This window comes from Netta rufina (assembly GCF_964035555.1).
Source record: "Netta rufina genome assembly, chromosome: 23".
Lineage (NCBI taxonomy): Eukaryota > Metazoa > Chordata > Aves > Anseriformes > Anatidae > Netta > Netta rufina.
In genome coordinates this window covers 7,719,966-8,008,323 of record NC_140147.1, presented here as the reverse complement: position 1 = coordinate 8,008,323, position 288,358 = coordinate 7,719,966, and the positions used below count along the sequence as shown (strand labels likewise).

The 288,358-nt window shown below is 47.6% G+C and overlaps 1 protein-coding gene across 1 annotated transcript; it reads left to right on the top strand.

The window, feature by feature from the left end:
• Window positions 1-94,260: 94,260 nt before the first annotated feature.
• On the top strand, window positions 94,261-258,369 carry LOC311218115 (very low-density lipoprotein receptor-like; the record flags this gene model as incomplete). Its single annotated transcript, XM_084300602.1, has 3 exons — window positions 94,261-94,281; window positions 94,750-96,016; window positions 258,206-258,369. The coding sequence occupies 3 exons, from the start codon at window positions 94,261-94,263 to the stop codon at window positions 258,367-258,369; spliced, it is 1,452 nt and encodes a 483-aa protein (XP_084156728.1).
• Window positions 258,370-288,358: the final 29,989 nt, after the last annotated feature.

Sequence of the window (288,358 nt, the reverse complement as noted above, 5' to 3'; positions counted from 1 at the left end):
CATGGTTACCATGGCAACACAACCCCATGGTTTCCATGGAAACCCAACCCCATGGTTACCATAGCAACCAAACCCCGTGGTTTCCATGGCAACCCAACCCCGTGGTTACCATGGCAACACAACCCCATAGTTCCCATGGCAACACAACACCGTGGTTGCCCTGGAAACACTAACCCATGGTTACCATGGCAACAGAACCCCATAGTTGCCATGGCAACTAAATGCCAGGGTTACCATGGCAACACAACCCCGTGGTTACCATGGCAACACTACCTCGTGGTTGCCATGGCAACAGAACCCCACAGTTGCCATGGCAAATAAACGCCATGGTTACCAAGGCAACCCAACCCCATGGTTACCATGGCAACACAACCACATGGTTACCACAACAACACAACCGCATGGTTACCACGGCAACCCAACTGCATGGTTACCACGGCATCTCAACCCCATGGTTGCCCTGGCAACTAAACCCCACAGTTTCCATAGCAACCCAACCCCATAGTTACCATGGCAACACAACCCCATGGTTCCCATGGCAACACAACCCCGTGGTTGCCATGGAAACCCAACCCCATCGTTACCATGGCAACACAACCCCATCGTTACCATGGCAACACAACCGCATGGTTACCATGGCAACACTACCCCATGGTTACCATGGCAACAGAACCCCATAGTTGCCATGGCAACTAAACGCATTGGTTACCATTGCAACCCAACCCCATGGTTACCATGGCAACAGAACGCCATGGTTACCATAGCAACCAAACCCCGTGGTTGCCATGGCAACCCAACCCCATGGTTACCATGGCAACACAACCGCATGGTTACCACAACAACACAACCGCATGGTTACCACGGCAACCCAACTGCATGGTTACCACGGCATCTCAACCCCATGGTTGCTATGGCAACTAAACCCCATAGTTTCCATTTGCAACCCAACCCCATAGTTACCATGGCAACACAACCCCATCGTTACCATGGCAACTAAACGCCATGGTTACCATGGAACCCAACCCCATGGTTACCATGGCAACAGAAACCCATGGTTCCCATGGCAACACAACCCCGTGGTTGCCATGGCAACACTACCCCATGGTTACCATGGCAACAGAACCCCATAGTTGCAATGGCAACTAAACGCCATGGTTACCATGGCAACACAACCCCATGGTTACCATGGTAACAAAACCCCATTATTACCATGGCAACACAACTGCATGGTTACCATGGCAACACAACCCCATGGTTACCATGGCAACAGAACGCCATGGTTACCATAGCAACCAAACCCCGTGGTTGCCATGGCAACCCAACCCCATGGTTACCATTGCAACACTACCCCATGGTTGCCATTCCAAAAGAACCGCCTGATAACCATTGCAACACAACCCCATAGTTACCATGGCAACACAACCCCATGGTTGCCATGGCAACACAACCCCATGTTTCCCATGGCAACACAACCCCGTGGTTGCCATGGCAACCCAACCCCATCGTAACCATGGCAACACAACCCCGTGGTTCCCATGGCAACACAATCCCGTGGTTACCATGGCAACACAACCCCATGGTTACCATGGCAACAGAATGCCATGGTTACCATAGCAACCAAACCCCGTGGTTGCCATTGCAACGCAACCCCATGGTTACCATGGCAACAGAACCCCATAGTTGCCATGGCAACTAAACGCCATGGTTACCATGGCAACCCAACCCCAAGGTTACCATGGACACAGAATCCCATGGTTACCATAGCAACCAAACCCCGTGGTTGCCATGGCAACCCAACCCCATAGTTACCATGGCAACACAACGTCATGGTTACCACAACAACACAACCGCATGGTTACCACGGCAACCTAACTGCATGGTTACCACGGCATCTGAACCCCATGGTTGCCATGGCAACCCAACCCCATAGTTTCCATAGCAATTCAACCCCATAGTTACCATGGCAACACAACCCCATGGTTACCATGGCAACAGAAACCCATATTTGCCATGGCAACTAAACGCCATGGCTACCATGGCAACACAACCCCATGGTTGCCATGGCAACCCAACACCATAGTTACCATGGAAACACAACCCCAACGTTCCCATGGCAACACAACCCAGTGGTTGCCATGGCAACACAACCCCATCGTTACCATGGCAACACAACCCCATAGTTGCCATTCCAAGAGAACTGCCTGGTTACCATTGTAACCCAACCCCATTGTTACCATGGCAACAGAACGCCATGGTTTCCATTGCAACACTACCCCATGCTTACCATGGCAACAGAACCCCATGGTTACCATAGCAACCAAACCCCGTGGTTTCCATGGCAACCCAACCCCATGGTTACCATGGCAACACAACCGCATGGTTACCACAACAACACAACCGCATGGTTACCACAGCAACCCAACTGCATGGTTACCACGGCATCTCAACCCCATGGTTGCCATGGCAACTAAACCCCATAGTTTCCAAAGCAACCCAACCCCATAGTTACCATGGCAACACAACCCCATGGTTCCCATGGCAACACAACACCGTGGTTGCCATGGAAACACTACCACATGGTTACCATGGCAACACAACCCCATGGTTCCCATGGCAACACAACCCCGTGGTTGCCATGGCAACACAACACCAGAGCTACCATGGCAACACAACCCCATGGTTGCCATGGCAACGCTACCCCATGGTAACCATGGCAACACAACCCCATAGTTGCCATGGCAACAAAACGCCATGGTTACCATGGCAACGCAACCCCATGGTTACCATGGCAACTGAACCCCATGGTTACCATAGCAACCCAACCCCGTGGTTGCCATGGCAACCCAAGACCATGGTTACCATGACAACACAACCGCATGGTTACCACAACAACACAACCGCATGGTTACCACAGCAACCAACTGCATGGTTACCACGCATCTCAAACCCATGGTTGCCAAGGCAACTAAACCCCATACTTTCCATAGCAACCCAACCCCATAGTTACCATGGCAACACAACCACATGGTTCCCATGGCAACACAATCCCGTGGTTGCCATGGCAACCCAACCCCTTGGTTACCATGGCAACTAAACGCCATGGTTACCATGGCAACCCAACCCCAAGGTTACCATGGCAACACAACCGCATGGTTACCATAGCAACACTACCCCATGGTTGCCATTCCAAAAGAACCGCCTGATAACCATTGCAACCCAGACCCATAGTTACCATGGCAACACAACACCATGGTTGCCATGGCAACACTACCCCATGGTTACCATGGCAACAGAACCCCATAGTTGCCATGGAAACTAAACGCCATGGTTACCATGGCAACCAAACCCCGTGGTTGCCATGGCCACCCAACCCCATGGTTACCATGGCAACACAACCGCATGGTTGCCATGGCAACCCAACCGAATGGTTGCCATGGCAACACAACCCCATCGTTACCATGGCAACACAACCCCATAGTTGCCATTCCAAGAGAACTGCCTGGTTACCATTGCAGCCCAACCCCATTGTTACCATGGCAACAGAACCCCATGGTTGCCATGGCAACACTACCACATGGTTACCATGGCAACAGAACCCCATAGTTGCCATGGCAACTAAACGCCATGGTTACCATGGCATCCCAACCCCATGATTACCATGGCAACAGAACGCCATGGTTACCATAGCAACCAAACCACGTGGTTGCCATGGCAACCCAACCCCATGGTTACCATGGCACCACTACCCCATGGTTGCCATTCCAAAAGAACCGCCTGATAACCATTGCAACCCAACCCCATAGTTACCATGGCAACACAACCATATGGTTGCCATGGCAACACTACCCTAATGGTTACCATGGCAACAGAACACCATAGTTGCCATGGCAACTAAACGCCATGGTTACCATGGCAACACAACACCATGGTTGCCATGGCAACACAACCCCATGGTTCCCATGGCAACACAACCCCGTGGTTTCCATGGCAACCCAACCCCATGGTTACCATGGCAACACAACCCCATGGTTCCCATGGCAACACAACCCCGTGGTTGCCATTCCAAAAGAACCGTCTGATAACCATTGCAACCCAACCCCATAGTTACCATGGCAACACAACCCCATGGTTGCCATGGCAACACTACCCCATGGTTACCATGGCAACAGAACCCCATAGTTGCCATGGCAACTAAACGCCATGGTTACCATGGCAACACAACCCCGTGGTTGCCATGGCAACCCAACCCCATCGTTACCATGGCAACACAACCCCATGGTTGCCATGGAAACACCACCCCATGGTTCCCATGGCAACAGAACCCCATAGTTGAAATGGCAACAAAACGCCATGGTTACCATGGCAACACAACCCCATGGTTGCCATGGTACCCCAAACGAATGGTTGCCATGGCAACACAACCCCATCGTTACCATGGCAACACAACCCCATAGTTGCCATTCCAAGAGAACTGCCTGGTTACCATTGCAGCCCAACCCCATTGTTACCATGGCAACAGAACCCCATGGTTCCCATGGCAACACTACCACATGGTTACCATGGCAACAGAACCCCATAGTTGCCATGGCAACTAAACGCCATGTTTACCATGGCAACCCAACCCCATGATTACCATGGCAACAGAACGCCATGGTTACTATGGCAACACAACCCCATGGTTACCATTGCAACAGAAACCCATGGTTACCATAGCAACTCAACCCCATAGTTACCATGGCAACACAACCCCATCGTTACCATGGCAACACAACCCCATGGTTGCCATGGCAACTAAACGCCATGGTTACCATGGCAACACAACCCCATGGTTTCCATGGAAACCCAACCCCATGGTTACCATAGCAACCAAACCCCGTGGTTTCCATGGCAACCCAACCCCGTGGTTACCATGGCAACACAACCCCATAGTTCCCATGGCAACACAACACCGTGGTTGCCCTGGAAACACTAACCCATGGTTACCATGGCAACAGAACCCCATAGTTGCCATGGCAACTAAATGCCAGGGTTACCATGGCAACACAACCCCGTGGTTACCATGGCAACACTACCTCGTGGTTGCCATGGCAACAGAACCCCACAGTTGCCATGGCAAATAAACGCCATGGTTACCAAGGCAACCCAACCCCATGGTTACCATGGCAACACAACCACATGGTTACCACAACAACACAACCGCATGGTTACCACGGCAACCCAACTGCATGGTTACCACGGCATCTCAACCCCATGGTTGCCCTGGCAACTAAACCCCACAGTTTCCATAGCAACCCAACCCCATAGTTACCATGGCAACACAACCCCATGGTTCCCATGGCAACACAACCCCGTGGTTGCCATGGAAACCCAACCCCATCGTTACCATGGCAACACAACCCCATCGTTACCATGGCAACACAACCGCATGGTTACCATGGCAACACTACCCCATGGTTACCATGGCAACAGAACCCCATAGTTGCCATGGCAACTAAACGCATTGGTTACCATTGCAACCCAACCCCATGGTTACCATGGCAACAGAACGCCATGGTTACCATAGCAACCAAACCCCGTGGTTGCCATTGCAACAGAACCCCATGGTTACCATGGCAACAGAACCCCATAGTTGCCATGGCAACTAAACGCAATGGTTACCATGGCAACCCAACCCCATGGTTACCATGGACATAGAACCCCATGGTTACCATAGCAACCAAACCCCGTGGTTGCCATGGAAACCCAAACGCATGGTTACCATGGCAACACAGCAGCATGGTTGCCATGGTAACACTAACCCATGGTTACCATGGCAACAGAACCCCATAGTTGCCATGGCAACTAAACGCCATGGTTACCATGGCAACCCAACCCCATGGTTACCATGGACACAGAACCCCATGGTTACCATAGCAACCAAACCCCGTGGTTGCCATGGCAACCCAACCCCATAGTTACCATGGCAACAAAACCGCATGGTTACCACAACAACACAACCGCATGGTTACCACGGCAACCGAACTGCGTGGTTTCCACGGCATATGAACCCCATGGTTGCCATGGGAACCCAACCCCATAGTTTACATAGCAACCCAACCCCATAGTTACCATGGCAACACAACCCCATCGTTACCATGGCAACACAACCCCATGGTTGCCATGGCAACTAAACGCCATGGTTACCATGGCAACACAACCCCATGGTTTCCATGGCAACCCAACCCCATGGTTACCATAGCAACCAAACCCCGTGGTTTCCATGGCAACCCAACCCCGTGGTTACCATGGCAACACAACCCCATGGTTCCCATGGCAACACAACCCCGTGGTTGCCATGGCAACCCAACCCCATCGTTACCATGGCAACACAACCCCATAGTTGCCATGGAAACACTACCCTATGGTTGCCATGGCAACAGAACCCCATAGTTGCCATGGCAAAAAAACGCCATGGTTACCATGGCAACACAACCCCATAGTTGCCATTCCAAGAGAACTGCCTGGTTACCATTGCAACCCAACCCCATTGTTACCATGGCAACAGAACCCCATGGTTGCCATGGCAACACTACCCCATGGTTACCATGGCAACAGAACCCCAAAGTTGCCATGGCAACTAAACGCCATGGTTACCATGGCAACACAACCCCATGATTGCCATGGTAACCAAACCCCATGGTTACCATGGCAACACAACCGCCTGGTTACCCTGGCAACACTACCCCATGGTTACCATGGCAACACAACCGCATGGTTTCCATGGCAACACTACCCCATGGTTACCATGGCAACAGAACCCCATAGTTGCCATGGCAACTAAACGCCATGCTTACCATGGCAACCAAACCCCATGGTTACCATGGCAACAAAACCCCATGGTTACCATAGCAACCAAACCCCGTGGTTGCCATGGCAACCCAACCCCATGGTTACCATGGCAACACAACCGCATGGTTACCATAACAACACAACCGCATGGTTACCACGGCAACCCAAATGCATTGTTACCACGGCATCTCAACCCCATGGTTGCCATGGCAACTAAACCCCATAGTTTCCATAGCAACCCAACCCCATAGTTACCATGGCAACACAACCCCATCGTTACCATGGCAACTAAACGCCATGGTTACCATGGAACCCAACCCCATGGTTACCATGGCAACAGAAACCCATGGTTCCCATGGCAACACAACCCCGTGGTTGCCATGGCAACACTACCCCATGGTTACCATGGCAACAGAACCCCATAGTTGCAATGGCAACTAAACGCCATGGTTACCATGGCAACACAACCCCATGGTTACCATGGTAACAAAACCCCATTATTACCATGGCAACACAACTGCATGGTTACCATGGCAACACAACCCCATGGTTACCATGGCAACAGAACGCCATGGTTACCATAGCAACCAAACCCCGTGGTTGCCATGGCAACCCAACCCCATGGTTACCATTGCAACACTACCCCATGGTTGCCATTCCAAAAGAACCGCCTGATAACCATTGCAACACAACCCCATAGTTACCATGGCAACACAACCCCATGGTTGCCATGGCAACACAACCCCATGTTTCCCATGGCAACACAACCCCGTGGTTGCCATGGAAACCCAACCCCATCGTAACCATGGCAACACAACCCCGTGGTTCCCATGGCAACACAATCCCGTGGTTACCATGGCAACACAACCCCATGGTTACCATGGCAACAGAATGCCATGGTTACCATAGCAACCAAACCCCGTGGTTGCCATTGCAACGCAACCCCATGGTTACCATGGCAACAGAACCCCATAGTTGCCATGGCAACTAAACGCCATGGTTACCATGGCAACCCAACCCCAAGGTTACCATGGACACAGAATCCCATGGTTACCATAGCAACCAAACCCCGTGGTTGCCATGGCAACCCAACCCCATAGTTACCATGGCAACACAACGTCATGGTTACCACAACAACACAACCGCATGGTTACCACGGCAACCTAACTGCATGGTTACCACGGCATCTGAACCCCATGGTTGCCATGGCAACCCAACCCCATAGTTTCCATAGCAATTCAACCCCATAGTTACCATGGCAACACAACCCCATGGTTACCATGGCAACAGAAAGCCATAGTTGCCATGGCAACTAAACGCCATGGTTACCATGGCAACACAACCCCATGGTTGCCATGGCAACCCAACACCATAGTTACCATGGAAACACAACCCCAACGTTCCCATGGCAACACAACCCAGTGGTTGCCATGGCAACACAACCCCATCGTTACCATGGCAACACAACCCCATAGTTGCCATTCCAAGAGAACTGCCTGGTTACCATTGTAACCCAACCCCATTGTTACCATGGCAACAGAACGCCATGGTTTCCATTGCAACACTACCCCATGCTTACCATGGCAACAGAACCCCATGGTTACCATAGCAACCAAACCCCGTGGTTTCCATGGCAACCCAACCCCATGGTTACCATGGCAACACAACCGCATGGTTACCACAACAACACAACCGCATGGTTACCACAGCAACCCAACTGCATGGTTACCACGGCATCTCAACCCCATGGTTGCCATGGCAACTAAACCCCATAGTTTCCAAAGCAACCCAACCCCATAGTTACCATGGCAACACAACCCCATGGTTCCCATGGCAACACAACACCGTGGTTGCCATGGAAACACTACCACATGGTTACCATGGCAACACAACCCCATGGTTCCCATGGCAACACAACCCCGTGGTTGCCATGGCAACACAACACCAGAGCTACCATGGCAACACAACCCCATGGTTGCCATGGCAACGCTACCCCATGGTAACCATGGCAACACAACCCCATAGTTGCCATGGCAACAAAACGCCATGGTTACCATGGCAACGCAACCCCATGGTTACCATGGCAACTGAACCCCATGGTTACCATAGCAACCCAACCCCGTGGTTGCCATGGCAACCCAAGACCATGGTTACCATGACAACACAACCGCATGGTTACCACAACAACACAACCGCATGGTTACCACAGCAACCAACTGCATGGTTACCACGCATCTCAAACCCATGGTTGCCAAGGCAACTAAACCCCATACTTTCCATAGCAACCCAACCCCATCGTTACCATGGCAACACAACCCCATGGTTCCCATGGCAACACAATCCCGTGGTTGCCATGGCAACCCAACCCCTTGGTTACCATGGCAACTAAACGCCATGGTTACCATGGCAACCCAACCCCAAGGTTACCATGGCAACACAACCGCATGGTTACCATAGCAACACTACCCCATGGTTGCCATTCCAAAAGAACCGCCTGATAACCATTGCAACCCAAACCCATAGTTACCATGGCAACACAACACCATGGTTGCCATGGCAACACTACCCCATGGTTACCATGGCAACAGAACCCCATAGTTGCCATGGAAACTAAACGCCATGGTTACCATGGCAACCAAACCCCGTGGTTGCCATGGCCACCCAACCCCATGGTTACCATGGCAACACAACCGCATGGTTGCCATGGTACCCCAATCGAATGGTTGCCATGGCAACACAACCCCATCGTTACCATGGCAACACAACCCCATAGTTGCCATTCCAAGAGAACTGCCTGGTTACCATTGCAGCCGAACCCCATTGTTACCATGGCAACAGAACCCCATGGTTGCCATGGCAACACTACCACATGGTTACCATGGCAACAGAACCCCATAGTTGCCATGGCAACTAAACGCCATGGTTACCATGGCATCCCAACCCCATGATTACCATGGCAACAGAACGCCATGGTTACCATAGCAACCAAACCCCGTGGTTGCCATGGCAACCCAACCCCATGGTTACCATGGCACCACTACCCCATGGTTGCCATTCCAAGAGAACCGCCTGATAACCATTGCAACCCAACCCCATAGTTACCATGGCAACACAACCATATGGTTGCCATGGCAACACTACCCTAATGGTTACCATGGCAACAGAACACCATAGTTGCCATGGCAACTAAACGCCATGGTTACCATGGCAACACAACACCATGGTTGCCATGGCAACACAACCCCATGGTTCCCATGGCAACACAACCCCGTGGTTTCCATGGCAACCCAACCCCATGGTTACCATGGCAACACAACCCCATGGTTCCCATGGCAACACAACCCCGTGGTTGCCATTCCAAAAGAACCGTCTGATAGCCATTGCAACCCAACCCCATAGTTACCATGGCAACACAACCCCATGGTTGCCATGGCAACACTACCCCATGGTTACCATGGCAACAGAACCCCATAGTTGCCATGGCAACTAAACGCCATGGTTACCATGGCAACACAACCCCGTGGTTGCCATGGCAACCCAACCCCATCGTTACCATGGCAACACAACCCCATGGTTGCCATGGAAACACCACCCCATGGTTCCCATGGCAACAGAACACCATAGTTGAAATGGCAACAAAACGCCATGGTTACCATGGCAACACAACCCCATGGTTGCCATGGTACCCCAACCGAATGGTTGCCATGGCAACACAACCCCATCGTTACCATGGCAACACAACCCCATGGTTGCCATGGCAACTAAACGCCATGGTTACCATGGCAACACAACCCCATGGTTTCCATGGCAACCCAACCCCATGGTTACCATAGCAACCAAACCCCGTGGTTTCCATGGCAACCCAACCCCGTGGTTACCATGGCAACACAACCCCATAGTTCCCATGGCAACACAACACCGTGGTTGCCCTGGAAACACTACCCCATGGTTACCATGGCAACAGAACCCCATAGTTGCCATGGCAACTAAATGCCAGGGTTACCATGGCAACACAACCCCGCGGTTACCATGGCAACACTACCTCGTGGTTTCCATGGCAACAAAACCCCATAGTTGCCATGGCAAATAAACGCCATGGTTACCAAGGCAACCCAACCCCATGGTTACCATGGCAACACAACCACATGGTTACCACAACAACACAACCGCATGGTTACCACGGCAACCCAACTGCATGGTTACCACGGCATCTCAACCCCATGGTTGCCCTGGCAGCTAAACCCCATAGTTTCCATAGCAACCCAACCCCATAGTTACCATGGCAACACAACCCCATGGTTCCCATGGCAACACAACCCCGTGGTTGCCATGGAAACCCAACCCCATCGTTACCATGGCAACACAACCCCATCGTTACCATGGCAACACAACCGCATGGTTACCATGGCAACACTACCCCATGGTTACCATGGCAACAGAACCCCATAGTTGCCATGGCAACTAAACGCATTGGTTACCATTGCAAACCAACCCCATGGTTACCATGGCAACAGAACGCCATGGTTACCATAGCAACCAAACCCCGTGGTTGCCATTGCAACAGAACCCCATGGTTACCATGGCAACAGAACCCCATAGTTGCCATGGCAACTAAACGCAATGGTTACCATGGCAACCCAACCCCATGGTTACCATGGACATAGAACCCCATGGTTACCATAGCAACCAAACCCCGTGGTTGCCATGGAAACCCAAACGCATGGTTACCATGGCAACACAGCAGCATGGTTGCCATGGTAACACTAACCCATGGTTACCATGGCAACAGAACCCCATAGTTGCCATGGCAACTAAACGCCATGGTTACCATGGCAACCCAACCCCATGGTTACCATGGACACAGAACCCCATGGTTACCATAGCAACCAAACCCCGTGGTTGCCATGGCAACCCAACCCCATAGTTACCATGGCAACAAAACCGCATGGTTACCACAACAACACAACCGCATGGTTACCACGGCAACCGAACTGCGTGGTTTCCACGGCATATGAACCCCATGGTTGCCATGGGAACCCAACCCCATAGTTTACATAGCAACCCAACCCCATAGTTACCATGGCAACACAACCCCATCGTTACCATGGCAACACAACCCCATGGTTGCCATGGCAACTAAACGCCATGGTTACCATGGCAACACAACCCCATGGTTTCCATGGCAACCCAACCCCATGGTTACCATAGCAACCAAACCCCGTGGTTTCCATGGCAACCCAACCCCGTGGTTACCATGGCAACACAACCCCATGGTTTCCATGGCAACACAACCCCGTGGTTGCCATGGCAACCCAACCCCATCGTTACCATGGCAACACAACCCCATAGTTGCCATGGAAACACTACCCTATGGTTGCCATGGCAACAGAACCCCATAGTTGCCATGGCAAAAAAACGCCATGGTTACCATGGCAACACAACCCCATAGTTGCCATTCCAAGAGAACTGCCTGGTTACCATTGCAACCCAACCCCATTGTTACCATGGCAACAGAACCCCATGGTTGCCATGGCAACACTACCCCATGGTTACCATGGCAACAGAACCCCAAAGTTGCCATGGCAACTAAACGCCATGGTTACCATGGCAACACAACACCATGATTGCCATGGTAACCAAACCCCATGGTTACCATGGCAACACAACCGCCTGGTTACCCTGGCAACACTACCCCATGGTTACCATGGCAACACAACCGCATGGTTTCCATGGCAACACTACCCCATGGTTACCATGGCAACAGAACCCCATAGTTGCCATGGCAACTAAACGCCATGCTTACCATGGCAACCAAACCCCATGGTTACCATGGCAACAAAACCCCATGGTTACCATAGCAACCAAACCCCGTGGTTGCCATGGCAACCCAACCCCATGGTTACCATGGCAACACAACCGCATGGTTACCATAACAACACAACCGCATGGTTACCACGGCAACCCAAATGCATGGTTACCACGGCATCTCAACCCCATGGTTGCCATGGCAACTAAACCCCATAGTTTCCATAGCAACCCAACCCCATAGTTACCATGGCAACACAACCCCATCGTTACCATGGCGACCCAACCCCATGGTTGCCATGGCAACACTACCCCATGGTTGCCATGGCAACAGAACGCCATGGTTACCATAGCAACCCAACCCCGTGGTTGCCATGGCAACCCAACCCCATAGTTACCATGGCAACACAACCCCATGGTTGCCATGGCAACACTACCCCATAGTTACCATGGCAACAGAACCCCATAGTTGCCATGGCAACTAAACGCCATGGTTACCATGGCAACCCAACCCCATGGTTACCATAGACACAGAACCCCATGGTTACCATAGCAACCAGACCCCGTGGTTGCCATTGCAACCCAACCCCATAGTTACCATGGCAACACAACCGCATGGTTACCACAACAACACAACCGCATGGTTACCACGGCAACCGAACTGCATGGTTACCACGGCATCTGAACCCCATGGTTGCCATGGCAACTAAACCCCATAGTTTCCATAGCATCCCAACCCCATGGTTACCATAGCAACCAAACCCCATGGTTGCCATGGCAACCCAACACCATGGTTACCATGGCAACACAACCCCATGTGTCCCATGGCAACACAACCCCGTGGTTGCCATGGCAACCCAACACCATCGTTACCATGGCAACACAACCCCATGGTTGCCATGGAAACACTACCCCATGGTTGCCATGGCAACAGAACCCCATAGTTGCCATGGCAACAAAACGCCATGGTTACCATGGCAACACAACCCCATGGTTGCCATGGCAACCCAACCCCATGGTTACCATGGCAACACAAAAGCATGGTTACCATAGCAACACAACCCCATAGTTACAATGGCAACACAACCCCATCGTTACCATGGCAACACAACCCCATAGTTGCCATTCCAAGATAACTGCCTGGTTACCATTGTAACCCAACCCCATTGTTACCATGGCAACAGAACCCCATGGTTGCCATTGCAACACTACCCCATTGTTACCATGGCAACAGAACCCCATGGTTACCATAGCAACCAAACCCCGTGGTTGCCATGGCAACCGAACACCATGGTTACCATGGCAACACAACCGCATGGTTACCACAATAACAAAACTGCATAGTTACCACGGCAACCCAACTGCATGGTTACCACGGCATCTCAACCCCATAGTTGCCATGGCAACTAAACCCCATAGTTTCGAAAACAACCCAACCCCATAGTTACCATGGCAACACAACCCCATGGTTTCCATGGCAACACAACACCGTGGTTACCATGGCAACACTACCCCATGGTTACCATGGCAACAGAACCCCATGGTTCCCATGGCAACTAAACGCCATGGTTACCGTGGCAACACTACCCCATGGTTACCATGGCAACACAACCGCATGGTTACCATGGCAACACTACCCCACGGTTACCATGGCAACAGAACCCCATAGTTGCCATGGCAACTAAACGCCATGGTTACCATGGCAACCCAACCCCATGGTTACCATGGACACTGAACCCCATGGTTACCATAGCAACCAAACCCCGTGGTTTCCATGGCAACCCAACCCCATGGATACCATGGCAACACAACCGCAGGGTTACCATAACAACACAACCGCATGGCTACCACGGCAACCCAACTGCATGGTTACCACGGCATCTGAAAGCCCAGGTTGCCATGGCAACTAAACCCCATAGTTTCCATGGCAACCCAAACCCATAGTTACCATGGCAACACAACCCCATCGTTACCATGGCAACTAAATGCCATGGTTACCATGGCAACCCAACCCCATGGTTACCATGGCAACAGAAACCCATGGTTATCATAGCAACCACACCCCGTGGTTGCCATAGCAACCCAACCGCATGGTTACCATGGCAACAAAATCGCATGGTTACCACAACAACACAACCGCATGGTTACCATGGCAACCCAACTGCATGGTTACCACGCATCTCAAACCCATCGTTTCCATGCCAACCAAACCCCATGGTTACCATGGCAACACAACCCCATGGTTACCATGGCAACACTACCCCATGGTTACCATGGCAACACAACCGCATGGTTACCATGGCAACACTACCCCATGGTTGCCATTCCAAAAGAACCGCCTGATAACCATTGCAGACCAACCCCATAGTTACCATGGCAACACAACACCATGGTTGCCATGGAAACACTGCCCCGTAGTTACCATGGCAACAGAACCCCATAGTTGCCATGGAAACTAAACGCCATGGTTACCATGGCAACCCAACCCCATGGTTACCATGGCAACAGAACGCCATGGTTACCATAGCAACCAAACCCCGTGGTTTACATGGCAACCCAACCCCATGGTTACCATGGAAACACTACACCATGGTTGCCATTCCAAAAGAAACGCCTGATAACCATTGCAACCCAACCCCATAGTTACCATGGCAACACAACCCCATGGTTTCCATGGCAACACTACCCCATGGTTAGCATGGCAACAGAACCCCATAGTTGCCATGGCAAATAAACGCCATGGTTACCATGGCAACCCAACCCCATGGTTACCATGGCAACACAACCACATGGTTACCACAACAACACAACCGCATGGTTACCACGGCAACCCAACTGCATGGTTACCACGGCATATCAACCCCATGGTTGCCATGGCAAATAAACCCCATAGTTTCCATAGCAACCCAACCCCATAGTTACCATGGCAACACAACCCCATGGTTCCCATGGCAACACAACCCCGTGGTTGCCATGGCAACCCAACCCCATCGTTACCATGGCAACACAACCTCATGGTTACCACGGCATCTCAACCCAATGGTTGCCATGGCAACTAAACCCCATAGTTTACATGGCAACCCAAACCCATCCTTACCATGGCAACACAACGCCATGGTTGCCATGGCAACACAACTGCATGGTTACCATGGCAACAAAACCGCATGGTTACCATGGACACACTACCCCATGGTTGCCATTCCAAAAGAACCGCCTGATAACCATTGCAACCCAACCCCATAGTTACCATGGCAACACAACCGCATGGTTGCCATGGCAACACTACCCCATGGTTACCATGGCAACAGAACCCCATAGTTGCCATAGAAACTAAACGCCATCGTTACCATGGCAACACAACCCCGTGGTTGCCATGGCAACAGGACGCCATGGTTACCATGGCAACACAACCCCATGGTTCCCATGGCAACACAACCCCATGGTTACCATTGCAACAGAAACCCATGGTTACCATAGCAACCAAACCCCGTGGTTGCCATGGCAACCCAACCCCATGGTTACCATGGCAACACAACCGCATGGTTCCCATGGCAACACAACACCGTGGTTGCCATGGCAACACTACCCCATGGTTACCATGGTAACAGAACCCCATAGTTGCCATGGCAACCCAACCCCATGGTTACCATGGCAACAGAACGCCATGGTTACCATAGCAACCAAACCCCTTGGTTGCCATGGCAACCCAACCCCATGGTTACCATGGCAACACAACCCCATGGTTCCCATGGCAACACAACCCCGTGGTTGCCATGGCAACACTACCCCATGGTTACCATGGCAACAGAACCCCATAGTTGCCATGGCAACCCAACCCCATGGTTACCATGGCAACACAACCCCATGGTTCCCATGGCAACACAACCCCGTGGTTGCCATGGCAACACTACCCCATGGTTACCATGGCAACAGAACCCCATAGTTGCCATGGCAACTAAACGCCATGGTTGCCATGGCAACACTACCCCATGGTTACCATGGCAACAGAACCCCGTGGTTGCCATGGCAACCCAACCCCATAGTTTCCATGGCAACGCAACCCTATGGTTGCCATGGCAACCCAACCCCATGGTTACCATGGCAACACAACCCCATGGTTACCATAGCAACCAAACCCCGTGGTTGCCATGGCAACCCAACCCCATAGTTACCATGGCAACACAACCGCATGGTTACCACAAAAACAAAACCGCATGGTTACCATGGCAACCCAACCGCATGGATGCCACGGCATCTCATCCCCATGGTTGCCAAGGCAACTAAACCCCATAGTTTCCATAGCAACACAACCCCATAATTTCCATGGCAACAAAACCCCATGGTTGCCATTCTTAAAGAACCGCCTGATAACCATTGCAACACAACCCCATAGTTACCATGGCAACACAACCCCATGGTTGCCATGGCAACCCAACCCCATGGTTACCATTACAACAGAACGCCATGGTTACCATCGCAACCAAACCCCGTCGTTGCCATGGAAACCCAACCCCATGGTTACCATGGCAACACAACCCCATGGTTCCCATGGCAACAAAACCCCGTGGTTCCCATGGCAACACAGCCCCGTGGTTGCCATGGCAACACTACCCCGTGGTTACCATGGCAACACAACCCCATGGTTACCATGGCAACACAAACCCATGGTTACCATGACAACACAACCCCATGGTTCCCATGGAAACACAACCCCGTGGTTGCCATGGCAACACTACCCCATGGTTATCATGGCAACAGAACCCCATAGTTGCCATGGCAACTAATCGCCATGGTTGCCATGGCAACACTACCACATGGTTACCATGGCAACAGAACCCCATAGTTGCCATGGCAACCAAACCCCATGGTAACCATGGCAACAGAACGCCATGGTTACCATAGCAACCAAACCCCGTGGTTGCCATGGCAACCCAACCCCATGGTTACCATGGCAACACAACCCCATGGTTCCCATGGCAACACAACCCCGTTGTTGCCATGGAAACAAAACGCCATGGTTACCATGGCAACTCAACCCCATGGTTCCCATAGCAACACAACACCGTGGTTGCCATGGCACCCCAACACCATAGTTACCATGGCAACACAACCGCATGGTTGCCATGGCAACACTACCCCATGGTTACCATAGCAACAGAACCCCATAGTTGCCATGGCAACCCAACCCCATGGTTACCATGGCAACAGAACGTAATGGTTACCATAGCAACCAAACCCCGTGGTTGCCATGGCAACCCAACCCCATGGTTACCATGGACACAGAACCCCATGGTTACCATAGCAACCAAACCCCGTGGTTGCCATGGCAACCCAACCCCATGGTTACCATGGCAACACAACCCCATGGTTCGCATGGCAACACAACCCCGTGGTTACCATGGCAACACTACCCCATGGTTACCATGGCAACAGAACCCCATAGTTGCCATGGCAACTAAACGCCATGGTTGCCATGGCAACACTACCCCATGGTTACCATGGCAACAGAACCCCATAGTTGCCATGGCAACCCAACCCCATGGTTACAATGGCAACAGAAACACATGGTTACCATAGCAACCAAACCCCGTGGTTGCCATGGCAACCCAAACCCATAGTTACCATGGCAACACAACCGCATGGTTACCATGGCAACCCAACCCCATGGTTGCCATTCTTAAAGAACCGCCTGATAACCATTGCAACCCAACCCCATAGTTACCATGGCAACACAACCCCATGGTTGCCATGGCAACCCAAACTTGCAGTTACCATGGCAACACAACCCTATGGTTACCATGGCAACAGAACCCCGTGGTTGCCATGGGAACCCCACCCCATAGTTACCATGGCAACACAACCGCATGGTTGCCATGGCAACACAACCACATTGTTACCATGGCAACAGAACCCCATAGTTGCCATGGCAACTAAACGCCATGGTTACCATGGCAACACAATTCCGTGGTTGCCATGGCAACACTACCCCATGGTTGCCATGGCAACACTACCCCATGGTTACCATGGCAACAGAAACCCATAGTTGCCATGGCAACCCAACCCCATGGTTACCATTGCAACAGAACGCCATGGTTACCATAGCAACCAAACTCCGTGGTTGCCATGGCAACCCAACCCCATGGTTACCATGGCAACACAACCCCATGGTTCCCATGGCAACACAACCCCGTGGTTGCCATGGCAACTAAACGCCATGGTTACCATGGCAACACAACCCCGTGGTTGCCATGACAACACTACCCCATGGTTACCATGGCAACACAACCCCATGGTTACCATGGCAACACGACCCCGTGGTTGCCATGGCACCCCAACCCCATAGTTACCATGGCAACACAACCGCATGGTTACCATGGCAACAGAAACCCATGGTTACCATAGCAACCAAACCCCGTGGTTGCCATAGCAACCAAACCCCGTGGTTGCCACGGCAACCCAATTCCATCGTTACCATGGCAACACAACCCTATGGTTGCCATGGCAACCCAACCCCATGGTTACCATAGCAACAGAAATCCATGGTTACCATAGCAACCAAACCCCGTGGTTGCCATGGCAACCCAACCCTATAGTTACCATGGCAACACAACCGCATGGTTACCATGGCAACACTACCCCATGGTTGCCATTCTTAAAGAACCGCCTGATAACCATTGCAACCCAACCCCATAGTTACCATGGCAACACAACCCCATGGTTGCCATGGCAACACTACCCCATGGTTACCATGGCAACAGAACCCCATAGTTGTCATGGCAACCCAACCCCATGATTACCATGGACACAGAACCCCATGGTTACCATAGCAACCAAACCCCGTGGTTGCCATGGCAACCCAACCCCATGGTTACCATGGACACAGAACCCCATGGTTACCATAGCAACCAAACCCCGTGGTTGCCATGGCAACCCAACCCCATGGTTACCTGGGCAACACAACCCCATGGTTCCCGTGGCAACACAACCCCGTGGTTGCCATGGCAACACTACCCCATGGTTACCATGGCAACAGAACCCCATAGTTGCCATGGCAACCCAAACCCATGGTTACCATGGCAACAGAAACCCATGGTTACCATAGCAACCAAAACCCGTGGTTGCCATGGCAACCCAAACCCATAGTTACCATGGCAACACAACCGCATGGTTACCCTGGCAACACTACCCCATGGTTGCCATTCTTAAACAACCGCCTGATAACCATTGCAACCCAACCCAATAGTTACCATGGCAACACAACCCCATGGTTGCCATGGGAACCCAACCCCATAGTTACCATGGCAACACAACCGCATGGTTGCCATGGCAACGCAACCCCATGGTTACCATGGCAACAGAACCCCATAGTTGCCATGGAAACTAAACGCCATGGTTACCATGGCAACACAAGTCCGTGGTTGCCATGGCAACACTACCCCATGGTTACCATGGCAACAAAACCCCATGGTTCCCATGGCAACACAACCCCGTTGTTGCCATGGCAACCCAACCCCATAGTTACCATGGCAACACAACCGCATGGTTGCCATGGCAACACTACCCCATGGTTACCATGGCAACAGAACCCCATAGTTGCCATGGCAACGCAACCCATGGTTACCACGGACACAGAACCCCATGGTTACCATAGCAACCAAACCCCGTGGTTGCCATGGCAACCCAACCCCATGGTTACCATGGCAACAGAACCCCATAGTTGCCATGGAACCCAACCCCATGGTTACCATGGCAACAGAACGCCATGGTTACAATAGCAAAAAAACCCCGTGGTTGCCATGGCAACCCAACCCCATGGTTACCATGGCAACACAACCCCATGGTTCCCATGGCAACACAACCCCGTGGTTGCCATGGCAACACTACCCCATGGTTACCATGGCAACAGAACCCCATACTTGCCATGGCAACTAAACGCCATGGTTGCCATGGCAACACTACCCCATGGTTACCATGGCAACAGAACCCCATAGTTGCCATGGCAACCCAACCCCATGGTTACCATGGTAACAGAACGCCATGGTTACCATAGTAACCAAACCCCGTGGTTGCCATGGCAACCCAAACCCATGGTTCCCATGGCAAAACAACACCGTGGTTGCCATGGCAACCCAACCCAATAGTTACCATGGCAACACAACCGCATGGTTGCCATGGCAACACTACCCCATGGTTACCATGGCAACAGAACCCCATAGTTGCCATGGCAACTAAACGCCATGGTTACCATGGCAACGCAACCCCATGGTTACCATGGCAACTGAACCCCATGGCTACCATAGCAACCCAACCCCATAGTTACCATGGCAACCCAACCCCATGGTTACCATGGCAACACAACCGCATGGATACCAAAAGAACACAACCGCATGGTTATCACGGCAACCCAACTGCATGTTTACCACGCATCTCAAACCCATGGTTACCAAGGCAACCAAACCCCGTGGTTGCCATGGCAACCCAACCCCATGGTTACCATGGCAACAAAACCCCATGGTTCCCATGGCAACACAACCCCGTGGTTGCCATGGCAACCCAACCCCATATTTACCATGGCAACACAACCGCATGGTTGCCATGGCAACACTACCCCATGGTTACCATGGCAACAGAAAGCCATGGTTACCATAGCAACCAAACCCCGTGGTTGCCATGGCAACCCAACCCCATGGTTACCATGGCAACACAACCCCATGGTTCCCATGGCAACACAACCCCGTGGTTGCCATGGCAACACTACCCCATGGTTACCATGGCAACAGAACCCCATAGTTGCCATGGCAACTAAACGCCATGGTTGCCATGGCAACACTACCCCATGGTTACCATGGCAGCAGAACCCCATACTTGCCATGGCAACCCAACCCCATGGTTACCATGGCAACAGAACGCCATGGTTACCATAGCAACCAAACCCCGTGGTTGCCATGGCAACCCAACACCATGGTTACCATGGAAACACAACCCCATGGTTCCCATGGCAACACAACCCCGTGGTTGCCATGGCAACACTACTCCATGGTTACCATGGCAACAGAACCCCATAGTTGCCAGGGCAACTAAACGTCATGGTTACCATGGCAACACAACCCCGTGGTTGCCATGGCAACACAACCCCATGCTTACCATGGCAACAGAAACCCATGGTTACCATAGCAACGAAACCCCGTGGTTGCCATGGCAACCCAAACCCATAGTTACCATGGCAACACAACCGCATGGTTACCATGGCAACACTACCCCATGGTTGCCATTCTTAAACAACCGCCTGATAACCATTGCAACTCAAACCCATAGTTACCATGGCAACACAACCCCATGGTTGCCATGGCAACCAAACCCCACAGTTACCATGGCAACACAACCCTATGTTTGCCATGGCAACAGAACACCGTGGTTGCCATGGGAACCCAACCCCATAGTTACCATGGCAACACAACCGCATGGTTGCCATGGCAACACTACCCCATTGTTACCATGGCAACAGAGCCCCATAGTTGCCATGGAAACTAAACGCCATGGTTACCATGGCAACACAATTCCGTGGTTGCAATGGCAACACTACCCCATGGTTACCATGGCAACAAAACCCCATGGTTCCCATGGCAACACAACCCCGTGGTTGCCATGGCAACCCAACCCAATAGTTACCATGGCAACACAACCGAATGGTTGCCATGGCAACACTACCCCATAGTTACCATGGCAACACAACCCCATGGTTGCCATGGCAACCCAAACCCACAGTTACCATGGCAACACAACCCTATGGTTGCCATGGCAACAGAACCCCGTGGCTGCCATGGGAACCCAACCCCATAGTTACCATGGCAACACAACCGCATGGTTGCCATGGCAACACTACCCCATTGTTACCATGGCAACAGAACCCCATAGTTGCCATGGCAACTAAACGCCGTGCTTACCATGGCAACACAATTCCGTGGTTGCCATGGCAACACTACCCCAAGGTTACCATGGCAACCCAACCCCATTATTGCCATGGCAACACAACCCCGTGGTTGCCATGGCAACCCAACCCCATAGTTACAATGGCAACACAACCGCATGGTTGCCATGGCAACACTACCCCATGGTTACCATGGCAACAGAACCCCATAGTTGCCATGGCAACCCAACCCCATGGTTACCATGGCAACAGAACGCCATGGTTACCATAGCAACCAAATCCCGTGGTTGCCATGGCAACCCAACCCCATGGTTACCATGGCAAAACAACCCCATGGTTCCCATGGCAACACAACCCCGTGGTTGCCATGGCAACACTACCCCATGGTTACCATGGCAACAGAACCCCATAGTTGCCATGGCAACTAAACGCCATGGTTGCCATGGCAACACTACCCCATGGTTACCATGGCAACAGAACCCCATAGTTGCCATGGCAACCCAACCCCATGGTTACCATGGCAACAGAACGCCATGGTTACCATAGCAACCAAACCCCGCGGTTGCCATGGCAACCCAACACCATGGTTACCATGGAAACACAACCCCATGGTTCCCATGGCAACACTACTCCATGGTTACCATGGCAACAGAACCCCATAGTTGCCAGGGCAACTAAACGTCATGGTTACCATGGCAACACAACCCCGTGGTTTCCATGGCAACACAACCGCATGGTTACCATGGCAACACTACCCCATGGTTGCCATTCTTAAACAACCGCCTGATAACCATTGCAACTCAAACCCATAGTTACCATGGCAACACAACCCCATGGTTGCCATGGCAACCAAACCCCACAGTTACCATGGCAACACAACCCTATGTTTGCCATGGCAACAGAACACCGTGGTTGCCATGGGAACCCAACCCCATAGTTACCATGGCAACACAACCGCATGGTTGCCATGGCAACACTACCCCATTGTTACCATGGCAACAGAGCCCCATAGTTGCCATGGAAACTAAACGCCATGGTTACCATGGCAACACAATTCCGTGGTTGCAATGGCAACACTACCCCATGGTTACCATGGCAACAAAACCCCATGGTTCCCATGGCAACACAACCCCGTGGTTGCCATGGCAACCCAACCCAATAGTTACCATGGCAACACAACCGAATGGTTGCCATGGCAACACTACCCCATAGTTACCATGGCAACACAACCCCATGGTTGCCATGGCAACCCAAACCCACAGTTACCATGGCAACACAACCCTATGGTTGCCATGGCAACAGAACCCCGTGGCTGCCATGGGAACCCAACCCCATAGTTACCATGGCAACACAACCGCATGGTTGCCATGGCAACACTACCCCATTGTTACCATGGCAACAGAACCCCATAGTTGCCATGGCAACTAAACGCCGTGCTTACCATGGCAACACAATTCCGTGGTTGCCATGGCAACACTACCCCAAGGTTACCATGGCAACCCAACCCCATTATTGCCATGGCAACACAACCCCGTGGTTGCCATGGCAACCCAACCCCATAGTTACAATGGCAACACAACCGCATGGTTGCCATGGCAACACTACCCCATGGTTACCATGGCAACAGAACCCCATAGTTGCCATGGCAACCCAACCCCATGGTTACCATGGCAACAGAACGCCATGGTTACCATAGCAACCAAATCCCGTGGTTGCCATGGCAACCCAACCCCATGGTTACCATGGCAAAACAACCCCATGGTTCCCATGGCAACACAACCCCGTGGTTGCCATGGCAACACTACCCCATGGTTACCATGGCAACAGAACCCCATAGTTGCCATGGCAACTAAACGCCATGGTTGCCATGGCAACACTACCCCATGGTTACCATGGCAACAGAACCCCATAGTTGCCATGGCAACCCAACCCCATGGTTACCATGGCAACAGAACGCCATGGTTACCATAGCAACCAAACCCCGCGGTTGCCATGGCAACCCAACACCATGGTTACCATGGAAACACAACCCCATGGTTCCCATGGCAACACTACTCCATGGTTACCATGGCAACAGAACCCCATAGTTGCCAGGGCAACTAAACGTCATGGTTACCATGGCAACACAACCCCGTGGTTTCCATGGCAACACAACCGCATGGTTACCATGGCAACACTACCCCATGGTTACCATGCCAACAGAACCCCATAGTTGCCATGGCAACCAAACCCCATGGTTACCATGGCAACAGAACTCCATGGTTACCATAGCAACCCAACCCCATGGTTACCATGGCAACACAACCCCATGGTTCCCATGGCAACACAACCCCGTGGTTGCCATGGCAACACTACCCCATGGTTACCATGGCAACAGAACCCCATAGTTGCCATGGCAACTAAACGCCATGGTTACCATGGCAACACAACCCCGTGGTTGCCATGGCAACACTACCCCATGGTTACCATGGCAACACAACCCCATGGTTCCCATGGCAACACAACACCGTGGTTGCCCTGGCAACCCAACCCAATAGTTACCATGGCAACACAACCGCATGGTTGCCATGGCAACACTACCCCATGGTTACCATGGCAACAGAACACCATAGTTGCCATGGCAACTAAACGCCATGGTTAACATGGCAACACAATTCCGTGGTTGCCATGGCAACCCAACCCAATAGTTACCATGGCAACACAACCGAATGGTTGCCATGGCAACACTACCCCATAGTTACCATGGCAACACAACCCCATGGTTGCCATGGCAACCCAAACCCACAGTTACCATGGCAACACAACCCTATGGTTGCCATGGCAACAGAACCCCGTGGCTGCCATGGGAACCCAACCCCATAGTTACCATGGCAACACAACCGCATGGTTGCCATGGCAACACTACCCCATTGTTACCATGGCAACAGAACCCCATAGTTGCCATGGCAACTAAACGCCGTGCTTACCATGGCAACACAATTCCGTGGTTGCCATGGCAACACTACCCCAAGGTTACCATGGCAACCCAACCCCATTATTGCCATGGCAACACAACCCCGTGGTTGCCATGGCAACCCAACCCCATAGTTACAATGGCAACACAACCGCATGGTTGCCATGGCAACACTACCCCATGGTTACCATGGCAACAGAACCCCATAGTTGCCATGGCAACCCAACCCCATGGTTACCATGGCAACAGAACGCCATGGTTACCATAGCAACCAAATCCCGTGGTTGCCATGGCAACCCAACCCCATGGTTACCATGGCAAAACAACCCCATGGTTCCCATGGCAACACAACCCCGTGGTTGCCATGGCAACACTACCCCATGGTTACCATGGCAACAGAACCCCATAGTTGCCATGGCAACTAAACGCCATGGTTGCCATGGCAACACTACCCCATGGTTACCATGGCAACAGAACCCCATAGTTGCCATGGCAACCCAACCCCATGGTTACCATGGCAACAGAACGCCATGGTTACCATAGCAACCAAACCCCGCGGTTGCCATGGCAACCCAACACCATGGTTACCATGGAAACACAACCCCATGGTTCCCATGGCAACACTACTCCATGGTTACCATGGCAACAGAACCCCATAGTTGCCAGGGCAACTAAACGTCATGGTTACCATGGCAACACAACCCCGTGGTTTCCATGGCAACACAACCGCATGGTTACCATGGCAACACTACCCCATGGTTACCATGCCAACAGAACCCCATAGTTGCCATGGCAACCAAACCCCATGGTTACCATGGCAACAGAACTCCATGGTTACCATAGCAACCCAACCCCATGGTTACCATGGCAACACAACCCCATGGTTCCCATGGCAACACAACCCCGTGGTTGCCATGGCAACACTACCCCATGGTTACCATGGCAACAGAACCCCATAGTTGCCATGGCAACTAAACGCCATGGTTACCATGGCAACACAACCCCGTGGTTGCCATGGCAACACTACCCCATGGTTACCATGGCAACACAACCCCATGGTTCCCATGGCAACACAACACCGTGGTTGCCCTGGCAACCCAACCCAATAGTTACCATGGCAACACAACCGCATGGTTGCCATGGCAACACTACCCCATGGTTACCATGGCAACAGAACACCATAGTTGCCATGGCAACTAAACGCCATGGTTAACATGGCAACACAATTCCGTGGTTGCCATGGCAACTGAACGCCATGGTTACCATAGCAACCAAACCCCATAGTTACCATAGCAACCAAACCCCATAGTTACCACGGCAACCCAACTGCATGGTTACCACGCATCTCAAACCCATGGTTGCCAAGGCAACTAATCCCCATAGTTTCCATAGCAACCCAACCCCATACTTACCATGGGAACACAACCCCATGGTTCCAATGGCAACACAACCCCGTGGTTGCCATGGCAACACAACCCCATGGTTGCCATGGTAACCAAACACCGTGGTTACCATGGCAACACAACCGCATGGTTACCATGGCAACACTACCCCATGGTTACCATGGCAACACAACCGCATGGTTACCATGGCAACACTAGCCCATGGTTGCCATTCCAAAAAAACCACCTGATAACCATTGCAACCCAACCCCATAGTTACCATGGCAACACAACCGCATGGTTGCCATGGCAACACTACCCCATGGTTACCATGGCAACAGAACCCCATAGTTGCCATGGCAACTAAACGCCATGGTTACCATGGCAACCCAGCCCCATGGTTACCATGGACACAGAACCCCATGGTTACCATAGCAACCAAACCCCGTGGTTGCCATGGAAACCTAACCCCATGGTTACCATGGCAACACAACCGCATGGTTGCCACAACAACACAACTGCATGGTTACCACGGCATCTGAACCCCATGGTTCCCATGGCAACCCAACCCCATAGTTTCCATAGCAACCCAACCCCATAGTTACCATGGTAACACAACCCCATCGTTACCATGGCAACACAACCGCATGGTTACCATGGCAACACTACCCCATGGTTACCATGGCAACAGAACCCCATAGTTACCATGGCAACTAAACGCCATGGTTACCATGGAAACACAACCCCATGGTTGCCATGGCAACCCAACCCCATGGTTACCATAGCAACCAAACCCCGTGGTTGCCGTGGCAACCCAACCCCATGGTTACCATGGACACAGAACCCCATGGTTACCATAGCAACCAAACCCCGTGGTTGCCATGGCAACCCAACCCCATGGTTACCATGGCAACACAACCCCATGGTTCCCATGGCAACACAACCCCGTGGTTTCCATGGCAACACTACCCCATGGTTACCATGGCAACAGAACCCCATCGTTGCCATGGCAACCCAACCCCATGGTTACAATGGCAACAGAAACCCGTGGTTACCATAGCAACCAAACCCCGTGGTTGCCATGGCAACCCAAACCCATAGTTACCATGGCAACACAACCGCATGGTTACCATGGCAACACTACCCCATGGTTGCCATTCTTAAAGAACCGCCTGATAACCATTGCAACCCAACCCCATATTTACCATGGCAACACAACCCCATGGTTGCCATGGCAACCCAACCCCACAGTTACCATGGCAACACAACCCTATGGTTGCCATGGCAACAGAACACCGTGGTTGCCATGGGAACCCAACCCCATAGTTACCATGGCAACACAACCGCATGGTTGCCATGGCAAGACCACCCCATTGTTACCATGGCAACAGAACCCTATAGTTGCCATGGCAACTAAACGCCATGGTTACCATGGCAACACAATTCCGTGGTTGCCATGGCAACACTATCCCATGGTTGCCATGGCAACACTACCCCATGGTTACCATGGCAACAGAACCCCATAGTTGCCATGGTAACCCAACCCCTTGGTTACCATGGCAACAGAACGCCATGGTTACCATAGCAACCAAACCCCGTGGTTGCCATGGCAACCCAACCCCATGGTTACCATGGCAACACAACCGCATGGTTCCCATGGCAACACAATTCCGTGGTTGCCATGGCAACTAAACGCCATGGTTACCATGGCAACACAACCCGTGGTTGCCATGGCAACACTACCCCATGGTTACCATGGCAACACAACCCCATGGTTCCCATGGCAACAGAACCCCATAGTTGCCATGGCAACACAACCCCATGGTTGCCATGGCAACACTACCCCATGGTTACCATGGCAACAGAACCCCATAGTTGCCATGGCAACCCAACCCCATGGTTACGATGGCAACAGAACGCCATGGTTACCATAGCAACCAAACCCCGTGGTTGCCATGGCAACGAAACCCCATGGTTACCATGGACACAGAACCCCATGGTTACCATAGCAACCAAACCCCGTGGTTGCCATGGCAACCGAACCCCATGGTTACCATGGCAACACAACCCCATGGTTCCCATGGCAACACAACCCCGTGGTTGCCATGGCAACACTACCCCATGGTTACCATGGCAACAGAACCCCATAGTTGCCATGGCAACTAAACGCCATGGTTGCCAAGGCAACACTACCCCATGGTTACCATGGCAACAGAACCCCATAGTTGGCATGGCAACACAACCCCATGGTTACCATGGCAACAGAACCCCATAGTTGCCATGGCAACCCAACCCCATGGTTACCATGGCAACAGAAACCCATGGTTACCATAGCAACCAAACCCCGTGGTTGCCATGGCAACCCAACCCCATGGTTACCATGGCAACACTACCCCATGGTTCCCATGGCAACACAACCCCGTGGTTGCCATGGCAACACTACCCCATGGTTACCATGGCAACAGAACCCCATAGTTGCCATGGCAACTAAACGCCATGGTTGCCAAGGCAACACTACCCCATGGTTACCATGGCAACAGAACCCCATAGTTGCCATGGAAACACAACCCCATAGTTGCCATGGCAACACAACCCCATGGTTACCATGGCAACAGAACCCCATAGTTGCCATGGCAACCCAACCCCATGGTTACCATGGCAACAGAAACCCATGGTTACCATTGCAACCAAACCCCGTGGTTGCCATGGCAACCCAAACCCATAGTTACCATGGCAACACAACCGCATGGTTACCATGGCAACACTACCCCATGGTTGCCATTCTTAAAGAACCGCCTGATAACCATTGCAACCCAACCCCATAGTTACCATGGCAACACAACCCCATGGTTGCCATGGCAACCCAACCCCACAGTTACCATGGCAACACAACCGCATGGTTACCATGGCAACACTACCCCATGGTTGCCATTCTTAAAGAACCGCCTGATAACCATTGCAACCCAACCCCATAGTTACCATGGCAACACAACCCCATGGTTGCCATGGCAACCCAACCCCACAGTTACCATGGCAACACAACCCTATGGTTGCCATGGCAATAGAACCCCGTGGTTGCCATGGGAACCCAACCCCATAGTTACCATGGCAACACAACCGCATGGTTGCCATGGCAACACTACCCCATGTAGTGGGTTTACGTGGCAAGGTTTTGGTAGCAGGGAGCCATAGGGGTGGTTTCTGTGAGAAAGATCTAGAAGCTGCCCCATGTTTGGGAAGGGCCCCATTGTTTTCCAGATCCGAGCCAATAAGCGATGTTGTTTTGCGCCTCTGTGAGAGCATATTTAAGACAGGGAAAAAACGCTGCGCCACACAGCAGCCGGGAGAGTCAGTGGAGCGAGAGAACAGCCTTGCACCAAGGTCAGTGTAGAAGGAGGGGGAGAGGTGCTCCAGGCGCCGGAGCAGAAGTCCCCTGTGGCCTGTGGTGAGGACCATGGTGAAGCAGGATGTCCCCCTGCAGCCCATGGAGTACCACGGTGGAGCAGGGTTCCATGCTGCAGCCCGTGGAGGAGACCACGGTGGAGCAGGTGGCCCTGCACCGACGGAGGCTGCCGCCTGTGGAAGACCCCTGCCGGAGCAGATTCTGGGCCGGACCTGTAGCCCGTGGAGAGGAGCCCACGCAGGAGCAGGTGACCCGGCAGGAGCTGCTGCCCGTAGGGGAGCCAGGTTGGAGCAGTTTTCTCCTGAGGGATGGACCCCGTGGTACGGACCCATATCTGGAGCAGTTCTGGAAGAGCTGCTGCCTGTGGGAAGCCCACGCCGGATCAGTTCATCAAGGACTGCATCCCGTGGGTGGGACCCCACAGCACAGGGGACGAGAGTGACCGAGAAGGAGCGGCAGAGAAGTGCTGTAGACTGACCATAACCCCCATTCCCCGTTCCCCTGCGCCGCTCGGGGGGAGGAGGTGGAAGAGGGTGGATGGGGGGACGGTGCTTTTGTTTTTTTTTTTCCTTTGTTTTCTCACTTCTCTCGCTTGTTAGTTGTAGGCAATAAATCTTACTATCTCCTCATGCCGAGTCTGTTTTGCCCGTTACAATAATTATTGCGTGATTTTCTCGTCCTTATCTCAATACTTGAGCCCTTTTCACATATTTTCTCCCCATTCCTCTTTGAGGAGGGGGAGTGAGAGAGCGGCTGTGGTGGAGCTCGGCTGCCCACTCGAGCGGAACCACGACACCCCATTGTTACCATGGCAACAGAACCCCATAGTTGCCATGGCAACTAAACGCCATGGTTACCATGGCAACACAATTCCGTGGTTGCCATGGCAACACTACCCCATGGTTACCATGGCAACAAAACCCCATGGTTCCCATGGCAACACAACCCCGTGGTTGCCATGGCAACCCAACCCCATAGTAACCATGGCAACACAACCGCATGGTTGCCATGGCAACACTACCCCATGGTTACCATGGCAACAGAACCCCATAGTTGCCATGGCAACCCAACCCCATGGTTACCATGGCAACAGAACGCCATGGTTACCATAGCAACCAAACACCGTGGTTGCCATGGCAACCAAACACCATGGTTACCATGGAAACACAACCCCATGGTTCCCATGGTAACACAACCCCGTGGTTGCCATAGCAACACTACTCCATGGTTACCATGGCAACAGAACCCCATAGTTGCCAGAGCAACTAAACGTCATGGTTACCATGGCAACACAACCCCGTGGTTGCCATGGCAACACAACCGCATGGTTACCATGGCAACACTACCTCATGGTTGCCATTCTTAAAGAACACCCTGATAACCATTGCAACCCAACCCCATAGTTACCAAGGCAATACAACAACATGGTTGCCATGGCAACACTACCCCATGGTTACCATGGCAACAGAACCCCATAGTTGCCATGGCAACCCAACCCCATGGTTACCATGGCAACAGAACGCCATGGTTACCATAGCAACCAAACCCCGTGGTTGCCATGGCAACCCAACCCCATGGTTACCATGGCAACACAACCCCATGGTTCCCATGGCAACACAACCCCGTGGTTGCCATGGCAACACTACCCCATGGTTGCCATGGCAACAGAACCCCATAGTTGCCATGGCAACTAAACGCCATGGTTACCATGGCAACACAACCCCGTGGTTGCCATGGCAACACTACCCCATGGTTACCATGCCAACACAACCCCATGGTTCCCATGGCAACATAACCCCGTGGTTGCCATGACAACCCAACCCAATAGTTACCATGGCAACACAACCGCATGGTTGCCATGGCAACACCACCCCACGGTTACCATGGCAACAAAACCCCATAGTTGCCATGGCAACTAAACGCCATGGTTACCATGGCAACGCAACCCCATGGTTACCATGGCAACTGAACCCCATGGCTACCATAGCAACCCAACCCCATAGTTACCATGGCAACACAACCCCATGGTTGCCATGGCAACACTACCCCATGGTTACCATGGCAACAGAACCCCATAGTTGCCATGGCAACTAAACGCCATGGTTACCATGGCAACGCAACCCCATGGTTACCATGGCAACTGAACCCCATGGTTACCATAGGAACCAAACCCCGTGGTTGCCATGGCAACCCAACCCCATCGTTACCATGGCAACACAACCGCATGGTTACCATGGCAACACTACCCCATGGTTGCCATTCTTAAAGAACCGCCTGATAACCATTGCAACCCAACCCCATAGTTACCATGGCAACACAACCCCATGGTTGCCATGGCAACCCAACCCCATAGTTACCATGGCAACACAACCCCATGGTTGCCATGGCAACACTACCCCATGGTTACCATGGCAACAGAACCCCATAGCTGCCATGGCAACCCAACTGCATGGTTACCATGGCAACACTACCACATGGTTTTCATTCTTAAAGAACCGCCTGATAACCATTGCAACCCAACCCCATAGTTACCATGGCAACAGAACGCCATGGTTGCCATGGCAACACAACCCCATGGTTCACATGGCAACACAACCCCATGGTTCCCATGGCAACACAACCCCGTAGTTGCCATGGCAACCCAACCCCATAGTTACCATGGCAACACAACCGCATGGTTGCCATGGCAACACTACTCCATGGTTACCATGGCAACAGAACCCCATAGTTGCCATGGCAACTAAACGCCATGGTTACCATGGCAACAGAACCGCATAGTTGCCATGGCAACTAAACGCCATGGTTACCATGGCAACACAACCCTGTGGTTACCATGGCAACCCAACCCCATGGTTACCATGGCAACACAACCGCATGGTTACCACAACAACACAACCGTATGGTTACCACGGCAACCCAACTGCATGGTTACCACGTATCTGAAACCCATGGTTACCAAGGCAACTAAACCCCATAGTTTCCATAGCAACCCAACCCCATAGTTACCATGGCAACCCAACCCCATGGTTACCATGGCAACACTACCCCATGGTTCCCATGGCAACACAACCCCGTGGTTGCCATGGCAACTAAACGCCATGGTTGCCATGGCAACACTACCCCATGGTTACCATGGCAACAGAACCCCATAGTTGCCATGGCAACTAAACGCCATGGTTGCCATGGCAACACTACCCCATGGTTACCATGGCAACAGAACCCCATAGTTGCCATGGCAACACAACCCCATGGTTACCATGGCAACAGAAACCCATGGTTACCATAGCAACCAAACCCCGTGGTTGCCATGGCAACCCAACCCCATAGTTACCATGGCAACACAACCACATGGTTACCATGGCAACACTACCCCATGGTTGCCATTCTTATAGAACCGCCTGATAACCAGTGCAACCCAACCCCATAGTTACCATGGCAACACAACCCCATGGTTGCCATGGCAACACAACCCCATGGTTACCATGGCAACAGAACCCCATAGTTGCCATGGAAACCCAAACCCATGGTTACCATGTCAACAGAACCCCATAGTTGCCATGGCAACTAAACGACATGGTTACCATGGCAACACAACCCCATGGTTGCCATGGCAACTAAATCCCATAGTTTCCATAGCAACCCAACCCCATAGTTACCATGGCAACAAAACCCCATGGTTCCCATGGCAACACAACCCCGTGGTTGCCATGGCAACACTACCCCATCGTTACCATGGCAACTAAACGCCATGGTTACCATGGCAACACAACCCCATGGTTGCAATGGCAACCCAACCCTTTAGTTACCATGGCAACAGAACACCATGGTTACCATAGCAACCAAACCCCGTGGTTGCCATGGCAACCCCACCCCATGGTTACCACGGCATTTCAACCGCATGGTTACCACGGCATATCAACCCCATGGTTGCCATGGCAACTAAACCCCATGGTTGCCATGGAAACCCAACCCCATCGTAACCATGGCAACACAACCCCATGGTTGCCATGGAAACACTACCCCATGGTTGCCATGGCAACAGAACCCCATAGTTCAAATGGTAACAAAACGCCATGGCTACGATGGCAACACAACCCCATGGTTGCCATGGCAACCCAACCCCATGGTTACCATGGCATCCCAACCGCATGGTTGCCACGGCATCTCAACCCCATGGTTACCATGGCAACACAATCCCATGGTTGCCATGGAAACCCAACCCCATGGTTACCACGGCATCCCAACCGCATGGTTACCACGGCAACTCAACCCCATGGTTACCATGGCAACACAACCCCATGGTTGCCATGGCAACCCAACATTTTAGTTACCATGGCAACAGAAACCCATGGCTACCATAGCAACCAAACCCCGTGGTTGCCATGGCAACCCAACCCCATGGTTTCCACGGCATCCCAACCGAATGGTTACCACGGCATCTCAACCCCATGGTTACCATGGCAACACAACCCCATGGTTGCCATGGCAACCCAACCCCATGGTTACCATGGCAACAAAACCGCATGGTTACCATAGCAACCCAACCCCATAGTTACCATGGCAACACATTCTCATGCTTCCCATGGCAACACAACCCCGTGGTTGCCATGGCAACACAACCCCATCGTTACCATGGCAACACAACCCCATAGTTGCCATTCCAAGAGAACTGCCTGGTTACCATTGTAACCCAACCCCATTGTTACCATGGCAACACAACCCCATGGTTGCCATTGGAACACTATCCCATGGTTACCATGGCAACAGAACCCCATAGTTGCCATGGCAACTAAACGCCATGGTTACCATGGCAACCCAACCCCATGGTTACCATTGCAACAGAACGCCATGGTTACCATAGCTACCAAACCCCGTGGTTGCCATGGCAACCCAACCCCATGGTTACCATGGCAACACAACCGCATGGTTACCACAACAACAAAACCGCATGGTTACCACGGCAACCCAACTGCATGGTTACCACGGCATCTCAACCCCATGGTTGCCATGGCAATTAAACCCCATAGTTTCCAAAGCAACCCAACCCCATAGTTACCATGGCAACACAACCCCATGGTTCCCATGGCAACACAACCCCGTGGTTGCCATGGCAACATTACCCCATGGTTACCATCGCAACAGAACCCCATAGTTGCCATGGCAACTAAACGCCATGGTTACCATGGCAGCACAACCCCGTGGTTGCCATGGCAACACTACCCCATGGTTACCATGGCAACACAACCCCATGGTTCCCATGGCAACACACCCCCGTGGTTGCCATGGCAACCCAACACCATAGTTACCATGGCAACACAACCGCATGGTTGCCATGGCAACACTACCCCATGGTTACCATGGCAACAGAACCCCATAGTTTCCATGGCAACTAAACGCCATGGTTACCGTGGCAACGCAACCCCATGGTTACCATGGACACAGAACCCCATGGTTACCATAGCAACCAAACCCCGTGGTTGCCATGGCAACCCAACCCCATGGTTACCATGGCAACACAACCGCATGGTTACCACAACAACACAACCGCATGGTTACCACAGCAACCCAACTGCATGGTTACCACGCATCTCAAACCCATGGTTGCCAAGGGAACTGAACCCCATAGTTTCCATAGCAACCCAACCCCATAGTTACCATGGCAACACAACTCCATGGTTACCATGGCAACACAACCGCATGGTTACCATGGCAACACTACCCCATGGCTGCCATTCTTAAAGAACCACCTGATAACCATTGCAACCCAACCCCATAGTTACCATGGCAACACTACCCCATGGTTGCCATGACAACACTACCTCATGGTTACCATGGCAACAGAACCCCATAGTAGCCATGGCAACCCAACCCCATGGTTACCATGGCAACAGAACGCCATGGTTACCATAGTAACCAACCCCCTGGTTGCCATGGCAACCCAACCCCATGGTTACCATGGCAACACAACCCCATGGTTCCCATGGCAACACAACCCCGTGGTTGCCATGGAAACCCAACCCCATCGTTACCATGGCAACACAACCCCATGGTTGCCATGGCAACAGAACTCCATAGTTGCCATGGCAACAAAACGCCATGGTTCCCATGGCAACACAACCCCATGGTAGCCATGGCAACCCAACCCCATGGTTACCATAGCAACACAACCGCATGGTTTCCATAGCAACCCAACACCATAGTTACCATGGCAACACAACCCCATGGTTCCCATGGCAACACAACCCCGTGGTTGCCATGGCAACACAACCCCATCGTTACCATGGCAACACAACCCCATAGTTGCCATTCCAAGAGAACTGCCTGGTTACCATGGTAACCCAACCCCATTGTTACCATGGCAACACAAACGCATGGTTCGCATGGCAACACTACCCCATGGTTGCCATTCTTAAAGAACCGCCTGATAACCTTTGCAACCCAACCCCATAGTTACCATGACAACACAACCCCATGGTTGCCATGGCAACACTACCCCATGGTTACCATGGCAACAGAACGCCATGGTTACCATAGCAACCAAACCCCGTGGTTGCCATGGCAACCCAACCCCATGGTTACCATGCCAACACAACCCCATGGTTCCCATGGCAACACAACCCCGTGGTTGCCATGGCAACCCAACCCCATCGTTACCATGGCAACACAACCGCATGGTTGCCATGGCAACAGAACCCCGTGGTAGCCTTGGCAACCCAACCCCATCGTTACCATGGCAACACTACCCCATGGTTCCCATGGCAACACAACCCCGTGGCTACCATGGCAACAGAACCCCATAGTTGCCATGGCAACTAAACGCCATGGTTGCCATGGCAAAACTACCCCATGGTTACCATGGCAACAGAACCCCATAGTTGCCATGGCAACCCAACCCCTTGGTTACCATGGCAACAGAAACCCATGGTTACCATAGCAACCAAACCCCGTGGTTGCCATGGCAACCCAACCGCATGGTTACCATGGCGACATTACCCCATGGTTGCCATTCTTAAAGAACCGCCTGATAACCATTGCAACCCAACCCCATAGTTACCATGGCAACACAACCCCATGGTTACCATGGCAAAACAACCCCATGGTTCCCATGGCAACACAACCCCGTGGTTGCCATGGCAACCCAACCCCATAGTTACCATGGCAACACAACCCCATGGTTGCCATGGCAACAGAACCCCATAGTTGCCATGGCAACAAAACGCCATGGTTACCATGGCAACACAACCCCATGGTTACCATAGCAACCCAACCCCATGGTTACCATGGCAACACGGCACCATGGTTCCCATGGTACACAACCCCGTGGTTCCCATGGCAACACAACCCCATTGTTACCATGGCAACAGAACGCCACGGTTGCCATTGCAACACTACCCCATGGTTACCATGGCAACAGAAACCCATGGTTACCATAGCGACCAAACCCCGTGGTTGCCATGGCAACCCTACCCCATGGTTGCCATGGCAACACAACCCCATGGTTACCACAACAACAAAACCGCATGGTTACAACGGCAACCCAACTGCATGGTTACCACGGCATCTCAACCCCATGGTTGCCATGGCAATTAAACCCCATAGTTTCCAAAGCAACCCAACCCCATAGTTACCATGGCAACACAACCCCATGGTTCCCATGGCAACACAACCCCCTGGTTGCCATGGCAACACTACCCCATGGTTACCATGGCAACAGAACCCCATAGTACCATGGCAACTAAACGCCATGGTTACCATGGCAACACAATACCGTGGTTGCCATGGAAACCCAACCCCATGGTTACCATGGCAACACAACCCCGTGGTTGCCATGGCAACATTACCCCATGGTTACCATGGCAACACAACCCCATGCTTCCCATGGCAACACAACCCCGTAGTTGCCATGGAAACCCAACCCCATAGTTACCATGGCAACACAACCTCATGGTTGCCATGGCAACACTACACCATGGTTACCATGGCAACAGAACCCCATAATTGCCATGGCAACTAACGCCATGGCTCCATGGCAACACTACCCCATGGTTACCATAGTAACCAAACCCAGTGGTTGCCATGGCAACCCAACCCCATGGTTACCATGGCAACAGAAACCCATGGTTACCATAGCAACAAAACCCCGTGGTTGCCATGGCAACACTACCCCATAGTTACCATGGTAACACAACCGCCTGGTTACCATGGCAACACTACCCCATGGTTGCCATGGCAACCCAACCCCATATTTACCATGGCCACACAACCGCATGGTTGCCATGGCAACACTACCCCATGGTTACCATGGCAACAGAACCCCATAGTTGCCATGGCAACTAAACGCCATGGTTACCATGGGAACGCAACCCCATGGTTACCTTGGCAACACAACCGCATGGTTACCATGGCAACACTACCCCATGGTTGCCATTCTTAAAGAACCGCCTGATAACCATTGCAACCCAACCCCATGGTTGCCATGGCAACAGAACCCCGTGGTAGCCATGGCAACCCAACCCCATCGTTACCATGGCAACACTACCCCATGGTTACCATGGCAACAGAACCCCATGGTTACCATAGCGATCAAACCCCGTGGTTGCCATGGCAACCCAACCCCATGGTTACCATGGCAACACAACCGCATGGTTACCACAACAACAAAACCGCATGGTTACCACGGCAACCCAACTGCATGGTTACCACGGCATCTCAACCCCATGGTTGCCATGGCAATTAAACCCCATAGTTTCCAAAGCAACCCAACCCCATAGTTACGATGGCAACACAACCCCATGGTTCCCACGGCAACACAACCCCGTGGTTGCCATGGCAACACTACCCCATGGTTACCATGGCAACAGAACCCCATAGTACCATGGCAACTAAACGCCATGGTTACCATGGAAACACAACCCCGTGGTTGCCATGGCAACACTACCCCATGTTTACAATGGCAACACAACCCCATGGTTCCCATGGCAACACAACCCCGTAGTTGCCATGGCAACCCAACCCCATAGTTACCATGGCAACACAACCTCATGGTTGCCATGGCAACACTACCCCATGGTTACCATGGCAACAGAACCCCATAGTTGCCATGACAACTAAACGCCATGGTTACCACAACAACAAAACCGCATGGTTACCACGGCAACCCAACCGCATGGTTCCCACGGCATCTCAACCCCATGGTTACCATGGCAACTAAACGCCATAGTTTCCATAGCAACCCAACCCCATAGTTACCATGGCAACACAACCCCATGGTTCCCATGGCAACACAACCCCGTGGTTGCCATGGCAACCCAACCCCATGGTTACCATGGCAACACTACCCCATGGTTGCCATGGCAACAGAACCCCATAGTTACCATGGCAACAAAACGCCATGGTTACCATGGCAACCCAACCCCATGGTTACCATGGCAACACAACCGCATGGTTACCATAGCAACCCAACCCCATAGTTACCATGGCAACACGACCCCATGGTTCCCATGACAACACAACCCCGTGGTTGCCATGGCAACACAACCCCATCGTTACCATGGCAACACAACCCCATAGTTGCCATTCCAAGAGAACTGCCTGGTTACCATTGTAACCCAACCCCATTGTTACCATGGCAACAGAACGCCATGGTTGCCATTGCAACACTACCCCATGGTTACCATGGCAACAGAACGCCATGGTTACCATAGCAACCAAACCCCGTGGTTGCCATGGCAACCCAACCCCATGGTTACCATGGCAACACAACAGCATGATTACCACAACAACAAAACCGCATGGTTACCACGGCAACCCAACTGCATGGTTACCACGGCATCTCAACACCATGGTTGCCATGGCAATTAAACCCCATAGTTTCCAAAGGAACCCAACCCCATAGCTACCATGGCAACACAACCCCATGGTTCCCATGGCAACACAACCCCGTGGTTGCCATGGCAACACTACCCCATGGTTACCATGGCAACAGAACCCCATAGTACCATGGCAACTAAACGCCATGGTTACCATGGCAACACAACCCCGTGGTTGCCATGGCAACACTACCTCATGGTTACCATGGCAAAACAACCCCATGGTTCCCATGACAACACAACCCCGTGGTTGCCATGGCAACCCAACCCCATAGTTACCATGGCAACACAACCGCATGGTTGCCATGGCAAAACTACCCCATGGTTACCATGGCAACAGAACGCCATAGTTGCCATGAAACTAAACGCCATGGTTACCATGGCAACGCAACCCCATGGTTACCATGGCAACTGAACCCCATGGTTACCATAGCAACCAAACACCGTGGTTGCCATGGCAACCCAACCCCATCGTTACCATGGCAACACAACCCTATGGTTGCCATGGCAACCCAACCCCATCGTTACCATGGCAACACAACCCCATGGTTGCCATGGCAACACTACCCCATGGTTACCATGGCAACAGAACGCCATGGTTACCATAGAAACCAAACCCCGTGGTTGCCATGGCAACCCAACCCCATGGTTACCATGGCAACCGAACGCCATAGTTGCCATGGCAACCCAACCGCATGGTTACCATGGCAACACTACCCCATGGTTGCCATTCTTAAAGAACCGCCTGATAACCATTTCAACCCAACCCCATAGTTACCATGGCAACACAACCCCATGGTTGCCATGGCAACACTACCCCATGGTTACCTTGGAACAGAACGCCATGGTTACCATAGCAACCAAACCCCGTGGTTGCCATGGCAACCCAACCCCATGGTTACCATGGCAACACAACCCCATGGTTCCCATGGCAACACAACCCCGTGGTTGCCATGGCAACCCAACCCCATCGTTACCATGGCAACACAACCCCATGGTTCCCATGGCAACAGAACCCCATAGTTGCCATGGCAACAAAACGCCATGGTTACCATGGCAACACAACTCCATGGTTGCAATGGCAACCCAACCCCATGGTTACCATGGCAACAGAACCCCATACTTGCCATGGCAACTAAACGCCATATTTACCATGACAACGCAACCCCAGGGTTACCATGGCAACTGAACCCCATGGTCACGATAGCAACCAAACCCCGTGGTTGCCATGGCAACCCAAACCCATCGTTACCATGGCAACACAACCCTATGGTTGCCATGGCAACCCAACCCCATGGTTACCATGGCAAAAGAAACCCATGGTTACCATAGCAACCAAACCCCGTGGTTGCCATGGCAACCCAACCCCATAGTTACCATGGCAACACAACCGCATGGTTACCACAACAACAAAACCGCATGGTTACCACGGCAACCCAACCGCATGGTTTCCACGGCATCTCAACCCCATGGTTACCATGGCAACTAAACCCCATAGTTTCCATAGCAACCCAACCCCATAGTTACCATGGCAACACAACCCCATGGTTACCATGGCAACACAACCGCATGGTTACCATGGCAACACTACCCCATGGTTGCCATACTTAAAGAACCGCCTGATAACCATTGCAACACAACCCCATGGTTACCATGGCAACACAACCCCATGGTTGCCATGGCAACACTACCCCATGGTTACCATGGCAACAGAACCCCATAGTTGCCATGGCAACCAAACCCCATGGTTACCATGGCAACAGAACGCCATGGTTACCATAGCAATCAAACCCAGTGGTTGCCATGGCAACCCAACCCCATGGTTACCATGGCAACACAACCCCATGGTTCCCATGGCAACACAACCCAGTGGTTGCCATGGCAACACTACCCCATGTTTCCCATGGCAACAGAACCCCATAGTTGCCATGGCAACTAAACGCCATGGTTGCCATGGCAAAACTACCCCATGGTTACCATGGCAACAGAAACCCATGGTTACCATAGCAACCAAACACCGTGGTTGCCATGGCAACACAACCGCATGGTTACCATGGCAACACTACCCCATGGTTGCCATTCTTAAAGAACCGCCTGATAACCATTACAACCCAACCCCATAGTTACCATGGCAACACAACCCCATGGTTGCCATGGCAACCCAACCCCATAGTTACCATGGCATCACAACCCCATGGTTGCCATGGCAACACTACCCCATGGTTACCATGGCAACAGAACGCCATGGTTACCATAGAAACCAAACCCCGTGGTTGCCATGGCAACCCAACCCCATGGTTACCATGGCAACCGAACGCCATAGTTGCCATGGCAACCCAACCGCATGGTTACCATGGCAACACTACCCCATGGTTGCCATTCTTAAAGAACCACCTGATAACCATTTCAACCCAACCCCATAGTTACCATGGCAACACAACCCCATGGTTGCCATGGCAACACTACCCCATGGTTACCTTGGAACAGAACGCCATGGTTACCATAGCAACCAAACCCCGTGGTTGCCATGGCAACCCAACCCCATGGTTACCATGGCAACACAACCCCATGGTTCCCATGGCAACACAACCCCGTGGTTGCCATGGCAACCCAACCCCATCGTTACCATGGCAACACAACCCCATGGTTCCCATGGCAACAGAACCCCATAGTTGCCATGGCAACAAAACGCCATGGTTACCATGGCAACACAACTCCATGGTTGCCATGGCAACCCAACCCCATGGTTACCATGGCAACAGAACCCCATAGTTGCCATGGCAACTAAACGCCATATTTACCATGGCAACGCAACCCCATGGTTACCATGGCAACTGAACCCCATGGTCACGATAGCAACCAAACCCCGTGGTTGCCATGGCAACCCAAACCCATCGTTACCATGGCAACACAACCCTATGGTTGCCATGGCAACCCAACCCCATGGTTACCATGGCAAAAGAAACCCATGGTTACCATAGCAACCAAACCCCGTGGTTGCCATGGCAACCCAACCCCATAGTTACCATGGCAACACAACCGCATGGTTACCACAACAACAAAACCGCATGGTTACCACGGCAACCCAACCCCATAGTTACCATGGCAACACAACCCCATGGTTACCATGGCAACACAACCGCATGGTTACCATGGCAACACTACCCCATGGTTGCCATTCTTAAAGAACCGCCTGATAACCATTGCAACACAACCCCATGGTTACCATGGCAACACAACCCCATGGTTGCCATGGCAACACTACCCCATGGTTACCATGGCAACAGAACCCATAGTTGCCATGGCAACCAAACCCCATGGTTACCATGGCAACAGAACGCCATGGTTACCATAGCAATCAAACCCAGTGGTTGCCATGGCAACCCAACCCCATGGTTACCATGGCAACACAACCCCATGGTTCCCATGGCAACACAACCCAGTGGTTGCCATGGCAACACTACCCCATGTTTCCCATGGCAACAGAACCCCATAGTTGCCATGGCAACTAAACGCCATGGTTGCCATGGCAAAACTACCCCATGGTTACCATGGCAACAGAAACCCATGGTTACCATAGCAACCAAACCCCGTGGTTGCCATGGCAACACAACCGCATGGTTACCATGGCAACACTACCCCATGGTTGCCATTCTTAAAGAACCGCCTGATAACCATTACAACCCAACCCCATAGTTACCATGGCAACACAACCCCATGGTTGCCATGGCAACCCAACCCCATAGTTACCATGGCATCACAACCCCATGGTTGCCATGGCAACACTACCCCATGGTTACCATGGCAACAGAACCCCATAGTTGCCATGGCAACCCAACCCCATGGTTACCATGGCAACAGAACGCCATGGTTGCCATTCTTAAAGAACCGCCTGATAACCATTGCAACACAACCCCATGGTTACCATGGCAACACAACCCCATGGTTCCCATGGCAACACAACCCCGTGGTTGCCATGGAAACCCAACCCCATGGTTACCATGGCAACACTACCCCATGGTTGCCATGGCAACAGAACCCCATAGTTGCCATGGCAACAAAACGCCATGGTTACCATGGCAACACAACCCCATGGTTGCCATGGCAACCCAACCCCATGGTTACCATGGCAACACAACCCCATGGTTACCATAGCAACCCAACCCCATAGTTACCATGGCAACACGACCCCATGGTTCCCATGGCAACACAACCCCGTTGTTGCCATGGCAACACAACCCCATCGTTACCATGGCAACACAACCCCATAGTTGCCATTCCAAGAGAACTGCCTGGTACCATTGTAACCCGACCCCATTGTTACCATGGCAACAGAACCCCATGGTTGCCATTGCAACACTACCCCATGGTTACCATGGCAACAGAAACCCATGGTTACCATAGCAACCAAACCCCGTGGTTTCCATGGCAACCCAACCCCATGGTTACCATGGCAACACAACCGCATGGTTACCACAACAACACAACCGCATGGTTACCACGGCAACCCAACTGCATGGTTACCACGGCATCTCAACCCCATGGTTGCCATGGCAATTAAACCCCATAGTTTCCAAAGCAACCCAACCCCATAGCTACCATGGCAACACAACCCCATGGTTCCCATGGCAACACAACCCCGTGGTTGCCATGGCAACACTACCCCATGGTTACCATGGAAACACAACCCCATGGTTCCCATGACAACACAACCCCGTGGTTGCCATGGCAACCCAACCCCATAGTTACCATGGCAACACAACCGCATGATTGCCATGGCAACACTACCCCATGGTTACCATAGCAACCAAACCCCGTGGTTGCCATAGCAACCCAACCCCATCGTTGCCATGGCAACACAACCCTATGGTTGCCATGGCAACCCAACCCCATGGTTACCATGGCAACAGAAACCCATGGTTACCATAGCAACCAAACCCCGTGGTTGCCATGGCAACCCAACCCCATAGTTACCATGGCAACACAACCGCATGGTTACCATGGCAACACTACCCCATGGTTGCCATTCTTAAAGAACCGCCTGATAAACATTGCAACCCAACCCCATAGTTACCATGGCAACACAACCCCATGGTTGCCATGGCAACACTACCCCATGGTTACCATGGCAACAGAACGAAATGGTTACCATAGAAACCAAACCCCGTGGTTGCCATGGCAACCCAACCCCATGGTTCCCATGGCAACACAACCCCGTGGTTCCCATGGCAACCCAACCCCATCGTTACCATGGCAACACAACCCCATGGTTGCCATGGCAACAGAACCCCATAGTTGCCATGGCAACAAAACGCCATGGTTACCATGGCAACACAACCCCATGGTTGCCATGGCAACCCAACCCCATTGTTACCATGGCAACACAACCGCACGGTTACCATAGCAACCCAACCCCATTGTTACCATGGCAACACAACCCCATGGTTCCCATGGCAACTCAACCCCGTGGTTGCCATGGCAACACAACCCAATCGTTACCATGGCAACACAAACCCATAGTTGCCATTCCAAGAGAACTGCCTGGTTACCATTGTAACCCAACCCCATTGTTACCATGGCAACAGAACCCCATGGTTGCCATTGCAACACTACCCCATGGTTACCATGGCAACTGAACCCCATGGTTACCATAGCAACCAAACCCCGTGGTTGCCATGGCAACCCAACCCCATGGTTATCATGGCAACACAACAGCATGGTTACCACAACAACAAAACCTTATGGTTGCCACGGCAACCCAACTGCATGGTTACCACGGCATCTCAACCCCATGGTTGCCATGGCAATTAAACCCCATAGTTTCCAAAGCAACCCAACCCCATAGCTACCATGGCAACACAACCCCATGGTTCCCATGGCAACACAACCCCGTGGTTGCCATGGCAACACTACCCCATGGTTACCATGGCAACAGAACCCCATAGTACCATGGCAACTAAACGCCATGGTTACCATGGCAACACAACCCCGTGGTTGCCATTGCAACACTACCCCATGGTTACCATGGCAACACAACCCCATGGTTACCATGGCAACACAACCCCGTGGTTGCCATGGCAACCCAACCCCATAGTTACCATGGCAACACAACCGCATGGTTGCCATGGCAACACTACCCCATGGTTACCATGGCAACAGAACCCCATAGTTGCCATGGCAACTAAACGCCATGGTTACCATGGCAACGCAACCCCATGGTTACCATGGCAACTGAACCCCATGGTTACCATAGCAACCAAACCCCGTGGTTGCCATGGCAACCAAACCCCATCGTTACCATGGCAACACAACCCTATGGTTGCCATGGCAAGCCAACCCCATGGTTACCATGGCAAAAGAAACCAATGGTTACCATAGCAACCAAACCCCGTGGTTGCCATGGCAACCCAACCCCATAGTTACCATGGCAACACAACCGCATGGTTGCCATGGCAACACTACCCGTTGGTTACCATTCCAACAGAACCCCATAGTTGCCATTGCAACTAAACGCCATGGTTACCATGGCAACGCAACCGCATGGTTACCATAGCAACACTACCCCATGGTTGCCATTCTTAAAGAACCGCCTGATAAACATTGCAACCCAACCCCATAGTTACCATGCCAACACAACCCCATGGTTGCCATGGAAACACTACCCCATGGTTACCATGGCAACAGAACGCCATGGTTACCATAGAAACCAAACCCCGTGGTTGCCATGGCAACCCAACCCCATGGTTACCATGGCAACAGAACCCCATAGTTGCCATGGCAACCCAACCGCATGGTTACCATGGCAACACAACCCCATGGTTGCCATTCTTAAAGAACCGCCTGATAACCATGGCAACGCAACCCCATGGTTACCATGGCAACTGAACCCCATGGTTACCATAGCAACCAAACCCCGTGGTTGCCATGGCAACCCAACCCCATCGTTACCATGGCAACACAACCCTATGGTTGCCATGGCAACCCAACCCCATGGTTACCATGGCAACAGAAACCCATGGTTACCATAGCAACCAAACCCCGTGGTTGCCATGGCAACCCAACCCCATAGTTACCATGGCAACACAACCGCATGGTTACCATGGCAACACTACCCCATGGTTGCCATTCTTAAAGAACCGCCTGATAAACATTGCAACCCAACCCCATCGTTACCATGGCAACACAACCCAATGGTTGCCATGGCAACCCAACCCCATGGTTACCATGGCAACAGAAACCCATGGTTACCATAGCAACCAAACCCCGAGGTTGCCATGGCAACCCAACCCCATAGTTACCATGGCAACCCAACCGCATGGTTACCATGGCAACACAACCACATGGTTGCCATGGCAACACTACCCCATGGTTACCTTGGAACAGAACGCCATGGTTACCATAGCAACCAAACCCAGTGGTTGCCATGGCAACCCAACCCCATGGTTACCATGGCAACACAACCCCATGGTTCCCATGGCAACACAACCCCGTGGTTGCCATGGCAACCCAACCCCATCGTTACCATGGCAACACAACCCCATGGTTGCCATGGCAACAGAACCCCATAGTTGCCATGGCAACAAAACGCCATGGTTATCATGGCAACACAACCCCATGGTTGCCATGGCAACCCAACCCCATTGTTACCATGGCAACACAACCGCATGGTTACCATAGCAACCCAACCCCATAGTTACCATGGCAACACAACCCCATGGTTCCCATGGCAACTCAACCCCGTGGTTGCCATGGCAACACAACCCAATCGTTACCATGGCAACACAACCCCATAGTTGCCATTCCAAGGGAACTGCCTGGTTACCATTGTAACCCAACCCCATTGTTACCATGGCAACAGAACGCCATGGTTGCCATTGCAACACTACCCCATGATTACCATGGCAACAGAACCCCATAGTTACCATAGCAAGCAAACCCCGTGGTTGCCATGGCAACAGAACCCCATGGTTACCATGGCAACACAACCGCATGGTTGCCATGGCAACAATACCCCTTGGTTACCATGGCAACAGAACCCCATAGTTGCCATGGCAACTAAACGCCATGGTTACCATGGCAACGCAACCGCATGGTTACCATGGCAACACTACCCCATGGTTGCCATTCTTAAAGAACCGCCTGATAAACATTGCAACCCAACCCCATAGTTACCATGGCAACACAACCCCATGGTTCCCATGGCAACACAACCCCGTGGTTGCCATGGCAACACTACCCCATGGTTACCATGGCAACAGAACCCCATAGTATCATGGCAACTAAACGCCATGTTTACCATGGCAACACAACCCCGTGGTTGCCATGGCAACACTATCCCATGGTTACCATGGCAACACAACCCCATGGTTCCCATGGCAACACAACCCCGTGGTTGCCATGGCAACCCAAACCCATAGTTACCATGGCAACACAACCGCATGGTTGCCATGGCAACACTACCCCTTGGTTACCATGGCAACAGAACCCCATAGTTGCCATGGCAACTAAACGCCATGGTTACCATGGCAACGCAACCGCATGGTTACCATGGCAACACTACCCCATGGTTGCCATTCTTAAAGAACCGCCTGATAAACATTGCAACCCAACCCCATAGTTACCATGGCAACACAACCCCATGGTTGCCATGGCAACACTACCCCATGGTTACCATGGCGACAGAACCCCATAGTTGCCATGGCAACCCAACCGCATGGTTACCATGGCAACAGAACGCCATGGTTGCCATTCTTAAAGAACCGCCTGATAACCATTGCAACGCAACCCCATGGTTACCATGGCAACTGAACCCCATGGTTACCATAGCAACCAAACCCCGTGGTTGCCATGGCAACCGAACCCCATCGTTACCATGGCAACACAACCCCATGGTTGCCATGGCAACCCAACCCCATAGTTACCATGGCAACACAACCGCATGGTTACCATGGCAACACTACCCAATGGTTGCCATTCTTAAAGAACCGCCTGATAAACATTGCAACCCAACCCCATAGTTACCATGGCAACACAACCCCATGGTTGCCATGGCAACAGAACCCCATAGTTGCCATGGCAACAAAACGCCATGGTTACCATGGCAACACAACCCCATGGTTGCCATGGCAACACAACCCCATTGTTACCATGGCAACACAACCGCATGGTTACCATAGCAACCCAACCCCATAATTACCATGGCAACACAACCCCATGGTTCCCATGGCAACTCAACCCCGTGGTTGCCATGGCAACACAACCCAATCGTTACCATGGCAACACAAGCCCATAGTTGCCATTCCAAGGGAACTGCCTGGTTACCATTGTAACCCAACCCCATTGTTACCATGGCAACAGAACGCCATGGTTGCCATTGCAACACTACCCCATGATTACCATGGCAAGAGAAACCCATGGTTACCATAGCAACCAAACCCCCTGGTTGCCATGGCAACCCAACTCCATAGTTACCATGGCAACACAAACCCATGGTTGCCACGGGAACACTACCCCACGGTTACCATGGCAACAGAAACCCATGGTCACCATAGCAACCAAACCCCGTGGTTGCCATGGCAACCGAACCCCATCGTTACCATGGCAACACAACCCTATGGTTGCCATGGCAACCCAACCCCATGGTTACCATGGCAACAGAAACCCATGGTTACCATAGCAACCAAGCCCCGTGGTTGCCATTGCAACCCAACTCCATGGTTACCATGGCAACACAACCCCATGGTTCCCATGGCAACCCAACCCCATGGTTACCATGGCAACACAACCGCATGGTTACCATAGCAACCCAACGCCATAGTTACCCTGGCAACACGACCCCATGGTTCCCATGGCAACACAACCCCGTGGTTGCCATGGCAACACATCCCCATCGTTACCATGGCAACACAACCCCATAGTTGCCATTCCAAGAGAACTGCCCGGTTACCATTGTAACCCAACCCCATTGTTACCATAGCAACAGAACGCCATGGTTGCCATTGCAACACTACCCCATGGTTACCATGGCAACAGAACCCCATGGTTACCATAGCAACCAAACCCCGTGGTTTCCATGGCAACCCAACCCCATGGTTATCATGGCAACACAACAGCATGGTTACCACAACAACAAAACCTTATGGTTACCACGGAAACCCAACTGCATGGTTACCACGGCATCTCAACCCCATGGTTGCCATGGCAATTAAACCCCATAGTTTCCAAAGCAACCCAACCCCATAGCTGCCATGGCAACACAACCCCATGTTTCCCATGGCAACACAACCCCGTGGTTGCCATGGCAACACTACTTCATGGTTACCATGGCAACAGAACCCTATAGTACCATGGCAACTAAACGCCATGGTTACCATGGCAACACAACCCCGTGGTTGCCATTGCAACACTACACCATGGTTACCATGGCAACACAACCCCATGGTTCCCATGGCAACACAACCCCGTGGTTGCCATGGCAACCCAACCCCATAGTTACCATGGCAACACAACCGCATGGTTGCCATGGCAACACTACCCCATGGTTACCATGGCAACAGAACCCCATAGTTGCCATGGCAACTAAACGCCATGGTTACCATGGCAACGCAACCCCATGGTTACCATGGCAACTGAACCCCATGGTTACCATAGCAACCAAACCCCGTGGTTGCCATGGCAACCCAACCCAATCGTTACCATGGCAACACAACCCCGTGGTTGCCATGGCAACACTACCCCATGGTTACCATGGCAACAGAAACCCATGGTTACCATAGCAACCAAACCCCGTGGTTGCCATGGCAACCCAACCCCATAGTTACCATGGCAACACAACCGCATGGTTACCATGGCAACACTACCCCATGGTTGCCATTCTTACAGAACCGCCTGATAAACATTGCAACCCAACCCCATGGTTACCATGGCAACACAGCCCCGTGGTTGCCATGGCAACACTACCCCATGGTTACCATGGCAACAGAACCCCATAGTTGCCATGGCAACTAGACGCCATGGTTACCATGGCAACACTACCCCATGGTTACCATGGAAACAGAACCCCATAGTTGCCATGGCAACCCAACCCCATGGTTACCATGGACACAGAACGCCATGGTTACCATAGCAACCAAACCCCGTGGTTGCCATGGCAACCCAACCCCATAGTTACCATGGCAACACAACTGCATGGTTACCATGGCAACACTACCCCATGGTTGCCATGGAAACACTACCCCATGGTTACCATGGCAACAAAACCCCGTAGTTGCCATGGCAACTAAACGCAATGGTTACCATGGCAACCCAACCCCATGGTTGCCATGGCAACACAACCGCATGGTTACCATGGCAACACTACCCCATGGTTACCATGGCAACAGAACCCCATACCTGCCATGGCAACCCTACACCATGGTTACCATGGCAACAGAACGCCATGGTTACCATAGCAACCAAACCCCGTGGTTGCCATGGCAACCGAACCCCATCGTTACCATGGCAACACAACCGCATGGTTGCCATGGCAACACTACCCCATGGTTACCATGGCAACAGAACCCCATAGTTGCCATGGCAACTAAACGCCATGGTTACCATGGCAACGCAACCCCATGGTTACCATGGCAACTGAACCCCATGGTTACCATAGCAACCAAACCCCGTGGTTGCCATGGCAACCCAACCCCATAGTTACCATGGCAACACAACCGCATGGTTACCATGGCAACACTACCCCATGGTTGCCATTCTTACAGAACCGCCTGATAAACATTGCAACCCAACCCCATAGTTACCATGGCAACACAGCCCCGTGGTTGCCATGGCAACACTACCCCATGGTTACCATGGCAACAGAACCCCATAGTTGCCATGGCAACTAGACGCCATGGTTACCATGGCAACACTACCCCATGGTTACCATGGAAACAGAACCCCATAGTTGCCATGGCAACCCAACCCCATGGTTACCATGGACACAGAACTCCATGGTTACCATAGCAACCAAACCCCGTGGTTGCCATGGCAACCCAACCCCATAGTTACCATGGCAACACAACCGCATGGTTACCATGGCAACACTACCCCATGGTTGCCATTCTTAAAGAACCGCCTGATAACCATTGCAACGCAACCCCATAGTTACCATGGCAACACCACCCCATGGTTGCCATGGAAACACTACCCCATGGTTACCATGGCAACAAAACCCCGTAGTTGCCATGGCAACTAAACGCAATGGTTACCATGGCAACCCAACCCCATGGTTGCCATGGCAACACAACCGCATGGTTACCATGGCAACACTACACCATGGTTGCCATTCTTAAAGAACCGCATGAAAACCATTGCAACCCAACCCCATAGTTACCATGGCAACACAACCCCATGGTTGCCATGGCAACACTACCCCATGGTTACCATGGCAACAGAACCCCATAGCTGCCATGGCAACCCTACCCCATGGTTACCATGGCAACAGAACGCCATGGTTACCATAGCAACCAAACCCCGTGGTTGCCATGGCAACCCAACCCCATGGTTACCATGGCAACACAACCCCATGGTTCCCATGGCAACACAACCCCGTGGTTGCCATGGCAACACTACTTCATGGTTACCATGGCAACAGAACCCCATAGTACCATGGCAACTAAACGCCATGGTTACCATGGCAACACAACCCCGTGGTTGCCATTGCAACACTACACCATGGTTACCATGGCAACACAACCCCATGGTTCCCATGGCAACACAACCCCGTGGTTGCCATGGCAACACTACTTCATGGTTACCATGGCAACAGAACCCCATAGTACCATGGCAACTAAACGCCATGGTTACCATGGCAACACAACCCCGTGGTTGCCATTGCAACACTACACCATGGTTACCATGGCAACACAACCCCATGGTTCCCATGGCAACACAACACCGTGGTTGCCATGGCAACACAACCCCATAGTTACCATGGCAACACAACCGCATGGTTGCCATGGCAACACTACCCCATGGTTACCATGGCAACAGAACCCCATAGTTGCCATGGCAACTAAACGCCATGGTTACCATGGCAACGGAACCCCATGGTTACCATGGCAACTGAACCCCATGGTTACCATAGCAACCAAACCCCGTGGTTGCCATGGCAACCCAACCCAATCGTTACCATGGCAACACAACCCTATGGTTGCCATGGCAACCCAACCCCATGGTTACCATGGCAACAGAAACCCATGGTCACCATAGCAACCAAACCCCGTGGTTGCCATGGCAACCGAACCCCATCGTTACCATGGCAACACAACCCTATGGTTGCCATGGCAACCCAACCCCATGGTTACCATGGCAACAGAAACCCATGGTTACCATAGCAACCAAGCCCCGTGGTTGCCATGGCAACCCAACTCCATAGTTACCATGGCAACACAACCCCATGGTTGCCACAGCAACACTACCCCATGGTTCCCATGGCAACTAAACGCCATGGTTACCATAGAAACCAAACTCCGTTGTTGCCATGGGAACCCAACCCCATGGTTACCATGGCAACAGAACCCCATAGTTGCCATGGCAACACAACGGCATGGTTACCATGGCAACACTACCCCATGGTTGCCATCCTTAAAGAACCGCCTGATAACCATTGCAACCCAACCCCATAGTTACCATGGCAACACAACCCCATGGTTGCCATGGCAACACTACCCCACGGTTACCATGGCAACAGAACGCCATGGTTACCATAGCAACCAAACCCCGTGGTTGCCATGGCAACCCAACCCCATGGTTACCATGGCAACACAACCCCATGGTTCCCATGGCAACCCAACCCCATGGTTACCATGGCAACACAACCGCATGGTTACCATAGCAACCCAACCCCATAGTTACCATGGCAACACGACCCCATGGTTCCCATGGCAACACAACCCCGTGGTTGCCATGGCAACACAACCGCATGGTTACCATGGCAACACAACCCCATATTTGCCATTCCAAGAGAACTGCCTGGTTACCATTGTAACCCAACCCCATTGTTACCATGGCAACAGAACGCCATGGTTGCCATTGCAACACTACCCCATGGTTACCATGGCAAAAGAACCCCATGGTTACCATAGCAACCAAACCCCGTGGTTGCCATGGCAACCCAACCCCATGGTTATCATGGCAACACAACAGCATGGTTACCACAACAACAAAACCTTATGGTTACCACTGAAACCCAACTGCATGGTTACCACGGCATCTCAACCCCATGGTTGCCATGGCAATTAAACCCCATAGTTTCCAAAGCAACCCAACCCCATAGCTGCCATGGCAACACAACCCCATGGTTCCCATGGCAACACAACCCCGTGGTTGCCATGGCAACACTACTTCATGGTTACCATGGCAACAGAACCCCATAGTACCATGGCAACTAAACGCCATGGTTACCATGGCAACACAACCCCGTGGTTGCCATTGCAACCCTACACCATGGTTACCATGGCAACACAACCCCATGGTTCCCATGGCAACACAACCCCGTGGTTGCCATGGCAACCCAACCCCATAGTTACCATGGCAACACAACCGCATGGTTGCCATGGCAACACTACCCCATGGTTACCATGGCAACAGAACCCCATAGTTGCCATGGCAACTAAACGCCATGGTTACCATGGCAACGCAACCCCATGGTTACCATGGCAACTGAACCCCATGGTTACCATAGCAACCAAACCCCGTGGTTGCCATGGCAACCCAACCCAATCGTTACCATGGCAACACAACCCTATGGTTGCCATTGCAACCCAACCCCATGGTTACCATGGCAACAGAAACCCATGGTCACCATAGCAACTAAACCCCGTGGTTGCCATGGCAACCCAACCCCATAGTTACCATGGCAACACAACCGCATGGTTACCATGGCAACACTACCCCATGGTTGCCATTCTTACAGAACCGCCTGATAAACATTGCAACCCAACCCCATAGTTACCATGGCAACACAGCCCCGTGGTTGCCATGGCAACACTACCCCATGGTTACCATGGCAACAGAACCCCATAGTTGCCATGGCAACTAGACGCCATGGTTACCATGGCAACACTACCCCATGGTTACCATGGAAACAGAACCCCATAGTTGCCATGGCAACCCAACCCCATGGTTACCATGGACACAGAACGCCATGGTTACCATAGCAACCAAACCCCGTGGTTGCCATGGCAACCCAACCCCATAGTTACCATGGCAACACAACCGCATGGTTACCATGGCAACACTACCCCATGGTTGCCATTCTTAAAGAACCGCCTGATAACCATTGCAACGCAACCCCATAGTTACCATGGCAACACAACCCCATGGTTGCCATGGCAACACTACCCCATGGTTACCATGGCAACAAAACCCCGTAGTTGCCATGGCAACTAAACGCAATGGTTACCATGGCAACCCAACCCCATGGTTGCCATGGCAACACAACCGCATGGTTACCATGGCAACACTACCCCATGGTTGCCATTCTTAAAGAACCGCCTGAAAACCATTGCAACCCAACCCCATGGTTACCATGGCAACACAACCCCATGGTTGCCATGGCAACACTACCCCATGGTTACCATGGCAACAGAACCCCATAGCTGCCATGGCAACCCTACCCCATGGTTACCATGGCAACAGAACGCCATGGTTACCATAGCAACCAAACCCCGTGGTTGCCATGGCAACCCAACCCCATGGTTACCATGGCAACACAACCCCATGGTTCCCATGGCAACACAACCCCGTGGTTGCCATGGCAACACTACCCCATGGTTACCATGGCAACAGAACCCCATAGTTGCCATGGCAACTAAACGCCATGGTTTCCATGGCAACACTACCCCATGGTTACCATGGCAACAGAACCCCATAGTTGCCATGGCAACCCAACCCCATGGTTACCATGGCAACAGAAACCCATGGTTACCATAGCAACCAAACCCCGTGGTTGCCATGGCAACCCAACCCCATGGTTGCCATGGCAATTAAACCCCATAGTTTCCAAAGCAACCCAACCCCATACCTACCATGGCAACACAACCCCATGGTTCCCATGGCAACACAACCCCATGGTTACCATAGCAACCAAACCCCGTGGTTGCCATGGCAACCCAACCGCATGGTTGCCATGGCAATTAAACCCCATAGTTTCCAAAGCAACCCAACCCCTACCTAACATGGCAACACAACCCCATGGTTCCCATGGCAACACAACCCCGTGGTTGCCATGGCAACACTACCCCATGGTTACCATGGCAACACAACCCCATGGTTGCCATGGCAACACTACCCCATGGTTCCCATGGCAACAGAACGCCATGGTTACAATAGAAACCAAACCCCGTGGTTGCCATGGCAACCCAACCCCATGTTTACCATGGCAACACAACCCCGTGGTTGCCATGGCAACAGAACCCCATCGTTACCATGGCAACACAACCCCATAGTTGCCATTCCAAGAGAACTGCCTGGTTACCATTGTAACCCAACCCCATTGTTACCATGGCAACAGAACGCCATGGTTGCCATTGCAACACTACCCCATGGTTACCATGGCAACAGAACCCCATGGTTACCATAGCAACCAAACCCCGTGGTTGCCATGGCAACCCAACCCCATGGTTACCATGGCAACACAACAGCATGGTTACCACAACAACAAAACCGCATGGTTACCACGGCAACCCAACTGCATGGTTACCACGGCATCTCAACCCCATGGTTGCCATGGCAATTACACCCATTAGTTTCCAAAGCAACCCAACCCCATAGCTACCATGGCAACACTACCCCATTGTTACCACGGCAACAGAACCCCATAGTACCATGGCAACTAAACGCCATGGTTACCATGGCAACACAACCCCGTGGTTGCCATGGCAACACTACCCCATGGTTACCAAGGCTACACAAGCCCATGGTTCCCATTGCAACACAACCCCGTGGTTGCCATGGCAACCCAACCCCATAGTTACCATGGCAACACAACCGCATGGTTGCCATGGCAACACTACCCAATGGTTGCCATTCTTAAAGAACCGCCTGATAACCATTGCAACGCAACCCCATGGTTACCATGGCAACTGAACCCCATGGTTACCATAGCAACCAAACCCCGTGGTTTCCATGGCAACCGAACCCCATCGTTACCATGGCAACACAACCCTATGGTTGCCATGGCAACCCAACCCCATGGATACCATGGCAACAGAAACCCATGGTTACCATAGCAACCAAACCCCGTGGTTGCCATGGCAACCAAACCCCATAGTTACCATGGCAACACAACCGCATGGTTACCATGGCAACACTACCCAATGGTTGCCATTCTTAAAGAACCGCCTGATAAACATTGCAACCCAACCCCATAGTTACCATGGCAACACAACCCCATGGTTGCCATGGCAACACTACCCCATGGTTACCATGGCAACAGAAACCCATGGTTACCATAGCAACCAAACCCCGTGGTTGCCATGGCAACCCAACTTCATAGTTACCATGGCAACACAAACCCATGGTTGCCACGGCAACACTACCCCATGGTTACCATGGCAACAGAAACCCATGGTCACCATAGCAACCAAACCCCGTGGTTGCCATGGCAACCGAACCCCATCGTTACCATGGCAACACAACCCTATGGTTGCCATGGCAACCCAACCCCATGGTTACCATGGCAACAGAAACCCATGGTTACCATAGCAACCAAGCCCCGTGGTTGCCATGGCAACCCAACTCCATAGTTACCATGGCAACACAACCCCATGGTTGCCACGGCAACACTACCCCATGGTTCCCATGGCAACAGAACGCCATGGTTTCCATAGAAACCAAACCCCGTTGTTGCCATGGCAACCCAACCCCTTGGTTACCATGGCAACAGAACCCTATAGTTGCCATGGCAACCCAACCGCATGGTTACCATGGCAACACTACCCCATGGTTGCCATTCTTAAAGAACCGCCTGATAACCATTGCAACCCAACCCCATAGTTACCATGGCAACACAACCCCATGGTTGCCATGGCAACACTACCCCACGGTTACCATGGCAACAGAACGCCATGGTTACCATAGCAACCAAACCCCGTGGTTGCCATGGCAACCCAACCCCATGGTTACCATGGCAACACAACCCCATGGTTCCCATGGCAACCCAACCCCATAGTTACCATGGCAACACGACCCCATGGTTCCCATGGCAACACAACCCCGTGGTTTCCATGGCAACACAACCCCATCGTTACCATGGCCACACAACCCCATAGTTGCCATTCCAAGAGAACTGCCTGGTTACCATTGTAACACAACCCCATTGTTACCATGGCAACAGAACGCCATGGTTGCCATTGCAACACTACCCCATGGTTACCATGGCAACAGAACACCATTGTTACCATAGCAACCAAACCCCGTGGTTGCCATGGCAACCCAACCCCATGGTTATCATGGCAACAAAACAGCATGGTTACCACAACAACAAAACCTTATGGTTACCACGGAAACCCAACTGCATGGTTACCACGGCATCTCAACCCCATGGTTGCCATGGCAATTAAACCCCATAGTTTCCAAATCAACCCAACCCCATAGCTGCCATGGCAACACAACCCCATGGTTCCCATGGCAACACAACCCCGTGGTTGCCATGGCAACACTACTTCATGGTTACCATGGCAACAGAACCCCATAGTACCATGGCAACTAAAGGCCATGGTTACCATGGCAACACAACCCCGTGGTTGCCATTGCAACACTACACCATGGTTACCATGGCAACACAACCCCATGGTTCCCATGGCAACACAACACCGTGGTTGCCATGGCAACCCAACCCCATAGTTACCATGGCAACACAACCGCATGGTTGCCATGGCAACACTACCCCATGGTTACCATGGCAACAGAACCCCATAGTTGCCATGGCAACTAAACGCCATGGTTACCATGGCAACGCAACCCCATGGTTACCATGGCAACTGAACCCCATGGTTACCATAGCAACCAAACCCCGTGGTTGCCATGGCAACCCAACCCAATCGTTACCATGGCAACACAACCCTATGGTTGCCATGGCAACACTACCCCATGGTTACCATGCCAACAGAAACCCATGGTTACCATAGCAACCAAACCCCGTGGTTGCCATGGCAACCCAACCCCATAGTTACCATGGCAACACAACCGCATGGTTACCATGGCAACACTACCCCATGGTTGCCATTCTTACAGAACCGCCTGATAAACATTGCAACCCAACCCCATAGTTACCATGGCAACACAGCCCCGTGGTTCCCATGGCAACACTACCCCATGGTTACCATGGCAACAGAACCCCATAGTTGCCATGGCAACTAGACGCCATGGTTACCATGGCAACACTACCCCATGGTTACCATGGAAACAGAACCCCATAGTTGCCATGGCAACCCAACCCCATGGTTACCATGGACACAGAACGCCATGGTTACCATAGCAACCAAACCCCGTGGTTGCCATGGCAACCCAACCCCATAGTTACCATGGCAACACAACTGCATGGTTACCATGGCAACACTACCCCATGGTTCCATTCTTAAAGAACCGCCTGATAACCATTGCAACGCAACCCCATAGTTACCATGGCAACACCACCCCATGGTTGCCATGGCAACACTACCCCATGGTTACCATGGCAACAAAACCCCGTAGTTGCCATGGCAACTAAACGCAATGGTTACCATGGCAACCCAACCCCATGGTTGCCATGGCAACACAACCGCATGGTTACCATGGCAACACTACCCCATGGTTGCCATTCTTAAAGAACCGCCTGAAAACCATTGCAACCCAACCCCATAGTTACCATGGCAACACAACCCCATGGTTGCCATGGCAACACTACCCCATGGTTACCATGGCAACAGAACCCCATAGCTGCCATGGCAACCCTACCCCATGCTTACCATGGCAACAGAACGCCATGGTTACCATAGCAACCAAACCCCGTGGTTGCCATGGCAACCCAACCCCATGGTTACCATGGAAACACAACCCCATGGTTCCCATGGCAACACAACCCCGTGGTTGCCATGGCAACACTACTTCATGGTTACCATGGCAACAGAACCCCATAGTACCATGGCAACTAAACGCCATGGTTACCATGGCAACACAACCCCGTGGTTGCCATTGCAACACTACACCATGGTTACCATGGCAACACAACCCCATGGTTCCCATGGCAACACAACCCCGTGGTTGCCATGGCAACCCAACCCCATAGTTACCATGGCAACACAACCGCATGGTTGCCATGGCAACACTACCCCATGGTTACCATGGCAACAGAACCCCATAGTTGCCATGGCAACTAAACGCCATGGTTACCATGGCAACGCAACCCCATGGTTACCATGGCAACTGAACCCCATGGTTACCATAGCAACCAAACCCCGTGGTTGCCATGGCAATCCAACCCAATCGTTACCATGGCAACACAACCCTATGGTTGCCATGGCAACCCAACCCCATAGTTACCATGGCAACAGAAACCCATGGTCACCATAGCAACCAAACCCCGTGGTTGCCATGGCAACCGAACCCCATCGTTACCATGGCAACACAACCCTATGGTTGCCATGGCAACCCAACCCCATGGTTACCATGGCAACAGAAACCCATGGTTACCATAGCAACCAAGCCCCGTGGTTGCCATGGCAACCCAACTCCATAGTTACCATGGCAACACAACCCCATGGTTGCCATGGCAACACAACCCCATGGTTACCATGGCAACAGAACCCCATAGTTGCCATGAAAACTAAACGCCATTGTTACCATGGCAACACAACCCCGTGGTTGCCATGGCAACACTACCCCATGGTTACCATGGCAACACAACCCCATGTTTCCCATGGCACCACAACCCCGTGGTTGCCATGGCAACCCAACCCCATAGTTACCATGGCAACACAACCGCATGATTGCCATGGCAACACTACCCCATAGTTACCATGGCAACAGAACCCCATAGTTGCCATGGCAACTAAACGCCATGGTTACCATGGCAACGCAACCCCATGGTTACCATGGCAACTGAACCCCATGGTTACCATAGCAACCAAACCCCGTGGTTGCCATGGCAACCCAACCCAATCGTTACCATGGCAACACAACCCTATGGTTGCCATTGCAACCCAACCACATGGTTACCATGGCAACAGAAACCCATGGTCACCATAGCAACCAAACCCCGTGGTTGCCATGGCAACCCAACCCCATAGTTACCATGGCAACACAACCGCATGGTTACCATGGCAACACTACCCCATGGTTGCCATTCTTACAGAACCGCCTGATAAACATTGCAACCCAACCCCATAGTTACCATGGCAACACAGCCCCGTGGTTGCCATGGCAACACTACCCCATGGTTACCATGGCAACAGAACCCCATAGTTGCCATGGCAACTAGACGCCATGGTTACCATGGCAACACTACCCCATGGTTACCATGGAAACAGAACCCCATAGTTGCCATGGCAACCCAACCCCATGGTTACCATGGACACAGAACGCCATGGTTACCATAGCAACCAAACCCCGTGGTTGCCATGGCAACGCAACCCCATAGTTACCATGGCAACACAACCGCATGGTTACCATGGCAACACTACCCCATGGTTGCCATTCTTAAAGAACCGCCTGATAACCATTGCAACGCAACCCCATAGTTACCATGGCAACACAACCCCATGGTTGCCATGGCAACACTACCCCATGGTTACCATGGCAACAAAACCCCGTAGTTGCCATGGCAACTAAACGCAATGGTTACCATGGTAACCCAACCCCATGGTTGCCATGGCAACACAACCGCATGGTTACCATGGCAACACTACCCCATGGTTGCCATTCTTAAAGAACCGCCTGATAAACATTGCAACCCAACCCCATAGTTACCATGGCAACACAACCCCATGGTTGCCATGGCAACACTACCCCATGGTTACCATGGCAACAGAACCCCATAGCTGCCATGGCAACCCTACCCCATGGTTACCATGGCAACAGAACGCCATGGTTACCATAGCAACCAAACCCCGTGGTTGCCATGGCAACCCAACCCCATGGTTACCATGGCAACACAACCCCATGGTTCCCATGGCAACACAACCCCGTGGTTGCCATGGCAACACTACCCCATGGTTACCATGGCAACAGAACCCCATAGTTGCCATGGCAACTAAACGCCATGGTTTCCATGGCAACACTACCCCATGGTTACCATGGCAACAGAACCCCATAGTTGCCATGGCAACCCAACCCCATGGTTACCATGGCAACAGAACCCCATGGTTACCATAGCAACCAAACCCCGTGGTTGCCATGGCAACCCAACCCCATGGTTACCATGGCAACACAACAGCATGGTTACCACAACAACAAAACCGCATGGTTACCACGGCAACCCAACTGCATGGTTACCACGGCATTTCAACCCCATGGTTGCCATGGCAATTACACCCATTAGTTTCCAAAGCAACCCAACCCCATAGCTACCATGGCAACACTACCCCATTGTTACCACGGCAACAGAACCCCATAGTACCATGGCAACTAAACGCCATGGTTACCATGGCAACACAACCCCGTGGTTGCCATGGCAACACTACCCCATGGTTACCAAGGCTACACAAGCCCATGGTTCCCATTGCAACACAACCCCGTGGTTGCCATGGCAACCCAACCCCATAGTTACCATGGCAACACAACCGCATGGTTGCCATGGCAACACTACCCAATGGTTGCCATTCTTAAAGAACCGCCTGATAACCATTGCAACGCAACCCCATGGTTACCATGGCAACTGAACCCCATGGTTACCATAGCAACCAAACCCCGTGGTTTCCATGGCAACCGAACCCCATCGTTACCATGGCAACACAACCCTATGGTTGCCATGGCAACCCAACCCCATGGATACCATGGCAACAGAAACCCATGGTTACCATAGCAACCAAACCCCGTGGTTGCCATGGCAACCAAACCCCATAGTTACCATGGCAACACAACCGCATGGTTACCATGGCAACACTACCCAATGGTTGCCATTCTTAAAGAACCGCCTGATAAACATTGCAACCCAACCCCATAGTTACCATGGCAACACAACCCCATGGTTGCCATGGCAACACTACCCCATGGTTACCATGGCAACAGAAACCCATGGTTACCATAGCAACCAAACCCCGTGGTTGCCATGGCAACCCAACTTCATAGTTACCATGGCAACACAAACCCATGGTTGCCACGGCAACACTACCCCATGGTTACCATGGCAACAGAAACCCATGGTCACCATAGCAACCAAACCCCGTGGTTGCCATGGCAACCGAACCCCATCGTTACCATGGCAACACAACCCTATGGTTGCCATGGCAACCCAACCCCATGGTTACCATGGCAACAGAAACCCATGGTTACCATAGCAACCAAGCCCCGTGGTTGCCATGGCAACCCAACTCCATAGTTACCATGGCAACACAACCCCATGGTTGCCACGGCAACACTACCCCATGGTTCCCATGGCAACAGAACGCCATGGTTTCCATAGAAACCAAACCCCGTTGTTGCCATGGCAACCCAACCCCTTGGTTACCATGGCAACAGAACCCTATAGTTGCCATGGCAACCCAACCGCATGGTTACCATGGCAACACTACCCCATGGTTGCCATTCTTAAAGAACCGCCTGATAACCATTGCAACCCAACCCCATAGTTACCATGGCAACACAACCCCATGGTTGCCATGGCAACACTACCCCACGGTTACCATGGCAACAGAACGCCATGGTTACCATAGCAACCAAACCCCGTGGTTGCCATGGCAACCCAACCCCATGGTTACCATGGCAACACAACCCCATGGTTCCCATGGCAACCCAACCCCATAGTTACCATGGCAACACGACCCCATGGTTCCCATGGCAACACAACCCCGTGGTTTCCATGGCAACACAACCCCATCGTTACCATGGCCACACAACCCCATAGTTGCCATTCCAAGAGAACTGCCTGGTTACCATTGTAACACAACCCCATTGTTACCATGGCAACAGAACGCCATGGTTGCCATTGCAACACTACCCCATGGTTACCATGGCAACAGAACACCATTGTTACCATAGCAACCAAACCCCGTGGTTGCCATGGCAACCCAACCCCATGGTTATCATGGCAACAAAACAGCATGGTTACCACAACAACAAAACCTTATGGTTACCACGGAAACCCAACTGCATGGTTACCACGGCATCTCAACCCCATGGTTGCCATGGCAATTAAACCCCATAGTTTCCAAATCAACCCAACCCCATAGCTGCCATGGCAACACAACCCCATGGTTCCCATGGCAACACAACCCCGTGGTTGCCATGGCAACACTACTTCATGGTTACCATGGCAACAGAACCCCATAGTACCATGGCAACTAAAGGCCATGGTTACCATGGCAACACAACCCCGTGGTTGCCATTGCAACACTACACCATGGTTACCATGGCAACACAACCCCATGGTTCCCATGGCAACACAACACCGTGGTTGCCATGGCAACCCAACCCCATAGTTACCATGGCAACACAACCGCATGGTTGCCATGGCAACACTACCCCATGGTTACCATGGCAACAGAACCCCATAGTTGCCATGGCAACTAAACGCCATGGTTACCATGGCAACGCAACCCCATGGTTACCATGGCAACTGAACCCCATGGTTACCATAGCAACCAAACCCCGTGGTTGCCATGGCAACCCAACCCAATCGTTACCATGGCAACACAACCCTATGGTTGCCATGGCAACACTACCCCATGGTTACCATGCCAACAGAAACCCATGGTTACCATAGCAACCAAACCCCGTGGTTGCCATGGCAACCCAACCCCATAGTTACCATGGCAACACAACCGCATGGTTACCATGGCAACACTACCCCATGGTTGCCATTCTTACAGAACCGCCTGATAAACATTGCAACCCAACCCCATAGTTACCATGGCAACACAGCCCCGTGGTTCCCATGGCAACACTACCCCATGGTTACCATGGCAACAGAACCCCATAGTTGCCATGGCAACTAGACGCCATGGTTACCATGGCAACACTACCCCATGGTTACCATGGAAACAGAACCCCATAGTTGCCATGGCAACCCAACCCCATGGTTACCATGGACACAGAACGCCATGGTTACCATAGCAACCAAACCCCGTGGTTGCCATGGCAACCCAACCCCATAGTTACCATGGCAACACCACCCCATGGTTGCCATGGCAACACTACCCCATGGTTACCATGGCAACAAAACCCCGTAGTTGCCATGGCAACTAAACGCAATGGTTACCATGGCAACCCAACCCCATGGTTGCCATGGCAACACAACCGCATGGTTACCATGGCAACACTACCCCATGGTTGCCATTCTTAAAGAACCGCCTGAAAACCATTGCAACCCAACCCCATAGTTACCATGGCAACACAACCCCATGGTTGCCATGGCAACACTACCCCATGGTTACCATGGCAACAGAACCCCATAGCTGCCATGGCAACCCTACCCCATGCTTACCATGGCAACAGAACGCCATGGTTACCATAGCAACCAAACCCCGTGGTTGCCATGGCAACCCAACCCCATGGTTACTATGGAAACACAACCCCATGGTTCCCATGGCAACACAACCCCGTGGTTGCCATGGCAACACTACTTCATGGTTACCATGGCAACAGAACCCCATAGTACCATGGCAACTAAACGCCATGGTTACCATGGCAACACAACCCCGTGGTTGCCATTGCAACACTACACCATGGTTACCATGGCAACACAACCCCATGGTTCCCATGGCAACACAACCCCGTGGTTGCCATGGCAACCCAACCCCATAGTTACCATGGCAACACAACCGCATGGTTGCCATGGCAACACTACCCCATGGTTACCATGGCAACAGAACCCCATAGTTGCCATGGCAACTAAACGCCATGGTTACCATGGCAACGCAACCCCATGGTTACCATGGCAACTGAACCCCATGGTTACCATAGCAACCAAACCCCGTGGTTGCCATGGCAATCCAACCCAATCGTTACCATGGCAACACAACCCTATGGTTGCCATGGCAACCCAACCCCATAGTTACCATGGCAACAGAAACCCATGGTCACCATAGCAACCAAACCCCGTGGTTGCCATGGCAACCGAACCCCATCGTTACCATGGCAACACAACCCTATGGTTGCCATGGCAACCCAACCCCATGGTTACCATGGCAACAGAAACCCATGGTTACCATAGCAACCAAGCCCCGTGGTTGCCATGGCAACCCAACTCCATAGTTACCATGGCAACACAACCCCATGGTTGCCATGGCAACACAACCCCATGGTTACCATGGCAACAGAACCCCATAGTTGCCATGAAAACTAAACGCCATTGTTACCATGGCAACACAACCCCGTGGTTGCCATGGCAACACTACCCCATGGTTACCATGGCAACACAACCCCATGTTTCCCATGGCACCACAACCCCGTGGTTGCCATGGCAACCCAACCCCATAGTTACCATGGCAACACAACCGCATGATTGCCATGGCAACACTACCCCATGGTTACCATGGCAACAGAACCCCATAGTTGCCATGGCAACTAAACGCCATGGTTACCATGGCAACGCAACCCCATGGTTACCATGGCAACTGAACCCCATGGTTACCATAGCAACCAAACCCCGTGGTTGCCATGGCAACCCAACCCAATCGTTACCATGGCAACACAACCCTATGGTTGCCATTGCAACCCAACCACATGGTTACCATGGCAACAGAAACCCATGGTCACCATAGCAACCAAACCCCGTGGTTGCCATGGCAACCCAACCCCATAGTTACCATGGCAACACAACCGCATGGTTACCATGGCAACACTACCCCATGGTTGCCATTCTTACAGAACCGCCTGATAAACATTGAAACCCAACCCCATAGTTACCATGGCAACACAGCCCCGTGGTTGCCATGGCAACACTACCCCATGGTTACCATGGCAACAGAACCCCATAGTTGCCATGGCAACTAGACGCCATGGTTACCATGGCAACACTACCCCATGGTTACCATGGAAACAGAACCCCATAGTTGCCATGGCAACCCAACCCCATGGTTACCATGGACACAGAACGCCATGGTTACCATAGCAACCAAACCCCGTGGTTGCCATGGCAACCCAACCCCATAGTTACCATGGCAACACAACCGCATGGTTACCATGGCAACACTACCCCATGGTTGCCATTCTTAAAGAACCGCCTGATAACCATTGCAACGCAACCCCATAGTTACCATGGCAACACAACCCCATGGTTGCCATGGCAACACTACCCCATGGTTACCATGGCAACAAAACCCCGTAGTTGCCATGGCAACTAAACGCAATGGTTACCATGGTAACCCAACCCCATGGTTGCCATGGCAACACAACCGCATGGTTACCATGGCAACACTACCCCATGGTTGCCATTCTTAAAGAACCGCCTGATAAACATTGCAACCCAACCCCATAGTTACCATGGCAACACAACCCCATGGTTGCCATGGCAACACAACCCCGTGGTTGCCATGGCAACACTACCCCATGGTTACCATGGCAACAGAACCCCATAGTTGCCATGGCAACTAAACGCCATGGTTTCCATGGCAACACTACCCCATGGTTACCATGGCAACAGAACCCCATAGTTGCCATGGCAACCCAACCCCATGGTTACCATGGCAACAGAAACCCATGGTTACCATAGCAACCAAACCCCGTGGTTGCCATGGCAACCCAACCCCATGGTTGCCATGGCAATTAAACCCCATAGTTTCCAAAGCAACCCAACCCCATACCTACCATGGCAACACAACCCCATGGTTCCCATGGCAACACAACCCCATGGTTACCATAGCAACCAAACCCCGTGGTTGCCATGGCAACCCAAACCCATGGTTGCCATGACAATTAAACCCCATAGTTTCCAAAGCAACCCAACCCCTACCTAACATGGCAACACAACCCCATGGTTCCCATGGCAACACAACCCCGTGGTTGCCATGGCAACACTACCCCATGGTTACCATGGCAACACAACCCCATGGTTGCCATGGCAACACTACCCCATGGTTCCCATGGCAACAGAACGCCATGGTTACCATAGAAACCAAACCCCGTGGTTGCCATGGCAACCCAACCCCATGGTTACCATGGCAACACAACCCCGTGGTTGCCATGGCAACAGAACCCCATCGTTACCATGGCAACACAACCCCATAGTTGCCATTCCAAGAGAACTGCCTTGTTACCATTGTAACCCAACCCCATTGTTACCATGGCAACAGAACCCCATGGTTGCCATTGCAACACTACCCCATGGTTACCATGGCAACAGAACCCCATGGTTACCATAGCAACCAAACCCCGTGGTTGCCATGGCAACCCAACCCCATGGTTACCATGGCAACACAACCGCATGGTTACCACAACAACAAAACCGCATGGTTACCACGGCAACCCAACTGCATGGTTACCACGGCATCTCAACCCCATGGTTGCCATGGCAATTAAACCCATTAGTTTCCAAAGCAACCCAACCCCATAGCTACCATGGCAACACTACCCCATCGTTACCATGGCAACAGAACCCCATAGTACCATGGCAACTAAACGCCATGGTTACCATGGAAACACAACCCCGTGGTTGCCATGGCAACACTACCCCATGGTTACCAAGGCTACACAAGCCCATGGTTCCCATTGCAACACAACCCCGTGGTTGCCATGGCAACCCAACCCCATAGTTACCATGGCAACACAACCGCATGGTTGCCATGGCAACACTACCCCATGGTTGCCATTCTTAAAGAACCGCCTGATAAACATTGCAACCCAACCCCATAGTTACCATGGCAACACAACCCCATGGTTGCCATGGCAACACTACCCCATGGTTACCATGGCAACAGAACCCCATAGTTGCCATGGCAACCCAACCACATGGTTACCATGGCAACAGAACGCCATGGTTGCCATTCTTAAAGAACCGCCTGATAACCATTGCAACGCAACCCCATGGTTACCATGGCAACTGAACCCCATGGTTACCATAGCAACCAAACCCCGTGGTTTCCATGGCAACCGAACCCCATCGTTACCATGGCAACACAACCCTATGGTTGCCATGGCAACCCAACCCCATGGATACCATGGCAACAGAAACCCATGGTTACCATAGCAACCAAACCCCGTGGTTGCCATGGCAACCCAACCCCATAGTTACCATGGCAACACAACCGCATGGTTACCATGGCAACACTACCCAATGGTTGCCATTCTTAAAGAACCGCCTGATAAACATTGCAACTCAACCCCATAGTTACCATGGCAACACAACCCCATGGTTGCCATGGCAACACTACCCCATGGTTACCATGGCAACAGAAACCCATGGTTACCATAGCAACCAAACCCCGTGGTTGCCATGGCAACCCAACTCCATAGTTACCATGGCAACACAAACCCATGGTTGCCACGGCAACACTACCCCATGGTTACCATGGCAACAGAAACCCATGGTCACCATAGCAACCAAACCCCGTGGTTGCCATGGCAACCGAACCCCATCGTTACCATGGCAACACAACCCTATGGTTGCCATGGCAACCCAACCCCATGGTTACCATGGCAACAGAAACCCATGGTTACCATAGCAACCAAGCCCCGTGGTTGCCATGGCAACCCAACTCCATAGTTACCATGGCAACACAACCCCATGGTTGCCACGGCAACACTACCCCATGGTTCCCATGGCAACAGAACGCCATGGTTTCCATAGAAACCAAACCCCGTTGTTGCCATGGCAACCCAACCCCTTGGTTACCATGGCAACAGAACCCTATAGTTGCCATGGCAACCCAACCGCATGGTTACCATGGCAACACTACCCCATGGTTGCCATTCTTAAAGAACCGCCTGATAACCATTGCAACCCAACCCCATAGTTACCATGGCAACACAACCCCATGGTTGCCATGGCAACACTACCCCACGGTTACCATGGCAACACAACACCGTGGTTGCCATGGCAACCCAACCCCATAGTTACCATGGCAACACAACCGCATGGTTACCATGGCAACACTACCCCATGGTTGCCATTCTTAAAGAACCGCCTGATAACCATTGCAACCCAACCCCATAGTTACCATGGCAACACAACCCCATGGTAGCCATGGCAACACTACCCCATGGTTACCATGGCAACAGAACGCCATGGTTACCATAGAAACAAAACCCCGTGGTTGCCATGGCAACCCAACCCCATGGTTACCATGGCAACACAACCCCATGGTTCCCATGGAAACACAACCTCGTGGTTGCCATGGCAACACTACCCCATGGTTACCATGGCTACAGAACCCCATAGTTGCCTTGGCAACCCAACGCCATGGTTACCATGGCAACAGAACGCCATGGTTACCATAGCAACCAAACGCCGTGGTTGCCATGGCAACCCAACCCCATAGTTACCATGGCAACACAACCGCATGGTTACCATGGCAACACTACCCCATGGTTGCCATTCTTAAAGAACCGCCTGATAACCATTGCAACCCAACCCCATAGTTACCATGGCAACACAAACCCATGGTTGCCATGGCAACCCAACCCCATAGTTACCATGGCAACACAACCCCATGGTTGCCATGGCAACCCAACCCCATAGTTACCATGGCAACACAACCCCAGGGTTGCCATGGCAACACTACCCCATGGTTACCATGGCAACAGAACCCCATAGTTGCCGTGGCAACTAAACGCCATGCTTACCATGGCAACCCAACCCCATGGTTGCCATGGCAACCCAACCCCATGGTTACCATGGCAACAAAACCGCATGGTTACCATAGCAACCCAACCCCATAGTTACCATGGCAGCACAACCCCATGGTTCCCATGGCAACACAACCCCGTGGTTGCCATGGCAACACAACCCCATCGTTACCATGGCAACACAACCCCATAGTTTCCATTCCAAGAGAACTGCCTGGTTACCATTGTAACCCAACCCCATTGTTACCATGGCAACAGAACGCCAAGGTTGCCATTGCAACACTACCCCATGGTTACCATGGCAACAGAAACCCATGGTTACCATAGCAACCAAACCCCGTGGTTGCCATGGCAACCCAACCCCATGATTACCATGGCAACACAACCGCATGGTTACCACAACAACACAACCGCATGGTTACCACGGCAACCCAACTGCATGGTTACCACGGCATCTAAACACCACGGTTGCCATGGCAATTAAACCCCATAGTTTCCAAAGCAACCCAACCCCATAGCTACCATGGCAACACAACCCCATGGTTCCCATGGCAACACAACCCCGTGGTTCCCATGGCAACACTACCCCATGGTTACCATGGCAACAGAACCCCATAGTACCATGGCAACTAAACGCCATGGTTACCATGGCAACACAACCCCGTGGTTGCCATGGCAACACTACCCCATGGTTACCATGGCAACACAACCCCATGGTTCCCATGGCAACACAACCCCGTGGTTGCCATGGCAACCCAACCCCATAGTTACCATGGCAACACAACCGCATGGTTGCCATGGCAACACTACCCCATGGTTACAATGGCAACAGAACCCCATAGTTGCCATGGCAACTAAACGCCATGGTTACCATGGCAACCCAACCCCATGGTCACCATGGCAACAGAAACCCATGGTTACCATAGCAACCAAACCCCGTGGTTCCCATGGCAACCCAACCCCATAGTTACCATGGCAACACAACACCATGGTTGCCATGGCAACACTACCCCATGGTTACCATGGCAACAGAACCCCATGGTTGCCATGGCAACCCAACCCCATGGTTACCATCGCAAAAGAAAGCCATGGTTACCATAGCAACCAAACCCCGTGGTTGCCATGGCAACCCAACCCCATGGTTACCATGGCAACAGAACCCCATAGTTGCCATGGCAACTAAACGCCATGGTTACCATGGCAACACAACCCCATGGTTCCCATGGCAACACAACCCGGTGGTTGCCATGGCACACTACCTTATGGTTACCATGGCAACAGAACCCCATAGTTGCCATGGCAACTAAACGCCATGGTTGCCATGGTAACACTACCACATGGTTACCATGGCAACAGAACCCCATAGTTGCCATGGCAACCCAACCCCATGGTTACCATGGCAACAGAAACCCATGGTTACCATAGCAACCAAACCCCGTGGTTGCCATGGCAACCCAACCCCATAGTTACCATGGCAACACAACCCCATGGTTACCATGGCAACAGAAACCCATGGTTGCCATACTTAAAGAACCGCCTGATAACCATTGCAACCCAACCCCATAGTTACCATAGCAACACAACCGCATGGTTACCATGGCAACCCAACCCCATAGTTACCATGGCAACACAACCCCATGGTTGCCATGGCAACCCAACCCCACAGTTACCATGGCAACACAACCCCATGGTTGCCATGGCAACACTACCCCATGGTTACCATGGCAACAGAACCCCATAGTTGCCGTGGCAACTAAACGCCATGGTTACCATGGCAACAAAACCGCATGGTAACCATAGCAACCCAACCCCATAGTTACCATGGCAACAGAAACCCATGGTTACCATAGCAACCAAACCCCGTGGTTGCCATGGCAACCCAACCCCATAGTTACCATGGCAACACAACCCCATGGTTGCCATGGCAACCCAACCCCATAGTTACCATGGCAACACAACCCCATGGTTCCCATGGCAACACAACCCCGTGGTTGCCATGGCAACACAACCCCATCGTTACCATGGCAACACAACCCCATAGTTGCCATTCCAAGAGAACTGCCTGGTTACCATTGTTACCCAACCCCATTGTTACCATGGCAACAGAACCCCATGGTTGCCATTGCAACACTACCCCATGGTTACCATGGAAACAGAACCCCATGGTTACCATAGCAACCAAACCCCGTGGTTGCCATGGCAACCCAACACCATGGTTACCATGGCAACACGACCGCATGGTTACCACAACAACAAAACCGCATGGTTACCACGGCAAACCAACTGCATGGTTACCACGGCATCTCAACACCATGGTTGCCATGGCAATTAAACCCCATAGTTTCCAAAGCAACCCAACCCCATAGTTACCACGGCAACACAACCCCATGGTTCCCATGGCAACACAACCCCGTGGTTGCCATGGCAACACTACCCCATGGTTACCATGGCAACAGAACCCCATAGTACCATGGCAACTAAACGCCATGGTTACCATGGCAACACAACCCCGTGGTTGCCATGGCAACACTACCCCATGGTTACCATGGCAACACAACCCCATGGTTCCCATGGCAACACAACCCCGTGATTGCCATGGAAACCCAACCCCATAGTTACCATGGCAACACAACCGCACGGTTGCCATGGCAACACTACCCCATGGTTACCATGGCAACAGAACCCCATAGTTGCCATGGCAACTAAACGCCATGGTTACCATGGCAACCCAACCCCATGGTTACCATGGCAACAGAAACCCATGGTTACCATAGCAACCAAACCCCGTGGTTGCCATGGCAACCCAACCCCATAGTTACCATGGCAACACAACCCCATGGTTGCCATGGAAACACTACCACATGGTTACCATGGCAACAGAACGCCATGGTTACCATAGCAACCAAACCCCGTGGTTGCCATGGAAACCCAACCCCATGGTTACCATGGCAACAGAACCCCATAGTTACCATGGCAACTAAACGCCATGGTTACCATGGCAACACCACCCCATGGTTCCCATGGCAACACCATCCCGTGGTTGCCATGGCAACACTACCCCATGGTTACCATGGCAACACAACCCCATAGTTGCCATGGCAACAAAACGCCATGGTTGCCATGGCAACACTACCCCATGGTTACCATGGCAACAGAACCCCATAGTTGCCATGGCAACCCAACCCCATGGTTACCATGTCAACAGAAACCCACGGTTCCCATAGCAACCAAACCCCGTGGTTGCCATGGCAACCCAACCACATAGTTACCATGGCAACACAACCGAATGGTTACCATGGCAACACTACCCCATGGTTGCCATTCTTAAAGAACCGCCTGATAACCATTGCAACCCAACCCCATAGTTACCATGGCAACACAACCCCATGGTTCCCATGGCAACCCAACCCCATAGTTACCATGGCAACACAACCCCATGGTTGCCATGGCAACACAACCCCGTGGTTGCCATGGCAACACAACCCCATCGTTACCATGGAAACACAACCCCATAGTTGCCATTCCAAGAGAACTGCCTGGTTACCATTGTAACCCAACCCCATTGTTACCATGGCAACAGAACCCCATGGTTACCATAGCAACCAAACCCCGTGGTTGCCATGGCAACCCAACCCCATGGTTACCATGGCAACACAACCGCATGGTTACCACAACAACAAAACAGCATGGTTACCACGGCAACACAACTGCATGGTTACCACGGCATCTCAACACCATGGTTGCCATGGCAATTAAACCCCATAGTTTCCAAAGCAACCCAACCCCATAGTTACCACGGCAACACAACCCCATGGTTCCCATGGCAACACAACCACGGGGTTGCCATGGCAACACTACCCCATGGTTACCATGGCAACAGAACACCATAGAACCATGGCAACTAAACGCCATGGTTACCATGGCAACACAACCCCGTGGTTGCCATGGCAACCAAACCCCATAGTTACCATGGCAACACAACCCCATGGTTCCCATGGCAACACAACCCCGTGGTTGCCATGGCAACCCAACCCCATAGTTACCATGGCAGCACAACACCATGGTTGCCATGGCAACACTACCCCATGGTTACCATGGCAACAGAACCCCATAGTTGCCATGGCAACCCAACCCCATGGTTACCGTGGCAACAGAACGCCATGGTTACCATAGCAACCAAACCCCGTGGTTGCCATGGCAACCCAACCCCATGGTTACCATGGCAACAGAACCCCATAGTTGCCATGGCAACTAAACGCCATGGTTACCATGGCAACACAACCCCATGGTTCCCATGGCAACACAACCCCGTGGTTGCCATGGCAACCCAACCCCATGGTTACCATGGCAACAGAACCCCATAGTTGCCATGGCAACTAAACGCCATGGTTGCCATGGCAACACTACCCCATTGTTACCATGGCAACACAACCCCATAGTTGCCATGGCAACCCAACCCCATGGTTACCATGGCAACAGAAACCCATGGTTACCATAGCAACCAAACCCCGTGGTTGCCATGGCAACCCAAACCCATAGTTACCATGGCAACACAACCGCATGGTTACCATGGCAACACTACCCCATGGTTGCCATTCTTAAAGAACCGCCTGATAACCATTGCCACCCAACCCCATATTTACCATGGCAACACAACCCCATGGTTGCCATGGCAACCCAACCCCATAGTTACCATGGCAACCCAACCCCATAGTTGCCATGGCAACACTACCCCATGGTTACCATGGCAACAGAACCCCATAGTTGCCATGGGAACTAAACGCCATGGTTACCATGGCAACCCAACCCCATGGTTGCCATGGCAACCCAACCCCATGGTTACCATGGCAACAAAACCGCATGGTTACCATAGCAACCCAACCCCATAGTTACCATGGCAACACAACCCCATGGTTCCCATGGCAACACAACCCCGTGGTTGCCATGGCAACCCAACACCATCGTTACCATGGCAACACAACCCCATAGTTGCCATTCCAAGAGAACTGCCTGGTTACCATTGTAACCCAACCCCATTGTTACCATGGCAACAGAACCCCATGGTTCCCATTGCAACACTACCCCATGGTTACCATGGCAACAGAACCCCATGGTTACCATAGCAACCAAACCCCGTGGTTGCCATGGCAACCCAACCCCATGGTTACCATGGCAACACAACCGCATGGTTGCCATGGCAACACTACCCCATGGTTGCCATGGCAACAGAACCCCATAGTTGCCATGGCAATTAAACGCCATGGTTACCATGGCAACCCAACACCATGGTTACCATGGCAACAGAACGCCATGGTTACCATAGCAACCAAACCCCGTGGTTGCCATGGCAACCCAACCCCATGGTTACCATGGCAACAGAACCCCATAGTTGCCATGGCAACTAAATGCCATGGTTACCATGGCAACACAACCCCATGGTTCCCATGGCAACACAACCCCGTGGCTGCCATTCTTAAAGAACCGCCTGAAAACCATTGCAACACAACCCCATAGTTACCATGGCAACACAACCCCATGGTTGCCATGGCAACACTACCCCATGGTTACCATGGCAACAGAACCCCATAGTTGCCATGGCAGCACAACCCCATGGTTACCACGGCAACAGAACGCCATGGTTACCATAGCAAACAAACCCTGTGGTTGCCATGGCAACCCAACCCCATGGTTACCATGGCAACACAACTTCATGGTTCCCATGGCAACACAACCCCGTGGTTGCCATGGCAACACTACCCCATGGTTACCATGGCAACAGAACCCCATGGTTACCATAGCAACCAAACCCCGTGGTTGCCATGGCAACCCAACCCCATGGTTACCATGGCAAAACAACCGCATGGTTACCACAACAACAAAACCGCATGGTTACCACGGCAAACCAACTGCATGGTTACCACGGCATCTCAACACCATGGTTGCCATGGCAATTAAACCCCATAGTTTCCAAAGCAACCCAACCCCATAGTTACTACGGCAACACAACCCCATGGTTCCCATGGCAACACAACCCCGTGGTTGCCATGGCAACACTACCCCATGGTTACCATGGCAACAGAACCCCATAGTACCATGGCAACTAAACGCCATGGTTACCATGGCAACACAACCCCGTGGTTGCCATGGCAACACTACCCCATAGTTACCATGGCAACACAACCCCATGGTTCCCATGGCAACACAACCCCGTGGTTGCCATGGCAACCCAACCCCATAGTTACCATGGCAACACAACCGCATGGTTGCCATGGCAACACTACCCCATGGTTGCCATGGGAACAGAACCCCATAGTTGCCATGGCAATTAAACGCCATGGTTACCATGGCAACCCAACCCCATGGTTACCATGGCAACAGAACGCCATGGTTACCATAGCAACCAAACCCCGTGGTTGCCATGGCAACCCAACCCCATGGTTACCATGGCAACAGAACCCCACAGTTGCCATGGCAACTAAATGCCATGGTTACCATGGCAACACAACCCCATGGTTACCATGGCAACACAACCCCGTGGTTGCCATTCTTAAAGAACCGCCTGAAAACCATTGCAACACAACCCCATAGTTACCATGGCAACACAACCCCATGGTTGCCATGGAAACACTACCCCATGGTTACCATGGCAACAGAACCCCATAGTTGCCATGGCAACACAACCCCATGGTTACCACGGCAACAGAACGCCATGGTTACCATAGCAAACAAACCCTGTGGTTGCCATGGCAACCCAACCCCATGGTTACAATGGCAACACAACTTCATGGTTCCCATGGCAACACAACCCCGTGGTTGCCATGGCAACACTACCCCATGGTTACCATGGCAACAGAACCCCATAGTTTCCATGGCAACTAAACGCCACGGTTGCCATGGCAACACTACCCCATGGTTACCGTGGCAACAGAACCCAATAGTTGCCATGGCAACCCAACCCCATGGTTACCATGGCAACAGAAACCCATGGTTACCATAGCAACCAAACCCCGTGGTTGCCATGGCAACCCATCCCCATAGTTACCATGGCAACACAACCGCATGGTTACCATGGCAACACTACCCCATGGTTGCCATTCTTAAAGAACCGCCTGATAACCATTGCAACCCAACCCCATAGTTACCATGGCAACACAACCGCATGGTTGCCATGGCAACCCAACCCCATAGTTACCATGGCAACACAACCCCATGGTTGCCATGGCAACACTACCCCATGGTTACCATGGCAACAGAACCCCATAGTTGCCATGGCAACCCAACCCCATGGTTAACATGGCAACAGAACCCCATACTTGCCATGGCAACTAAACGCCATGGTTACCATGGCAACACAACCCCATGGTTCCCATGGCAAGAGAACCGCATGTTTACCACAACAACTAAACCGCATGGTTACCACGGCAACCCAACTGCATGGTTTACAAGGCATTTCAACCCCGTGGTTGCCATGGCAACCCAACCCCATGGTTACCATGGCAACAGAAACCCATGGTTACCATACCAACCAAACCCCGTGGTTGCCATGGCAACCCAACCCCATCGTTACCATGGCAACACAACCCCATGGTTACCACAACAACAAAACCGCATGGTTACCGCGGCAACCCAACCGCATGGTTCCCACGGCATCTCAACCCCATGGTTGCCATGGCAACTAAACCCCATAGTTTCCATAGCAACCCAACCCCATAGTTACCATGGCAACACAACCCCATGGTTACCATGGCAACACAACCGCATGGTTACCATGGCAACACTACCCCATGGTTGCCATTCTTAAAGAACCGCCTGATAACCATTGCAACCCAACCCCATAGTTACCATGGCAACACAACCCCATGGTTGCCATGGCAACCCAACCCCATAGTTACCATGGCAACACAACCCCACGGTTGCCATGGCAACACTACCCCATGGTTACCATGGCAACAGAACCACATAGTTGCCATGGCAACCAAACCCCATGGTTACCATGGCAACAGAACGCCATGGATCCATAGCAACCAATCCCCGTGGTTGCCATGGCAACCCAACCCCATGGTTACCATGGCAACACAACCCCATGGTTCCCATGGCAACACAACCCCGTGGTTGCCATGGCAACACTACCCCATGGTTACCATGGCAACACAACCCCATAGTTTCCATGGCAACTAAACGCCATGGTTACCATGGCAACCCAACCCCGTGGTTGCCATGGAAACACTACCCCATGGTTACCATGGCAACAGAACCCCATGGTTACCATAGCAACCAGACCCCGTGGTTGCCATGGCAACCCAACCCCATGGTTACCATGGCAACACAACAGCATGGTTACCACAACAACAAAACCGCATGGTTACCACGGCAAACCAACTGCATGGTTACCAAGGCATCTCAACCCCATGGTTGCCATGGCAATTAAACCCCATAGTTTCCAAAGCAACCCAACCCCATAGCTACCATCGCAACACAACCCCATGGTTCCCATGGCAACACAACCCCGTGGTTGCCATGGCAACACTACCCCATGGTTACCATAGCAACAGAACACCATAGTACCATGGCAACTAAACGCCATGGTTACCATGGCAACAAAACCCCGTGGTTGCCATGGCAACACTACCCCATGGTTACCATGGCAACACAACCCCATGGTTCCCATGGCAACACAACCCCGTGGTTGCCATGGCAACCCAACCCCATAGTTACCATGGCAACACAACCGCATGGTTGCCATTGCAACACTACTCCATAGTTGCCATTCTTAAAGAACCGCCTGATAAACATTGCAACCCAACCCCATAGTTACCATGGCAACACAACCCCATGGTTACCATGGCAAGAGAACGCCATGGTTACCATAGAAACCAAACCCCGTGGTTGCCATGGCAACCCAACACCATGGTTACCATGGCAACACAACCCAATGGTTCCCATGGCAACACAACCCCGTGGTTGCCATGGCAACACTACCCCATGGTTACCATGGAAACAGAACCCCATAGTTGCCATGGCAAACCAACCCCATGGTTACCATGTCAACAGAAAACCACGGTTACCATAGCAACCAAACCCCGTGGTTGCCATGGCAACCCAACCCCATAGTTACCATGGCAACACGACCGCATGGTTACCATAGCAACACTACCCCATGATTGCCATTCTTAAAGAACCGCCTGATAACCATTGCAACCCAACCCCATAGTTACCATGGCAACACAACCCCATCGTTCCCATGGCAACCCAACCCCATAGTTACCATGGCAACACAACCCCATGGTTGCCATGGCAACCCAAACCCATAGTTACCATGGCAACAGAACCCCATGGTTGCCATGGCAACACTACCCCATGGATACCATGGAAACAGAACCCCATAGTTGCCATGGCAACTAAACGCCATGGTTACCATGGCAACCCAACCCCATGGTTGCCATGGCAACACAACCCCATGGTTCCCATGGCAACACAACCCCATCGTTACCATGGAAACACAACCCCATAGTTGCCATTCCAAGAGAACTGCCTGGTTACCATTGTAACCCAACCCCATTGTTACCATGGCAACAGAACCCCATGGTTCCCATTGCAACACTACCCCATGGTTACCACGGCAACAAAACCGCATGGTTACAATAGCAACCCAACCCCATAGTTACCATGGCAACACAACCCCATGGTTCCCATGGCAACACAACCCCGTGGTTGCCATGGCAACACAACCCCATCGTTACCATGGAAACACAACCCCATAGTTGCCATTCCAAGAGAACTGCCTGGTTACCATTGTAACCCAACCCCATTGTTACCATGGCAACAGAACCCCATGGTTGCCATTGCAACACTACCCCATGGTTACCATGGCAACAGAACCCCATGGTTACCATAGCAACCAAACCCCGTGGTTGCCATGGCAACCCAACCCCATGGTTACCATGGCAACACAACCGCATGGTTACCACAACAACAAAACCGCATGGTTACCACGGCAAACCAACTGCATGGTTACCACGGCATCTCAACACCATGGTTGCCATGGCAATTAAACCCCATAGTTTCCAAAGCAACCCAACCCCATAGTTACCACGGCAACACAACCCCATGGTTCCCATGGCAACACAACCCCGTGGATGCCATGGCAACACTACCCCATGGTTACCATGGCAACAGAACACCATAGAACCATGGCAACTAAACGCCATGGTTACCATCGCAACACAACCCCGTGGTTGCCATGGCAACCCAACCCCATGGTTACCATGGCAACAGAAACCCATGGTTACCATAGAAACCAAACCCCGTGGTTTCCATGGCAAACCAACCCCATAGTTACCATGGCAGCACAACACCATGGTTGCCATGGCAACACTACCCCATGGTTACCATGGCAACACTACCCCATAGTTGCCATGGCAACCCAACCCCATGGTTACCATGGCAACAGAACGCCATGGTTACCATAGCAACCAAACCCCGTGGTTGCCATGGCAACCCAACCCCATAGTTACCATGGCAGCACAACACCATGGTTGCCATGGCAACACTACCCCATGGTTACCATGGCAACACTACCCCATAGTTGCCATGGCAACCCAACCCCATGGTTCCCATGGCAACAGAACCCCGTGGTTGCCATGGCAACAGAACGCCATGGTTACCATGGCAACAGAACCCCATAGTTGCCATGGCAACTAAACGCCATGGTTGCCATGGCAACACTACCCCATTGTTACCATGGCAACAGAACCCCATATTTGCCATGGCAACCCAATCCCATGGTTACCATGGCAACAGAAACCCATGGTTACCATAGCAACCAAACCCCGTGGTTGCCATGGCAACCCAAACCCATAGTTACCATGGCAACACAACCGCATGGTTACCATGGCAACACTACCCCATGGTTGCCATTCTTAAAGAACCGCCTGATAACCATTGCAACCCAACCCCATAGTTACCATGGCAACACTACCGCATGGTTGCCATGGCAACCCAACCCCATAGTTACCATGGCAACACAACCCCATGGTTGCCATGGCAACACAACCCCATCGTTACCATGGCAACAGAACCCCATAGTTGCCATTCCAAGAGAACTGCCTGGTTACCATTGTAACCCAACCCCATTGTTACCATGGCAACAGAACCCCATGGTTCCCATTGCAACACTACCCCATGGTTACCATGGCAACAGAACGCCATGGTTACCATAGCAACCAAACCCCGTGGTTGCCATGGCAACCCAACCCCATGGTTACCATGGCAACACAACCGCATGGTTACCACAACAACAAAACCGCATGGTTACCACGGCAAACCAACTGCATGGTTACCACGGCATCTCAACACCATGGTTGCCATGGCAATTAAACCCCATAGTTTCCAAAGCAACCCAACCCCATAGCTACCATGGCAACACTACCCCATGGTTACCATGGCAACAGAACCCCATAGTTGCCATGGCAATTAAACGCCATGGTTGCCATGGCAACACTACCCCATGGTTACCATGGCAACAGAACCCCATAGTTGCCATGGCAACCCAACCCCATGGTTACCATGGCAACAGAAACCCATGGTTACCATAGCAACCAAACCCCGTGGTTGCCATGGCAACCCAACCCCATAGTTACCATGGCAACACAACCGCATGGTTACCATGGCAACACTACCCCATGGTTGCCATTCTTAAAGAACCGCCTGATAACCATTGCAACCCAACCCCATAGTTACCATGGCAACACAACCCCATGGTTGCCATGGCAACCCAACCCCATAGTTACCATGGCAACACAACCCCATGGTTGCCATGGCAAAACTACCCCATGGTTACCATGGCAACAGAAACCCATAGTTGCCATGGCAACTAAACGCAATAGTTACCATGGAAACCCAACCCAATGGTTGCCATTTCAACACAACCGCATGGTTACCATGGCAACACTACCCCATGGTTGCCATTCTTAAAGAACCGCCTGAAAACCATTGCAACACAACCCCATAGTTACCATGGCAACACAACCCCATGGTTGCCATGGCAACACTACCCCATGGTTACCATGGCAACAGAACTCCATAGTTGCCATGGCAACACAAACCCATGGTTACCACGGCAACAGAGCGCCATGGTTACCATAGCAACCAAACCCCGTGGTTGCCATGGCAACCCAACCCCATGGTTACCATGGCAACACAACTTCATGGTTCCCATGGCAACACAACCCCGTGGTTGCCATGGCAACACTACCCCATGGTTACCATGGCAACAGAACCCCATAGTTTCCATGGCAACTAAACGCCATGGCTGCCATGGCAACACTACCCCATGGTTACCATGGCAACAGAACCCAATAGTTGCCATGGCAACCCAACCCCATGGTTACCATGGCAACAGAAACCCATGGTTACCATAGCAACCAAACCCCGTGGTTGCCATGGCAACCCATCCCCATAGTTACCATGGCAACACAACCGCATGGTTACCATGGCAACACTACCCCATTGTTGCCATTCTTAAAGAACCGCCTGATAACCATTGCAACCCAACCCCATAGTTACCATGGCAACACAACCCCATGGTTGCCATGGCAACCCAACCCCATAGTTACCATGGCAACACAACCCCATGGTTGCCATGGCAACACTACCCCATGGTTACCATGGCAACAGAACCCCATAGTTGCCATGGCAACCCAACACCATGGTTAACATGGAAACAGAACCCCATAGTTGCCATGGCAACTAAACGCCATGGTTACCATGGCAACACAACCCCATGGTTCCCATGGCAAGAGAACCGCATGTTTACCACAACAACTAAACCGCATGGTTACCACGGCAACCCAACTGCATGGATTACAAGGCATCTCAACCCCGTGTTTGCCATGTCAACCCAACCCCATGGTTACCATGGCAACAGAAACCCATGGTTACCATACCAACCAAACCCCGTGGTTGCCATGGCAACCCAACCCCATCGTTACCATGGCAACACAACCCCATGGTTACCACAACAACAAAACCGCATGGTTACCACGGCAACCCAACCGCATGGTTCCCACGGCATCTCAACCCCATGGTTGCCATGGCAACTAAACCCCATAGATTCCATAGCAACCCAACCCCATAGTTACCATGGCAACACAACCCCATGGTTACCATGGCAACACAACCGCATGGTTACCATGGCAACACTACCCCATGGTTGCCATTCTTAAAGAACCGCCTGATAACCATTGCAACCCAACCCCATAGTTACCATGGCAACACAACCCCATGGTTGCCATGGCAACCCAACCCCATAGTTACCATGGCAACACAACCCCATGGTTGCCATGGCAACACTACCCCATGGTTACCATGGCAACAGAACCCCATAGTTGCCATGGCAACCCAACCCCATGCTTAACATGGCAACAGAACCCCATAGTTGCCATGGCAACTAAACGCCATGGTTACCATGGCAACACAACCCCATGGTTCCCATGGCAACACAACCCCGTAGTTGCCATGGCAACACTACCCCATGGTTACCATGGCAACAGAACCCCATAGTTGCCATGGCAACTAAACGCCATGGTTGCCATGGCAACACTACCCCATGGTTACCATGGCAACAGAACACCATAGTTGCCATGGCAACCCAACCCCATGGTTACCATGGCAACAGAAACCCATGGTTACCATAGCAACCAAACCCCGTGGTTGCCATGGCAACCCAACCCCATAGTTACCATGGCAACACAACCGCATTGTTACCATGGCAACACTACCCCATGGTTGCCATTCTTAAAGAACCGCCTGATAACCATTGCAACCCAACCCCATAGTTACCATGGCAACACAACCGCATGTTTACCACAACAACTAAACCGCATGGTTACCACGGCAACCCAACTGCATGGTTTACAAGGCATCTCAACCCCGTGGTTGCCATGGCAACCCAACCCCATGGTTACCATGGCAACAGAAACCCATGGTTACCATACCAACCAAACCCCGTGGTTGCCATGGCAGCCGAACCCCATAGTTACCATGGCAACACAACCCAATGGTTACCAGAACAACAAAACCGCATGGTTCCCACGGCATCTCAACCCCATGGTTGCCATGGCAACTAAACCCCATAGTTTCCATAGCAACCCAACCCCATAGTTACCATGGCAACACAACCCCATGGTTCCCATGGCAACACAACCGCATGGTTACCATGGCAACACTACCCCATGGTTGCCATTCTTAAAGAACCGCCTGATAACCATTGCAACCCAACCCCATAGTTACCATGGCAACACAACCCCATGGTTTCCATGGAAACACTACCCCATGGTTACCATGGCAACAGAACCCCATAGTTGCCATGGCAACCCAACCCCATGGTTACCATGGCAACAGAACGCCATGGTTACCATAGCAACCAAACCCCGTGGTTGCCATGGCAACCCAACCCCATCGTTCCCATGGAAACACAACCCCGTGGTTGCCATGGCAACACAACCCCATGGTTACCATGGCAACAGAACCCCATAGTTGCCATGGCAACTAAACGCCATTGTTACCATGGCAACACAACCCCGTGGTTGCCATGGCAACACTACCCCATGGTTACCATTGCAACACAACCCCATGTTTCCCATGGCACCACAACCCCGTGGTTGCCATGGCAACCCAACCCCATAGTTACCATGGCAACACAACCGCATGGTTGCCATGGCAACACTACCCCATGGTTACCATGGCAACAGAACCCCAGAGTTGCCATGGCAACTAAACGCCATGGTTACCATGGCAACAGAACCCCATGGTTCCCATGGCAACTGAACCCCATGGTTACCATAGCAACCAAACCCCGTGGTTACCATGGCAACCCAACCCCATGGTTACCATGGAAACACAACCGCGTGGTTACCACAACAACACAACCGCATGGTTACCACGGAACCCAACTGCATGGTTACCACGCATCTCAAACCCATGGTTGCCAAGGCAACTAAACCCCATAGTTTCCATAGCAACCCAACCCCATAGTTACCATGGCAACACAACCCCGTGGTTCCCATGGCAACACAACCCCGTGGTTGCCATGGAAACCCAACCCCATCGTTACCATGGCAACACAACCCCATGGTTGCCATTCAAAGAGAGCTGCCTCTTTACTATTTCAACCCAACCCCATTGTTACCATGGCAACACAACCCCATGGTTGCCTTGGCAACACTTCCCCATGGTTACCATGGCAACAGAACCCCATAGTTGTCATAGCAACTAAAAGCCACGGTTACCATGGCAACGCAACCCCATGGTTACCATGGCAACACAACCACATGGTTACCACAACAACAAAACCGCATTATTACCACGGCAACCCAACCGCATGGTTCCCACGGCATCTCAACCCCATGGTTACCATGGCAACTAAACCCCATGGTTACCATGGCAACACAAACGCATGGTTACCATGGCAACACTACCCCATGGTTGCCATTCTTAAAGAACCGCCTGATAACCACTGCAACCCAACCCCATAGTTACCATGGCAACAAAACCCCCTGGTTCCCAAGGCAACACTACCCCATGGTTACCATGGAAACAGAACCCCATAGTTGCCATGGCAACGCAACCCCATGGTTACCATGGCAACAGAACGCCATGGTTACCATAGCAACCAAACCCCATCGTTGCCATGGCAACCCAACCCCATCGTTAGCATGGCAACACAACCCCATAGTTGCCATGGAAACACTACCCTATGGTTGCCATGGCAACAGAACCCCATAGTTGCCATGGCAACAAAATGCCATGGTTAGCATGTCAACAGAACCAAATGGTTGCCATGGCAACCCAACCCCATGGTTACCAAGGCAACACAACCCCATGGTTCCCATGGCAACACAACCCCGTGGTTGCCATGGCAACACAACGCCATCGTTACCATGGCAACACAACCCCATAGTTGCCATTCCAAGAGAACTGCCTGGTTACCATTGTAACCCAACCCCATTGTTACCATGGCAACAGAACCCCATGGTTGCCATTGCAACACTACCCCATGGTTACCATGGCAACAGAACCCCATGGTTACCATAGCAACCAAACCCCGTGGTTGCCATAGCAACACAACCGCATGGTTGCCATGGCAACACTACCTTATGGTTACCATGGCAACAGAACACCATAGTTGCCATGGCAACCCAACCCCATGGTTACCATGGCAACAGAACGCCATGGTTACCATAGCAACCAAACCCCGTGGTTGCCTTGGCAACACAACCCCATGGTTACCATGGCAACACAACCCCATGGTTCCCATGGCAACACAACCCCATGGTTGCCATGGCAACACTACCCCATGGTTACCATGGCAACAGAACCCCATAGCTGCCATGGCAACTAAACGCCATGGTTGCCATGGCAACACTACCCCATGGTTACCATGGCAACAGAACCCCATGGCTACCATAGCAACCAAACCCCGCGGTTGCCATGGCAACCCAACCCCATAGTTACCATGGCAACACAACCGCATGGTTACCATGGCAACACAACCCCATGGTTGCCATGGCAACCCAACCCCATAGTTACCATGGCAACAGAAACCCATGGTTACCATAGCAACCAAACCCCGCGGTTGCCATGGCAACCCAACCCCATAGTTACCATGGCAACACAACCGCATGGTTACCATGGCAACACTACCCCATGGTTGCCATGGCAACCCAACCCCATAGTTACCATGGCAACACAACCCTATGGTTGCCATGGCAACCCAACCCCATGGTTACCATGGCAACAGAAACCCATTGTTACCATAGCAACCAAACCCCGTGGTTGCCATGGCAACGCAAACCCATAGTTACCATGGCAACACAACCGCATGGTTACCACAACAACAAAACCGCATGGTTACCACGGCAACCAAACCGCATGGTTCCCACGGCATCTCAACCCCATGGTTGCCATGGCAATTAAACCCCATAGTTTCCATAGCAACCCAACCCCATAGTTACCATGGCAACAAAACCCCATGGTTACCATGGCAACACAACCGCATGGTTACCATGGCAACACTACCCCATGGTTGCCATTCTTAAAGAACCGCCTGATAACCATTATAACCCAACCCCATAGTTACCATGGCAACACAACCCCATGGTTGCCATGGCAACACTACCCCATGGTTACCATGGCAACAGAACCACATAGTTGCCATGGCAACCCAACCCCATGGTTACGCATGGCAACACAACCCCATGGTTCCCATGGCAACACAACCCCGTGGTTGCCATGGAAACACTACCCCGTGGTTACCATGGCAACAGAACCCCTAGTTGCCATGGCAACTATAAGCCATGGTTGCCATGGCAACACTACCCCATGGTTACCATGGCAACAGAACCCCATAGTTGCCATGGCAACCCAACCCCATGGTTACCATGGCAACAGGAACCCATGGTTACCATAGCAACCAAACCCCGTGGATGCCATGGCAACCCAACCCCATAGTTACCATGGCAACACAACCGCATGGTTACCATGGCAACACTACCCCATAGTTTCCATTCTTAAAGAACCGCCTGATAACCATTGCAACCCAACCCCATAGTTACCATGGCAACACAACCCCATGGTTGCCATGGCAACCCAACCCCATAGTTACCATGGCAACAAAACCCCATGGTTGCCATGGCAACACTACCCCATGGTTACCATGGCAACAGAACCCCATAGTTGCCATGGAAACCAAACGCCATGGTTACCATGGCAACGTGACCCCATAGTTTCCATGGCAACTTAACGCCATGGTTACCATGGCAACCCAAACCCATGGTTACCATGGCAACAGAAACCCATGGTTACCATAGCAACCAAACCACGTGGTTGCCATGGCAACCCAACCCCATGGTTACCATGGCAACAGAAACCCATGGTTACCATAGCAACCAAACCACGTGGTTGCCATGGCAACCCAACCCCATGGTTACCATCGCAACAGAACCCCATAGTTGCCATGGCAACCCAACCCCATGGTTGCCATGGCAACACTACCCCATGGTTACCATGGCAACAGAACCCCATAGTTGCCATGGCAACCCAACCCCATGGTTACCATGGCAACAGAAACCCATGGTTACCATAGCAACCAAACCCCGTGGTTGCCATGGCAACCAAACCCAATAGTTACCATGGCAACACAAGCCCATGGTTCCCATGGCAACACAACCCCATGGTTGCCATGGCAACACTACCCCATGGTTACCATGGCAACAGAACCCCATAGCTGCCATGGCAACTAAACGCCATGGTTGCCATGGCAACACTACCCCATGGTTACCATGGCAACAGAACCCCATGGCTACCATAGCAACCAAACCCCGCGGTTGCCATGGCAACCCAACCCCATAGTTACCATGGCAACACAACCGCATGGTTACCATGGCAACACAACCCCATGGTTGCCATGGCAACCCAACCCCATAGTTACCATAGCAACAGAAACCCATGGTTACCATAGCAACCAAACCCCGCGGTTGCCATGGCAACCCAACCCCATAGTTACCATGGCAACACAACCGCATGGTTACCATGGCAACACTACCCCATGGTTGCCATGGCAACCCAACCCCATAGTTACCATGGCAACACAACCGCATGGTTGCCATGGCAACACTACCCCATGGTTACCATGGCAACAGAACCCCATAGTTGCCATGGCAACTAAACGCCATGGTTACCATGGCAACGCGACCCCATGGTTACCATGGCAACTTAACCCCATGTTCACCATAGCAACCAAACCCCGTGGTTGCCATGGCAACCCAACCCCATCGTTACCATGGCAACACAACCCTATGGTTGCCATGGCAACCCAACCCCATGGTTACCATGGCAACAGAAACCCATTGTTACCATAGCAACCAAACCCCGTGGTTGCCATGGCAACGCAAACCCATAGTTACCATGGCAACACAACCGCATGGTTACCACAACAACAAAACCGCATGGTTACCACGGCAACCAAACCGCATGGTTCCCACGGCATCTCAACCCCATCGTTGCCATGGCAATTAAACCCCATAGTTTCCATAGCAACCCAACCCCATAGTTACCATGGCAACAAAACCCCATGGTTACCATGGCAACACAACCGCATGGTTACCATGGCAACACTACCCCATGGTTGCCATTCTTAAAGAACCGCCTGATAACCATTATAACCCAACCCCATAGTTACCATGGCAACAAAACCCCATGGTTACCATGGCAACACAACCCCATGGTTGCCATGGCAACACTACCCCATGGTTACCATGGCAACAGAACCACATAGTTGCCATGGCAACCCAACCCCATGGTTACCCATGGCAACACAACCCCATGGTTCCCATGGCAACACAACCCCGTGGTTGCCATGGAAACACTACCCCATGGTTACCATGGCAACAGAACCCCTAGTTGCCATGGCAACTGTAAGCCATGGTTGCCATGGCAACACTACCCCATGGTTACCATGGCAACAGAACCCCATAGTTGCCATGGCAACCCAACCCCATGGTTACCATGGCAACAGGAACCCATGGTTACCATAGCAACCAAACCCCGTGGATGCCATGGCAACCCAACCCCATAGTTACCATGGCAACACAACCGCATGGTTACCATGGCAACACTACCCCATGGTTTCCATTCTTAAAGAACCGCCTGATAACCATTGCAACCCAACCCCATAGTTACCATGGCAACACAACCCCATGGTTGCCATGGCAACCCAACCCCATAGTTACCATGGCAACACAACCCCATGGTTGCCATGGCAACACTACCCCATGGTTACCATGGCAACAGAACCCCATAGTTGCCATGGAAACCAAACGCCATGGTTACCATGGTAACGTGACCCCATAGTTTCCATGGCAACTTAACGCCATGGTTACCATGGCAACCCAAACCCATGGTTACCATGGCAACAGAAACCCATGGTTACCATAGCAACCAAACCACGTGGTTGCCATGGCAACCCAACCCCATGGTTACCATGGCAACAGAAACCCATGGTTACCATAGCAACCAAACCCCGTGGTTGCCACGGCATCTAAACGCCATGGTTGCCATGGCAACACTACCCCATGGTTAAAATGGCAACAGAACCCCATACTTGCCATGGCAACACAACCCCATGGTTACCATGGCAACAGAACGCCATAGTTGCCATGGCAACTAAACACCATGGTTGCCATGGCAACACTACCCCATGGTTACCATGGCAACAGAACCCCATAGTTGCCATGGCAACCCAACCGCATGGTTATCATGGCAACAGAACCCCATGGATACCATAGCAACCAAACCCCGTGGTTGCCATGGCAACCCAACCCCATAGTTACCATGGCAACACAACCGCATGGTTACCATGGCAACACTACCCCATGGTTGCCATTCTTAAGGAACCGCCTGATAACCATTGCAACCCAACCCCATAGTTACCATGGCAACACAACGCCATGGTTGCCATGGCAACCCAACCCCATAGTTACCATGGCAACACAACCCCATGGTTGCCATGGCAACACTACCCCATGGTTAACATGGCAACAGAACCCCATAGTTGCCATGGCAACACAACCCCATGGTTACCATGGCAACAGAAACCCATGGTTACCATAGCACCCAAACCCCGTGGTTGCCATGGCAACCCAACCCCATAGTTACCATGGTAACACAACCGCATGGTTACCATGGCAACACTACCCCATGGTTGCCATTCTTAAAGAACCGCCTGATAAGCATTGCAACCCAAGCCCATATTTACCATGGAAACACAACCCCATGGTTGCCATGGCAACTAAACGCCATGGTTACCATGGCAACAAAACCCCGTGGTTGCCATGGCAACACTACCCCATGGTTACCATGGCAACACAACCACATGGTTCCCATGGCAACACAACCCCGTGCTTGCCATGGCAACCCAACCCCATAGTTACCATGGCAACACAACCGCATGGTTGCCATGGCAACACTGCCCCATGGTTACCATGGCAACAGAACACAATAGTTGCCATGGCAACTAAACGGAATGGTTACCATGGCAACGCAACCCCATGGTTACCGTGGCAACTGAACCCCATGGTTACCATAGCAACCAAACCCCGTGGTTGCCATAAGAACCCAACCCCATCGTTACCATGGCAACACAACCCTATGTTTGCCATGGCACCCCTACCCCATGGTTACCATTGCAACAGAAACCCATGGTTACCATAGCAACCAAACCCCGTGGTTGCCATGGCAACCCAACCCCATAGTTACCATGGCAACACAACCCCATGGTTACCACAACAACAAAACCGCATGGTTACCACGGCAACCCAACCGCATGGTTCCCACGGCATCTCAACCCCATCGTTGCCATGGCAACTAAACCCCATAGTTTCCATAGCAACCCAACCCCATAGTTACCATGGCAACACAACCCCATGGTTACCATGGCAACACAACCGCATGGTTACCATGGCAACACTACCCCATGGTTGCCATTCTTAAAGAACCGCCTGATAACCATTGCAACCCAACCCCATAGTTACCATGGCAACACAACCCCATGGTTGCCATGGCAACACTACCCCATGGTTACCATGGCAACAGAACCCCATAGTTACCATGGCAACCAAACCCCATGGTTACCATGGCAGCAGAACGCCATGGTCACCATAGCAACCAAACCCAGTGGTTGCCATGGCAACCCAACCCCATGGTTACCATGGCAACACAACCCCATGGTTCCCATGGCAACACAACCCCGTGCTTGCCATGGCAACACTACCCCATGGTTACCATGGCAACAGAACCCCATAGTTGCCATGGCAACTAAACGCCATGGTTACCATGGCAACGCAAACCCATGGTTACCATGGCAACTGAACCCCATGGTTACCATAGTGTTGAGGGATTTCTTGAAACAGCAAAAATCCCATGGCTTGCTGTAGCTGAGCAAACCAAGCTACCAGGGCAACTATGAGAAGTTCCCATGACAGTGTTCCCACATCGCCCAATTGAGGAATTCAGGAAAATATTGTTACCAGTAGCTGGCCTCAAGGACAAGGTCTATGTGACTGCTAATCACAAGGGGGTTGTTTTCTTGCAGGTGGGGTTGTTTTCTTGTAGCTGTTTGTCTGAGTGCTTTTGACCAATAATCTTGTGTGAAACACTGTCCACCCCTGTTAAGTTCTCTATAAAAGTTAGGCTATTCGGGCAATAAAATGGAGCATGATCTGACTCTACTGGTGTCTGTCGTGCTTTCGGCCGTGCTTCCTGCAACATATGGCGCCCGAACAGGCTGAGACCTGAACAGGACCCGAACGGAACATCGCAGCTTCGCCGGGACAAACATCGCAGCGCAGCGGGACACCAGCGGCGCCGGCACATCCGAACGCAGGTAGACCAGGAGACCAGCGGCGCCGGGACCAGCGGCGCCGCGACCTCGCCGCGCCGTCGGGACTTCGGAGCGCCCATCCGACCGGCGCTTGAGCGGACCGGACACCGGCCCAGAAACACGGTACACAGGACTCACGGTGAGGCGTGGTATTCCCGCTGAGACACGCGGAAAACCGCGGGAAACGGAGTTGCGGCGGGACGTGGAATTTGCGGAGGGCCGCGGGAAACGGAGTTGCGGCGGGACGTGGAATTTGCGGAGGGCCGCGGGAAACGGAGTTGCGGCGGGACGTGGAATTTGCGGAGGGCCGCGGGAATTACAGTTGCGGCGGGACGTGGAATTTGCGGAGGGCCGCGGGAAACGGAGTTGCGGCGGGACGTGGAATTTGCGGAGGGCCGCGGGAAACGGAGTTGCGGCGGGACGTGGAATTTGCGGAGGGCCGCGGGAATTAGAGTTGCGGCGGGACGTGGAATTGCGGAGGGCCGCGGGAATTACAGTTGCGGCGGGACGTGGAATTTGCGGAGGGCCGCGGGAAACGGAGTTGCGGCGGGACGTGGAATTTGCGGAGGGCCGCGGGAAACGGAGTTGCGGCGGGACGTGGAATTTGCGGAGGGCCGCGGGAAATTGACGTGATCACACTGCGGCGCAGGCCGTCCGAGATCGAGTTGCTACGGGAGACCAGAGGCGTCAGTGGACAATGGCGGCCGACCCTCACCGTGTGGCCAGTCGGCACAGAGCAGAGGGGCGGAGATCAGGACCCTGCAGCCTGTCTGACGTAACCATGGAGACAGCGGCAGCAGCGGCTGTGCTGCTTCTCTCTGGCATTCTTTTTATAAGAAGTTATCTTGCAATTCAAAAAAAGACTATTCGTCCCCAGATCGGTGTTATAACTATGTTTCTGGATAACATTCCGTGGGGTTGCCACATTCTACAGACTATTAATGACGATTTAGCTCTATTGCGGGGCAGGAGTGCAGAGACGCAGATTACACTGCCAAATGCCCACCGGCAGGCTCTTTCACAAACCGCTTCTAAGGTTGCAGCCGGCACTGCCTGCAGCCGTATAGCAGACGTTACACTCTCTTTCCTAACTAGTAATCATGTGTCTCATCCATTTGTGGTGAATGGTCAGTGGCAAAAAGAAAAGGGGGAGAGTAAGGGGCGACAAAGACGGAAACGGTGCCAGGAGGATGCCACTGACACTAACAGCACGGGTAATAGGAGTAGTATAAGTGACACAGGTGCAGGGCGGCGGTGGGTGCTGCCGCGCTGCGGGGCACTCTGCCTGCTGCTCGCCCTCGCCTGCCTGTGCACTGCTGCCGACGGTGCTAGAGCAAAATGTGAAGATTGCTCAGATGGCAGTGATGAGAGTGCTTGTGTGAAGAGGTGTGCTGAATCTGACTTTGTGTGCAACAGTGGTCAGTGTGTGCCAAATAGATGGCAGTGTGATGGGGATCCGGACTGTGAAAATGGGTCTGATGAGAGTGCTGAGCTGTGTCATATGAGAGCATGCCGGGTAAATGAAATCAGCTGTGGTCCTCAGTCAACCCAGTGTATCCCAGTGTCCTGGAAATGTGATGGTGAAAAGGATTGTGACAGTGGAGAAGATGAAGAGAATTGTGGCATTGTGACTTGTAGTGCAGCAGAATTCACATGCAGTAGTGGGCAATGTATCTCCAAAAGCTTTGTCTGCAATGTTCAAGATGACTGCAGTGATGGTAGCGATGAGTTGGAGTGTGCACCTCCTACCTGTGGTGTTCATGAGTTTCAGTGCAAGAGTTCTACCTGCATCCCTATCAGCTGGGTGTGTGATGATGATGCTGACTGCTCCAACCACTCGGATGAATCTTTGGAGCAGTGTGGCCGCCAGCCTGCACCTCCAGTGAAGTGTGCTACGAGTGAGGTGCAGTGCAGCTCAGGTGAATGTATCCACAAGAAGTGGCGATGTGATGGAGATCCTGATTGCAAGGATGGAAGTGATGAAATTAACTGCCCTTCTTGGACCTGCAGGCCAGACCAGTTCAGATGTGAAGATGGGAACTGTGTCCATGGGAGTAGGCAGTGCAGTGGTGTGAGAGACTGTCTGTATGGCACTGATGAAGCAAACTGTAACAATGTTATTCAGTGCTCTGGACCTGGCAAATTCAACTGCAGAAGTGGAGAATGCATAGATATCAATAAAGTGTGTAACCAGCAGAGAGACTGCAAGGACTGGGGTGATGAGCCCTTGGAGGAATGCATCATAAATGAATGTGACTGTCCAGCTGGGTTTGAGTTTATAGACAAGAGAAACTGTGGAGACATTGATGAATGTCAAAACCTTGGTATCTGTAGTCAAATGTGTATCAACCTGAAAGGTGGCTACAAAAGTGAACGTAGCCGTGGATATCAGATGATTCCTGCTACAGGAACCTGGAAAAGGCCATACTGGTACAAAGACACAAATAACACCTGTGATTGCAATGACGCTGCTAAGCAGGGTTTAGGGGTTTATAGCATGGAGACAAGGGGTAACAACTACAGTGTTTGGAACAATTGTACAGCTTTGGCCTTACCTCCTGATGTGCTTCTGATTTGTGGGGATGGGGCCTGGCAAGGTATCCCTGCAAATGCTATCAGATGTCCATGTTACATAGATAAACTCATTGTATTTGCTCCTAGCTTGTTACAGTTGCGTGAGATCACCAGACATAAATGGACATTGCTTGCATTGGATTGCAATGATAATGTTGAATTGTGTGGGGTTGCAGCTAGAGCGGCATTAGCAATTTCAGTGCCTGGAGTGGCATCTGCGGCCGCACGTAACAACTTAGAAAAATTGGTATGCTGGGCCGAGAGGCAAGCCTATGCCACGACAGAGATACTTGAGGAGATGTTACCAGATCAAAATAGTCTGCGACATCTGCTTTTACAGGATCAAGCTGCTATTGACATCTTGCTTTTGGCTTAAAGGAATGGGTGTGAGGACTTTAAGGGAATGTACTGTTTAAACCTTTCTGATCATAATGAGTCAATTCACAAATCCATTACTTTCCTGAAAGAGCACATGAGAAAGATTCAATATGGTATCAATCCTTTCAATCAATGGTTCACTGACTTGTTTGAAACAAAGTGTAGATGGTTGCTGGGTTTAATCACAAGAGGATTAAGGATTTGGTTTATGGTGGTGGTAATCATCGTTGTGTGTTGTAAGTATAGCTAAAGAGTTACTTGTAAAACTGCTGTGTCAGGCTTGGTTTGCTCAAAAGAAGAAAAGGGGAATTGTTGAGGGATTTCTTGAAACAGCAAAAATCCCATGGCTTGCTGTAGCTGAGCAAACCAAGCTACCAGGGCAACTATGAGAAGTTCCCATGACAGTGTTCCCACATCGCCCAATTGAGGAATTCAGGAAAATATTGTTACCAGTAGCTGGCCTCAAGGACAAGGTCTATGTGACTGCTAATCACAAGGGGGTTGTTTTCTTGCAGGTGGGGTTGTTTTCTTGTAGCTGTTTGTCTGAGTGCTTTTGACCAATAATCTTGTGTGAAACACTGTCCACCCCTGTTAAGTTCTCTATAAAAGTTAGGCTATTCGGGCAATAAAATGGAGCATGATCTGACTCTACTGGTGTCTGTCGTGCTTTCGGCCGTGCTTCCTGCAACACCATAGCAACCAAACCCCGTGGTTGCCATGGCAACACAACCCCATAGTTACCATGGCAACACAACCGCATGGTTACCACAACAACAAAACCGCATGGTTACCACGGCAACCCAACCGCATGCTTCCCACGGCATCTCAACCCCATGGTTGCCATGGCAACTAAACCCCATAGTTTCCATAGCAACCCAACCCCATAGTTACCATGGCAACACAACCCCATGGTTACCATGGCAACAGAACGCCATGGTTACCATAGCAACAAAACCCCGTGGTTCCCATGGCAACACAACCCCGTGGTTGCCATGGCAACACTACCCCATGGTTACCATGGCAACAGAACCCCATAGCTGCCATGGCAACCCAACCCCATGGTTACCATGGCAACAGAACGCCATGGTTACCATAGCAACCAAACCCCGTGGTTGCCATGGCAACCCAACCCCATGATTCCCATGGCAACACAACCCCATGGTTCCCATGGCAACACAACCCCGTGGTTGCTATGGCAACACTACCCCATGGTTACCATGGCAACACAACCCCGTGGTTGCCATGGCAACCCGACACCATGGTTACCATGGCAACGCAACCCCGTGGTTGCCATGGCAACACTACCCCATGGGTACCATGGCAACACAACCCCATGGTTCCCATGGCAACACAACCCCGTGGTTGCAATGGCAACCCAACCCCATGGTTACCATGGCAACACAACCGCATGGTTACCACAACAACACAACCGCATGGTTACCACGGCAACCCAACTGCATGGTTACCACGCATCTCAACGCCATGGTTGCCAAGGCAACTAAACCCAATAGTTTCCATAGCAACCCAACCCCATAGTTACCATGGCAACACAACCCCTGTGTTCCCATGGCAACACAACCCCGTGGTTGCCATGGCAACCCAACCCCATCGTTACCTTGGCAACACAACCCCATGTTTGCCATTCCAAGAGAACTGCCTGGTTACTATTGCAACCCAACCCCATTGTTACCATGGCAACACAACCCCATGGTTGCCTTGGCAACACTTCCCCATGTTACCATGGCAACAGAACCCCATAGTTGCCGTGGCAACTAAACGCCATGGTTACCATGGCAACCCAACCCCATGGTTACCATGGCAACAGAACGCCATGGTCACCGTAGCAACCAAACCCCATGGTTACCATGGCAACACTACCCCATGGTTGCCATTCCAAAAGAACCGCCTGATAACCATTGCAACCCAACCCCATAGTTACCATGGCAACACAACCCCATGGTTGCCATGGCAACACTACCCCATGGTAACCATGGCAACAGAACCCCATAGTTGCCATGGCAACTAAACGCCATGGTTACCATGGCAACCCAACCCCATGGTTACCATGGCAACACAACCACATGGTTACCACAACAACACAACCTCATGGTTACCACGGCAACCCAACTGCATGGTTACCACGGCATGTTAACCCCATGGTTTCCATGGCAACACAACCCCATGGTTGCCATGGAAACACTACCCCATGGTTGCCATGGCAACAGAACACCATAGTTGCCATGGCAACAAAACGCCATTGTTATCATGGCAACACAACCCCATGGTTGCCATGGCAACACAGCCGCATGGTTACCATAGCAACCCAACCCCATAGTTACCATGGAAACACAACCCCATGGATCCCATGGCAACACAACCCCGTGGTTGCCATTCCAAGAGATCTGCCTTGTTACCATTGCAACCCAACCCCATTGTTACCATGGCAACAGAACCCCATGGTTGCCAAGGCAACACTACCCCATGGTTACCATGGCAACAGAACCCCATGGTTACCAGAGTGACCAAACCCCGTGGTTACCATGGCAACCCAACCCCGTGGTTACCATGGCAACAGAACCCCATTGTTACCATGGCAACAGAACCCCATGGTTGCCATGGAAACACTACCCCATGGTTTCCCTGGCAACAGAACCCCATGGTTACCATAGTAACCAAACCCCGTGGTTGCCATGGCAACCCAAACCCATGGTTCCCATGGCAACACAACCGCATGGTTACCAAACAACAAAACCGCATGGTTACCACGGCAACCCAAATGCATGGTTACCACGGCATCTCAACCCCATGGTTGCCATGGCAACTAAACCCCATAGTTTCAATAGCAACCCAATCCCATAGTTACCATGGCAACACAACGCCATGGTTCCCATGGCAACACAACTCCGTGGTTGCCATGGCAACCCAACCCCATAGTTACCATGGCAACACAACCCCATGGTTCCCATGGCAACACAACCTCATAGTTTCCATTCCAAGGGAACTGCCTTGTTACCATTGCAACCCAACCCCATTGTTACCATGGCAACAGAACCCCATGGTTGCCATGGCAACACTACCCCATGGTTACCATGGCAACAGAACCCCATGGTTACCATAGTGACCAAACCCCGTGGTTGCCATGGCAACCCAACCCCATGGTTACCATGGCAACACAACCGCATGTTTACCACAAGAAAACCGCATGGTTACCACGGAAACCCAACTGCATGGTTACCACGGCATCTCAACCCCATGGTTGCCATGGCAACTAAACCCCATAGTTTCCATAGCAACCCAACCCCATAGTTACCATGGCAACACAACCCCATCGTTACCATGGCAACACAACCCCATGGTTGCCATGGCAACCCAACCCCATGGTTGTCATGGCAACAGAACGCCATAGTTGCCATGGCAACTAAACGCCATGGTTACCATGGCAGCACAACCCCATGGTTGCCATGGCAACCCAACCACATGATTACCATAGCAACCAAACCCCGTGGTTGCCATGGCAACCAAACCCCATGGTTACCATGGCAACACAACCGCATGGTTGCCATGGCAACACTACCCCATAGTTGCCATGGAACAGAACCCCATAGTTGCCATGGCAACTGTACGCCATGGTTACCATGGCAACCCAACCCCATGGTAACCATGGCAACAGAAACCCATGGTTACCATAGCAACCAAACCCCGTGGTTGCCATGGCAACCCAACCCCATGGTTACCATGGCAACACAACCCCATGGTTCCCATGGCAACACAACCCTGTGGTTGCCATGGCAACCCAACCCCATCGTTACCTTTGCAACACAACCCCATGGTGCCATGGAAACACTACCCCATGGTTGCCATGGAAACACAACCGCATGGTTACCACAACAACACAACCGCATGGTTACCACGGCAACCCAACTGCATGGTTACCACGCATCTCAAACCCATGGTTGCTATGGCAACTAAACCCCATAGTTTCCATAGCAACCCACCCCATAGTTACCATGGCAACACAACCCCATGGTTCCCATGGCAACCCAACCCCATCGTTACCATGGCAACACAACCCCATGGTTGCCATGGAAACACTACCCCATGGTTGCCATGGCAACAGAACCCCATAGTTGCCATGGCAACACAACCCCATGGTTACCATTGCAACACAACCGCATGGTTACCATGGCTACACTACCCCATGGTTGCCATTCCAAAAGAACCGCCTGATAACCATTGCAACCCAACCCCATAGTTACCATGGCAACACAACCCCATGGTTGCCATGGCAACACTACCCCATGGTTACCATGGCAACAGAACGCCATGGTTACCATGGCAACAGAATCCCATAGTTTCCATAGCAACCCAACCCCATAGTTACCATGGCAACACAACACCATGGTTGCCATGGCAACACTACCCCATGGTTACCATGGCAACCCAACCCCATAGTTACCATGGCAACAGAACGCCATGGTTACCATGGCAAACCAACCCCATGGTTACCATGGCAACAGAAACCCATGGTTACCATAGCAACCAAACCCAGCGGTGGCCATGGCAACCCAACCCAATGGTTACCATGGCAACACAACCGCATGGTTACCACGCATCTCAACTTCATGGTTGCCATGGCAAATAAACCCCATAGTTTCCATAGCAACCCAACCCCATGGTTCCCATGGTAACACAACCCCGTGGTTGCCATGGCAACCCAACCCCATAGTTACCATGGCAACACAACCCCATGGTTGCCATGGAAACACTACACCATGGTTGCCATGGCAACAAAACGCCATTGTTACCATGGCAACCCAACCCCGTAGTTACCATGGCAACACAACCCCATGGTTCCCATGGCAACACAACCCCGTGGTTGCCATGGCAACACAACCCCATCGTTGCCATGGCAACACAACCCCATAGTTGCCATTCCAAGAGAACTGTCTGGTTACCATTGCATCCCAACCCCATTGTTACCATTGCAACAGAACCCCATGGTTGCGATGGCAACACTACCTTATGGTTACCATGGGGTTTTGTTGCCATGGCAAACATATAGTTGTGTTGCCATGGTAACAATGCGGTTGTGTTGCCATGGCAACCGTGGGGTGGTGTTGCCATGGTAACCATGGGGTGGGGTTGCCATGGCAACCATGGGATTTTGCTTCCATGGAAACCATGGGGTTGTGTTGCCCTGGTAACCATGGGGTTGTGTTGCCATGGCAAACATGGGTTTGTGTTGTTATGGTAACCATGGGGTGGGGTTGCCATGGCAACCATGGGATTTTGCTTCCATGGAAACCATGGGGTTGTGTTGCCCTGGTAACCATGGGGTTGTGTTACCATGGCAACCATAGGGTCGGGTTGTCATGGTAACCATGGAGTTGGGTTGCAACGGGAACCCTCGGATGGTGTTTCCATGGAAACCATGGTTTTCTGTGGCCATGGTAACCAAGGGGTTTTGTTGCCATGGTAACTACGGGGTTGGGTTGCCATGGCAACCATCGAGTGGCGATGCCATGGCAACCATGGTTTCTGTTGCCATGGTAACCATGGGGTTGTGTTTGCAGAGTAACCATGTGGTTATATTGCCATGGTAACTATTTGGTTGTGTTGCCATGGAAACTTTGGTGTCGTTTTGCCATGGCAACCATGCGGTTGGGTTGCTATGGTAACCATGCGGTTGTGTTGCCATGTAAACCATGGAGTTTTGTTGCCACGGTAACCATGCGGTTGTGTTGCCATTTTAACGTTGGAGTTGTGTTGCCATGGAAACCATGGGTTGTGTTGCCATGTTAACCATGGTGTTGGGTTGCAATGGCAACCAAGGGGTTGTGTTGCCATGGTAACCATGGGGTTCGGTTGCCATGGGAACCATGGGGTTTTGTTGCTACTGAAACCATGGGGTTGTGTTGCCATGGAAACCATGGGGTTGTGTTGCCATGTTAACCATGGTGTTGTGTTGCCATGGCAACCAAGGGGTTGTGTTGCCATGGTAACCATGGGGTTCGGTTGCCATGGGAACCATGGGGTTTTGTTGCTACTGAAACCATGGGGTTGTGTTGCCATGGTAACCATGGGGTTGTGTTGCCATGGCAACCATGGGGTTGTGTTGCCATGGTAACCATGGGGTTGTGTTGCCATGGTAACCATGGGGTTGGTTTGCCATGGCAACAATGGGGTTGCGTTGCCATGGTAAACATGATGTTGTGCTGCCATGGCAACCATGGTGTTTTGTTGCCATGGTAACCATTGGGTTGTATTTCCATGGTTACCTTTTGGTTGTGTTGCAATGGTTACCGTGGGGTTGTGTTGCCTTGGCAACCACCGGGTGATGTTGCCAAGGCAACCATGGTTTTCTGTTGCCATGGTAACCATGGTATTGTTTTCCAATGGCAACCATGGTGTGGTGTTGCCATGGTAACCATGGGGTTCGGTTTCCATGGGAACCATGCTTTTTTTTTTGCCATGGCAACTATGGGTTTGTGTTTCCATGGTAACTATGGTGTTGCGTTGCCATGGCAACCAAGGGGTTGTGTTGCCATGGTAACAATGCGCTTGGGTTACCATTTTAACTATTTGGTTGTTTTGCCATGGACACCATGTGGTTGATTTGCCATGGCAACCATCGTGTGGTGTTGCCATGGCAACCAAGGGGTTGTGTTGCCATGGTAACCACGGGATTGTGTTTCCATGGTAACCATAGTGTTGTGTTGCCATGGCAACCAAGGGGTTGTGTTGCCATTGTAACCATGGGGTTTTGTTTCCATGGTAACAATTGGGTTGTGTTGCCATGGCAGCCACTAGGTTCGGTTGCCATGGCAACCATCGGGTGGCGATGCCATGGTAACCATGGTGTTTCTGTTGCCATGGTAACCATGGGGTTGTGTTGGCAGGGTAACCATGAGGTTATATTGCCATGGTAACCGTGGGGTGGTGTTGCCATGGTAACCATGGGGTTGGGTTTCCATGGCAACCATGGGATTTTGCTTCCATGGAAACCATGGGGTTGTGTTGCCCTGGTAATCATGGGGTTGTGTTGCCATGGCAAACATGGGTTTGTTTTGTCATGGTAACCATGGGGTTGGGTTGCCATGGCAACCATGGGGTTTGGTTGCCATAGCAACAATGGAGTTCTGTTGCCATGGTAACCATGGTGTTTTGTTTCCATGGCAACCATGGGGTGGGGTTGTCATGGTAACCAGGGGTGTTGGGTTGCAACGGCAACCCTCGGGTGGTGTTTCCATGGAAACCATGGTTTTCTGTGGCCATGGTAACCAAGGGGTTTTGTTGCCATGGTAACCATGGGGTTGGGTTGCCATGGCAACCATGGGATTTTGCTTCCATGGAAACCATGGGGTTGTGTTGCCCTGGTATTCATGGGGTTGTGTTGCCATGGCAAACATGGGTTTGTGTTGACATGGTAACCATGGGGTTGTGTTGCCATGGTAAGCATGGGGTTGTGTTTCCATGGTAACCATTTGATTCTGTTGCCATGGCAACCATGGAATTGGGTTGCCATGGCAACCTTGGGGTGGTGTTGCCTTGGCACCATGGTTTTATGTTGCCATGGGAACCATGGTGTTGTATTGCCGTGGGAACCATGGGGTTTTGTTACCATGGCAACCATGGTTTTCTGTTGCCATGGTAACTATTTGGTTTTGTTGCCATGGCAACTTTGGTGTTGTGTTGCCATGTCCACCATGGAGTTTTGTTGCCATGGTAACCGTGCTGTTGAGTTACCATTGTAACCATGCGGTTGTATTGCCATTTTAACCCTGGAATTGTGTTGCCATGGCAACCATGGGGTTGGGTTGCTATGGCAAACATGGGGTGGTGTTGTCATGGCAACCATGGGGTTTTATTTCCATGGTTACCATTTTGTTGTGTTGCAATGGTTACCATGGGGTAGTGTTGCCATGGAAACCACCGGGTGGTGTTGCCAAGGCAACCATGGTTTTCTTTTGCCATGGTAACCATGGTATTTTTTTCCAATAGCAACCATGGGGTGGTGTTGCCATGGTAACTAAGGGGTTGTGTTGCCATGGCAACCATGGAATTTTGTTGCCATGGTAACCATGGTGTTGTGTTGCCATGGCAAACATGGGATGGGGTGTTCATGGTAACCATGGATTTGGGTTGCAACGGGAACCCTCGGGTGGTGTTTCCATGGAAACCATGGTTTTCTGTGGCCATGGTAACCAAGGGGTTTTGTTGCCATGGTAACTATGGGGTTGGGTTGCCATGGCAACCATCGAGTGGCGATGCCATGGCAACCATGGTTTCTGTTGCCATGGTAACCGTGGGATTGTGTTTGCAGGGTAACGATGTGATTATATTGCGTTGGTAACTATTTGGTTGTGTTGCCATGGCAACCATGCGGTTGGGTTGCAATGGTAACCATGCGGTTGTGTTGCCATTGTAACATTGGAGTTGTGTTGCCATGGAAACCATGCGGTTGTGTTGCCCTGGTAACCATGGGTTGTGTTTCCATGGCAAACATGGGTTTGTGTTTTTATGGTAACCATGGGGTTGGGTTTCCATGGCAACCATGGGTTTTGGTTGCCATAGCAACCATGGAGTTCTGTTGCCATGGCAACCATGCTGTTGTGTTGCGATGGCAAACATTGGGTGGTGTTGCCATGTTAATCATGGGGTTGATTTGCCATGGTAACCAAAAAAGTTGTGTTGCCATGGCAACCATGGCAGTTTTTTGCCATGTTAACCATATGGTTGTGTTGCCATGGCTTCCATGGGGTGGTGTTGCCATGGTAACAATGCGGGTGTGTTGCCATGGCAACCGTGGGGTGGTGTTGCCATGGTAACCATGGGGTGGGGTTGCCATGACAACCATGGGATTTTGCTTCCATGGAAACCATGGGGTTGTGTTGCCCTGGTAACTATGGGGTTGGGTTGCCATGGCAACCATCGAGTGGCGATGCCATAGCAACCATGGTTTCTGTTGCCATGGTAACCATGGGGTTGTGTTTGCAGGGTAACCATGTGATTATATTGCGTTGGTAACTATTTGGTTGTGTTCTCATGGCAACCATGGGTTTGGGTTGCCATGGCAACCATGCGGTTGTGTTGCCATGGCAACCGTGGGGTGGTGTTGCCATGGCAACCATGGGGTACGGTTTCCATTTCAATCATGGGATTTTGCTTCCATGGAAACCATGGGGTTGTGTTGCCCTGGTAACCATGGGGTTGTGTTTCCATGGCAAACATGGGTTTGTGTTGTTATGGTAACCATGGGGTTGGGTTGCCATGGCAACCATGGGGTTTGGTTGCCATAGCAACCATGGAGTTCTGTTGCCGTGGTAACCATGCGATTGTGTTGCCATTGTAACATTGGAGTTGTGTTGCCATGGAAACCATGCGGTTGTGTTGCCATGGTAACCATGCGGTTGTGTTGCGATGACAACCATTGCGTGGTGTTGCCATGGTAACCATCAAGTTGGGTTTCCATGGACACAATGGTGTTGTGTTGCCCTGGTAACCATGGGGTTGTGTTGCCATGGCAACCATGGGTTTTGGTTGCCATAGCAACCATGGAGTTCTGTTGCCATGGTAACCATGGAGTTCTGTTGCCATGGCAACCATGGGGTGTTGTTGTCGTGGTAACCATGGAGTTGGGTTGCAACTGGAAACCTCGGGTGGTGTTTCCATGGAAACCATGGTTTTCTGTGGCCATGGTAACCAAGGTGTTTTGTTGCCATGGTAACCGTGCTGTTGAGTTACCATTGTAACCATGCGGTTGCATTGCCATTTTAACCCTGGAATTGTGTTGCCATGGCAACCATGGGGTTGGGTTGCCATGGCAAACATGCCGTTGTGTTGCCATGGTAACCATTTGGTGGTGTTACCATGGCAACCATGGGGTTGTGCTGTCATGGCAGCCATGGGGATGGGTTGCAATGGCTACCATGCGGATGTGTTGCCATGGTAACCATGGAGTTTTGTTGCCATGGTAATCATGCTGTTGGGTTGCCATGGTAACCATGCGGTTGTGTTGCCATTGTAACCTTGGAGTTGTGTTGCCATGGAAACCATAGGGTTGTGTTGCCATGTTAACCATGGGGATGGTTGCCATGGCAACCATGGGGTTTTGTTGCCATGGAAACCATGGGGTTGGGTTGCTATGGCAAACATGCGGTTGTGTTACCATGGTAAAAATTTGGTTGTGTTGCCATGGCAAACATGGGGTGGTGTTGTCATGGCAACCATGGGGTTGTATTTCCATGGTTACCATTTTGTTGTGTTGCAATGGTTACCATGGGGTAGTGTTGCCATGGCAACCACCGGGTGGTGTTGCCAAGGCAACCATGGTTTTCTTTTGCCATGGTAACCATGGTATTTTTTTCCAATAGCAACCATGGGGTGGTGTTGCCATGGTAACCATGGGGTTGTGTTGCCATGGCAACCATGGAATTTTGTTGCCATGGCAACCATGGGTTTGTGTTTCTATGGTAACCATTGTGTTGTGTTGCCATGGCAACCAAGGGGTTGTGTTGTCTTGTTAACCATGGGGTTGGGTTGCCATGGCAAAAATGCTGTTGTGTTGCCATGGCAACCATGCGGTTGTGTTGCGATGGCAAACATTGGGTGGTGTTGCCATGTTAACCATGGGGTTGATTTGCCATGGTACCAAAAAAGTTGTGTTGCCATGGCAACCATGGCGTTTTTTTGCCATGTTAACCATATGGTTGTGTTGCCATGGCTTCCATGGGGTGGTGTTGCCATGGTAACCATGGGATTGTGTTTCAATTGCAACCATGGGGTTTTGTTGCCATGGCAAACATACAGTTCTGTTGCCATGGTAACAATGCGGTTGTGTTGCCATGGCAACCGTGGGGTGGTGTTGCCATGGTAACCATGGGGTGGGGTTGCCATGGCAACCATGGGATTTTGCTTCCATGGAAACCATGGGGTTGTGTTGCCCTGGTAACCATGGGGTTGTGTTGCCATGGCAAACATGGGTTTGTGTTGTTATGGTAACCATGGGGTGGGGTTGCCATGGCAACAATGGGATTTTGCTTCCTTGGAAACCATGGGGTTGTGTTGCCCTGGTGACCATGGGGTTGTGCTCCCATGGTAAGCATGGGGTTGTGTTTCCATGGTAACCATTTGATTCTGTTGCCATGGCAACCATGGAATTGGGTTGCCATGGCAACCATGGGGTGGTGTTGCCTTGGCACCACGGTTTTATGTTGCCATGGGAACCACGGTGTTGTATTGCCATGGGAACCATGGGGTTTTGTTACCATGGCAACCATGGTTTTCCGTTGCCATGGTAACTATTTGGCTTTGTTGCCATGGCAACTTTGATGTTGTGTTGCCATGGCAACCATGCGGTTGGGTTGCAATGGTAACCATGCGGTTGTGTTACCATGTCAACCATGGAGTTTTGTTGCCATGGTAACCATGCTGTTGAGTCACCATGGCAACCATGCGGTTGTGTTGCCATTGTAACATTGGAGTTGTGTTGCCATGGATACCATGGGGTTTTGTTGCCATGGTAACCATGCGGTTGTGTTGACATGGCAACCATTGGGTGGTATTGCCATGGTAACCATGGGGTTCGGTTGCTATGGCAACCATGGGGTTTTGTTGCTACTGAAACCATGGGGTTGTGTTGCCATGGTAACCATGGGGTTGTGTTGCAATGGGAACCATGGAATTTTGTTCCCATGGCAACCATGGGTTTGTGTTTCTATGGAAACCATTGTGTTGTTTTGCTATGGCAATAAAGGGGTTGTGTTGCCATGGTAACCATGCGGCTGTGTTGCGATGGCAACCATTGGGTGGTGTTGCCATGGTAACCATCAAGTTGGGTTTCCATGGACACAATGGTGTTGTGTTGCCGTGGTAACCATAGGGTTGTGTTGCCATGGCAACCGTGGGGTGGTGTTGCCATGGCAACCATGGGGTGGGGTTGCCATGGCAATCATGGGATTTTTCTTCCATGGAAACCATGGGGTTGTGTTGCCCTGGTAACCATGGGGTTGTGTTGCCATGGCAAACATGGGATGGGGCGTTCATGGTAATCATGGAGTTGGGTTGCAACGGGAACCCTCGGGTGGTGTTTCCATGGAAACCATAGTTTTCTGTGGCCATGGTAACCAAGGGGTTTTGTTGCCATGGTAACTATGGGGTTGGGTTGCCATGGCAACCATCGAGTGGCGATGCCATGGCAACCATGGTTTCTGTTGCCATGGTAACCATGGGGTGTGTTTGCAGAGTAACCATGTGGTTATATTGCCATGGTAACTATTTGGTTGTGTTGCCATGGCAACTTTGGTGTTGTGTTGCCATGGCAACCATGCGGTTGGGTTGCTATGGTAACCATGCGGTTGTGTTGCCATGTCAACCATGGGGTTGTGTTGCCATGGTAACCATGCTGTTGTGTTGCCATGGCAACCACGGGGTTGTGTTGCCATGGTAACCACGGGATTGTGTTTCCATGGAAACCATAGTGTTGTGTGGCCATGGAAACCAAGGGGTTGTGTTGCCATTGTAACCATGGGGTTTTGTTTCCATGGTAACAATTTGGTTGTGTTGCCATGGTAACCATGGGGTTCGGTTGCCATGGGAACCATGGGGTTCGGTTGCCATGGGAACCATGGGGTTGTGTTGCCATGGTAAACAATGGGTTGTGTTGCCATGGCAACCAAGGGGTTGTGTTGCCATGGTAACCATGCTGGTGTGTTGCCATGGTAACCATGAGGTTGTTTTGCCATGGCAACAATGGGGTTGCGTTGCCATGGTAAACATGATGTTGTGCTGCCATGGCAACCATGGCGTTCTGTTGCCATGGTAACCATTGGGTTGTATTTCCATGGTTACCTTTTGGTTGTGTTGCAATGGTTACCGTGGGGTTGTGTTGCCTTGGCAACCACCGGGTGATGTTGCCAAGGCAACCATGGTTTTCTGTTGCCATGGTAACCATGGTATTGTTTTCCAATGGCAACCATGGTGTGGTGTTGCCATGGTAACCATGGGGTTCGGTTTCCATGGGAACCATGCTTTTTTTTTGCCATGGCAACCATGGGTTTGTGTTTCCATGGTAACTATGGTGTTGCGTTGCCATGGCAACCAAGGGGTTGTGTTGCCATGGTAACAATGCGCTTGGGTTACCATTTTAACTATTTGGTTGTTTTGCCATGGACACCATGTGGTTGATTTGCCATGGCAACCATCGTGTGGTGTTGCCATGGCAACCAAGGGGTTGTGTTGCCATGGTAACCACGGGATTGTGTTTTCATGGTAACCATAGTGTTGTGTTGCCATGGCAACCAAGGGGTTGTGTTGCCATTGTAACCATGGGGTTTTGTTTCCATGGTAACGATTTGGATGTGTTGCCATGGCAGCCATTAGGTTCGGTTGCCATGGCAACCATCGGGTGGCGATGCCATGGTAACCATGGTGTTTCTGTTGCCATGGTAACCATGGGGTTGTGTTGGCAGGGTAACCATGGGGTTATATTGCCATGGCAACCGTGGGGTGGTGTTGCCATGGTAACCATGGGGTTGGGTTTCCATGGCAACCATGGGATTTTGCTTCCATGGAAACCATGGGGTTGTGTTGCCCTGGTAATCATGGGGTTGTGTTGCCATGGCAAACATGGGTTTGTTTTGTCATGGTAACCATGGGGTTGGGTTGCCATGGCAACCATGGGGTTTGGTTGCCATAGCAACAATGGAGTTCTGTTGCCATGGTAACCATGGTGTTGTGTTTCCATGGCAACCATGGGGTGGGGTTGTCATGGTAACCAGGGGGTTGGGTTGCAACGGCAACCCTCGGGTGGTGTTTCCATGGAAGCCATGGTTTTCTGTGGCCATGGTAACCAAGGGGTTTTGTTGCCATGGTAACTATTGGGTTGGGTTGCCATGGCAACCATCGAGTGGCGATGCCATGGCAACCATGGTTTCTGTTGCCATGGTAACCATGGGGTTGTGTTTGCAGAGTAACCATGTGGTTATATTGCCATGGTAACTATTTGGTTGTGTTGCCATGGCAACTTTGGTGTCGTGTTGCCATGGCAACCATGCGGTTGGGTTGCTATGGTAACCATGCGGTTGTGTTGCCATGTCAACCATGGGGTTGTGTTGCCATGGTAACCATGCTGTTGAGTTACCATGGTAACAATGAGGTTGTGTTGCCATTTTAACGTTGGAGTTGTGTTGCCATGGTAACCACGGGATTGTGTTTCCATGGAAACCATAGTGTTGTGTGGCCATGGCAACCAAGGGGTTGTGTTGCCATTGTAACCATGGGGTTTTGTTTCCATGGTAACAATTTGGTTGTGTTGCCATGGTAACCATGGGGTTCGGTTGCCATGGGAACCATGGGGTTTTGTTGCTACTGAAACCATGGGGTTGTGTTGCCATGGTAACCATGGGGTTGGTTTGCCATGGCAATAATGGGGTTGCGTTGCCATGGTAAACATGATGTTGTGCTGCCATGGCAACCATGGTGTTTTGTTGCCATGGTAACCATTGGGTTGTATTTCCATGGTTACCTTTTGGTTGTGTTGCAATGGTTACCGTGGGGTTGTGTTGCCTTGGCAACCACCGGGTGATGTTGCCAAGGCAACCATGGTTTTCTGTTGCCATGGTAACCATGGTATTGTTTTCCAATGGCAACCATGGTGTGGTGTTGCCATGGTAACCATGGGGTTCGGTTTCCATGGGAACCATGCTTTTTTTTTGCCATGGCAACCATGGGTTTGTGTTTCCATGGTAACTATGGTGTTGCGTTGCCATGGCAACCAAGGGGTTGTGTTGCCATGGTAACAATGCGCTTGGGTTACCATTTTAACTATTTGGTTGTTTTGCCATGGACACCATGTGGTTGATTTGCCATGGCAACCATCGTGTGGTGTTGCCATGGCAACCAAGGGTTTGTGTTGCCATGGTAACCACGGGATTGTGTTTCCATGGTAACAATAGTGTTGTGTTGCCATGGCAACCAAGGGGTTGTGTTGCCATTGTAACCATGGGGTTTTGTTTCCATGGTAACAATTTGGTTGTGTTGCCATGGCAGCCATTAGGTTCGGTTGCCATGGCAACCATCAATGGCGATGCCATGGTAACCATGGTTTTCTGTTGCCATGGTAACCATGGGGTTGTGTTGGCAGGGTAACCATGGGGTTATATTGCCATGGCAACCGTGGGGTGGTGTTGCCATGGTAACCATGGGGTTGGGTTTCCATGGCAACCATGTGATTTTGCTTCCATGGAAACCATGGGGTTGTGTTGCCCTGGTAATCATGGGGTTGTGTTGCCATGGCAAACATGGGTTTGTGTTGTCATGGTAACCATGGGTTTGTGTTTTCATGGTAACCATGGGGTTGGGCTGCCATGGCAACCATGGGGTTTGGTTGCCATAGCAACAATGGAGTTCTGTTGCCATGGTAACCATGGTGTTTTGTTTCCATGGCAACCATGGGGTGGGGTTGTCATGGTAACCAGGGGGTTGTGTTGCAACGGCAACCCTCGGGTGGTGTTTCCATGGAAACCATGGTTTTCTGTGGCCATGGTAACCAAGGGGTTTTGTTGCCATGGAAACCAAGGGGTTCTGTTTCCATGGCAACCATGGGTTTGTGTTGACATGGTAACCATGGGGTTGTGTTGCCATGGTAAGCATGGGGTTGTGTTTCCATGGTAACCATTTGATTCTGTTGCCATGGCAACCATGGAATTGGGTTGCCATGGCAACCATGGGGTGGTGTTGCCTTGGCACCATGGTTTTATGTTGCCATGGGAACCATGGTGTTGTATTGCCATGGGAACCATGGGGTTTTCTTACCATGGCAACCATGGTTTTCTGTTGCCATGGCAACTATTTGGTTTTGTTGCCATGGCAACTTTGGTGTTGTGTTGCCATGTCCACCATGGAGTTTTGTTGCCATGGTAACCGTGCTGTTGAGTTACCATTGTAACCATGCGGTTGCATTGCCATTTTAACCCTGGAATTGTGTTGCCATGGCAACCATGGGGTTGGGTTGCCATGGCAAACATGCGGTTGTGTTGCCATGGTAACCATTTGGTGGTGTTACCATGGCAACCATGGGGTTGTGCTGTCATGGCAGCCATGGGGATGGGTTGCAATGGCTACCATGCGGATGTGTTGCCATGGTAACCATGGAGTTTTGTTGCCATGGCAACCATGGAATTTTGTTGCCATGGCAACCATGGGTTTGTGTTTCTATGGTAACCATTGTGTTGTGTTGCCATGGCAACCAAGGGGTTGTGTTGTCTTGTTAACCATGGGGTTGGGTTGCCATGGCAAAAATGCTGTTGTGTTGCCATGGCAACCATGCGGTTGTGTTGCGATGGCAAACATTGGGTGGTGTTGCCATGTTAACCATGGGGTTGATTTGCCATGGTACCAAAAAAGTTGTGTTGCCATGGCAACCATGGCGTTTTTTTGCCATGTTAACCATATGGTTGTGTTGCCATGGCTTCCATGGGGTGGTGTTCCATGGTAACCATGGGGTTGTGTTTCAATGGCAACCATGGGGTTTTGTTGCCATGGCAAACATACAGTTGTGTTGCCATGGTAACAATGCGGTTGTGTTGCCATGGCAACCATGGGATTTTGCTTCCATGGAAACCATGCGGTTGTGTTGCCCTGGTAACCATGGGGTTGTGTTGCCATGGCAAACATGGGTTTGTGTTGTTATGGTAACCATGGGGTTGTGTTGCCATGGCAACCGTTGGGTGGTGTTGCCATGGCAACCATGGGGTGGGGTTGCCATGGCAATCATGGGATTTTGCTTCCATGGAAACCATGGGGTTGTGTTGCCCTGGTAACCATGGAGTTGTGTTTCCATGGCAAACATGGGATGGGGTGTTCATGGTAATCATGGAGTTGGGTTGCAACGGGAACCCTCGGGTGGTGTTTCCATGGAAACCATGGTTTTCTGTGGCCATGGTAACCAAGGGGTTTTGTTGCCATGGTAACTATGGGGTTGGGTTGCCATGGCAACCATCGAGTGGCGATGCCATGGCAACCATGGTTTCTGTTGCCATGGTAACCATGGGGTTGTGTTTGCAGAGTAACCATGTGGTTATATTGCCATGGTAACAATTTGGTTGTGTTGCCATGGCAACTTTGGTGTTGTGTTGCCATGGCAACCATGCCGTTGGGTTGCTATGGTAACCATGCGGTTGTGTTGCCATGTCAACCATGGGGTTGTGTTGCCATGGTAACCATGCTGTTGAGTTACCATGGTAACAATGAGGTTGTGTTGCCATTTTAACGTTGGAGTTGTGTTGCCATGGAAACCATGGGGTTGTGTTGCCATGTTAACCATGGTGTTGTGTTGCCATGGCAACCAAGGGGTTGTGTTGCCATGGTAACCATGGGGTTCGGTTGCCATGGGAACCATGGGGTTTTGTTGCTACTGAAACCATGGGGTTGTGTTGCCATGGTAACCATGGGGTTGTGTTGCCATGGCAACCAAGGGGTTGTGTTGCCATGGTAACCATGGGGTTGTTTTGCCATGGCAACCAAGGGGTTGTGTTGCCATGGTAACCATGGGGTTGTGTTGCCATGGTAACCATGGGGTTGGTTTGCCATGGCAACAATGGGGTTGCGTTGCCATGGTAAACATGATGTTGTGCTGCCATGGCAACCATGGTGTTTTGTTGCCATGGTAACCATTGGGTTGTATTTCCATGGTTACCTTTTGGTTGTGTTGCAATGGTTACCGTGGGGTTGTGTTGCCTTGGCAACCACCGGGTGATGTTGCCAAGGCAACCATGGTTTTCTGTTGCCATGGTAACCATGGTATTGTTTTCCAATGGCAACCATGGTGTGGTGTTGCCATGGTAACCATGGGGTTCGGTTTCCATGGGAACCATGCTTTTTTTTTGCCATGGCAACCATGGGTTTGTGTTTCCATGGTAACTATGGTGTTGCGTTGCCATGGCAACCAAGGGGTTGTGTTGCCATGGTAACAATGCGCTTGGGTTACCATTTTAACTATTTGGTTGTTTTGCCATGGACACCATGTGGTTGATTTGCCATGGCAACCATCGTGTGTTGTTGCCATGGCAACCAAGGGGTTGTGTTGCCATGGTAACCACGGGATTGTGTTTCCATGGTAACCATAGTGTTGTGTTGCCATGGCAACCAAGGGGTTGTGTTGCCATTGTAACCATGGGGTTTTGTTTCCATGGTAACAATTGGGTTGTGTTGCCATGGCAGCCATTAGGTTCGGTTGCCATGGCAACCATCGGGTGGCAATGCCATGGTAACCATGGTTTTCTGTTGCCATGGTAACCATGGGGTTGTGTTGGCAGGGTAACCATGTGGTTATATTGCCATGGCAACCGTGGGGTGGTGTTGCCATGGTAACCATGGGGTTGGGTTTCCATGGCAACCATGGGATTTTGCTTCCATGGAAACCATGGGGTTGTGTTGCCCTGGTAATCATGGGGTTGTGTTGCCATGGCAAACATGGGTTTGTTTTGTCATGGTAACCATGGGGTTGGGTTGCCATGGCAACCATGGGGTGGGGTTTTCATGGTAACCAGGGGGTTGGGTTGCAACGGCAACCCTCGGGTGGTGTTTCCATGGAAACCATGGTTTTCTGTGGCCATGGTAACCAAGGGGTTTTGTTGCCATGGAAACCAAGGGGTTCTGTTTCCATGGCAACCATGGGTTTGTGTTGACATGGTAACCATGGGGTTGTGTTGCCATGGTAAGCATGGGGTTGTGTTTCCATGGTAACCATTTGATTCTGTTGCCATGGCAACCATGGAATTGGGTTGCCATGGCAACCATGGGGTGGTGTTGCCTTGGCACCATGGTTTTATGTTGCCATGGGAACCATGGTGTTGTATTGCCATGGGAACCATGGGGTTTTCTTACCATGGCAACCATGGTTTTCTGTTGCCATGGCAACTATTTGGTTTTGTTGCCATGGCAACTTTGGTGTTGTGTTGCCATGTCCACCATGGAGTTTTGTTGCCATGGTAACCGTGCTGTTGAGTTACCATTGTAACCATGCGGTTGCATTGCCATTTTAACCCTGGAATTGTGTTGCCATGGCAACCATGGGGTTGGGTTGCCATGGCAAACATGCGGTTGTGTTGCCATGGTAACCATTTGGTGGTGTTACCATGGCAACCATGGGGTTGTGCTGTCATGGCAGCCATGGGGATGGGTTGCAATGGCTACCATGCGGATGTGTTGCCATGGTAACCATGGAGTTTTGTTGCCATGGTAATCATGCTGTTGGGTTGCCATGGTAACCATGCGGTTGTGTTGCCATTGTAACCCTGGAGTTGTGTTGCCATGGAAACCATAGGGTTTTGTTGCCATGGAAACCATGGGGTTGGGTTGCTATGGCAAACATGCGGTTGTGTTACCATGGTAAAAATTTGGTTGTGTTGCGATGGCAAACATGGGGTGGTGTTGTCATGGCAACCATGGGGTTGTATTTCCATGGTTACCATTTTGTTGTGTTGCAATGGTTACCATGGGGTAGTGTTGCCATGGCAACCACCGGGTGGTGTTGCCAAGGCAACCATGGTTTTCTTTTGCCATGGTAACCATGGTATTTTTTTCCAATAGCAACCATGGGGTGGTGTTGCCATGGTAACCATGGGGTTGTGTTGCCATGGCAACCATGGAATTTTGTTGCCATGGCAACCATGGGTTTGTGTTTCTATGGTAACCATTGTGTTGTGTTGCCATGGCAACCAAGGGGTTGTGTTGTCTTGTTAACCATGGGGTTGGGTTGCCATGGCAAAAATGCTGTTGTGTTGCCATGGCAACCATGCGGTTGTGTTGCGATGGCAAACATTAGGTGGTGTTGCCATGTTAACCATGGGGTTGATTTGCCATGGTACCAAAAAAGTTGTGTTGCCATGGCAACCATGGCGTTTTTTTGCCATGTTAACCATATGGTTGTGTTGCCATGGCTTCCATGGGGTGGTGTTGCCAAGGCAACCATGGTTTTCTTTTGCCATGGTAACCATGGTATTTTTTTCCAATAGCAACCATGAGGTGGTGTTGCCATGGTAACTAAGGGGTTGTGTTGCCATGGCAACCATGGAATTTTGTTGCCATGGTAACCATAGTGTTGTGTTGCCATGGCAAACATGGGATGGGGTGTTCATGGTAACCATGGAGTTGGGTTGCAACGGGAACCCTCGGGTGGTGTTTCCATGGAAACCATGGTTTTCTGTGGCCATGGTAACCAAGGGGTTTTGTTACCATGGTAACTATGGGGTTGGGTTGCCATGGCAACCATCGAGTGGCGATGCCATGGCAACCATGGTTTCTGTTCCCATGGTAACCATGGGGTTGTGTTTGCAGGGTAACCATGTGATTATATTGCGTTGGTAACTATTTGGTTGTGTTGCCATGGCAACCATGCGGTTGGGTTGCAATGGTAACCATGCGGTTGTGTTGCCATTGTAACATTGGAGTTGTGTTGCCATGGAAACCATGGGGTTGTGTTGCCATGTTAACCATGGTGTTGTGTTGCCATGGCCACCAACGGGTTGTGTTGCCATGGTAACCATGGGGTTCGGTTGCCATGGCAACCATGGGGTTTTGTTGCTACTGAAACCATAGGGTTGTGTTGCCATGGCAACCGTGGGGTTGTGTTGCCATGGCAACCATGGTTTTCTGTTGCCATGGTAACTATTTGGTTGTGTTGCCATGGCAACATTGGAGTTGTGTTGCCATGGCAACCATGCGCTTGGGTTGCTATGGTAACCATGCGGTTGTGTTGCCATGTCAACCATGGAGTTTTGTTGCCACGGTAACCATGCGGTTGTGTTGCCATTTTAACGTTGGAGTTGTGTTGCCATGGAAACCATGGGGTTGTGTTGCCATGTTAACCAGGATTTTGTGTTGCCATGGTAACCATGCTGTTGAGTCACCATTGTAACCATGCGGTTGTGTTGCCATTGTAACATTGGAGTTGTGTTGCCATGGCAACCATGGGGTTGTGTTGTTATGGCAACCATGCGGTTGGGTTGCTGTGGTAACCATGTTGTTGTATTTCCATGGTAACCACGGGGTTGTGTTGCCATGGTAACCACGGGGATGTGTTGCCATGGTAACCAAAGTGGTTTTTTGCCATGTCAACGATGGTGTTGTATTGCCTTGGTAACCACTTCGTTGTATTGCCATGGCAACCATGGCGTGGTGTTTCCATGCAAACTATGGGTTTGTGTTGCTATGGTAACCATGGGGTTGGGTTTCCATGGTAACCATGGTAGTGTTCTGCTATGGCAATAATGTGGTTGTGTTGCCATGGTAACCATGGGGTTGGGTTTCCATGGTAACCATTTGATTCTGTTGCCATGGCAACCTTGGAATTGGGTGGCCATTGCAACCATGGGGTGGTGTTGCCATGGCAACCATGGTTTTATGTTGCCATGGTAACCATGGTGTTGGGTTGCCATGGCAACGATAGGGTTTTGTTGCCATGGCAACCATGGTTTTTTGTTGCCATGGTAATCATGGTGTTGCATTGCCATGGCAACCATGCGGTGGTGTTTCCATGGTAACCATTGGGTTTTGTTGCCATGGTAACCATGGGAATTTTGGTACCATGGCAACCATGGCTTTGTGTTTTCATGGTAACCAAGGTGTTGTGTTTCAATGGCAAACATGGGGTTGTGTTGACATGGTAACCATGCGGTTGTTTTGCCATTATAAACCTGGAGTTGTGGGTGCGTTGCCATTGTACCAATTTGGTTGTGTTCCCATGGCAAGCATGGTCTTGGGTTGCCATGGTAACCATCGGGTGGTGTTGCCATGGCAACCATGGCTTTCTGTTTCCATGGTAACCATGGGGTTTTGTTGCCATGGCAACCATGGTGTTGTGTTGCCATGCTAACCATGAGGTTGGGTTGCTATGGTAACCATGCGGTTGTGTTGCCATGGTAACCACGGAATTGTGTTGCCATGGCAACCATGTCGTTTTGTTGCCAAGGTAACCATATCGTTGTGTTGCCATTGTAACCATGGGGTTGTGTTGCCATGGTAACTAAGGGGTTTTGTTGCAATGTCAACGATGGGGTTGTGTAGCCATGGCAACCATGGGTGTGTGTTACCATGGCAAACATGCGGTTGGGTTGCTATGGTAAACATGCCATCGTGTTGCTGTTGTAACAATGGGGTATTGTTTCAATGGAAACATGGGTTTCTGTTGCCATGGTAACCATGGGGTGGTGTTGCCATGGTAACCATGGGGTTGGGTTGCCATGGCAACCATGGTTTCTTTTTGCCATGGCAAACATGGGGTTGTCTTGCCATGGTAACCATGAGGTTGGATCCCATGGTATCCATGGGGATGTGTTGCCATGGCAACCATGGGGTTGTGTTGCCATGGTAAACATGCTGTAGGATTGAAATGGTAACCATGGGGTTTTGTTCCCATGGCAACCATTAGGTTTTGTTGCCATGGTAACAATGGGGTTTGGTGGCCTTGTTAACCTTTTGGTTGTGTTGCCTTGGCAACCATGGGGTTGTGTTGCCATGTCAACCATGGGGTTGTCTGGCTATGGTAGCCATGTTGTTGTGTTGACATGGTAACCATGGGGTTTAGTTGCCATGGTAGCCATGTTGTTGTGTTGCCATGGAAACCATGGGGAGGTGTTTCCATGGTAACCATGGGGTTGGGTGGCCATGGTAACCATTTGCTTGTGTAACCATGGCTACCATAGGGTTGTGTTGCCATGGTAGCCATGATTTTGTGTGGCTATGGTGGCCATGTTGTTGTGTTGACATGGTAACCATGGGGTTTAGTTGCCATGGTAGCCATGTTGTTGTGTTGCCATGGGAACCATGGGGAGGTGTTTCCATGGTAACCATGGGGTTGGGTGGCCATGGTAACCATTTGCTTGTGTAACCATGGTAACCATGGGGTTGGGTTGCCATGGCAAACATGCGGTTGTGTTGCCATGGTAACCATGCGGTTGTGTTGCGATGGAAACCATTGGGTGGTGTTGCCATGGTAACCATCAAGTTGGGTTTCCATGGACACAATGGTGTTGTGTTGCCATGGTAACCATGGGGTTGTGTTGCCATGGCAACCATGGGGTTGTGTTGTCATGGCAACCATGGGTTTGGGTTGCCATGGCAACCATGCGGATGTGTTTCCATGGCAAACATCGTGTGGTGTTGCCATGGCAACCATGGTTTTCTGTTGCCATGGTAACCATGGTGTTGTATTTCCATGGCAACCACGGGGTGGTGTTGCCATGGTAAACATGGGTTTGGGTTGCCATTGTAACCATGGGGTTTTGTTACCATGGCAACCATGGGGTTGTTTTTCCATGGTAACCATGGTGTTGTGTTGCCATAGCAACCAAGGGGTTGTGTTGCCATTGTAACCACGGGATTTTGTTTCCATGGTAACCATTTGGTTGTGTTGCAATGGCAGCCATTAGGTTGGGTAGCCATGGCAACCATCGGGTGGCGATACCATGGTAACCATGGTTTTCTGTTGCCATGGTAACCATGGAGTTGTGTTGCCATGGCAACCATGGTTTTCTGTTGCCATGGTAACCACTTGGTTGTGTTGCCATGGCAACCATGGTGTTGTGTTGCCATGGCAACCATGCGGTTGGGTTGCTATGGTAACCATTTGATTGTGTTGCTATGGTAAAAATGGGGTTGTGTCTCATTGGCAACCATGCGGTTGTGTTGCAATGGTAACCACGGGGTTGTGTTGCCATGGCAACCATGGATCTTTTTTGCCATGGCTACCATGGGGTGGTGTTGCCATGGTAAGCATGGGGTGGTGTTGCCATTGTAACCATGGGGTTGGGTTGCCATGGAAACCATGGGGTTGGGCTGTTACGGCAACCATCGGGTGGTGTTGCCATGGCAACCATGATTTTCTGTTGCCATGGTAGCCATTTGGTTGTGTTGCCATGGCAACCATGGGGTTGTGTTGTTATGGCAACCATGCGGTTGGGTTGCTGTGGTAACCATGTTGTTGTGTTTCCATGGTAACCACGGGGTTGTGTTGCCATGGTAACCACGGGGATGTGTTGCCATGGTAACCAAATTGGTTTTTTGCCATGTCAACGATGGTGTTGTATTGCCTTGGTAACCACTTCGTTGTTTTGCCATGGCAACCATGGCGTGGTGTTTCCATGCAAACTATGGGTTTGTGTTGCTATGGTAACCATGGGGTTGGGTTTCCATGGTAACCATGGTATTGTTCTGCTATGGCAATAATGTGGTTGTGTTGCCATGGTAACCATGGGGTTGGGTTTCCATGGTAACCATTTGATTCTGTTGCCATGGCAACCATGGAATTGGGTGGCCATTGCAACCATGGGGTGGTGTTGCCATGGCAACCATGGTTTTATGTTGCCATGGTAACCATGGTGTTGGGTTGCCATGGCAACGATAGGGTTTTGTTGCCATGGCAACCATGGTTTTTTGTTGCCATGGTAATCATGGTGTTGCATTGCCATGGCAACCATGCGGTGGTGTTTCCATGGTAACCATTGGGTTTTGTTGCCATGGTAACCATGGGAATTTTGGTACCATGGCAACAATGGCTTTGTGTTTTCATGGTAACCAAGGTGTTGTGTTTCAATGGCAAACATGGGGTTGTGTTGACATGGTAACCATGCGGTTGTTTTGCCATTATAAACCTGGAGTTGTGGGTGCGTTGCCATTGTACCAATTTGGTTGTGTTCCCATGGCAAGCATGGTCTTGGGTTGCCATGGTAACCATCGGGTGGTGTTGCCATGGCAACCATGGCTTTCTGTTTCCATGGTAACCATGGTGTTGTGTTGCCATGCTAACCATGAGGTTGGGTTGCTATGGTAACCATGCGGTTGTGTTGCCATGGTAACCACGGAATTGTGTTGCCATGGCAACCATGTCGTTTTGTTGCCAAGGTAACCATATCGTTGTGTTGCCATGGTAACCAGGGGGTTGTGTTGCCATGGTAACCAAGGGGTTTTGTTGCAATGTCAACGATGGGGTTGTGTTGCCATGGCAACCATGGGTATGTGTTACCATGGCAAACATGAGGTTGGGTTGCTATGGTAAACATGCTATTGTGTTGCTATTGTAACAATGGGGTATTGTTTCCATGGAAACATGGGTTTCTGTTGCCATGGCAACCATGGGGTGGTGTTGCCATGGCAAACATGGGGTTGTCTTGCCATGGTAACCATGAGGTTGGATACCATGGTATCCATGGGGATGTGTTGCCATGGCAACCATGGGGTTGTGTTGCCATGGTAACCATGGGGATAGATTGCCATGACAACCATGGGGTTTGGTTTCCATGGGAACCATGGGGACGTTTTACAATGGCAACCATGGGTTTTTGTTGCCATGCCAACCAAGGGATTGTGTTGCCATTGGAATAATGGCGTTGTGTTGCCATGGTAACAACGGGGATGGGTTGCCATGGAAACTTAGGGTTTTGTTGCTATGGCAAACATGGCGTTGTGTTGCCATGGTAACCTTGTGGATTTTGTGGCATTGTAAACATGGTGTTCTGTTCCTACGGCAACCATGGGGTTGTGTTCCTAACCGTAATCCTAACCCTAACACTAACAGAACACTAACCCTAATACTAACCCTAACCCTAACCCTAACCCTAACCCTAACCCTAACCCTAACCCTAACCCTAACCCTAACCCTAAGCCTAACCCTAACGCTAACCCTAACCGTAACCAACTCTAACCCTAACACTAACAGAACCCTAACCCTAACCCTAAGCCAAAACCTAACCCTAACAGAAGCCTATCCCTAACTCTAATTCTAACCCAGCCCTAAACCTAATACTAACCCTAACCCTAACCCTAACTCTAACCATAAACCCTAACCCTAACCCTAACCCTATCCCTAACCCTAAACCTACCCTAACCCTAACCCTAACAGAACCCTAGCCCTAACACTAACCCTAAACGTAATCCTAACCCTAACCCTAACCCTAAACCTAATCCTACCACTAACCTAACCCTAATACGAACCCTAACCCTAACCCTAACAGAACCCTAACCCTAACCCTAAATTAAAACTAAATCAAAACCTAACGCTAACCCTAATCCTAGTCCTAAACCTAAAACTAACCTTGAAAATAACCCAACACAAAACCTAACCCTTACCCTGACCCTAACCCTAATCCTAACCCTAACCATAACCCTAACCCTAAACCAAAACCTAATCCTAACGCTAACTCTAAACCAAAACGTAACCGTAACACTAACCCTAACCCGAACTCTAACGAACTCTAACCCTAACCAAAACAGAAACCTAACCCTGACCCTAACGCTAACCCTAACCCTAACCCTAACCCTAACCCTAACCCTAGTCTAAACCGAAGCCTAACCCTAACCCTAACCCTAACCCTAACCCTAACCCTAACCCTATACATAACCCTAACCATAACCCTAACCCTAACAGTAACCCTAACCCTTTTAATAACCCTAACCCTAACCCTAACCCTAACCCTAACCCTAACCCTAACCCTAACCCTAACCCTAACCCTAAACCTATCCCTAGTCTAAAACGAAGCCTAACCCTAACCCTAACCCTAACCGTAACCCTAATACTAAACCTAACCATAAGCCTAACCCTAACACTAACCCTAACCCTAAACCTAACACTAACCCTAAACCTTACCCTAACCCTAAGCCTAACCATAACCCTAATCCTAAACATAACCATAACCGTAACTCTAACCCTAATCCTAACCTTAACCCTAACCTAATTCTAACCCTAACAATAACCCTAAACAACTCTAACCCTAACCGTAACGTTAACCCTAACCCTAAACCTAACCCTAACCCTAACCCTAACCTAACTCTAACCCTAACCTTAACCCTAACCTAACTCTAACCCTAACCCTAACGTTAATCCTAACCCTAACCCTAACGGTAACCTTAACCCTAACCCTAACCCTAAACATACCCTAAACCTAAACATATCATTAACCCTAACAGAGCCCTAACACTAACCCTAACCCTAACGCTATACCTAACACTAACGCCAACCCTAAACCTTACCCTAATCCTAACCCTAACCGTAACCGTAACCGGAAACCATACTCTAACCCTAACCCTAACCCTAACCCTAACCCTAAACCTAACCCTAACCCTAACCCTAACCCTAATCCTAACCCTAACACTAAACCTATCCCTAACCCTAACCCTAACCTAACTCTAACCCTAGCACTAACCCTAGTCTAAAGCAAACCCTAAACCTAAACCTAACCCTTACCCTAACCCTAATCATAACCCTAACCCTAACGCTAACCCGAACAGTAACCCTAACCCTTTTACTAACCCTAACCCTAACAGTAACCGTAACCCTAACCCTAACCCTAAAACTAACAGAGTCCTAACCCTAAACCCAAACCTACCCTACCCCTTACCCTAACAATAACCCTAACCCTAACCCTAATAGAACCTTAACCCTAACCCTAACCCTAAACCTAACCCTAACCCTAACCCTAACACTAACCCTAACCCTAAACCTAACCCTAACCCTAACCCTAACCGTAACACTAACAGAACTCTACCCTAACCCTAACCCTAGCCCTAACCCTAACCCTAACCCTAACCCTAACACTAACAGAACCCTAACCCTAACCATAACCCAACCCCAAACCCGAACCCGAACCCTAACACTAACCCTAACCCTAACCCTAACCCTAACCCTACCCCTACCCCTACCCCTACCAGAACCCTAAACCTAACCTAACGCTTACCCTAAGACTAACCCTAACCCTAACAGAAGCCTAACACTAACCCTAACCCTATCCCTAAACCTAACCCTAACAGTAACCCTAAACCTAACCCTATTCTAAACCTAACACTAACCCTAACAGAATCCTAACCCTAACCCTAACCGTAGCCCTAAATCTAAGCCTATCCCTAACCCTAACCCTAAACCTAACCTTAACCGTAACCCTAACTTCGGGTTAGGGTTAGGATTAGGGTTAGGGTTAGGGTTAGGGTTAGGGTTAGGGTTAGGGTTAGGGTTAGGGTTAGGGTTAGGGTTAGGGTTAGGGTTAGTTAACCATACCTTAAACCTAACCCTACCCCTAACCATAACCAGAAACCTAACCCTAAGCCTAACCCCAAACCTACCCTACACCTTTCCCGAACCCTAACCCTAACCCTAACAGAACCCTAAACCTACCCATAAACCTAACCCTAACCCTAAACCTACCCCTTACCCTAACCCTAACCCTAACCATAACCACAACCCTAAACCTAACCCTAACCTAACTCTAACCCTAACACTAACCCTAGTCTAAACCAAACCCTAACCCTACACCTAACCCTTACCCTAACCCTAACCCTAACCCTAACCGTAACCCTAACCCTAACCCTAACCCTAACCCTAATCTAACACGAACCCTAACCATAACAGTAACCCTAACCCTAACCCTAAAATTAACAGAGTCCTAACCCTAAACCCAAACCTACCCTACCCCTTACCCTAAAAATAACCCTAACCCTAACTCTAATAGAACCTTAACCCTAACCCTAACCCTAAACCTACCCTAACCCTAACCCTAACCCTACCCCTAACTCTAACAGAAGCCTAACTTTAACCCTAAACCTAACCCTAACCCTAACCCTAACTGTAACACTAACCCTAACAATAAACCAAACCCTAACCCTAACCCTAACCCTAAACCTAATCCTAACCCTAACACTAACCCTAACCCTAACCCTAACCCTAACCCTAACAGAACCCTAACCCTAACCCTAACCCTAACCCTAACCCTAACCCTAAACCTAAAAGAACCCTAACCCTAACCCTAATCCTAACCCTAACCCTATACATAACCCTAACCATAACCCTAACCCTAACAGTAACCCTAACCCTTTTAATAACCCTAACCCTAACCCTAACCCTAACCCTAACCCTAACCCTAACCCTAACCCTAACCCTAACCCTAAACCTATCCCTAGTCTAAAACGAAGCCTAACCCTAACCCTAACCCTAACCGTAACCCTAATACTAAACCTAACCATAAGCCTAACCCTAACACTAACCCTAACCCTAAACCTAACACTAACCCTAAACCTTACCCTAACCCTAAGCCTAACCATAACCCTAATCCTAAACATAACCATAACCGTAACTCTAACCCTAATCCTAACCTTAACCCTAACCTAATTCTAACCCTAACAATAACCCTAAACAACTCTAACCCTAACCGTAACGTTAACCCTAACCCTAAACCTAACCCTAACCCTAACCCTAACCTAACTCTAACCCTAACCTTAACCCTAACCTAACTCTAACCCTAACCCTAACGTTAATCCTAACCCTAACCCTAACGCTAACCTTAACCCTAACCCTAACCCTAAACATACCCTAAACCTAAACATATCATTAACCCTAACAGAGCCCTAACACTAACCCTAACCCTAACGCTATACCTAACACTAACGCCAACCCTAAACCTTACCCTAATCCTAACCCTAACCGTAACCGTAACCGGAAACCATACTCTAACCCTAACCCTAACCCTAACCCTAACCCTAACCCTAAACCTAACCCTAACCCTAACCCTAACCCTAATCCTAACCCTAACACTAAACCTATCCCTAACCCTAACCCTAACCTAACTCTAACCCTAGCACTAACCCTAGTCTAAAGCAAACCCTAAACCTAAACCTAACCCTTACCCTAACCCTAATCATAACCCTAACCCTAACGCTAACCCGAACAGTAACCCTAACCCTTTTACTAACCCTAACCCTAACAGTAACCGTAACCCTAACCCTAACCCTAAAACTAACAGAGTCCTAACCCTAAACCCAAACCTACCCTACCCCTTACCCTAACAATAACCCTAACCCTAACCCTAATAGAACCTTAACCCTAACCCTAACCCTAAACCTAACCCTAACCCTAACCCTAACACTAACCCTAACCCTAAACCTAACCCTAACCCTAACCCTAACCGTAACACTAACAGAACTCTACCCTAACCCTAACCCTAGCCCTAACCCTAACCCTAACCCTAACACTAACAGAACCCTAACCCTAACCATAACCCAACCCCAAACCCGAACCCGAACCCTAACCCTAACCCTAACCCTAACCCTAACCCTACCCCTACCCCTACCAGAACCCTAAACCTAACCTAACGCTTACCCTAAGACTAACCCTAACCCTAACAGAAGCCTAACACTAACCCTAACCCTATCCCTAAACCTAACCCTAACAGTAACCCTAAACCTAACCCTATTCTAAACCTAACACTAACCCTAACAGAATCCTAACCCTAACCCTAACCGTAGCCCTAAATCTAAGCCTATCCCTAACCCTAACCCTAAACCTAACCTTAACCGTAACCCTAACTTCGGGTTAGGGTTAGGATTAGGGTTAGGGTTAGGGTTAGGGTTAGGGTTAGGGTTAGGGTTAGGGTTAGGGTTAGGGTTAGGGTTAGTTAACCATACCTTAAACCTAACCCTACCCCTAACCATAACCAGAAACCTAACCCTAAGCCTAACCCCAAACCTACCCTACACCTTTCCCGAACCCTAACCCTAACCCTAACAGAACCCTAAACCTACCCATAAACCTAACCCTAACCCTAAACCTACCCCTTACCCTAACCCTAACCCTAACCATAACCACAACCCTAAACCTAACCCTAACCTAACTCTAACCCTAACACTAACCCTAGTCTAAACCAAACCCTAACCCTACACCTAACCCTTACCCTAACCCTAACCCTAACCCTAACCGTAACCCTAACCCTAACCCTAACCCTAACCCTAATCTAACACGAACCCTAACCATAACAGTAACCCTAACCCTAACCCTAAAATTAACAGAGTCCTAACCCTAAACCCAAACCTACCCTACCCCTTACCCTAACAATAACCCTAACCCTAACTCTAATAGAACCTTAACCCTAACCCTAACCCTAAACCTACCCTAACCCTAACCCTAACCCTACCCCTAACTCTAACAGAAGCCTAACTTTAACCCTAAACCTAACCCTAACCCTAACCCTAACTGTAACACTAACCCTAACAATAAACCAAACCCTAACCCTAACCCTAACCCTAAACCTAATCCTAACCCTAACACTAACCCTAACCCTAACCCTAACCCTAACCCTAACAGAACCCTAACCCTAACCCTAACCCTAACCCTAACCCTAACCCTAAACCTAAAAGAACCCTAACCCTAACCCTAACCCTAACCCTAGTCTAAACCGAAGCCTAACCCTAGCCCTAACCCTAACGCTAACCCTAACCCTAACCCTATACATAACCCTAACCATAACCCTAACCCTAACAGTAACCCTAACCCTTTTAACAACCCTAACCCTAACCCTAACCCTAACACTAACAGAACCCTAACCCTAACCCTAACCCTAACCCTAACCGTAACCCTAATACTAAACCTAACCATAAGCCTAACCCTAACACTAACCCTAACCCTAAACCTAACACTAACCCTAAACCTTACCCTAACCCTAAGCCTAACCATAACCCTAATCCTAAACATAACCCTAACCGTAACTCTAACCCTAATCCTAACCCTAACCCTAACCTAATTCTAACCCTAACAATAACCCTAACACTAACCCTAACCCTAACCCTAACTCTAACCCTAACCCTAAACCTAACCCTAACCCTAACCCTAACCTAACTCTAACCCTAACCTTAACCCTAACATTAATCCTAACCCTAACCCTAACATTAATCCTAACCCTAACCCTAACGCTAACATTAACCCTAACCCTAACCCTAAACATACCCTAAACCTAAACATAACATTAACCCAAACAGAGCCCTAACACTAACCCTAACCCTAACGCTATACCTAACACTAACGCCAACCCTAAACCTAACCCTAATCCTAACCCTAACCGTAACCGTAACCGGAAACCATACTCTAACACTAACCGTAACCCTAACCCTAAACCTAACCCTAACCCTAAACCAAACCCTAACCCTAACCCTAACCCTAATCCTAACCCTAACACTAAACGTATCCCTAACCCTAACCCTAACCCTAACAGAACCCTAACCCTAACCCTAACCCTAACCCTAACCATAAACATAACCCTAACCCTAACCCTAACCTAACTCTAACCCTAACACTAACCCTAGTCTAAAGCAAACCCTAAACCTAAACCTAACCTTTACCCAAACCCTAATCATAACCCTAACGCTAAACCGAACAGTAACCCTAACGCTTTTACTAACCCTAACCCTAACAGTAACCGTAACCCTAACCCTAACCCTAAAACTAACAGAGTCCTAACCCTAAACCCAAAGCTACCCTACCCCTTACCCTAACAATAACCCTAACCCTAACCCTAATAGAACCTTAACCCTAACCCTAACCCTAAACCTAAACCTAACCCTAACCCTAACCATAACCCTAATCCTAAACCTAACCCTTACCCTAACCTAACTCTAACCCTAACCTTAACCCTAACCAAACTCTAACCCTAACCCTAACGTTAACCCTAACCCGAACCCTAACCCTAAACATACCCTAACCCTAAACATAACACTAACCCTAACAGAGCCCTAACACTAACCCTAACCCTAACGCTATACCTAACACTAACGCCAACAATAACCCTAACCCTAACCCTAAACCTAACCCTAACCCTAACCCTAACCCTAACCCTAATCCAAACCCTAACCCTAACCCTAAACCTAATCATAACCCTAACACTAAACCTAACCCTAACCCTAACCCTAACCCTAACCGTAACCGTAACAGAACCCTAACCCTAACCCAAACCCTAACCCTAACCCTAACCCTAACCCTAACCCTAACCCTAACCCTAACCCTAACCCTAACCCTAACCCTAACCCTAACCCTAACCCTAACCCTAACCCTAACCCTAACCCTAACCCTAACCCTAACCCTAACCCTAACCCTAACCCTAACCTAACTCTAACCCTAACACTATCCCTAGTCTAAACCAAACCCTAAACCTAAACCTAACCCTTACCCTAACCCTAATCATAACCCTAACCCTAACCCGAAGAGTAACCCTAACCCTTTTACGAACCCTAACCCTAACAGTAACCGTAACCCTAACCCTAACACTAACACTAACCTAACACTAACCCTAACCGTAACAGTAACCCTAACCCTAACCCTAAAACTAACAGAGTCCTAACCCTAAACCCAAACCTACCCTATCCCTTACCCTAACAATAACCCTAACCCTAACCCTAATAGAACCTTAACCATAACCCTAACCCTAAAGCTAACAGAGTCCTAACCCTAAACCTAACCCTAACCCTAACCCTAACCCTAACCGTAACACTAACAGAACTCTACCCTAACCCTAACCCTAACCCTAACACTAACAGAACCCTAACCCTAACCCTAACCCTATCCCTAGTCTAAACCGAAGCCTAACCCTAGCCCTAACCCTAAACGTAACCCTAATACTAAATCTAACCATAAGCCTAACCCAAACACTAACCCTAAACCTAAACCTAACATGAACCCTAACCCTTGCCCTAACCCTAACCCTAACACTAACCATAACCCTAATCCTAAACATAACCCTAACTGTAACTCTAACCCTAATCCTAACCCTAACCCTAACCTAATTCTAACCCTAACAATAACCCTAACACTAACCCTAACCCTAACCCTAACTCTAAGCCTAACCCTAAACCTAACACTAACCCTAACCTAACTCTAACCCTAAACTTAACCCTAACCTAACACTAACCCTAACCCTAACGTTAAGCCTAACCCTAAACCTAACCCTAAATATACCCTAACACTAAACATAACACTAACACTAACAGAGCCCTAACACTAACCCTAACCCTATTGCTATACCTTACACTAACGCCAACCCTAAACCTAACCCTAATCCTAACCCTAACCGTAACCGGAACCGGAACCGATACTCTAACCCTAACCCTAACCCTAACCCTAACCCTAACCCTAACCCTAACCCTAACCCTAACACTAAACCTAACCCTAACCCTAACCCTAACCCTAACAGAACCCTAACCCTAAGCCTAACCCTAAAAGAACCCTAACCCTAACGCTAACCCTAACCCTAGTCTAAACCGAAGCCTAACCCTAGCCCTAACCCCAACCCTAACACTAACCCTAAACCTAACCCTAAAGCTAACCCTAACCATAACACTAAACCTAACCCTAAACCTACCCTAACCCTAACCATAATCCTAACCCTAACCCTAACAGAAGCCTAACACTGACCCTAAATCTAACTCTAACCCTAAACCTAACCGTAACCGTAACCTGAACCCTAACCCTAACTCTAACATTAACACTAATACGAACCCTAACAATAACCCTAACACTACGTATGCCCTAACAGACCCCTAAACATAACCCTAACCCTAAAGCTAACGTAAACCTTACGCTAACCCTAACCCTAAGTCTAACCCTAACATTACACTAACCCTACCCCTAAACATAACCCAAACCCTAACCCTAAGTCTAAGCCTAACAGAACCCTGAACCTAACCCTAACGCTAAACCTAACCTTAACCCTAACCCTAACCCTAACCCAAACCTAAACCTAGCCCGAACCCTAACCCTAACTCTAACGCTAATCCTAACCCTATCCCTAAGTCTAAACCTAAAAGAACCCTATCACTAAGCATAACCCTAACCTAACTCTAAATCAAACCCTAACCCTAACCCTAACCCCAGCCTTAACCCGAACCCTACACCTAAACCTAAACCTAACCCTAACCCTAACCCTAAAACAATACCTACCCTAACCCAAACCCTAACCCTAATCCTAACCGTAACCCTAACCCGAACCCTAAATCTAACCATAACAGAACCGTAAACATAATCCTAACACTAACCCTAACGCAAACCTTATGCTAACCGTAACCCTAAACCTAACACTAACACTAACCTAACTCTAAATCTAACCCTAATCCTAACCCTATCCCTAATCCTAACCCTAACCCTAAACCTACCCTAACCCAAACCATAACCCTACCCCTAACTCTAATGAAGCCTAACTTTAACACCAAACCTAACCCTAACCATAACCCTAACCGTAACACTAAGCCTAACAATAAACCAAACCCTAACCCTAACCCTAACCCTAGCCCTAACCCTAACCCTAACCCTAATCCTAACCCTAACACTAATACCTAACCCTAACCCTAACCCTAAACCTATTCCTAACCCTAACCGAAACCCTAACCCGAACATAACCCTAACCCTAAACCTAACCCTAACTGAAACCCTAACCGTAACCCTAACCCTAACCCTAACGCTAACCCCTAACCCTAACCCTAAACCTAACCCTAAACCTAACCCTAACCCTAACCCTAACCCTAACTGAACCCTAACCCTGAACATAACCCAAACCTAACCCGAACCCTAACCCTAACCCTAACCTTAAATATAACACTAACAGAACCCTAAACATAACCCTAACACTAACCCTAACGCAAACCTTACGCTAACCCTAAACCTAACCCTAACCCTAACCCTAACCCTAAACCTATTCCTAACCCTAACCGAAACCCTAACCCTAACATAACCCTAACCCTAAACCTAACCCTAACCGAAACCCTAACTGTAACATAACCCTAACCCTAAACGGAACCCTAACCTTAACAGAGCCCTAACCCTAACCCTAACCCTAACCGTAACCCTAACCCTAACTCTAACCCTGACAATAACCCTAACCATAACGCTGACTATAATCCTAACCCTAACCATAAAAGTAACTCTAACCCTAAAACTAACAATAAACTTAAGACTAACCCTAATCCTAAACCTAACCCTAACCAAACACTAAACCTACTCTAACCCTAACCCTAACAGAAGCCTAACCCTAACCCTTACCCTAACCCTAACCCAACCCTAACACTAAACCTAACCCTAAACCTACCCTAACACTAACCATAATCCTAACCCTAAACCTAACAGAAGCCTAACACTGACCCTAAACCTAACTCTAACCCTAACCCTAAATGTAACCGTAACCTGATCCCTAACCCTAACTCTAACATTAATCCTAATACTAACCCTAAACATAACCCTAACCCTATGTCTAACCCTAACAGAACCCTAAACATAACCCTAACCCTAATCCTAACGTAAACCTTACGCTAACCCTAACACTAAGTCTAACCCTAACATTACACTAACCCTAACCCTAAACATAACCCTAACCCTAACCCTAAGCCTAAGCCTAACAGAACCCTAAACCTAACCCTAACCACAACCCTAACCTTAACCCTAACAGAACCCTAACCCTAAACATAAACCTAACGCTAAACCTAACCCTAAACCTAACCCTAACCCTAACCCTAACCCTAACAGTAACCCTAACGCTAACCAATAACCCTAACCCTAACCCTAAACCTAACCCTAACACTAACCCTAACCCTAACCCTAAACCTATTCCTAAGCCTAACCGAAACCCGAACCCTAACAGAGCCCTAACCCTAATCCTAACCGTAACCGTAACCCTAACCCTAACTCTAACCCTGACAATAACCCTAACCATAATACTGACTATAATCCTAACCCTAACCATAAAAGTAACTCTAAACATAAACCTAACACTAAACTTAAGCCTAACCCTAACCCTAACCCTAACCTAACCCTAAACCTACTCAAACCCTAAACATAACAGAAGCCTAACACTAAACCTAAACCTATCCCTTATCCTAACCCTAACAAAATCCGTAACCGTAACCCTAACCCAAAACCTAACCCTAACCCTAACCCTAACCTTAACCCTAACCCTAACCCTAACGCTAACCCTAACTCTGACCCTAACACTAACCCTAACCCTAACCCTAACCCTAACCCTAACACTAAACCTAAACCTAACCCTAAACCAAACCCTAACCCTAACCCTAACACTAACAGAACCTTAGCCCTAACCCTAAACCTAACCGTAACTCTAACCCTAACCCTAACAGAACCCTAACGCTAACACTAACCCTAAACCTAACCCTAACCCTAACCCTAACCCTTACCCTAACCCTAACCCTAACCCTAACCCTAGCCCTGACCCTAAACCTAACTATAACCATAACCCTAACTCTAACCCTAACCCTAAGTCTAACCCTAACAGAAACCTAAACCTAACCCTAACTCTAAACCTAACCTAAACCCGAAACTAACAATAACCCTAACGTTAACCCTAATCCTAATTCTAACCCTTAACATAACACCAAACCTAACCCTAACACTAAATTTAAACCTTCCCTACACCTTATCCTAACCCTAACCCTAACGTTAACCCTAACAGAACCCTAACTTTTACCCTAAACCTAAACCTAACACTAACCGCAACCCTAAGTCTAACCCTAACCCTAACCCTAACCCTAACCCTAAACCTAACCCTAACCCTAACCCTAACACTAACCCTAACCCTAACCTAACTCCAACCCTAACCTTAACCCTAACCTAACTCTAACCCTAACCCTAACCCTAACCCTAACCCTAATCCTAACCCTAACACTAACACTAACCTAACCCTAACCCTAACACTAAACCTAACCCTAAATCTAACCCTAACCCTAACCCTAACCCTAAACTTAAACCTACCCTACACCTTACCCTAAACCTAACCCTAACCTTAACCCTAACAGAACCCTAATCTTTACCCTAACCCTAACCCTAAACATAACCGTAACCCTAAGTCTAACCCTAACAGAAACCTAAACCTAACCTTAACTCCAAACCTAACCTAAACCTAACACTAACACTATCCCTAACGTTAACACTAACCTTAACCCTAACCCTAACCCTAACCCTAACCCTAACCCTAAACCTAACCCTAACTCTAAGCCTAACGCTAACCCTAACCTAACTCTAACCCTAACCCTAACCTTAACCCTAACCTAAACATAAATGAAACCTAACACTAACCCTAATCCTAGCCCTGTTAGGGGCTGGCCTGGCTCTGTTAGGGTTAGTGTTATGTTTAGGGTTAGGGTAGGTTTAGGGTTAGGGTTAGGGTTAGGGTTAGGGTTAGGGTTAGGGTTAGGGTTAGGGTTAGGGTTAGAGTTAGTTAACCATACCTTAAACCTAACCCTACCCCTAACCATAACCAGAAACCTAACCCTAAGCCTAACCCCAAACCTACCCTACACCTTTCCCGAACCCTAACCCTAACCCTAACAGAACCCTAAACCTACCCATAAACGTAACCCTAACCCTAACCCTACCCCTTACCCGAACCCTAACCCTAACCATAACCCTAACCCTAACCCTAACCCTAACCTAACTCTAACCCTAACACTAACCCTAGTCTAAACCAAACCCTAACCCTACACCTAACCCTTACCCTAACCCTAACCCTAACCCTAACCGTAACCCTAACCCTAACCCTAACCCTAACCTAACACGAACCCTAACCGTAACCGTAACCCTAACCCTAACCCTAAAACTAACAGAGTCCTAACCCTAAACCCAAACCTACCCTACCCCTTACCCTAACAATAACCCTAACCCTAACTCTAATAGAACCTTAACCCTAACCCTAACCCTAAACCTACCCTAACCCAAACCATAACCCTACCCCTAACTCTAACAGAAGCCTAACTTTAACCCTAAACCTAACCCTAACCCTAACCGTAACACTAACCCTAACAATAAACCAAACCCTAACCCTAACCCTAACCCTAAACCTAATCCTAACCCTAACACTAAACCTAACCCTAACCCTAACCCTAACCCTAACAGAACCCTAACCCTAACCCTAACCCTAACCCTAAACCTAAAAGAACCCTAACCCTAACCCTAACCCTAGTCTAAACCGAAGCCTAACCCTAGCCCTAACCCTAACCCTAACCCTAACCCTAACCCTAACCCTAACCCTATACATAACCCTAACCATAACCCTAACCCTAACAGTAACCCTAACCCTTTTAATAACCCTAACCCTAACCCTAACCCTAACCCTAACCCTAACCCTAACCCTAACCCTAACCCTAACCCTAAACCTATCCCTAGTCTAAAACGAAGCCTAACCCTAACCCTAACCCTAACCGTAACCCTAATACTAAACCTAACCATAAGCCTAACCCTAACACTAACCCTAACCCTAAACCTAACACTAACCCTAAACCTTACCCTAACCCTAAGCCTAACCATAACCCTAATCCTAAACATAACCATAACCGTAACTCTAACCCTAATCCTAACCTTAACCCTAACCTAATTCTAACCCTAACAATAACCCTAAACAACTCTAACCCTAACCGTAACGTTAACCCTAACCCTAAACCTAACCCTAACCCTAACCCTAACCTAACTCTAACCCTAACCTTAACCCTAACCTAACTCTAACCCTAACCCTAACGTTAATCCTAACCCTAACCCTAACGCTAACCTTAACCCTAACCCTAACCCTAAACATACCCTAAACCTAAACATATCATTAACCCTAACAGAGCCCTAACACTAACCCTAACCCTAACGCTATACCTAACACTAACGCCAACCCTAAACCTTACCCTAATCCTAACCCTAACCGTAACCGTAACCGGAAACCATACTCTAACCCTAACCCTAACCCTAACCCTAACCCTAACCCTAAACCTAACCCTAACCCTAACCCTAACCCTAATCCTAACCCTAACACTAAACCTATCCCTAACCCTAACCCTAACCTAACTCTAACCCTAGCACTAACCCTAGTCTAAAGCAAACCCTAAACCTAAACCTAACCCTTACCCTAACCCTAATCATAACCCTAACCCTAACGCTAACCCGAACAGTAACCCTAACCCTTTTACTAACCCTAACCCTAACAGTAACCGTAACCCTAACCCTAACCCTAAAACTAACAGAGTCCTAACCCTAAACCCAAACCTACCCTACCCCTTACCCTAACAATAACCCTAACCCTAACCCTAATAGAACCTTAACCCTAACCCTAACCCTAAACCTAACCCTAACCCTAACCCTAACACTAACCCTAACCCTAAACCTAACCCTAACCCTAACCCTAACCGTAACACTAACAGAACTCTACCCTAACCCTAACCCCAGCCCTAACCCTAACCCTAACCCTAACACTAACAGAACCCTAACCCTAACCATAACCCAACCCCAAACCCGAACCCGAACCCTAACCCTAACCCTAACCCTAACCCTAACCCTACCCCTACCCCTACCAGAACCCTAAACCTAACCTAACGCTTACCCTAAGACTAACCCTAACCCTAACAGAAGCCTAACACTAACCCTAACCCTATCCCTAAACCTAACCCTAACAGTAACCCTAAACCTAACCCTATTCTAAACCTAACACTAACCCTAACAGAATCCTAACCCTAACCCTAACCGTAGCCCTAAATCTAAGCCTATCCCTAACCCTAACCCTAAACCTAACCTTAACCGTAACCCTAACTTCGGGTTAGGGTAAGGATTAGGGTTAGGGTTAGGGTTAGGGTTAGGGTTAGGGTTAGGGTTAGGGTTAGGGTTAGGGTTAGGGTTAGGGTTAGGGTTAGGGTTAGGGTTAGGGTTAGGGTTAGGGTTAGAGTTAGTTAACCATACCTTAAACCTAACCCTACCCCTAACCATAACCAGAAACCTAACCCTAAGCCTAACCCCAAACCTACCCTACACCTTTCCCAAACCCTAACCCTAACCCTAACAGAACCCTAAACCTACCCATAAACCTAACCCTAACCCTAAACCTACCCCTTACCCGAACCCTAACCCTAACCATAACCACAACCCTAAACCTAACCCTAACCTAACTCTAACCCTAACACTAACCCTAGTCTAAACCAAACCCTAACCCTACACCTAACCCTTACCCTAACCCTAACCCTAACCCTAACCGTAACCCTAACCCTAACCCTAACCCTAACCCTAATCTAACACGAACCCTAACCATAACAGTAACCCTAACCCTAACCCTAAAATTAACAGAGTCCTAACCCTAAACCCAAACCTACCCTACCCCTTACCCTAACAATAACCCTAACCCTAACTCTAATAGAACCTTAACCCTAACCCTAACCCTAAACCTACCCTAACCCTAACCCTAACCCTACCCCTAACTCTAACAGAAGCCTAACTTTAACCCTAAACCTAACCCTAACCCTAACCCTAACTGTAACACTAACCCTAACAATAAACCAAACCCTAACCCTAACCCTAACCCTAAACCTAATCCTAACCCTAACACTAACCCTAACCCTAACCCTAACCCTAACCCTAACAGAACCCTAACCCTAACCCTAACCCTAACCCTAACCCTAACCCTAAACCTAAAAGAACCCTAACCCTAACCCTAACCCTAACCCTAGTCTAAACCGAAGCCTAACCCTAGCCCTAACCCTAACGCTAACCCTAACCCTAACCCTATACATAACCCTAACCATAACCCTAACCCTAACAGTAACCCTAACCCTTTTAACAACCCTAACCCTAACCCTAACCCTAACACTAACAGAACCCTAACCCTAACCCTAACCCTAACCCTAACCGTAACCCTAATACTAAACCTAACCATAAGCCTAACCCTAACACTAACCCTAACCCTAAACCTAACACTAACCCTAAACCTTACCCTAACCCTAAGCCTAACCATAACCCTAATCCTAAACATAACCCTAACCGTAACTCTAACCCTAATCCTAACCCTAACCCTAACCTAATTCTAACCCTAACAATAATCCTAACACTAACCCTAACCCTAACCCTAACTCTAACCCTAACCCTAAACCTAACCCTAACCCTAACCCTAACCTAACTCTAACCCTAACCTTAACCCTAACATTAATCCTAACCCTAACCCTAACATTAATCCTAACCCTAACCCTAACGCTAACATTAACCCTAACCCTAACCCTAAACATACCCTAAACCTAAACATAACATTAACCCAAACAGAGCCCTAACACTAACCCTAACCCTAACGCTATACCTAACACTAACGCCAACCCTAAACCTAACCCTAATCCTAACCCTAACCGTAACTGTAACCGGAAACCATACTCTAACACTAACCCTAACCCTAACCCTAAACCTAACCCTAACCCTAAACCAAACCCTAACCCTAACCCTAACCCTAATCCTAACCCTAACACTAAACGTATCCCTAACCCTAACCCTAACCCTAACAGAACCCTAACCCTAACCCTAACCCTAACCCTAACCATAAACATAACCCTAACCCTAACCCTAACCTAACTCTAACCCTAACACTAACCCTAGTCTAAAGCAAACCCTAAACCTAAACCTAACCTTTACCCAAACCCTAATCATAACCCTAACGCTAAACCGAACAGTAACCCTAACGCTTTTACTAACCCTAACCCTAACAGTAACCGTAACCCTAACCCTAACCCTAAAACTAACAGAGTCCTAACCCTAAACCCAAAGCTACCCTACCCCTTACCCTAACAATAACCCTAACCCTAACCCTAATAGAACCTTAACCCTAACCCTAACCCTAAACCTAAACCTAACCCTAACCCTAACCCTAACCCTAACCGTAACACTAACAGAACTCCACCCTAACCCTAACCCTAACCCTAACCCTAACCCTAACACTAACAGAACCCTAACCCTAACCATAACCCTAATCCTAAACATAACCCTAACCGTAATTCTAACCCTAATCCTAACCCTAACCCTAACCTAATTCTAACCCTAACACTAACCCTAACACTAAACCTAACCCTAACCCTAACCCTAACCCTAATCCTAAACCTAACCCGAACGCTAACCTTAACCCTAACCCTAACCCTAACCCTAACCCTAACCCTAACCCTAACCCTAAACCTAACGCTATACCTAACCCTAACCCCAACCCTAAACCTAACCCTACACCTAACCGTAACCGTAACCGTAACCGGAAACCTAACCCAAACCCCAACCTTCAACCTAACCCTAATACTAACCCAAACACTAAACCTAACAATAAATCTAACCCTAACCCTAACCCTAACAGAACACTAACCCTAAACCTAACCCGAACACTAGTCTAAACCGATGCCTAACCCTAGCCCTAACCCTAACCCTAACACAAACCCAAACCCTAACCCTAACCATAACCCAACCCCCAACCCGAACCCGAACCCTAACCCTAACCCTAACCCTAACCCTACCCCTACCCCTACCAGAACCCTAAACCTAACCTAACGCTTACCCTAAGACTAACCCTAACCCTAACAGAAGCCTAACACTAACCCTAACCCTATCCCTAAACCTAACCCTAACAGTAACCCTAAACCTAACCCTATTCTAAACCTAACACTAACCCTAACAGAATCCTAACCCTAACCCTAACCGTAGCCCTAAATCTAAGCCTATCCCTAACCCTAACCCTAAACCTAACCTTAACCGTAACCCTAACTTAGGGTTAGGGTTAGGATTAGGGTTAGGGTTAGGGTTAGGGTTAGGGTTAGGGTTAGGGTTAGGGTTAGGGTTAGGGTTAGGGTTAGGGTTAGGGTTAGGGTTAGGGTTAGGGTTAGGGTTAGGGTTAGGGTTAGAGTTAGTTAACCATACCTTAAACCTAACCCTACCCCTAACCATAACCAGAAACCTAACCCTAAGCCTAACCCCAAACCTACCCTACACCTTTCCCGAACCCTAACCCTAACCCTAACAGAACCCTAAACCTACCCATAAACGTAATCCTAACCCTAACCCTACCCCTTACCCGAACCCTAACCCTAACCATAACCCTAACCCTAACCCTAACCCTAACCTAACTCTAACCCTAACACTAACCCTAGTCTAAACCAAACCCTAACCCTACACCTAACCCTTACCCTAACCCTAACCCTAACCCTAACCGTAACCCTAACCCTAACCTAACTCTAACCCTAACACTAACCCTAGTCTAAAGCAAACCCTAAACCTAAACCTAACCCTTACCCTAACCCTAATCATAACCCTAACGCTAAACCGAACAGTAACCCTAACGCTTTTACTAACCCTAACCCTAACAGTAACCGTAACCCTAACCCTAACCCTAAAACTAACAGAGTCCTAACCCTAAACCCAAACCTACCCTACCCCTTACCCTAACAATAACCCTAACCCTAACCCTAATAGAACCTTAACCCTAACCCTAACCCTAAACCTAAACCTAACCCTAACCCTAACCCTAACCCTAACCGTAACACTAACAGAACTCCACCCTAACCCTAACCCTAACCCTAACCCTAACCCTAACCCTAACACTAACAGAACCCTAACCCTAACCATAACCCTAATCCTAAACATAACCCTAACCGTAATTCTAACCCTAATCCTAACCCTAACCCTAACCTAATTCTAACCCTAACACTAACCCTAACACTAAACCTAACCCTAACCCTAACCCTAATCCTAAACCTAACCCGAACGCTAACCTTAACCCTAACCCTAACCCTAACCCTAACCCTAACCCTAACCCTAACCCTAACCCTAAACCTAACGCTATACCTAACCCTAACCCCAACCCTAAACCTAACCCTACACCTAACCGTAACCGTAACCGTAACCGGAAACCTAACCCAAACCCCAACCTTCAACCTAACCCTAATACTAACCCAAACACTAAACCTAACAATAAATCTAACCCTAACCCTAACCCTAACAGAACACTAACCCTAAACCTAACCCGAACACTAGTCTAAACCGATGCCTAACCCTAGCCCTAACCCTAACCCTAACACAAACCCAAACCCTAACCCTAACCATAACCCAACCCCAAACCCGAACCCGAACCCTAACCCTAACCCTAACCCTAACCCTACCCCTACCCCTACCAGAACCCTAAACCTAACCTAACGCTTACCCTAAGACTAACCCTAACCCTAACAGAAGCCTAACACTAACCCTAACCCTATCCCTAAACCTAACCCTAACAGTAACCCTAAACCTAACCCTATTCTAAACCTAACACTAACCCTAACAGAATCCTAACCCTAACCCTAACCGTAGCCCTAAATCTAAGCCTATCCCTAACCCTAACCCTAAACCTAACCTTAACCGTAACCCTAACTTAGGGTTAGGGTTAGGATTAGGGTTAGGGTTAGGGTTAGGGTTAGGGTTAGGGTTAGGGTTAGGGTTAGGGTTAGGGTTAGGGTTAGGGTTAGGGTTAGGGTTAGAGTTAGTTAACCATACGTTAAACCTAACCCTACCCCTAACCATAACCAGAAACCTAACCCTAAGCCTAACCCCAAACCTACCCTACACCTTTCCCGAACCCTAACCCTAACCCTAACAGAACCCTAAACCTACCCATAAACGTAATCCTAACCCTAACCCTACCCCTTACCCGAACCCTAACCCTAACCATAACCCTAACCCTAACCCTAACCCTAACCTAACTCTAACCCTAACACTAACCCTAGTCTAAACCAAACCCTAACCCTACACCTAACCCTTACCCTAACCCTAACCCTAACCCTAACCGTAACCCTAACCCTAACCTAACTCTAACCCTAACACTAACCCTAGTCTAAAGCAAACCCTAAACCTAAACCTAACCCTTACCCTAACCCTAATCATAACCCTAACGCTAAACCGAACAGTAACCCTAACGCTTTTACTAACCCTAACCCTAACAGTAACCGTAACCCTAACCCTAACCCTAAAACTAACAGAGTCCTAACCCTAAACCCAAACCTACCCTACCCGTTACCCTAACAATAACCCTAACCCTAACCCTAATAGAACCTTAACCCTAACCCTAACCCTAAACCTAAACCTAACCCTAACCCTAACCCTAACCCTAACCGTAACACTAACAGAACTCTACCCTAACCCTAACCCTAACCCTAACCCTAACCCTAACACTAACAGAACCCTAACCCTAACCATAACCCTAATCCTAAACATAACCCTAACCGTAATTCTAACCCTAATCCTAACCCTAACCCTAACCTAATTCTAACCCTAACACTAACCCTAACACTAAACCTAACCCTAACCCTAACCCTAACCCTAATCCTAAACCTAACCCGAACGCTAACCTTAACCCTAACCCTAACCCTAACCCTAACCCTAACCCTAACCCTAACCCTAACCCTAACCCTAAACCTACCCTAACCCTAAACATAACACTAATCCTAAACATAACCCTAACCCTAACCCTAACCCTAATCCTAAACCTAACCCGAACGCTAACCTTAACCCTAACCCTAACCCTAACCCTAACCCTAACCCTAACCCTAACCCTAACCCTAACCCTAACCCTAACCCTAAACCTACCCTAACCCTAAACATAACACTAATCCTAAACATAACCCTAACCCTAACCCTAACCCTAAACCTAACGCTATACCTAACCCTAACCCCAACCCTAAACCTAACCCTACACCTAACCGTAACCGTAACCGTAACCGGAAACCTAACCCAAACCCCAACCTTCAACCTAACCCTAATACTAACCCAAACACTAAACCTAACAATAAATCTAACCCTAACCCTAACCCTAACAGAACACTAACCCTAAACCTAACCCGAACACTAGTCTAAACCGATGCCTAACCCTAGCCCTAACCCTAACCCTAACACAAACCCAAACCCTAACCCTAACCATAACCCAACCCCCAACCCGAACCCGAACCCTAACCCTAACCCTAACCCTAACCCTACCCCTACCCCTACCAGAACCCTAAACCTAACCTAACGCTTACCCTAAGACTAACCCTAACCCTAACAGAAGCCTAACACTAACCCTAACCCTATCCCTAAACCTAACCCTAACAGTAACCCTAAACAAAACCCTATTCTAAACCTAACACTAACCCTAACAGAATCCTAACCCTAAACCTAACCGTAGCCCTAAATCTAAGCCTATCCCTAACCCTAACCCTAAACCTAACCTTAACCGTAACCCTAACTTAGGGTTAGGGTTAGGATTAGGGTTAGGGTTAGGGTTAGGGTTAGGGTTAGGGTTAGGGTTAGGGTTAGGGTTAGGGTTAGGGTTAGAGTTAGTTAACCATACCTTAAACCTAACCCTACCCCTAACCATAACCAGAACCCTAACCCTAAGCCTAACCCCAAACCTACCCTACACCTTTCCCGAACCCTAACCCTAACCCTAACAGAACCCTAAACCTACCCATAAACGTAACCCTAACCCAAACCCTACCCCTTACCCGAACCCTAACCCTAACCATAACCCTAAACCTAACCCTAACCCTAACCTAACTCTAACCCTAACACTAACCCTAGTCTAAACCAAACCCTAACCCTACACCTAACCCTTACCCTAACCCTAACCCTAACCCTAACCGTAACCCTAACCCTAACCCTAACCCTAACCCTAACCTAACACGAACCCTAACCGTAACAGTAACCCTAACCCTAACCCTAAAATTAACAGAGTCCTAACCCTAAACCCAAACCTACCCTACCCCTTACCCTAACAATAACCCTAACCCTAACTCTAATAGAACCTTAACCCTAACCCTAACCCTAAACCTACCCTAACCCAAACCATAACCCTACCCCTAACTCTAACAGAAGCCTAACTTTAACCCTAAACCTAACCCTAACCCTAACCGTAACACTAACCCTAACAATAAACCAAACCCTAACCCTAACCCTAACCCTAAACCTAATCCTAACCCTAACACTAAACCTAACCCTAACCCTAACCCTAACCCTAACAGAACCCTAACCCTAACCCTAACCCTAACCCTAAACCTAAAAGAACCCTAACCCTAACCCTAACCCTAGTCTAAACCGAAGCCTAACCCTAGCCCTAACCCTAACCCTAACCCTAACCCTAACCCTATACATAACCCAAACCATAACCCTAACCCTAACAGTAACCCTAACCCTTTTAATAACCCTAACCCTAACCCTAACCCTAACCCTAACCCTAACCCTAAACCTATCCCTAGTCTAAACCGAAGCCTAACCCTAGCCCTAACCCTAACCGTAACCCTAAACCTAACCCTAACCCTAAGCCTAACCCTAATCCTAACCCTAACACTAAACCTATCCCTAACCCTAACCCTAACCCTAACAGAACCCAAACGCTAACCCTAACCCTAACCCTAACCATAACCATAACCCTAACCATAACCATAACCCTAACTTAACTCTAACCCTAACACTAACCCTAGTCTAAAGCAAACCCTAAACCTAAACCTAACTCTAACCCTAACACTATCCCTAGTCTAAACCAAACCCTAAACCTAAACCTAACCCTTACCCTAACCCTAATCATAACCCTAAGCCTAACCCTAACCCGAAGAGTAACCCTAACCCTTTTACGAAGCCTAACCCTAACAGTAACCGTAACCCTAACCCTAACCCTAACCCTAACCTAACACTAACCCTAACCGTAACAGTAACCCTAACCCAAACCCTAAAACTAACAGAGTCCTAACCCTAAACCCAAACCTACCCTATCCCTTACCGTAACAATAACCCTAACCCTAACCCTAATAGAACCTTAACCATAACCCTAACCCTAAAGCTAACAGAGTCCTAACCCTAAACCTAAACCTAACCCTAACCCTAACCGTAACACTAACAGAACTCTACCCTAACCCTAAACCTAACCCTAACACTAACAGAACCCTAACCCTAACCCTAACCCTATCCCTAGTCTAAAACGAAGCCTAACCCTAGCCCTAACCCTATACGTAACCCTAATACTAAATCTAACCATAAGCCTAACCCAAACACTAACCCTAAACCTAAACCTAACACGAACCCTAACCCTTGCCCTAACCCTAACCCTAACACTAACCATAACCCTAATCCTAAACATAACCCTAACTGTAACTCTAACCCTAATCCTAACCCTAACCCTAACCTAATTCTAACCCTAACAATAACCCTAACACTAACCCTAACCCTAACCCTAACTCTAAGCCTAACCCTAAACCTAACACTAACCCTAACCTAACTCTAACCCTAAACTTAACCCTAACCTAACACTAACCCTAAACCTAAAGTTAAGCCTAACCCTAACCCTAACCCTAAATATACCCTAACCCTAAACATAACACTAACACTAACAGAGCCCTAACACTAACCCTAACCCTATTGCTATACCTTACACTAACGCCAACCCTAAACCTAACCCTAATCCTAACCCTAACCATAACCGGAACCGGAACCGATACTCTAACCCTAACCCTAACCCTAACCCTAACCCTAACCCTAACCGTAACACTTACAGAACTCTACCCTAACCCTAACCCTAACCCTAACCCTAACCCTAACACTAACAGAACCCTAACCCTAACCATAACCCTAATCCTAAACATAACCCTAACCGTAACTCTAACCCTAATCCTAACCCTAACCCTAACCTAATTCTAACCCTAACACTAACCCTAACACTAAACCTAACCCTAACCCTAACCATAACCCTAATCCTAAACCTAACCCTTACCCTAACCTAACTCTAACCCTAACCTTAACCCTAACCAAACTCTAACCCTAAACCTAACGTTAACCCTAACCCTAACCCTAACCCTAAACATACCCTAACCCTAAACATAACACTAACCCTAACAGAGCCCTAACACTAACCCTAACCCTAACGCTATACCTAACACTAACGCCAACACTAACCCTAACCCTAACCCTAAACCTAACCCTAACCCTAACCCTAACCCTAATCCAAACCCTAACCCTAACCCTAATCCAAACCCTAACCCTAACCCTAAACCTAATCATAACCCTAACACTAAACCTAACCCTAACCCTAACCCTAACCCTAACCGTAACAGAACCCTAACCCTAACCCAAACCCTAACCCTAACCCTAACCCTAACCCTAACCCTAACCCTAACCCTAACCCTAACCCTAACCCTAACCCTAACCCTAACCCTAACCCTAACCCTAACCCTAACCCTAACCCTAACCCTAACCCTAACCCTAACCCTAACCCTAACTCTAACCTAACTCTAACCCTAACACTATCCCTAGTCTAAACCAAACCCTAAACCTAAACCTAACCCTTACCCTAACCCTAATCATAACCCTAACCCTAACCCGAAGAGTAACCCTAACCCTTTTACGAACCCTAACCCTAACAGTAACCGTAACCCTAACCCTAACACTAACCCTAACCTAACACTAACCCTAACCGTAACAGTAACCCTAACCCTAACCCTAAAACTAACAGAGTCCTAACCCTAAACCCAAACCTACCCTATCCCTTACCCTAACAATAACCCTAACCCTAACCCTAATAGAACCTTAACCATAACCCTAACCCTAAAGCTAACAGAGTCCTAACCCTAAACCTAACCCTAACCCTAACCCTAACCCTAACCGTAACACTAACAGAACTCTACCCTAACCCTAACCCTAACCCTAACACTAACAGAACCCTAACCCTAACCCTAACCCTATCCCTAGTCTAAACCGAAGCCTAACCCTAGCCCTAACCCTAAACGTAACCCTAATACTAAATCTAACCATAAGCCTAACCCAAACACTAACCCTAAACCTAAACCTAACACGAACCCTAACCCTTGCCCTAACCCTAACCCTAACACTAACCATAACCCTAATCCTAAACATAACCCTAACTGTAACTCTAACCCTAATCCTAACCCTAACCCTAACCTAATTCTAACCCTAACAATAACCCTAACACTAACCCTAACCCTAACCCTAACTCTAAGCCTAACCCTAAACCTAACACTAACCCTAACCTAACTCTAACCCTAAACTTAACCCTAACCTAACACTAACCCTAACCCTAACGTTAAGCCTAACCCTAAACCTAACCCTAAATATACCCTAACACTAAACATAACACTAACACTAACAGAGCCCTAACACTAACCCTAACCCTATTGCTATACCTTACACTAACGCCAACCCTAAACCTAACCCTAATCCTAACCCTAACCGTAACCGGAACCGGAACCGATACTCTAACCCTAACCCTAACCCTAACCCTAACCCTAACCCTAACCCTAACCCTAACCCTAACACTAAACCTAACCCTAACCCTAACCCTAACCCTAACAGAACCCTAACCCTAAGCCTAACCCTAAAAGAACCCTAACCCTAACGCTAACCCTAACCCTAGTCTAAACCGAAGCCTAACCCTAGCCCTAACCCCAACCCTAACACTAACCCTAAACCTAACCCTAAAGCTAACCCTAACCATAACACTAAACCTAACCCTAAACCTACCCTAACCCTAACCATAATCCTAACCCTAACCCTAACAGAAGCCTAACACTGACCCTAAATCTAACTCTAACCCTAAACCTAACCGTAACCGTAACCTGAACCCTAACCCTAACTCTAACATTAACACTAATACGAACCCTAACAATAACCCTAACACTACGTATGCCCTAACAGACCCCTAAACATAACCCTAACCCTAAAGCTAACGTAAACCTTACGCTAACCCTAACCCTAAGTCTAACCCTAACATTACACTAACCCTACCCCTAAACATAACCCAAACCCTAACCCTAAGTCTAAGCCTAACAGAACCCTGAACCTAACCCTAACGCTAAACCTAACCTTAACCCTAACCCTAACCCTAACCCAAACCTAAACCTAGCCCGAACCCTAACCCTAACTCTAACGCTAATCCTAACCCTATCCCTAAGTCTAAACCTAAAAGAACCCTATCACTAAGCATAACCCTAACCTAACTCTAAATCAAACCCTAACCCTAACCCTAACCCCAGCCTTAACCCGAACCCTACACCTAAACCTAAACCTAACCCTAACCCTAACCCTAAAACAATACCTACCCTAACCCAAACCCTAACCCTAATCCTAACCGTAACCCTAACCCGAACCCTAAATCTAACCATAACAGAACCGTAAACATAATCCTAACACTAACCCTAACGCAAACCTTATGCTAACCGTAACCCTAAACCTAACACTAACACTAACCTAACTCTAAATCTAACCCTAATCCTAACCCTATCCCTAATCCTAACCCTAACCCTAAACCTACCCTAACCCAAACCATAACCCTACCCCTAACTCTAATGAAGCCTAACTTTAACACCAAACCTAACCCTAACCATAACCCTAACCGTAACACTAAGCCTAACAATAAACCAAACCCTAACCCTAACCCTAACCCTAGCCCTAACCCTAACCCTAATCCTAACCCTAACACTAATACCTAACCCTAACCCTAACCCTAAACCTATTCCTAACCCTAACCGAAACCCTAACCCGAACATAACCCTAACCCTAAACCTAACCCTAACTGAAACCCTAACCGTAACCCTAACCCTAACCCTAACGCTAACCCCTAACCCTAACCCTAAACCTAACCCTAAACCTAACCCTAACCCTAACCCTAACCCTAACTGAACCCTAACCCTGAACATAACCCAAACCTAACCCGAACCCTAACCCTAACCCTAACCTTAAATATAACACTAACAGAACCCTAAACATAACCCTAACACTAACCCTAACGCAAACCTTACGCTAACCCTAAACCTAACCCTAACCCTAACCCTAACCCTAAACCTATTCCTAACCCTAACCGAAACCCTAACCCTAACATAACCCTAACCCTAAACCTAACCCTAACCGAAACCCTAACTGTAACATAACCCTAACCCTAAACGGAACCCTAACCTTAACAGAGCCCTAACCCTAACCCTAACCCTAACCGTAACCCTAACCCTAACTCTAACCCTGACAATAACCCTAACCATAACGCTGACTATAATCCTAACCCTAACCATAAAAGTAACTCTAACCCTAAAACTAACAATAAACTTAAGCCTAACCCTAATCCTAAACCTAACCCTAACCAAACACTAAACCTACTCTAACCCTAACCCTAACAGAAGCCTAACCCTAACCCTTACCCTAACCCTAACCCAACCCTAACACTAAACCTAACCCTAAACCTACCCTAACACTAACCATAATCCTAACCCTAAACCTAACAGAAGCCTAACACTGACCCTAAACCTAACTCTAACCCTAACCCTAAATGTAACCGTAACCTGATCCCTAACCCTAACTCTAACATTAATCCTAATACTAACCCTAAACATAACCCTAACCCTATGTCTAACCCTAACAGAACCCTAAACATAACCCTAACCCTAATCCTAACGTAAACCTTACGCTAACCCTAACACTAAGTCTAACCCTAACATTACACTAACCCTAACCCTAAACATAACCCTAACCCTAACCCTAAGCCTAAGCCTAACAGAACCCTAAACCTAACCCTAACCACAACCCTAACCTTAACCCTAACAGAACCCTAACCCTAAACATAAACCTAACGCTAAACCTAACCCTAAACCTAACCCTAACCCTAACCCTAACCCTAACCCTAACCCTAACGCTAACCAATAACCCTAACCCTAACCCTAAACCTAACCCTAACACTAACCCTAACCCTAACCCTAAACCTATTCCTAAGCCTAACCGAAACCCGAACCCTAACAGAGCCCTAACCCTAATCCTAACCGTAACCGTAACCCTAACCCTAACTCTAACCCTGACAATAACCCTAACCATAATACTGACTATAATCCTAACCCTAACCATAAAAGTAACTCTAAACATAAACCTAACACTAAACTTAAGCCTAACCCTAACCCTAACCCTAACCTAACCCTAAACCTACTCAAACCCTAAACATAACAGAAGCCTAACACTAAACCTAAACCTATCCCTTATCCTAACCCTAACAAAATCCGTAACCGTAACCCTAACCCAAAACCTAACCCTAACCCTAACCCTAACCTTAACCCTAACCCTAACCCTAACGCTAACCCTAACTCTGACCCTAACACTAACCCTAACCCTAACCCTAACCCTAACACTAAACCTAAACCTAACCCTAAACCAAACCCTAACCCTAACCCTAACACTAACAGAACCTTAGCCCTAACCCTAAACCTAACCGTAACTCTAACCCTAACCCTAACAGAACCCTAACGCTAACACTAACCCTAAACCTAACCCTAACCCTAACCCTAACCCTTACCCTAACCCTAACCCTAACCCTAACCCTAGCCCTGACCCTAAACCTAACTATAACCATAACCCTAACTCTAACCCTAACCCTAAGTCTAACCCTAACAGAAACCTAAACCTAACCCTAACTCTAAACCTAACCTAAACCCGACACTAACAATAACCCTAACGTTAACCCTAATCCTAATTCTAACCCTTAACATAACACCAAACCTAACCCTAACACTAAATTTAAACCTTCCCTACACCTTATCCTAACCCTAACCCTAACGTTAACCCTAACAGAACCCTAACTTTTACCCTAAACCTAAACCTAACACTAACCGCAACCCTAAGTCTAACCCTAACCCTAACCCTAACCCTAAACCTAACCCTAACCCTAACCCTAACACTAACCCTAACCCTAACCTAACTCCAACCCTAACCTTAACCCTAACCTAACTCTAACCCTAACCCTAACCCTAATCCTAATCCTAACCCTAACACTAACACTAACCTAACCCTAACCCTAACACTAAACCTAACCCTAAATCTAACCCTAACCCTAACCCTAACCCTAAACTTAAACCTACCCTACACCTTACCCTAAACCTAACCCTAACCTTAACCCTAACAGAACCCTAATCTTTACCCTAACCCTAACCCTAAACCTAACCGTAACCCTAAGTCTAACCCTAACAGAAACCTAAACCTAACCTTAACTCCAAACCTAACCTAAACCTAACACTAACACTATCCCTAACGTTAACACTAACCTTAACCCTAACCCTAACCCTAACCCTAACCCTAACCCTAAACCTAACCCTAACTCTAAGCCTAACGCTAACCCTAACCTAACTCTAACCCTGACCCTAACCTTAACCCTAACCTAAACATAAATGAAACCTAACACTAACCCTAATCCTAGCCCTAACCCTAACCTTAACCCTAATACTGAACATAACCCAACCCTAAACATAACCATAACCCTAACTCTAAACCTAACCCTAACCATAACCCTAACCCTAACGCAAAACCTCACCCAAAACCTAACCTTAACCATAACCCTAATACTAATCCAAAACCTAATCCCAAACCTATCCCTAACCCTAAACATAACCGTAACCCTAACCCTAACCCTAAACCTAACCAACTCTAACCCTAACCAAAAAAGAAACCTAACCCTAACCCTAACCATAACCCTAATCCTAAACATAACCCTAATCCTAAACATAACCCTAACCGTAACCCTAACCCTAAACCGAACCCTAACCCTAACCCTAACCCTAATCCTAAACCTAACCCGAACGCTAACCTTAACCCTAACCCTAACCCTAACCCTAACCCTAACCCTAACCCTAACCCTAAACCTACCCTAACCCTAAACATAACACTAACCCTAACAGAGCCCTAAACCTAACCCTAACCCTAAACCTAACGCTATACCTAACCCTAACCCCAACCCTAAACCTAACCCTACACCTAACCGTAACCGTAACCGTAACCGGAAACCTAACCCAAACCCCAACCTTCAACCTAACCCTAATACTAACCCAAACACTAAACCTAACAATAAATCTAACCCTAACCCTAACCCTAACAGAACACTAACCCTAAACCTAACCCGAACACTAGTCTAAACCGATGCCTAACCCTAGCCCTAACCCTAACCCTAACACAAACCCAAACCCTAACCCTAACCATAACCCAACCCCAAACCCGAACCCGAACCCTAACCCTAACCCTAACCCTAACCCTACCCCTACCCCTACCAGAACCCTAAACCTAACCTAACGCTTACCCTAAGACTAACCCTAACCCTAACAGAAGCCTAACACTAACCCTAACCCTATCCCTAAACCTAACCCTAACAGTAACCCTAAACCTAACCCTATTCTAAACCTAACACTAACCCTAACAGAATCCTAACCCTAAACCTAACCGTAGCCCTAAATCTAAGCCTATCCCTAACCCTAACCCTAAACCTAACCTTAACCGTAACCCTAACTTAGGGTTAGGGTTAGGATTAGGGTTAGGGTTAGGGTTAGGGTTAGGGTTAGGGTTAGGGTTAGGGTTAGGGTTAGGGTTAGGGTTAGAGTTAGTTAACCATACCTTAAACCTAACCCTACCCCTAACCATAACCAGAAACCTAACCCTAAGCCTAACCCCAAACCTACCCTACACCTTTCCCGAACCCTAACCCTAACCCTAACAGAACCCTAAACCTACCCATAAACGTAACCCTAACCCAAACCCTACCCCTTACCCGAACCCTAACCCTAACCATAACCCTAAACCTAACCCTAACCCTAACCTAACTCTAACCCTAACACTAACCCTAGTCTAAACCAAACCCTAACCCTACACCTAACCCTTACCCTAACCCTAACCCTAACCCTAACCGTAACCCTAACCCTAACCCTAACCCTAACCCTAACCCTAACCTAACACGAACCCTAACCGTAACAGTAACCCTAACCCTAACCCTAAAATTAACAGAGTCCTAACCCTAAACCCAAACCTACCCTACCCCTTACCCTAACAATAACCCTAACCCTAACTCTAATAGAACCTTAACCCTAACCCTAACCCTAAACCTACCCTAACCCAAACCATAACCCTACCCCTAACTCTAACAGAAGCCTAACTTTAACCCTAAACCTAACCCTAACCCTAACCGTAACACTAACAGAACCCTAACCCTAACCCTAACCCTAACCCTAAACCTAAAAGAACCCTAACCCTAACCCTAACCCTAGTCTAAACCGAAGCCTAACCCTAGCCCTAACCCTAACCCTAACCCTAACCCTAACCCTATACATAACCCAAACCATAACCCTAACCCTAACAGTAACCCTAACCCTTTTAATAACCCTAACCCTAACCCTAACCCTAACCCTAACCCTAACCCTAAACCTATCCCTAGTCTAAACCGAAGCCTAACCCTAGCCCTAACCCTAACCGTAACCCTAATACTAAACCTAACCATAAGCCTAACCCTAACACTAACCCTAACCCTAAACCTAACACTAACCCTAAACCTTACCCTAACCCTAAGCCTAACCATAACCCTAATCCTAAACATAACCATAACCGTAACTCTAACCCTAATCCTAACCCTAACCCTAACCTAATTCTAACCCTAACAATAACCCTAACCCTAACCCTAACCCTAACCCTAACCCTAACCCTAACCCTAAACCTAACCCTAACCCTAAGCCTAACCCTAATCCTAACCCTAACACTAAACCTATCCCTAACCCTAACCCTAACCCTAACAGAACCCAAACGCTAACCCTAACCCTAACCCTAACCATAACCATAACCCTAACCATAACCATAACCCTAACTTAACTCTAACCCTAACACTAACCCTAGTCTAAAGCAAACCCTAAACCTAAACCTAACTCTAACCCTAACACTATCCCTAGTCTAAACCAAACCCTAAACCTAAACCTAACCCTTACCCTAACCCTAATCATAACCCTAAGCCTAACCCTAACCCGAAGAGTAACCCTAACCCTTTTACGAAGCCTAACCCTAACAGTAACCGTAACCCTAACCCTAACCCTAACCCTAACCTAACACTAACCCTAACCGTAACAGTAACCCTAACCCTAACCCTAAAACTAACAGAGTCCTAACCCTAAACCCAAACCTACCCTATCCCTTACCGTAACAATAACCCTAACCCTAACCCTAATAGAACCTTAACCATAAACCTAACCCTAAAGCTAACAGAGTCCTAACCCTAAACCTAAACCTAACCCTAACCCTAACCGTAACACTAACAGAACTCTACCCTAACCCTAAACCTAACCCTAACACTAACAGAACCCTAAACCTAACCCTAACCCTATCCCTAGTCTAAAACGAAGCCTAACCCTAGCCCTAACCCTATACGTAACCCTAATACTAAATCTAACCATAAGCCTAACCCAAACACTAACCCTAACCCTAAACCTAACACGAACCCTAACCCTTGCCCTAACCCTAACCCTAACACTAACCATAACCCTAATCCTAAACATAACCCTAACTGTAACTCTAACCCTAATCCTAACCCTAACCCTAACCTAATTCTAACCCTAACAATAACCCTAACACTAACCCTAACCCTAACCCTAACTCTAAGCCTAACCCTAAACCTAACACTAACCCTAACCTAACTCTAACCCTAAACTTAACCCTAACCTAACACTAACCCTAAACCTAAAGTTAAGCCTAACCCTAACCCTAACCCTAAATATACCCTAACCCTAAACATAACACTAACACTAACAGAGCCCTAACACTAACCCTAACCCTATTGCTATACCTTACACTAACGCCAACCCTAAACCTAACCCTAATCCTAACCCTAACCGTAACCGGAACCGGAACCGATACTCTAACCCTAACCCTAACCCTAACCCTAACCCTAACCCTAACCGTAACACTTACAGAACTCTACCCTAACCCTAACCCTAACCCTAACCCTAACCCTAACACTAACAGAACCCTAACCCTAACCATAACCCTAATCCTAAACATAACCCTAACCGTAACTCTAACCCTAATCCTAACCCTAACCCTAACCTAATTCTAACCCTAACACTAACCCTAACACTAAACCTAACCCTAACCCTAACCATAACCCTAATCCTAAACCTAACCCTTACCCTAACCTAACTCTAACCCTAACCTTAACCCTAACCAAACTCTAACCCTAACCCTAACGTTAACCCTAACCCGAACCCTAACCCTAAACATACCCTAACCCTAAACATAACACTAACCCTAACAGAGCCCTAACACTAACCCTAACCCTAACGCTATACCTAACACTAACGCCAACACTAACCCTAACCCTAACCCTAAACCTAACCCTAACCCTAACCCTAACCCTAACCCTAATCCAAACCCTAACCCTAACCCTAAACCTAATCATAACCCTAACACTAAACCTAACCCTAACCCTAACCCTAACCCTAACCGTAACAGAACCCTAACCCTAACCCAAACCCTAACCCTAACCCTAACCCTAACCCTAACCCTAACCCTAACCCTAACCCTAACCCTAACCCTAACCCTAACCCTAACCCTAACCCTAACCCTAACCCTAACTCTAACCTAACTCTAACCCTAACACTATCCCTAGTCTAAACCAAACCCTAAACCTAAACCTAACCCTTACCCTAACCCTAATCATAACCCTAACCCTAACCCGAAGAGTAACCCTAACCCTTTTACGAACCCTAACCCTAACAGTAACCGTAACCCTAACCCTAACACTAACCCTAACCTAACACTAACCCTAACCGTAACAGTAACCCTAACCCTAACCCTAAAACTAACAGAGTCCTAACCCTAAACCCAAACCTACCCTATCCCTTACCCTAACAATAACCCTAACCCTAACCCTAATAGAACCTTAACCATAACCCTAACCCTAAAGCTAACAGAGTCCTAACCCTAAACCTAACCCTAACCCTAACCCTAACCCTAACCGTAACACTAACAGAACTCTACCCTAACCCTAACCCTAACCCTAACACTAACAGAACCCTAACCCTAACCCTAACCCTATCCCTAGTCTAAACCGAAGCCTAACCCTAGCCCTAACCCTAAACGTAACCCTAATACTAAATCTAACCATAAGCCTAACCCAAACACTAACCCTAAACCTAAACCTAACACGAACCCTAACCCTTGCCCTAACCCTAACCCTAACACTAACCATAACCCTAATCCTAAACATAACCCTAACTGTAACTCTAACCCTAATCCTAACCCTAACCCTAACCTAATTCTAACCCTAACAATAACCCTAACACTAACCCTAACCCTAACCCTAACTCTAAGCCTAACCCTAAACCTAACACTAACCCTAACCTAACTCTAACCCTAAACTTAACCCTAACCTAACACTAACCCTAACCCTAACGTTAAGCCTAACCCTAAACCTAACCCTAAATATACCCTAACACTAAACATAACACTAACACTAACAGAGCCCTAACACTAACCCTAACCCTATTGCTATACCTTACAGTAACGCCAACCCTAAACCTAACCCTAATCCTAACCCTAACCGTAACCGGAACCGGAACCGATACTCTAACCCTAACCCTAACCCTAACCCTAACCCTAACCCTAACCCTAACCCTAACCCTAACCCTAACACTAAACCTAACCCTAACCCTAACCCTAACCCTAACAGAACCCTAACCCTAAGCCTAACCCTAAAAGAACCCTAACCCTAACGCTAACCCTAACCCTAGTCTAAACCGAAGCCTAACCCTAGCCCTAACCCCAACCCTAACACTAACCCTAAACCTAACCCTAAAGCTAACCCTAACCATAACACTAAACCTAACCCTAAACCTACCCTAACCCTAACCATAATCCTAACCCTAACCCTAACAGAAGCCTAACACTGACCCTAAATCTAACTCTAACCCTAAACCTAACCGTAACCGTAACCTGAACCCTAACCCTAACTCTAACATTAACACTAATACGAACCCTAACAATAACCCTAACACTACGTATGCCCTAACAGACCCCTAAACATAACCCTAACCCTAAAGCTAACGTAAACCTTACGCTAACCCTAACCCTAAGTCTAACCCTAACATTACACTAACCCTACCCCTAAACATAACCCAAACCCTAACCCTAAGTCTAAGCCTAACAGAACCCTGAACCTAACCCTAACGCTAAACCTAACCTTAACCCTAACCCTAACCCTAACCCAAACCTAAACCTAGCCCGAACCCTAACCCTAACTCTAACGCTAATCCTAACCCTATCCCTAAGTCTAAACCTAAAAGAACCCTATCACTAAGCATAACCCTAACCTAACTCTAAATCAAACCCTAACCCTAACCCTAACCCCAGCCTTAACCCGAACCCTACACCTAAACCTAAACCTAACCCTAACCCTAACCCTAAAACAATACCTACCCTAACCCAAACCCTAACCCTAATCCTAACCGTAACCCTAACCCGAACCCTAAATCTAACCATAACAGAACCGTAAACATAATCCTAACACTAACCCTAACGCAAACCTTATGCTAACCGTAACCCTAAACCTAACACTAACACTAACCTAACTCTAAATCTAACCCTAATCCTAACCCTATCCCTAATCCTAACCCTAACCCTAAACCTACCCTAACCCAAACCATAACCCTACCCCTAACTCTAATGAAGCCTAACTTTAACACCAAACCTAACCCTAACCATAACCCTAACCATAACACTAAGCCTAACAATAAACCAAACCCTAACCCTAACCCTAACCCTAGCCCTAACCCTAACCCTAACCCTAATCCTAACCCTAACACTAATACCTAACCCTAACCCTAACCCTAAACCTATTCCTAACCCTAACCGAAACCCTAACCCGAACATAACCCTAACCCTAAACCTAACCCTAACTGAAACCCTAACCGTAACCCTAACCCTAACCCTAACGCTAACCCCTAACCCTAACCCTAAACCTAACCCTAAACCTAACCCTAACCCTAACCCTAACCCTAACTGAACCCTAACCCTGAACATAACCCAAACCTAACCCGAACCCTAACCCTAACCCTAACCTTAAATATAACACTAACAGAACCCTAAACATAACCCTAACACTAACCCTAACGCAAACCTTACGCTAACCCTAAACCTAACCCTAACCCTAACCCTAACCCTAAACCTATTCCTAACCCTAACCGAAACCCTAACCCTAACATAACCCTAACCCTAAACCTAACCCTAACCGAAACCCTAACTGTAACATAACCCTAACCCTAAACGGAACCCTAACCTTAACAGAGCCCTAACCCTAACCCTAACCCTAACCGTAACCCTAACCCTAACTCTAACCCTGACAATAACCCTAACCATAACGCTGACTATAATCCTAACCCTAACCATAAAAGTAACTCTAACCCTAAAACTAACAATAAACTTAAGCCTAACCCTAATCCTAAACCTAACCCTAACCAAACACTAAACCTACTCTAACCCTAACCCTAACAGAAGCCTAACCCTAACCCTTACCCTAACCCTAACCCAACCCTAACACTAAACCTAACCCTAAACCTACCCTAACACTAACCATAATCCTAACCCTAAACCTAACAGAAGCCTAACACTGACCCTAAACCTAACTCTAACCCTAACCCTAAATGTAACCGTAACCTGATCCCTAACCCTAACTCTAACATTAATCCTAATACTAACCCTAAACATAACCCTAACCCTATGTCTAACCCTAACAGAACCCTAAACATAACCCTAACCCTAATCCTAACGTAAACCTTACGCTAACCCTAACACTAAGTCTAACCCTAACATTACACTAACCCTAACCCTAAACATAACCCTAACCCTAACCCTAAGCCTAAGCCTAACAGAACCCTAAACCTAACCCTAACCACAACCCTAACCTTAACCCTAACAGAACCCTAACCCTAAACATAAACCTAACGCTAAACCTAACCCTAAACCTAACCCTAACCCTAACCCTAACCCTAACGCTAACCAATAACCCTAACCCTAACCCTAAACCTAACCCTAACACTAACCCTAACCCTAACCCTAAACCTATTCCTAAGCCTAACCGAAACCCGAACCCTAACAGAGCCCTAACCCTAATCCTAACCGTAACCGTAACCCTAACCCTAACTCTAACCCTGACAATAACCCTAACCATAATACTGACTATAATCCTAACCCTAACCATAAAAGTAACTCTAAACATAAACCTAACACTAAACTTAAGCCTAACCCTAACCCTAACCCTAACCTAACCCTAAACCTACTCAAACCCTAAACATAACAGAAGCCTAACACTAAACCTAAACCTATCCCTTATCCTAACCCTAACAAAATCCGTAACCGTAACCCTAACCCAAAACCTAACCCTAACCCTAACCCTAACCTTAACCCTAACCCTAACCCTAACGCTAACCCTAACTCTGACCCTAACACTAACCCTAACCCTAACCCTAACCCTAACACTAAACCTAAACCTAACCCTAAACCAAACCCTAACCCTAACCCTAACACTAACAGAACCTTAGCCCTAACCCTAAACCTAACCGTAACTCTAACCCTAACCCTAACAGAACCCTAACGCTAACACTAACCCTAAACCTAACCCTAACCCTAACCCTAACCCTTACCCTAACCCTAACCCTAACCCTAACCCTAGCCCTGACCCTAAACCTAACTATAACCATAACCCTAACTCTAACCCTAACCCTAAGTCTAACCCTAACAGAAACCTAAACCTAACCCTAACTCTAAACCTAACCTAAACCCGACACTAACAATAACCCTAACGTTAACCCTAATCCTAATTCTAACCCTTAACATAACACCAAACCTAACCCTAACACTAAATTTAAACCTTCCCTACACCTTATCCTAACCCTAACCCTAACGTTAACCCTAACAGAACCCTAACTTTTACCCTAAACCTAAACCTAACACTAACCGCAACCCTAAGTCTAACCCTAACCCTAACCCTAACCCTAAACCTAACCCTAACCCTAACCCTAACACTAACCCTAACCCTAACCTAACTCCAACCCTAACCTTAACCCTAACCTAACTCTAACCCTAACCCTAACCCTAATCCTAATCCTAACCCTAACACTAACACTAACCTAACCCTAACCCTAACACTAAACCTAACCCTAAATCTAACCCTAACCCTAACCCTAACCCTAAACTTAAACCTACCCTACACCTTACCCTAAACCTAACCCTAACCTTAACCCTAACAGAACCCTAATCTTTACCCTAACCCTAACCCTAAACCTAACCGTAACCCTAAGTCTAACCCTAACAGAAACCTAAACCTAACCTTAACTCCAAACCTAACCTAAACCTAACACTAACACTATCCCTAACGTTAACACTAACCTTAACCCTAACCCTAACCCTAACCCTAACCCTAACCCTAAACCTAACCCTAACTCTAAGCCTAACGCTAACCCTAACCTAACTCTAACCCTAACCCTAACCTTAACCCTAACCTAAACATAAATGAAACCTAACACTAACCCTAATCCTAGCCCTAACCCTAACCTTAACCCTAATACTGAACATAACCCAACCCTAAACATAACCATAACCCTAACTCTAAACCTAACCCTAACCATAACCCTAACCCTAACGCAAAACCTCACCCAAAACCTAACCTTAACCATAACCCTAATACTAATCCAAAACCTAATCCCAAACCTATCCCTAACCCTAAACATAACCGTAACCCTAACCCTAACCCTAAACCTAACCAACTCTAACCCTAACCAAAAAAGAAACCTAACCCTAACAATAACCATAACCCTAATCCTAAACATAACCCTAATCCTAAACATAACCCTAACCGTAACCCTAACCCTAAACCGAACCCTAACCCTAACCCTAACCCTAATCCTAAACCTAACCCGAACGCTAACCTTAACCCTAACCCTAACCCTAACCCTAACCCTAACCCTAACCCTAAACCTACCCTAACCCTAAACATAACACTAACCCTAACAGAGCCCTAAACCTAACCCTAACCCTAAACCTAACGCTATACCTAACCCTAACCCCAACCCTAAACCTAACCCTACACCTAACCGTAACCGTAACCGTAACCGGAAACCTAACCCAAACCCCAACCTTCAACCTAACCCTAATACTAACCCAAACACTAAACCTAACAATAAATCTAACCCTAACCCTAACCCTAACAGAACACTAACCCTAAACCTAACCCGAACACTAGTCTAAACCGATGCCTAACCCTAGCCCTAACCCTAACCCTAACACAAACCCAAACCCTAACCCTAACCATAACCCAACCCCAAACCCGAACCCGAACCCTAACCCTAACCCTAACCCTAACCCTACCCCTACCCCTACCAGAACCCTAAACCTAACCTAACGCTTACCCTAAGACTAACCCTAACCCTAACAGAAGCCTAACACTAACCCTAACCCTATCCCTAAACCTAACCCTAACAGTAACCCTAAACCTAACCCTATTCTAAACCTAACACTAACCCTAACAGAATCCTAACCCTAACCCTAACCGTAGCCCTAAATCTAAGCCTATCCCTAACCCTAACCCTAAACCTAACCTTAACCGTAACCCTAACTTCGGGTTAGGGTTAGGATTAGGGTTAGGGTTAGGGTTAGGGTTAGGGTTAGGGTTAGGGTTAGGGTTAGGGTTAGGGTTAGGGTTAGGGTTAGGGTTAGGGTTAGGGTTAGAGTTAGTTAACCATACCTTAAACCTAACCCTACCCCTAACCATAACCAGAAACCTAACCCTAAGCCTAACCCCAAACCTACCCTACACCTTTCCCGAACCCTAACCCTAACCCTAACAGAACCCTAAACCTACCCATAAACGTAACCCTAACCCTAACCCTACCCCTTACCCGAACCCTAACCCTAACCATAACCCTAACCCTAACCCTAACCCTAACCTAACTCTAACCCTAACACTAACCCTAGTCTAAACCAAACCCTAACCCTACACCTAACCCTTACCCTAACCCTAACCCTAACCCTAACCGTAACCCTAACCCTAACCCTAACCCTAACCTAACACGAACCCTAACCGTAACAGTAACCCTAACCCTAACCCTAAAATTAACAGAGTCCTAACCCTAAACCCAAACCTACCCTACCCCTTACCCTAACAATAACCCTAACCCTAACTCTAATAGAACCTTAACCCTAACCCTAACCCTAAACCTACCCTAACCCAAACCATAACCCTACCCCTAACTCTAACAGAAGCCTAACTTCAACCCTAAACCTAACCCTAACCCTAACCGTAACACTAACCCTAACAATAAACCAAACCCTAACCCTAACCCTAAACCTAATCCTAACCCTAACACTAAACCTAACCCTAACCCTAACCCTAACCCTAACAGAACCCTAACCCTAACCCTAACCCTAACCCTAAACCTAAAAGAACCCTAACCCTAACCCTAACCCTAGTCTAAACCGAAGCCTAACCCTAGCCCTAACCCTAACCCTAACCCTAACCCTAACCCTATACATAACCCTAACCATAACCCTAACCCTAACAGTAACCCTAACCCTTTTAATAACCCTAACCCTAACCCTAACCCTAACCCTAACCCTAACCCTAACCCTAACCCTAACCCTAAACCTATCCCTAGTCTAAAACGAAGCCTAACCCTAACCCTAACCCTAACCGTAACCCTAATACTAAACCTAACCATAAGCCTAACCCTAACACTAACCCTAACCCTAAACCTAACACTAACCCTAAACCTTACCCTAACCCTAAGCCTAACCATAACCCTAATCCTAAACATAACCATAACCGTAACTCTAACCCTAATCCTAACCTTAACCCTAACCTAATTCTAACCCTAACAATAACCCTAAACAACTCTAACCCTAACCGTAACGTTAACCCTAACCCTAAACCTAACCCTAACCCTAACCCTAACCTAACTCTAACCCTAACCTTAACCCTAACCTAACTCTAACCCTAACCCTAACGTTAATCCTAACCCTAACCCTAACGCTAACCTTAACCCTAACCCTAACCCTAAACATACCCTAAACCTAAACATATCATTAACCCTAACAGAGCCCTAACACTAACCCTAACCCTAACGCTATACCTAACACTAACGCCAACCCTAAACCTTACCCTAATCCTAACCCTAACCGTAACCGTAACCGGAAACCATACTCTAACCCTAACCGTAACCCTAACCCTAACCCTAACCCTAAACCTAACCCTAACCCTAACCCTAACCCTAATCCTAACCCTAACACTAAACCTATCCCTAACCCTAACCCTAACCTAACTCTAACCCTAGCACTAACCCTAGTCTAAAGCAAACCCTAAACCTAAACCTAACCCTTACCCTAACCCTAATCATAACCCTAACCCTAACGCTAACCCGAACAGTAACCCTAACCCTTTTACTAACCCTAACCCTAACAGTAACCGTAACCCTAACCCTAAAACTAACAGAGTCCTAACCCTAAACCCAAACCTACCCTACCCCTTACCCTAACAATAACCCTAACCCTAACCCTAATAGAACCTTAACCCTAACCCTAACCCTAAACCTAACCCTAACCCTAACCCTAACACTAACCCTAACCCTAAACCTAACCCTAACCCTAACCCTAACCGTAACACTAACAGAACTCTACCCTAACCCTAACCCTAGCCCTAACCCTAACCCTAACCCTAACACTAACAGAACCCTAACCCTAACCATAACCCAACCCCAAACCCGAACCCGAACCCTAACCCTAACCCTAACCCTAACCCTAACCCTAACCCTACCCCTACCCCTACCAGAACCCTAAACCTAACCTAACGCTTACCCTAAGACTAACCCTAACCCTAACAGAAGCCTAACACTAACCCTAACCCTATCCCTAAACCTAACCCTAACAGTAACCCTAAACCTAACCCTATTCTAAACCTAACACTAACCCTAACAGAATCCTAACCCTAACCCTAACCGTAGCCCTAAATCTAAGCCTATCCCTAACCCTAACCCTAAACCTAACCTTAACCGTAACCCTAACTTCGGGTTAGGGTTAGGATTAGGGTTAGGGTTAGGGTTAGGGTTAGGGTTAGGGTTAGGGTTAGGGTTAGGGTTAGGGTTAGGGTTAGGGTTAGGGTTAGTTAACCATACCTTAAACCTAACCCTACCCCTAACCATAACCAGAAACCTAACCCTAAGCCTAACCCCAAACCTACCCTACACCTTTCCCGAACCCTAACCCTAACCCTAACAGAACCCTAAACCTACCCATAAACGTAACCCTAACCCTAACCCTACCCCTTACCCTAACCCTAACCCTAACCATAACCACAACCCTAAACCTAACCCTAACCTAAATCTAACCCTAACACTAACCCTAGTCTAAACCAAACCCTAACCCTACACCTAACCCTTACCCTAACCCTAACCCTAACCCTAACCGTAACCCTAACCCTAACCCTAACCCTAACCCTAATCTAACACGAACCCTAACCATAACAGTAACCCTAACCCTAACCCTAAAACTAACAGAGTCCTAACCCTAAACCCAAACCTACCCTACCCCTTACCCTAACAATAACCCTAACCCTAACTCTAATAGAACCTTAACCCTAACCCTAACCCTAAACCTACCCTAACCCTAACCCTAACCCTACCCCTAACTCTAACAGAAGCCTAACTTTAACCCTAAACCTAACCCTAACCCTAACCCTAACTGTAACACTAACCCTAACAATAAACCAAACCCTAACCCTAACCCTAACCCTAAACCTAATCCTAACCCTAACACTAACCCTAACCCTAACCCTAACAGAACCCTAACCCTAACCCTAACCCTAACCCTAACCCTAACCCTAAACCTAAAAGAACCCTAACCCTAACCCTAACCCTAACCCTAGTCTAAACCGAAGCCTAACCCTAGCCCTAACCCTAACGCTAACCCTAACCCTAACCCTATACATAACCCTAACCATAACCCTAACCCTAACAGTAACCCTAACCCTTTTAACAACCCTAACCCTAACCCTAACCCTAACACTAACAGAACCCTAACCCTAACCCTAACCCTAACCCTAACCCTAACCGTAACCCTAATACTAAACCTAACCATAAGCCTAGCCCTAACACTAACCCTAACCCTAAACCTAACACTAACCCTAAACCTTACCCTAACCCTAAGCCTAACCATAACCCTAATCCTAAACATAACCCTAACCGTAACTCTAACCCTAATCCTAACCCTAACCCTAACCTAATTCTAACCCTAACAATAACCCTAACACTAACCCTAACCCTAACCCTAACTCTAACCCTAACCCTAAACCTAACCCTAACCCTAACCCTAACCTAACTCTAACCCTAACCTTAACCCTAACATTAATCCTAACCCTAACCCTAACATTAATCCTAACCCTAACCCTAACGCTAACATTAACCCTAACCCTAACCCTAAACATACCCTAAACCTAAACATAACATTAACCCAAACAGAGCCCTAACACTAACCCTAACCCTAACGCTATACCTAACACTAACGCCAACCCTAAACCTAACCCTAATCCTAACCCTAACCGTAACCGTAACCGGAAACCATACTCTAACACTAACCGTAACCCTAACCCTAAACCTAACCCTAACCCTAAACCAAACCCTAACACTAACCCTAACCCTAATCCTAACCCTAACACTAAACGTATCCCTAACCCTAACCCTAACCCTAACAGAACCCTAACCCTAACCCTAACCCTAACCATAAACATAACCCTAACCCTAACCCTAACCTAACTCTAACCCTAACACTAACCCTAGTCTAAAGCAAACCCTAAACCTAAACCTAACCTTTACCCAAACCCTAATCATAACCCTAACGCTAAACCGAACAGTAACCCTAACGCTTTTACTAACCCTAACCCTAACAGTAACCGTAACCCTAACCCTAACCCTAAAACTAACAGAGTCCTAACCCTAAACCCAAAGCTACCCTACCCCTTACCCTAACAATAACCCTAACCCTAACCCTAATAGAACCTTAACCCTAACCCTAACCCTAAACCTAAACCTAACCCTAACCCTAACCATAACCCTAATCCTAAACCTAACCCTTACCCTAACCTAACTCTAACCCTAACCTTAACCCTAACCAAACTCTAACCCTAACCCTAACGTTAACCCTAACACGAACCCTAACCCTAAACATACCCTAACCCTAAACATAACACTAACCCTAACAGAGCCCTAACACTAACCCTAACCCTAACGCTATACCTAACACTAACGCCAACACTAACCCTAACCCTAACCCTAAACCTAACCCTAAACCTAACCCTAACCCTAACCCTAACCCTAATCCAAACCCTAACCCTAACCCTAAACCTAATCATAACCCTAACACTAAACCTAACCCTAACCCTAACCCTAACCCTAACCGTAACCGTAACAGAACCCTAACCCTAACCCAAACCCTAACCATAACCCTAACCCTAACCCTAACCCTAACCCTAACCGTAACCGTAACAGAACCCTAACCCTAACCCTAACCCTAACCCTAACCCTAACCCTAACCCTAACCCTAACCCTAACCCTAACCCTAACCCTAACCCTAACCCTAACCCTAACTCTAACCTAACTCTAACCCTAACACTATCCCTAGTCTAAACCAAACCCTAAACCTAAACCTAACCCTTACCCTAACCCTAATCATAACCCTAACCCTAACCCGAAGAGTAACCCTAACCCTTTTACGAACCCTAACCCTAACAGTAACCGTAACCCTAACCCTAACACTAACACTAACCTAACACTAACCCTAACCGTAACAGTAACCCTAACCCTAACCCTAAAACTAACAGAGTCCTAACCCTAAACCCAAACCTACCCTATCCCTTACCCTAACAATAACCCTAACCCTAACCCTAATAGAACCTTAACCATAACCCTAACCCTAAAGCTAACAGAGTCCTAACCCTAAACCTAACCCTAACCCTAACCCTAACCCTAACCGTAACACTAACAGAACTCTACCCTAACCCTAACCCTAACCCTAACACTAACAGAACCCTAACCCTAACCCTAACCCTATCCCTAGTCTAAACCGAAGCCTAACCCTAGCCCTAACCCTAAACGTAACCCTAATACTAAATCTAACCATAAGCCTAACCCAAACACTAACCCTAAACCTAAACCTAACACGAACCCTAACCCTTGCCCTAACCCTAACCCTAACACTAACCATAACCCTAATCCTAAACATAACCCTAACTGTAACTCTAACCCTAATCCTAACCCTAACCCTAACCTAATTCTAACCCTAACAATAACCCTAACACTAACCCTAACCCTAACCCTAACTCTAAGCCTAACCCTAAACCTAACACTAACCCTAACCTAACTCTAACCCTAAACTTAACCCTAACCTAACACTAACCCTAACCCTAACGTTAAGCCTAACCCTAAACCTAACCCTAAATATACCCTAACACTAAACATAACACTAACACTAACAGAGCCCTAACACTAACCCTAACCCTATTGCTATACCTTACACTAACGCCAACCCTAAACCTAACCCTAATCCTAACCCTAACCGTAACCGGAACCGGAACCGATACTCTAACCCTAACCCTAACCCTAACCCTAACCCTAACCCTAACCCTAACCCTAACCCTAACACTAAACCTAACCCTAACCCTAACCCTAACCCTAACAGAACCCTAACCCTAAGCCTAACCCTAAAAGAACCCTAACCCTAACGCTAACCCTAACCCTAGTCTAAACCGAAGCCTAACCCTAGCCCTAACCCCAACCCTAACACTAACCCTAAACCTAACCCTAAAGCTAACCCTAACCATAACACTAAACCTAACCCTAAACCTACCCTAACCCTAACCATAATCCTAACCCTAACCCTAACAGAAGCCTAACACTGACCCTAAATCTAACTCTAACCCTAAACCTAACCGTAACCGTAACCTGAACCCTAAACCTAACTCTAACATTAACACTAATACGAACCCTAACAATAACCCTAACACTACGTATGCCCTAACAGACCCCTAAACATAACCCTAACCCTAAAGCTAACGTAAACCTTACGCTAACCCTAACCCTAAGTCTAACCCTAACATTACACTAACCCTACCCCTAAACATAACCCAAACCCTAACCCTAAGTCTAAGCCTAACAGAACCCTGAACCTAACCCTAACGCTAAACCTAACCTTAACCCTAACCCTAACCCTAACCCAAACCTAAACCTAGCCCGAACCCTAACCCTAACTCTAACGCTAATCCTAACCCTATCCCTAAGTCTAAACCTAAAAGAACCCTATCACTAAGCATAACCCTAACCTAACTCTAAATCAAACCCTAACCCTAACCCTAACCCCAGCCTTAACCCGAACCCTACACCTAAACCTAAACCTAACCCTAACCCTAACCCTAAAACAATACCTACCCTAACCCAAACCCTAACCCTAATCCTAACCGTAACCCTAACCCGAACCCTAAATCTAACCATAACAGAACCGTAAACATAATCCTAACACTAACCCTAACGCAAACCTTATGCTAACCGTAACCCTAAACCTAACACTAACACTAACCTAACTCTAAATCTAACCCTAATCCTAACCCTATCCCTAATCCTAACCCTAACCCTAAACCTACCCTAACCCAAACCATAACCCTACCCCTAACTCTAATGAAGCCTAACTTTAACACCAAACCTAACCCTAACCATAACCCTAACCGTAACACTAAGCCTAACAATAAACCAAACCCTAACCCTAACCCTAACCCTAGCCCTAACCCTAACCCTAACCCTAATCCTAACCCTAACACTAATACCTAACCCTAACCCTAACCCTAAACCTATTCCTAACCCTAACCGAAACCCTAACCCGAACATAACCCTAACCCTAAACCTAACCCTAACTGAAACCCTAACCGTAACCCTAACCCTAACCCTAACGCTAACCCCTAACCCTAACCCTAAACCTAACCCTAAACCTAACCCTAACCCTAACCCTAACCCTAACTGAACCCTAACCCTGAACATAACCCAAACCTAACCCGAACCCTAACCCTAACCCTAACCTTAAATATAACACTAACAGAACCCTAAACATAACCCTAACACTAACCCTAACGCAAACCTTACGCTAACCCTAAACCTAACCCTAACCCTAACCCTAACCCTAAACCTATTCCTAACCCTAACCGAAACCCTAACCCTAACATAACCCTAACCCTAAACCTAACCCTAACCGAAACCCTAACTGTAACATAACCCTAACCCTAAACGGAACCCTAACCTTAACAGAGCCCTAACCCTAACCCTAACCCTAACCGTAACCCTAACCCTAACTCTAACCCTGACAATAACCCTAACCATAACGCTGACTATAATCCTAACCCTAACCATAAAAGTAACTCTAACCCTAAAACTAACAATAAACTTAAGCCTAACCCTAATCCTAAACCTAACCCTAACCAAACACTAAACCTACTCTAACCCTAACCCTAACAGAAGCCTAACCCTAACCCTTACCCTAACCCTAACCCAACCCTAACACTAAACCTAACCCTAAACCTACCCTAACACTAACCATAATCCTAACCCTAAACCTAACAGAAGCCTAACACTGACCCTAAACCTAACTCTAACCCTAACCCTAAATGTAACCGTAACCTGATCCCTAACCCTAACTCTAACATTAATCCTAATACTAACCCTAAACATAACCCTAACCCTATGTCTAACCCTAACAGAACCCTAAACATAACCCTAACCCTAATCCTAACGTAAACCTTACGCTAACCCTAACACTAAGTCTAACCCTAACATTACACTAACCCTAACCCTAAACATAACCCTAACCCTAACCCTAAGCCTAAGCCTAACAGAACCCTAAACCTAACCCTAACCACAACCCTAACCTTAACCCTAACAGAACCCTAACCCTAAACATAAACCTAACGCTAAACCTAACCCTAAACCTAACCCTAACCCTAACCCTAACCCTAACCCTAACGCTAACCAATAACCCTAACCCTAACCCTAAACCTAACCCTAACCCTAACCCTAACCCTAACCCTAAACCTATTCCTAAGCCTAACCGAAACCCGAACCCTAACAGAGCCCTAACCCTAATCCTAACCGTAACCGTAACCCTAACCCTAACTCTAACCCTGACAATAACCCTAACCATAATACTGACTATAATCCTAACCCTAACCATAAAAGTAACTCTAAACATAAACCTAACACTAAACTTAAGCCTAACCCTAACCCTAACCCTAACCTAACCCTAAACCTACTCAAACCCTAAACATAACAGAAGCCTAACACTAAACCTAAACCTATCCCTTATCCTAACCCTAACAAAATCCGTAACCGTAACCCTAACCCAAAACCTAACCCTAACCCTAACCCTAACCTTAACCCTAACCCTAACCCTAACGCTAACCCTAACTCTGACCCTAACACTAACCCTAACCCTAACCCTAACCCTAACACTAAACCTAAACCTAACCCTAAACCAAACCCTAACCCTAACCCTAACACTAACAGAACCTTAGCCCTAACCCTAAACCTAACCGTAACTCTAACCCTAACCCTAACAGAACCCTAACGCTAACACTAACCCTAAACCTAACCCTAACCCTAACCCTAACCCTTACCCTAACCCTAACCCTAACCCTAACCCTAGCCCTGACCCTAAACCTAACTATAACCATAACCCTAACTCTAACCCTAACCCTAAGTCTAACCCTAACAGAAACCTAAACCTAACCCTAACTCTAAACCTAACCTAAACCCGACACTAACAATAACCCTAAGGTTAACCCTAATCCTAATTCTAACCCTTAACATAACACCAAACCTAACCCTAACACTAAATTTAAACCTTCCCTACACCTTATCCTAACCCTAACCCTAACGTTAACCCTAACAGAACCCTAACTTTTACCCTAAACCTAAACCTAACACTAACCGCAACCCTAAGTCTAACCCTAACCCTAACCCTAACCCTAAACCTAACCCTAACCCTAACCCTAACACTAACCCTAACCCTAACCTAACTCCAACCCTAACCTTAACCCTAACCTAACTCTAACCCTAACCCTAACCCTAACCCTAATCCTAATCCTAACCCTAACACTAACACTAACCTAACCCTAACCCTAACACTAAACCTAACCCTAAATCTAACCCTAACCCTAACCCTAACCCTAAACTTAAACCTACCCTACACCTTACCCTAAACCTAACCCTAACCTTAACCCTAACAGAACCCTAATCTTTACCCTAACCCTAACCCTAAACCTAACCGTAACCCTAAGTCTAACCCTAACAGAAACCTAAACCTAACCTTAACTCCAAACCTAACCTAAACCTAACACTAACACTATCCCTAACGTTAACACTAACCTTAACCCTAACCCTAACCCTAACCCTAACCCTAAACCTAACCCTAACTCTAAGCCTAACGCTAACCCTAACCTAACTCTAACCCTAACCCTAACCTTAACCCTAACCTAAACATAAATGAAACCTAACACTAACCCTAATCCTAGCCCTAACCCTAACCTTAACCCTAATACTGAACATAACCCAACCCTAAACATAACCATAACCCTAACTCTAAACCTAACCCTAACCATAACCCTAACCCTAACGCAAAACCTCACCCAAAACCTAACCTTAACCATAACCCTAATACTAATCCAAAACCTAATCCCAAACCTATCCCTAACCCTAAACATAACCGTAACCCTAACCCTAACCCTAAACCTAACCAACTCTAACCCTAACCAAAAAAGAAACCTAACCCTAACCCTAACCATAACCCTAATCCTAAACATAACCCTAATCCTAAACATAACCCTAACCGTAACCCTAACCCTAAACCGAACCCTAACCCTAACCCTAACCCTAATCCTAAACCTAACCCGAACGCTAACCTTAACCCTAACCCTAACCCTAACCCTAACCCTAACCCTAACCCTAACCCTAAACCTACCCTAACCCTAAACATAACACTAACCCTAACAGAGCCCTAACCCTAACCCTAACCCTAAACCTAACGCTATACCTAACCCTAACCCCAACCCTAAACCTAACCCTACACCTAACCGTAACCGTAACCGTAACCGGAAACCTAACCCAAACCCCAACCTTCAACCTAACCCTAATACTAACCCAAACACTAAACCTAACAATAAATCTAACCCTAACCCTAACCCTAACAGAACACTAACCCTAAACCTAACCCGAACACTAGTCTAAACCGATGCCTAACCCTAGCCCTAACCCTAACCCTAACACAAACCCAAACCCTAACCCTAACCATAACCCAACCCCAAACCCGAACCCGAACCCTAACCCTAACCCTAACCCTAACCCTACCCCTACCCCTACCAGAACCCTAAACCTAACCTAACGCTTACCCTAAGACTAACCCTAACCCTAACAGAAGCCTAACACTAACCCTAACCCTATCCCTAAACCTAACCCTAACAGTAACCCTAAACCTAACCCTATTCTAAACCTAACACTAACCCTAACAGAATCCTAACCCTAACCCTAACCGTAGCCCTAAATCTAAGCCTATCCCTAACCCTAACCCTAAACCTAACCTTAACCGTAACCCTAACTTAGGGTTAGGGTTAGGGTTAGGGTTAGGGTTAGGGTTAGGGTTAGGGTTAGGGTTAGGGTTAGGGTTAGGGTTAGGGTTAGGGTTAGAGTTAGTTAACCATACCTTAAACCTAACCCTACCCCTAACCATAACCAGAAACCTAACCCTAAGCCTAACCCCAAACCTACCCTACACCTTTCCCGAACCCTAACCCTAACCCTAACAGAACCCTAAACCTACCCATAAACGTAACCCTAACCCTAACCCTACCCCTTACCCGAACCCTAACCCTAACCATAACCCTAACCCTAACCCTAACCCTAACCTAACTCTAACCCTAACACTAACCCTAGTCTAAACCAAACCCTAACCCTACACCTAACCCTTACCCTAACCCTAACCCTAACCCTAACCGTAACCCTAACCCTAACCCTAACCCTAACCTAAGACGAACCCTAACCGTAACAGTAACCCTAACCCTAACCCTAAAATTAACAGAGTCCTAACCCTAAACCCAAACCTACCCTACCCCTTACCCTAACAATAACCCTAACCCTAACTCTAATAGAACCTTAACCCTAACCCTAACCCTAAACCTACCCTAACCCAAACCATAACCCTACCCCTAACTCTAACAGAAGCCTAACTTTAACCCTAAACCTAACCCTAACCCTAACCGTAACACTAACCCTAACAATAAACCAAACCCTAACCCTAACCCTAACCCTAAACCTAATCCTAACCCTAACACTAAACCTAACCCTAACCCTAACCCTAACCCTAACAGAACCCTAACCCTAACCCTAACCCTAACCCTAAACCTAAAAGAACCCTAACCCTAACCCTAACCCTAGTCTAAACCGAAGCCTAACCCTAGCCCTAACCCTAACCCTAACCCTAACCCTAACCCTAAACCTATCCCTAGTCTAAAACGAAGCCTAACCCTAACCCTAACCCTAACCGTAACCCTAATACTAAACCTAACCATAAGCCTAACCCTAACACTAACCCTAACCCTAAACCTAACACTAACCCTAAACCTTACCCTAACCCTAAGCCTAACCATAACCCTAATCCTAAACATAACCATAACCGTAACTCTAACCCTAATCCTAACCTTAACCCTAACCTAATTCTAACCCTAACAATAACCCTAAACAACTCTAACCCTAACCGTAACGTTAACCCTAACCCTAAACCTAACCCTAACCCTAACCCTAACCTAACTCTAACCCTAACCTTAACCCTAACCTAACTCTAACCCTAACCCTAACGTTAATCCTAACCCTAACCCTAACGCTAACCTTAACCCTAACCCTAACCCTAAACATACCCTAAACCTAAACATATCATTAACCCTAACAGAGCCCTAACACTAACCCTAACCCTAACGCTATACCTAACACTAACGCCAACCCTAAACCTTACCCTAATCCTAACCCTAACCGTAACCGTAACCGGAAACCATACTCTAACCCTAACCCTAACCCTAACCCTAACCCTAACCCTAAACCTAACCCTAACCCTAACCCTAACCCTAATCCTAACCCTAACACTAAACCTATCCCTAACCCTAACCCTAACCTAACTCTAACCCTAGCACTAACCCTAGTCTAAAGCAAACCCTAAACCTAAACCTAACCCTTACCCTAACCCTAATCATAACCCTAACCCTAACGCTAACCCGAACAGTAACCCTAACCCTTTTACTAACCCTAACCCTAACAGTAACCGTAACCCTAACCCTAACCCTAAAACTAACAGAGTCCTAACCCTAAACCCAAACCTACCCTACCCCTTACCCTAACAATAACCCTAACCCTAACCCTAATAGAACCTTAACCCTAACCCTAACCCTAAACCTAACCCTAACCCTAACCCTAACACTAACCCTAACCCTAAACCTAACCCTAACCCTAACCCTAACCGTAACACTAACAGAACTCTACCCTAACCCTAACCCTAGCCCTAACCCTAACCCTAACCCTAACACTAACAGAACCCTAACCCTAACCATAACCCAACCCCAAACCCGAACCCGAACCCTAACCCTAACCCTAACCCTAACCCTAACCCTAACCCTACCCCTACCCCTACCAGAACCCTAAACCTAACCTAACGCTTACCCTAAGACTAACCCTAACCCTAACAGAAGCCTAACACTAACCCTAACCCTATCCCTAAACCTAACCCTAACAGTAACCCTAAACCTAACCCTATTCTAAACCTAACACTAACCCTAACAGAATCCTAACCCTAACCCTAACCGTAGCCCTAAATCTAAGCCTATCCCTAACCCTAACCCTAAACCTAACCTTAACCGTAACCCTAACTTCGGGTTAGGGTTAGGATTAGGGTTAGGGTTAGGGTTAGGGTTAGGGTTAGGGTTAGGGTTAGGGTTAGGGTTAGGGTTAGGGTTAGGGTTAGGGTTAGGGTTAGGGTTAGAGTTAGTTAACCATACCTTAAACCTAACCCTACCCCTAACCATAACCAGAAACCTAACCCTAAGCCTAACCCCAAACCTACCCTACACCTTTCCCGAACCCTAACCCTAACCCTAACAGAACCCTAAACCTACCCATAAACCTAACCCTAACCCTAAACCTACCCCTTACCCTAACCATAACCCTAACCATAACCACAACCCTAAACCTAACCCTAACCTAACTCTAACCCTAACACTAACCCTAGTCTAAACCAAACCCTAACCCTACACCTAACCCTTACCCTAACCCTAACCCTAACCCTAACCGTAACCCTAACCCTAACCCTAACCCTAACCCTAATCTAACACGAACCCTAACCATAACAGTAACCCTAACCCTAACCCTAAAATTAACAGAGTCCTAACCCTAAACCCAAACCTACCCTACCCCTTACCCTAACAATAACCCTAACCCTAACTCTAATAGAACCTTAACCCTAACCCTAACCCTAAACCTACCCTAACCCTAACCCTAACCCTACCCCTAACTCTAACAGAAGCCTAACTTTAACCCTAAACCTAACCCTAACCCTAACCCTAACTGTAACACTAACCCTAACAATAAACCAAACCCTAACCCTAACCCTAACCCTAAACCTAATCCTAACCCTAACACTAACCCTAACCCTAACCCTAACCCTAACCCTAACAGAACCCTAACCCTAACCCTAACCCTAACCCTAACCCTAACCCTAACCCTAAACCTAAAAGAACCCTAACCCTAACCCTAACCCTAACCCTAGTCTAAACCGAAGCCTAACCCTAGCCCTAACCCTAACGCTAACCCTAACCCTAACCCTATACATAACCCTAACCATAACCCTAACCCTAACAGTAACCCTAACCCTTTTAACAACCCTAACCCTAACCCTAACCCTAACACTAACAGAACCCTAACCCTAACCCTAACCCTAACCCTAACCGTAACCCTAATACTAAACCTAACCATAAGCCTAACCCTAACACTAACCCTAACCCTAAACCTAACACTAACCCTAAACCTTACCCTAACCCTAAGCCTAACCATAACCCTAATCCTAAACATAACCCTAACCGTAACTCTAACCCTAATCCTAACCCTAACCCTAACCTAATTCTAACCCTAACAATAACCCTAACACTAACCCTAACCCTAACCCTAACTCTAACCCTAACCCTAAACCTAACCCTAACCCTAACCCTAACCTAACTCTAACCCTAACCTTAACCCTAACATTAATCCTAACCCTAACCCTAACATTAATCCTAACCCTAACCCTAACGCTAACATTAACCCTAACCCTAACCCTAAACATACCCTAAACCTAAACATAACATTAACCCAAACAGAGCCCTAACACTAACCCTAACCCTAACGCTATACCTAACACTAACGCCAACCCTAAACCTAACCCTAATCCTAACCCTAACCGTAACCGTAACCGGAAACCATACTCTAACACTAACCGTAACCCTAACCCTAAACCTAACCCTAACCCTAAACCAAATCCTAACCCTAACCCTAACCCTAATCCTAACCCTAACACTAAACGTATCCCTAACCCTAACCCTAACCCTAACAGAACCCTAACCCTAACCCTAACCCTAACCCTAACCATAAACATAACCCTAACCCTAACCCTAACCTAACTCTAACCCTAACACTAACCCTAGTCTAAAGCAAACCCTAAACCTAAACCTAACCTTTACCCAAACCCTAATCATAACCCTAACGCTAAACCGAACAGTAACCCTAACGCTTTTACTAACCCTAACCCTAACAGTAACCGTAACCCTAACCCTAACCCTAAAACTAACAGAGTCCTAACCCTAAACCCAAAGCTACCCTACCCCTTACCCTAACAATAACCCTAACCCTAACCCTAATAGAACCTTAACCCTAACCCTAACCCTAAACCTAAACCTAACCCTAACCCTAACCCTAACCCTAACCGTAACACTAACAGAACTCCACCCTAACCCTAACCCTAACCCTAACCCTAACCCTAACACTAACAGAACCCTAACCCTAACCATAACCCTAATCCTAAACATAACCCTAACCGTAATTCTAACCCTAATCCTAACCCTAACCCTAACCTAATTCTAACCCTAACACTAACCCTAACACTAAACCTAACCCTAACCCTAACCCTAATCCTAAACCTAACCCGAACGCTAACCTTAACCCTAACCCTAACCCTAACCCTAACCCTAACCCTAACCCTAACCCTAACCCTAACCCTAAACCTAACGCTATACCTAACCCTAACCCCAACCCTAAACCTAACCCTACACCTAACCGTAACCGTAACCGTAACCGGAAACCTAACCCAAACCCCAACCTTCAACCTAACCCTAATACTAACCCAAACACTAAACCTAACAATAAATCTAACCCTAACCCTAACCCTAACAGAACACTAACCCTAAACCTAACCCGAACACTAGTCTAAACCGATGCCTAACCCTAGCCCTAACCCTAACCCTAACACAAACCCAAACCCTAACCCTAACCATAACCCAACCCCAAACCCGAACCCGAACCCTAACCCTAACCCTAACCCTAACCCTACCCCTACCCCTACCAGAACCCTAAACCTAACCTAACGCTTACCCTAAGACTAACCCTAACCCTAACAGAAGCCTAACACTAACCCTAACCCTATCCCTAAACCTAACCCTAACAGTAACCCTAAACCTAACCCTATTCTAAACCTAACACTAACCCTAACAGAATCCTAACCCTAACCCTAACCGTAGCCCTAAATCTAAGCCTATCCCTAACCCTAACCCTAAACCTAACCTTAACCGTAACCCTAACTTAGGGTTAGGGTTAGGATTAGGGTTAGGGTTAGGGTTAGGGTTAGGGTTAGGGTTAGGGTTAGGGTTAGGGTTAGGGTTAGGGTTAGAGTTAGTTAACCATACCTTAAACCTAACCCTACCCCTAACCATAACCAGAAACCTAACCCTAAGCCTAACCCCAAACCTACCCTACACCTTTCCCGAACCCTAACCCTAACCCTAACAGAACCCTAAACCTACCCATAAACGTAATCCTAACCCTAACCCTACCCCTTACCCGAACCCTAACCCTAACCATAACCCTAACCCTAACCCTAACCCTAACCTAACTCTAACCCTAACACTAACCCTAGTCTAAACCAAACCCTAACCCTACACCTAACCCTTACCCTAACCCTAACCCTAACCCTAACCGTAACCCTAACCCTAACCTAACTCTAACCCTAACACTAACCCTAGTCTAAAGCAAACCCTAAACCTAAACCTAACCCTTACCCTAACCCTAATCATAACCCTAACGCTAAACCGAACAGTAACCCTAACGCTTTTACTAACCCTAACCCTAACAGTAACCGTAACCCTAACCCTAACCCTAAAACTAACAGAGTCCTAACCCTAAACCCAAAACTACCCTACCCCTTACCCTAACAATAACCCTAACCCTAACCCTAATAGAACCTTAACCCTAACCCTAACCCTAAACCTAAACCTAACCCTAACCCTAACCCTAACCCTAACCGTAACACTAACAGAACTCCACCCTAACCCTAACCCTAACCCTAACCCTAACACTAACACTAACAGAACCCTAACCCTAACCATAACCCTAATCCTAAACATAACCCTAACCGTAATTCTAACCCTAATCCTAACCCTAACCCTAACCTAATTCTAACCCTAACACTAACCCTAACACTAAACCTAACCCTAACCCTAACCCTAATCCTAAACCTAACCCGAACGCTAACCTTAACCCTAACCCTAACCCTAACCCTAACCCTAACCCTAACCCTAAACCTACCCTAACCCTAAACATAACACTAATCCTAAACATAACCCTAACCCTAACCCTAACCCTAATCCTAAACCTAACCCGAACGCTAACCTTAACCCTAACCCTAACCCTAACCCTAACCCTAACCCTAACCCTAACCCTAACCCTAAACCTACCTTAACCCTAAATATAACACTAATCCTAAACATAACCCTAACCCTAAACCTAACCCTAAACCTAACGCTATACCTAACCCTAACCCCAACCCTAAACCTAACCCTACACCTAACCGTAACCGTAACCGTAACCGGAAACCTAACCCAAACCCCAACCTTCAACCTAACCCTAATACTAACCCAAACACTAAACCTAACAATAAATCTAACCCTAACCCTAACCCTAACAGAACACTAACCCTAAACCTAACCCGAACACTAGTCTAAACCGATGCCTAACCCTAGCCCTAACCCTAACCCTAACACAAACCCAAACCCTAACCCTAACCATAACCCAACCCCAAACCCGAACCCGAACCCTAACCCTAACCCTAACCCTAACCCTACCCCTACCCCTACCAGAACCCTAAACCTAACCTAACGCTTACCCTAAGACTAACCCTAACCCTAACAGAAGCCTAACACTAACCCTAACCCTATCCCTAAACCTAACCCTAACAGTAACCCTAAACCTAACCCTATTCTAAACCTAACACTAACCCTAACAGAATCCTAACCCTAAACCTAACCGTAGCCCTAAATCTAAGCCTATCCCTAACCCTAACCCTAAACCTAACCTTAACCGTAACCCTAACTTAGGGTTAGGGTTAGGATTAGGGTTAGGGTTAGGGTTAGGGTTAGGGTTAGGGTTAGGGTTAGGGTTAGGGTTAGGGTTAGGGTTAGGGTTAGGGTTAGGGTTAGGGTTAGGGTTAGGGTTAGGGTTAGGGTTAGAGTTAGTTAACCATACCTTAAACCTAACCCTACCCCTAACCATAACCAGAAACCTAACCCTAAGCCTAACCCCAAACCTACCCTACACCTTTCCCGAACCCTAACCCTAACCCTAACAGAACCCTAAACCTACCCATAAACGTAACCCTAACCCTAACCCTAACCCTTACCCGAACCCTAACCCTAACCATAACCCTAACCCTAACCCTAACCCTAACCCTAACCTAACTCTAACCCTAACACTAACCCTAGTCTAAACCAAACCCTAACCCTACACCTAACCCTTACCCTAACCCTAACCCTAACCCTAACCGTAACCCTAACCCTAACCCTAACCCTAACCTAACACGAACCCTAACCGTAACAGTAACCCTAACCCTAACCCTAAAATTAACAGAGTCCTAACCCTAAACCCAAACCTACCCTACCCCTTACCCTAACAATAACCCTAACCCTAACTCTAATAGAACCTTAACCCTAACCCTAACCCTAAACCTACCCTAACCCAAACCATAACCCTACCCCTAACTCTAACAGAAGCCTAACTTTAACCCTAAACCTAACCCTAACCCTAACCGTAACACTAACCCTAACAATAAACCAAACCCTAACCCTAACCCTAACCCTAAACCTAATCCTAACCCTAACACTAAACCTAACCCTAACCCTAACCCTAACCCTAACAGAACCCTAACCCTAAACCTAACCCTAACCCTAAACCTAAAAGAACCCTAACCCTAATCCTAACCCTAGTCTAAACCGAAGCCTAACCCTAGCCCTAACCCTAACCCTAACCCTAACCCTATACATAACCCAAACCATAACCCTAACCCTAACAGTAACCCTAACCCTTTTAATAACCCTAACCCTAACCCTAACCCTAACCCTAACCCTAACCCTAACCCTAACCCTAACCCTAAACCTATCCCTAGTCTAAACCGAAGCCTAACCCTAGCCCTAACCCTAACCGTAACCCTAATACTAAACCTAACCATAAGCCTAACCCTAACACTAACCCTAACCCTAAACCTAACACTAACCCTAAACCTTACCCTAACCCTAAGCCTAACCATAACCCTAATCCTAAACATAACCATAACCGTAACTCTAACCCTAATCCTAACCTTAACCCTAACCTAATTCTAACCCTAACAATAACCCTAAACAACTCTAACCCTAACAGTAACGTTAACCCTAACCCTAAACCTAACCCTAACCCTAACCTAACTCTAACCCTAACCTTAACGCTAACCTAACTCTAACCCTAACCCTAACGTTAATCCTAACCCTAACCCTAACGCTAACCTTAACCCTAACCCTAACCCTAACCCTAAACATACCCTAAACCTAAACATATCATTAACCCTAACAGAGCCCTAACACTAACCCTAACCCTAACGCTATACCTAACACTAACGCCACACCTAAACCTTACCCTAATCCTAACCCTAACCGTAACCGTAACCGGAAACCATACTCTAACACTAAGCCTAACCCTAACCCTAACCCTAACCCTAACCCTAACCCTAACCCTAACCCTAACCCTAAACCTAACCCTAACCCTAACCCTAACCCTAATCCTAACCCTAACACGAAACCTATCCCTAACCCTAACCCTAACAGAACCCTAACCCTAACCCTAACCCTAACCCTAACCATAACCCTAACCCTAACCCTAACCTAACTCTAACCCTAGCACTAACCCTAGTCTAAAGCAAACACTAAACCTAAACCTAACCCTTACCCTAACCCTAATCATAACCCTAACCCTAACGCTAACCCGAACAGTAACCCTAACCCTTTTACTAACCCTAACCCTAACAGTAACCGTAACCCTAACCCTAACCCTAAAATTAACAGAGTCCTAACCCTAAACCCAAACCTACCCTACCCCTTACCCTAACAAAAACCCTAACCCTAACCCTAATAGAACCTTAACCCTAACCCTAACCCTAACCCTAACCCTAACCCTAGCCCTAACCCTAACCCTAACCCTAACCCTAACCCTAACACTAACAGAACTCTAACACTAACCATAACCCAACCCCAAACCCGAACCCGAACCCTAACCCTAACCCTAACCCTAACCCTACCCCTACCCCTACCCCTACCAGAACCCTAAACCTAACCTAACGCTTACCCTAAGACTAACCCTAACCCTAACAGAAGCCTAACACTAACCCTAACCCTATCCCTAAACCTAACCCTAACAGTAACCCTAAACCTAACCCTATTCTAAACCTAACACTAACCCTAACAGAATCCTAACCCTAACCCTAACCGTAGCCCTAAATCTAAGCCTATCCCTAACCCTAACCCTAAACCTAACCTTAACCGTAACCCTAACTTAGGGTTAGGGTTAGGATTAGGGTTAGGGTTAGGGTTAGGGTTAGGGTTAGGGTTAGGGTTAGGGTTAGGGTTAGGGTTAGAGTTAGTTAACCATACCTTAAACCTAACCCTACCCCTAACCATAACCAGAACCCTAACCCTAAGCCTAACCCCAAACCTACCCTACACCTTTCCCGAACCCTAACCCTAACCCTAACAGAACCCTAAACCTACCCATAAACCTAACTCTAACCCTAAACCTACCCCTTACCCTAACCCTAACCCTAACCATAACCATAACCCTAAACCTAACCCTAACCTAACTCTAACCCTAACACTAACCCTAGTCTAAACCAAACCCTAACCCTACACCTAACCCTTACCCTAACCCTAACCCTAACCCTAACCGTAACCCTAACCCTAACCCTAACCCTAACCCTAATCTAACACGAACCCTAACCGTAACAGTAACCCTAACCCTAACCCTAAAATTAACAGAGTCCTAACCCTAAACCCAAACCTACCCTACCCCTTACCCTAACAATAACCCTAACCCTAACTCTAATAGAACCTTAACCCTAACCCTAACCCTAAACCTACCCTAACCCAAACCATAACCCTACCCCTAACTCTAACAGAAGCCTAACTTTAACCCTAAACCTAACCCTAACCCTAACCCTAACTGTAACACTAACCCTAACAATAAACCAAACCCTAACCCTAACCCTAACCCTAACCCTAATCCTAACCCTAACACTAACCCTAACCCTAACCCTAACCCTAACAGAACCCTAACCCTAACCCTAACCCTAACCCTAACCCTAAACCTAAAAGAACCCTAACCCTAACCCTAACCCTAACCCTAGTCTAAACCGAAGCCTAACCCTAGCCCTAACCCTAACGCTAACCCTAACCCTAACCCTATACATAACCCTAACCATAACCCTAACCCTAACAGTAACCCTAACCCTTTTAATAACCCTAACCCTAACACTAACCCTAACACTAACAGAACCCTAACCCTAACCCTAACCCTAACCATAACCCTAACCCTAACCCTAACCCTAACTGTAACCCTAATACTAAACCTAACCATAAGCCTAACCCTAACACTAACCCGAACCCTAAACCTAACACTAACCCTAAACCTTACCCTAACCCTAAGCCTAACCATAACCCTAATCCTAAACATAACCCTAACCGAAACTCTAACCCTAATCCTAACCCTAACCCTAACCTAATTCTAACCCTAACAATAACCCTAACCCTAACCCTAACCCTAACCCTAACCCTAACCCTAACCCTAAACCTAACCCTAACCCTAAGCCTAACCCTAATCCTAACCCTAACACTAAACCTATCCCTAACCCTAACCCTAACCCTAACAGAACCCAAACGCTAACCCTAACCCTAACCCTAACCATAACCATAACCCTAACCATAACCATAACCCTAACTTAACTCTAACCCTAACACTAACCCTAGTCTAAAGCAAACCCTAAACCTAAACCTAACTCTAACCCTAACACTATCCCTAGTCTAAACCAAACCCTAAACCTAAACCTAACCCTTACCCTAACCCTAATCATAACCCTAAGCCTAACCCTAACCCGAAGAGTAACCCTAACCCTTTTACGAAGCCTAACCCTAACAGTAACCGTAACCCTAACCCTAACCCTAACCCTAACCTAACACTAACCCTAACCGTAACAGTAACCCTAACCCAAACCCTAAAACTAACAGAGTCCTAACCCTAAACCCAAACCTACCCTATCCCTTACCGTAACAATAACCCTAACCCTAACCCTAATAGAACCTTAACCATAACCCTAACCCTAAAACTAAGAGAGTCCTAACCCTAAACCTAAACCTAACCCTAACCCTAACCGTAACACTAACAGAACTCTACCCTAACCCTAAACCTAACCCTAACACTAACAGAACCCTAACCCTAACCCTAACCCTATCCCTAGTCTAAAACGAAGCCTAACCCTAGCCCTAACCCTATACGTAACCCTAATACTAAATCTAACCATAAGCCTAACCCAAACACTAACCCTAACCCTAAACCTAACACGAACCCTAACCCTTGCCCTAACCCTAACCCTAACACTAACCATAACCCTAATCCTAAACATAACCCTAACTGTAACTCTAACCCTAATCCTAACCCTAACCCTAACCTAATTCTAACCCTAACAATAACCCTAACACTAACCCTAACCCTAACCCTAACTCTAAGCCTAACCCTAAACCTAACACTAACCCTAACCTAACTCTAACCCTAAACTTAACCCTAACCTAACACTAACCCTAAACCTAAAGTTAAGCCTAACCCTAACCCTAACCCTAAATATACCCTAACCCTAAACATAACACTAACACTAACAGAGCCCTAACACTAACCCTAACCCTATTGCTATACCTTACACTAACGCCAACCCTAAACCTAACCCTAATCCTAACCCTAACCGTAACCGGAACCGGAACCGATACTCTAACCCTAACCCTAACCCTAACCCTAACCCTAACCCTAACCCTAACCGTAACACTTACAGAACTCTACCCTAACCCTAACCCTAACCCTAACCCTAACCCTAACCCTAACCCTAACACTAACAGAACCCTAACCCTAACCATAACCCTAATCCTAAACATAACCCTAACCGTAACTCTAACCCTAATCCTAACCCTAACCCTAACCTAATTCTAACCCTAACACTAACCCTAACACTAAACCTAACCCTAACCCTAACCATAACCCTAATCCTAAACCTAACCCTTACCCTAACCTAACTCTAACCCTAACCTTAACCCTAACCAAACTCTAACCCTAACCCTAACGTTAACCCTAACCCGAACCCTAACCCTAAACATACCCTAACCCTAAACATAACACTAACCCTAACAGAGCCCTAACACTAACCCTAACCCTAACGCTATACCTAACACTAACGCCAACACTAACCCTAACCCTAACCCTAAACCTAACCCTAACCCTAACCCTAACCCTAACCCTAATCCAAACCCTAACCCTAACCCTAAACCTAATCATAACCCTAACACTAAACCTAACCCTAACCCTAACCCTAACCCTAACCGTAACAGAACCCTAACCCTAACCCAAACCCTAACCCTAACCCTAACCCTAACCCTAACCCTAACCCTAACCCTAACCCTAACCCTAACCCTAACCCTAACCCTAACCCTAACCCTAACTCTAACCTAACTCTAACCCTAACACTATCCCTAGTCTAAACCAAACCCTAAACCTAAACCTAACCCTTACCCTAACCCTAATCATAACCCTAACCCTAACCCGAAGAGTAACCCTAACCCTTTTACGAACCCTAACCCTAACAGTAACCGTAACCCTAACCCTAACACTAACCCTAACCTAACACTAACCCTAACCGTAACAGTAACCCTAACCCTAACCCTAAAACTAACAGAGTCCTAACCCTAAACCCAAACCTACCCTATCCCTTACCCTAACAATAACCCTAACCCTAACCCTAATAGAACCTTAACCATAACCCTAACCCTAAAGCTAACAGAGTCCTAACCCTAAACCTAACCCTAACCCTAACCCTAACCCTAACCGTAACACTAACAGAACTCTACCCTAACCCTAACCCTAACCCTAACACTAACAGAACCCTAACCCTAACCCTAACCCTATCCCTAGTCTAAACCGAAGCCTAACCCTAGCCCTAACCCTAAACGTAACCCTAATACTAAATCTAACCATAAGCCTAACCCAAACACTAACCCTAAACCTAAACCTAACACGAACCCTAACCCTTGCCCTAACCCTAACCCTAACACTAACCATAACCCTAATCCTAAACATAACCCTAACTGTAACTCTAACCCTAATCCTAACCCTAACCCTAACCTAATTCTAACCCTAACAATAACCCTAACACTAACCCTAACCCTAACCCTAACTCTAAGCCTAACCCTAAACCTAACACTAACCCTAACCTAACTCTAACCCTAAACTTAACCCTAACCTAACACTAACCCTAACCCTAACGTTAAGCCTAACCCTAAACCTAACCCTAAATATACCCTAACACTAAACATAACACTAACACTAACAGAGCCCTAACACTAACCCTAACCCTATTGCTATACCTTACACTAACGCCAACCCTAAACCTAACCCTAATCCTAACCCTAACCGTAACCGGAACCGGAACCGATACTCTAACCCTAACCCTAACCCTAACCCTAACCCTAACCCTAACCCTAACCCTAACCCTAACCCTAACACTAAACCTAACCCTAACCCTAACCCTAAAAGAACCCTAACCCTAACGCTAACCCTAACCCTAGTCTAAACCGAAGCCTAACCCTAGCCCTAACCCCAACCCTAACACTAACCCTAAACCTAACCCTAACCCTAACCATAATCCTAACCCTAACCCTAACAGAAGCCTAACACTGACCCTAAATCTAACTCTAACCCTAAACCTAACCGTAACCGTAACCTGAACCCTAACCCTAACTCTAACATTAACACTAATACGAACCCTAACAATAACCCTAACACTACGTCTGCCCTAACAGACCCCTAAACATAACCCTAACCCTAAAGCTAACGTAAACCTTACGCTAACCCTAACCCTAAGTCTAACCCTAACATTACACTAACCCTACCCCTAAACATAACCCAAACCCTAACCCTAAGTCTAAGCCTAACAGAACCCTGAACCTAACCCTAACGCTAAACCTAACCTTAACCCTAACCCTAACCCTAACCCAAACCTAAACCTAGCCCGAACCCTAACCCTAACTCTAACGCTAATCCTAACCCTATCCCTAAGTCTAAACCTAAAAGAACCCTATCACTAAGCATAACCCTAACCTAACTCTAAATCAAACCCTAACCCTAACCCTAACCCCAGCCTTAACCCGAACCCTACACCTAAACCTAAACCTAACCCTAACCCTAACCCTAAAACAATACCTACCCTAACCCAAACCCTAACCCTAATCCTAACCGTAACCCTAACCCGAACCCTAAATCTAACCATAACAGAACCGTAAACATAATCCTAACACTAACCCTAACGCAAACCTTATGCTAACCGTAACCCTAAACCTAACACTAACACTAACCTAACTCTAAATCTAACCCTAATCCTAACCCTATCCCTAATCCTAACCCTAACCCTAAACCTACCCTAACCCAAACCATAACCCTACCCCTAACTCTAATGAAGCCTAACTTTAACACCAAACCTAACCCTAACCATAACCCTAACCGTAACACTAAGCCTAACAATAAACCAAACCCTAACCCTAACCCTAACCCTAGCCCTAACCCTAACCCTAACCCTAATCCTAACCCTAACACTAATACCTAACCCTAACCCTAACCCTAAACCTATTCCTAACCCTAACCGAAACCCTAACCCGAACATAACCCTAACCCTAAACCTAACCCTAACTGAAACCCTAACCGTAACCCTAACCCTAACCCTAACGCTAACCCCTAACCCTAACCCTAAACCTAACCCTAAACCTAACCCTAACCCTAACCCTAACCCTAACCCTAACTGAACCCTAACCCTGAACATAACCCAAACCTAACCCGAACCCTAACCCTAACCCTAACCTTAAATATAACACTAACAGAACCCTAAACATAACCCTAACACTAACCCTAACGCAAACCTTACGCTAACCCTAAACCTAACCCTATGTCTAACCCTAACAGAACACTAACCCTAACCCTAACCCTACCACGAACCTAAATCTAAATCTAACCCTAATCCTAACCCTATCCCTAACCCTAACCCTAACCCTAAACCTACCCTAACCCTAACCCTAACCCTAACCCTAAACCTATTCCTAACCCTAACCGAAATCCTAACCCTAACAGAGCCCTAACCCTAACCCTAACCGAAACCGTAAACCAAACCCTAACTCTAACCCTGACAATAACCCTAACCATAATGCTGACTATAATCCTAACCCTAACCATAAAACTAACTCTAACCCTAAACCTAACACTAAACTTAAGCCTAACCCTACCCCTAACCTAACCCTAAACCTACTCTAACCCTAACCCTAACAGAAGCCTAACCCTAACCCTAACCCTAACCTTAACCCTAACCCTAACCCTAACCCTAACCCTGACCCTAACATTAAACCTAACGCTAACAGAACCTTAGCCCAAAACCTAAACGTACCCATAACCCTAACCCTAACCCTAACCCTAACAGAACCCTAACGCTATCACTAACCCTAACCCTAGTCTAAATCTAACCCTTAACCTAGCCCTAACCCTAACCGTAACCCTAAACGTAACCCTAACCCTAACCATAACCCTAACCTTAAAGCGAACCCTAACTCTAACACTAAAGCTAAACCTAACCCAAAACCAAACCCTAACCTTAACCCTAACACTAACAGAACCCTAGCCCTAACCCTAAACCTAACCGTAAGCTTAACCCTAACCCTAAACCTAACAGAACCCAAACACTAACACTAACCCTAACCCTAATCTAAACCTAACCATTAACCTAGCCCTAACCCTAACCGTAACCGTAACCCTAACCCAAACCCGAACCATAACCCTAACCCTAACCCTAAACTTAAACCTACCCTACACATTACCCTAACCCTAACCCTAACCTTAACCCTAACAGAACCCTAACCTTTACCCTAAACCTAACCTAAACATAACACTAACACTAAACCTAACGTGAACACTAACCTTAACCCTAAGCCTAACCCTAACCCTAAGCCAAACCCTAAACCTAATCCTAACCCTAATCCTAAACATAACCCTAAACGTAACCCTAATCCTAACCCTAACCAAATTCTAACCCTAAACCTAACGCTAACCCAAACACTAACCCTAAGCCTAACCCTAAGCCTAACCCTACCCTAAATCTAAACCTAACCTTAACTCTAACCTAACTCTAACCCTAATCCTAACCCTAACCCTAACCTAAATGAAACATAACGCTAACCCTAATCCTAGCCCTAACCCTAACCTTAACCCTAATACTGAACATAACCCAACCCTAAACCAAACCGTAACCCTAACCCTAACCCTAACCCTAACCCTAACCCTAACCCTAACCCTAACCCTAACCCTAACCCTAACTCTAACCCTAACCCTAACCCTAACCCTAACCCTAACCGTAACTATAACCTAATTCTAACCCTAAACCTAACACTAACACTAACCCTAACACTGTCCCTCACCCTAACCCTAAACCTCACCCTAACCCTAACCCTAACCCTAACCTAACTCTAACCCTAACCTTAACCCTAACCTAACTCTAACCCAAACCCTAACCCTAACCCTAAACCAACCCTAACTATAAACATAACACTAACTCTAACAGAGCCCTAACCCTAACCATAATCCTAACCATTAACCTAACCCTAACCATAGCCCTAACAGAACCCTAACCCTAACCCTAACCATAACCCTAACCCTAACCCTAACCCTAACCCAACTCTAACCCTAACCCTAAACGTAAACCTAAACCTAACCCTAAACCTAACCCTAACCCTAACCCTAACCCTACCCCTAACAGAACCCTAAACCTAACCCTAACCCTAATCCTAACCCTAACCCTAACCCTAACCCTAGCCCTGACCCTAAACCTAACTCTAACCCTAACCCAAACCCTAATCCTAAACATAACTCTAACAGTAACCGTAACCGTAAACCTAACCCTAACCCTAACCCTAACCCTAACCCTAACATATCTCTAACCCTAACCTTAACCCGAACCTAATTCTAACCCTAACCATAACCCTAACCCTAATCCTAACCCTAACGCTAACACTAACCTTAACCCTAACCCTAACACTAGTCTAAACCGATGCCTAACCCCAGCAATAACCCTAACCCTAATCCTAACCCTTACCCTACCCCTAACCCTAACCCTAACCCTAACCCTAACCCTAACCCTAACAGAACCCTAACCCTAATCCTAACCCTAGTCTAAAGCGAAGCCTAACCCTAGCCCTAGCCCTAACCCTAACCCTAACCCTAACCCTAACCCTAACCCTAACCCTAACCCTAACCCTAACCCTAACCCTAACCCTAACCCTAACCCTAAACCAAACCCTAACCCTAACCCTAACAGAACCCTAATCCTAACCCTAACCCTAACCCTAACCCTAGCCCTGACCCTAAACCTAACTCTAAACCTAACCCTAACTCTAACCTTAACCCTAAGTCTAACCCTAACAGAAATCTAAACCTAACCCAAACTCTATACCTAACGTAAACCTAACACTAACAATAACCCTAACGTTAACCCTAATCCTAATTCTAACCCTTAACATAACCCTAACCCTAACCCTAACCCTAACCCTAACCCTAACCCTAACCGTAACCCTAACCCTAACCCTAACCCTAACCCTAACCCTAACCCTAACCATAAACTAATTCTAACCCTAAACCTAACCCTAACACTAACCCTAACCCTAACCTAACTCTAACCCTAACCTTAACCCTAAACTAACTCTAACCCTAACCCTAACCCTAACCCTAAACCAACCCTAACTCTAAACATAACACTAACCCTAACAGAGCCCTAACCATAACCATAACCCTAACCGTAATCCTAACCCTAACCATAGCCCTAACAGAACCCTAACCCTAACCCTAACCGTAACCCTAAATCTAAGCCTATCCCTAACCCTAACCCTAACCATAACCATAACCCTAACCCTAACCCTAACCCTAACCTAACTCTAACCCTAACCCTAAACGTAACCCTAACCCTAACCCTAACCCTAACCCTAACCCTAACACTAACCCTAACCCTAACCCTAATCATAAACCTAACAGAACCCGAACCCTAACCCTAAACCTAACCCTATTCTAAAACTAACCCTAAAACTAACCCTAACCGTAGCCCTAAATCTAAGCCTGTCCCTAACCCGAACCCTAAACCTAACCTTAACCCTAACCCTAACCCTAACCTTAACCCTAACCCTAACCTAACCCTAAACCTAACTCTAACCCTAATCCTAACCCTAACCCTAACCCTAACCCTAGCCCTGACCCTAAACCTAACTCTAACCCTAACCCTAACCCTAATTCTAACCCTAACCCTAAGTCTAACCCTAACAGAAACCTAAACCTAACCCTAACTCTAAACCTAACCTAAACCTGACACTAACAATAACCCTAACGTTAACCCTAATCCTAATTCTAACCCTTAACATAACTCTAAACCTAACTCTAACCCTAAACTTAAACCTACCCTACACCTTAACCTAACCCTAACCCTAACGTTAACCCTAACAGAACTCTAACTTTTACCCTAAACCGAAACCTAACACTAACCCTAAGTCTAACCCTAACCCTAACCCTAATCCTAAATATAACTCTAACCGTAACCGTAACCGTAAACCTAATCCTAACCCTAACCCTAAACCTAACCCTAACCTAACTCTAACCCTAACCTTAACCCTAACTTAACTCTAACCCTAACCATAACCCTAACCCTAATCCTAACCCTAACGCTAACACTAACCTTAACCCTAACCCTAACCATAAACCTAACCTTAACCATAACCCTAACAGAACCCTATCCCTAACCATAACCGTAACCCTAAATCTAAGCCTATCCCTAACCCTAACCCTAACGCTAACCGTAACCCTAAACCTAACCCTAACCCTAACCCTAACCCTAACCCTAACCCTAACCCTAACCGTAACCCTAACCCTAACCCTAACCCTAACCCTAACCCTAACCCTAACCCTAACCCTAAACCTAACACTAGCCCTGACCCTAAACCTAACTCTAACCCTAAACCAATTCTAAACCTAACCCTAAACCTAACCCTAACCCTAACCATAACCATAACCCTAACCTAACCCTAACCCTAACACTAACCCTAACCCTAACCTTAACCCTAACCCTAACCCTAAGCCTAACCCTAAACCTAAGCCGATTCTAAACCTAACCCTAACCCTAATCCTAACTGAATCCAAACCCTAACCCTAACCGTAGACCTAAATCTAAGCCTATCGCTAACCCTAACCCTAAACCTAACCTTAAACATAACTCTAACCCTAACCCTAACCCTAACCCTAACCCTAACCTAACCCTAAACCTAACCCTAACCCAAACCCTAACCCTAAACCTAACCCTAGCCCTGACCCTAAAACTAACTCTAATCCTAACCCTAACCCTAACTCTAACCCTAACCCTAAGTCTAACCCTAACAGAAATCTAAACCTAACCCTAACTATAAACCTAACATAAACCTAACACTAACAATAACCCTAATGTTAACCCTAATCCTAATTCTAACCCTTAACGTAACCCTAAACCTAACCCTAACCGTAACCCTAACCCTAAACTTAAACCTACCCTACACCTTACCCTAAACCTAACCCTAACCTTTACCCTAACAGAACCCTAATCTTTACCCTAACCCTAACCCTAAACCTAACCGTAGCCCTAAGTCTAAGCCTAACAGAAACCTAAACCTAACCCTAACTCCAAACCTAACCTAAACCTTAACACTAACACTAACCCTAACGTTAACACTAAACTTAACCCTAAGCCTAAGCCTAACCCTATCCCTAACCCAAACCCTAAAACTAATCCTACCCCTAACCCTAACCCTAACCCTAAACATAAACCTAACAAAACCCTAACCCTAACCCTAACCTTAAATATAACCCTAACAGAACCCTAAACATAACCCTAACACTAACCCTAACGCAAACCTCACGCTAACCCTAAACCTAACCCTATGTCTAACCCTAACAGAACACTAACCCTAACCCTAACCCTAACCCTAACCCTAACCCTAACCCTAACACTAACCTAAATCTAAATCTAACCCTAATCCTAACCCTATCCCTAACCCTAAACCTAACCCTAAACCTACCCTAACCCTAACCCTAACCGTAAACCTATTCCTAACCCTAACCGAAACCCTAACCCTAACAGAGCCCAAACCCTAACCCTAACCGTAACCGTAACCCTAACCCTAACTCTAACCCTGACAATAACCCTAACCATAATGCTAACTATAATCCTAACCCTAACCATAAAAGTAACTCTAACCCTAAACCTAACACTAAACTTAAGCCTAACCCTAACCCTAACCCTAACCTAACCCTAACCTACTCTAACCCTAACCCTAACAGAAGCCTAACACTAACCCTAAACCTAATCATAAACATAACCGTAACCGTAACCGTAACCGTAACCGTAACCGTAACCCTAACCCTAACCCTAACCCTAACCATAAACCTAACCCTAAACCTAACACTAACCCTAACCCTAAACCTAACCCTAACCCTAACCCTAACCCTAACCCTAACCCTAACCTAAACATAAATGAAACCTAACACTAACCCTAATCCTAGCCCTAACCCTAACCTTAACCTAATACTGAACATAACCCAACCCTAAAACTAACCGTAACCCTAACTCTAAAACTAACCCTAACCATAACCCTAACCCTAACGCAAAACCTCACCCGAAACCTAACCTTAACCATAACCCTAATACTAATCCAAAACCTAATCCTAAACCTATCCCTAACCCTAAACGTAACCGTAACCCTAACCCTAACCCTAACCCTAACCCTAACCAACTCTAACCCTAACCAAAACAGAAACCTAACCCTAACCCTAACCATAACCCTAATCCTAAACATAACCCTAACCGTAACCCTAACAGAACCCTAACCCTAACCCTAACCCTAACCCTAACCCTAACCCTAACCCTAACCTAACTATAACCCTAACATTAACCTTAACCTAACTCTAACCCTAACCCTAAACCTAACCCTAATCCTAACCCTAACCCTAACGCTAACCTTAACCCTATCCCTAACCCTAACCCTAACGCTATACCTAACCCTAACCCCAACCCTAAACCTAACCCTAAACCTAACCGTAACCGTAACCGTAACCGTAACCGGAAACCTAACCCTAACCCTAAACCTAACGCTAATACTAACCCAAACACTAAACCTAACAATAAGTCTAACCGTAACCCTAACCCTAACAGAACACTAACCCTAAACCTAACCCGAACACTAGTCTAAACCGATGCCTAACCCTAGCCCTCACCCTAACCCTAACCCTAACCCTAACCCTAACCCTAACCCTAACCCTAACCATAACCCTAACCCTAACCCTAACCCTAACCATAACCCAAACCCAAACCCGAACACTAACCCTAACCCTAACCCTAACCCTAACCGTACCCCTACTCCTAACAGAACCCTAAACCTAACCCTATTCTAAACCTAACCCTAACCCTAACAGAATCCTAACCCTAACCCTAACCGTAGCCCTAAATCTAAGCCTATCCCTAACCCTAACCCTAAACCTAACCTTAACCGTAACCCTAACTTAGGGTTAGGGTTAGGATTAGGGTTAGGGTTAGGGTTAGGGTTAGGGTTAGGGTTAGAGTTAGTTACCCATACCTTAAACCTAACCCTACCCCTAACCATAACCAGAACCCTAACCCTAAGCCTAACCCCAAACCTAACCTACACCTTTCCCGAACCCTAACACTAACCCTAACAGAACCCTAAACCTAACCATAAACCTAACCCTAACCCTAACCCTACCCCTTACCCAAACCCTAACCCAAACCCTAACCATAACCATAACCCTAACCCTAACCCTAACCTAACTCTAACCCTAACACTAACCCTAGTCTAAAGCAAACCCTAACCCTAAACCTAACCCTTACCCTAACCCCAACCCTAACCCTAACCGTAACCCTAACCCTAACCCTAACCTAACACGAACCCTAACCGTAACAGTAACCCTAACCCTAACCCTAAAACTAACAGAGTCCTAACCCTAAACCCAAACCTACCCTACCCCTTACCCTAACAATAACCCTAACCCTAACCCTAATAGAACCTTAACCCTAACCCTAACCCTAAACCTACCCTAACCCAAACCATAACCCTACCCCTAACTCTAACAGAAGCCTAACTTTAACCCTAAACCTAACCCTAACCCTAACCCTAACCGTAACACTAACCCTAACAATAAACCAAACCCTAACCCTAACCCTAACCCTAACCCTAACCCTAACCCTAATCCTAACCCTAACACTAAACCTAACCCTAACCCTAACCCTAACCCTAACAGAACCCTAACCCTAACCCTAACCCTAAACCTAAAAGAACCCTAACCCTAACGCTAACCCTAACCCTAGTCTAAACCGAAGCCTAACCCTAGCCCTAACCCTAACCTTAACCCTATACATAACCCTAACCATAACCCTAACCCTAACAGTAACCCTAACCCTTTTACTAACCCTAACCCTAACCCTAACCCTAACCTAACACCAACCCTTACCGTAACAGTAACCCTAACCCTAACCCTAAAGCTAAAAGAGTCCTAACCCTAAACCCAAACCTACCCTACCCCTTACCCTAACAATAACCCTAACCCTAACCCTAATAGAACCTTAACCCTAACCCTAACCCTAACCCTAACCTTAACCCTAACCCTAACCCTAACCGAACCCTAACCCTGAACATAACCCAAACCTAACCCGAACCCTAACCCTAACCTTAAATATAACCCTAACAGAACCCTAAACATAACCCTAACACTAACCCTAACGCAAACCTCACGCTAACCCTAAACCTAACCCTATGTCTAACCCTAACAGAACCCTAACCCTAACCCTAACCCTAACCCTAACCCTAACACTAACCTAAATCTAAATCTAACCCTAATCCTAACCCTATCCCTAACCCTAAACCTAACCCTAAACCTACCCTAACCCTAACCCTAACCGTAAACCTATTCCTAACCCTAACTGAAACCCTAACCCTAACAGAGCCCAAACCCTAACCCTAACCGTAACCGTAACCCTAACCCTAACTCTAACCCTGACAATAACCCTAACCATAATGCTAACTATAATCCTAACCCTAACCATAAAAGTAAATCTAACCCTAAACCTAACACTAAACTTAAGCCTAACCCTAACCCTAACCCTAACCTAACCCTAACCTACTCTAACCCTAACCCTAACAGAAGCCTAACACTAACCCTAAACCTATCCCGTATCCTAACCCTAACAATAACCGTAACCGTAACCCTAACCCAAACCCTAAACCTAACCCTAACCCTAACCCTAACACTAACACTAACAGAACCTTAGCCCTAACCCTAAACCTAACGGTCACGCTAACCCTAACCCTAACAGAAACCTAACGCTAACACTAACCCTAACCCTAGTCTAAACCTAACCCTTAACCTAGCCCTAACCCTAACCGTAACCCTAACCTTAACCCTAACCCTAATCCTAACCCTAACACTAAACCTAACCCTAACCCTAACCGAACCCTAACCCTAACCCTAACCCTACACCTAACCCTAAAAGAACCCTAACGCTAACCCTAACCCTAGTCTAAACTGAATCCTAAACCTAGCCCTAACCCTAACCCTAACCCTAACCCTACACATAACCCTAACCCTAACAGTAACCTTAACACTTTTACTAACCCTAACCCTAACAGTAACCGTAACCCTAACCCTAACCCTAACCCTAACCCTAACCCTAACCTAACACTAACCCTAACCGTAAAAGTAACCCTAACCCTAACCCTAAAACTAACAGAGTCCTAACCCTAAACCCAAACCTACCCTACCCCTTACGCTAACAATAACCCTAACCCTAACCCTAATACAACCTTAAACCTAACCCTTACCCTAACCCTAACCCTAACCCTAACCGTAACCATAACCCTAACCCTAACCCTAACCCTAACCTAACACGAACCCTAACCGTAACAGTAACCCTAACCCTAACCCTAAAACTAACAGAGTCCTAACCCTAAACCCAAACCTACCCTACCCCTTACCCTAACAATAACCCTAACCCTAACCCTAATAGAACCTTAACCCTAACCCTAACCCTAAACCTACCCAAACCCAAACCATAACCCTACCCCTAACTCTAACAGAAACCTAACTTTAACCATAAACCTAACCCTAACCCTAACCCTAACAGTAATACTAACCCTAACAATAAACCAAACCCTAACCCTAACCCTAACCCTAACAGAACCCTAACCCTAACCCTAACCCTAACCCTATCCCTAACCCTAACCCTAACGCTATACCTAACCCTAACCCCAACCCTAAACCTAACCCTAAACCTAACCGTAACCGTAACCGTAACCGGAAACCTAACCCTAACCCTAAACCTAACGCTAATACTAACCCCAACCCTAAACCTAACCCTAAACCTAACCGTAACCGTAACCGTAACCGTAACCGGAAACCTAACCCTAACCCTAAACCTAACGCTAATACTAACCCAAACACTAAACCTAACAATAAGTCTAACCGTAACCCTAACCCTAACAGAACACTAACCCTAAACCTAACCCGAACACTAGTCTAAACCGATGCCTAACCCTAGCCCTCACCCTAACCCTAACCCTAACCCTAACCCTAACCCTAACCCTAACCATAACCCTAACCCTAACCCTAACCCTAACCATAACCCAAACCCAAACCCGAACACTAACCCTAACCCTAACCCTAACCCTAACCGTACCCCTACTCCTAACAGAACCCTAAACCTAACCCTATTCTAAACCTAACCCTAACCCTAACAGAATCCTAACCCTAACCCTAACCGTAGCCCTAAATCTAAGCCTATCCCTAACCCTAACCCTAAACCTAACCTTAACCGTAACCCTAACTTAGGGTTAGGGTTAGGATTAGGGTTAGGGTTAGGGTTAGGGTTAGAGTTAGTTACCCATACCTTAAACCTAACCCTACCCCTAACCATAACCAGAACCCTAACCCTAAGCCTAACCCCAAACCTAACCTACACCTTTCCCGAACCCTAACACTAACCCTAACAGAACCCTAAACCCAACCATAAACCTAACCCTAACCCTAACCCTACCCCTTACCCAAACCCTAACCCAAACCCTAACCATAACCATAACCCTAACCCTAACCCTAACCTAACTCTAACCCTAACACTAACCCTAGTCTAAAGCAAACCCTAACCCTAAACCTAACCCTTACCCTAACCCCAACCCTAACCCTAACCGTAACCCTAACCCTAACCCTAACCTAACACGAACCCTAACCGTAACAGTAACCCTAACCCTAACCCTAAAACTAACAGAGTCCTAACCCTAAACCCAAACCTACCCTACCCCTTACCCTAACAATAACCCTAACCCTAACCCTAATAGAACCTTAACCCTAACCCTAACCCTAAACCTACCCTAACCCAAACCATAACCCTACCCCTAACTCTAACAGAAGCCTAACTTTAACCCTAAACCTAACCCTAACCCTAACCCTAACCGTAACACTAACCCTAACAATAAACCAAACCCTAACCCTAACCCTAACCCTAACCCTAACCCTAATCCTAACCCTAACACTAAACCTAACCCTAACCCTAACCCTAACCCTAACAGAACCCTAACCCTAACCCTAACCCTAAACCTAAAAGAACCCTAACCCTAACGCTAACCCTAACCCTAGTCTAAACCGAAGCCTAACCCTAGCCCTAACCCTAACCTTAACCCTATACATAACCCTAACCATAACCCTAACCCTAACAGTAACCCTAACCCTTTTACTAACCCTAACCCTAACCCTAACCCTAACCTAACACCAACCCTTACCGTAACAGTAACCCTAACCCTAACCCTAAAGCTAAAAGAGTCCTAACCCTAAACCCAAACCTACCCTACCCCTTACCCTAACAATAACCCTAACCCTAACCCTAATAGAACCTTAACCCTAACCCTAACCCTAACCCTAACCTTAACCCTAACCGAACCCTAACCCTGAACATAACCCAAACCTAACCCGAACCCTAACCCTAACCCTAACCTTAAATATAACCCTAACAGAACCCTAAACATAACCCTAACACTAACCCTAACGCAAACCTCACGCTAACCCTAAACCTAACCCTATGTCTAACCCTAACAGAACCCTAACCCTAACCCTAACCCTAACCCTAACCCTAACCCTAACCCTCTCCCTAGTCTAAACCGAAGCCTAACCCTAGCCCTAACCCTAACCGTAACCCTAACACTAAACCTAACCATAAGCCTAACCCTAACACTAAACCTAACCCTAAACCTAACCCGAACCCTAACCCTTATCCTAACCCTAAGCCTAACCATAACCCTAATCCTAAACATAACAATAACCCTAACCCTAACTCTAACCCTAACCCTAAACCTAACCCTAACCCTAACCCTAACCTCACTCTAAACCTAAACTTAACCCTAACCTAACTCTAACCCTAACCCTAACGTTAATCCTAACCCTAACCCTAACGCTAACCTTAACCCTAACCCTAACCCTAACCCTAACCCTAAGCCTAACAGAACCCTAAACCTAACCCTAACCACAACCCTAACAGAACCCTAACCCTACACCTAACCCTAATGCTAAACCTAACCCTAACCCTAACCCTAACCATAACGCTAACCCCTACCCTAACCCTAACCCTAAACCTAACCCTAAACCTAACCCTGACCCTAACCCAAACCCTAACCGAACCCTAACCCTAACCCTAACACTAACACTAACAGAACCTTAGCCCTAACCCTAAACCTAACGGTCACGCTAACCCTAACCCTAACAGAAACCTAACGCTAACACTAACCCTAACCCTAGTCTAAACCTAACCCTTAACCTAGCCCTAACCCTAACCGTAACCCTAACCTTAACCCTAACCCTAATCCTAACCCTAACACTAAACCTAACCCTAACCCTAACCGAACCCTAACCCTAACCCTACACCTAACCCTAAAAGAACCCTAACGCTAACCCTAACCCTAGTCTAAACTGAATCCTAACCCTAGCCCTAACCCTAACCCTAACCCTAACCCTACACATAACCCTAACCCTAACAGTAACCTTAACACTTTTACTAACCCTAACCCTAACAGTAACCGTAACCCTAACCCTAACCCTAACCCTAACCCTAACCCTAACCTAACACTAACCCTAACCGTAACAGTAACCCTAACCCTAACCCTAAAACTAACAGAGTCCTAACCCTAAACCCAAACCTACCCTACCCCTTACGCTAACAATAACCCTAACCCTAACCCTAATACAACCTTAACCCTAACCCTTACCCTAACCCTAACCCTAACCCTAACCCTAACCGTAACCATAACCCTAACCCTAACCCTAACCCTAACCTAACACGAACCCTAACCGTAACAGTAACCCTAACCCTAACCCTAAAACTAACAGAGTCCTAACCCTAAACCCAAACCTACCCTACCCCTTACCCTAACAATAACCCTTAACCCTAACCCTAATAGAACCTTAACCCCAACCCTAACCCTAAACCTACCCAAACCCAAACCATAACCCTACCCCTAACTCTAACAGAAACCTAACTTTAACCATAAACCTAACCCTAACCCTAACCCTAACAGTAATACTAACCCTAACAATAAACCAAACCCTAACCCTAACCCTAACCCTAACAGAACCCTAACCCTAACCCTAACCCTAACCCTAACCCTAACCCTAATCCTAACCCTAACCCTAAACCTAACCCTAACCCTAACCCTAATCCTAACCCTAACACTAAACCTAACCCTAACCCTAACCCTAACCCTAACAGAACCCTAACCCTAACCCTACCCCTAACCCTAAACCTAAACGAACCCTAACCCTAACGCTAACCCTAACCCTAGTCTAAACCGAAGCCTAACCCTAGCCCTAACCCTAACCCTAACCCTAACCCTATACATAACCCTAACCATAACCCTAACCCTAACAGTAACCCTAACCCTTTTACTAACCCTAACCCTAACCCTAACCTAACACTAACCCTAACCGTAACAGTAACCCTAACCCTAACCCTAAAATTAACAGAGTCCTAACCCTAAACCCAATCCTACCCTACCCCTTACCCTAACAATAACCCTAACCCTAACCCTAATAGAACCTTAACCCTAACCGTAACCCTAACCCTAACCCTAACCGTAACACTAACAGAACTCTCCCCTAACCCTAACCCTAACCCTAACCCTAACCCTAACCCTAACCCTAACACTAACAGAACCCTAACCCTAACCCTAACCCTCTCCCTAGTCTAAACCGAAGCCTAACCCTAGCCCTAACCCTAACCGTAACCCTAACACTAAACCTAACCATAAGCCTAACCCTAACACTAAACCTAACCCTAAACCTAACCCGAACCCTAACCCTTATCCTAACCCTAAGCCTAACCATAACCCTAATCCTAAACATAACAATAACCCTAACCCTAACTCTAACCCTAACCCTAAACCTAACCCTAACCCTAACCCTAACCTCACTCTAAACCTAAACTTAACCCTAACCTAACTCGAACCCTAACCCTAACGTTAATCCTAACCCTAACCCTAATGCTAACCTTAACCCTAACCCTAACCCTAACCCTAACCCTAAGCCTAACAGAACCCTAAACCTAACCCTAACCACAACCCTAACAGAACCCTAACCCTACACCTAACCCTAATGCTAAACCTAACCCTAACCCTAACCCTAACCATAACGCTAACCCCTACCCTAACCCTAACCCTAAACCTAACCCTAAACCTAACCCTAACCCTAACCCTAACCGAACCCTAACCCTGAACATAACCCAAACCTAACCCGAACCCTAACCCTAACCCTAACCTTAAATATAACCCTAACAGAACCCTAAACATAACCCTAACACTAACCCTAACGCAAACCTCACGCTAACCCTAAACCTAACCCTATGTCTAACCCTAACAGAACACTAACCCTAACCCTAACCCTAACCCTAACCCTAACCCTAACCCTAACGCTAACCCCTAACACTAACCCTAAACCTAACCCTAAAACTAACCCTAACCCTAACCCTAAAGGTAACCCTAACCGAACCCTAACCCTGAACATAACCCAAACCTAACCCAAACCCTAACCCTAACCCTAACTTTAAATCTAACCCTAACAGAACCCTAAACGTAACCGTAACACTAACCCTAACAAAAACCTTACGCTAACCCTAAACCTAACCCTATGTCTAACCCAAACCCTAACCCTGATAATAACCCTAAACATAATGCTAACTACAATCCTAACCCTAACCATAAAAGTAACTCTAACCCTAAACCTAACACTAAACTTAAGCCTAACCCTAACCCTAACCCTAACCCTAACCTAACCATAAACCTACTCTAACCCTAACCCTAATAGAAGCCTAACACTAACCCTAAACCTATCCCTTATCCTAACCCTAACAATAACCGTAACCGTAACCCTAACCCAAACCCTAACCCTAACCCTAACCCGAACCTTAACACTAACCCTAACCCTAACCCTAACCCTGACCCTAAAAATAACCCTAACACTAACCCTAACACTAAATCTAAACCTAACCCTAAACCAAACCCTATCCCTAACCCTAACACTAACCGAACCTTAGCCCTAACCCTAAACCTAACCGTAACCCTAACCCTAACCTTAACCCTAACAGAACCCTAACGCTAACACTAACCCTAACCCTAGTCTAAACCTAACCCTTAACCTAGCCCTAACCGTAACCGTAACCCTAACCCTAACCATAACCCTAACCCTAACCTTAAACCTAACCCTAACCCTAACGCTAATCCTAACACTAAATCTAAACCTAACCCTAAACCAAACCCTAACCCTAACCCTAACACTAAAAGAACCCTAGCCCTAACCCTAAACCTAACCGTAACCCTAACCCTAACCCTAAACCTAACAGAACCCTAACGCTAACCCTAACCCTAACCCTAGTCTAAACCTAACCCTTAACCTAGACCTAACCCTAACCCTAACCCTAACCCTAACCCTAACCCTAACCATAACCCTAGCCATAACCCTAAACTTAAACCTACCCTACACCTTACCCTAACCCTAACCCTAACCTTAACCCTAACAGAACCCTAACCTTTACCCTAAACCTAACCCTAACCCTAACCCTAAGTCTAACCCTAACAGAAACCGAATCCTAACCCTATCTCTAAACCTGACCTAAACCTAAAACTAACACTAACCCTAACGTTAACACTAAACTTAATCCTAAACCTAACCCTAACCCTAACCCTAACCCAAAATCTAACCCTAATCCTAAACATAACCCTAACCGTAACCCTAACCCTAACCCTAACCTAATTCTAACCCTAACCGTAACCGTAACCCTAACCCTAACCCTAACCCTAACCATAACCCTAACCCTAACCCTAACCCTAACCCTAACCTAAACATAAATGAAACCTAACACTAACCCTAATCCTAGCCCTAACCCTAACCTTAACCTAATACTGAACATAACCCAACCCTAAAACTAACCGTAACCCTAACTCTAAAACTAACCCTAACCATAACCCTAACCCTAACGCAAAACCTCACCCGAAACCTAACCTTAACCATAACCCTAATACTAATCCAAAACCTAATCCTAAACCTATCCCTAACCCTAAACGTAACCGTAACCCTAACCCTAACCCTAACCCTAACCCTAACCAACTCTAACCCTAACCAAAACAGAAACCTAACCCTAACCCTAACCATAACCCTAATCCTAAACATAACCCTAACCGTAACCCTAATAGAACCCTAACCCTAACCCTAACCCTAACCCTAACCCTAACCTAACTATAACCCTAACATTAACCTTAACCTAACTCTAACCCTAACCCTAAACCTAACCCTAATCCTAACCCTAACCCTAACGCTAACCTTAACCCTATCCCTAACCCTAACCCTAACGCTATACCTAACCCTAACCTTAACCCTAAACCTAACCCTAAACCTAACCGTAACCGTAACCGTAACCGTAACCGGAAACCTAACCCTAACCCTAAACCTAACGCTAATACTAACCCAAACACTAAACCTAACAATAAGTCTAACCGTAACCCTAACCCTAACAGAACACTAACCCTAAACCTAACCCGAACACTAGTCTAAACCGATGCCTAACCCTAGCCCTCACCCTAACCCTAACCCTAACCCTAACCCTAACCCTAACCCTAACCCTAACCCTAACCCTAACCATAACCCTAACCCTAACCCTAACCCTAACCATAACCCAAACCCAAACCCGAACACTAACCCTAACCCTAACCCTAACCGTACCCCTACTCCTAACAGAACCCTAAACCTAACCCTATTCTAAACCTAACCCTAACCCTAACAGAATCCTAACCCTAACCCTAACCGTAGCCCTAAATCTAAGCCTATCCCTAACCCTAACCCTAAACCTAACCTTAACCGTAACCCTAACTTAGGGTTAGGGTTAGGATTAGGGTTAGGGTTAGGGTTAGGGTTAGAGTTAGTTACCCATACCTTAAACCTAACCCTACCCCTAACCATAACCAGAACCCTAACCCTAAGCCTAACCCCAAACCTAACCTACACCTTTCCCGAACCCTAACACTAACCCTAACAGAACCCTAAACCTAACCATAAACCTAACCCTAACCCTAACCCTACCCCTTACCCAAACCCTAATCCAAACCCTAACCATAACCATAACCCTAACCCTAACCCTAACCTAACTCTAACCCTAACACTAACCCTAGTCTAAAGCAAACCCTAACCCTAAACCTAACCCTTACCCTAACCCCAACCCTAACCCTAACCGTAACCCTAACCCTAACCCTAACCCTAACCTAACACGAACCCTAACCGTAACAGTAACCCTAACCCTAACCCTAAAACTAACAGAGTCCTAACCCTAAACCCAAACCTACCCTACCCCTTACCCTAACAATAACCCTAACCCTAACCCTAATAGAACCTTAACCCTAACCCTAACCCTAAACCTACCCTAACCCAAACCATAACCCTACCCCTAACTCTAACAGAAGCCTAACTTTAACCCTAAACCTAACCCTAACCCTAACCCTAACCGTAACACTAACCCTAACAATAAACCAAACCCTAACCCTAACCCTAACCTTAAATATAACCCTAACAGAACCCTAAACATAACCCTAACACTAACCCTAACGCAAACCTCACGCTAACCCTAAACCAAACCCTATGTCTAACCCTAACAGAACCCTAACCCTAACCCTAACCCTAACCCTAACCCTAACACTAACCTAAATCTAAATCTAACCCTAATCCTAACCCTATCCCTAACCCTAAACCTAACCCTAAACCTACCCTAACCCTAACCCTAACCGTAAACCTATTCCTAACCCTAACTGAAACCCTAACCCTAACAGAGCCCAAACCCTAACCCTAACCGTAACCGTAACCCTAAACCTTACTCTAACCCTGACAAAAACCCTAACCATAATGCTAACTATAATCCTAACCCTAACCATAAAAGTAAATCTAACCCTAAACCTAACACTAAACTTAAGCCTAACCCTAACCCTAACCCTAACCTAACCCTAACCTACTCTAACCCTAACCCTAACAGAAGCCTAACACTAACCCTAAACCTATCCCGTATCCTAACCCTAACAATAACCGTAACCGTAACCCTAACCCAAACCCTAAACCTAACCCTAACCCTAACCCTAACACTAACACTAACAGAACCTTAGCCCTAACCCTAAACCTAACGGTCACGCTAACCCTAACCCTAACAGAAACCTAACGCTAACACTAACCCTAACCCTAGTCTAAACCTAACCCTTAACCTAGCCCTAACCCTAACCGTAACCCTAACCTTAACCCTAACCCTAATCCTAACCCTAACACTAAACCTAACCCTAACCCTAACCGAACCCTAACCCTAACCCTAACCCTACACCTAACCCTAAAAGAACCCTAACGCTAACCCTAACCCTAGTCTAAACTGAATCCTAACCCTAGCCCTAACCCTAACCCTAACCCTAACCCTAACAGAACCCTAACCCTAACAGTAACCTTAACACTTTTACTAACCCTAACCCTAACAGTAACCGTAACCCTAACCCTAACCCTAACCCTAACCCTAACCTAACACTAACCCTAACCGTAACAGTAACCCTAACCCTAACCCTAAAACTAACAGAGTCCTAACCCTAAACCCAAACCTACCCTACCCCTTACCCTAACAATAACCCTAACCCTAACCCTAATAGAACCTTAACCCTAACCCTTACCCTAACCCTAACCCTAACCCTAACCCTAACCGTAACCATAACCCTAACCCTAACCCTAACCCTAACCTAACACGAACCCTAACCGTAACAGTAACCCTAACCCTAACCCTAAAACTAACAGAGTCCTAACCCTAAACCCAAACCTACCCTACCCCTTACCCTAACAATAACCCTAACCCTAACCCTAATAGAACCTTAACCCTAACCCTAACCCTAAACCTACCCAAACCCAAACCATAACCCTACCCCTACCTCTAACAGAAACCTAACTTTAACCATAAACCTAACCCTAACCCTAACCCTAACAGTAATACTAACCCTAACAATAAACCAAACCCTAACCCTAACCCTAACCCTAACCCTAACAGAACCCTAACCCTAACCCTAACCCTAACCCTAACCCTAATCCTAACCCTAAACCTAAACCTAACCCTAACCCTAACCCTAATCCTAACCCTAACACTAAACCTAACCCTAACCCTAACCCTAACCCTAACAGAACCCTAACCCTAACCCTAACCCTAACCCTAAACCTAAACGAACCCTAATCCTAACGCTAACCCTAACCCTAGTCTAAACCGAAGCCTAACCCTAGCCCTAACCCTAACCCTATACATAACCCTAACCATAACCCTAACCCTAACAGTAACCGTAACCCTAACCCTAACCCTAACCCTAACCCTAACCCTAACCCTAACCTAACACTAACCCTAACCGTAACAGTAACCCTAACCCTAACCCTAAAATTAACAGAGTCCTAACCCTAAACCCAATCCTACCCTACCCCTTACCCTAACAATAACCCTAACCCTAACCCTAATAGAACCTTAACCCTAACCCTAACCCTAACCCTAACCGTAACACTAACAGAACTCTCCCCTAACCCTAACCCTAACCCTAACCCTAACCCTAACCCTAACACTAACAGAACCCTAACCCTAACCCTCTCCCTAGTCTAAACCGAAGCCTAACCCTAGCCCTAACCCTAACCGTAACCCTAACACTAAACCTAACCATAAGCCTAACCCTAACACTAAACCTAACCCTAAACCTAACCCGAACCCTAACCCTTATCCTAACCCTAAGCCTAACCATAACCCTAATCCTAAACATAACAATAACCCTAACCCTAACTCTAACCCTAACCCTAAACCTAACCCTAACCCTAACCCTAACCTCACTCTAAACCTAAACTTAACCCTAACCTAACTCTAACCCTAACCCTAACGTTAATCCTAACCCTAACCCTAACGCTAACCTTAACCCTAACCCTAACCCTAACCCTAACCCTAAGCCTAACAGAACCCTAAACCTAACCCTAACCACAACCCTAACAGAACCCTAACCCTACACCTAACCCTAATGCTAAACCTAACCCTAACCCTAACCCTAACCATAACGCTAACCCCTACCCTAACCCTAACCCTAAACCTAACCCTAAACCTAACCCTAACCCTAACCCTAACCGAACCCTAACCCTAACCCTAACCCTAACCCTAACCCTAACCCTAACGCTAACCCCTAACACTAACCCTAAACCTAACCCTAAAACTAACCCTAACCCTAACCCTAAAGGTAACCCTAACCGAACCCTAACCCTGAACATAACCCAAACCTAACCCAAACCCTAACCCTAACCCTAACTTTAAATCTAACCCTAACAGAACCCTAAACGTAACCGTAACACTAACCCTAACAAAAACCTTACGCTAACCCTAAACCTAACCCTATGTCTAACCCAAACCCTAACCCTGATAATAACCCTAAACATAATGCTAACTACAATCCTAACCCTAACCATAAAAGTAACTCTAACCCTAAACCTAACACTAAACTTAAGCCTAACCCTAACCCTAACCCTAACCTAACCCTAAACCTACTCTAACCCTAACCCTAATAGAAGCCTAACACTAACCCTAAACCTATCCCTTATCCTAACCCTAACAATAACCGTAACCGTAACCCTAACCCAAACCCTAACCCTAACCCTAACCCTAACCCGAACCTTAACACTAACCCTAACCCTAACCCTAACCCTGACCCTGATCCTAAAAATAACACTAACACTAACCCTAACACTAAATCTAAACCTAACCCTAAACCAAACCCTATCCCTAACCCTAACACTAACCGAACCTTAGCCCTAACCCTAAACCTAACCGTAACCCTAACCCTAACCTTAACCCTAACAGAACCCTAACGCTAACACTAACCCTAACCCTAGTCTAAACCTAACCCTTAACCTAGCCCTAACCCTAACCGTAACCCTAACCCTAACCATAACCCTAACCCTAACCTTAAACCTAACCCTAACCCTAACGCTAATCCTAACACTAAATCTAAACCTAACCCTAAACCAAACCCTAACCCTAACCCTAACACTAAAAGAACCCTAGCCCTAACCCTAAACCTAACCGTAACCCTAACCCTAACCCTAAACCTAACAGAACCCTAACGCTAACCCTAACCCTAACCCTAGTCTAAACCTAACCCTTAACCTAGACCTAACCCTAACCATAACCGTAACCCTAACCCTAACCCTAACCCTAACCATAACCCTAGCCATAACCCTAAACTTAAACCTACCCTACACCTTACCCTAACCCTAACCCTAACCTTAACCCTAACAGAACCCTAACCTTTACCCTAAACCTAACCCTAACCCTAACCCTAAGTCTAACCCTAACAGAAACCGAATCCTAACCCTATCTCTAAACCTGACCTAAACCTAAAACTAACACTAACCCTAACGTTAACACTAAACTTAATCCTAAACCTAACCCTAACCCTAACCCTAACCCAAAATCTAACCCTAATCCTAAACATAACCCTAACCGTAACCCTAACCCTAACCCTAACCTAATTCTAACCCTAACCGTAACCCTAACCATAACCCTAACCCTAACCCTAAACTTAAACCTACCCTACACCTTACCCTAACCCTAACCCTAACCTTAACCCTACCAGAACCCCAACCTTTACCCCAAACCTAACCCTAACCCTAACCCTCAGTCTAACCCTAACAGAAACGTAAACCTAACCCTAACTCTAAACCTGACCTAAACCTAACACTAACACTAACCCTACCGTTAACACTAACCTTAATCCTAAGCCTAACCCTAACCCTAACCCTAACCCTAACACTAACAGAACCTTAGCCCTAACCCTAAACCTAACCGTAACCCTAACCCTAACCCTAACCATAACCCTAACCTAATTCTAACCCTAACCCTAACCCTAACCCTAACCCTAACCCTAACCCTAACCCTAACCCTAAACCTAACACTAACCCTAATCCTAACCCTAACCCTAACCCTAAGCCTAAGCCTAACCCTAATCCTAACCTAACTGTAACCCTAACCTTAACTCTAACCTAACTCTAACCCTAACCCTAAACCTACCCTAACCCTAAACATAACACTAACCCTAACAGAGCCCTAATACTAACCCGAACCCTTACGCTATACCTAACCCTAACCCCAACCCTAAACGTAACCCTAAACCTAATCCTAACCCAAACACGAAACCTAACCCTAAACGAAACCCTAACCCTAACCCTAACACTAACAGAACCCTAGCCCTAACCCTAACCCTAACCGTAAGCTTAACCCTAACCCTAAACCTAACAGAACCCTAAAGCTAACACAAACACTAAACCTAGTCTAAACCTAACCCTTAACCTAGCCCTAAACCTAACCGTAACCGTAACCCTAACCCTAAGCCTAACCCTAACCCTAACCCTAACGCTAACCCTAACCCTAACCCTAACCCTAACCCTAACCCTAAACCAAATCCTAACGCTAACCCTAACACTAACAGAACCCTAGCCCTAACCCTAAACCTAACCGTAACCCTAACCCTAACCCTAACCCTAACACTAAACCTAAACCTAACCCTAAACAAAACCCTAACCCTAACCCTAACCCTAACCCTAACCCTAACCCTAACCCTAAACTTAAAACTACCCTACACCTTACCCTAACCCTAACCCTAACCTTAACCCTAACAGAACCCTAACTTTTACCCTAAACCTAACCCTAACCCTAACCCTAAGTCCAACCCTAACAGAAACCTAAACCTAACCCTAACCCTAAACCTAACCTAAACCTAACACTAACCCTAACGTTAACACTAACCCAAACCCTAACAGTAACCGTAACCCTAACCCTAACCCTAACCCTAACCCTAACCTAACACTAACCCTAACCGTAACAGTAACCCTAACCCTAACCCTAAAACTAACAGAGTCCTAACCCTAAACCCAAACCTACCCTACCCCTTACGCTAACAATAACCCTAACCCTAACCCTAATACAACCTTAACCCTAACCCTTACCCTAACCCTAACCCTAACCCTAACCCTAACCGTAACCATAACCCTAACCCTAACCCTAACCCTAACCTAACACGAACCCTAACCGTAACAGTAACCCTAACCCTAACCCTAAAACTAACAGAGTCCTAACCCTAAACCCAAACCTACCCTACCCCTTACCCTAACAATAACCCTAACCCTAACCCTAATAGAACCTTAACCCTAACCCTAACCCTAAACCTACCCAAACCCAAACCATAACCCTACCCCTAACTCTAACAGAAACCTAACTTTAACCATAAACCTAACCCTAACCCTAACCCTAACAGTAATACTAACCCTAACAATAAACCAAACCCTAACCCTAACCCTAACCCTAACAGAACCCTAACCCTAACCCTAACCCTAACCCTAACCCTAATCCTAACCCTAACCCTAAACCTAACCCTAACCCTAACCCTAATCCTAACCCTAACACTAAACCTAACCCTAACCCTAACCCTAACCCTAACAGAACCCTAACCCTAACCCTAACCCTAACCCTAAACCTAAACGAACCCTAACCCTAACGCTAACCCTAACCCTAGTCTAAACCGAAGCCTAACCCTAGCCCTAACCCTAACCCTATACATAACCCTAACCATAACCCTAACCCTAACAGTAACCGTAACCCTAACCCTAACCCTAACCCTAACCCTAACCCTAACCTAACACTAACCCTAACCGTAACAGTAACCCTAACCCTAACCCTAAAATTAACAGAGTCCTAACCCTAAACCCAATCCTACCCTACCCCTTACCCTAACAATAACCCTAACCCTAACCCTAATAGAACCTTAACCCTAACCCTAACCCTAACCCTAACCCTAACCGTAACACTAACAGAACTCTCCCCTAACCCTAACCCTAACCCTAACCCTAACCCTAACACTAACAGAACCCTAACCCTAACCCTAACCCTCTCCCTAGTCTAAACCGAAGCCTAACCCTAGCCCTAACCCTAACCGTAACCCTAACACTAAACCTAACCATAAGCCTAACCCTAACACTAAACCTAACCCTAAACCTAACCCGAACCCTAACCCTTATCCTAACCCTAAGCCTAACCATAACCCTAATCCTAAACATAACAATAACCCTAACCCTAACTCTAACCCTAACCCTAAACCTAACCCTAACCCTAACCCTAACCTCACTCTAAACCTAAACTTAACCCTAACCTAACTCTAACCCTAACCCTAACGTTAATACTAACCCTAACCCTAACGCTAACCTTAACCCTAACCCTAACCCTAACCCTAACCCTAACCCTAAGCCTAACAGAACCCTAAACCTAACCCTAACCACAACCCTAACAGAACCCTAACCCTACACCTAACCCTAATGCTAAACCTAACCCTAACCCTAACCCTAACCATAACGCTAACCCCTACCCTAACCCTAACCCTAAACCTAACCCTAAACCTAACCCTAACCCTAACCCTAACCGAACCCTAACCCTAACCCTAACCTTAAATATAACCCTAACAGAACCCTAAACATAACCCTAACACTAACCCTAACGCAAACCTCACGCTAACCCTAAACCTAACCCTATGTCTAACCCTAACAGAACACTAACCCTAACCCTAACCCTAACCCTAACCCTAACCCTAACCCTAACCCTAACGCTAACCCCTAACACTAACCCTAAACCTAACCCTAAAACTAACCCTAACCCTAACCCTAAAGGTAACCCTAACCGAACCCTAACCCTGAACATAACCCAAACCTAACCCAAACCCTAACCCTAACCCTAACTTTAAATCTAACCCTAACAGAACCCTAAACGTAACCGTAACACTAACCCTAACAAAAACCTTACGCTAACCCTAAACCTAACCCTATGTCTAACCCAAACCCTAACCCTGATAATAACCCTAAACATAATGCTAACTACAATCCTAACCCTAACCATAAAAGTAACTCTAACCCTAAACCTAACACTAAACTTAAGCCTAACCCTAACCCTAACCCTAACCTAACCCTAAACCTACTCTAACCCTAACCCTAATAGAAGCCTAACACTAACCCTAAACCTATCCCTTATCCTAACCCTAACAATAACCGTAACCGTAACCCTAACCCAAACCCTAACCCTAACCCTAACCCTAACCCGAACCTTAACACTAACCCTAACCCTAACCCTAACCCTGACCCTGACCCTAAAAATAACACTAACACTAACCCTAACACTAAATCTAAACCTAACCCTAAACCAAACCCTATCCCTAACCCTAACACTAACCGAACCTTAGCCCTAACCCTAAACCTAACCGTAACCCTAACCCTAACCTTAACCCTAACAGAACCCTAACGCTAACACTAACCCTAACCCTAGTCTAAACCTAACCCTTAACCTAGCCCTAACCCTAACCGTAACCCTAACCCTAACCATAACCCTAACCCTAACCTTAAACCTAACCCTAACCCTAACGCTAATCCTAACACTAAATCTAAACCTAACCCTAAACCAAACCCTAACCCTAACCCTAACACTAAAAGAACCCTAGCCCTAACCCTAAACCTAACCGTAACCCTAACCCTAACCCTAAACCTAACAGAACCCTAACGCTAACCCTAACCCTAACCCTAGTCTAAACCTAACCCTTAACCTAGACCTAACCCTAACCATAACCGTAACCCTAACCCTAACCCTAACCCTAACCATAACCCTAGCCATAACCCTAAACTTAAACCTACCCTACACCTTACCCTAACCCTAACCCTAACCTTAACCCTAACAGAACCCTAACCTTTACCCTAAACCTAACCCTAACCCTAACCCTAAGTCTAACCCTAACAGAAACCGAATCCTAACCCTATCTCTAAACCTGACCTAAACCTAAAACTAACACTAACCCTAACGTTAACACTAAACTTAATCCTAAACCTAACCCTAACCCTAACCCTAACCCAAAATCTAACCCTAATCCTAAACATAACCCTAACCGTAACCCTAACCCTAACCCTAACCTAATTCTAACCCTAACCGTAACCGTAACCCTAACCCTAACCCTAACCCTAACCATAACCCTAACCCTAACCCTAAACTTAAACCTACCCTACACCTTACCCTAACCCTAACCCTAACCTTAACCCTACCAGAACCCCAACCTTTACCCCAAACCTAACCCTAACCCTAACCCTCAGTCTAACCCTAACAGAAACGTAAACCTAACCCTAACTCTAAACCTGACCTAAACCTAACACTAACACTAACCCTACCGTTAACACTAACCTTAATCCTAAGCCTAACCCTAACCCTAACCCTAACCCTAACACTAACAGAACCTTAGCCCTAACCCTAAACCTAACCGTAACCCTAACCCTAACCCTAACCATAACCCTAACCTAATTCTAACCCTAACCCTAACCCTAACCCTAACCCTAACCCTAACCCTAACCCTACCCCTAACCCTAACCCTAACCCTAAACCTAACACTAACCCTAATCCTAACCCTAACCCTAACCCTAAGCCTAAGCCTAACCCTAATCCTAACCTAACTGTAACCCTAACCTTAACTCTAACCTAACTCTAACCCTAACCCTAAACCTACCCTAACCCTAAACATAACACTAACCCTAACAGAGCCCTAATACTAACCCGAACCCTTACGCTATACCTAACCCTAACCCCAACCCTAAACGTAACCCTAAACCTAATCCTAACCCAAACACGAAACCTAACCCTAAACGAAACCCTAACCCTAACCCTAACACTAACAGAACCCTAGCCCTAACCCTAACCCTAACCGTAAGCTTAACCCTAACCCTAAACCTAACAGAACCCTAAAGCTAACACAAACACTAAACCTAGTCTAAACCTAACCCTTAACCTAGCCCTAAACCTAACCGTAACCGTAACCCTAACCCTAAGCCTAACCCTAACCCTAACCCTAACGCTAACCCTAACCCTAACCCTAACCCTAACCCTAACCCTAAACCAAATCCTAACGCTAACCCTAACACTAACAGAACCCTAGCCCTAACCCTAAACCTAACCGTAACCCTAACCCTAACCCTAACCCTAACACTAAACCTAAACCTAACCCTAAACAAAACACTAACCCTAACCCTAACCCTAACCCTAACCCTAAACTTAAAACTACCCTACACCTTACCCTAACCCTAACCCTAACCTTAACCCTAACAGAACCCTAACTTTTACCCTAAACCTAACCCTAACCCTAACCCTAAGTCCAACCCTAACAGAAACCTAAACCTAACCCTAACCCTAAACCTAACCTAAACCTAACACTAACCCTAACCTAACACTAACCCTAACCGTAACAGTAACCCTAACCCTAACCCTAACCCTAAGCCTAAGCCTAAGCCTAACCCTAACCTAACTCTAACCCTAACCTTAACTCTAACCTAACTCTAACCCTAATCTTAACCCTAACCTAACACTAACCCTAACTTTAACCCTAACCTAACTCTAACCCTAACCCTAACCCTAAACCTACCCTAACCCTAAACATAACCCTAACCTAACTCTAACCCTAACCCTAACCCTAAACCTACCCTAACCCTAAACATAACACTAACCCTAACAGAGCCCTAACCCTAACCATAACCCTAACCATAAACCTAACCCTAACCATAACCCTAACACTAACCCTAACCCTAACCCTAACCCTAACCATAAACCTAACAGAACCCTAACCCTAACCCTAAACCTAACCCTATTCTAAACCTAACCCTAACCCTAACCCGAACAGAACCCTAACCCTAACCCTAACCGTAGCCCTAAATCTAAGCCTATCCCTAACCCTAACCCTAAACCTAACCTTAACCGTAACCCTAACCCTATGCTTAACCCTAACCCTAACCTAACCCTAAACCTAACCGTAACCCTAACCCTAACCCTAACTCTAACCCTAGCCCTGACCCTAAACCTAACTCTAACCCTAACCCTAACCCTAACTCTAACCCTAACCCTAACCCTAACCCTAACCCTAACACTAACCCTAACCCTAAGTCTAACCCTAACAGAAACCTAAACCTAATCCTAACTTTAAACCTAACCTAAACCTGACACTAACAATAACCCTAACGTTAACCCTAATCCTAATTCTAACCCTTAACATAACTCTAAACCTAACCCTAACCCTAAACTTAAACCCACCCTACACCTTACCCTAACCCTAACCCTAACGTTAACCCTAACAGAACCCTAACTTTTACCCTAAACCTAACACTAACCCTAAACCTAAGTCTAACCCTAACCCTAACCCTAATCCTAAACATAACCCTAACCGTAACCGTAACAGTAACCCTAACCCTAACCCTAACCCTAACCCTAAACCTAACCCTAACCTAACTCTAACCCTAACCTTAACCCTAACCTAACTCTAACCCTAAACCTAACCCTAACCCTAACCCTAACCCTAACCCTAACCCTAACCCTAATCCTAACCCTAACCCTAACACTAACCTTAACCCTAACCCTAACACTAAACCTAACCCTAAATCTAACCCTAACCCTAACAGAACCCTAACCTTAACCCTAACCCTAACACTAGTCTAAACCGATGCCTAACCCTAGCAATAACCATAACCCTAACCCTTACGCTACCCCTAACCCTAAACCTAACCATAACCCTAACAGAACCCTAACCCTAGCCCTAACCCTAACCCTAACCCTAACCCTAACCCTAACCCTAACCCTAACCCTGACCCTAAACCTAACTCTAACCCTAACCCTAACTCTAACCCTAACCCTAAGAATAACCCTAACAGAAATCTAAACCTAGCCCTAACATAAACCTAACAATAACAATAACCCTAACGTTAACCCTAATCCTAATTCTAACCCTTGACATAACCCTAAACCTAACCCTAACCCTAACGCTAACCCTAACCCTAACCCTAACCCTAACCCTAACCCTAACCTAACGCTAACCTTAACCCTAACCCTAACCCTAACCATAACCCTAAACCTACCCTAACCCTAAACATAACACTAACCCTAACAGAGCCCTAACCCTAACCTTAACCCTAACACTATACCTAACGCTAACCACAACCCTAAACCTAACCTTAACCGTGACCGTAACCGGAAACCTAACCCTAACCCTAACCCTAAACCTAACAGAACACTAACCCTAAACCTAACCCTAACACTACTCTAAACCGATGCCTAAGCTAGCCCTAACCCTAACCCTAACCCAAACCGAAACCCTAACACTAACCCTAACCCTAACCCTAACCCTAATCCTACCATAAACCTAACCCTAACCCTAACCCTAACCATAACCCAAGCCCAAACCCGAACCCTAACCCTAACCCTAACCCTAACCCTACCCCTACCCCTAACAGAACCCTAAACCTAACCCTAATACTTACCCTAAGACTAACCCTAACCCTAACAGAAGCCTAACACTAACCCTAACCCTATCCCTAAACCTAACCCTAACAGTAACCCTAAACCTAACCCTATTCTAAACCTAACCCTAACCCTAACCCTAACAGAATCCTAACCCTAACCCTAACCGTAGCCCTAAATCTAAGCCTATACTTAACCCTAACCCTAAACCTAACCTTAACCGTAACCCTAATTTAGGGTTAGGGTTAGGATTAGGGTTAGGTTTAGGGTTAGGGTTAGAGTTAGTTAACCATACCTTAAACCTAACCCTACCCCTAACCATAACCAGAACCCTAACCCTAAGCCTAACCCCAAACCTACCCTACACCTTTCCCGAACCCTAACCCTAACCGTAACAGAATCCTAAACCTAACCATAAACCTAACCCTAACCCTAACCCTACCCCTTACCCTAACCCTAACCCTAACCCTAACCATAACCATAACCCTAACCCTAACCCTAACCCTAAACAAATTCTAACCCTAACACTAACCCTACTCTAAACCAAACCCTAACCCTAACCCTAACACTAACAGAACCCTAACCCTATCCCTAGTCTAAACCGAAGCCTAACCCTAGCCCTAACCCTAACCGTAGCCCTAATACTACACCTAACCATAAGCCTAACCCTAACACTAACCCTAACCCTAAACCTAACACTAACCCTAACCCTTACCTTAATCCTAACCCTATCCATAACCCTAATCCTAAACATAACCCTAACCATAACTCTAACCCTAATCCTAACCCTAACCCTAACCTAATTCTATCCCTAACCTTAAGCCTAACCTAACTCTAACCCTAACCCTAACGTTAATCCTAAACCTAACCCTAACGCTAACCTTAACCCTAACCCTAACCCTAAACATACCCTAACCCTAAACATAACACTAACCCTAACAGAGCCCTAACACTAACCCTAACGCTATGCCTAACACTAACGCCAACCCTAAACCTAACCCTAATCCTAACCCTAACCATGACCGTAACCGGAAACCATACTCTAACACTAACACATCCCTAACCCTAACCCTATCCCTAACCGTAACCCTAATACTAAACCTAACCATAAGCCTAAACCTAACACTAACCCTAACCCTAACCATAACCCTAATCCTAAACATAACCCTAACCGTAACTCTAACCATAATCCTAACCCTAACCCTAACCTAATTCTAACCCTAACAGAAGCCTAAACCTAACCCTAACTCTAAACCTAACCTAAACCTAATACTAACACTAACCCTAACGTTAACCCTAATCCTAACCCTAACCCTTAAAATAAACCTAAACATAACCCTAACCCTAAACCTAACACTAAACCTATCCATAACGGTAAACCTAAACCTAACCCTAACCCTACCCCTAACCCTAAACTAACCCTAACCCTAACCCTAACAGAAGCCTAACACTAACCCTAACCCTGTCCCTAAACCTAACCCTAACAGTAACCATAACCGTAACCCTAACCCTAACCCGAACCGTAACCCTAATCCTAACCCTACACCTAACCTAATTCTAACCCTAATCCTAACCCTACCCCTACCCCTAACGCTAACCCTAACCCTAACCCTAACCCTAACCCTAGCCCTAACCCTAACCCTAACCCTAACCCTAACCCTAAACCTAACCCTCACCCTAACACTTTTACTAAACCTAACCCTAACCGTAACCGTAACCATAACCCTAACCGTAACCCTAACCTAACACTAACCCTAACCGTAACAGTAACCCTAACCCTAACCCTAAAAGGAACAGAACCCTGACCCTAAACCCAAACCTACCCTATCCCTTCCCGTAACAATAACCTTAACCCTAACCCTAATAGAAACTTAACCTTAACCCTAACCCTAACCCTAACACTTTTACTAAACCTAACCCTAACCCTAACCCTAACCCTAACCCTAACCCTACCCCTAACCTTAAACCTAACACTAACAGAACCCTAGCCCTAACCTTAACCTTAACCCTAACCGTAACCCTAAACCTAAACCTAACCCTAAACCTAACACTAACCCTAACCTTAAGCCTAACCCAAAACCTAACCCTAACCCTAACCCTAACCCTAATCCAAAACCTAACCCTAACCCTAACCCTAACTCTAACCCTAACCCTAACCGTAACCCTAACACTAACCCTAACACTTTTACTAAACCTAACCCTAACCGTAACCGTAACCGTAACCGTAACCCTAACCCTAACCTAACACTAAACCTAACCGTAACAGTAACCCTAACCCTAACCCTAAAACTAACAGAGTCCTAACCCTAAACCCAAACCTACCCTATCCCTTCCTGTAACAATAACCTTAACCCTAACGCTAATAGAAACTTAACCTTAACCCTAACCCTAACCCTAACGCTACCCCTAGCCCTAAACCTAACACTAACAGAACCCTAGCCCTAACCCTAACCGCAACCCTAACCGTAACCCTAACCCTAACCCTAAACCAAACCCTAACCCTAACCCTAACCTTAACCCTAACCCAAAACCTAACCCTAACCCTAACCCGAACCCTAACCATAACCCTAACCCTAACATTAACAAAACCCTAAGCTTGACACTAAGCCTAACCCTAGTCTAAACCTAACCCTAACCCTAACCAAACCCTAACCCTAACCCTATCCCTAACCCTAACCGTAACAGAACCCTAACCCTAACCCTAATTTAAACCAAACCCTAACCCTAGCCCTAACCCTAAACCTAACCCTAATCCTAACCCTAACCATAACCCCAACCCTAACCCTAACCCTAACCCTTACTCTAAAGCTATCCCTAACCGTAACCGTAACCCGAACCCTAAACCTTACTCTACCCTAACCCTAACCCTAACCCTAACAGAAGCCTAACACTAACCATAACCCTGTCGCTAAACCTAACCCTAACAGTAACCGTAACCATAACCCTAACCGTAACCCGAACCGTAACGGTAATCGCAACCCTAACCCAACCAATATCCCTAACCCTAACCCTAACCATAACCCTAACCCTAACCCTAACCATAACCCTAACCCTAACCCTAACCCTAACCCTAACCCTAACCCTAACCCTAACCCTAACCTACCACTAACCCGAACCCTAACCGTAACCCTAACCCTAACACTTTTACTAAACCTAACCCTAACCGTAACCGTAACCGTAACCCTAACCCTAACCCTAACCCTAATGACGGATCTAACCCTAACCCTAACCCTAACCCTAACCCTAACCCTAACCCCCTAACACCCTAACCCTAAACCCTAACCGTAACCCTAACCCTAACCCTTACCCTATCCCTAACCCTAACCCTAATGACCCTAACCCTAATCCTAACCCCTAACCCTAACCCTAACCCTAACCCTAAACCCTAACCCTTAGCCCTAACCCCCGAACCCCAAACCCTAACACCAACCTTAACCCTAACCCTTTAACCCCAAACCCTAACACTAACCCTCACCCATACCCCCAACCCCACACCCTAACCCCAACCCCTAACCCCTACCCCAACCTCTAACCCTAACCCTAACCACTAACCCTAACCCTAGTTCCCGAGAACTACATCTCCCCGCATGCTCTGGGCACCAAACATGGCCAACCAGAAGCCCGGAGCCGGAAAACTACGCCTACCAGCATTCCCCAGGCAGCTGGCTTGACCAATCACAGGCCGAGTGTTCGAGAAACACATTTACCAGCACTCACTGTAACCCAAGCACTTACTGCCCTTTCAAAAAAGCCTCAAGCCCTAACACTAAAAAACTTCGAAACCCCTACAGGCCGAACCCAAACTATTTACCACACTAAACCCCTGAAGTCCTATGCCTAAAAGCCCTAACCCAAACACTTAAGACGCTCAAAACCCATACCCAAAACATTAGGATTCTCAAAGCCCTAAACAACAAAATTAGAACACCTGAAGCCCTAACCCCAAAATTAAGATGCTCAAAACCCAAAGCCAACCCAAAACAGTAGGATGCTCAAAACCCTAACTCTAAACATTAGGACGCTCAAAACACAGACCAAAACCCTAAACTTTAGGACGCTCTAAACACAAACTGAAAACATTAAGACACACAAAACTCTGCCCCAAAAATTAAGATGCTTACAACCCAAAGCCCTAACCCAAAACATTAGGACGCTCAACACCATAACCCAAAACCTAAGATGCTTAAAACCCAAAGCCAACCCAAAGCAGTAGGATGTGCAAAGCCCTAACCCAAAACAGTAGGACGCTCAAAACCCAAACCCTGGAGAACCCCACCTAACCTGAAAAAAAAAAAAAAAAAAAAAAAAGGATCTTAAAACACTAACCCTAAGTAACTGACCAAAAATAAAACCCTAGGACCCTAACACTAAAACAACCTATCAACACTACAACCCCCAAAATTCTAAAACCCTTACACAATAACCCTGAAACCCTTAAAACCCTAACTGTTAAAACTCCAACCCAGTTATACACCAGTTACCTCCCTTAAGGGATATAGAGAAGCTCTCTCAGATATGGCAGTTCTACTTCTCCTGCATGCAGCCGGAGGTCGGTCTCATTCTGGTGCTGATGGTGGTGGAAGCAGGGGCAAAGGTGGTACTGCTAGAGATACCACAGCCACCGGAGGTGGATTGGTAGGATATGGAGATGGTAGGTTATCCAACGGCTCCCGTTTATTTTCTTTTTCTTTTTCCTGTTCTTCTTCAAATTTCTTATCTGCTTTTAGTGTAAATATTGAGGCTGGAAAAGGACATGAAGTCCTCCTGATCCATAATCCTGCATAATCGCTTTCTTCCCAGCAAAAAGGTTCTTTTGAATTAACATGTGTATTTTACTCGATTGGATGTAAAAAAGTAACTGCAGTGACAACTGCACCCCAAAAATAACAGCTACCTCTGCTCATCACACACCACTCACTCCAGAGGCACCTCGGGTCATGATGTCATGGACTACACACTGCCTTTCAGCCTGAACAAAGGAAAACACAGTCACAAGATAATCATTCAGCTGCCAGCATTAGCACCCATCCCTCAACAACACAAAGGAACCCCATTTACAATATTATCATTTCAAAACAGCAGCCCCATTGCCTCAGCACCTGGAAAGGGGATCAGGCCAGTCACCGAGTTGCCTACCGAGTGCTGGACAGTTCCAGAAGGAGCTCTTCCCTGTGACAGGTTCCTCCAAAGCTTTACACTCTACTGGGGACAGGAAAGAAATAAAAATAAGAATTTCAAAACCCCGTATCTGTAAGCTTTCAAGATTCAAAAGACGTCCTCAAGCACACCGTTCAAGCGCTATGCGAGCAGCTGCTCGCAACAAGATATAGTCTCCCACCTCCACATTTGCCAAACACCACAGAGATGACTGTGCCAGCTGCCCTTCAGTACGTGCCCAGAGGCAGACCGGATGTCTTTGCCAAAACAGTCCGGACAATGTATTAGTACACCCATGGACATTAGCTACCATCACTAACTGCCAGGCAGGACAGTTCCAGACCAAACACATACACACAGGCACACCACAAACACTACAAACAAAACACACAACACAAGGCACAAGAAAAAGCGACCCCCAGAGGGAAGCCCTGTGGCAACAGCAAGTCAGAACAGGTGCTCTGCAGCAGACCCAAGGAGAGACTCAAATGTCACGACATGTGACTGGAAGCAACTGCCAGAACTGGGAAGATGGATGCATAAAAAGCCTGCCTTCAAGACAAGAGACCAGAAGGATGGGGAGTGAAAACTCCATAGGAAGACGCTTAGGAAATCAATTCCCAAGCAAGAGCTCCTGATGCAGCCCAGTTGACTTCTTCAAGAGTGAGGATGGAAACAGATGTGATCTCAAACTGAATACGATGCACAAGACCTGAAACAGATCTGTACTTCAAGCAGTGACTGCAAGACAAGAAGTGCTCAGATCAGAGTCATGATGACAAAACAAGCATTGAGGCCCTTCAGCACCGCTATCAAGTCGCATGTCTAGTCAGTCCAGTGTAAAAAGCTAGGAGGATATCAAGACCTGAGAAGCACAGAACAGACATTGCAGAAGCAACACTACAGGACAGACGAACAGAAGGAAACTGTCATGCCTGGCACGCGCACTCAAGCTACAAAATAATCCCGCTGCTTCTATTAGGCTGGTGACCCAGCCACAAGCAGCCTGAACATGACCCAGCCTGAACCACCCTCACCGTGGCACCAAGTCTATTCAGCCAGCTGGCTCCATGCTGCTCTGACTCCCAGCTCCCATTAGCCACCCCAGATATGCAAATACCAGGTGCCCCCCAACTTAGCTCTCAGGTTGCTGGATGGTAAAGTCCCTCCGCCTCAAGAAACGCACAGGCACTGATTGTCATCTTAGTCAAGTGCCAGGCTCATCATCAGCTGCAAAAAGAGTATCAGCATTCACTAGGACGCCGGCAATGACGCCCACCTTCTCCACAATGCCGACTACTTCTGATGCAACATACGATTGTGCTCACGTGTTCCTCTCCAAATCCAAACTCCAACAGTGCAGCCAGTATCATCCACACCACCTGGGAAAACAAAGGGATTAAATGATCGCTGCGTTCACAAGAAGTCACCCAATGGTGTTTTGTTGTTGTTGTTGTTTTCTTTGTGTGTGTGTTTCCTGTGCTCTCAGGCATCCCGGTGGCAGAGCTCTCGGCGCTAAGCAGACTGCCAGGAGAAAAGGCTGCCGTGAAATGGCTGCTCCACAATGCCAGGAGCAAGGTCTGCTGGGCTGGGGGTTTGCAGGGGAGCTCGGCCTTGGGCCTGGCAACTGCGCCTGGAAGCCAGGGACGGCCTTGGTGTGCAGCTGGACACCTGGGCCTGAGAAAGCAAGGTCTCTTTCAAGACACTTGGCACCATCGTCACCCAGTGGCTGTCTCAGGGGGACGAGAGAAATGCACAGCATCTCTTGCTGCCCTGAAAAATGGATGGATTTTGACCCAAAAGCGAGCTCCTTTCTCTCGGAAGCATCATGTCCTCCTGTCTTTCTTGTATTTGGCTATGACTTTAGGAATCCCTGCAATCCCTGCAGCTGTGTCCCCTGCCAGCTTCTTGTGTGCCCCAAGCATCCTTGCTTGAAGGGCAGTAGAAGATGCAGAAAAGGCCTTGCTTTAGTGGAAGCACTGCCCTGCAGGAGCTCCAACATCCCTCTCAGCAGCACGCTGTAGCCCCCAAATGCCCCCAGAACGGCACATTTCAGCTACTGGGAAGGAAATGAGCTTGCTCAAGGTGAGCTACCCGCTCAAGGCCCTGCTCTTTGGCCCAGGTGTCTCTGAGGCAGTATTGGAAATGAGGTCTGTTGTGAACATAAGAACATAACATAAGAACATAAAATAACATAACAGAGAAAAAATGTATAATAACATAACGTACCATAAGAACATAAAACAAGAACAACTATCATCATGTGGTCTGCTAAGATCTAGGAGAAAGCAGAAATCCAGCAATGCTGTCTTTCCTACTCCTCACAACCAATTCAGCTGACAACTATGAATGCTTCCAGCTGGAAAAAATTGGAAGAATGAAGTGGAGGACTCCTTGCCATCACTGTGTTTCTGGAGCACACCTCTACCTCTCCGCCCAACAAGGGCTTCTTCTTGGGAGAGAATTGCAGAACATGAAAAACCATGACCAAAGCCAGAGGACCCATCTCCACAACAGCACGATAAATATAAAAGACATCTCTAGATGCAGACCCCAGAGCTCCAATTCACTATGTCCCACTATTGGAAGCTATTTTTTATGCTTTGTTTTTAAGGCCGCTGGCTGCCTCCTCCCTTATGCTCCCCATTATCCCTGTTGTCCTGTCTTTCTCCTGCATTGCTTCCTTTCCTTGGTGGACCTTGCTGAGCTCTTTGATGTTGTGTTGTATATATATGTACGAAGGCAGGATGTCTCTTCTTCTTTTACACTGCTGACTGCTACCCCATATACCTCTGCAAGTTTTCTTACAAGGGATTAAGACAAAAAGGCCTGTGCCTGGCAGAGGGAGCAGTGAACGATGATGTAGCAAAGCAGTCTATCGCAGACAGACAACACTGGCCCGGAAATCCTGCTTGAAAATTTGGTGTACATGAAACTGAGACAGAAATTGGAACTTTCAACAAAACGCTGTAGGGTAGAAGTTGTTTTAGCTGAACATACTGGGCACATCTTTGAATGCAAGAGGTAAGGTATTGCTTTGTTTATGGAAGATCTGAGTGTTTCACACAGCACTCCAGCATCCTCTCTTAAGTAGGGGAGGCAACCAGAAGATGCAGAAGTTGGCAGACGCACAGGATGTGAAGTACTATCAGTAAAGAATTTCTTCCAAACATATATCAGAAATCTAACTTTTCAGTGTAAAGCTATTACTCCATGTCCTGTCACTCCAGGCCCTGATAAAGACCCCCTCCCCAGCTTTCCTATAGGTTGCCTTTAAGTACGGGAAGGCTCTCAGCCTGGCACACAGTAAAAGTGATGGCAGATCCTTCACAATATTATTTGAATTTCACGGAAATAGAACAGACTATCAACTTACTTAGGAGAAGTAATACAATTTCAGAACTATTCAAAACCAAAGGCATTCCAAACTAAGTTCAGAGGAAATCCAAAGAAAAAACTAATTTTGAAACTAATAATCAGAGACCATAATCTTCTACAAATGATAGATTTTCCTCCTGTACTGGGTGATTTTGGTCTGTCTTTAATGATCATCCAGACGTGGCTTTGACACCGAATATCTTGCTTTGCCTCTGCATTAAGTCTTCTTCTCATGTGAGGTAAATGTCCTGCCCTTATGGGATGGGCCTAGGAGACATACGCGCTGTGTCTCATGATGCTTGGATATCATCTTAATTCTGGGTGAAGATGAAAGGTCTCACTGCTTCCTGAACAGGGAAGTGGATGTTTGCAGTTAAGAATCCTCTGTCTAATCTAGAAACATGAAGGAAGGAGTTTGCTGGATTGCAAGTGGCAGTGAAGAAAGCCACAGATGACATATCAAACTGATTAAAATGTTATTTAGCTCAGGGCATGGCTAATGATGTGGAGCTGGAATAGTTTGACGACTGTAATTACACTCACTATCACTGTTACTCGTTTATAGGATGGTAATGCCTAAAGGTTTCACTGGAGCCTGAAACAAGGTTGTGCTGGGTGCTGCACGTGCATATCTCAGTAGCGCTTTGATAGCTAGTGATACAAACAGACAAAACAGAGATTGAAAGGAGAAACTGGGGGACAGAGATAAGAAGATCTTCCTGCAGGTCATTTAGGGTATCAGCCAGGCCTTCAGTGCATCCAGCTCTCTAGTGCTCTGCTGGCCCAGTGAGATGAATGGAAAACATTGCAGCTTTGGAAAAAAAGTGCTTCTTCTAATTCTTTGGCCATTTATGATGATTTAGGACTGCTTTATTTATTTATTTATATATTTTATAACCCTAACACTAACCCTAACCCTAATGACGGATCTAACCCTAACCCTAACCCTAACCCTAACCCTAACCCTAACCCTAACCCTAACCCTAACCCCCTAACACCCTAACCCTAAACCCTAACCGTAACCCTAACCCTAACCCTTACCCTATCCCTAACCCTAACCCTAATGACCCTAACCCTAATCCTAACCCCTAACCCTAACCCTAACCCTAAACCCTAACCCTTAACCCTAACCCCCTAACCCCAAACCCTAACACCAACCTTAACCCTAACCCTTTAACCCCAAACCCTAACACTAACCCTCACCCATACCCCCAACCCCACACCCTAACCCCAACCCCTAACCCCTACCCCAACCTCTAACCCTAACCCTAACCACTAACCCTAACCCTAGTTCCCGAGAACTACATCTCCCCGCATGCTCTGGGCACCAAACATGGCCAACCAGAAGCCCGGAGCCGGAAAACTACGCCTACCAGCATTCCCCAGGCAGCTGGCTTGACCAATCACAGGCCGAGTGTTCGAGAAACACATTTACCAGCACTCACTGTAACCCAAGCACTTACTGCCCTTTCAAAAAAGCCTCAAGCCCTAACACTAAAAAACTTCGAAACCCCTACAGGCCGAACCCAAACTATTTACCACACTAAACCCCTGAAGTCCTATGCCTAAAAGCCCTAACCCAAACACTTAAGACGCTCAAAACCCATACCCAAAACATTAGGATTCTCAAAGCCCTAAACAACAAAATTAGAACACTTGAAGCCCTAACCCCAAAATTAAGATGCTCAAAACCCAAAGCCAACCCAAAACAGTAGGATGCTCAAAACCCTAACTCTAAACATTAGGACGCTCAAAACACAGACCAAAACCCTAAACTTTAGGACGCTCTAAACACAAACTGAAAACATTAAGACACACAAAACTCTGCCCCAAAAATTAAGATGCTTAAAACCCAAAGCCCTAACCCAAAACATTAGGACGCTCAACACCATAACCCAAAACCTAAGATGCTTAAAACCCAAAGCCAACCCAAAGCAGTAGGATGTGCAAAGCCCTAACCCAAAACAGTAGGACGCTCAAAACCCAAACCCTGGAGAACCCCACCTAACCTGAAAAAAAAAAAAAAAAAAAAGGATCTTAAAACACTAACCCTAAGTAACTGACCAAAAATAAAACCCTAGGACCCTAACACTAAAACAACCTATCAACACTACAACCCCCAAAATTCTAAAGCCCTTACACAATAACCCTGAAACCCTTAAAACCCTAACTGTTAAAACTCCAACCCAGTTATACACCAGTTACCTCCCTTAAGGGATATAGAGAAGCTCTCTCAGATATGGCAGTTCTACTTCTCCTGCATGCAGCCGGAGGTCGGTCTCATTCTGGTGCTGATGGTGGTGGAAGCAGGGGCAAAGGTGGTACTGCTAGAGATACCACAGCCACCGGAGGTGGATTGGTAGGATATGGAGATGGTAGGTTATCCAACGGCTCCCGTTTATTTTCTTTTTCTTTTTCCTGTTCTTCTTCAAATTTCTTATCTGCTTTTAGTGTAAATATTGAGGCTGGAAAAGGACATGAAGTCCTCCTGATCCATAATCCTGCATAATCGCTTTCTTCCCAGCAAAAAGGTTCTTTTGAATTAACATGTGTATTTTACTCGATTGGATGTAAAAAAAATAACTGCAGTGACAACTGCACCCCAAAAATAACAGCTACCTCTGCTCATCACACACCACTCACTCCAGAGGCACCTCGGGTCATGATGTCATGGACTACACACTGCCTTTCAGCCTGAACAAAGGAAAACACAGTCACAAGATAATCATTCAGCTGCCAGCATTAGCACCCATCCCTCAACAACACAAAGGAACCCCATTTACAATATTATCATTTCAAAACAGCAGCCCCATTGCCTCAGCACCTGGAAAGGGGATCAGGCCAGTCACCGAGTTGCCTACCGAGTGCTGGACAGTTCCAGAAGGAGCTCTTCCCTGTGACAGGTTCCTCCAAAGCTTTACACTCTACTGGGGACAGGAAAGAAATAAAAATAAGAATTTCAAAACCCCGTATCTGTAAGCTTTCAAGATTCAAAAGACGTCCTCAAGCACACCGTTCAAGCGCTATGCGAGCAGCTGCTCGCAACAAGATATAGTCTCCCACCTCCACATTTGCCAAACACCACAGAGATGACTGTGCCAGCTGCCCTTTAGTACGTGCCCAGAGGCAGACCGGATGTCTTTGCCAAAACAGTCCGGACAATGTATTAGTACACCCATGGACATTAGCTACCATCACTAACTGCCAGGCAGGACAGTTCCAGACCAAACACATACACACAGGCACACCACAAACACTACAAACAAAACACACAACACAAGGCACAAGAAAAAGCGACCCCCAGAGGGAAGCCCTGTGGCAACAGCAAGTCAGAACAGGTGCTCTGCAGCAGACCCAAGGAGAGACTCAAATGTCACGACATGTGACTGGAAGCAACTGCCAGAACTGGGAAGATGGATGCATAAAAAGCCTGCCTTCAAGACAAGAGACCAGAAGGATGGGGAGTGAAAACTCCATAGGAAGACACTTAGGAAATCAATTCCCAAGCAAGAGCTCCTGATGCAGCCCAGTTGACTTCTTCAAGAGTGAGGATGGAAACAGATGTGATCTCAAACTGAATACGATGCACAAGACCTGAAACAGATCTGTACTTCAAGCAGTGACTGCAAGACAAGAAGTGCTCAGATCAGAGTCATGATGACAAAACAAGCATTGAGGCCCTTCAGCACCGCTATCAAGTTGCATGTCTAGTCAGTCCAGTGTAAAAAGCTAGGAGGATATCAAGACCTGAGAAGCCACAGAACAGACATTGCAGAAGCAACACTACAGGACAGACGAACAGAAGGAAACTGTCATGCCTGGCACGCGCACTCAAGCTACAAAATAATCCCGCTGCTTCTATTAGGCTGGTGACCCAGCCACAAGCAGCCTGAACATGACCCAGCCTGAACCACCCTCACCGTGGCACCAAGTCTATTCAGCCAGCTGGCTCCATGCTGCTCTGACTCCCAGCTCCCATTAGCCACCCCAGATATGCAAATACCAGGTGCCCCCCAACTTAGCTCTCAGGTTGCTGGATGGTAAAGTCCCTCCGCCTCAAGAAACGCACAGGCACTGATTGTCATCTTAGTCAAGTGCCAGGCTCATCATCAGCTGCAAAAAGAGTATCAGCATTCACTAGGACGCCGGCAATGACGCCCACCTTCTCCACAATGCCGACTACTTCTGATGCAACATACGATTGTGCTCACGTGTTCCTCTCCAAATCCAAACTCCAACAGTGCAGCCAGTATCATCCACACCACCTGGGAAAACAAAGGGATTAAATGATCGCTGCGTTCACAAGAAGTCACCCAATGGTGTTTTGTTGTTGTTGTTGTTTTCTTTGTGTGTGTGTTTCCTGTGCTCTCAGGCATCCCGGTGGCAGAGCTCTCGGCGCTAAGCAGACAGCCAGGAGAAAAGGCTGCCGTGAAATGGCTGCTCCACAATGCCAGGAGCAAGGTCTGCTGGGCTGGGGGCTCGCAGGGGAGCTCGGCCTTGGGCCTGGCAACTGCGCCTGGAAGCCAGGGACGGCCTTGGTGTGCAGCTGGACACCTGGGCCTGAGAAAGCAAGGTCTCTTTCAAGACACTTGGCACCATCGTCACCCAGTGGCTGTCTCAGGGGGACGAGAGAAATGCACAGCATCTCTTGCTGCCCTGAAAAATGGATGGATTTTGACCCAAAAGCGAGCTCCTTTCTCTCGGAAGCATCATGTCCTCCTGTCTTTCTTGTATTTGGCTATGACTTTAGGAATCCCTGCAATCCCTGCAGCTGTGTCCCCTGCCAGCTTCTTGTGTGCCCCAAGCATCCTTGCTTGAAGGGCAGTAGAAGATGCAGAAAAGGCCTTGCTTTAGTGGAAGCACTGCCCTGCAGGAGCTCCAACATCCCTCTCAGCAGCACGCTGTAGCCCCCAAATGCCCCCAGAACGGCACATTTCAGCTACTGGGAAGGAAATGAGCTTGCTCAAGGTGAGCTACCCGCTCAAGGCCCTGCTCTTTGGCCCAGGTGTCTCTGAGGCAGTATTGGAAATGAGGTCTGTTGTGAACATAAGAACATAACATAAGAACATAAAATAACATAACAGAGAAAAAATGTATAATAACATAACGTACCATAAGAACATAAAACAAGAACAACTATCATCATGTGGTCTGCTAAGATCTAGGAGAAAGCAGAAATCCAGCAATGCTGTCTTTCCTACTCCTCACAACCAATTCAGCTGACAACTATGAATGCTTCCAGCTGGAAAAAATTGGAAGAATGAAGTGGAGGACTCCTTGCCATCACTGTGTTTCTGGAGCACACCTCTACCTCTCCGCCCAACAAGGGCTTCTTCTTGGGAGAGAATTGCAGAACATGAAAAACCATGACCAAAGCCAGAGGACCCATCTCCACAACAGCACGATAAATATAAAAGACATCTCTAGATGCAGACCCCAGAGCTCCAATTCACTATGTCCCACTATTGGAAGCTATTTTTTATGCTTTGTTTTTAAGGCCGCTGGCTGCCTCCTCCCTTATGCTCCCCATTATCCCTGTTGTCCTGTCTTTCTCCTGCATTGCTTCCTTTCCTTGGTGGACCTTGCTGAGCTCTTTGATGTTGTGTTGTATATATATGTACGAAGGCAGGATGTCTCTTCTTCTTTTACACTGCTGACTGCTACCCCATATACCTCTGCAAGTTTTCTTACAAGGGATTAAGACAAAAAGGCCTGTGCCTGGCAGAGGGAGCAGTGAACGATGATGTAGCAAAGCAGTCTATCGCAGACAGACAACACTGGCCCGGAAATCCTGCTTGAAAATTTGGTGTACATGAAACTGAGACAGAAATTGGAACTTTCAACAAAACGCTGTAGGGTAGAAGTTGTTTTAGCTGAACATACTGGGCACATCTTTGAATGCAAAAGGTAAGGTATTGCTTTGTTTATGGAAGATCTGAGTGTTTCACACAGCACTCCAGCATCCTCTCTTAAGTAGGGGAGGCAACCAGAAGATGCAGAAGTTGGCAGACGCACAGGATGTGAAGTACTATCAGTAAAGAATTTCTTCCAAACATATATCAGAAATCTAACTTTTCAGTGTAAAGCTATTACTCCATGTCCTGTCACTCCAGGCCCTGATAAAGACCCCCTCCCCAGCTTTCCTATAGGTTGCCTTTAAGTACGGGAAGGCTCTCAGCCTGGCACACAGTAAAAGTGATGGCAGATCCTTCACAATATTATTTGAATTTCACGGAAATAGAACAGACTATCAACTTACTTAGGAGAAGTAATACAATTTCAGAACTATTCAAAACCAAAGGCATTCCAAACTAAGTTCAGAGGAAATCCAAAGAAAAAACTAATTTTGAAACTAATAATCAGAGACCATAATCTTCTACAAATGATAGATTTTCCTCCTGTACTGGGTGATTTTGGTCTGTCTTTAATGATCATCCAGACGTGGCTTTGACACCGAATATCTTGCTTTGCCTCTGCATTAAGTCTTCTTCTCATGTGAGGTAAATGTCCTGCCCTTATGGGATGGGCCTAGGAGACATACGCGCTGTGTCTCATGATGCTTGGATATCATCTTAATTCTGGGTGAAGATGAAAGGTCTCACTGCTTCCTGAACAGGGAAGTGGATGTTTGCAGTTAAGAATCCTCTGTCTAATCTAGAAACATGAAGGAAGGAGTTTGCTGGATTGCAAGTGGCAGTGAAGAAAGCCACAGATGACATATCAAACTGATTAAAATGTTATTTAGCTCAGGGCATGGCTAATGATGTGGAGCTGGAATAGTTTGACGACTGTAATTACACTCACTATCACTGTTACTCGTTTATAGGATGGTAATGCCTAAAGGTTTCACTGGAGCCTGAAACAAGGTTGTGCTGGGTGCTGCACGTGCATATCTCAGTAGCGCTTTGATAGCTAGTGATACAAACAGACAAAACAGAGATTGAAAGGAGAAACTGGGGGACAGAGATAAGAAGATCTTCCTGCAGGTCATTTAGGGTATCAGCCAGGCCTTCAGTGCATCCAGCTCTCTAGTGCTCTGCTGGCCCAGTGAGATGAATGGAAAACATTGCAGCTTTGGAAAAAAAGTGCTTCTTCTAATTCTTTGGCCATTTATGATGATTTAGGACTGCTTTATTTATTTATTTATATATTTTATAACCCTAACCCTAACCCTAACCCTAATGACGGATCTAACCCTAACCCTAACCCTAACCCTAACCCTAACCCTAACCCTAACCCTAACCCTAACCCTAACCCTAACCCTAACCCCCTAACACCCTAACCCTAAACCCTAACCGTAACCCTAACCCTTACCCTATCCCTAACCCTAACCCTAATGACCCTAACCCTAATCCTAACCCCTAACCCTAACCCTAACCCTAAACCCTAACCCTTAACCCTAACCCCCTAACCCCAAACCCTAACACCAACCTTAACCCTAACCCTTTAACCCCAAACCCTAACACTAACCCTCACCCATACCCCCAACCCCACACCCTAACCCCAACCCCTAACCCCTACCCCAACCTCTAACCCTAACCCTAACCACTAACCCTAACCCTAGTTCCCGAGAACTACATCTCCCCGCATGCTCTGGGCACCAAACATGGCCAACCAGAAGCCCGGAGCCGGAAAACTACGCCTACCAGCATTCCCCAGGCAGCTGGCTTGACCAATCACAGGCCGAGTGTTCGAGAAACACATTTACCAGCACTCACTGTAACCCAAGCACTTACTGCCCTTTCAAAAAAGCCTCAAGCCCTAACACTAAAAAACTTCGAAACCCCTACAGGCCGAACCCAAACTATTTACCACACTAAACCCCTGAAGTCCTATGCCTAAAAGCCCTAACCCAAACACTTAAGACGCTCAAAACCCATACCCAAAACATTAGGATTCTCAAAGCCCTAAACAACAAAATTAGAACACTTGAAGCCCTAACCCCAAAATTAAGATGCTCAAAACCCAAAGCCAACCCAAAACAGTAGGATGCTCAAAACCCTAACTCTAAACATTAGGACGCTCAAAACACAGACCAAAACCCTAAACTTTAGGACGCTCTAAACACAAACTGAAAACATTAAGACACACAAAACTCTGCCCCAAAAATTAAGATGCTTAAAACCCAAAGCCCTAACCCAAAACATTAGGACGCTCAACACCATAACCCAAAACCTAAGATGCTTAAAACCCAAAGCCAACCCAAAGCAGTAGGATGTGCAAAGCCCTAACCCAAAACAGTAGGACGCTCAAAACCCAAACCCTGGAGAACCCCACCTAACCTGAAAAAAAAAAAAAAAAAAAAGGATCTTAAAACACTAACCCTAAGTAACTGACCAAAAATAAAACCCTAGGACCCTAACACTAAAACAACCTATCAACACTACAACCCCCAAAATTCTAAAGCCCTTACACAATAACCCTGAAACCCTTAAAACCCTAACTGTTAAAACTCCAACCCAGTTATACACCAGTTACCTCCCTTAAGGGATATAGAGAAGCTCTCTCAGATATGGCAGTTCTACTTCTCCTGCATGCAGCCGGAGGTCGGTCTCATTCTGGTGCTGATGGTGGTGGAAGCAGGGGCAAAGGTGGTACTGCTAGAGATACCACAGCCACCGGAGGTGGATTGGTAGGATATGGAGATGGTAGGTTATCCAACGGCTCCCGTTTATTTTCTTTTTCTTTTTCCTGTTCTTCTTCAAATTTCTTATCTGCTTTTAGTGTAAATATTGAGGCTGGAAAAGGACATGAAGTCCTCCTGATCCATAATCCTGCATAATCGCTTTCTTCCCAGCAAAAAGGTTCTTTTGAATTAACATGTGTATTTTACTCGATTGGATGTAAAAAAGTAACTGCAGTGACAACTGCACCCCAAAAATAACAGCTACCTCTGCTCATCACACACCACTCACTCCAGAGGCACCTCGGGTCATGATGTCATGGACTACACACTGCCTTTCAGCCTGAACAAAGGAAAACACAGTCACAAGATAATCATTCAGCTGCCAGCATTAGCACCCATCCCTCAACAACACAAAGGAACCCCATTTACAATATTATCATTTCAAAACAGCAGCCCCATTGCCTCAGCACCTGGAAAGGGGATCAGGCCAGTCACCGAGTTGCCTACCGAGTGCTGGACAGTTCCAGAAGGAGCTCTTCCCTGTGACAGGTTCCTCCAAAGCTTTACACTCTACTGGGGACAGGAAAGAAATAAAAATAAGAATTTCAAAACCCCGTATCTGTAAGCTTTCAAGATTCAAAAGACGTCCTCAAGCACACCGTTCAAGCGCTATGCGAGCAGCTGCTCGCAACAAGATATAGTCTCCCACCTCCACATTTGCCAAACACCACAGAGATGACTGTGCCAGCTGCCCTTCAGTACGTGCCCAGAGGCAGACCGGATGTCTTTGCCAAAACAGTCCGGACAATGTATTAGTACACCCATGGACATTAGCTACCATCACTAACTGCCAGGCAGGACAGTTCCAGACCAAACACATACACACAGGCACACCACAAACACTACAAACAAAACACACAACACAAGGCACAAGAAAAAGCGACCCCCAGAGGGAAGCCCTGTGGCAACAGCAAGTCAGAACAGGTGCTCTGCAGCAGACCCAAGGAGAGACTCAAATGTCACGACATGTGACTGGAAGCAACTGCCAGAACTGGGAAGATGGATGCATAAAAAGCCTGCCTTCAAGACAAGAGACCAGAAGGATGGGGAGTGAAAACTCCATAGGAAGACGCTTAGGAAATCAATTCCCAAGCAAGAGCTCCTGATGCAGCCCAGTTGACTTCTTCAAGAGTGAGGATGGAAACAGATGTGATCTCAAACTGAATACGATGCACAAGACCTGAAACAGATCTGTACTTCAAGCAGTGACTGCAAGACAAGAAGTGCTCAGATCAGAGTCATGATGACAAAACAAGCATTGAGGCCCTTCAGCACCGCTATCAAGTCGCATGTCTAGTCAGTCCAGTGTAAAAAGCTAGGAGGATATCAAGACCTGAGAAGCACAGAACAGACATTGCAGAAGCAACACTACAGGACAGACGAACAGAAGGAAACTGTCATGCCTGGCACGCGCACTCAAGCTACAAAATAATCCCGCTGCTTCTATTAGGCTGGTGACCCAGCCACAAGCAGCCTGAACATGACCCAGCCTGAACCACCCTCACCGTGGCACCAAGTCTATTCAGCCAGCTGGCTCCATGCTGCTCTGACTCCCAGCTCCCATTAGCCACCCCAGATATGCAAATACCAGGTGCCCCCCAACTTAGCTCTCAGGTTGCTGGATGGTAAAGTCCCTCCGCCTCAAGAAACGCACAGGCACTGATTGTCATCTTAGTCAAGTGCCAGGCTCATCATCAGCTGCAAAAAGAGTATCAGCATTCACTAGGACGCCGGCAATGACGCCCACCTTCTCCACAATGCCGACTACTTCTGATGCAACATACGATTGTGCTCACGTGTTCCTCTCCAAATCCAAACTCCAACAGTGCAGCCAGTATCATCCACACCACCTGGGAAAACAAAGGGATTAAATGATCGCTGCGTTCACAAGAAGTCACCCAATGGTGTTTTGTTGTTGTTGTTGTTTTCTTTGTGTGTGTGTTTCCTGTGCTCTCAGGCATCCCGGTGGCAGAGCTCTCGGCGCTAAGCAGACTGCCAGGAGAAAAGGCTGCCGTGAAATGGCTGCTCCACAATGCCAGGAGCAAGGTCTGCTGGGCTGGGGGCTCGCAGGGGAGCTCGGCCTTGGGCCTGGCAACTGCGCCTGGAAGCCAGGGACGGCCTTGGTGTGCAGCTGGACACCTGGGCCTGAGAAAGCAAGGTCTCTTTCAAGACACTTGGCACCATCGTCACCCAGTGGCTGTCTCAGGGGGACGAGAGAAATGCACAGCATCTCTTGCTGCCCTGAAAAATGGATGGATTTTGACCCAAAAGCGAGCTCCTTTCTCTCGGAAGCATCATGTCCTCCTGTCTTTCTTGTATTTGGCTATGACTTTAGGAATCCCTGCAATCCCTGCAGCTGTGTCCCCTGCCAGCTTCTTGTGTGCCCCAAGCATCCTTGCTTGAAGGGCAGTAGAAGATGCAGAAAAGGCCTTGCCTTAGTGGAAGCACTGCCCTGCAGGAGCTCCAACATCCCTCTCAGCAGCACGCTGTAGCCCCCAGATGCCCCCGAAACGGCACATTTCAGCTACTGGGAAGGAAATGAGCTTGCTCAAGGTGAGCTACCCGCTCAAGGCCCTGCTCTTTGGCCCAGGTGTCTCTGAGGCAGTATTGGAAATGAGTTCTGTTGTGAACATAAGAACATAACATAAGAACATAAAATAACAGAGAAAAAATGTATAATAACATAACGTACCATAAGAACATAAAACAAGAACAACTATCATCATGTGGTCTGCTAAGATCTAGGAGAAAGCAGAAATCCAGCAATGCTGTCTTTCCTACTCCTCACAACCAATTCAGCTGACAACTATGAATGCTTCCAGCTGGAAAAAATTGGAAGAATGAAGTGGAGGACTCCTTGCCATCACTGTGTTTCTGGAGCACACCTCTACCTCTCCGCCCAACAAGGGCTTCTTCTTGGGAGAGAATTGCAGAACATGAAAAACCATGACCAAAGCCAGAGGACCCATCTCCACAACAGCACGATAAATATAAAAGACATCTCTAGATGCAGACCCCAGAGCTCCAATTCACTATGTCCCACTATTGGAAGCTATTTTTTATGCTTTGTTTTTAAGGCCGCTGGCTGCCTCCTCCCTTATGCTCCCCATTATCCCTGTTGTCCTGTCTTTCTCCTGCATTGCTTCCTTTCCTTGGTGGACCTTGCTGAGCTCTTTGATGTTGTGTTGTATATATATGTACGAAGGCAGGATGTCTCTTCTTCTTTTACACTGCTGACTGCTACCCCATATACCTCTGCAAGTTTTCTTACAAGGGATTAAGACAAAAAGGCCTGTGCCTGGCAGAGGGAGCAGTGAACGATGATGTAGCAAAGCAGTCTATCGCAGACAGACAACACTGGCCCGGAAATCCTGCTTGAAAATTTGGTGTACATGAAACTGAGACAGAAATTGGAACTTTCAACAAAACGCTGTAGGGTAGAAGTTGTTTTAGCTGAACATACTGGGCACATCTTTGAATGCAAAAGGTAAGGTATTGCTTTGTTTATGGAAGATCTGAGTGTTTCACACAGCACTCCAGCATCCTCTCTTAAGTAGGGGAGGCAACCAGAAGATGCAGAAGTTGGCAGACGCACAGGATGTGAAGTACTATCAGTAAAGAATTTCTTCCAAACATATATCAGAAATCTAACTTTTCAGTGTAAAGCTATTACTCCATGTCCTGTCACTCCAGGCCCTGATAAAGACCCCCTCCCCAGCTTTCCTATAGGTTGCCTTTAAGTACGGGAAGGCTCTCAGCCTGGCACACAGTAAAAGTGATGGCAGATCCTTCACAATATTATTTGAATTTCACGGAAATAGAACAGACTATCAACTTACTTAGGAGAAGTAATACAATTTCAGAACTATTCAAAACCAAAGGCATTCCAAACTAAGTTCAGAGGAAATCCAAAGAAAAAACTAATTTTGAAACTAATAATCAGAGACCATAATCTTCTACAAATGATAGATTTTCCTCCTGTACTGGGTGATTTTGGTCTGTCTTTAATGATCATCCAGACGTGGCTTTGACACCGAATATCTTGCTTTGCCTCTGCATTAAGTCTTCTTCTCATGTGAGGTAAATGTCCTGCCCTTATGGGATGGGCCTAGGAGACATACGCGCTGTGTCTCATGATGCTTGGATATCATCTTAATTCTGGGTGAAGATGAAAGGTCTCACTGCTTCCTGAACAGGGAAGTGGATGTTTGCAGTTAAGAATCCTCTGTCTAATCTAGAAACATGAAGGAAGGAGTTTGCTGGATTGCAAGTGGCAGTGAAGAAAGCCACAGATGACATATCAAACTGATTAAAATGTTATTTAGCTCAGGGCATGGCTAATGATGTGGAGCTGGAATAGTTTGACGACTGTAATTACACTCACTATCACTGTTACTCGTTTATAGGATGGTAATGCCTAAAGGTTTCACTGGAGCCTGAAACAAGGTTGTGCTGGGTGCTGCACGTGCATATCTCAGTAGCGCTTTGATAGCTAGTGATACAAACAGACAAAACAGAGATTGAAAGGAGAAACTGGGGGACAGAGATAAGAAGATCTTCCTGCAGGTCATTTAGGGTATCAGCCAGGCCTTCAGTGCATCCAGCTCTCTAGTGCTCTGCTGGCCCAGTGAGATGAATGGAAAACATTGCAGCTTTGGAAAAAAAGTGCTTCTTCTAATTCTTTGGCCATTTATGATGATTTAGGACTGCTTTATTTATTTATTTATATATTTTATAACCCTAACACTAACCCTAACCCTAATGACGGATCTAACCCTAACCCTAACCCTAACCCTAACCCTAACCCTAACCCTAACCCTAACCCTAACCCTAACCCTAACCCTAACCCTAACCCTAACCCCCTAACACCCTAACCCTAAACCCTAACCGTAACCCTAACCCTAACCCTTACCCTATCCCTAACCCTAACCCTAATGACCCTAACCCTAATCCTAACCCCTAACCCTAACCCTAACCCTAAACCCTAACCCTTAACCCTAACCCCCTAACCCCAAACCCTAACACCAACCTTAACCCTAACCCTTTAACCCCAAACCCTAACACTAACCCTCACCCATACCCCCAACCCCACACCCTAACCCCAACCCCTAACCCCTACCCCAACCTCTAACCCTAACCCTAACCACTAACCCTAACCCTAGTTCCCGAGAACTACATCTCCCCGCATGCTCTGGGCACCAAACATGGCCAACCAGAAGCCCGGAGCCGGAAAACTACGCCTACCAGCATTCCCCAGGCAGCTGGCTTGACCAATCACAGGCCGAGTGTTCGAGAAACACATTTACCAGCACTCACTGTAACCCAAGCACTTACTGCCCTTTCAAAAAAGCCTCAAGCCCTAACACTAAAAAACTTCGAAACCCCTACAGGCCGAACCCAAACTATTTACCACACTAAACCCCTGAAGTCCTATGCCTAAAAGCCCTAACCCAAACACTTAAGACGCTCAAAACCCATACCCAAAACATTAGGATTCTCAAAGCCCTAAACAACAAAATTAGAACACTTGAAGCCCTAACCCCAAAATTAAGATGCTCAAAACCCAAAGCCAACCCAAAACAGTAGGATGCTCAAAACCCTAACTCTAAACATTAGGACGCTCAAAACACAGACCAAAACCCTAAACTTTAGGACGCTCTAAACACAAACTGAAAACATTAAGACACACAAAACTCTGCCCCAAAAATTAAGATGCTTAAAACCCAAAGCCCTAACCCAAAACATTAGGACGCTCAACACCATAACCCAAAACCTAAGATGCTTAAAACCCAAAGCCAACCCAAAGCAGTAGGATGTGCAAAGCCCTAACCCAAAACAGTAGGACGCTCAAAACCCAAACCCTGGAGAACCCCACCTAACCTGAAAAAAAAAAAAAAAAAAAAAGGATCTTAAAACACTAACCCTAAGTAACTGACCAAAAATAAAACCCTAGGACCCTAACACTAAAACAACCTATCAACACTACAACCCCCAAAATTCTAAAGCCCTTACACAATAACCCTGAAACCCTTAAAACCCTAACTGTTAAAACTCCAACCCAGTTATACACCAGTTACCTCCCTTAAGGGATATAGAGAAGCTCTCTCAGATATGGCAGTTCTACTTCTCCTGCATGCAGCCGGAGGTCGGTCTCATTCTGGTGCTGATGGTGGTGGAAGCAGGGGCAAAGGTGGTACTGCTAGAGATACCACAGCCACCGGAGGTGGATTGGTAGGATATGGAGATGGTAGGTTATCCAACGGCTCCCGTTTATTTTCTTTTTCTTTTTCCTGTTCTTCTTCAAATTTCTTATCTGCTTTTAGTGTAAATATTGAGGCTGGAAAAGGACATGAAGTCCTCCTGATCCATAATCCTGCATAATCGCTTTCTTCCCAGCAAAAAGGTTCTTTTGAATTAACATGTGTATTTTACTCGATTGGATGTAAAAAAAATAACTGCAGTGACAACTGCACCCCAAAAATAACAGCTACCTCTGCTCATCACACACCACTCACTCCAGAGGCACCTCGGGTCATGATGTCATGGACTACACACTGCCTTTCAGCCTGAACAAAGGAAAACACAGTCACAAGATAATCATTCAGCTGCCAGCATTAGCACCCATCCCTCAACAACACAAAGGAACCCCATTTACAATATTATCATTTCAAAACAGCAGCCCCATTGCCTCAGCACCTGGAAAGGGGATCAGGCCAGTCACCGAGTTGCCTACCGAGTGCTGGACAGTTCCAGAAGGAGCTCTTCCCTGTGACAGGTTCCTCCAAAGCTTTACACTCTACTGGGGACAGGAAAGAAATAAAAATAAGAATTTCAAAACCCCGTATCTGTAAGCTTTCAAGATTCAAAAGACGTCCTCAAGCACACCGTTCAAGCGCTATGCGAGCAGCTGCTCGCAACAAGATATAGTCTCCCACCTCCACATTTGCTAAACACCACAGAGATGACTGTGCCAGCTGCCCTTCAGTACGTGCCCAGAGGCAGACCGGATGTCTTTGCCAAAACAGTCCGGACAATGTATTAGTACACCCATGGACATTAGCTACCATCACTAACTGCCAGGCAGGACAGTTCCAGACCAAACACATACACACAGGCACACCACAAACACTACAAACAAAACACACAACACAAGGCACAAGAAAAAGCGACCCCCAGAGGGAAGCCCTGTGGCAACAGCAAGTCAGAACAGGTGCTCTGCAGCAGACCCAAGGAGAGACTCAAATGTCACGACATGTGACTGGAAGCAACTGCCAGAACTGGGAAGATGGATGCATAAAAAGCCTGCCTTCAAGACAAGAGACCAGAAGGATGGGGAGTGAAAACTCCATAGGAAGACGCTTAGGAAATCAATTCCCAAGCAAGAGCTCCTGATGCAGCCCAGTTGACTTCTTCAAGAGTGAGGATGGAAACAGATGTGATCTCAAACTGAATACGATGCACAAGACCTGAAACAGATCTGTACTTCAAGCAGTGACTGCAAGACAAGAAGTGCTCAGATCAGAGTCATGATGACAAAACAAGCATTGAGGCCCTTCAGCACCGCTATCAAGTCGCATGTCTAGTCAGTCCAGTGTAAAAAGCTAGGAGGATATCAAGACCTGAGAAGCACAGAACAGACATTGCAGAAGCAACACTACAGGACAGACGAACAGAAGGAAACTGTCATGCCTGGCACGCGCACTCAAGCTACAAAATAATCCCGCTGCTTCTATTAGGCTGGTGACCCAGCCACAAGCAGCCTGAACATGACCCAGCCTGAACCACCCTCACCGTGGCACCAAGTCTATTCAGCCAGCTGGCTCCATGCTGCTCTGACTCCCAGCTCCCATTAGCCACCCCAGATATGCAAATACCAGGTGCCCCCCAACTTAGCTCTCAGGTTGCTGGATGGTAAAGTCCCTCCGCCTCAAGAAACGCACAGGCACTGATTGTCATCTTAGTCAAGTGCCAGGCTCATCATCAGCTGCAAAAAGAGTATCAGCATTCACTAGGACGCCGGCAATGACGCCCACCTTCTCCACAATGCTGACTACTTCTGATGCAACATACGATTGTGCTCACGTGTTCCTCTCCAAATCCAAACTCCAACAGTGCAGCCAGTATCATCCACACCACCTGGGAAAACAAAGGGATTAAATGATCGCTGCGTTCACAAGAAGTCACCCAATGGTGTTTTTTTGTTGTTGTTGTTGTTGTTTTCTTTGTGTGTGTGTTTCCTGTGCTCTCAGGCATCCCGGTGGCAGAGCTCTCGGCGCTAAGCAGACTGCCAGGAGAAAAGGCTGCCGTGAAATGGCTGCTCCACAATGCCAGGAGCAAGGTCTGCTGGGCTGGGGGTTTGCAGGGGAGCTCGGCCTTGGGCCTGGCAACTGCGCCTGGAAGCCAGGGACGGCCTTGGTGTGCAGCTGGACACCTGGGCCTGAGAAAGCAAGGTCTCTTTCAAGACACTTGGCACCATCGTCACCCAGTGGCTGTCTCAGGGGGACGAGAGAAATGCGCAGCATCTCTTGCTTCCCTGAAAAATGGACGGATTTTGACCCCAAAGTGAGCTCCTTTCTCTCGGAAGCATCACGTCCTCCTGTCTTTCTTGTATTTGGCTATGACTTTAGGAATCCCTGCAATCCCTGCAGCTGTGTCCCCTGCCAGCTTCTTGTGTGCCCCAAGCATCCTCGCTTGCAGGGCAGTAGAAGATGCAGAAAAGGCCTTGCTTTAGTGGAAGCACTGCCCTGCAGGAGCTCCAACATCCCTCTCAGCAGCACGCTGTAGCCCCCAAATGCCCCCGGAACGGCACATTTCAGCTACTGGGAAGGAAATGAGCTCGCTCAAGGTGAGCTACCCGCTCAAGGCCCAGGTGTCTGTGAGGCAGTGTTGGCAAGGAGTCCTGTTGTGTGAGTCTGTTCTTTGTGGGTGCTCCGTCCCCACAAGGCTTGCTTTTCAAGGCCCAGGAGAGTCTTGTGGGCACTGGCCTGGGGTCCCAGGCTGAGCCAGCTGCTGGCTGGCAATCAGGGAGGCTCGCTCGGTGTCTTGGCTTGGGTTTGCGTGGCCAGGCTGTGGGAGCGGGGGGCTGCAGGGGTGTCCTCTGTGAGGAGAATGCAGCAGCTGCCCCATGGGAGCTCAGGGCCGCTGCCAGGAGGCTCCTTCCAGGAGGGACCCACCCGCTGCTGCCCAGAACGCAGAGCAAAAGGATGATGTTTGCGCCTGGGGGAGAGCCCATCTAAGAAAGGGAACAAAAGCTGCTGCCCAGCAGCGTCTGGCTCAGGGAGGAGTGAGAAAGCTCTGTGCAGCCCCCAAGGTCCGTGCAGCAGGAGGCAGGAGGTGCTCCAGGCTCACAGCAGCAGTTCCCCTGCGGCCTGTGCGGGGAGAGGCCCCTGGTGGAGCAGGCTGTCCCCCTGCAGCCCATGGGTCCCCCGTGGAGCAGATCTCCACACTGCAGCCCCCCTGTGGCTGGAGGAGCCCCCGGTGGAACAGGTGGATCTGCCCTAGAGGAGGCTGCGACCTGTGGAGGACGCCCCAGAGGAGCAGGGTGTTCAAGGACAGGTTGGAGCTGGTGCTTAGGAACATGGTTTATTATGTTACATTGGTAGTACAGTGATGACTAGACCGGACAAATGTGAAGGTCTCCTCTAACAATTGTGATTCTATGATACCTCCAGCACGTCCTCCTCCACCACTTCCTCCTCATCGTCCACGGCCTTTTTCTTGTCCACTGCCTCCTCCTCGTTCACTGCCTCCTCCTTGTCTACCGCATCCTCCTCGTCCCCCGTCTGCTAATCCTATTTCTCATTTTCCTCCTCCTTCTCCTCCTTCCCTGCCTCTTGCACCTCCAACACCTCCTCCACCTCCACTGCCTCTTCCTCCTTCTCCTTCTCCAGCCCCACCGACTATTCCTCCTCCACAGCCTCCTCCACCTCGGCAGAAACTTCCTGGCCAACTTCCTCTGCATGCTCCTTGCTAAGGCATGCTGCTAGCAATGATGGTGAGCCCAGAGATGTCAGGAGGAGTTGCCACGAACCAGGTGTGCCAAGGCGGCTTCTCTGGGAGGCTATGGTTGTGAGCGCTGCCCACCGCTCCTAATTCTAGTTCCATTTGTCACCCCACAGGACCATGGCACCGTGGCCCTGTAAGGTAGCAGCTGGCGGCTCCTATCATCTTGATGACGCTCTGTGATGCGTTGCTTGTGGCCTGGGTAGCGATTGTTAGCTATTATGCAAATGGCTTGTCATCAATCAGGGGTGTGGCTGCTCCTCCCTATAAAAGGGCCAAAGGGGGGCAGTGGGAGCCAGAGTGCTGGAGAGGGGAGATGGGAGAAGATGGAAACAGAAAAGGAGGAGGATGAGGAAGAGGCATAGGTGGAAAAGGGGGGGGGTAAGAGGGGAAGGGGGTAGTGAGTGGAGGAGGTGGCGGAGGAGGAGGTGGCGGAGAAGATTGAGGAGGTGGCGGAGAAGATTGAGGAGGTGGCGGCATTTCTGGAAAAGGAGACGGATGAGTAGGAAGCGGTGACAAAAGAGGAGGTGAGCAAGGGCTAGGCAGAGGGACACGATGGAGGTGGAAGAGGAGAGAAGAAGGTGGTGGAGAAATAGTAGAATATGAGAGAAGGAAGTAGCGGCAAAACAGAAAAACAAAAAGGAGGAGGTGGAGGAGGAGTAGGAGGTGGTGGAGGAGGAGGCCAAAAAAAAACAAAAAACAAAAGAGAAGGAGTAGAAGGTGGAGGAGGAGAAGGAGGTGGAGGAGGAGGTGGTTGAGGAGGAGGAGGCGGAGGACTCCAAAACAAAACACCCTCTCTGGTGCTGAGCGTTGACCACTGCTCCTAGTTCTAGTTCCGTTTGTCATCCCACAGGACCATGGCACCGTAGCCCTGTAAGGTAGCAGCTGGCTGCTCCTAGCAACTTGATGACGCTCTGTGATGCATTGCTTGTGGCCTGGATGCCTGGTTAGCGATTGTTAGCTATTATGCAAATAGCTTGTCATCAAGCGGGGGTGTGGCTGCTCCTCCCTATAAATGAGGAGGAGGAGGCGGTGGAGGAGGAGGAGGAGGCGGTGGAGGAAAAGGTGGAGGTGGAGGAGGAGGAGGTGGTGGTGGTGGTGGTGGTGGTGGTGGTGGTGGTGGTGGTGGTGGTGGTGGAGGAAACGGTGGTGGAGGAGGTGGAGGAGGTGGAGGAGGAGGAGGAGGTGGTGAAGGAGGAGGAGGTGGTGGAGGAGGTGGAGGAGGAGGAGGAGGTGGAGGAGGAGGAGGAGGTGGTGGTGGAGGAGGAGGCAGTGGTAGAGGAGGAGGAGGAGGCGGAGGAGGACGTGGAGGAGGAGGAGGAGGTGGAGGAGGAGGAGGAGGAGGTGGACGAGGAGGAGGAGGAGGAGGAGGTGGAGGAGGAGGAGGAGGAGGAGGTGGAGGAGAAGGAGGAGGTGGAAGAGGAGGAAATGGTGGTGGAGGAGGAGGAGGAGGTGGTGGTGGAGGAGGAGGAGGAGGCGGTGGAGGAGGAGGAGGCGGTGGAGGAGGAGGAGGCGGTGGAGGAGGAGGAGGAGGGGAAAAATATCGAAAAAAAAAACAAAATAATACTAGGAGGAGGACGTTGCGGAAGGAAAGGCGTTTGAGGTGGAGGCCAAAAAAAAAAATCCAAACAAAAGAAGCATAGGAGGAGGAGGTGGCAGAGGAGAAGGTTTTGGAGGAGGAGTCCAAAATAATAATAAAAAAAAAATATATATATATATATAGTAGTATGTGGTGGAGGAGGAGGAGGAAGTGGTGGAGGAGGAGTTGAAAAGGAGGAGGAGGCCAAAATGTAAAAGACAAAAAAGAGGAGGAGGAGGACGTGGCGGAGGAGGAGGTTGTGGAGAAGGAGGCCAAAAAAATCACAAATACAAAAAAAAGTGGGCGAGGAGAAGGAGGTGGGAGAGGAGGAGGCCAAAAAATAAAAAACACAAAAATCCTAGAAAATGAGGAGGAGGAGGATGTGTTGCAGGAAGTGATGGTGGAGGAGGAGGCCCCCCCAAAAAAATATGAAAATATTTTATTTGAAAAATGGATGGATTTTGACCCCAAAGCGAGCTCCTTTCTCTCGGAAGCATCACGTCCTCCTGTCTTTCTTGTATTTGGCTATGACTTTAGGAATCCCTGCAATCCCTGCAGCTGTGTCCCCTGCCAGCTTCTTGTGTGCCCCAAGCATCCTCGCTTGCAGGGCAGTAGAAGATGCAGAAAAGGCCTTGCCTTAGTGGAAGCACTGCCCTGCAGGAGCTCCAACATCCCTCTCAGCAGCACGCTGTAGCCCCCAAATGCCCCCGGAACGGCATATTTCAGCTACTGGGAAGGAAATGAGCTCGCTCAAGGTGAGCTACCCGCTCAAGGCCCTGCTCTTTGGCCCAGGTGTCTCTGAGGCAGTATTGGAAATGAGTTCTGTTGTGAACATAAGAACATAACATAAGAACATAAAATAACATAACAGAGAAAAAATGTATAATAACATAACGTACCATAAGAACATAAAACAAGAACAACTATCATCATGTGGTCTGCTAAGATCTAGGAGAAAGCAGAAATCCAGCAATGCTGTCTTTCCTACTCCTCATAACCACTTCAGTTGACAACTATGAATGCTTCCAGCTGGAAAAAATTGGAAGAATGAAGTGCAGGACTCCTTGCCATCACTGTGTTTCTGGAGCACACCTCTACCTCTCCGCCCAACAAGGGCTTCTTCTTGGGAGAGAATTGCAGAACATGAAAAACCATGACCAAAGCCAGAGGACCCATCTCCACAACAGCATGATAAATATAAAAGACATCTCTAGATGCAGACCTGTCGTGGTTTAACCCGGCCGGCAGCTAAACACCACGTAGCCGTTCGCTCACCCAGCCAGGCCCCAGCATGTTACAATGATTTGTGTTACTTTGGAACTGCCAGAATCGTGACACATTTTTTTCAAGCATTCTGCCAGTTTTTGAGGATTTTGCAGTTGTTCAGGGGTGTATTTCCAAAACACTGGGGGTGCCAACTGCTCTAGATGCCTGCCCATATCCTCCCACACTCCCTGCCACCCACAACTATACTGCCTCCGGGCAGATCTCTGGATAAGCTTCCTAAGTAGTTGTTTAACTTTAAGCAGAATCTGAAGTGCATTCAGGAGGCAGAACAACAAGACTATGCTGGTCTGAGTATCCCAAGGCTATTCAATATCTTGGAGAGCTATTGTAATAAGCTTGGAGGATAAGAGGGTGGTGAAGGAGGAAGGGAGAGTGATCAAGGAGGATACAGGGGTGGTGAAGGAGAAAGGGAGAGTGATCAAGTAAGAAAAAATATCTTCCCCTTTCCCCTCCACAGATTGACTCCCTAATGAAAAAAGGCAACAGATGTAATTCCTAATAGTTTCCAAAATACAGTTTCCAAAGTATAGAATCGAAGATGTCACTGAGTACAAATACCAGGTTAGAGTCATGGCCAGATATTTCATCATCTCATAAGCCACTGATACAACACACAGTACCATAATGGTCTGAAACCAGGGCCCAGAGAGGATAAACAACATGACAGAGAGCACATACGGAAAATAACGTGCTACAATACTCAATTTGGAAAACAGGCGCAGCAGAGTTGAGATTAAAGCAATCAGCATTATGACAAGTGACTATTAAGCAGGTCTAACACTTATACCAATTTTAGTTTAACACCCTCTGGTCAGATCTGCTGTTATCTCAGCCTTTCGGGCCCCATGTTGGGCGCCAAAAAGACTGTTGTGGTTTAACCCGGCCCGCAGCTAAACACCACGCAGCCGTTCGCTCACCCTCCCCCCTCCCTCTCTGGGATGGGGGAGAGAAATGGAAAGTGAAGCCCGTGAGTTGAGATAAAGACAGTTTAATAAGACAGGAAAATAATAATAATAATAATAATAATAATAATAATACAATGATGATAATAGTACTACTACTAATAATATGTACAAACAAGTGATGCACAATGCAATTGCTCACCACCCGCTGACCGATGCCCAGCTTAACCCCGAGCAGTCCGGCCCCCTCCCCCCGGCTAGCCACCCCTATATATTGTTTAGCATGACGTCAGATGGTATGGAATACCCCTTTGGCTAGTTCGGGTCACCTGTCCTGGGTCTGTCCCCTCCCAGCTCTTACTGCACCCCCAGCCTGCCTGTTGGCAGGACAGAGCAAAAGTCTGAGGTGTCCTTGGCTTGGTATAAGCACTGCTCTGCAACAATTAAAACATCGGGGTGTTATCAGCACTCTTCTCATCCTAAGCCAAAACACAGCATTCCACCAGCTACTAGGAAGAAAATTAATTCTGTTCTAACTGAAACCAGGACATCTATCCACCCCTTATTCCATACCATTTATGTCATGCTCAGGTTACACTCTTTTCCATACATTCTAATTAGTCACCTATAGTAGTCATGGTAGTGGTAAGATACAGTATTATATAGCAATTAACATGGTACAATTCAGTTCATGGGCTATTCTCACCCAGTATTAAATCTCCTTGAGGTACACACCGGACCTCTCCGTTCTTTTGCATCACCCACCAAGTGTATCCAGGTCCCTGAGCGAAAACAATTCCACGAATGGGTTTGCCTTTTCCTGAGGCAGGAGTAGCCCAGACTGTTTTACCCAGCATATTTTTTACATGCACTACAGGAACTTTATCCCCATCTACAGTACGTAACAGGTTTGATTGGGCAGGTCCAGCTCGGTTGGCAGATCCCCTAGTATTGACTAGCCAGGTGGCCTTTGCCAAATGCGTATCCCAGTTTTTGAATGTCCCAGCGCCCATTGCTTTCAATGTAGTCTTTAACAGTCCATTGTATCGTTCAACTTTCCCGGAGGCTGGTGCATGATAGGGGATGTGATACACCCACTCAATACCATGTTCTTTGGCCCAAGTGTCTATAAGGTTGTTTCGGAAATGAGTTCCATTGTCTGACTCTATTCTTTCTGGGGTACCATGTCGCCATACGACTTGCTTTTCAAGGCCCAGGATAGTGTTCCGGGCGGTGGCATGAGGCACAGGATATGTTTCCAGCCATCCGGTGGTTGCTTCCACCATTGTAAGTACGTGGCGCTTGCCATTGCGAGTTTGAGGGAGTGTGATGTAATCAATCTGCCAGGCCTCTCCATATTTCTATTTCAGCCATCGTCCTCCATACCAAAGAGGCTTTGACCGTTTGGCTTGCTTGATTGCAGCACATGTTTCACAGTCATGAATAACCTGTGCTATAGTGTCCATGGTCAGGTCCACCCCTCGATCACGAGCCCAACTGTATGTTGCATCTCTATCTTGATGGCCTGAGGTGTCATGGGCCCATCGGGCTATAAATAATTCACCTTTATGCTGCCAATCCAGATCCACCTGAGCTACTTCAATCTTAGCAGCCTGATCCACCTGCTGGTTGTTCTGATGTTCTTCAGTAGCCCGATTCTTGGGCACATGAGCATCTACGTGACGTACTTTCACAGCCAGGTTCTCTACCCGAGCAGCAATATCTTGCCGCAATGCAGCAGCCCAGATGGGTTTGCCCCTACACTGCCAGTTGTTTTGCTTCCATTGCTGTAACCATCCCCACAGGGCATTTGCTACCATCCATGAATCGGTGTAGAGATAGAGAACTGGCCATTTTTCTCGTTCAGCAATGTCTAAAGCCAGCTGAATGGCCTTCACTTCTGCAAACTGACTCGATTCACCTTCTCCCTCAGCAGCTTCTGCAACTCGTCGTGTAGGACTCCATACAGCAGCCTTCCATCTTCGATGCTTCCCCACAATACGACAGGACCCATCAGTGAACAGGGCATATTTCTTTTCATTTTCTGGTAACTGGTTGTACAGTGGGGCTTCTTCAGCATGACCCACCTCCTCCTCTGATGATATCCCAAAGTATTTACCTTCTGGCCAGTCCATAATCACTTCCAAGATTCCTGGGCGACTGGGGTTTCCTATTCGAGCCCGCTGAGTAATTAGTGCAATCCACTTGCTCCATGTAGTATCAGTTGCATGATGCGTAGAAGAGACCCTTCCCTTGAACATCCAGCCTAGTACCGGCAATCGGGGTGCTAGGAGGAGCTGCGCTTCAGTACCGACCACCTCTGAAGCAGATCGAACTCCTTCATATGCTGCCAATATCTCCTTTTCAGTTGGAGTATAGCGGGCCTCAGATCCTCTGTATCCCCGGCTCCAAAACCCCAGGGGCCGACCTCGAGTTTCCCCAGGTTCTTCCTGCCAGAGGCTCCAGGTGGGGCCGTTCTCCCCGGCTGCAGTGTAGAGCACATTCTTTACATCTGGTCCTGTTCGAACTGGCCCAAGGGCTACTGCATGGACTATTTCCTGCCTAATTTGTTCAAAGGCTTGTCGTTGTCCAGGGCCCCATTCAAACTCATTCTTCTTACGGGTTACTTGGTAGAGCGGGTTTACAATCAGACTGTAATTTGGGATGTGCATTCTCCAAAACCCCACAACACCTAGGAAAGTCTGTGTTTCTTTTTTGCTAGTTGGTGGAGACATAGCTGTTATTTTGTTGATCACATCCATTGGGATTTGACGACGTCCATCTTGCCATTTTATTCCTAAAAACTGGATCTCTCGTGCAGGTCCTTTGACTTTATTTTGTTTTATGGCAAAACCGGCTTTCAGAAGGATTTGGACTATTTTCTTCCCTTTCTCAAAAACTTCCTCTGCTGTGTCACCCCACACAATAATGTCATCGATGTACTGCAGGTGTTCAGGAGCTTCCCCCTGCTCCAGTGCAGACTGGATCAGTCCATGACAAATGGTAGGGCTGTGTTTCCAGCCCTGGGGCAGTCGATTCCAAGTATATTGGACTCCCCTCCAAGTGAAAGCAAACTGTGGCCTGCACTCTGCTGCTAGAGGGATGGAGAAAAATGCATTAGCGATATCAATTGTGGCGTACCACTTGGCTGCCTTCGATTCAAGTTCGTACTGAAGTTCCAGCATGTCCGGCACTGCAGCACTCAGTGGTGGCGTCACTTCGTTCAGGCCACGATAGTCCACTGTTAGTCTCCACTCGCCATTAGACTTTCGCACTGGCCATATGGGACTATTGAAAGGTGAATGAGTCTTGCTGATCACTCCTTGGCTCTCCAATTGACGAATTAGCTTATGGATGGGAATCAGGGAGTCCCGGTTAGTGCGATATTGCCGCCAGTGCACAGTTGTGGTAGCGATTGGCACTTGCTGTTCTTCGACCCTCAGCAACCCCACAACAGAGGGGTCCTCTGAGAGACCAGGCAAGGTAGAGAATTGTTTAATGCCCTCTGTCTCTAAGGCAGCTATACCAAAAGCCCACCGGAACCCTTTTGGGTCCTTGCAATATCCTCTTCTGAGATAGTCTATGCCAAGGATACATGGAGCATCCGGGCCAGTCACAATACGGTGCTTTTCCCACTCATTCCCAGTCAGACTCACTTCAGCCTCCAATACAGTCAACTACTGGGATCCCCCTGTCACTCCACAAATATAGATGGGCTCTGGTCCTTTATAGCTCGATGGCATTATAGTGCATTGTGCACCGGTGTCTACTAAAGCCTTATACTTCTGTGCGTCTGATGTGCCAGGCCATCGAATCCACACAGTCCAATAAACTCGATTATCCCTTTCCTCCCCCTGGCTGGAGGCAGGGCCTCCCTAATCCTGGTCGGAATCTTCTTCGTTTCTGTGTTTGAAGGACTGTCTGCTGGAAGTTGGAGCAGCAAACTTTTCAGAGAATCCCTTCTTCCTGATTGTTTTCTTTTGCAACTCACGTACCCGTGCCTCTAGGGTCGCGGTAGATTTTCCATCCCATTTTCTCATGTCCTCTCCATGGTCTCGTAAGTAAAACCACAGGGTAGCACGGGGTGAGTACCCACCATATCGTCTTCCTTGTGTGGATGAACGCCTACCCCTGATAGCTGAGACACTGCTCTGTACAGGTACGGAGGAGAATAATCTCTCTTCAAGTTGGTGAACCTTTTCAGAAAGTTTCTCCACAGTGTTCTCTTTTGGTCGGTGGACACTGGTTGGTTCAGGTGGGGATGAAGATAGATTCTCTTTAAGTTGGTGGAACTCTTCAGAAAGTTTCTCCACAGCTGAGACGCAGGCCTGTAAGGAAGAGGAGAGACTTTCTTCGTACTGCCGGAGTTGTTTAGCCACTTCATCCACTGTGGGTTCCTCATCCTCTTTCCAGGCCATTATTGCCAATGAGCTGGCATATGATGATGGTGCACTCCGTACAAACTTCCGCCACATGGGTCGCGTACACCTGACTTCATCTGGATCTTTGGATGTTTGTCTGAGGTCTGGATCCTCATAAATCACTTCCCGTATGGCTAATTCCCTCAGGTACTGGATTCCCTTCTCCATAGTGGTCCACTTGCCTGGTAGACATAAAAGTTCTTCCTTGAAGGGATACCTTTCCCTCACAGCTGAGAGGAGACGCCTCCAGAGGCTGTGAGGTTGTGCTCCATCTGCAATTGCTTTGTCAATGCCTGCATCTCTAGCAAGGGATCCCAGTCGCTTGGCTTCCCTGCCGTCTAATTCCACACAATTGGCTCCAGTGTCCCAGCATCGGAGCAGCCAGGTGACAAGCTGCTCACCTATACAGCGACCAAAATCTTTTCGCACATCTCGTAACTCACGCTCGTTTAGGCTTCGGGTAGTTACTGTTGATTTTTCGGCATCCTCATCTTCCTCCTCCTGAACCCTTGATGGCCCAGCGTCGTCGTCGTCTCCGTCGTCTCTATACCTAGATTTGGCAGAAGATTCTCTGCGTTCTAAACGACCTGAATCTCTATACCATTTTTTCACCTTCTCTACAGGGGCAGCTTGCACTGCTACTGCTCGTTTCTCTGACCTTGTTGTAGGGTCTGCCACAGAGGTTGGAATACCCTCTGCAGGGTCAACTTGCACTGCTACAGCTCGTTTCTCTGACCCAGCTACAGGAGCTGGAGCGGCTGCAGGAGCTGAAGCAGCTGCAGGAACCGGAGCTGGAGCAGCTGCAGGAGCTGGAACTGGTGCGGCTGCAGGAGCTTGAACTGGAGCGGTTGCAGGAACCGGAGCTGGAGCGGCTGCAGGAGCTGGAGCTGGAGCGGCTGCAGGAGCTGGAACTGGAGCAGCTGCAGGAGCTGGGACTGGAGCAGCTGCAGGAACTGGAGCTGGAGCGGCTGCAGGAACCGGAGCTGGAGCGGCTGCAGGAGCTGGAACTGGAGCAGCTGCAGGAGCTGGGACTGGAGCAGCTGCAGGAGCTGGGACTGGAGCAGCTGCAGGAACCAGAGCTGGAGCGGCTGCAGGAACTGGAGCTGGAGCGGCTGCAGGAGCTGGGACTGGGGCGGCTTCAGGAGCTGGGACTGGAGCGGCTGCAGGAACTGGGACTGGAGCGGCTGCAGGAGCTGGGACTGGAGCGGCTGCAGGAGCTGGGACTGGAGCGGCTTCAGGAGTTGGGACTAGAGCGGCTGCAGGAGCTGGGACTGGAGCAGCTTCAGGAGCTGGGACTGGAGCGGCTGCAGGAACTGGGACTGGAGTGGCTGCAGGAGCTGGGATTGGAGCATCTGCAGAAGCTGGGACTGGAGCGGCTGCAGAGTCCACCGTAGGGGTCACAGTGGCCGTTGGATCTGTCACGGGACTTGGAGTGGCCGCAGGGTCTGTCACTAAGTTGATAGCAGTATCCATGGCAGCTCGATAGGCATGAGCCAGGCCCCAGCATGTTACAATGATTTGTATTACTTTGGAACTTCCCGAATCGCGACACCTTTTATTCAAGCATTCTGCCAATTTTTGAGGATTTTGCACTTGTTCAGGGGTGAATTTCCAAAACACTGGGGGTGCCAACTGCTCTAGATGCCTGCCCATATCCTCCCATACTCCCTGCCACCCACAACTATACTGCCTCCGGGCAGATCTCCGGATGAGCTTCCTAAGTAGTTGTTTAACTTTAAGCAGAACCTGAAGTGCATTCAGGAGGCAGAACAACAGGACTATGCTGGTCTGAGTATCCCAAGGCTATTCAATATCTTGGAGAGCTATTGTAATAAGCTTGGAGGATAAGAGGGTGGTGAAGGAGGAAGGGAGAGTGATCAAGGAGGGTACAGGGGTGGTGAAGGAGAAAGGGAGAGTGATCAAGCAAGAAAAATTATCTTCCCCTTTCCCCTCCACAGATTGACTCCCTAATGAAAAAAGGCAACAGATGTAATTCCTAATAGTTTCCAAAATACAGTTTCCAAAGTATAGAATCGAAGATGTCACTGAGTACAAATACCAGGTTAGAGTCATGGCCAGATATTTCATCATCTCATAAGCCACTGATACAACACACAGTACCATAATGGTCTGAAACCAGGGCCCAGAGAGGATAAACAACATGACAGAGAGCACATACGGAAAATAACGTGCTACAATACTCAATTTGGAAAACAGGCGCAGCAGAGTTGAGATTAAAGCAATCAGCATTATGACAAGTGACTATTAAGCAGGTCTAACACTTATACCAATTTTAGTTTAACACCCTCTGGTCAGATCTGCTGTTATCTCAGCCTTTCGGGCCCCATGTTGGGCGCCAAAAAGACTGTTGTGGTTTAACCCGGCCCGCAGCTAAACACCACGCAGCCGTTCGCTCACCCTCCCCCCTCCCTCTCTGGGATGGGGGAGAGAAATGGAAAGTGAAGCCCGTGAGTTGAGATAAAGACAGTTTAATAAGACAGGAAAATAATAATAATAATAATAATAATAATACAATGATGATAATAGTACTACTACTAATAATATGTACAAACAAGTGATGCACAATGCAATTGCTCACCACCCGCTGACCGATGCCCAGCTTAACCCCGAGCAGTCCGGCCCCCTCCCCCCGGCTAGCCACCCCTATATATTGTTTAGCATGACGTCAGATGGTATGGAATACCCCTTTGGCTAGTTCGGGTCACCTGTCCTGGGTCTGTCCCCTCCCAGCTCTTACTGCACCCCCAGCCTGCCTGTTGGCAGGACAGAGCAAAAGTCTGAGGTGTCCTTGGCTTGGTATAAGCACTGCTCTGCAACAATTAAAACATCGGGGTGTTATCAGCACTCTTCTCATCCTAAGCCAAAACACAGCATTCCACCAGCTACTAGGAAGAAAATTAATTCTGTTCTAACTGAAACCAGGACACATACTCAAGCGATCTACTAGGAGCACTGTGAAGAAGGAGGCAGAAAGAGCATGCTCAGCATTGACCTCACCTGGAAGGCATTTGACTTTGGAACAAATACTTTTCCAGTAGCCTAGACAGCATCTACAGTGTGCTTTGTCATCAATACTGGGGACAAATTCATCAGTCTAACAATTAGATGTATATTGAGGTAGAACAACAAAGAAGTATGACAGCATTATAATTTTTGCAGAAAGAGAATTCTTTCCCCTTAAACCCAATGCAAATGTGGAGACTATTTACATGGGTTCCACGGAAGGACAAAGTCCAATCCACTTCCTTAGTACCACCAAGCTCTTATGTTTTAACATTATATGTGGTTTGGTTTTTTAAGTTAAACAAGTTTAATTTAGAAAGTTATGCATGTACTTAAACATCATGAATTATATTTAGAAAACATCTTACCTTTATATCCAAAGTGATATCAAGAAATGCCTCATACGTATCCGAAACTGCTTTGCAATTCAAGCACTTCACTGGAAGCAAAATATAAATGCTTAACATTATGTGAAGGAGACTAACTGTCCAAATTCAAGTTGTTGACAGATACTACTTTAGACAAACTACAGACTGCTTTACTACCGACAAAAGACACAGATCAGTTCTAAGGACAGGAGTATTTTTTCAAGTACCTCTCGATCTTAGAAATCCTCCAAATATTTGATGAATGATGGTGGTAGCTTGAGAAGATCTGTCCAATCTGGAAATAAATTATAATCAGACCTCAGAAGATTTAAGGCACAGAGTTAACTCTTCAAAGAGTTTGATGAAAACCAAGGATGATGTAGACTTTCGTTGCTGATAGTAAATAAGGCACTAAAAGGTGCTAGAGATCATTTCTGAGAGTAAATAAAGGACTAGAAGGTGCTAGAGAATGTATGAAAGTGGACTTGTTTATGCTTACTCGGTGCTTCCGTTCAAGCACGCTTCCTGCATAGCATCAACAGTATAGCGCAAGAACTCGTGTGCGTCTTCTTGACTGCCAAAACGGAAATGTTGTCCTATTCCTAAATAAGAAGATGATAGTATTGACCTCATTTAAAAATGAAATCATTCTTGTATTTCTAAAATCTCTCTTCATTTGAGTGTTAAAACCACTTAGACACATCAAATTATTATTTGAAGATTACAAGCTATCGAAAAGAAACACATCTGAAGCCACTTACGACTGAGATTACTGATAACATGCGTAGGCTCGATGGCATCAACAGTGCAACGCAGGGCCTGGTTAATGTGAGTCTCCATCGTGCACATCATGCAAAAATCTTGTTCACGACCTGAAGAGTGAAAGAACAAAGCATCCCAGTCCAGCGAAATATCCAGAACTACAAACATCTAAGTACAATTTAAACTATAGATACAATATCCACTCTCCTTGCTACATTCTATTCTCCCAAGATGCCAATGTCCCAACAGTCTTGTAACACTTCATTTCACACAACTTTACAGAATAAAAATATCCACTAAGCCTGTATTCAAATGCATTTTGTGATGAGAAATCTAAAAGACTACTGCAAAGTCGCAGTTGTAAAGGCTGACAGGAATGTGAACTCCACTGGCTGCAAAATGTATTACTCTCTAAAATTACTACTAAATGCATTACTGTCCAATGCACTTCATTATTCCCATGAAGCAATAAATGATCCTTTAATAAACAAACAAACAAACAAACAAACAAATAACTAAATAAATAAATAAAACATGGTGCATTAATTGCACTCCATATGCTATTCGGAGCCCACTGCTAATACAGTGCTCAAAGCCAGCTTCTACAGGTAAAATCAGGCAAATAAGCTTATCTCACAGAATCACTGCTGTTCTTTCACCTTCAGAGCTATCCAACAGGTTCAAAATACTGTTAGGAAGTACTCACATGACTGGCTGTGCTCAAGAGAAAGCATGTAATTGGCAAGTGGGGGTGTGTAGGTCAAACACTGTAGAGTAGCATTAAGAAAACATGTGTTGCCAAGATTGTACAGGCCAACTCCAACACTTTGTGTTTCTCGCCAATCCATACAAATCTTCTCAGGTGGAAAAAGAATGCTCTGTGGTGGAGCAATTCCATCATTAACGACTGCAAGAAAGTTAAATTTAAAAAGAGATCTTGTTTGTTTGTTTCTAAGAAAGGTATTTAAAAAAATACTTTTCTGCAGGAGCACCTAGAGGAGCTAGCTACAATCCAAACCAGAAAAACTTATTGCAGACAGCTTTAATACCACCAAATTCAAATTGGCTGGTCAACACAATGTTTTGGGGGAAAAAAAAAACAAAAAAAAAAACAACTTTAGTCAACCATTTTAATTTTTCTAAGGCAAGGCTAACTGCCATTCTGTTTGTAGCACCTAATGCCAAGTTCCTCTCCATCTATAATCTTTAACCTGATTAACTCAACTACTGTTTTTTTCCTTATTATAACTTAAACCACAAACTTAGACTTGAAATTATACGGTAAAAACGTAAAAACTAGGAACTAGGAATGACGGTACCCCTACAGATACCAGATCTTTTCCTGAGCAATGTTATCCTTCAAAAAACCTGTGAAAAATGGAAGCTGTGAATAGCAACAATCAAACACTTTTCTTTGCAAAACAGAAAAGACATGGAGGAATCTGTGCATTACAAAAAGCTCCCCATATTTCTCTGTTGACTGTAAATATATCAAAATTAATTTCTGTAACATCAGTCACTTCAGTTGCCTTAGGGGATTCGCTTTTCAAGTCTTTGTTCACAGTAGTCCCCTTCTCTATCAGTGCAACAAGTAAGAACTGCATTTTCTACTTTTGCTTTGAAGAAAATGGAGGCAGGATAAAACGCACACGTACTTAGATCTCTTGGGGCAAAAGCCTTAGATTTTTCAGATGATCTACAGTAAATAGCACCTCCACGTCCTTGGGCCACAGAGACTTGGCTTGAATCTTCTGCAGGCACTATCCGGCCCCAGTTGGCGGTGCGTGACATCAGTATTTTAGTACTTGGTTTCTTGGATTTGCCAGACCGCCTTGAAGAGGGCTTTTTAGGCTTTGAAGATTTGGGCTTCTTAGCTACGGTCATTGTTCACATCTGCGACAGAGACAGAAGTTCTGGTTGACGTAAGACTATCAAGAAGCATTCCAAGAAGAAAAGAGTAACAGAAGTCCTGTCACTTAATCTCAAAGAAACAGCCTTAAGAACTAAATCGCTGGTATGAATGATTTAAAAAGAATCCCCAAACTAAACACACAAAGTGAAAATTTCCATCTAAACTCTATCAGTATTACTTTTCGCTTCTGCAGAACTAGTGGCTGATGCCATTTCTTTCCCTTCCGTAGGATTTTAATCCATTACAACTCTGGAGTCTTTTTAATATAAAAATGTAGAAGACATTCTCTGAGGGGAATCAGTTATTTATTGATTTCCGGAGTTGCGCAATTATCTGTTAATTAGTACCTATGATCTAATAGATAATTGTTGCAATCATCTATTGCTGGCATGAGTAACGGAACACTATTACTTCACTGCCTGCGTTTTTCTGTTTCGTCTGCACAAAGGTACCCAGAACTCACTGCTACTTTTCTTCTGTCTTTCCAGGGCTCGCCCTCTACCTCACTGTCTACTGCACCAGTCATGAGGGGTTTGTTGTGATTCTATAATGAGCCTAGCTTTTAAATACACCTTTTCTGGGCGTCACTTGGTGACGGCAAGTTAATTTGTGAGGGCTCCTCAGTCTACATCATGCGGTCGCTTTTTCCAGGTGAAAAAGCGGAGCTGTAAGTGGCAGTACACTAAAGCCCTGGCATGCTGAGATCCAAGAGGAGAGATGTTTGGCCCTCCTTTTCACTCCTGGGAACCATATACCTCAAAACCCACAGAGGATGGGCTATATCTCAGAGAAATCTTGGGAAAGGAGAGCATGAAGAGCATGTTTGCAAATTTATTTCTCCCTGGGCTTCTTCTGCTTCTCCAAGAAAGACGAGTTTGAATATAACTTTGGCAGCAGTACTTCTGGTGTTTTACTCCTACCACATTTAAAACTCCTACGACAAACTGAAAAGTTAGACTAAAAAGCAGCTCTTTCCGTTCTCCTTTGTAAAGTTGCACGCTTTCCTCATGCAAAACAACAGGGGAATGTAAGCTAGAAACGGAAATGCTGAATGTAAAACAAAACAAAACAAACCTCAGCCCTCCAGGACAAAAGCCAATAACTGCTACAAAGTCCTTTTTAAAATGCTGATTAGGTTTCAAGGTGATACCTCTTTAAATAAGCGTAGTTGTGTGTCCATAGGCAGAAGCTGAATAATGACAGGATGAACGTCTATACTTCATGTTTTGTTACTGTCTTACAGTAGGACACAGGGACTTGTTACCTTTAGGGAAACCACTAACCTCATGGAGGGTTTAAAACATAACCTAGTTTGTTATACCAAAATGACGGAGAGAACAAAGCATGAAGTGCTTTCAGATTTCTAGCACGCCTTGATTGCTGTCCATTAAACTTCAGACACGTTAAACAAAACACAGTAAATAAGAAAACTCCTAGTCCCACAGCTGGCAAATTGTGCGCAGAGGTTGTAATTAGAACTTTTTTGCCTTGACGTTTTACATTTAAAATTGATTTTAAATCCATTCTATACACACTTTCCATTCCTGAAAAAACAATACGCAAACCTGACAAATGCATTTACATGAGAAATGAAGTCGTCCTTGTCCGATTGGAAGACTAAGGTGACAGCTCCTGGGCTCAGGGATAAGCTCCGATCTTCACCAGTGACAGCTCCTTTTTTAGGATTGAAAGGGAAAATGTTTCAGCAACACATTGGAAACATACTTAAGGGACAAGAAACAAAATCAAGACTGCAGTGAGAAGGAGAACAGAAAAACAATACTGGGGGGAAAGGAAAGGAAAGGAAAGGAAAGGAAAGGAAAGGAAAGGAAAGGAAAGGAAAGGAAAGGAAAGGAAAGGAAAGGAAAGGAAAGGAAAGGAAAGGAAAGGAAAGGAAAGGAAAGGAAAGGAAAGGAAAGGAAAGGAAAGGAAAGGAAAGGAAAGGAAAGGAAAGGAAAGGAAAGGAAAGGAAAGGAAAGGAAAGGAAAGGAAAGGAAAGGAAAGGAAAGGAAAGAAGAAAAAAAGAAAAAAAGGGAAGGGAAGGGAAGGGAAGGGAAGGGAAGGGAAGGGAAGGGAAGGGAAGGGAAGGGAAGGGAAGGGAAGGGAAGGGAAGGGAAGGGAAGGGAAGGGAAGGGAAGGGAAGGGAAGGGAAGGGAAGGGAAGGGAAGGGAAGGGAAGGGAAGGGAAGGGAAGGGAAGGGAAGACCTTGATCTTTATACTGACCAATGAGATAAGCCTTACACATTTTTAAGTTTATTTTTGACAACTGATTGAGGTGTTACCAGGTATTAAGTACGATTCAAGAGCAAATATTAACACTAGAAAGAAGAAATCCGATCCACCACCACTGTTTCAAAATACATCCATTTCTCATTTGGAGATGATGTCTCTCTGACAAGATAGTAGAAAAACTGTAAATACCGATAGAGCTTCCTCTCCCGATGTTCCATATACATACCGATGCTGTTCCTACACCTACGCTCTGAGCATAAATTTATGTTGACATGAGTATCGGGTGTTACTCCTCTCTTTGTTTGCCTTGAGAGACACACCTCTTGTCCATTGAAAAGTAAATTCAAGATTCCAGATCAGTTAAGACAGTTGCTATCCCCCCATTCAGAGTTCTGCAGCAGCACTGTTCAGATGTGTTTAGCAGTCTCTTTAGAAAATGTTATCACTTAGGACCTGCTTCTCAGTAGGTCCACGTTTGGCCTCCGCTTAGCAGAGAGTCAATCCCAGCTTAAGCTTTCGTACAAGAGCCCCTTCACGAAACGGAGTTGAACCCTGACATAACTGAGTTGAACCTTTAACCTTGAAGCTTCCTTAAAGAAGAAAGCAGCACCCAGGCCAGGAAATAGAAATTAATCGTCACTTTACCCTGAAACGCAGTGGGCTATTCTGTGCTGGCAGGATTGCTGCCGGGCTGGCCGACGAGGCGGCGGGCAGCTCCCCGGGGCCACAGGGCCTGGCACAGGGAGCCGCCGGGGGTCTCCAAGGTCCAGGAACAGCGGCAACAGCGGCAACAGCAGGGACAGAGGGGACAGCAGCGACAGCAGCAGCCACCTCAGCCGGGGCCCTCTCCACAACCGCCACAACGGCCTCGGAACGCCGCCAAACTCGGAGCTCCAGCGTGACGCCTTTTGAACCTGGCCGCGCTGCTCATGGCTAAAACCAGAGCGTTTCCTCCGGCGTGTGTTTACTGTCGGTGCCGCCATGACGGTCAATCGGCTACACCCCTTAACGCGACACTACTAGAGGAAGAAGATGACAGGGCTTGCATGCACTGCATTAGGCTTTGCATGTGAAAACACCCCCAAATAATTTCACGTGCATTTAACGTTTTTAAAGGGAAAAAAACAGGAAGGTGTAGTCTCTCTGTAAGCTACAGCCCTACATAGTTAAGGCATCAGCATTCATTCCTTTGCTTGATAGCAAAGTATGAACATACAGAAGAGTTAAATATTTTCTTTGCATTCTTAAAGGCGATTTTTCAGACTTGGGCTTCAGTTGTTGGAGTTGAAGAGATCAGTAGACATCCTTACTTTTACGTTAAGACCAAAATCTTTATCTAAGATTGTGTTATCGAACGCAACTAAACTCCCACCCCCACATGGTTTTTTTGTAACTTCGCAATGATCTTTCTGCAGTCCCACTCTGATGGTCTTTCAGTAACATGCAAACTGCCGTGGCAGATTCTGTTACAGTGCTTTTCTATTGACAGTGTGCATAACACCCAAGGTAAAGCCCCTCATTTCGCAGTGGGGACATAAAGTGTTTCTTTGGACCCTGCTGCTTCTGTTAGTACTCATTTTTTCACAAACTTGTTGAACCTGAGCCGTGCCTACTGAGCCAACGAATGCTTTGATGACACAGTATTTTGTCAAAGCAGTTTTGCTTCTTGGAGCTACAGAAGCAGCTCTGGCTACGTGATAGGGAATTGTGCTGCATTGGCAAAACCAGACTTAGCTACAGACTTACAACACTTGCTAACTCGATCTATTTCAAATCTCATTTTAACTTTAAAGGACAATTAGTTTTGTGGCTCCTGTCTTACTAATTTGCCTTGTTTTGCATGGAAGGGCAGCCTGTGAATGTTTTGCTTTATTGCATGCTTCAAAAAAAGGCTGAGGAAGAGACTGGAGGAACCTTTTCTATTCTATGGACTTTCCCCCGAGAGTGTGGAATTGCAGGCTACTTGGATGAATGTTCGAATATGAGTAAGGGAGCAGACCTCAGCCAAAGGAGGTGGAATCCTTGCTTAATAGTATCAGTGTGGGGACATCTTTGCTTAACGGGAGCCATTTAAACTCTTCATAGAAACAAAATAAGCTGGACATCTTATGCTTGGAAAGCAGTATGGTTACACAGCGGCTAACATAATGACTTGAGTCTACTGCTCTGCAACTTCAGGTTTTGTTTTCAAGCAGTGCATACATCAGTTTAAGCTTTGGACAAGGAGATTTGCAATGCAAATAGTGATAAACCAGAATCAGCGGCACTGACGAGTGTAATGGTGAAATGCAGCAAATCAAGTATTCCTGGAGAAATGTGAGATTACAAAACTAGCAAGCCATGAAGCACTTTTGTTGTTGTTGGTTGTTTTTTAAATCAATTCTTATATGCTGAAATAGCACCTTCAAGAAAATGTGTTTATCTAGCCAGGTAACGGTGTCTCCCTGTAAACATGAAGGAAATGCCAGGAGCAGGCATACCTCTTTGCTGTCAAAATAAAGAGCAAGTCAAGGCCAACATCATGACATAGTGCAAAGGCTTGCTAAGAAAGATCATTCTAAGAGGTCTGCAAGAAAAGATGACTTACTTTGTCATAAGTTTGTCAAATAGAATGGACGAGTTAGTAGTCGAGTACCGACTGTGTCCGACTCTACAGCTGCAGCGCAGCTCCAAGTCCCTGTTTTCTCCGTGGACTCGTCTCACAGTTTTTGCACCAGCTCTACTCCTCAATGTTCTGGTGACTGAAACGCAGAAACAAAGGATTTTGAAACAGTGAAGATGGGATTCTCCTTATTTCACCGTTGCTCTTGTAAAATGGAAACAGACAAACAAAAAAGGCACCCTGAAGTGGATTGAGTTTTCTTTACATTTCAGATCAGAAGTTGGTGTCACAACCACTGCATTCCACTTCTTTATCGCTCTGCACGTTTAAACTGTCTACTTAAAACTGGGACCTGTAGGGAAATTTTTAAAGAGACTGAAAGCTAGCCAGACAAAAACAAACGTGCAACTTTTGTTCCATGCGGGAAGGAAATCTACTCCAGTTATTTCTGTCAAGTATCGATTTACTTTGCACAATTAGAACAGTTTGCTTTGTGCCTACCAAGCTGCAATTCACACTGCTCCCTCCCCAAGGAATTCATAAAATCTCCTATTTGCACCTACCTCTCTTCACAGAAAAGTCACTGAGGAGTGAATTCAGATGACTACAGAAGGCTTTGGGGCCAAATGAAAGCCATGGAGTGACCAAGTGCCATCCTCTTCAGTAACCAGCACAAATAGGTATCCCGGGGACTTACAGCCACTTACCTGTGTTATATTCTTTTTTTCGTTCCAATTTTGGCTTTCTCAACTGCCTACATTAAGAAAGAGGACAGGGCAGAGAAGGGAGAAAAGACCTGTTGTATTAGACCCATCAAGGATGGGAAATTTCACCATGTTTACAAGCCAGTGCTCCATGGTACACAAAGAGAAGCCTGTAGGCCTCACGCAGGATCCACATCCCAAGTCTGTTGCTTGCCATATACATGCGGTTCTGTATGTACCCACATTTCCTAGCTTGCTCATGTTGAATTCTCAAAATTGTGAGCAATAGCACCCAAGTGGAAAAGATACATGTCCTGGTTAGGACATGTATCCTCAGTTAGGACAAAGTTAGTTCTCCTACTAGTAGCGGGTAGGTTGCTATATTTTGGATTAGAATGTGTGAAAGGATGTTTAGAAGAGTGCTGATACCACCCCGATGGTTCAATTGCTGCAGAGCAGTACTTACAACAAGCCAAGGACCTTTCGGTGTCTCACTGTCCTACTAGCGATCAGAATCGGCGCACAGCAACAGCTGCGAGGGGACAGACTCAGGATGGCCGACCCCAACTGGCCAAAGAATTCTATGCCTTATGGCAACATGCTGCACCATGGATAGGGTGGGGCAGCCGGGCTGCTAGGGGTTACGCTGGGCACTGGTCAGCGGGTAGTGAGCAACTGCATTGTACATCACTTGTTTTGTACACATTACTAGTAGCAGTACTATCATCATCATCATCATCATCATTATTATTTTCCTGTCTTAATAAACTGTCTTTATCTCAACTCGCGGGCTTCACTTTCCCATTTCTCTCCCCCATCCCAGAGAGGGAGGTGGGAGGGTTGCAGAAGGGCTGTGTGGTGTTTAGCTGCCGGCCGGGTTAAACCACAACACCACCTCAAAGGGGTTGGGAAAAAAAACAGGTTTTTTTAGAAAAGCAGAAGACTTTCACTGAGAAGAGGGATTCTAGTTTTAAGGTACTGGTACGCCATCAGCATGCTCATAGGCCTCTGCTGATTTTAGCCGGAGGTTTATCAGGCCACAACTCACTGCACATGCTTTCTCTCTTGCTTTTCAATCTACAAATCGAACAGAGATTGAACATATAGAAATACAGTACCTTGAAAAGCATCTTCTCTTGACATTTCCCCTCAGTATCGCCATACTTTCTTCAAAGCTGGAGACTGAACACCGCAGGATGCTTTTGCTCATTGATCTTAAACGGTGTCCGTTGAAACATTCAATACTGGGAGAAGAATAATCCTAGGGAAAGAAGGAAACAAGAATATATTTATGTGAACCACGTAGATTCAGATAAAGAAATTCTGCCTCACGCAAGTTTAATTGACCCTCCTGACTTGGTAGTGGGGCAACTAATGGCAGGCGGACACTGAAACACTGCTGTGCTCAAGAAAAAACTGGAGAGAAAAAAAAAAAAAGAAAAAAAAAAAAAGCTTTCAAAACTAAAGCTTCCCTCTCCCCACCGTATTCTTGTGGATAACTTAAGCTTAATATCCTTGGCAAAAAGATATTGCAGCAAAACCTTTCACATAAACTTAGAGTTTCGTGAAAAACAACAACAACAAAAAAAACTTTAAATTCAATTGGAATTTTTTTCAATAAATTCAATTGGAATTTAAATTCAAAACTTTAAATTCAGTTGAATTTTAATTAAAAAAACTAAACTAATTAATTTAAATTAAAAAAATTTAAATTCAATTGGCTGTTCAGAGGAACAGTCAAGCTTGACATTATACATCCTAGAATTAAAATCTAGTTTGAGTTTTTCTCCCATCTCCAGACCTTGCTAAAGATGCTTAATAGGAGCTCTGTCAAAAAAAGTGTAAGGCTTGTTATATCAAAGCTTCGAACCCTTCTTACTGCCCTTGACCTTCTTCACATTGCTGCTCCTACAAGGGTGAGTACTATCATTTTTAGTACGGGAGGGAAGCTGTGATATCCTTGAGTGGGGGGTCATTCTGTTTACAAAATGAAGTTCCAGTAAGAGTACATCAAATGAACCAACTTTCTTTGAACTTTAATTCATCACTATATTGAATGAATGACCTCTGGATTTCTCTCTCCCATTTGGAAGTCAATTTGAAAACAAAATACCTCTGCCATAAAGAGACAGGCATCAGAGACACCTGTTGCGCCTCAAGAACGGAGAAGGTATGAACGACAAGAGCAGCTGAATAAAATGCAACTTGCCATTAGAAATGGGTGTACTGGCATCTACAGGTGCCGCTGGCATCTCCTCATTTTCATTACTCTCTTCATCTGGTTTCTCGTCTTCAGTAGCAGGGTTCTGCTGTGGTGACTTGGAGTTGTCGCATGGAGCACACGCTGCAGAGGTGCGACCTTGCAAGAAAGAATAGATACCAAAGATCTTCGTTGTGCATTTTCAGTTACAAATGCAGAGACAAGTCTTCAAATCCTTAGCGTTAAAGCACGTACCTCTTTTCTCACGAGATTCTTTAATTTGTTCACAAAGTCGTCCAAACTCTGTATCCGTTTCGTTCCTCACCATTGAATATGCAGTGCCTTCCAAAACATAGGCGCTGTGACGATCTGAAATTTTACACACTTTAACTGAATGTTGTCTACCAACCAATGAAACTGTTTTGATCACAGAAAAAAATTGCTTTCTTCATAGGTTGGTTCCGAAAGCTTATCTCAGTGAATATTTTCAGCATAACAACATCGAAGTTAATTAAAACAAAAGCACTAGTTCCTTGGGAACACTTATATCACAATTCCATGCCCAAGTAGCAAAATGATAAAATATTTATAGTCTGGACGTCCAAAATCATCTAATCCATCCGAAGTCTATTGTCTGCACACAGCATTTATCCATCTATATGTTTGACAGATTTTTTAAACTAGGGCTAAAAAGCACATCCCCACCTGTAGATCTTTGATCCGGGTAGTACTCTAAGGCATTGTTACAGATTAGATCGATGTCCTTCAGCTAGTCTCCTGCAGCGAGGTACTGGCGCGAGTCAATTTGAGTCAGAACTGTTGAAAGATTCATTGGCTCTTTAATCCTTGTGGCACAGTCAGGTACCTGCAGATCAAATACAAGCATTCAGAGGTTTTCTTAACCTTGCACACTGTCTACCAAAATTATTCTGAAGACTTTAAATAAACGACTTCCTAAAAACTCTGAACATTTGCGATGCATCAGAAGATGCTGAAATTAACCAGTTTGCTTCTCAAAAATTGAAGGGCTTTTTCATTTTTCATTAGAGCGGCTAGGAGAGGACAACAAGAAGTAGGGAGGTCAGAAGCACGTGCATGGTAGAGAAGAAACACTGAGGGTGGGAGATTCATTTCACTTTGCTTCAGAAAATCACAACAGTGAAAGCTGAGCAAGCCATCCGGCATTCTCTTTGTTGTCGACATTGAGGAAAAGGTGCATGAATTGCACCTGTGAGGTACCTATTGCAGGCATCTACTTTAGAATGAGATAACTGGGCCCTGAGGTACTGATTTCTTCCCTCAGACCAGAAGAGGAGACTAATGACCAGTTCAGATGAGGACATATGTATCTGTCTAGATTTTTCACAGCTCAAGAACCTAGGAGAAAAGGGGAAGAAAAGCCAGTGGATGCCCACAAGAAGAGGACTTTGCTGATCCCCAGGTATATTCAAGTTACATCTGTCTTTGAAATATACGCCCCTAGTTTAGGCTTATCTCATAAATTAAGGAGAAAAAGGCATCTAAGCAGCCAATTGGAGGAAAAAGAAAACACACTGCACTTATGGTTGATTCCTATTGAGGAGTTCCAGATGAAACAGAGAACAGGATCTCAAAACTTATTTTTACAAACTGCTGCTCCTATTCCTGTTCCCACAGGAACTGACAGTCCAATAAAGGGCTTTAGACTTCACTCAAGTACTCCTGTAAATACTGTTTGTAATTATAACGAAAGATCTCTGTGCTTTTCAGTGCTGTGACACGCCTACATATCAAAGCCTTTTCACGAGCAAACTGTGTTGGCATTTGGACTGGCTTTTTAGAATGAAACCAGGGCTTTCAGCAAATAATCCCATAAGACACATTTGAGAGTCAGCAGAAGTAAAAGCACTGCCTCTGCTTCTTGCAAAATCCTTACAGTGCAGCCCTAAAAACAAAGTTGAACCTTCCCCAAAACGCTGAGAAATACGAACACTGAGAAGTTACAGACACACACAGATCAGCACTACTTTACCTTCTGTGGGTCAACGGGCTTTGCAAATTCCCTGAAATGTCTGTCAGTGGCAAGTCTGCGAGTAACGTCCCTCAAGAAAATTCTAAGGTCACGCAAGGTATCCTCCTCTTCCTCCTCCAGCATCCCTACTTTGGTGGGGATCACTCTTGTGGCTTCTGAGGCTCAGCTGGTGGTGCTACAGGCACGACTTCCAATGTCCGATCAACTTCAATTCATCAGGAAAAATTAGCCAATTTACAGTACTCAAATACAAGCATATGACAAATTACTGACAGAAAATGACCACCAAAGCAAAGTCCAAAGAGTTAGTAACTTCGATAGGAAAGTTTTAGATGTACTTATATCCTCCTCACCTCTTTTCTTTACAGGAGGCTTAGCCACTTCATTTAGAATTAGGTCCTCAAAAAAAGATGCTCTCTCTGCCCTACCAGGCAACTCAATATTGCACACTTCTCCAAATTCCGTATTAAATAATTTTTGCATCTAAAGCAGAAGGAGGAGAGACATTTCAGATTTAAGGCCACAAAAAACTCATCTTCTATTCCAAAAAGACGAGTACCTTTTTAAATTAATAATAACCTGAAGAACACAAACTGAAAAAAGTTATCTTCCTGGCCTTAAAAGGCTACCTTTTCACAGGCTGGCACGGCAAATTCAAATATCACCTTTAAGAATCACCTGTAGAATTAAAGCTCGCTGAAGGGATTGTACGCTACACTGATAAAGTAATGGCTTTCACCACATCCAACAGCGCCTCCTTTGTATTTACTTGCCTTGCTGCATCCTTTACTTAGAACCTTTATGGCTGTAGAGGGAAGAGACAGGCTTCAGCAGACAAGTGAGGGCTTTTTGCTGAGTTTTTATTTCTCTACCAAAAGGTGTCTGAAGTAGCTAGTACCTCTACGTCTTCCTCCATTTTCAAGTTCTAGTATTAAATGGTAGGTAAGGAATTTCACTACTTATTTTAGAAGGAATTTACAGCCTGTACAAAAACTTCTGTGGGAACTCAAGCACCTTCAAAGCAGTTGATAATAAACACGTCTAGGTAAGACCCGTTCTCTTCCCCCAGTGACTGAGACCAAATCATCAGAATGACAACAGCGTGGTCCTGTTTTGGGCACCTTCCCTTAATGTAAACTCTCAGAAGTCGATGAAGTTCTGCACGTACTTTTACTACAGTTTATTTAGGAATACAACTAGAATTCGATTCCAAAGTTACTTTAGCAGAAATTGGAACTCAGCTTTCCAGCTTGGAAAGCTTTGGCCTATATGAAGAAAGAAACTGATATACTTATTTTTTTTTAATCAAAGTGTTTCAATTCTCTACTAAATTGCATTATTAGCAGTTTACCCAACATAGCATGGAATGGCAGACTGTCAGAAGAAATCTCTTCAGTAAAAACATCCTCTTGTCATTTCAAGTACTGCATATTCTTGACTGAACCACTTTGTAGCCACCAGAATTATTGTATTAATTTATTATTTGCATGTGTGAGAAGGGGGTGAAAGTCACTTGCTTGACTCAGAAAAAACCTTAAGCAGATGCTTTCACAGTATTCTTTTTCTCTAAGCAAATTTTAAGTGATTTGTTAGGGTGCCTGAGTAATAACAGCATGCACTTAAGAAAGCACAGCATTTTGATGCTGAAAGCATTCATAAATTACAAGACACTGAAGAAATAGTAAGAAAAGTATTGACAAATACCTCTTCTGGGAGATCTGAGTGATGTACATCAGACGGAGCAAGCAGCAAAACTGGCAAAAATGCTGGAATGTTACGTAGTAGAGTTAGAAAAGTAAGTTTCAAGGCAGGTCCAGCGTTGTCCCACCATAAATGGATATCTGGGACATAAATTGTGCTTGGTGCTGTCTTCTGAGCATTTCGGATCAGCTAGTGAAAAGGAAAGCTTGGGTAAGAAAACTAAAACACGTACAAGAACCTGTTAATATATAGCTACATAGCCATCTGACTGCCCGATGAAATGAAACTACGTGAACAGAGTGGCAAGCATCCTTTCACATAAGGAATTTCTCTGTGCACCCTTTCAGATTATCAGTATTCGGAGAACTCTAGTCAGAAGATGGGAAGGATATATTCAGGCAGTGGCTAGACACCGTAGCTATATGGCCACAGCCACAATCATCGCATAACAAAGAAAGGAAATGTCCCTCTTAAGGGACACATCAGTATTCAGTCGTGTAACATGTCTGTCCTTACTTGTATGGCTCTCAAACGTTTCCACTAAAGGTAAAAATATTTTAAGGTAGTGATGCCAAACAAGAAAATGGATTTCCTGCCTAAAAGTAAAAACACCAAATCTGTTCATTTTTTCTAGTTAAAACCACATCACCGTGCAAATGAAGTGTTTTCTGAATGTTAATGCTTTTATTGCACATACTGCAACAGCACAAGTTGTGCATGTCCGTGTGAAAACAAATAAACAGAAGCCCCAAACCTTGGTTGCCTTACTAATATAATTTAGAAGAAAGCTACAAAAAGTAGCCGACATGCAGTCTGATACAGAGCCATCTACTGGGAGCACACAGTCTTAGGAGGCAATGAGAACTACTTTCTGGATCCCAGTGACATGAACAGCATTTCTTTCCACAAAGAGATGTTTATTAGCAACACCGCCCGGCTTCCTGAGCTGCTAGCAACAGCCTCACTGTAAAACTGGGTATGGAAAATGTCGACATGTACAACATCCAGATTGTTTGTGGTGCTGTCTAAAAGAAAAGGGGATTTTCAGACAGAAGCAAACATCCCAGCACATTAAAACAAGGCCACCTCCATTAACAATTAATTTTGCTCACCATACTTGCAACTCCATTGATCCTTGACATACAGTCAGTGAATCCGATGAGAAGAAAAAGAAAAAAGGTACCTGTCCACAGATTTCTTCTGGCGGTGCAACGTTTGTAAGCAGAACAGAAAGGTCCAGGGTGTGAACGGGAAACTTCTCCAAAGCATGCAACACCACGGGTGCCACGTAAGAAACCTGGCCGTACCCTTCTTTTCCTACTATTAGCAGACGGGGCTGGCATGATGTTGGTTCACAGAAAGCACTCCTAGAACAAGAGTTAAGAAAACAAGTTCATAAATGAGGTGCTGAATAGACACACAGATGTTCCAAGTAATTTTCCTATAGACTTGCTTTTCCCTCCCCAGATAATCCAAATGGCAGCGGTACATTAAATACATGTAAGATTTCCAGTTAAGTTATTCAGTCATTCCAATTGTTTCATCTTCTTCCCTTGTGTTTCCTATTTTTACAAAACCAAGACTGCAAATTAATATCCCTGCAATCTTGCTTTACTACTAGGAAATAAATTGGTGAGGAGCATTTGTTTCTCCACTACAATCAGGCTGTACCTTTGCTGGCTTAAATCAAAGATGCTAGAGACTTAGCCTTGCTCTAAAGCACAGAAAATCTTCTGGACAGCACAGCAAAAGAAACTGAGAAAAATAACTGATCCAGCTGTGACAACATGACCTAACTTTCCAACTGTGGGCTGGCATGACTTCCATACTAAAATATCACAAGATTAACACAACTTGGTGGCTTAACAAATAAAGACACCATTCAATTTTTTCTCAAGGTGTTTTAACAAGCCCTTTCTCAGTTTTCTTTCTGCTACATAATTCACTACTGGTTTAACAATCCTGGAAAACAGAAGGGCAAAAGGTGGCAACACAAACCCATAAAGTTGGGGTATTTTTAGCTAAAAGGACAGACTGCACATTTATGTGGTCTTGAGTCTTTCAAAGAATGCCATGGATTAAGTCAACGTGTTCTGGTAGTCTACGGATCACTTTGGCTTACGAAGAGAAGCCTGGGCTTTTCAATTTGGTCATTCAGAGCAACTTCATTACAACTTTAGTCCCTCCACCCTTTCTTCTTGTGAATACCAAGCACCCCTTCAACACACAAACTTGATGTTATCCCTTCGTCTACCACCCCTTGCACTTTTAACAGCTGGAACTGTTTACAAAGACTCAACAGACCTGAGAATTTAAACGTAACAGGGATCTATCTTTCTTTACCTGCTGAAACAGAGGCATTTTTTCTCTGGTCTGTTAGGCATTCCATCTTTTAATTCATCTTCAGAAACCAAGGATGCATCGTCATCACTGTCAAACATATCATCTTGTAAAATAGGATTGAAATGGTCTGAAAGGCAAAAGAGGTTTGTTAACTTTCCTGAATAGCCTTTGCCTCTTTCTCTTCCATTAATACAGCTTCTAAATCAGTGCCAAAACCCTTTCTTCATTTGAGAGCACACACTGAAAGCTATTTCCTAGAGTTCAGCCCACCACAGATCTAAGGAGATGGCACAAGGCCCTACAAAGCTGTACTAAGTCCCACTGATGTGTACGTATAAGGTACGCTACTCTTGGTGATTTTTTTCTCCCCCTTAGAATAAAGGAGATTACAAACACTTTCTGCAGTTGCTTAATAGCTAAAAAAGAAACAAATAAGACCATTTCTTTCTGGAGGAGGTTCCCACAATGAAAGCACGGGGATAAAGGATGTGATGGCCACAGAATTCCATTCATCTAGTAAGTATCAATGCTAATTGATCTCACGTGCACGTGTATAGTACGATCCACAAACGTTTAAATTAGGAGACTGGTTAAAAATGATGATAGCTAAAACAATATTTAGCTTAGACCAGTTATACTTGTATCCTGGTCCTGACATTCTTCAGAAAGGAATTAGAAACATTGACCTAGAAATGCTTCCCCTCCAAAGATCTGAGTTTTGATTTTTTAAAGAAAAATAGGTGCCTTATACTTCAAACCTCAAGTCAACTTCTACAAATGCTAATTATCTTAGCTGCCGTCAGAAGCAGGATGCTTCAGTAGAGAACGCATCGTCCTTTACTGTGTATTGAGTCATTCAGAGCTTCCATTTGGCATTTCAGTTTCGAATCCACAATAAAACCTATGCGTTATATTCCAGACTTGCCCAAAAGAAAGACATGCACATGCAAATAATAAAATTCTACCACCATTATGTCTGAAAGGTTTAAGTTGATTGCACAAACCACAAGTTTTTGCTTTAGCAGAATTATAAAGAAGTGGATGCTGTGGTTATACCTTGCTGTCGGTCCTCCTTTAGTGCAAGCTGTGCATGCGGGAAGATCTTCTGCACGACTTGTAAAATATTCTCTACTGATCTTTGAAAAAGTGGCTTGAAAATGGGTGATAGTGCTTGTACGGGTGAAGCCTTGATCCTGTTTGAAGCTGGAACAACCTTCTTCATAGCCATGAAAAAGTCCTTTGCTTTTATTTTAATAGAATTAACGTCTAGTAGCAACTTCTCCCTACTTGCATAAATCTGAGGATAGCATCGGCGTAGAGAGCACAGCGCAGCTTCAGTACATAAAGATTTGATATCTGCACCACAGTATCCTAACAAACAAAAATCAAAAGTTACATCGGTCAAGGCCCAGGTTTACAACATGCAACATTTAAAGAATTTGTAATGCCAAAACCAAACAGCATAACAGGGAATTCAAAGTGCTACCGCTCTGCAGGGATGTTTCATGTTGCTCATTGCCTGATATCCTGCACTTATGCAGCTGAAGCAGACTCCTCATCAAAAACTATACTCTTGAGGAAGATGCCCCAGAACCATTTAATGTTCTCAGACAACAAGAGGAACGACAACAAAGAGTAAATAGATGAAAGCATCTCACTCAGATTGCTATGAAGGCGTGCCAGCTGCCTCGTTGACTAGTTGTGCAGCAAGGCACAAGAGCATGGGTACTGCCTGGTACAAGCTAAGGTTCTTTACAACTTGGTCACAAGCAAGAATCCGTTTCTGTTTCAGTCTTACCAATGCATTTCTCAGCTAGTTCATCAAGCAACATGTCCGGTGGCTGAGGGGTCCAGTCACGAGTATGAATCTTGACAATTTCTTTTCTAGCCTGGAAGCAAAATCATTGCATTTTAGCTTGTCCCAAGTTTTCCTTAAAAATACCAACAAGAAACAAACAAACCAAAAGGCAAACAAACAAACAAAAAAAACAGTCCTCCCTCAAAACCCCTCATCTATTAATACGCTTTTCTTACTTGCTCAACTTTCAAGTATTTTACAGTTATTTAATATACACTCTGCATTGTCAACCAGGAAATTGAATATTTCTTATTTGTTATACTGAACTTTTTCTAGGAACCTACAATGAAAGAAAAGGCATTTATAGCTTCAATAACAAGTTTCCAAACTACGAGACCTAAGGACCCAGAGGAAAATACTGTAATGAAAAATTTATCCAGAAACATTTCTTTGCTGTCCAAAAAACTTCTCTAAAACTTAGCAAGCTTTCATTGGGACAGTCTCATTACTTCATCACATTTGCTTTCCAGTCAGTAAATTCACAGAAAGCACTTCTGGCACAATGCTTCCAATTGCTACAATTACTATAAAGAAGAAAAGAATTATGACTCAAACTACTACCACCGAGCAGGGGCACAATCAAATGCAAACACATCCCCTATTCATTCACAAGTGAAGGATTGAGACCAAAAACACAACTTCATGATGAAAACACCCAAGTGGACTAAATAATTAAGCAAACAGGTACAACTTTGGGAATGAAAGGTTTGATTATAGAACTAACTACTTGGTGGTATCATCCTGACCATATATATCCAGTACCAGATTTGCCCTCCATGGAACAACGCAGTGTCTCCACGTATCACTCTTTTGTTCAAGTTGTCAATTTTTTTTTTTTCCTATAAAGTTGGACTTTGCCATGGTAGCACTAATGTTGAATTTAAGTTCTCACCTCTTAATTTGGCAAGTTGAAGAGGAAGTGTCTGCCAAAGCGTCCTGGTCTTCGTAAAGCAGGATGTATAGAATCCAGTCTGTTGGCAGCTCCGATTACCACGATCTCCCCTCTGTTATCTATGCCATCCATAAGCGTCTGAAGAGTTGAAACAATGGAACTAATAGAAAAAAATAATTTTTACTTACTGGTTCAGTAAATTTTGATACATTCCACATGACTTTCTTGATGCCGGAATAACCTTCTTCCTAGTGGTCATTCAAAACTGGGAAAAAAATAGTCTACCAAGTCGGGGTTTTTTTGATTTGATAATAAATCTGCAGACTGTTAAGTCATCAAGCACTTCAAGACTGTTTGAAATAATCTCTACGTTAATATAAAAGGAGTACCGCACACTTCTGCTCAGGAAGAAAATCACGGAAAATGTCAACTTTGATTTTAGATGTTGAATTTGTTGCAGTGAGATCTTCCTCATCGCACGATTCTATTTGGATTTAAACCATATTATCTATGGAGAGACCAAGATTAGGACAAGAACAGCACAGAGTTCAGCATGAAGCCAATCAGGAGCTCAAGTTTGTATTCTTTGTATTCCACTTTACCCTTCTCTTGCTGGAAGGACCTGCTTTTTGACTCTCCTTCTCTTCAGTAGGAGCATGTTCCCTCTTGCATTGGTAATGCTCTTTCTCAGTGGTTTTAGTCTTGTCCTTTGTATCTTGGCATCTCTCTGTAACAGCTGAGGAGGAAAGGTTTTTAGAGCTACATTCAGTGTCAGACTTGAGAGAGGAAGTATGCCGCAATTTCTCACCAGGCTCACAAGACTCTTTGCCGTACAAAACGCTTTCTTTTGAAATGAGGTCACGTTCTTTTGATCTTCTTGCTTTCTCCTTGTCTCCACCGTCATCACATTGGTACTGGGCGAGGTATTCATCATTCCCAGGAGATTTCGGAGGGTCCATGACACTGCACAAAATAAAATCACATTTCTCACTTCTGCTGAAGGACGTGAATATTAAGAGTAAAACCTTCCAACGTCGAACAAACAAACAAAAACCTCTGGACTACAGGAACCCTCGCAAAGATATGCCATTTAGAAACCTCTCCTGTGATTAGGACACCTTCTTCAGCTCCCAGAGAAAGTGCTTTTTCCCCTCTTGCTTCTGAAGCCATTGCACTAAAAAAACAAACGCATCTGTCTCCCTCCACATGCTGCTCTGAATAAGAGCCAGAGTATTCAAAACCACTCTATTTGTTCTCCCCACATAGCCGAAAAAACACCAGTTGAAAGAGTTTTCTACCTCTCTCCACGAATTTACATTCACATATCCTATGACTGCAAAAATAGAAGGCGGGGCTCAGGAGAAACAGCCAGTGCTGGAAATGAAAAAAAGCAGCCTGTTTCTTCAGAGTCTTAAGCCTATGCTACTAGGAACAAAACAAAACAAAACAAAACAAAACAAGAGGAGAGGAGAACAACAGCGGGAAATTTACCTATTCTCCAGGTGTTCAATTGCAAAGCCTCCTCTGGAAGATCAACAGTTGTGAATTCAGTGTGCTTAGGAGAAATCAGATCTACATCTGAACCACAACTATTTCAGTAGTATCACTAACTTCTGTTACTCTGAAGAAGCAGTCAGCACCATTTCTATGTTAGGAAAGAGCTGAACAGAGTCTGTTATTCACATCAAGTAGTTAGGCAGGTTTCTTTAGGAAGGCTGGGTTTCACTAGAACATTACTAGCCTGTAAGCCTCATGGCATCACCTTCCATCTTGACTGCTGAACCTCCTTGCTCCCTACTATCTTCTTTGCCAAGATACAGCTGTCCACATTTACTTTTCCTACTTGGCTGGACTGAATTTAAGAAGGTATCTTGCATCTAAGAAAGGGAACAAAAGCTGCTGCCCAGCAGTGTCTGGCTCAGGGAGGAGTGAGAAAGCTCTGTGCAGCCCCCAAGGTCCGTGCAGCAGGAGGCAGGAGGTGCTCCAGGCTCACAGCAGCAGTTCCCCTGCGGCCTGTGCAGGGAGAGGCCCCTGGTGGAGCAGGCTGTCCCCCTGCAGCCCATGGGTTCCCCGTGGAGCAGATCTCCACGCTGCAGCCCCCCTGTGGCTGGAGGAGCCCCCGGTGGAGCAGGTGGCTGTGGCCTGGAGGAGGCCGCGGCCTGTGGAGAGCCCCCGCAGGAGCAGGCCCCGGGCTGGACTGGAACAGGCTGTGCTGAGCCTGCTTTGCCCGTGACGCTCCTTGTGGAGTGATCTCCCTGTCCTTCTGGCAGCCCTTGAGCCCTTGCCAGCCTCTTTTCTCCCCTTGGCGTTGGAGGAGGGGCAGGGAGAGAGCGCTTGTGCTGGAGCTCAGCTGCCCAGCTGAGGAAAACCACCATGGCTCTGTCTTGCTGCTGCTGCAGCACGCTGGTAGCAGCCAGCACCGTCTGTTCTTCGAGCCTCAGCAAGACCACAGCATCTTCCCAGAAGGGATCCCTTTTCTTCACGCCTGACAGGCGCCGCCTCCAGAGGCTGAGGGCTTGTGCCCCGTTTGCAAGCGCTTTCTCAGTGCCCCCTTCCCCAGAGAAGGATCCCAGCTGCTTGGCTTCCCTGCCCTCTGCTGCCAGGCTCCCGCAGCTGCTATCCCAGCAGCGCAGCAGCCAGCTGACAATGTGCTCGCCTGGAGGACAGCTGCAATCTTGTCCCATGGCTCGCAGCTCGCCCAGGGATGGGGATAACCTGCTTCCTGCTGCTTTTCTCTCTGCTCCCCTTTCCAACAGCCTCCTGTGCCCTGGGATGGCCCTACCTTGGGGTAGGCTGCCTCGCCTTCCTCTTGCTCCTTCCCCTTCTTGGGAGGACTTTCTGCCCTTCCGAAATGAGATGACTTCTGCATGCATTCCTTCCCCTTGTGTGTATTGGCGCCTGAGACAGCAACGGGGTCGTCCCCAGAGCCAGCTGTAGGGCCTGTGCCAGGCTTGGAGGGGCTGCAGGGAACATGCCAGGGGCTGGAGGGGCTGGATGTGAAGTACTATCAGTAAAGAATTTCTTCCTAACATATATTAGAAATCTAACTTTTCAGTGTAAAGCTATTAGTCCATGTCCTGTCACTCCAGGCCCTGATAAAGACCCCCTCTCCAGCTTTCCTATAGGTTGCCTTTAAGTACAGGAAGGCTCTCAGCCTGGCACACAGTAAAAGTGATGGCAGATCCTTCACTATATTATTTGAATTTCACGGAAATAGAACAGACTATCAACTTACTTAGGAGAAGTAATACAATTTCAGAACTATTCAAAACCAAAGGCATTCCAAACTAAGTTTAAGTTCAGAGGAAATCCAAAGAAAAAAACTAATTTTGAAACTAATAATCAGAGACCATAATCTTCTTCAAATGATAGATTTTCCTCCTGTACTGGGTAATTTTGGTCTGTCTTTAATGCTCATCCAGACATGGCTTTGACACCGAGTATCTTGCTTTGCCTCTGCATTAAGTCTTCTTCTCATGTGAGGTAAATGTCCTGCTCTTATGGGATGGGCCTAGGAGACATACGCGCTGTGTCTCATGATGCTTGGATATCATCTTAATTCTGGGTGAAGATGAAAGGTCTCACTGCTTCCTGAACAGGGAAGTGGATGTCTGCAGTTAAGAACCCTCTGTCTAATCTAGAAACATGAAGGAAGGAGTTTGCTGGATTGCAAGTGACCGTGAAGAAAGCCACAGATGACGTATCAAACTTATTAAAATGTTATTTAGCTCAGGGCATGGCTAATGAAGTGGAGCTGGAATAGTTTGACGACTGTAATTACACTCACTATCACTGTGACTTGTTTATAGGATGGTAATGCCTAAAGGTCCCACTGGAGCCTGAAACAAGGTTGTGCTGGGTGCTGCACGTGCATATCTCAGTAGCGCTTTGATAGCTAGTGATACAAACAGACAAAACAGAGATTGAAAGGAGAAACGGGGGGACAGAGATAAGAAGATCTTCCTGCAGGTCATTTAGGGTATGAGCCAGGAGTTCAGTGCATCCAGCTCTCTAGTGCTCTGCTGGCCCAGTGAGATGAATGGAAAACATTGCAGCCTTGGAAAAATAGTGCTTCTTCTAATTCTTTGGCCAGTTTTGATGATTTAGGACTGCTCTATTTATTTATTTATTTATTTTACTTTCCCCATTTGTGCTGGAGAAGGTGAACTTTTTAAATACCTATTCTGAATTCAAATATCATTTTCATTGTTATGTTTCTGTTTTGTTGGCACTATTCATAATGACTTCTACCCTTCAGTGGAAGCAAAAGCTTATCATACCATAAAAGTGGAAAGGTCACAGAAAACTTCAGAGCTTTTGAAGAAAGCTGAGGAAAATCCATTCCCTGTTCTAGGCAGAGAGAGTGGCTGATTTCCAGACAGGTAAATGGGCAGGATAAGGCCACTTCATGTCCGCTGATGGCCAGTTGTATGGACCGCGAAGATAATGGACTACCAGCACAAGAGACAGTGCCAATAATCTAATCCAATACAATCTATTTCAAGTGGTAGAGACCTGATACTCTACGACAATGGGAGGAAGACCAAACTGTCAGGCAAACTTTGAGATGATCATGTTCAGGATCTAAAACTCTGAAGACAAGTGTCAACACAGGAAGGGTGAAATAAAGGCATGAATGCCATACAAGTACTGATAAATCTCAGGAAGTCTGGAAACCAGGGCAGATGGATGGAATAAGATGGTGCTTTGTGTTAGCAAGAAGCAGAGGATAGGGAAATGTTATGGGTCAGCAATAGAGTGGTTTTGTGCAAATCACTGCTAAAGAAAGACAGCCTTGCTAGCCTGCTCTTTGCTCTTAGCTCCAGTCTACAGTTATCAGACACATAAACAATAATGGGAATTACGGGAGACTTCAACTTCCCAGCAAAAGACTGAAAGATGATTACCACTTATTCTCATACAGATATACTATGTGATGGATTTCTTCACAAAAGTGAAAAAATATAAGACCATTTTAGACTTGGCTCCTGTACGGGTTTAAATGTAGTAACATTTGAATAAAGTCTGATCATGAGCTGACTTTTCTCATTTTACATTTCAAGACAGACAACACCAGGCTTAGAACGAAGGTTTTGAGGCTTAGAAATGCAAACTTTGAAATCTAAGGAAATGAATAATTGAGTCTGTGTGGTGGTTTTACCGTGCTGGGCAGCTAAACCCCACAACCGCTCTCTCACTCCCCCTCCTTTAGATAAGGAGGGGGAGAAGTAAAGCAAAGAACAACTCACGGGTTGAGATAAGGATAATTTAATTAAAGGGAAATAATTATAATAATTAAATAAAGACTACCATGAACTAAACAATTTAACTAAGGGGAAATAAAAGGGAAAGGGGAAAAAGGGAGGAAAACAAACAAACAAAATAAATGAAAGCTATATGGAAGTGCAGAGGAAAGAAATTACTCTCTGCTTCCCACAAATGAGCGATGATTGACCACATCCTTGAAGCAAGGCCTCAACGCACGCAGCCGGTGTTCGAGAGGAGGACCGACGTCTTCTCAACGAGAGCCCACCCCTCCCCTCTTCTTCTTGTTTCCACCTTTTATTGCTGAGTGTGACACCACATGGTATGGAATATCCCTTTGATTGGTTTAGGTCAGCTGCCCTAGTGATGTTTCTCTCCTCACTTTTTTGCCCACCCCCTAGGAGGGTTAGAGAAAGGCCCAATGCTGTTCCACTGCTGCTCAGCAGTAGACACAACACTGGTGTGATAACACTGCTGTTCCAGCTACAAGTACAGAGTACGGCACTGTATGGGCTGCTGCCGGGAAAGTTAACATTCCAGCCAGACCCAGTACAACCTCCACCCCTTATTCCATAACATTTGTGTCACACTCAGATCCCCATACTTTAGCATACAAGCATTCTCATCATTATCCCTTGTCCTTTAACAGGACAAGGATTTAACAGGACAGGATTAATAGGCAGGTGTATCTTTTCATTCCATAGGTCTTTCTTGGAAAATGTTCATAAGAACTGTTGATGATTAGGTCTTCATCTGCCAAAGTGGCCACTCAAGGCAGGCGGAGTTGGATGTCTGGACACCAGCACCAGCTTAGCTCAAGTCCTTGTTGCACTGTTGCACAGAATGCTGATTCTTAGTGGCTGAAGTATCACTCTGTCTAGATGAGGGGGAATATACTTTCTCCACAAGCTTGTCAAGTCCTTTAGACAATTTCTCCACAGCTGAGACACAGGACTGTAGCGGAGCAGAGAGATTGTCTTCATATTTTTGAAGCTGGCAGGAGACATCATACATTGTTGGTCCCATCCCCTCATCCCAGTGAATTGCTGCCAGGGTACTGGCATGTGCTGATGGTGCACTCCGCACAAATTTACGCCACATGGATGTTGTGCACTGGACTTCATCGGGGTCTTGAGGTGTCTGGGCATTGTCCAAATCACTATAAATCATCTCCCGCACAGCTAATTCCCGCAGATGTTGGAGACCTTTATCCACAGTGGTCCACTTGCCTATGTGATATACAATATCTTCCTTATGGGGATATCTTTCTTTGATAGCTGCCAGGAGTCGTCTCCAGAGGCTGAGGGCCTGTGCTCCTCTCCCGATTACTTTGTCGATTACCCTTTCTCTAGAGAGGGATCCCAGCTGCTTGGCTTCATTGCCTTCTAATTGTAGGCTACTGGCCCCAGCATCCCAGCATCGGAGCAGCCAAGTGAGGATGTGTTCACCTGGGCGTCGACCATAATCCTTTCGTATTTCTCGCATCTCACTCAGGGATAAGGATCGAGTGATTTCTGATTCCTTTATGATTTCCGTCTCGTCTTCCTGCTGTTTTTGTGACGGCTCTGCTTTAGAGGTGCCTGCCAATTCCCCTTCTCCCTCCTTCTTAGGAGAGCCTTCTTCCCTTACTAAACGAGCTGACCTCCGTTTCCATTGTTTTGACTTGACTATGGGGGCGACTGATACCATAGTTGGTTGGTCCTCTGGGTCAGCCACAGCATGTGTTACTTGGTCATCAGATTCAGAGACTTCCTCCCTCTCTTCAAGTTGCTGGATGATGTTAAACAGTGTTTGATAGGAATAAACCAGGACCCAGCACAATGCTGCAAGCTGTTGTTCTCCGGCATTATCAGGATCAGGACATACAACTCAAACATTCTACCAAGTTTTTAGGATTTAGCACTTGCTCAGGGGTGAAGTTCAAAACTATTGGAGGAGACACTCGTGACAGGTATCTGCTAACATCATCCCACACACCGTGCCACTCACCACGAGACTGTTTCGGGACAGATTCCCAAATAAGTTTTCTAAACAATTGACTAATCTTAGAGAGAAAATGAAACCTGTTATTCAGAATTAGAAATAGCAATACATGGGTTACAGATGGATCTTCAAAATACTCCCAAACTGTTGTAATTAGCCCACTGTGAAAGAAGGGAAAGGTACCATTCCTGATATTATTAATAAACTGGTGTCCAGATGAGAAAAGGAAGGCAGTGTAGTTCTGAATATTCTCTGAAAGATAGTTTCCATGAGACCCAAATGATAACAGCGCAGAGCCTGAATTCCAGAGTAAAACCAAGGTCAGTGCTTGGCAGCACAACGAATTAAAAAAAGTGAACACAGATTGTAGCACTTTGTCGGATCGGATATATAGGAGAAAGGAGAATATGACACGAATTGCATGACATATGAACAAAGCCATTATTATTAACAGGGCAAGGAACATGGTTACTAGCAAGCAAGTGTGTTAGTTGTATGCGTTTAATCAATTCTATTGTTATCTCAACCCTTCGAGCCCCACGTTGGGCGCCAAAAAGGACTGTGGTGGTTTTACCGTGCTGGGCAGCTAAACCCCACAACCGCTCTCTCACTCCCCCTCCTTTAGATAAGGAGGGGGAGAAGTAAAGCAAAGAACAACTCACGGGTTGAGATAAGGATAATTTAATTAAAGGGAAATAATTATAATAATTAAATAAAGACTACCATGAACTAAACAATTTAACTAAGGGGAAATAAAAGGGAAAGGGGAAAAAGGGAGGAAAACAAACAAACAAAATAAATGAAAGCTATATGGAAGTGCAGAGGAAAGAAATTACTCTCTGCTTCCCACAAATGAGCGATGATTGACCACGTCCTTGAAGCAAGGCCTCAACGCACGCAGCCGGTGTTCGAGAGGAGGACCGACGTCTTCTCAACGAGAGCCCACCCCTCCCCTCTTCTTCCTGTTTCCACCTTTTATTGCTGAGTGTGACACCACATGGTATGGAATATCCCTTTGATTGGTTTAGGTCAGCTGCCCTAGTGATGTTTCTCTCCTCACTTTTTTGCCCACCCCCTAGGAGGGTTAGAGAAAGGCCCAATGCTGTTCCACTGCTGCTCAGCAGTAGACACAACACTGGTGTGATAACACTGCTGTTCCAGCTACAAGTACAGAGTACGGCACTGTATGGGCTGCTGCCGGGAAAGTTAACATTCCAGCCAGACCCAGTACAGTCTGACTAAGCATCTCTGGGACTGGAGTGCAGAGAAGGCAGAGTTAAAATTCAAAATTCAGATGGGAAAAAAAGCAATGAGAAAAGGTACATTTCAGAGGTTAAAAACTGCAAAAATAAAGTACGAATGACCCAAAACCTCCTTCACATAGGAAATTAAACAATAATAGTAAATGATACTTAAGCCACAGAACCCAGGGGGAACAAAGAGAACAAATTAGGACAGTTGCATACTCGAGGCAAAAATAGATCAAAAGTTAATGATGTCTCAAATGCTGCAAATCTTATTTCCTGCATCTAACAGCAACAACAATGTGCTATTAAGGGCAGTGACAGGATTCCCATTGCAAATGAGGGTAGGGCACTAGGCACAACATCATCTGAGGTGAAATAAAAATCTACAGTGATTCAAGTGAAAAATGACAAGCTGATATCTACCTAGCCTATTAACAGCATTGGCACACAGAACAACAACTCAAGTAGGAAAAATACATCACAATTGTGCAAATCAGGGCTAGTCCCCAGAATGGGAGAGTAACAAATATACTTCTGTCCAGGAGAATGTAAAGAGTGATCCAGACAAGTGCAGGCCTGTTAGTTTGACATCAATGCTGGGCAAAGTTTTGTAGCAAGAAGAAATAAGACTAGGGAAGTAGCGGGTAATGTGGAATTTACAAGATAATTTATTAAAGCTAATTTGTTTCCAGAGAATTTAGTAGCTTGCCTTTGTAGGACCAGTGCTCCCCTACACAGGGGATGAACTACATCTATTTCACTTTCTGTGAGCTTCTGATACCTTATCTATGGATTTGGGCTTTGGGGCTGCAAGTGAATCAAGGGAGTTTGCAATTGTTCACACTGTTCGAAGAGGGAATTAGCAGCAAAGGAGAGGTTACCTGTAGTGATTCTCAGAGACAGTTCTGAAACTGCAGCTGCTAAGGAGGCAAAGACTCATGGAGAAATGTAGGCTGGAAGGGACCTCTGAAAACCCAACCTCCTATTCAGAGCAGAGATGACTTCAAATTTAGGTATGTTCAGTATGGACATGGTGGCCGAAGACTAAAAATTACATATGAGCTTTGAGATTTCCAGGTGACATAAAGTTGGGAAGTCCTACCGAGCCTGACAGAAGGATATCCCTTGTGATTGAAATGGTTCAGGTGAAGTGACATTTGATAATACAAAGCAGAGCCATGCTTAGAGATTCTCAACCAAGGGTGTTTTTTTTTGTTTTTCTTTTTTTTTTTTTTTTTGTCATGTTTGCTATATGGCAGTCAGGAGTTTAAAACAAACAATAAAACCACAAAACCCCATGTTCATGCACTGTTAACAGAAGAACTGAAAAAGTTAAGTGGTTATATGGTGTGTATGGCTATTCTTTTTTTTTTTTTTTTTTTTTCCTCCAGTATAAGAACACCTGACAGGGCAGCCCTGCCACACATTTAAGACATGAGGCAAAATTCTGCCACTTGTATTCACATTGAACTTAGGAGGAAGTGTTCAGAAGACAGAAGGAACAAGTTGCCTATTGTGTGGAAGGGAATTAAAGGACATCATTCTGCTCAGCCAGATGCCAGTTGAGAGAAAAATATGATGTCTCTGTGAAAATGCATTTCTTGAGTAAATATCAAGGAGAATTAGGAAATGTGTAAGTTGGGAGATACATCTGAAATGATGATTGCAGTTGGCTTATGAGGAACTTTGGACAGGAAATTGGTAGAAACTTCCCATTTTAAGAACAAAGTGCACCATAGATATGAAGTCAGCGTTCACCTAAAGAGTAGAGGCCAACTCAAAGCCCCCACAACAAAGCAGTGGACAAACCAGAACACTAACATGTTGTGGTCTAGAGTCACACAGATATACATAAGTTTACTATACCTAAACATCTGAGGGGTTCCTTTGAGAGGCGGAGGGCTTGTGCCCCATTTCCATTTCCACTCTCAGTGTCCCCTGCCTCAGAGAAGGATCCCGGCTGCTTGGCTTCCCTGGCCTCTGATGCCAGGCTACCAGAGCAGGTATCCCAACATCGCAGCAAACAGGTGACAGTTTGAGTGCCACAGCAGTCCTCATTGCGAGCTGGACGCTCAGGGCACTTGCGGCCACCCACCTTTGTGAGCTCCAAGGCTGACAGTGACTCTCTGCTGAGCTGCCACGGCTCTCGGGTGTCCCGGTGACAGAGCTTTCGGCGCTAAGCTGACTGCCAGGAGAAAAGGCTGCCGTGAAATGGCTGCTCCACAATGCCAGGAGCAAGGTCTGCTGGGCTGGGGATTCGCAGGGGAGCTCGGCCTTGGGCCTGGCAACTGCGCCTGGAAGCCAGGGACGGCCTTGGTGTGCAGCTGGACACCTGGGCCTGAGAAAGCAAGGTCTCTTTCCAGACACTTGGCACCATCGTCACCCAGTGGCTGTCTCAGGGGGACGAGAGAAATGCACAGCATCTCTTGCTGCCCTGCAGTGCTGCTGTCCTACGCCCTTGGGGGTCTGCGGGATAGAAAAAGGGACGGATTTTGACCCAAAACCCAGCTCCTTTCTATCAAAAGCATCACGTCCTCCTGTCTTTCTTGTATTTGGCTATGACTTTAGGAATCCCTGCAATCCCTGCAGCTGTGTCCCCTGCCAGCTTCTTGTGTGCCCCAAGCATCCTTGCTTGCAGGGCAGTAGAAGATACAGAAAAGGCCTTGCCTTAGTGGAAGCACTGCCCTGCAGGAGCTCCAACAACCCTCCCAGCAGCACGCTGTAGCCCCCAAATGCCCCCAAAACGGCACATTTCAGCTACTGGGAAGGAAATGAGCTCGCTCAAGGTGAGCTACCTGCTCAAGGCCCAGGTGTCTGTGAGGCGGTCTTGGCAAGGAGTCCTGTTGTGTGAGTCTGTTCTTTGTGGGTGCTCCGTCCCCACAAGGCTTGCTTTTCAAGGCCCAGGAGAGTCTTGTGGGCACTGGCCTGGGGTCCCAGGCTGAGCCAGCTGCTGGCTGGCAATCAGGGAGGCTCGCTCGGTGTCTTGGCTTGGGTTTGCGTGGCCAGGCTGTGGGAGCGGGGGGCTGCAGGGGTGTCCTCTGTGAGGAGAATGCAGCAGCTGCCCCATGGGAGCTCAGGGCCGCTTCCAGGAGGCTCCTTCCAGGAGGGACCCACCCGCTGCTGCCCAGAACGCAGAGCAAAAGGATGATGTTTGCGCCTGGGGGAGAGCCCATCTAAGAAAGGGAACAAAAGCTGCTGCCCAGCAGCGTCTGGCTCAGGGAGGAGTGAGAAAGCTCTGTGCAGCCCCCAAGGTCCGTGCAGCAGGAGGCAGGAGGTGCTCCAGGCTCACAGCAGCAGTTCCCCTGCGGCCTGTGCAGGGAGAGGCCCCTGGTGGAGCAGGCTGTCCCCCTGCAGCCCATGGGTCCCCCGTGGAGCAGATCTCCACGCTGCAGCCCCCCTGTGGCTGGAGAAGCCCCCGGTGGAGCAGGTGGCTGTGGCCTGGAGGAGGCCGCGGCCTGTGGAGAGCCCCCTCAGGAGCAGGCCCCGGGCTGGACTGGAACAGGCTGTGCTGAGCCTGCTTTGCCCGTGACGCTCCTTGTGGAGTGATCTCCCTGTCCTTCTGGCAGCCCTTGAGCCCTTGCCAGCCTCTTTTCTCCCCTTGGCGTTGGAGGAGGGGCAGGGAGAGAGCGCTTGTGCTGGAGCTCAGCTGCCCAGCTGAGGAAAACCACCATGGCTCTGTCTTGCCGCTGCTGCAGCACGCTGGTAGCAGCCAGCACCGTCTGTTCTTTGAGCCTCAGCAAGCCCACAGCATCTTCCCAGAAGGGATCCCTTTCCTTCACACCTGACAGGCGCCGCCTCCAGAGGCTGAGGGCTTGTGCCCTGTTTGCAAGCTCTTTCTCAGTGCCCCCTTCCCCAGAGAAGGATCCCAGCTGCTTGGCTTCCCTGCCCTCTGCTGCCAGGCTCCCGCAGCTGCTATCCCAGCAGCGCAGCAGCCAGCTGACAATGTGCTCGCCTGGAGGACAGCTGCAATCTTGTCCCATGGCTCGCAGCTCGCCCAGGGATGGGGATCACCTGCTTCCTGCTGCTTTTCTATCTGCTCTCCTTTCCAACAGCCTCCTGTGCCCTGGGATGGCCCTACCTTGGGGTAGGCTGCCTCGCCTTCCTCTTGCTCCTTCCCCTTCTTGGGAGGACTTTCTGCCCTGCCGAAACGAGATGACTTCTGCATGCATTCCTTCCCCTTGTGTGTATTGGCGCCTGAGACAGCAATGGGGTCGTCCCCAGAGCCAGCTGTAGGGCCTGTGCCAGGCTTGGAGGGGCTGCAGGGAACATGCCAGGGGCTGGAGGGGCTGCAGGGAACATGCCAGGGGCTCAAGGGGCTGCAGGGCGAGTGAAAGGCTTTGAGGGGCCTCAGGTCCCGCTGCAGTGGTTGAAGTCGATGCAGGGAACATCAGAGTTGTTGGAGGGGTTGCAGGTAAAATGCCAGGGCTTGCAGGGGCTGCAGGCTGCGTCACAGCTTTGCGTTAGGTCAAGACGCATTTTCCTAGAACCATACATTTCCTACTGGAGGGGCTGAAGAGCATGGAATAGTCTTCAAAATGCATAGAGCAGACCCCGGCAAACGTACAGCTGCTTCTAGGAAGTATGTAAATTTTGTTTTTCTGGTTGTTAACATTGTTTCACAACAACAGATGCAAAGATGTATCTTGAGTTGAGGGCAAAGGTGACCTTGGATCTGAAGCACACAGGCGTTCGCTAGTGTCCCTCCATCCAGAGTGAATCCAGAATGACTCGGAAGGAAAAATAAAGTCCAAACCAGTGCGTTGTGATAAAGAGAGTTTAATAGGGTAGAAAAGGAATAAAAACCAACAAAATAATAAATAATGATATTTATAATTTATATTAATATATAAAAATATTTAATACTATTAAATACTTATAATTTTATAATAATAAAACAATGCCATACTGTACAACACAGTCAATAAAGTGGATTTAATTAAATAAATAAGAAAACCAATAA